Source organism: Pristis pectinata, chromosome 6 (genome assembly GCF_009764475.1).
Source record: "Pristis pectinata isolate sPriPec2 chromosome 6, sPriPec2.1.pri, whole genome shotgun sequence".
NCBI classification, from domain to species: Eukaryota; Metazoa; Chordata; class Chondrichthyes; order Rhinopristiformes; family Pristidae; genus Pristis; species Pristis pectinata.
The window spans coordinates 94,635,745-94,914,988 of record NC_067410.1 but is presented as its reverse complement, the minus strand read 5'-3'; the positions used below and the strand labels follow the sequence as shown (position 1 = coordinate 94,914,988).

Sequence of the window (279,244 nt, the reverse complement as noted above, 5' to 3'; positions counted from 1 at the left end):
GGAGACAATGGTTAGAGCGAAGGGGGAACTAAGCAAGCAATGCCCAGCAGTAAATGGCCGCAGGGTGAAGCAGGGTGACTGGAGCTTCTCCCCGCTTCCCCTCAGATTCCTCCCCTCATAGAAAACAAACTAAGTCTCTCTTCATAACCATCCCGGGTAACATCCTGCGGATTCTTCTCTGCACCTTCTCCAATCACATCTTTCCTATAAATTGGTGACCAGAGCTACACACATACTTCAGCTATACCTTGACAAGTTATACTTTAACTTCCCTGCTCTTATATTCTGTGACCTGGCTGAAGAGGGCAAGTATCATGTGTGCCTCTGTATCCACCTTATCCGACTCTGCTACCACCTTCAGGATTTTTGGATTTGTACACAATACTGTTCTTCAATACTCCCTCAGACCCTACCAATCACTGTATATGTTCTGTCCTTATTAGTCCTCCTAAAATATGTTCTGTGCTTATTAATCCTCCTTACACTTATAAGGATTAAATTCCATTTGCCCCTGATCTGCCCAGTTTACCAGATCCTGTTTTATGATACTAAAATTGTCTTTCCCTCAATTCTGGACTTTAATTTGCAGTTCAGAATTATTCTTCTCCACACCTACCTTGAGACTCACAATTATGCTCACTATCTCCAAAATGCTCTCCTACTGACCTTCCACCACTTGCCCACTATATTTCCTACGATTAGATCCAGTATTGCCTCTTCTCGAGGAGGATGTATTGGGTCAACAAGCTCTCCCAAATGCATTTTAAAAATTCAATTTTTTGATGTTTCCACAGCCTGAAGAAATTATAGCTAAATTCCTGTGGTAACATCAATGGTTAGTCTGTAATAATTTCAAAATGAAAAAAAATATTTTGTTACAATTCAAGGAACAGTGATCATCAATGTTAATTCCTGACTTTATTCCAGTTTTTGGATACAAATCAACAAAGTGAAAGCCACGAAATATAAAACATGGAACATTACAGCACAGGTCAGGCCCTTCGGCCCACAATGTTGTGCCGACATTTTATCCTGCTCTAAGATCTATCTAACCCTTCCCTCCCACATAGCCCTCCATTTCTCTGTCATTCATGTGTCTACCTAAGAGTCTCTTAAATGTCCCTAATGTATCTGTCCCCACAACCTCTGCCGGCAGTGCATTCCACGCACCCACCACTCTCTGTGTAAAAAAACTTACCCCTGACATCCCCCTTATATCTTCCTCCAATCACCTTAAAATTATGTCCCCTCGTGTTAGCCACTGTCGCCCTGGGAAAAAGTCTCTGAATGCCCACTCGATTTATGCCTCATCATCTTGTACACCTCTATCGTCACCTCTCATCCTTCTTCTCTCCAAAGAGAAAAGCCCCAGCTCACTCAGCCAAAATGCAGAAGTGCACACAATCTTGTACTTCCTGATAAAATCATAATTTGGGATCTTTTATAAAATAATAATATGTTACCTAAAGTGGGATGAAGTTGTTATTTCAATACCAACATTAAAAACATTAGTAAGGTACATGAACTCAAACTGTTCAATACTTCAATAAAGGTGTAAACCGCAAGTGAATAAATTAACACCTTTGTTACTACAGTAGGAGAATTTCACAGATGAGCTCTTGGAGAACTGTAACCTATAAGGATATCAATTGTTCAACCTAAGACTGATTGGCACAGGGTGGCACAGTGATGCAGATAATAGAACTGTTGCTTTACAACTCCAATGATTCAGGTTGAACCCTGACCCCCAGAGGTATCTGCATGGTGTTTGCATGTTCTCCCTAGGACCACATGGGTTTCCTCTCGCATCCCAAAGGCATGTGGCTTGGTAGGTCAATTGGCGGCTGTGAAGTGTGCAAGTGAGTGGTAGAATTTGGGGGAGTTGATGGGAATGTGGGGAGAATAAAGTGGGGCTTAGTGTAGGATTGGTGTTGCATGATAGCTGGCACACACTCAGTGGGCTGAAGGGCCGTACAAGTCTATGAGTCTGAACATGATGCTCTGAATAATCTCCTTACTCTGCCATGAATTTCTATAGTTCTGATTCCACGATTTAGAATTCTTATTCAGAATTCACGATTCCCTAATAATGCCATCTGATATAACTGTGGGCCATTGCTCAGTTGCTGTACTGAAAATCTCAACTCCTTTTAGTATTTCCTTTCATAGCAGGAATCAGTCTGATAGCCTAATTGTTCTGGTGAAGTGTCTCGACCTGAAACGTCAACCGTTTATTTCTCTTCATAGATGCTGCCTGACCTGCTGAGTTCCTCCAGCATTTTGTGTGTGTAGCTTAATAAGTTTCATGCTTTACTGACCACAGTGAGATTTTGCATTCAAGATGTGGTCAGATAAGAGTATTATTTAACTAATCATTATTAAAGATTTTCAGAATATGTTGTGAATATAGGGAACTCACCCCACAGCCTGCATCACATCATCCCCAAAAAGTTATTGAATGTGTTTGAAAACTTCAGCACAGGAATTGCTAATTTTTTGTTTGGTAATGGTATTAAGATCAAAACCTAGGTTGAGGTATGGAAAGAAGTCATAATTCCAAGAAATGATCCTGAGCACCTGACTGTTTTATTCCTGTTTAAATAGTGATTTTGCATCATTATAATAAATAAGATCTTTAATTTTGTTTTACATTTATCACCTAATTTTGTAACAATTAAGGTACTCCATTATGACATCCCAAACATTGAGTGGAGTAGTGTCGGCTGTTGGCGCTCCCAGGTAAGTAGATCCTAGACTTATTCAAACCTGCATTTAATCCAGATATGTTGAGTAATTGGTACAGGAGCCTGAAGACCCACACTCAATGTTTCAGGAACAGCTTCTTCCCCTCCACCATCAGATTTCTGAATGGTCCACGTTATTCCTCTTCTGCACTATTTATTTATTCTTGGGGTAACATAGAATTTTTATGTCTTGCACTGTAACGCTGCGGCAAAACAACAAATTTCTCAAGTATGTCAGTGATAATCAACCTGGTTCTGACAACTGATGGGGTAAAATAAGTAAAATTGACAAATGATAGTTGCAATACCCGATTTCTCCATTGGTGGCACTGCTGCAACCCAGCCTTTCAATCTCAAACAAGAACTTTAAAGCCCACAGCTTTATTTTGATTTTTATTTTACCTGGGATACAATTTATGCTCATTGTGGCTTGGCCTTTATCTATGAATCTGTCTCTGCCACATAAACATGGCTTTTCTTAAACCATGAACCAACTCCTTGTTGCACTAAATTTTCACGCTACTTTGGATCCTTTTGTACCCGGACTGTCGATTATTCACTTCACTCTTGAGTTTGCCATTGGAGCTGGAGGGATGGGTGCATTGGAAGCTGACGGGATTGAACAGGGCAGATGGGATGAGGGCACAGTGAAGGGGGCCTTACTTGATGTTTAAGGAAAGCCTTTCTCACTTCAAGCTGACTGATGACCTAAGTGCAATGTGCCTCTACATCAGTAAGGAGGTTGCAATTTGCTTCAGCTATTACTTGAGTCCTAAACCACGATGCGTACCCTTAAAATAACAGTGACCCTTTGATTTTTAAACTGCAGCAGACAATGACAACAGTATCTCCCAGTTCACTATTTCCTCAGGAGGAAGACAAACAGCTGGTATTCTGAGGAAGATCTACATTTCCTTCCCGGTTCTCATTTTAGTTGGATTTATCTCCAAGTGACTTAACTCATAGCAATATGCATGGTAGACATCCTATCAAATACTTTCTGAGAATCTACATTTATATTGATCTATATATATATATATTACAATTATGACCCCTTTTTACACATCTCTGACCAGCCCGAGCTTTTCTAATAGCTGGATAGAGATAAATGGTGCGAGATATGTCGTTACTTTCTTTGCTATAGTTTTTAGTGCAACTGTTTTTCCACATAAAGGAATATTTTCGAGGCTAAAGGGTCAGCAGATGATCTGCTCCAATTGTTTTTACTAAGGGGTGTGTGAAAATAGGTTAGACTCGGGCACAAGCTCTTACTTTCCTTCTGCTTCTATGTAGTAGTGCCTGTGGCCTTGATACAAGGTGCAGAGCAAGTTGCTTTTGGCAAAGGGTAACCCATGTGCCACCACAACATCTTTGAAATGCACAACATTTTTCACTGCCCCTCCCTCCTAGGCACCTTGCGTCTCCTCCCCTTTCTCTCCAGAGAGCTGGTGTACTGCACATTTCATTTGCTATTCCCACACCTGCCATCACCCACCTAATGGCACCTCATTTACTTATTCCTCTGGGAAGAAAACTACACCAAATGAACCAAATTTCAGTCAGTCACTTATCAAAACATGTTTATTTGCAGAATGCTTACATGCATGTAATGCACACTAAAAGGAAAAGATATCAGAAATGTGACCACTTCAAGGACCTGCTGTCCATTTCTGTACAAAGAAAGGCAACATATTACTTACAGACCCCAGAAAAATATATACAAAACAAACAGGGCCATATTTTTTCCATATAAAATGTATAAATATCAGTTCAGAAGTAAATCATCACTAATTAAAACAACAATGTAGATGGTCAGAATGTTAAAACATTGCAAAATTTAAATTCTAAAAGTAAAATCTTTTATCTTTGACATATTCTTTCCTTTTTTCTAATGCATGTACTCAAAATACTTTGGGAACAGCTCATTTGATACAGTACCTCTTTAGTATTTTTCTAACCCTTGAAAGTCATGCCAGTATTATATCCTTGTCTTCTGCTCCTTTCCCAATCAAATAACAACTCTATTCCTTAACACAAGCTGTGTGCACAATTACCTTCTCTTAGTTAAAGTCACAAAGACATTCTTTACAGCAATGTGTTTTTAACCTGCCTTCCTACCACCCCAATGCACGCCCCACCATCCCAACTCATTTTCTACCAAAACCCTCATGCATATCTTTAATCTCTTTCAAGTTCGGCTATTCCAGTGCGGATCCTTCACCCTCCATGAACTCTGCTCCTCATCATGCTATTTTGCATTGTGCTGATTGTTCATCAACTTTGCCTGTACCAACCTAAGTTGGTTCCAACTTGCTCTAACACGAGCTCATCCTTTGCAATCTACATAGTCTCCTCCAGTGCTATACCCGCCCTAGAGATCTGCCCGAGAGTAAAATTAAAACCTGAGCTGAACACAGCAAATCTGAATCAACCTAAGCCACTGGGTCAGAAACTGCATGCTATGATCAACAGTGGGTATACCCCAAACCCTGGAAGCATTGGATATGGCCAAAGAGGAATTTGACTCCAAACTTGAGTAAACTTGACCATAGCTCCAGTGGGGAACAAACTGATTTGTTTTGGCAATTTCAGTGCCAGAACTGTATGGGACAAACTTCTGTAAAGTTATGAATGACCAGGAAGGAGCTGGGAAAGCCAACTCCGAAGGAGTCTATCCTCTGAAATGTTAGAACACAGTCTTGTCATAACCAACATTCTGTTTCATCGGGCAGACAAGTACAAGAGCTCATGGCAATGCCCTCATTCCAGAAAACTGAACAGTGAATTATTGAATATATTCACGGCTGAGATAGATGTGTGATCTATTTTGGGGGGGGGGGGTACGTGGAGGCAAGGATGATGGGGAACATGCAAGAATGCAGAGCTGAGGTCAAGGATAAATTGCCATTAATTGCCTCAGTGGAAGAACTATATAAGCAACTATACAGGCTACTTATGTTCTGGTCACTGTCCAAACGAGAGACCAGAAAGATAACTGCTTGACAAGAACCTATGACTGCTGGACTGACTACTGCCTAATCCATTCTGCCATGTCCATCTTGGCCCCTAAGTGGCAAGGGCAGGAAAATCAACACTAAGGACTCAAAGACCCTATTCAGTTACTGGCAACTTGCAATCAATCTATAATGCCTGGTTTGCCCTGAAATCCACCAGAATTGGCCCCTATGGAGAGGCTCAATTTCTCCATCAGAAAATACCAAGGCTGGTTTGATGCGAATGACTAGGAGATCCAAGAAATCCAAACCATCATCAATGAAGCATACAAGAGGATAGTTTTGCACTAAACTTCTGGAAAAGCCATCTGAACACTATAGAACATTGACTCCCGACATTCAAGATTCACTTCTAGACCTTGGTCAACATGGAACACTTCCCATATCATGGGAGCCATCTCCTTACTTGGGCATTCATCAACAATGAAATCCACCACTGCCTCCAATGTGCCAGCACAGTCTTCAGTCACCAAAGGAAAATACCTTAAACCTGGCACCAAACTCAGAGTCTACTGAACAGCAGTGAATTCCTACCTTCCTGTGTATGTCAGAGAGAAGGGTTTAAGGAGGGATCCAGATCGTCATTGAAACAGGCCCTTCAGCCCAACTCATCCATGCCAACTGTGTTGCCCAGTGAGCTAGTCCCATTTGCCAGCGTTTGGCCCATAGCCCTCTAAACCTCTCCTATCCATGTACTTATTTAGATGGCTTTTAAATTTTTGCTGATGTGCCCACCTCAACCACTATTTCCGGCAGCTCATTCCAAATATGCACCACCCTTTGCGTGAAGAAGCTGCCCCTGACGTCCCTTTTAAATCTCTCGCCTCTGATCTTAAATGTATGCCCTCTTGATTTTAGCACCCCCTCCCTGGGAAAAAGACTGTGTGCTTTCACCCTGTCTGTGCCCCTCATGATCTGAGATAGCTCTACCAGGTCACTCCACAATCTCCTCGATTCCAGGGAATAAAGTCCTAGTCTGCGCAACCTCTCCTTGTAACTCAGGCCCCCAAGTCCAGGCAACATCCTGGTAAATCTTTTCTGCACTCTTTCTAATTTAATAACATCTTTCCTATTACAGGGTGACCAAAACTGGACACAATGCTCCAAGTGCAGCTTCACCAATGTCTTATATAACTGCATCATAACTTCCCAACTCCTAGAGTCAATGCCCTGACTGATGAAGGCCAGGTGCCAAATGCCTTCTTCACTACTCCATCCACCCGTGATGCTGCTTTCAGTGAACTATGCACTTGAACGCCAAGGTCCCTCTGTTCCATGACGCTCCCCAGGGCCCTACCATTCTCTGTATAAGTCTTACCCCGGTTTGATCTCCCAAAACACAATACCTCACATTTATCTGGATTGAAAGCCATTTGCCAATCCTCAGCCCACATGCCTAGCTGATCAAGATCCCCCTGTAATTTTTCATAACCTTCTGCACTATCTACAACACCACCTATTTTATTATTGTGTTGACTGGAGGTGTCCTGCCACTGGTACCTCCACTCCCACATCTGCAGAGTGATAAATTTACCACACTTTAGCATAGTCCAGGTGAAACTCCACTTCCCAAAGGTTGTTACGTAGCCAGACTCTTCCTGGTGTCACCAGGGATGGGAATATCTGACTAACCTTTATGCTAAGAAGTTCCTATCCAGTGCATCACATCAATGGTGCATAACTCTTTTGTGGAGAATGCCAGTTTATAATCAAGACCCTTCTAAGAGCCACTGAGAAGAAATGTGTTTTATCTTACCCACATATAAGAACATACAGATAGCTTTGGTCATGTGTTAAAGACACAAGTAGTTTTCATTGTACCATTTACTAACTCCTTGATACTCCACTTCCCGTCTCCAGCACTCTTTTCCATCTTGCCAATGACATCAACACCTCCCATTCATTTCTGAAGACATTTGAATCTCCACCTGGTTTTAGGGAAATTGTTTATTCTTGAATGATCCAATCAAAAATCAATAGCCGCTGAGACTCTGTGAGCCTCTGAGACAGGCTGTGTGCTGTGCACCACAGTTTCACAGTGCTGAAGCCTCCTCCTATTGGATTGGTCAAATGGTATTTCAGTCAATAAAAACTGGAAAGTAAACGGCATGAGCAGTAGGTATCATCTGTTAGCAGCAAAGCTTGCAAGGACTGTGGCCAAGGATCTTGTAAAAGAGGCCCTTGGTTCACTATCCTTGGCTTTGCCTAACTACCGAAGACCAGTTCATTCCTGTAGTCCTTTGTGATCCAAGTTGATAAGTTTACCGATGGGTTGCTAAGTTAGTCTCTACCACTCTTTAAATGTTGCTGCAATGTTCTCACAAACTGAAAGGCCTGTAATAGACAAGAAAGGGCCATGATGGGGCTACAAAACGGTAGTACTGATTTTACATCCTGTTTTTCAAAGAGCACAGAAATGTTAAATTGAATTCTATTTTCCAATTCCTTTCTGTAAGATGTTCCAGCTTGAAGTGACATGAAACAAAGATTTTTTCCTGTAATCTTCTTTCCCATATTGCTGGCGAAAATATTTTACATTCCTCATTATAGTTATAGTTATTAAAACTCTCAGGTAATTTTTTTCCTATTTCCACTTGACTGAGAACATGCCAAGCGAGTTCTGTTGTAGGTAATTAGATATGTGCAGATGGGGGATATCAGTTCCATTGTGGTATTGTATTTTTTTTTCATAAGTTCTAACTAGTCAGTGTAATATTAGATTAATATCCTGGAACTTTTATTGAATTTTGGAAAGAAATTGCAATTCCATCCCTACCTCACAAACTGGGATTGCCCAATTTTTTAAGATTAAGGTAACTTTATTAGTCACATGTACATCGAAACACACAGTGAAATGCATCTTTTTGCGTAGAGTGTTCTGGAGGCAGCCCGCAAGTGTCGCCACGCTTCCGGCACCAACATAGCAAGCCCACAACTTCCTAACCAGTATGTCTTTGGAACGTGGGAGGAAACCAGAGCACCTAGAGGAAACCCACACAGTCACACGGGGAGGACGTACAAACTCCTTACAGACAATGGCTGGAATTGAACCCGGGTCGCTGGCGCTGTAATAGCGTCACGCTAACCGTTACACTACTCAATTTGATTTAATGTGGGAGGGAGAGTTTGGGTCAATGTGGAGACTAGACTTCTGACAGATCTTAAAGTTAGCATCAGTAGAAATGATTAAAACATTTCTGTTTTAAACAGCAGAACTAATTATGAGACTTTCTCTGCTTAGTTATATGCAATCTCATTATTTGTAAGTTACCACATTATACTTTTCCTTAACCATGGTCAGATTTCTTTGTTGTTGTTATTAATCATGACTGGAGTGGTTATCCTGTCGAGTGTATTTTCTTAACTCACAATGATTAGGACTCTACCCTGCTTTACTCAAGGTTGTAACTAGAAGTATTCTGCTTGAGCCGACTCTTCAGATTCTTATTAAATGTCAAGGTAAATGTCAGGCATGTAACTTCCCTTTACTCAAATATTATTACAGTACTGAGAGACTGTCACAAGTTTGTTTTCACCATCATAACAATCCCAGATTTTTAGGGACACTAGTGCCAGGATATTTGTTCCTGGAAAATATGTGTTGGAGAATTAGTAGAAAATGAGGAAATGAAAAATTTCAGTAAACACTGTGACACATGAAATGGAGGAACAGAGAGCTTAGGATTCCAGGTAGTCCTATAAATAACTGAGCATTCAGAACAAGAACAGCTTTGTTTGGAATCCAAATTCTGCAGTGTTTCCATTCTTTTTGTGAGGTTCTTGACACCAGATACGAATGCACCTGAAGTTTATGAAAAGAAAATTAGCACATCAAAGTAGTTTACTGAATTACATGTGCTACCACAATGAAATAAAATAAAACACAAATAAAATGCCCAAAATAAAACCCATGCCATTGCCAAGTCTGTCACTGCTTGATGATTGGTTTAAATTAAAACTAAAGAAAGTTTCAAAGTTACTTGAAGAAGTAAGTATTCAATTTGTGCAGTATCATTATGAGATATCCCCTGTTATGTGCTGAGAATAGAGTGCAGTAAGCAGTGCTGCATCTATGACGCAATCAATAATCTTGTCTCAACAATGGTTATTTTCAGTTTGATGTGCAAGAATAATTTGATTCACAGCGATCAGAATTAATAGAAGAAGATATGACCCACCATTATAAGGCCATGCTGTAAACTTGTGGAGTTTGAAAAATTTTAACAGTTGCTGGGCCTTTCCCTGTTGTAGTCAGGATTTGAACCTGAATCCAATATGTTGTCGAAGGCTGAAGATTGGGGATTGTTGTAAAAGGTTGATCCTGTAAACAACACAAGAATATAGTTCAGCAATCATATAGGTAGAAGAATTGTAATTTATAATCTAACCAAGGTCTCAAATGCTTTTTAATATGTAATGCTGGTAAACTGATTAAATTTCCAATGGTCTCCAACACATTAAAGGTAGCTTTATACAAATCTCCAGCAGTAGAGGTCACTGTCAGAACACAAAAAAATGGTAAGTGCAGTCAGGAGTAAAGGGAATTAATTAATAAAATCAGGCAATGTGAGCTCAGTAAATCAACTCTCACTCTCTATTGACATTAACATCTGAGTGACTTTATGACTCTGGCCAGGATTTATAGTAGAATGAACCAGAAGTACTGAACCAAAGGCAAGAGTCATCTGGACAGTACCAGCACAGTTACAGTGTATATCGGCCAAAGTAATGCTACTGCTCTTTGTAACTGTAAAGGTGGTAAAGAGCAATCAGCTTTAAAAAAACAGTAAATGTATGTAGATTCAGGCCTTTGATTTTTCTCACAAAGGAAATGGTCAGCTTTGGCTGAATTATCAAGGATGATGTTTTTCTTACAGTAAGAATATAAGTTGTATATGTTGTGGTCAGAGAGGAATTGCCATTAAAGTTTACAATAGAGATTGAAGTCTGTTTTAGTTCTTTGCAGAAACAATTTAAAATTAATCTTACTGTTGCACTTTATGTTATTGTATCTGTTCTGCTTTAAAGATCCATCCATTAAAAGATGCAACATCTTTGCTTAACCCATTTCCTGCAGTAAAGCACTTTATGCTCTGTAGTCCTCCTGTCTAAAATATTTTCCTAACTTCTCTCCTTCTTCTCTTGCAGACTGTATTAAAATGTCAAATATTCATCACTGATTCATTAAGCACAGGAAATAGTCTTTCCTTAATCACTACCAAAACTATCATCACTTTTGAATCTACTCAAAATACTATCCATTGGCTTTAATGTTCTTTTTATAATAGGATAAATTTATTGAATGAGCTGTGAAGAATAAAATATAGGAAAGAAAGATCATGAAGTGAAGAAGATTGATATTTATAAACTTTGTGGGCAGGAACTGAACTTACATTGGCTGCTAAATGTGCTCAGAGGATTAATTTATTGGTGACATATTGTCATTTACCCTGCTGTCTGTCACACTGGGAACTGTCTACCTCTTTAGTATCCAGGGCACCTACACGAAACAGGAATGAACCCTTGAACATGTTTTAGTTTTAGGATTAGGCTGCTGAATTCAGCAAACTCGGGGTATTCAACCTGGATATTCTTTGCTTTATAGTGGCTCTTAAAAGAATGTCAGAAGCCAATCAGGAGTTAAGTAATATGCTCTGATTTTGACCTTAGAATTAGGAGGTATACTCTTATCTTTCTGATTCCATTCCAATGCTTTACCTCTTATACCCCACCCATTCAACCCTTCTTTTCCACACCTTGACTGTAGCTGTATTGCAGCTGGTTGAATTTTAAGTGCTTCAACCAGATAAACATCCTGGGTACAGAAATGGCAAGCTCAGCTTTCTGTTTTTATGAAAATGAGACCTGAGACTTGTCCTTGACTAAATTTTATACCTTTGGGTGTATGTTCTGGACTCACTTGGTACTCATTTGGGAGGTAAAATTACTTCTGGTTCCTTTAAGTAAGATCATTAACACCAGAGCACATATTTTTTAAAGATGTCTAGCATTTACCAGCCTCTGTAAATAAAATTACAAACTTTCACCAGAGCTGAAATAGAAGTTGGAAGTTTTCTACTCTTCCCCATAATTCCGATGAACACAGCATCATATTGCTAACTTACTGGTGACAGTATTTGATATTGGGAAATGGCCTTGTCTGGCATGACAACAGGTCTGTTAGCTGTAGATATCTCTGACCAATTCATTTGGTACCCAGTGACTAGCTGATGACGTTGGCTTGGTGAAACCTGCCAGTGAAACTCTCCACTGACTGTGCCATTTTTGGCAAAAAAAGAAGCAGTTAGTTTTTCAGCTTTTAATGTAACTTTTCCAGAAGTTTTAATGGATGTCTGGCGAAGACCTGAAATCAAAACATAAGAATGTTAGCATCGTTCACTTATATGTTCATGTCTTAACGCACCAAAATATATATGCACATATATTTCTTCTTACCATGAAGTTCAATTTGAAGTTATTTTAAATAACCTACAAAGTAAACCAAAATACTTGCTGTTATGGATTTAAGTGTTCTGAACTTAATTCTTGAAAAAGGTTTAAAGAACTTAGAATAACATAAAAATGAACTGAAGATAATCAGAACCACACTTACACTCTGCGCAAGGAATAAGCAACCTCAACAGAATCTGTATTCGGACAAAACCATGCTTTGTTCCCTTCTCATGCATTTATTTACTTAGTGTATGTGAACTCTGCATCTAATTCCAACCATCTCAGAATATTGTGATGCAGATATTCAGTAGATGCAGTAGATAATTTAGATAGCGCCTATAATTCAGCATCATGAGACATTGGCTTATCCTCAAAGGCTTCATAGGTGTAGATTTGAAGCTTATAAAGTTTGAAAATGGTTGAAAAGTATGCAGCTACCAAAAGTAATTATGCATTCTAAACCATATGAATTGCCAAAAAACTAGTGATGCAGTTAGAAGAATAAATTAGAGAAATCTCAGATCTAAGACAAATAGTTAATAATGATGCACTCCAATGTTAGAACTAGACACTGATTAAAACTCCCCATTCTCCAGTGCATTATTGATTGAAGCATAAAATATTCACGAAGGAGAGAACATGAATTTAACATGGATAGAAGAATTTTCTGCAGTGGAGAACAGCTGTTGTGCTGCATTCATGTTTGTAATAATATGCCCATCTTGAATCATTTATACTGCTTCACATCTACTTGCCAGCCATCAACCCGAAACTTGGACAAATGGCTGCATCCATTCCAACCAGCAAGAATGCCCAAATCTAGGACTAAGCCCAAGGTCCTTTTTATAGATTTTATTCCATCACTTTCTAATTTTGCTCAAGATTTTTAAAAATTTACTTTTACCTGTCTTTGGTGATTGAAGGCTTGTTATGAGTGAGGAGGGTTAGGGATGACCTTTGTGGGTATGGTACGTAGTGGTTGTTACAGAACTAGTAGACAGAGTTCTGGACTGTTGGTCCAGAGGCATGAATACAAACCCCACCGTGGCAGCTGGGGCATTTTAAAATCAAGTCATTAAATAAATCTGAAATTAAAAATGCTGTTCCAGTAATGGTGAAATTAGTGAAATGTTGTAAATTGACATAGTTCACTAATATCCTTCAGGAAGGAAATCTGACCAGTTGGGCCTACATGCGACTCTACACCCTTCAATGTGGTTGGACTCTTCCCCTTCAGTTCAGAGGCAACCAGAGATGGACAGTGGGTGCTGACATCACTAGCAAGGTCAACATCCCATGAATGAATAAGTAAAAAGAATATGTGACCAGCTTAAAAGACCAACTTTCTTTTTCAATCTACCATTTTCACATCTTGTAACAAGTTTGAATTGGGTGAGAAACAGTACATAAAGTTGAGGTGGTGAACATCAGAATGTTGATTATATTCCTCTTGATGCTGGTTCAGTAGAACTTTAACCAGTTGTCAGACTGGATGGTGGTTTATATGAGAATTGATTAAATTGGATGGGAGTCTGCTACTTCACTTGAATATAGAACAGCATTGTACAGGAACAGACCCTTCGGCCCACGATGTCTGTGCTGACCATACTTATTTTAACTAATCCTCTTCTGCCTGCACATTGTCTATATCCCTCCATTCCCTGTTAATGTGCCTAAATGCCCCTTAAACATTACTATTGTTTTTGCTTCTACCACTTCCCCTGGCAGCGCATTCCAGGAACCTACCACTCTCTGTGTAAGAAAGTGGCTGAGAGGTGTACAAGGTGATAAGAGGCATAGATTGAGTGGACAGTCAGACTTTTTCCCAGGGCAACAATGGCTAACATGAGGGGACATAATTTTAAAGTGATTGGAGGAAGGTATAAGGGGGATGTTGGGGAAAGTTTTTTACGCAGAGTGGTGGGTGCGTGGAACGCACTGCCTGCAGAGGTTGTGGGGGCAGATACATTAGGGACATTTAAGAGACTCTTAGATAGACACATGAATGATAGAAAAATAGGGGGCTATGTGGGAGGGAAGTGTTAGATAGATCTTGGAGCAGGATAAAATGTCGGCACAACATTATGGGCCGAAGGGCCTGAACTGTGCTGTAATGTTCTACGTTCTAAATCTCCTTCATACTTTCCCTCTCTCACCTTAAAGCTATAGCCTTTAGTATTTGACATTTCCACCCTGGGATAAAGACTCTGGCTATCTACCTATCTATGTTTCTCATAATTTTATATACTTCTATCAGAGAAAACAATCCAAGTTTATCCAACCTCTCCTATTGCTAATATACTCCAATCCATGCGACATCCTGGTGAACCTCTTCTGCATCCTCTCCAAAGCCTCCACATCCTTCCGGTAATGTGGTGACCAGAACTGCACACAAAGCTCCAAATGTGGCGAAACCAAAGTTTTATTCACCTGCAACATGACTTCCCGACTTTTATACTCAGCACCCTGGCTGATGAAGGCAAGCATGCCATAGGCCTTCTTTATCACCCTATCTACTTGTGTTGCCATTTTCAGGGAGTTATGGACTAGCACCCCAAGATCTCTCTGTACATAAATGCTCCCAAAAGCTCCTGCCATTTACAGGTGACTTCCCAAAATGCAACACCTGCACTTGTCCAGATTAAAATCCATCTGCCATTTCTCTGCCCACATTTCCAACTGCTCTATATCCTGCAAAATCCTTTGACAACCTTCCTCACTATCCATGATTCTGCTAATTTTCGTGTCATCTGCAAACTTATTAATCAGCCCACCTACATTTTTGTGCAAATAATTTATTATATACTGTATATCACAAACAACAGTGGTCCCAGCACTCCAATCAGAATAACACCACTACCTTCTGTCTTCCACGGCCAAGCCAATTTAGAATCCAATCTACCAAAGCACCGTGGATCCCATGTGCCTTAATTTTCTGGGTCAGCCTACCACGACGGACCTTGTCGAAAGCTTTACAAAGGTCCATGTAGACAAGATCCACTGCCCTCCCCCATCAATCCTCAAAAAACTCAATCAAGTTTGTAAGATATGACCTCCTCCACACAAAGCCATGATGACTATCCCTAATAAGTCCATGTTTTTTCAGATGTGAGTCGATCCTCTTCCAAAGAATCTTTTCCAATAATTTCCCCACCACTGATATGAGGCTCACCGGCCCATAATTTCCTCGTTTGTCTCTATTGTCCTTCTTAAACAGATCAAGAACAATGGCTATTCTCCAGCCCTCTGGGACCTCACCTGTGGCTAAAGAGGATACAAAGAACTCAGTCAAGGCCCCAGGAATCTCCTCTCTTGCCTTCCCAATAACCCATCAGGCCCTGTGGATTTATCCACCTTAATGTTCTTCATGAGGCCCAACACCTCCTCCTTCTTGATATCAATGTGCCCAAGAATTTCAGCATTCCCCTCCCTGATCTCACATCAGTTATGTGAAAACTCTTTCTAGATATTCCTCTAAACATTGTGTCCTGGCAGTCCAGAAAATATGTCATGGTACATCTGCTTCTCTGCTTTTAAGTACAAACACAAGAAAGATTCCAAACAATTAAAGTTCAAATCTTTTATAAAATTTTGGATATGCCTCCAAATGCAAAATTTTTATGGGTCAAATACTATGTTACAGGTAAAAAATACTGTTGTACGAAATAGGTAAAGAATGGAATGTAAGTGAGTTAGGAAAGCTTAGCCAGAGTCACATGACAACCATACTGCAAAATCTTTTCAAACATACCATTTTTTGCACAAAATAGGCGTTTTAACACTTTGGCTTTAACTGAACTGCTGCAGGGAGGAGTTGTCACATAGGTCACGGCCTGTGGTGCCTGCCCCTGGAGAATGATGGGTTGCACAGTCACTTTATATTCACAAGCAAACAAGAGACCACTGATAATGAAGTGAGTGCCCTGAAGGAAGAAATAAATAGCAGGATGAAGAATATAGTCTTGTTTTCATTTAGATTCAACATCAGACACAAAAAGAAGCAACTGATAAAGCTGAACCGTGTCTAATCTTTACCACACAGCAAAAGCAAATAAAACAATCTTTGCTCTGGCAACCTTACTCCAGCTTCATATATATTGATGATTAGCCTCAATGATTTCAAACACATCATCAATCCTACATGTGAGTAATGCTGAAACTTACAATGTATTTAGAAAAAGAATGAAATGGGTCCATTTCACAACAACATCAGGGGTTATGTCAGGTGGTATAGGATATCTGTCCAACAATGGAATTAAGGTGCAGGGTGAAATCAATTTAAAGAACCTCCAAATTGCTAAAAATGCACAGTTCTGGTCAACTGTATAATTTTAATTAATAATGACTATTATTTTTCTTTGCACAAATATATCACTAACAATATGTGGGTTTTAAAGCTGATGCAAAAGTGATTTATTACAAGCAGTATCCCATTCTTAGAAAATAAATTATTTTTATATGTGCTTGAGGTATCAAATTAGCTCTGTGGTGAGAGCTCAGATCTTCTGTACTCTCAGAAAATTGTACCTGGTTGGAGGGCAGGGAATGGACGGAGAGGGACCGGAAGCAGAATGTGGAGAATTCCATGATACAGTTTCAGACAGTGATGAAGTACATTTTTTGCTTTCAGAGAATTGTGAATTTTTGCAACCCCTCCTCAAAGAGTGGTGGAAACAGTGTTTTTGAATATTTTTGAAGCACAGTTAGGTAATAAATTAGGAGGTACAAAAAAATGACCAAGGATGGACTGGAATGCAGAGTTGAAGTAACAGTCAAATGAGCCACGATTTTATTAAATGGTGGAGCAGATTCAGGAGGCCAAGTAACATACTCCTAATTTGATTGTTTTGTATGCATCTGTGGGCCTACAAAAAGGGACTAGAGCTTTTCAAAGGTAAAGGATAGATAACAATCATTCTAAACTAACATTCTCATTCTCAGATTTATCCCGATGCCTTTGTGGGAAGAAACCACAGAAAGACCTCTTTTATGTCATTTGTACAACACACTGATATAAGACTGTGACACTGACTTTCCTCTGTGATAGCTTTGGGAAAGTGGATATTCTGGATGGATAGTGACAAAATATGGGATTGTGTTCTTATCTAAAATGATCCAAAATTCTGTTACATCAAAAAGTACACTATTTTGAGTACTGAACATTGGTACAGTTGTTATCTGATGTTGATAGTGTTAATTAAAATAATGCAATCTATTAAGAGAACTCTCCAGATCTTAGCATGCAAAGATTTTGTATACAAGTGTCTCGAGTTTTTTTTGTACAATGCCTTGTGCAGTACTGAACAGGCCTTACACAAAGTAAGACTTTTCTTTCACAGAGCATTAAAAAGGCAATCAGATAAGCCTCTCGGTTGGAGTGGGCCTACATCTTGGGGGGATGGTGACCAGAGGGGAAGAAGTCCAGTGTGGGAGATGAGGAGAGTTGAGAACTGGAAAGAGGGTGGGGCTGGGCATGCATCAGCTGTCAGGGCTCAATAGCTGGAGGATTAGGGGGCCATGATTGTTGTTTGGGGGTAGAAATAATTGAGGGGGGTAGATGAGGCAGAGGCAGGGGAATGTAATTATTAGTTAGGGGTTGGGGTCAGTGGTTGGGCTGGGTTTTGAAAGAAGGGGTGGGGGAGAAAATGGTGTGTGAGATGTGAGTGGCAGATCGGAAGACTGGGTCATAATGGAGTTTATTTTATGCTTGTGAGCTCAGGCACTGTTGGGGTTACTGCAGTGGAGAGGGGAGGGGCTGAAGGCACATAAGTAAATTATCTTTAAGAGATTTACCTGATTCAAGTTTTTAGTGATACTCTGGAACTTGCTTAGGAACGTCTTTAAGTTGTACAGAAGCTTGCTTTACAGGCATGTTGTAAACTGGCTGGAGTGTTCAAGGACATCTTCAACCTCTCACTGCTGCAGTCGGAGGTTCCCACCTGCTTCAAAAGGGCATCAATCATACCGGTGCCCAAGAAGAGCAGGGTCAGCTGCCCCACAATCATTTCCTTGGTCTTGCTGACGTTGAGTGCAAGGTTGTGTGACACCACTCAACCAGCTGATCTATCTCACTCCTGTATGCCTCTTCATTGCCATCTAGATTCTGCCAACAACAGTGGTGTCATCAGCAAATTTATAGATGGTGTTTGAGCTGTGGCTAGCCACACAGTCATGAGTGTAGAGAGAGTAGAGCAGTGGGCTGAACACACATCTTTGAGGTGTGCCTGTGTGGACAGATGTTACTACCTGAGGGGTCAGCGGTGGAAAGGGTGAGCAGCTTCAAGTTCCTGGGCGTCAACATCTCTGAGGATCTACCTTGGGCCCAAGACACTGATGCAATCACGAAGAAGGCATGTCAGTGGCTCTACTTCATTAGGAGTTTGAGGAGATTTGGTATGTCACCAAAGACTCTTGCAAATTTCTACAGATGTACGGTGGAGCATTCTGACTGGTTGCATCACCGCCTGGCATAGAGGCTCCAATGCGCAAGATTGAAAGAGGCTTCAGAGGGTTGTAGACTCAGCCAACTCCATCACAGGCACAACCCTCCCCGCCATCGAGGACATCTTCAAGAGGAGGTGCCTCAAGGCAGCAGCATCCATCAGAAGGACCCACACCACCCAGGACATGCCATCCTCACATTACTACAATCGCAGAGGAGGTACAGCAGCCTGAAGACCCACACTCAACATTTCAGGAACAGCTCCTTCCCCTCCTGCCATCAGATTTCTGAGCAGTCCATGAACCCATGAACACTACCTCGCTATTCCACTTTTGCACTATTTATTTATTTTTGTAACTTTTAGTAACTTTTATGTCTTTACATCTTGCACTGTACTGCTGCCATAACACAACAAATTTCATGACATGTCAGTGATAATAAACCTGATTCCGACTCTTCTTCTGCATGAGTGGCCTGCAGATGGCGCAGGCAAGCCTTAAATCAATGAAAATCTAGAAACGGCATCCGAGCACATTCCACATCACTGGAAGCCACTATGTGTTCCCTGATCCGACGTGCGTTATGCATTAGATATATGGAAAACCCAAAGTTAATATTGTGACCTTTGATTTTCAATTAGTATTTTATTTTTTTTGTAGAAATTGCATTGCACAGCACAGAAAAACCTGGAGCTACACAGTTCAATTCTGGGCATAGGTATGTACCGAGCCTTTTCCCTCGTACTAACCCCGCAAGTGAATTGTTAACTTGTTTTGGAATAACTAAGGATGTAATGTTTTTTAATACTCTTAAAAAAATAGAGTTTATTAAAATTGTTTGTTGTCTTTGTGGTAAGGAAGAGTTAGGGTTAACCCTAACCCCAACTAAATCTGTATCATGGATAGGATATTTTGTAATCTACCTACTGACTTATTTATCTTGGTACTTTCTTACTTTACATTTTCTTCCATTGTTAGGCTGATTTGTACCACATGAATATTTGGCTGTAGAAAAGAACCAAACTTCAAACCTGTACAAGATCAGCAACAAGCCTGCATCCAACCTCAACACCTTCAAAAGCACTCTGCCAGACTGCCTGTGTACATGCACTTAAAATGTAATAGAAAGAATGCTGTTTGTGATCAAAAGACCAGTTTTCTATGTGACTAAATAATTTACTTTACTAGTTAGGTAAATCCTCTGTCAGCATAAGGATGATGGATGCATAGACTGAGTTCTTTAAACAGTGTTGTATGATAAGTTTCAGTGAACAAGTGATCCATCTGTACCTTATTATAAACAGATGCCAACTTCAAACGTGTTGTAATATGACCAACATCACTGGCTGCAATTTCACAGTAAACCGTGAAAATAGAAGCATAGCTCTTGACAATTGACTAACTTATCATAATAAACCAAGGCTATTCCATCAAAATATGTCCAAGAATACTGCAATTCATAAAAGAAAACTCTAACCATAACATATTATGAAAAAATCCCAGTATTTTTTTGTTAAAATTTATAATCCAAAGGATTTTGTTTCAATCCCAACTACTGCAGAAATTGAAATTTAATGATACTTGTTTTAAGGAGAAATATTACAATTTAATTCACAATTAAAGCATTAAACAGTTGGAAGGGATGAGTCTATCATATGAGAAAAATGGATAAGTATTGATTGAAGGCCAATCAAATATTTATATGGGACTTAATTAAGGATGAGTTACAACATTCCCTGCAGGAAGACAAGAACCAATTAATGGCATAATGAGCAAACTAAATGAATAGATATTTTTTATGTTGCTTTATGTTTACCAAAGAATCTTTACAAAACAGCTTTTAATTCAGACAGCGGCCATTTAAATATACACAGAACATTTGAAGTCAGATCAAATTGAAATTAAATCAATCATAGTTTCAGCTTTTTCAGCCAGGCCATGTTAATGGAGAACATCAACTTGATGAATTGAAATAGGTGGCCATTTTACAATATCATGGTGGTGTCTTTTACTAAGGCTCTGAAATGTAATGCTGGACTCACGTAGAATATTTTGTTGAACCATGTTAACTCTGTTTGTCTTTCCATAGAAGACCATCTAATTGCTTCATATCCTTTTCCATTTTAAACTTTGATTCATGTTTTTCCCTTAATTGATATAAACTGGATGTGTAACTGAAAAGTATGTCGTTCGGGTGGTCATAAACTTTAAAACATCTGACCCCTTTGAAAAATTTTATGCTTTCAGAAGTTGTTTTATAATAAATGAAATATCTAGTGAACAACAGTGCAAAATCTACATACTTAAACTGCAAGGGTAAGGAATGAAGATGGAAAGTCTTTTTCATAGAAACAGATAGAGAAAAATGAAAAAAAAGTTTATTCTTTGTTATTTTCTACTATATTTAGAAACCAATCAGATGTATTTTCCTAACCTTGACAGTTGCATGATGTTGTATTTGTGAACTGTTCTTGGCACAGGATTCTGGCACCCATGTTAGCAGATAGGTATTGTGATCCTTGAGACTCTCTGGGGGAACAGAGGAAAGATTCTATATTTACATAAACACATAGGCATATACACATACATTCAAATGTCACAACCTACTTCAATCTGCCTTTTTGATAGGATTATCCTGATCTCGGATGGATACCTGAATGACAAGATACACAGCATAAAATGCATTCAGCTCATCAAGAAAATTGGTGCTGAAGTGAAGTGCATCATTTCCAGACTGGTTAATCTTTGTATGTTAGAAGGCAGTGCTGTCCACTAATATTAGAGTAATACAAAAATTAAGTTTAAGAAATGCAGAATTCTTTTTGAAGTGTGAGTTCAGACCAGGGCAAAACCCAAGCAACACAAGGCCACCTGTGCTGTGCTGTCAAGAGCCAAGTTGTTAGTTTGAATGCTAATTTCATTTCCCATGATTGGACTGATGCCCATTAGAAAACTCACTACCCAGATACAGAAGAGAAAGTGAAAAGACGTAATTTATCTTGGAATCTCTTTGGATATTGAATCCAACTTGTAAAAATATCACTTTGTAGCCCAGTTTACAAAATTAAAAATATGTCCTCCTTTGTAGAATTGTTAATCATTTTGACAGTGCAGAAAAATGTATTTGTGACCAAACTTCAGTTTTTTTTGAAGCTATCTTAACCAACTGCAAGTTGTCTAACAATATACATCCCTTTTTCTCAGCCATATTTCATTTCTGATTGAGGATTATAGAGAAATTTTTAATCTGAAATTTAAATTTAAAAATCCACCTCTAGTACTCTTCCTTCTATTGGAGCTACTCCTCTGCCAATCACAGTAGAGCTCATGGCAATGGCTATCCCCTCATAATGATGAGGTGTGCCGAAAGCAGCCAAATACACCAATCTTGGTACATGCTCTATTAAATATAACAGGGACCAAGAGTGTCATTTCAGCACATCAGCGCTCCACGATTAGATTTTGTGTGGCAGCATGGCTCTCACTGTGTGCATGGTGCACATGTTTATTGGATTATGTATTAGAATCCAATAAACCGCCATATCCAGCGGGCAGCGTCGGAGCAGGCAGCGGAGTGAGGGAGCAAAGTGCTTTGGCTTAAGGGGCTTCGACGTAAAGGGGTGAGGTGAGGTAGGTGACTTGAGTGCAGTTTCCTGTACTCGGTGTCAGATGTGGGAGTTCCTGGAGTCTCCCTGCCTCCGGGAAGGCTACATCTGCACCCGGTGTGACAAGCTGCAGCTCCTGAGGGACTGTGTTAGGGAACTGGAGATGCAGCTCGATGACCTTCATCTGATCAGGGAGAATATAGGCAAGTGGGTCACAGTCAGGAGGGGGAAGGGGAAGAGTCAGGTACTAGAGAGTACCCCGTGGCTGTACCCCTTGACAATAAGTACTTTGGTTGAGTACTGTTGGGGGAGACAGCCTACCTGAGGGAAACAACAGTGGCAGAGTCCGGCCCTGTGGCTCAGAAGGGTAGGGAAGGAGAGAGGAGGGCACTAGTGATAGGGGACTCTATAGTTAGGTGGGGGGACAGGCGATTCTGTGGACGCAGGAGGGAAACTCAGAGGTAGTTTGCCTCCCAAGTGCCAGGGTCCGGGCTGTTTCAGATCGCGTCCAAGATATCCTGCAGAGGGAGGGAGAACAGCCAGAGGTCGTGGTACATATTGGTACTAACGACATAGGTAGGAAAAGGGATGAGGTCCTGAAAAAAGGCTATAGGGAGTTAGGAAGGAAGTTGAGAAGCAGGACCTCAAAGGTAGTAATTTCCGGATTACTTCCTGTGCCAAGTGACAGTGGGTATAGGAACAGAATGAGGAGGAGGTTAAATGCGCGGCTGAGGGATTGGAGTAAGGAGCAGGGATACAGATTTCTAGATCATTGGGGCCTCTTTTGGGCCAGGTATGACCTGTACAAAGAGGACGGGTTGCACTTGAATCCCAGGGGGACCAATATCCTGGCGGGGCAGTTTGCTAAGGCTACTGGGGGGAGTTTAACCTAGATTTGTTGAGGGGTGGGATCCAAACTAGAGAGACTGGGGAAGAGGTGTTTGGCTCTCAAATAGAGAAAGCTAATAGTAGGTATGAGAGGGAGGATAGGCAGGTGATAGAGAAAGGGACATGCTCAGACCGATTTGAGATGTGTCTATTTTAATGCAAGGAGTATTGTGAACAAGGTGGATGAGCTTAGAGCTGGGATAAATACTTGGAGCTACGATGTGGTGGCCATTACAGAGACTTGGATAGCTCAGGGACTGGAATAGTTGCTTCAAGTGCCGGGTTTTAGATGTTTCAGAAGGGACAGGGAGGGAGGCAAAAGAGGTGGGGGAGTTGCACTGTTGATCAGAGATAGTGTCACGGCTGCTGAAAAGGTGGACGTCATGGAGGGACTGTCTACGGAGTCTCTGTGGGTGGAGGTTAGGAACAGGAAAGGGTCAATAACTTTACTGGGTGTTTTTTATAGGCTGTCCAATAGTAACAGGGATATTGAGGAGCAGACAGGGAAGCAGACCCTAGAAAGGTGTGATAATAACAGAGTTGTTGTGATGGGAGATTTTAATTTCCCAAACATCGATTGGCATCTCCAGACAGTGAAGGGTTTGGATGGGGTGGAGTTTGTTAAGTGTGTTCAGGAAGGATTCTTGACACAATATGTAGATAGGCCTACAAGAGGAGAGGCTGTGCTTGATTTGGTATTGGGAAATGAACCCGGTCAGGTGTCAGAACTCTCAGTGGGTGAGCATTTTGGAGATAGTGATCATAATTCTATCTCCTTTACGATAGCACTGGAGAGAGATAGGAACAGATAGACTAGAAAGGTGTTTACTTGGAGTAAAGGGAATTATGAGGCTCTCAGGCAGGAAATCGGAAGATTAAATTGGGAACAGATGTTCTCAGGGAAAAGTACAGAAGAAATGTGGCAAATATTCAGGGGATATTTGTGTGGAGTTCTGCATAGACATGTTCCAATGAGACAAGGGAGTCACGAGAGGATACAGGAACCGTGGTGTACAAATCTAGTGGTGTACAAATCTAGTCAAAAGGAAAAGAAAAGCTTACAAAAGGTACAGAGAGTTAGGTAATGTTAGAGATCTGGAAGAGTATAAGGCTAACAGGAAGGAGCTTAAGAAGGTAATTAGGAGAGCCAGGAGGGGATATGAGAAGGCCTTGGTGGGCAGGATTAAGGAAAACCCCAAGGCATTCTACAAGTATGTGAAGAGGAAAAGGATAAGATGTGAAAGAATGGGGCCTATCAAGTGCAGCAGTGGGAAAGTGTGCATGGATCCGGAAGAAATAGCGGAGGTACTTAATGAATACTTTACATCAGTATTCACCACGGAAAAAGATCTGGGGGATTGTAGTGAGGACTTGCAGCAGGCTGAAAAGCTTGAGCATGTAGATATTAGGAAAGAGGAGGTGCTGGAACTTTTGGAAAGCATCAAGTTGGATAAGTTGCCGGGACCAGATGGGATGTACCCCAGGCTGCTGTGGGAGGCGAGGGAGGAGATTGCAGAGCCTCTGATGATGATCTTTGCATCATCGGTGGAGACCGGAGAGGTTCCAGAAGATTGCAGGGTTGCGGATGTTGTTCCCTTATTCAAGAAAGGGAGTAGAGATAGTCCAGGAAATTATAGACCAGTGAGTCTTACCTCAGTGGTTGGTAAGCTGATGGAGAAGATCCTGAGAGGCAGGATTTATGAACATTTGGAGAGGTATAATATGATTAGGAGTAGCCAGCATGGCTTTGTCAAGGGCAGGTCCTGCCTTACGAGCCTGATTGAATTTTTTGAGGATGTGACTAAACACATCGATGAAGGGAGAGCAGTAGATGTAGTGTATATGGATTTCAGCAAAGCATTTGATAGGGTACCCCATGCAAGGCTTATTGAGAAAGTAAGGAGGCATGGGATCCAAGGGGACATTGCAATGTGGATGCAGAACTGGCTGGCCCACAGAAGGCAAGTGGTTGTTGAAGGATCGTATTCTGCATGGAGGTCGGTGACCAGTGGTGTACCTCTGGGATCTGTTCTGGGACCCTTACTCTTTGTGATTTTTATAAACGACCTGGATGAGGAAGTGGAGGGATGGGTTAGTAAGTTTGCGGATGACACGAAGGTTGGACGTGTTGTGGACAGTAGAGAGGGCTGTCAGAGGTTACAGTGGGACATAGATAGGATGCAAAGTTGGGCTGAGAAGTGGCAGATGCAGTTCATCCCAGATAAGTGTGAAGTGCTTCATTTTGGTAGGTCAAATATGATGGCAGAATATAATATTAATGGTAGGACTCTTGGCAGTATGGAGGATCAGAGGGATCTTGGGGTCCAAGTCCACAGGACGCTCAAAACGGCTGCTCAGGTTGACTCTGTGGTTAAGAAGGCATATGGTGTATTGGCCTTCATTAATCATGGAATTGAATTTAGGAGCTGGGAGGTATTGTTGCAGCTATATAGGACCCTGGTCAGACCCCACTTGGAGTACTGTGCTCAGTTCTGGTCGCCTCACTACAGGAAGGATGTGGAAGCCATAGAAAGGGTACAGAGGAGATTCACAAGGATGCTGCCTGGAATGTGGAGCATGCCTTATGAAAGCAGGTTGAGGGAACTCGGTCTTTTCTCCTTGGAGCGACGGAGGATGAGGGGGGACCTGACAGAGGTGTATAAGATGATGAGAGGCATTGATCGGGTGGATAGTCAGAGGCTTTTCCCCAGGGCTGCAATGGTGGCCACAAGAGGACATGGGTTTAAGGTGCTGGGGAGTAGGTATAGAGGAGATGTCAGGGGTAAGTTTTTTTACTCAGAGTGGTGAGTGTGTGGAATGGGCTGCCGGCAACGGTGGTGGAGGCAGATACAATAGGGTCTTTTAAGAGACTGTTGGATAGGTACATGGAGATGAGAAAAATAGAGGGCTATGGGTAAGCCTAGAAATTTCTAGGGTAGCGACATGTTCGGCACAGCTTTGTGGGCCGAAAGGCCTGAATTGTGCTGTAGGTTTTTTCTATGTTTCTATGAATTATTGGCTACGTCATCAAAAGGCAACCTTCATAACCCAGTAACTATCCTCTGGTTTGCCTGAGTGAATCAAGTACAATTGGCATGGTTGGTTCCCACATAAGGAAGCACCCTGTCTATTCCCAAAATGCTGGGCCAGAATAGTGATTTACTGCCATGCACCTGCTGGATGCTGAAGAACTGGAATTATTTCTAATTTCAGTACGAAACAGAGAATATGAAGCAATATACAGGCAGGCAGTAACACTGTAGGATACATTGCAATCATATCACTCTCTGCTTGCTAGGCCTTGACAAAATAGAATGAAATTTAACTTGTCCTCTCTGAATATTGAGCTTCAGTGATATGATGATAATAAATCCAGTTTCAGCCTGTAAGGGTTAGATTCATACAAGTTCATTGTCATGACAGCTTTCGGCAATGTAGTGCTTACCATGCTCTGAGGTTGCAGCAGTGGCAGATTTAATTGGGACTGTCCTTACTGAAGCACTGGCATTTCTTGGTGAGGTTTAGGTAGGAGAACTCCTTGGGTGGATATGGCCTTCTGCTGAGAGCTCTTCCCCACTCCTCCTCTTCATTCCTATTCCAGCAGCTCATCCTACTCTGCCTTCCTCCATTTATTTTCCCAGTTGTGCTATCATCTGAAGTGAACATCTGCAAAGCATCCATGTCAGGAAGCAACTGGTCTATGCAGATGTACTGAAGTCAGCAAAAGTCCTTCAGCACCCACCCTACCAGCCTCTGTAGATGTCTGCAACTTGAATTAACTATGGAAAATACCAAACCTTTGCAGAATCCCAGCAACTGGCAGAAGAAATCAACCAGAAACTAACCAGACCAGTGGAGAATACACTTAAATGCCATTAGTGGGGGTCTTTCCTGCTACTGAATGTGTCTTCACTTTTACAAAGTTAAAAGGAGTTAGCTGGAGCTTTGAATTCCAAAATGGGAGAGCTGACATCAAATTAGCATAACACAATGACTGATGCTATTGATACCTGCCATGCATATTTCTGGAGGATATTCACTTTGTGTCTGTTTTTGCCCTCATTAAGAAGGCATTTACTGAGATTTATGCCCATACATGTGCACATGGTGTGGATGCAGCTTTGGAACTCCAAAACCTGACACTGACAATCCCAATTGCTCACTACTAGGGAGCAGAGATCTGTTCCGGAAGACAGCCAACAGAATCTATTTGGAATTGTGATTGTGTATTGTACAATTACTGTCCTATCTTATAATGTCATTGAAATAGAACTTCATAAAGAGCAGCTCCCAGTCTCCTTCTAGCTGCAGTTGTAAAGCATAAAACTGGTTAAGAGGTGGTGGTGCTAGTTATACCAGTAATTGTACCAGTCCGTTCAATTTAAGTTTATAGAGAAATCCAGAGAACAAAATACCTTTAGAACAATCCATCACAGTCAAAATTTTGGTTGGATGTCTTACCTTCTTTTGCTTTTTTCCAATGCACTTTAACTTGCAGTTGGTTGCCGTGGTAATAGGGGGCTGCTGCCTCTAGACTTCCAACATCAAACATCTGATGAATAGGTGGAAGTTCATTGGACACTTCTGTCGAAGGGGTAGCATGACTTGTTCGGATGTCTAGATAAAGGAACTCAAGTCAAGAGTAATTTTTCTTCCTGTTGCCCAACACCCCAAACTTTGGTTTTCACAAGAAAGAGAAATATTTGTATAAAATTTAGTATTTAGCAATTGCTGTAAACATTAGAATTACAATGTTTAAATGACTTTTGGACGTGTATATGGATGGGAAGGGTTTAGAGGGACATAGGCCAAACACAGGCAAATGAGACTAGCTCAGGTAGACAATTTAGACAGCATGGATGAATCGGAGTGAAGGGCCTGTTTCCATGACTCCAAATAAGGTTAAGATAGAAAAATGAATTTGGTCTCAGCCACACCTTCAAGATTGCTACTGGAATGAGAATACCTAAACTGTTTCATCACTCCATGCAGAGATGTCTTTATAAAGACTTGTACATATCTTTGGAAGAATCCATAGATTGTCTGAGTCCACCACAAGTTCACATTCAATGTTATTTTATTGTGCTCTCAGAGTTTTTAACAACTAACTGGCACGATGCACCTCAGTAAAAAGCTGTATGTGAATTGATGGGGTGAAATTTTCCAGCATTTTGTTATTCTATGGTACAATACATTGAAGTACTATTGCACCATTAGATTGACAAATTTGGGACGTATCTCTTTTGATCATTGAACAGCTAAGTTTCTGATCTCTGTTGCACTACTTGGGAATAAGGGTGGGTGAAGATCAAATGGATTTGTCTTTGGTCATAGGGGATGAAATTTTTTAGAAGTCCATGCTGTCATTTAACAAAATTTCCAGCATTATAAGCAGCATTAGAGAAAAGCAGAAATGATTTCAGTGTTCTAATAGCAAGAAGGGTTTCAGTGCTCTTACCTGTGGAAGGAGTAGTAAAGAAAAACATGGCTTTGCTGCTCTTTAAGTGTTTTTGTCCCCAATTGGCCACTGCCTGTATTTGGACCAGATATTGCGTGTTTGGTTGAAGATCTTCAATTTCAACTTCATCTTTAACCTTAAACAAGAGCAGTAACTTGAAAGGTTTGAAACTATTTGGAATGTTAACACTATAAATGTAGAGGGTATTTCCTGAATGATGTTTATGATCTATCAGAGTTTGGACTTGTATTTATATTGAACCTCATTCTCTATAGTTGGAAGAATGGGATAAGCCAGAAAACAAGAACAGTTTGCAGAATACAAAGGCAACCCTCATGGTGCTCAGAGGTTGACTCATAAGAGCTAACTGTGAGGTCAAGCATAGAAAGAAGATCCCTTAGCAGCATGTTTAATCTGTGCTCAGTTCATTTCCTTCCCCTGCCCAGACAGTTAAAATCCTGGTGGTAGCATCAGTGCATCTTCCAGAACCCCTTATGTTTTTAAACCTTGTTAGTATTTTGCAAAAATATCTTCAACCATGCCGCTAACCTTCATTCTACTTTCAGTTTAAACCTGCTTTTTATAGCTACTTTTCAGAAAAACACAAGTGCCCCGACTAAAGCATGTCACTTATGAGCAAATTCAGATGCAATACACAGCCTACAGCATTATTGCAATACGATCACAATTTGGAATTCCAAGCTTGCCAAAGTAATCCAGTCCTGAATTATGTTTTTCCCACCCACCTTTCTACTATCCTACAGAGAAAGGATTTAGAATGAAGCTTGAAGTTGGAATGGTGACAGCATTGAAACAAAAGAAGGAATCAATCTGAAATAGAAACCACAGCTGATGAGAAGGAAGGCATGACAGAGCTCAAAGAGAGGCAAGGAATTATTCATGCACACTTTAATATTAACATGAAGAAGCTACTTGTGATTAAAAAGAGTACAAAATGCAGTAAATAATTAAACAAAGATTATAAAATACAAGTAACTGAAATAAAACAAATTCATATGTAAATCATAATTTTACATAAATGGTAAATTCATGAACATTCAAAATAGATAATAATAAATAACTTAAGTACGTCAAATAAATCTGTAATGTGACCTGGCTGGGAGTGCAGAATATAGACACTTGTAACATTGATTGTACCATAGATGATAACTTGGAAATGTCAATGTCATTAAGCACTCTGACACAAAATCACTGGAGTAGATACTCCAACAGATAAAGGGAGGGGAAGAATAACCTAGAAAGCTTTGTTTCAAAACATAGTTATACCACATAGAGGAATACAGGTATTGAAAGAAGAATGATAGTCAACAGGGTAGGTAGGGGAAGCTAGTATAGGTAGAGAAGGCAAAACTTGTAAAGGCTGATTTGGCTTAAAAGGATGCTCTAGCTATCTGTAGGGATTAGGAAGTAGGATGGGCATCAATATTAATAGAAGCTCTACAGACAGGGAAATCTATGGTGTAAGTAGTGTAGTGGGTGCAGAATAGTAAGGTTGTTTAGGGAGTTCAGTTATTCTCCGTATTTGTAATCAAGAGTCTCAGTTAGTCTAGAAAGAGAAGCAGTAAAACAGCAGAATTAATTGCTTTGGTCTATGGACAACTGCGCAGGAACGACTGGAAAGGTCTGGTGTACAATGTAGCACTACTCTCTCCTCAACACTGTTGGCTACCGTTTCCTTAGTAGCCCACTTAGTCATCCATCTGTCATCTGACCTCCTTGGTCCTCATTGTATTAATCTCTACTTCATTCTCCTGAATGACCCCCCATTCTGACCCATACTGCAATAGCCCTACCAATTCTTGCTAGTAATCACAACACATTACGGCACCAACCCCCTCTCCCAATCCACCACTCCACAATGCTCTACACAAACCCAAAAATTCCTATTCTCCCCAAATGATGCCCTTACCCCCACCCCCTCAAGAACCTGGACTTAATTTACTTGACTTCCCTTGTGCAGCTGCAGTGGTGAAATACACGAAAGAAAGGCCTTTCAGAGTACAAGGGTTCTTCAGTGGTACAAGGCATCTTGGACCTCACGGGTCATTGAATCCTAGAGGGTCCAGATACCAAACATTTGTTTTTTTCACCATATAGCCTCCCATTAATGTGCTCAGATTCCCAGCATCTGCTGTTTTTTTTTGTTTTTCAGTTCAATTTTATTGCTTTGATCTGGACTCAGAAAATGGAGATACAATGTTAAAATCTATAGATGTTACTAAGTTGGACCATATGTGTGAGAACTTACAAGAATGCACTGTAATACAAGAAGATACAAATGGGCTTGGTGAATGAATCAAATAATAGATCCACTACCTCTTAAAATAATTCTTCAACAAGTTAAATTGAAAATAAAGTCAATATATCTCAAGAAATAAAATTCTGGAAGCAACAAGTTAACAGTCTGCAAATGAACTTCACTGAGTTGAGTTTTGTTGAATTGCCAAACTGGATGTGGTAGATCAAATTATTGTGAAATGCTCTTGCAGTTAAGCCTATTACATGTATAGTTTAATTGAGTTTGGGCATGTTTAGCTATGATTGTCATTTATGGACTATTATGAGCCAGTTCCTCAAATTACCCAATGTATTACTGTTGGAAACAAATTGGTTTAAGATTGCTTTTGTCATCTTTATTCCACTTGAATCTGCAAACTAGTTTGGTTTTGATACACCAATTAGCCAACAATCAGACAGAACATAATACCACACAATAAGTGTTGAATTTATGGGCTATGTCAATATGCGTTTCTCTGAATGCAAAATTAAACATGAAATGTAAGATTAACTGCTTCATCCATAACCTCCTGAGGCTCCACAGGAAAACAGAATCAAGTTGAAAACTGTCCAAATAAAACAATCTATAAAAAGTAGTTTTGTTTCATGCTAGTCAGTTAGTTAGCATTCAAGAATGACCCTTGTGTTTTAAGAAACTAATGTTGAACATCTGGTTGAAAATCTGAAAACCAAACTAGCCAAAACAAAAATGGTTTATGTCATGGCAGATATTGAAAATAACAACTCATTCTTCCATAATTGATCTCTCATTATACCTCAGTCAAAATATGAAAACACCAACCCAACCCTGATGGACCATATGGAGAAGCTTCTAATAAATTGATTTGAAATAGTTACAAAGCCCCGGAGAAGGAAAAGTTTAATTATGGATGGCAATATCTCAAGTTCCAGTTTAGTGACTATAACCCGAGGCACTAACACAGTTGAATATTAGAACCTAAGCTTTTCCTAATTTATTAGGAAATGGTCAGGATTACACTCACAAAGAATCATTTCCCTTCATTCTTTGGTTGTTGAGGCAGGAGGAATAACTTAATAGTTTCTTCCACTATCACATGTCAACCTCAACAAGCCTTGAGTTACGAGCAGATGTGCCAAGATATTACTGATTCTTTCTCTGATTTAACCCTCTCCGAGGTACCTTGCTGAGACTGCTCACTCTGGGTGTTAAATATAACCAGTGTGGATCCCCTATCTACCATGATGTGACACTGTGGCTTATTGCTGCACTTTCATATTATTGCCAAGTACACTCAATAGGTTGTGCTCAACAATTATGCCTAATGTCATTGAAATAATGCCACATTTTGTTAACACAGTAATCTGAAATTATTCCTTATATTTTTGTTGCTTGAACCATGCCCACTCTCCTCTGCCTCAATTTAACAAAGTTATACCATACCCAAATATCCAACTAACCATGGATGACATATCTATAATGTCTAACTGGTTTTATGCATCTTCTACCTTATTTTACTCATCTTCTCTGAATCTTTTGACCAGTCTCTCATCAAAAATGCCATACTAACCTACTTTCAATTCTGGACTTAACCAAACATTTCATCTGCCTCAGCTGACACAACATTAAAACTGGCGTGGGTGCAACATTCTTGTAACAGATAGTTATGTGATCCTATGACTTATTCTTACAAGATTATCTTTTAACCAGATGTGCAGATGAAACCCTTTCGATAGTGGTGTAGGAATACATCAACAGCAAATGCCTAAAGGGCTTTTGAGATGTCAAAAAGCAATGTTTATCAGTTTCCACGGTGACATCTTGCAAATATACTTTCCATTGCTGTCTCCATCATCACTTACAGAGCCATTCTTCCTTCCTGACTTTTGGATATCAGTGCACAGCGTTTGAGGAGGGACAGGCATGTCAGAAGACTAGCTCAAGCTTTGTTTCTGGGCCTAACCAAGGTGGAAGTAGGTGGATGGCTGGAGAAGGAGCATGCAGCGTCCTTCTGAACACTTGAAGAATTTTGTATCCTTTCCAATAAGTTCTTCAATCTATTATTGTTTCAGATATAAATGTGTTTGCCTTGTTTAAATGTCCTATAATGTTCCCTTGTAAAATGAAGTAGATAGTGGTTAAATTGCTTTCTTTTTCATGACACTGATTCAACCCTTACAGTTTGAATAATGTTTAGAAGTGTTTCGGAGCATTTTTGCTTTTTCTTTGAGTTTTTAGCTTAACATATTTGTGTTTTTTCAAATAGTTTTCAATAATTCTGAATGTTTCATAAACATTCATTATGTTTTAATGCTCTGACAATCTGATCAGACCTAGCTAAGTTACTTAGCTGTCAAAGTTTCTTTCTCCATTTTGTGTGAGCAGCTTGTCTTGGCTACTCCTTGTGATTTCATTATGCTACGCAAAGCCATCTCACTGCATAACGCCTCACTACCAAGGATTCCCCCCAGAAGTTGCCTCTGGGAAGACTACCTTGGTAAATTCGTCACTGTCTGCCAATTCTGCTTCATTATGTTGAGACTCCAGTGAATGGATTTCATGATCAAAATGATCTCACATGATCAAAAATTTATACAGTCTGAAAATAATCACTGATTATTGGAGGTAACTTTCTTGCCATTTTCAGTGCATTAGCTGTTTATTAATTATTCAAAGACTTGTTCAGTAAAGAATTTGGATGGAAATTACTTTTCTGTCTAGGAATGAATACTCTGTTAAAATTATATAAGTGGTTTCAAACCCTTCCTTCTAATAACATTTGTGCCTTCTGGTGATCCCATTCAGCTCCTACTATTTTTTTTACATAATCACAGGAAGGTCTGGTGGTGAAACAATGAAATCCTGTCTCAGTAATTTGATTAAGTTTTTTGAGGTGGTAATGAAGAAGATTGATGAAGGCATGGCAGTAGACATTGTTTATATGGACTTTAGTATGGCATTTGACAAGGTCCTGCATGGTAGGCTGGTCCAGAAGGTTAAGGCACATGGAATCCAAAGTAAGCTGGCTAATTGGATCCAAAATTGGTTTGGTGATAGGAGGCAGAGAGTAGTGGTGGAAGGATGCTTTTCTGATCAGAAGTCTTTGACCAATAGTGTATTGATTAGTAAGTGGGCAGATGACTTGAAAGTTGGTGGTGTTGTGGATAACAAGGAATGTTATCCAAGGCTACTGCAGGATGTATAAGAGATTCTGCAGATGCTGGAATCTGAAGCAACACACACAGAATGCTGGAGGAACTCAGAAGGTCAGGCAGAATCCATGGAGGGAAATAAACAGTCGATGTTTTGGGTTGAGACCCCTCATCAGGACCGGAAAGGAAGAGGGCAGAAGCCAGAATACGAAGGTTGGGGAGGGGGTGAAGCACAAGTTGGCAGGTGATAGACAAATCCAAGTGAGAGGGGAAAGGTAAGTGGGTGGAGGAGGCGGGAATGAAAGGGAGTGATGTAAGAAGCTGAGAGGTGATAGGTAGAAGAGGCAAATAGCTGAAGAAGAAGGAATCTAGTCAGAGAGGGAGTAGACCATGGAATAAAGGGAAGGAAGTGGGAATAGATGAGCAGGTCATGAGGATGGGGGAGGGGAAAGAGAAGGGGTGAGGGGGCCACAGGAATGAGGGGAAACAAAGGGGGAGGGGAAAATGGGGGAAAAAAAACTGTCCTCTCCTGACGAATTCTTTCTTCTCCAGCCCTTCCACCTATCACCTCTCAGCTTTTTACATCACTTCCTTTCATCCCCCTCCCCCACCCACCTACTTTTCCCCTCTCACCTGGACTCACCTGTCACTTGCCAGCTTGCGCTCCTCCCCCTCCCTTTTTATTCTGGCTTCTGCCCTCTTCCCTTCCAGTCCTGACGAAGGGTCTCAACCCGAAATGTCGACTGTTTATTTCCTTCCACAGATGCTGCCTGACCTGTTGAGTTCCTCCAGCATTTTGTGTGTGTTGCTGCAGGATATATTTCAAATGGTCTGCACAGCTGCAGCTGAGCAAAATCAGGAAGCCTTCAAGGAGGCACCTCATAGGTACTACTCCTCTTCCTGACCACTCCCTTCCCCCACCAGCTCCATCCCAAATGTGAACATAGGGCACATCAGGATCTCTAGGATAAGTATTAACACAGGAGATAATTGTGCATCTTTGTGACCTGCTGGGTAGCAACCTACCACCAATCTGCATGGCTGTCCTAATGCTTATGAATGCCCCTAATTTGATTATTTAATCTATACAACAGCTGACTACCAGAAAGCATTCATTAGATCATTGATTGCAGAGTAGCACAATTCATAAGATTTTAGAATTAGATCAAGGTAGCTGAGAGACACTGAAATTGAGTTCAGTGGAGTTGCTGATTTCCCAAAAGTCTAGGGTGCAATCAATTGCACATAGATCCAATTGATTATCTACAATGGGTAATGTCCAACAGCAATCAAAACAACCTCTACATCATGTTGCAGCTGTACAAAACTTTGGTAGGCCACATTTGGAGTATTGTGTGTAGTTCTGGTCACCATGCTATAGAAACGATGCTATAGAAAAGACGTGGAGGCTTTGGAAAGCATGCAGAAGAGATTCACTAGGATGTTGCCTAGACTGGAGTGTATTAGCTATAAGGAGAGGTTGGACAAACTTGGATTGTTTTCTCTGGAGTGTCAGAAGCTGAGGGGAGACCTGATAGAAATTAAATAAATTTTTTTAAAAATTAAATGTTATTTACAGCGTGGTAACAGGCCCTTCCGGCCCAACGAGTTCGCGCCGCCCATTTTAAACCCCAAATTAACCTACCCGTACGTCTTTAGAATGTGGGAGGAAACCGGAGCACCCAGCGGAAACCCACGCAGACACGGGAGAATGTACAAACTCCTTACAGACAGCGACGGGAATCGAACCCCGATTGCTGGCACTGTAATAGCGTCGCGCTAACCGCTACGCTACCGTGCTATTTTGCATAATTTTATGAAGTTCATAAAATTATGCAAAATGTAGATAGTCAGGGACTTTTTCCCAAGGTGCAAATGTCAAATATTAAAGAGTACAGGTTCAATGTGAGAGGGGGAAATTTAAAGGAGAATTGCGAGGCAAGTTTTTTTTACACACAGAGAATGGTAGGTGCCTGGAGTGTGTTGCCAGGCTAGGTGGCAGAAACAGGTACAATAGCAACATCTAAGAGGCACTTAGAGTCATAGAGCAATACCACACAGATACAGGCCTCTCGGCCCAACGAGTCCATGCCGACCATGTTGTCCACCTAGCTAGCCCCAATTTCCTATGTTCGGCCCATAGCCCTCCAGGCCCCTCTCCTCCATGTACCTATCCAAGTGCTTCTTAAATGATACTATTGTACCTGCCTCAACCACTTCCTCTGGCAGCTCATTCCACATACTCACCAACATTTGCGTGAAAAAGCTGCCCCTCAGGTCCGTTTTAAATCTTTCCCCTTTCACCCTGTCTATGCCCCCCAGTTTAGAACTCCCCTACCCTGAGGAAAAGACTGTTACCATCCACCTTATCTATGCCTCACATAATTTTAAAGACTTCTATGAGGTCGCCCTCATTCTCCTACATTCCAAGGAATAAAGACCTAGTCTGGTCAATCTCTCCCTATAACCTGGCAACATCCTCCTAAATCTTTTCTGCACTCTTTCCAGATTAACCATGTCTTTCGTAAAGCAGGATGACCAAAACTGTACACAGTACTCCAAGTGCAGCTTCACCGGTGACTTATACAACTGCAACATAATGTCTCAACACCTATACTCCAACTCCTATACTCTGACAAACACACGAACAGGCAGGGAATAGAGGGATACAGGCCATGTACAGGCAGATAGGATTAGTTTAGATTGCCATCATGGTCAGCACAGACATCATAGGCTGAAAGGCCTGTTCCTGTGCTGTACTGTTCTATGTTCTATCTATGCTTAATAAACTGTATGTTGCAATGCTGCCTTTACCCTTTGTCACTCAACCTTCCCTGACCTCTTCTGGGCAAAGAATCACATCCACAGATGGCTTCTGGGAGACAAAGCATAGTCCGTGCTTATGTTGAGAGATATCAAATAGCATTGATGATCAAGAAGCTCACTGCCATATGAATGCTGAAAACATATTTAATTCTGAAAGAGTTCTGCAGGATGCTCCAGGTTCAATGCTCAGAACTCTATATTGGTGCTCTAAAACTGGCTAATCTTGGACCTACAACCAATTTTCCCTTCCTGCTTCCTTTACTCTTTATTCCAGTAATCTTCATTTCTGTTGTCAAAATTTCTCTTCATTAAAATTAGTGGCTATTTTATCATTAGGATGCTAAGTATATTCCATTTTCCTGCTGCAACTCATTTGCTTTTAAAATAGCTGTTCATCACTTATTCTTTCTTTGTCTGGTCATTATAAACCTACAATTAAAATTCAACTTTCCAAGTTGATGACTTAGATATGCTGTTTGTTTGCAATTTGCAAACATAGCTGTCATTTAACTTTAGGTTTGAGCTCCCTTAGCTGTCCATCCTTCTTTCGTTACTGCATTGGTATTCACTGAGTGCCTTTGCTCTCAGTGGTGGCTCAATGAGCAGCACTTTTGCTTATGAATCCAGAGACTGTGGGTTCAAGTCTCATTCTCAAATACAAATCCAGGCAGACATTCCATTACAGTAGATCAATCTTTTGGATGAGACATTAAACCAATGTCTCGTCTCCAGTGGACATAAAAGATCCCATGATGCTATTCTAAAGAAGAGGAGTAGAATTCTTTCTGGCAATAATTTATCCTTCAACGTATTCAGTTATTATTAGCTTACTGTTTGTGAAAGTTTCCTGTGTGCAAAGTGGCCATGACATTTCCTACATTACATCTGCTTCTTCTGGCTACAAGGACAACTTGGGATGTTCTGAGGTTTTTAAATACATAATAATAGGAGAAAAAGATTCCTTTTTACCTAATTTGTTACCCATTTGAATAATGCAAACCCCAAATATCTCACTACAATGAGTATGTTCTGTATTTATTCAGTGTAAAACTGACCACTGTAGGTCAATTGCAGACACATGCTGAACACTTGAGATAGCATCTCTTGCCAAAAACATCCACTCATCATTCTTTTCCACCTTGCAAGGTGAAGCCAGGAGATCATCCACCATAACTGTGACAATGTTCAGGTTTTCAGCAGGACAGAGTTTTATCCTTTCATGGAAATTTGTATAAAGGAAGGAAAAACAGATCAAAGAATATGTAATGCATGAACAACATACTGCAGATGCTGAAAATCCAAAATAAAAGCAGAAGATACTGGAAAAACTTAGCAGGTGCAGCAGCAAGAGAAATAGAGTTCATATTTCAGGTCAAAGACTTTGCATTGAAGCTGATTAAAAGGTCACCAGCCTAGAATATTAACAATGTCTCTCCCCATCTATACAAACTCTGCCTGACCTGATGAGTATTTCTAGATTTATTGTTGTTAATAATTCCTGCATCACAGTCCACAGTTCAGTCTGAGTGACTGAGAACTAGCCAATGCATCTCTTAGCATCTCCAGGATAGATACAGGAGATTGAAAAAGGAAACTGTAGGGGTTAAAGTTAGAATTAGGGTTTGAAACACAAAGAGGCCCAGTATTTCAGATGCAATTCAAAACTTACTCCGTCAATTATCTTCCAGTTTTCTTTCTTTGTCAGAAAAACAGTTTTCCTAGAAACCCATTGACTCCAGTACATTTTGTAATGGTGAATGTAAAGATCTTTCTCTTGCGGTGGATCCCAGTGAATTCTCAGACTGAAAGCACCATTGTGCCTTGCAGTGAAGTTGCCTTTCCTCAAATTACTTGGTGCAGCTGGTGGTGAAGGATCTGTAAGGAATGTTAAATAATAGCGAATTAGGAAATGGTACAAGGATAAAGAAATTGAATGAAAGGATTAGAGGGGAGCTGTTCATGTGTAAAATATGACAAAGCATCTGATATAGAATCCTAATTCACTGTGTTTGATATTCTCCCTTTGCTAAAGGTTACCAGCCATGTTGCAGATTGCTCTGTCAGAAACTCAGGATTCTGGAGAAGTTTCAGTTACTCTGAAAGATCTAATGAGTGCAGACCTTCTGAATGAAATAACTGTCATTGCTATCCATTGCCTGAATAGAATTTTAATTTAAAATTTAAAATTAATCACTTGCGCAGGTTCTACTGTTTCTAGTCTCCTGGTACTTGAACATTATAACTTTACACTTCCTGCGACAGTGGTCCCAGAGGATCATAGCTCATGCGCCGGTGGAACTATAAACCATGGTAAGAAAAAAGACTGGGGATGAACAGTGAACAAATAAGCCTGGTGAACTTCTGAAATCCTTCTGGGGAGTATTTTAATTTCATGAGTGCGATCCATAATATAACAGATTGATCATTTTGATCCATGAGTAGACTCTATGATGCAGCAGTGCTCATGACTCAAGGAAGAAGCACATTTGAGGTGATATTCTTCATCCTTTGGTTTTTTATGGATACACTGTGATGCCATAAAACATTGATTCAATTCATCACAGGAGTAATTTTGGGACGACAATTTATATGATTCAAGAATCAATGCTAGAATGGCCTAGAAATTGGGATGTGTTATACTGTTTTATTTCCAGTGTTCTGTGTCTGAAAATTGATTTTTTTCCTCTAATGTGGAATGCAATTATGATGATTTCCAAGCTGAATAATATCACTCAAGAAATTCAAATAGGCAATTCCAATGGTGAACCGCGCTTGTCTGATGCCATGTTTTCCAGGTCAAATGTGCACCTAATGAATGACATTATGCAGTGTGCACGGCACCTTTATAGTTGTCAGGGAAGTTAGTTCTGGTAATTCTGAGGCATGCTTGTTGTTTGGAACTCTCAGATCAACCTGGTTTTAACATCACTGCCTGCTCCACAGTAGTATGACATAAAACAGGCTTCCCTGAGCAGATCCCAATCTAACTTGGGTCGATCCCCTTTAATTTAATTATTTATTTGCACTTTTTCAGGCCTCCTAATTCCACCCCACCTTTCCTAATCTCACCATCTTCAACTGATCACTCTCACAAACCAGTCTCTGAACCCGTAAGTCATGACCCTCAGTCCCTGATCCGTGACCTCTCTATCATCAGGACATGATTCACAACTCCTCTCAAACCTTACACCCAATTCATGGAGCATCTCAACTCCCTAAGTACCAACCAACCAATCCTAAGCCCTGATCCGCTAACCCCTCTCAAACCCAGACCCTTTAAGACAACCTGATTTTGACCATAAGGCTTCGGTCCCCTACATCACTCTGGACTTGCTATTTTCCTTTGCATGCTCTTTAATGATGCAGCATATAGGCTAAGATGTATTCAGTATTTCCTAATGTCCTGGGACTCAGGCATTAATGAATTTTCAAGAGGTACACCCACAACCAAACCAGTTGCTAAGCACCTCTGCAGCACTGATAAATATGTGATTTTATAGCTTATATGACATGGTACTTCAGGTGTGCACAACGCTAAATGAAATTCAATATCCCAAATTAAATAAACTTTAGAGTCGGGTCTCTACATTTTTTTTTACCTGATTTATCAGATGGTGTTGACTAATAAAAGGCTGACAGCTCCTTTATCACTCAGACTGGGGGCACTAGAAATGTACAGAGGCCTATTGTCACAAATCCAGCTTCAAGGCTTGGCCTTTTGCTTAAATTTATGGCTTTTTTCCCCAGTGCCAGAGTTTGTTAGAATGCCGTCTCAGAAAGCAACAAACTGACTGAGATTTTAACTTCATTTGAAAAGTGATCAATGAAATCTTTATATGGTTAACAAGGAAACCTCAAATCAGTAGTTCTACAAAAATCCTATTGCACCTGTTTAGGTTGTGATCCTTATTCAAGTCAGGCTGAACTCTATAACCTTTAACCTCAGGGCAAATGTTTAATGTGATGAAAAAGAGTAAGTCAGTGCTGGAACAAAGGCCTATTTTATATTAAGAAAAGTGATAAACCTTTGGTAACATCAAGGTCTGGTCTAGTTTTCAGACCAAAATGTCCAGTTGTCAGCTGTTTCTTTTTTTCACCCATTATCAGCATGGATGTCTTTCATCAGGAGGACTTTTGGGGTTAAATGTGGCAAGCTGCTGAGTGGAACCTCTGACCTGCTATTTTTAAAATTTATATCAAAGAAGAAGTATAGAAACAGCTGGGATCTGGTTCACTCTGCAGGTTCTGGCTTTATAGCTCTTGAGCATCTCCCCACACCTGGTCCTCTTACTTTGCTCCCAACCAATTTATGGAGGAGCTGGTAGGAAAAATTCAACACATAAGAAACCAACACCTTGAAACTTCAATATGTTAGTTCTACTTTTTGTGAGATAATTTGGTTGGATTGGACAATGGGAGGAATAAGAGAGAGGGTATAGGTTGAGAGTAAGAGAGGGAAAAGGGAGAGTAAGTGATGGAAGACACAATGATGAAAGAGAGGGATGAAAAGCGTGGGAGAGAGCAAAGCAAATAAAAGAGAGGAGGGAAGAGAGAGAGGTGCAAGAAATACAGTGAAAAAGAGCGTTGGCTGAGAATCCTGTGATTAGGACAGGAGAAATATGGCCAAGTGGTAAACCTAATCTTCCCTGTAGCAGCCAACATAACCTCTCCTGCTTCTTATTGGCACATAGTTACTACATCACATGTTATGTGCATACAGAGCACAGACTTATATTCAATGCCTTTAAGTGTAAAATAAAACCTTCATCCTAATGCACTTCATGAAGTGAAAAGATAAATAAAAAGAAGGAAGTTAAGTTATGGAGAGGGAGATCAAGAGGGATCAACTGGTTGTAAAAAGAATGGATATTGAGACTTTAAGGGAAGCAAGGTGGAGAGGTAAATGGGGATACATAGGGACTTCCAAAGAGTGAAATTGAATATCACAATGTTAGGATTGGGACCAGTGGTCCATTCAATCCACTGGGCCTATTCCACCATTTGATAGGATCAAAGCTGATCTTGGTGGTGGTGGGTATATGGAATGAGCTGCCAGAGGAAGCTGTAGAGTAGGTACAATTACAATGTTTAAAAGACACTCAGACAAGTATATGGATAGAAAAGGCCTAGAGGGATATGGGCCAAATGCAGGCAAGTGGGACTAGCTCAGGTAGACATCTTGGTTGGCATTGGTGCATTGGTGCATTGGGCCAAAGGGCCTGCTTCTGTGCTGCATGACTTTATATCAAGTTTTCTGTTCTATCCTCTTAATGCCTCAATTTAATTAGGTGTCCAAAATCTACCAATCTTAAACTTGATTCTACTCAATAACTGCTCATCTCAACTCTGTGAGAAAAGAAATTTGAACTTTTCTCACGACCAAATTATTAACCCATTATCACTTCACATTCTTTTAAACTCAAGTAAAGCAAAGTTCAATTTATTCCTTATGGGACAGCTCACTGATCCCAGGAATCAACTCAGAACTGTGCATTGCACTTACTTTAAGGCACATAGAACATTCCTGAGGTATAATGACAAGAACTGCAGGCAATAGTTCAGGTGCGGTCTCAACCCTGTAGTGCAAGATGGCAGCAAGACTTCTTTACTGATGTACTCCAATTCCCTTACAATAAAGACCAACATATCACATGACTTCCTAACTGTTTTATGCATCCACATGTTAACTCTACGTTTTGTATACAAGGACATCCAAATCCCCATCAAAACGGAGGTTTAACTTTTTTTAAATTTCTCTTTTCTTATATAAAATGAATGACTGTACATTTCTCCAGATTCTACTCTTCCTGTCACCTTCTTTCCCACTCAGACATTCCCACATCATAACAAGAAGATGCACTGAAGTAGCTGAAAGCTCTGCATCAACATTTAGGTTGTGTTTTGTCTGGTTAGGGTTAACTTAGAGTGTAGGCAAGCAGGAGGATATTGCTGCAAATACAATCACTCACAGAAACAAAAAGAGATGTGTTTTTATAGCACCTTTCACATCCTCAGGACAACCTAAACTCTTTGCTGCCTATGAACTATTTCCTGAAACATTGGTAATGTAAGAATGATAGCCATTTGGTACAAAGCAAGCGCCAACAAAAAGCAATATGATAATGATCAGAGAATCCATCTGATTTGCCAAAATGTGGATAAAAGTCTCATTGGCTGAGTGGTTGGGTGAAAAACCAATATTGCACATGGAAATAGATGGTATAGGTGAGGGAAAGGATTTGGTTTTTGAAGCTCTGCTGTAAGTTGAAGAGAAATCCAAAGATTTTGTACAATCTGGTTCAGTTGGATTAAATGGCTTGGGAAGGGAATTTTAAAGGAGTTGAAAACAATTATTTTGGTCTTCCTAATGTGCATGCTGTTGAAAGTTTTGACTTTTTGTTAGATACCCAGATTAAACTGGGTTGGATGCGGTAAGTGGCTATAGTAATGTGTTCTTAGAAATGATTGGAAGGTCAGAGAATGCCCAGTAGTTGGATAAGGTGAGTGGACTGAAGAGGCTGAACATGGGTATTTGATAGGAAGCCATTGAATGTCAGATTGGGGTCAGAATGGGCACTAAGGCAAGAAGAGATCAAGAGTTGGAGGTGTGGAGAGGAAAGTGCTGCCATCCTTCAAAACCAACATTCCAGGATTTCTGCAAGAATACTTTAACTCATAAAATGTTACAGTGTAGGAGGCTATTTGATTCATTGTAATAACGTTAGGTATTTGAAAAAGAAATTCAATTAGCCCTCCTCGTCTCATGACCCTGAACATTGTCAATTTCACATTTTGATTTCATCTTGAATATTACCAACATGCTTTTAGGCAGTACATTCCATCCCCTCTACTCACTGAATATGTTAAAGCAAAGGAATTTGGAATGTTATGTATCTGCCAGTATACCCAAATAAAATTTTTGGCTTGTACTATTTTGAGTTTACAAAGCATGCAGAAAACACAACCAGTCTGTGTTAGTAAAAGTGGCAATTCCTTTCTCTGTTCCAACATTCACTTCAATTGATCACCATAATCTGAATGCACTCTTGGTTTCAAGGACTCTGCAGGTTGGAATGTGAATGCTCTGGGGAGGGAGTCATTGATGTCTGATAGCTCTCCTTTCTAAGTAAGAATGCTTATTATCACTATTCAGCAGTAATCACTCACCTCGGGATGAGTGGAAGTGTTTACTGGGGGTGGTGAAACCTCGAGTTCCGTGAATGTTGACTGCAGCCACTCTGAACTGGTACCATATGTTTGGTCTCAGATTTTTCAGACCAACATGCTCCTCTGTTGTCTGGGATTTTGGAAAAAGGGAAATGAAGAGCAATTATTCACCATGGACTTCAGTGCAATATATTTTTAAGACCCACAGGGACCAAATTGATGAATGATTTTTTTTTGGTCTTGGTATATCTCAAGCGTTCCAAAATTAAATGTCAATTGCTTTTTAAAACATTTCATCAGAATATGATGAAATGTTTTAATGGTATTACTCATTACAAAAAATTAACATATTTAGTGGTAGAATCAATAAATACTGGGAATACTGCCAACTTCATAATAAATGGCTTTCTCAGAGATGTGCAGCTTTCAAGGGCAATTATTCCAAATAAATGATAAAATATTCTACTGTTCAACATACGATGTAATCTCACAATTACAATCAATGGAATCAGGACATTGGTCACACTGGACATCATAACAAAAGGTGACCTGACCCTGTTAATATTTGTAAAAATATTGGACATTACACCCCGTAAATTCAGTGCAAGATTGTCAATGCTGTGGTTAATCTTCCTACCATTGTAGGATGGGGAGTTGCATTTGAAAGATAAGAAACATATGGGAAAAGAACAGAGATTTTAAAATATTGGTTTATGTAAATTTACAAGTCCTCATGGGAACAATACATTGTAGCAATTGCCATTGGCCTTCTGAAAATGAGATTCCAATATCTGCATCAATCTGGGACACCCAACAATTGAGGGATTTCATCATTGTGTGCTGTATTCTGCTCAACCTACCATTACAAAGTCAGCAGTCACTGGGAGAGGAAGAGCCGTGTGTAAACCAGAACTGGAGGGACATGAGGCAAGGCTAAACTACAGCAGGTGCAAGAGGAGTAAGAGGATGCTGAAGGCCACCATGGGAGAGCACCAGCAGTACACCAACAGACCCATTTCCTAACAGGCATCGATCTGAGGTACTCATTAAAAGGGACACAGTTTTCATAAGTAACCTGCTGAATCAACCCCTGGACCAGACCAAGCAGCTTTCTCCTTCCACAATCCTCAACACCAACAAAGTAATCAGATTAGAGAGCCCGGATAACATATGATAGCTTCTCACATCCAGTTTTGGAGGGCCACTTGCACTGATCATAACTCATCAATGAATCAATCCACGATCCAGTTCCTAAAATGGCTCTTTACAACCATTTTCAGTGGTACGCATCTCACTCTTATATATCTCGTGAGAACGTGACATTTATCTCAGCTTTCCTGAACGGAGTGCAGCTTCTCACACCTGGAGAACCTCGGTTCACCTCTTGTCAGGCTCTTCCTGCAGTGGCTCTTGTGGGTATCCAGGACCTCCGCTCAGGCACTTCTCTCACTAAAAACAATGCCAGATCTTGTTTACTGAATTTAGGAACTCTGTCCCTCTCTCCCGTGGCCTCTCCCTCCTCCATGGGAGCTATAGCATGTACTGCTGGTATCTGGCTGCCTTGCGGAACGTGCCTTTAGGACTGATACACTTCTCAGATTGCTATGCAGTGAATTATTGGAGGCTGCATTTAACTGTGTGTTGGAAAAAATGCACATTCTGTTTTAGAGCACGTACGGATGTAAACCTGCCCAATGCTGTTTCAAACATCTTTTTGGCCAAGCTCACAATGTTTGCAGGGGAACTGAATAGGTGATAGTGCTAGATCCAGTTCCTGATTTAAGACAGCAAACGTCCTTCTCTAGTGAATATCATCCCATAATTGGGCTAACCAGGACCAGCACATGAATTTTGGACACAGTTTTTATTCTCTCTTGCAGGATCATGGCTCTTTCACATATATCATTGGCAGTCCAACTTTTATTTAAACAAGGAAACATTACATCATTTAATTATTGGCTGCTATTTGTAGACAACTTCCACAAATTCAGTTCTGCTGCACTCCTTATTTTTGTGTTGCCTACACCCAGTTAATCAATTAAAATGGCACTGTACTCCCAGTCATGGAATTGGAACTAGCTCTGACTTTAAAAATAAAATTAAGCACTCTCAGTTTCTTACATAGAGGGGTGGACCAAGAGAATCTAAAGCAAATTTCCTTACTTTTTTTAAGTTTCTATATTGTTTATAATCATTTCAACAAAATGACTTCAGCCTGTATGATCTGTGAAGCATGCCTCATGTAATAAGCTTACGTAAGCAACCGTCTCCCATTTGCTAGCATCATCTTCACTTGGATACATTCCTGAATTCCATCTTCTCTGCAGTATATAAAATACTGGTTCCATAGAAACATTAAACCTCGACATCCATGCTACTGACAGCCTCCCATTTTTGTCTTCTATAAAACTCAATTCTTTCCTGGGCTTTAAGGGGACCCCTGAAAAGCAAACAAAGAACTTTATAAACATAGGTTCCTAGAAATTGTTGCCTGGTTGGTAGACTCCAGACGAATGAATTTTGGATGTAGAATAGGATGCACAGCTACTTTTTTTGCTCATTAGTACTACTGACCAGTGGATGAATTTATAGGCAAATTGCATTGATGAAAAAGATTTTTTGAAGAAATCACAGGTAAGGTGGATAAGGGAGAGGCGGTAGATGTTGTGTATTTAGATTTTCAAAAGGCCTTTGATAAGGTGCCTCACAAGAGACTGATTAATAAGATGAGAGGTCATGGAATTATGGGTAGGATAAAAGAATGGGTGGAGCATTGGCTGGTTGACAGGAAGCAAAGAGTGGAAATAAAAGGATCTCGCTCTGGTTGGTTACCGGTTACTAGTGGTGTGCCGCAGGGGTCGGTGTTGGGACCACTCCTTTTTACCTTGTACATTAACGATTTGGATGATGGAATAAATGGTTTCGTGGCTAAATTTGCGGATGACACCAAGATAGGGGGAGGAGTAGGGAGTATTGAAGAGATAGGAAGGTTGCAGAGGGACCTAGACAGTTTAGGAGAATGGGCAAGGAAATGGCAGATGAGATTCAATGTAGGGAAATGTGCAGTTGTACACTTTGGAAGCAGAAATAAGCGGGCAGATTATTATCTAGGAGGAGAGAAAATCCAAAGCACGGAAGTACAAAGGGACTTGGGGGTACTCGTGCAGGATACCTTAAAGGTTAACCACCAGGTCGGATCGGTGGTAAAGAAAGCGAATGCTATGTTGGCATTCATTTCGAGAGGTATAGTGTATAAAAGTAAGGAAGTGTTGATGAGGCTCTACGGGGCACTAGTGAGGCCTCATTTGGAATATTGTGCGCAGTTTTGGGCCCCACATCTTAGGAAGGATGTGTTGACGTTGGAGAGGGTTCAGAGGAGATTTACGAGGATGATTCCAGGAATGAAAGGGCTTACGTATGAGGAGCGTTTGTCGGCTCTTGGACTGTACTCGCTGGAGTACAGAAGAATGAGAGGAGACCTCATAGCGACATTTAAAATATTGATAGGAAAGGACAGAGTAAATGTGGCTAGGCTGTTTCCCTTGGTGGGTGAGTCCAGGACCAGAGGGCACAATCTTAGAATTAGAGGGTACAGTTTCAAAACAGAGATGAGGAAGAATTTCTTTAGCCAGAGGGTGGTGAATTTGTGGAACTCCTTGCCATGTACAGCAGTGGAGGCCAGATCAGTGGGGGCGTTCAAGGAGGAGATAGATAGATATCTAAATAGTCAGGATATCAAGGGAAATGGGGATAAGGCCGGAAATTGGGATTAGAATAGTTTTTTTTTCTTCTTCTTCTTCCCCCATTCCCCATTTCTCATTTCTATTTCCCTTTCCTTGGAGCAGACTCGATGGGCCGAATGGCCCGCTTCTGCTCCCTTGTCTTGTGATCTTGTGATATTTGAGATTGACATTCGAATTAATGAGAAAGACAGACATCTGATTTTTAGGTATTTTTAGATGTTGAGGGAATCAAGGGATATATGGGGTTAGAACAGTAAAATGGTGTTGAGGTAGAAGATCAGCCATGACCTCATTGAATGGTGGAGCAGACACAAGGAGTCAATGGCATGTTTCTGCTTTTATTTCTAATGTTCTTGTATAAAGTAGCACATGTACTCATGCACAAATATCAGAGATTTGTTTTCTAAACAAAATATCAATGCAGTTAAAATACTGAATAAGTATCAGTTAATCTAACAGTATTTTACTCTCAAGTACCTGTTCCTTTGCTAAGGAAGGGAATTAAATTACACACTTAGGATGTGTACACTGAAACTCTGCTGAGCCTTGCATAAGAAAAATAACAGCAAATGGTTACTGAAACAAAGTGTATGATTCAGAAAATTGGTTGTTCATATACTTGTGATGTAGAAATTAGGTTAAAACTGTCAAAGACTAATTTCTCCAAAGAAAGATATTATCCAGTGAAGGCCATTATATGGCTTCTGTAATAATGAGAGAGCCATAAAACACTGTGTGCAATATTATCCTGACAGGATCTTTATATGTGTTTTTAATTAATGAGAGAGACACATGTGATTTGCTATTTTAGACTTTTAGGAGGTGTGAGGATATTTTAAAGGAGCCTTGTGCAAGTTCTTTCAGCAAAGCATCAGAGGCCATGTTGCTTGCCATATGGTTTCCCTCAAATGAGCTGCTGGTTTTATGGGACAATGTCATGGACAAGTGTGTGGGATATGTATCTGGATGCATCACAGTGCTATGGCAGAATTCCTCAATTCCAAATGACTGCTTAAGAAGAACAAGAAGGTAGAATTCTATCTTGAAAACTTGACAGTGCAAATCTCCTGGGCCTCTATCATAAAAACATGGGTCGCAATATACAACTCTGAAGAGGATTCTGCTGAGCTTTCCTAACAGTAAGTTAATGGAAAGAAGATAGTGAGGAGTCCTTTCCAGGTGTGCAATCTGCCAGGCACTAGGTGTGATATAATATGTTGAGCCTGGTACTCCTAGGCGCAGCCCCAAGAAACTCTCCCTATTGCTATGAGGAACACAATATAAAATAAATAAGAGATATATCAGTTACGAATGCTGCCTGGAGAATAATATTAATGTAGGATTTCTAGAAGCATTATCACCACTTGAACCCATTTTTAAATCTGAACATGGGGAAAATATTAAGAAGAAGAAACTAGTTTCTCTGTATTTTACCTGAACATGTTAAGAATGAAGGGGAAAACAGATTGCTGCATTTATTGACACAAGTGAAATGATGTTTTTCAGCCATCAGTAGAGACAACTAATAGCCTGATTTTAAGTTACCAACATTGTGCTCTTATCCACAAGCCCATTTTTCTGATATAGTCACAGACCGATGATCAAAAACAAAGTCAACTATTACTTTTGGAGACAGATATCCAATGCAAATGTGTGGTTGAGTTGGGTCAAAGACTCATGAAACATTACAGAAAGGCTATGGGGTTCTTAAACTCTGCACCAGTGAATTTCTTGATGGGTCACCTGACCTAACTACACCGTTTGCTCCTCATAATCCTTGAATATTATGCGCACCTTGCAGAAAGAGATTTTCTCTATTTAGTTACATACTTTTTCAAAAGTTCACTTTCTTCTCTAACACTCTGGTTCCCCTCCCCCTAGATTTGCAGGGGGAGGGGAACCAGAGTGTTAGAGAAGAAAGTGAGGAGGAAAATGATCGTGCGAGGTCTGCAGGTATGGACAGAAATCAAAGGTTTGTACATGATAGTAATGTTCTCAGGTGCATCTATTTCAATGCAAGGAGTATTGTAGGTAAAGCGGATGAGCTTAGGGCGTGGATTGGCACGTGGGATTACGATGTTATTGCTATTAGTGAGACATGGTTGAAGGAGGGGCAGGACTGGCAGCTTGATGTTCCGGGCTTCCGTTGTTTCAGATGTGATAGAGGGGGAGGGATGAAACTGGGAGGAGTGGCATTACTGGTCAGGGAACAGATCACAGCTGTGCGTAGACAGGACAACCCAGAGGGCTCGTCTACAGAGGCCATATGGGAGCTGAGGAACAGGAAAGGTGTGGCCACACTAATAGGGTTGTATTATAGACCGCCCAATAGTCAGAGAGAATTGGAGGAACAAATCTGTAGGGAGATAGCAGACCGATGTAAGAAACAGAAAGTTGTGATAGTAGGGGATTTTAACTTTCCACATATTGACTGGGAGTCCCACTCTGCGAAAGGGTTGGATGGCTTGGAATTTGTCAAATGTGTTCAGGAAAGTTTTCTAAATCAACATATAGAGGTACCAACGAGAGAGAATGCAATACTTGATCTCCTATTAGGGAACTAGGCAGGTCAGGTGACAGAAGTATGTGTAGGTGAGCATTTTGGGTTCAGTGACCATAATGCAATTAGTTTCAAGATAATTATGGATAAGGGTAGGTCTGGTCCTCGAGTTGAGGTTCTAAATTGGAGAAAGGCCAATTTTGTGGAAATGAGAAAGGATCTAGGTAGAGTGGATTGGGATAAGTTATTTTCTGGCAAGGATGTGCTCAGTAAATGGAAAGCCTTCAAAGACGAAATTTTGAGAGTGCAGAGTTTGTATGTCTCTGTCAGGATTAAAGGCAAGGGTAACAAGCATAGGGAACCTTGGTTTTCAAGGGATATTGGTGAGCTGGTTAAGAAAAAGAGAGAGGTGTATAGCAGGTATAGGCAACTAGGAACGGATGAGGTACGTGAAGAGTATAGGAAATGTAAGAAAATACTAAAAAAGGAAATCAGGAAGGCAAAAAGAAGACATGAGGCTGCTTTGGCAGATAATGTGAAGGTAAACCCAAAGGGTTTCTACAGGTATATTAAGAGCAAAAGGATAGTAAGAGACAGAATTGGTCCCCTAGAAGATCAGAGTGGTCGTATATGTGTGGAGCCTCAGGAGATGGGGTAGGTCTTAAACAGTTTTTTTGCATCAGTATTTACTCAGGAAACTGGCGGCGTGGATATGGAAAGGAAACAAGCACTAGTGTCATGGAACATATAGAGATTAAAAAGGAGGAGGTACTTGATGCTTTACAGCGAATAAAGGTAGATAAATTCTCAGGGCCTGACAAGATATTTCCTTGGACCTTGAAAGAGACTAGTGTAGAAATTGCAGGGGCCCTGGCAGATATATTTAAAATGTCCTTAGCCACGGGTGCGGTGCCAGAGGACTGGAGGATAGCTCATGTTGTTCCATTGTTTAAGAAAGGCTTGAAGAGTAAACCAGGTAATTACAGGCCAGTGAGCCTGACATCAGTAGTGGGTAAATTATTGGAAGGTGTTCTGAGAGATAGGACATATAAGTATTTGGACAGCCAAGGGTTGATTAAGGATAGTCAGCATGGCTTTGTGCGTGGTAGATCGTGTTTAATGAATCTTGTGGAGTTTTTTGAGGAGGTCACTAAGAAAGTAGATGAAGGTAAGGCTGTGGATGTTGTCTACATGGACTTTAGTAAGGCCTTTGACAAGGTCTCACATGGGAGATTAGTTCAGTAGGTTCAGTCAATGGCTTTCCATGGAAAGGTTGTAAACTGGATTCGAAATTGGCTGAGTGGGTTGTGGATGGTTGTTTCTCAGATTGGAGGCCTGTGACTAGTGGTGTGCCTCAGGGATCTGTGTTGGGGCCATTGTTGTTTGTTGTATATATCAATGATCTAGAAGATAATGTGGTAAATTGGATTAGTAAGTTTGCGGATGACACTAAGATTGGAGGTGTAGTGGACAGTAAGGAAGGCTTTCAAAGCTTGCAGAGGGATCTGGACCAAATGGAAAAATGGTCCAGAAAATGGCAGATGGAATTTAATGCAGACAAGTGTGAGGTGTTGCATTTTGGAAGGACAAATCAAGGGAGGACATACACAGTAAATGGTAGGGCACTGAGGAGTGCGGAGGAACAAAGGGATCTGGGAGTTCAGATACATAATTTCCTGAAAGTAGAGTCACAGGTAGACAGGGTTGTAAAAAAGGCTTCTGGCATCCTGGCATTTATAAATCAAAGTATTGAGTATAGGAGTTGGAATGTTTTGGTGAGGTTGTATAAGTCATTGGTGAGACCAAATTTAGAATATTGTGTGCAGTTCTGGTCGCCGAACTACAGGAAGGATGTCAATAAGATTGAAAGAGTGCAGAGGAGATTTACAAGAATGTTGCCGGGTCTTCAGGAAAAGACAGTTACAGGGAAAGACTGAGCATGTTAGGACTTTATTCCTTGGAGCGGAGAAGAATGAGGGGAGATATGATAGAGGTTTACAAAATGATGAGGGGCATAGACAGAGTTAATGCAAGTAGGCTCTTTCCACCTAGATTAGGAGAGATAAGTATGAGAGGACATGGCTTTAGGGTGAAAGGGGAAAGGTTTAGGGGGAACATTAGAGGGAACTTCTTCACTCAAAGAGTGGTAGGAGTGTGGAATGGGCTGCCATCTGATGTGGTAAATGAGGGCTCGCTCTTAACTTTTAAAAGTAAATTGGATCGATACATGGACGAGAAAGGTCTGGAGGGGTATGGGCTGGGGGCAGGTAAATGGGACTAGCAGAATAATGTTTTGGCACAGACTAGAAGGGCCGAATGGCCTGTTTTCTGTGCTGTAGTTTTCTATGGTTCTAATTGCTCCAATTCTTTTCTAAAGAAGGGTGTATTCTGAGTCTAACTTTGGGTAATGTTTTCAATCCAATGCATCTACAGCTCTGCAAAAACAAATGTTACTTTATTGCAAGTTTAAATATATACCCAGAACATATGCCTGCATAATCTTGAATGGAAGGTACCTACAAATAATATATTTAAAATGAAATAAATTCTTGAATCATAGAGCCCTCAAAATAAATAAAAACTCAACAATAGACTAAGGGCAATGACTTTATCTCAATAATGCAATGTCCTTACCTTTGAACATATTTGTTGGTGCTTGGCAAGTTTGACCACAGCCATTTGGACAACATTTCCTCATACTTGGGCACTCGGTATCTTCATTGCAGCTTTGGATACAAGCTGCAGCAAAGCCAGAGGCTTTCTGGGGTGCTGGACAGTTACCTTGTTTCACTGTTTGAATGGATTTCAAAAACTCACAGCTGGTCAAACATTCATGGTGTTTCTATAACACAGAAATGAGAATCGATCCACTGAATTAAAAAGCATTAAAATTTCAGCCAAGATTGATTTCTTATTTACTGTATCAAAAACAAAATACACACTTTTGTTTGAGTGTGTGTGGTGTTAACTCAGGGAGATTCCAAGACATACAACAGGGTCATTCAATGGCATGTGGTAGATGCTTGAATACAATTTCCACATGGTTCACTCAGGCACAGGTGGATCAACAGTGAAGAATCAAACCTTACCTATAAATGTGAGGTCTGCTTCAGTGATATTTAAAGGGAAGCCATATGAGCTGGCTCCAGTCCACCAAGAGTGACATTGGGCACCAGTTGCAAAGAGGTGCCTTTAAGTTAAAATCTTAAACCTCATTATAGATCTCCATTGGAAATCAACCACTGTATCCAGGCCTGGCCATGACTGGACCCCACCCCACTACCACCCAAGGGGGACCTTGACACTCCTCCGCCCTCTCACAGCAATCCTGCTGACTGCCTCACCCAGCCTCAAGATCTGATCCTCCTCTGACTGAAACCTTGAAACTCCACAAATATCAATTCACTAATATCAACTCCACTAAAATCAATTCCCTCCACAACTTCAAAGCAAGTGGTTGAAAGATCTTTGCAGTTGTTAAATGTACAAGGAATACTCTGTTGTGCACAAAGCATTTGTTGACCTGCCACATACCCCATGTTTGCTGCACTTTCACGATACTGAAGGACTTCTAGGCTTTTAACTTTTATATAATCAATTTCTATTCTATAAAGTTGAACTATCAGGGTGTTCTTCGCTGATGCTCAAGGGCAAGGGGTTTCCCAATGAGTCTGTGTGAGTAGTCCCTGAAAATAGTAACATACTTAAATTACTCCCTATTCAGATTTCTTGAACTAGCTGGAAAAGCATCAGAAATTTTGCAAATTATTGGAAAATTAAAATTAATAACAAAAATAGAAAAGCTAAAGAAGCAGATTACAACATTTTTGGAGATGCTCTGGAGCTGTGGAGCAAATGGCTTGTGGAGCAACTGCTTTAAGACAAGTGAAAGTTTAAGTTATTCTGAATGCATGTTCCAGAAAGCAGGTGTGTAGTAGCTGAATGGTTAACAATAGAGGAGCTGGCACCAAGCAGTAATTGAGAATGATGAAAGGAGTGGGGTAGGGGCTAAAGAAAAATCTGTTATATCGTGCATCAGACATTTTTTGAGGGATGGGAGGAGAAACAGAAAAAAATATAGCACTATATCAGTGACCTTTGTCTTCTTAGTACTATGCATCTTCCCAGTGCAATTCTTGGGTATCAGCAAAGGCACCTGAACTGGACACATATTTTGAAGGTTTAAAAGTTAATTAACCACTACTGTATATACCAAACATGTAGTTTTTACTCTTACTTCGTGCATGTGATACCCACACAATAATTGTTGTGCCGCGCAAGTAAACCCGGGTGAGGCAATGGCTGAATTGCTGCTGTTCATCTCTTCTTGCTCCAGATGTGATAATTTAGCTGGCGTTTTTTTTCAGTGCAGTGAAAGATCCCCAATATTCAGACATACCCATCACCAGAAAATGTTTGGAAGTTTACAACATGCTGTCATTTTAAATTGCTGGTAGGTATGGTTTCATTCTGATCATCCAATGTGGTAGCTGCCCTGTACACCTTTATGACTTTTCAAAAGCATGATGAATCATCAGGGGCACATATACTGTACATTAAACAAATGGATAATGGCAGAAGTACATTTAAAGGATTGCCACATAGGAAACTGACAAAAGATAGCTTGCGTGTGTTGGAAGAGGACTTTCCTGATCTACCGCTAAACAAAACCTATTTTTGGCCAGGTGAGTTTAAATTGGTGAGGTAGAACTTCAAAGAGAGCGAAGTGTAACACAAACAAAGTTACAGCCAATTTAAGGGGGGCGATGGAGGAAAGCTAAATCGAAAGGCGAGCACCTGTGTTAATAAGTTAAATGGAACAACCTGAGTTCAAAGGGAATAAAAGTGAAGTAATAACACAAAGCAGCACCTGAGTAAAGTTAAACCATAAAAGGAAGCAAACAGGAAGAATGTAGAAAGAAAAGGCATCAATCCAAAATCAAAGAGGAATATCAAGAGTGTTAAAGATAGCTGTATAATCCTTTAAAGTCTGAAAGTCCTTCTCAGGTCATTTAGGATAAGAAATCTGCCATTCATATCTGGTGTGGCCTAAATGTGACATCAGAGCCAGAGCAATGCGGTTGACTCTTAAATGTCCTTTGAAATGGCTTAGTAAGTCACTCAGTTGTATTCAGGAAGGGGTTAAGAGGCAAGGTGGGAGGGATGGAAGGGGCAAGGAGGAGGGGAGAGAGAGGGCAGAGAGAGGGAAAGGGGGAGGAAGGAGAATGGCAAGGGATGGCTCCTAAGAGGATAGATTAAAAAAAGTAACTGAAGTGATCCAGAAGAGGCCTCAACCTTACACAGAGTTAGTAGGCTATAGGGTCCAGTTTCAAGGAGAATGACTGAGGCAAAATATTCAGGTTAGGTGGATGGATGGATGAAAGAAAAACGGAGTATGTGATATGGGAAGTTGAGTTAATGCAAATTCTGACTATTTGTTTATATGATGAGAAACCATTGGATTGGACAAATGCTCTGATACCACATTGGAATTTGCTTATAAAAAGTTACAGGTGAAGTTGGAAGTTGTCGAAGAGTGTTAGTAGGCTCATGTTCAATTTGTCCGAACAGTATTGGTATTGGTTTATTATTGTCACTTGTACCGAGGTACAGTGAAAAACTTGTCTTGCATACTGATTGTACAGATCAATTCATTACACAGTGCAGTTACGTTGAGTTAGTACAGAGTTCATTGATGTAGTACAGGTAAAAACAATAACAGTACAGAGTAAAGTGTCACAGCTGCAGAGGAAGTGCAGTATTCAAATAGTGAAATGGAAGTCAAAGGAAGTACATTACTCAAACTACATAGTAGTCTGGATAGGAACAAATTGAGTACTGCTTCCCATTGTCGTCACTGAGAAATTTGGCAAATTATTGTGAAATCAAAGAGATATAAAACTGGAGAAATTTGAGCTTTTCAGTTTGAAAAGGAGGCATCTGAGAAGTGAACTAATGGAGATAAATAAAATAACTAAAGTAATAGAACAGATACAGCATGAATGTTAACTTTGTTAAATATCAGTGAGAATTAAATAATGATCAGAATGGATTTTAAGTATTAAAAGATAAAAGGCGTTCTGATGTAATGGTAGTTTTTTTCACACAAGGAACGATAATCATATGGAACTGACTTGAGAAAATTGAAGTGAAGACTTTGAAATATTTTAAGAAATAATTGTATCATTGAAGTTGAGGGGGCAAGAATGACTTCACCATCTCTCTGTGTTGATATAGTAACGTGGAAAAATCATCAACTTCACCTTCTGATAACTTAGTAAACACTTTCATTTGATTTTTAACCTATTAGTGGATTTAAAGTTTAAATAAGTCAAACAAAGAAACTTGAATTTCCAGCTGAACTGTTGATGTTGGTAGTTTAGAGATGAGAAAGCAAATAACGGACAGAAATTTTATTTAAAAAGAGAATAGGAAATAAAGTAACAAAGATACATTCAATATGTGGCATCTCTTTGTTTTTTTTTATTTAACATCCCTTGGAAGTTGCAGCCCAGTATTGCCATGTGATTGAGCATAGAACAGTATTACACAGGAGCAGGCCCTCTGGCTCATGATATCTACGCCGACCATGATACTAATTTAAACTAATCCCTGCATATGGTCTATATCCCTCCATCCTCTGCCTGTTCATGTGCCTGTCTAAATGCCTCCTAAATGTTGCTATCGTATCTGCTTCCAATACCTCCCTGGTAGCACGTTCCAGACACCTACCAGTCTCTGTGTACAAAACTTGCCTCGCAAATCTCCTTTAAACTTCCCGCCTCTCACCTTAAATCCATGCTCTCTTGTATTTGACACTTACACGCTGGGAAAAAGACTTTGACTATCTACCCTATCTATGCATCTCTTTATTCACCCCTCGGCCTCCGACACTCCAGAGAAATAGTATTTCTTTTTCCCCACTCTCTCCTCAACACAGTGAGTGACATCATATATCCTACCCATCTGGTAGATTGATATTCTGTTTTATACTTTTATGATCTCATGGACACTGGCATCACCATGCAACCCCCTCCCCCCACCCAAAACAAAATCCCTTTAGTCTGCAGTTTGAAAACCTATGAACGGAGAAATTCAAAGAACCTGCTGTCTAGCAAATCAACAGATTAATCAAAAGCAAGTGGAGATGTCCAATGTGACCTTCACCTCCCCAGTGTAGGTAAATAGTTGTTTTAGGTTTAGCATGTCGCATAGTGACCTACAGTTGACCATTCTTCTTGAATGTTTCTGACCTGGCTTTGACATGAAGGTATGTGTTGTTCTCATTGTAAACATTGTATTGGAGTTAAATGCAAAGTATCCTCAGAATACAAAACTGTCTGAAGATATAAGAAACATTTGTACACAGTCAGTGTCATTCCAGTTACTGGTTGCCAAGAACCCAGAACGCCAGCAATATTCTTGAATGGTAGTAAATTCTCTATACATGCACAAATAAAGGGCATTCATTAGCAAAGAAAAAAAGGGAAGACTGGCTGGATTTGGTAACTGTTCCCTGTAAGTCCACAGTGAATGAAGCTGTGGTCAACAAGCTAATTATGCACTGGATGTAACTCTCATTTAATCTGATATGATGTTAAAAAACGTTGGCCCAGATATTTTTTCACACTGCTCCAAAAATAAAAAGGTGCCGTGCAGCTGAAAATTGACTTAACCTATAAAACAATTTTGCACATACAGTGAAACTTTGATAATCCACTATCTGACTGTTCTGAAATCTCTGTGGTAGGGCATCTGACTCATCAGGTGATGTTTCCCGTGCTCCCTTTCCACTCATCAGGGCCCTGGTTCCTGTGTTCCTTTTCCAGTCACCAAGATCCCTCCTCCCTGCTCCCTTTCCCCTCACCTGGGCCCCTCTTCCCTCACTGCCTTTCCACTCACAGGTGCCCTGGTTCCTACACTCCCATCAATAATGAGGATCTATTATCGTGACCAAATATTTTTGTGCCATTTCATATCCTTGTTGGCTTTTCTTCTGTACCCATGTTCAATAGGCACCTGCATCTTTGGCCCATCTATAGTTAATGGGCCAGATCTCGATGGACCCAGTCACATCTTGTTTTCACCCCGCTCCCCCCACCCCAAATCATGTTCATTCCATAGTCACACATATCTTTTGCAGCCTCATGGCTCCTAACATCTTTCCAACATTGCTCCTGTCGGCTTTCTGTCACTAGGCCACAGGTAGAGGAACCAAGGCTCCAATGGACTTCTGTAAATTGTGCTGTCAAAGGTCTTTTCCACTGTTTCTAAGTACCTCTGAAGATTAGAGACATTTACATACAGTGGAAAAACCATGCATATCAATCAATCAATCAATTAATTAAAGCATTATTATTAATTAATATAAGATTAATAAAACATATAGGGTGGATACACTTTGTACCTGGCCCTCAGCTTTATGCCAGCCAGAGCCTGCTGATATTCCAGATTTCTGCAGGCTAACCATTTGTCCTCTCTGGAACCACTGTTTAGCTATTAGCATGATCTGACCCAAGATCTAATTGCTCACCTGCACCTTACACCTCCTCCTTCACCCAGCAGTGTCATCCCCTCACCCTTGGTCATCAGAACCTACTTTTCGCTAGGCTGGCTCCCTCATTGTCCACCTCTTTCCATGTGCATGCTCTGACTTCCATCTTACTTTCCCTACCCTGCTCCTTCTATCTCTATCCTGCTTTGTCTGTCTTTTCTACTCCTTCTGTTCCTCACTCCATCATCTTTCTTCCCCTCAACCATCTCTTCTCTATTTTACTCACATCAATTGCTTCCTCAGCCATCCTTCTGCCCCTCATTTTAGTCCATTAGTGTCCCCTAATCATCTGTAGTTAGCATATCTATCCATCTCTGACAAGGCAAAAATTAATGTCCTTTCCCAGTTTTCCCTGAAAAGGTGAGGCTACCACTGTTTTGCTCAGGAATATAGCTCCTTCTTGACCTGAATGCAGTCTTGATTTTCTGTTTCCAGAGCCACAGAAGACCAAAGAGTATAAAATAAAACAAAATTGTGCATGAACATTACGAGGGTTAAACTTTTTTTTTATTTTCTATTTGTAATGAACCCAATTGAACATGGGCTTTGTCATTATGGGAATGGTCAGTTACTTTTCCAGAGCAAACAGAATCCATTGAACATTCTCTACTGAAATTCCTCCTACCTCACACTGTTGCTGACATTGTTTTTTATTCGTATCCCACAACTCCTTGCAAGGTTGTAGACACTGTAATAAAGGAAAACAAAATTAGTGCTTAGCTCACTAGTTTTACCACAGTTGTTTAAGTGAAATCCCCAAAATCAGTTAGCTTTTTTTTCTTCTGTTTCTTACCCAATTTATATTATTATTCTATTGCAACATGATCCTATGATGCAGAACATCCCAAATGGCACTGCAGCCCTTTTAATCATCACCAAGCTGGAGACAAATACACTTATGAAAATACAGTACAGATGCAGCTTACCTCACCCAAGCAATCCATGCTGAAGTAATACAACAGACACGTTTGCCCAAGGGTAACAGTATTCCTGTTTTTCACAATTACAATAACTGATCCATATCAAATTCTGCATATAAGATTATGCAAATCATACGAAAGATGCTCATGAACAAATTAAGAATTTAATATTTGGAAGGATAAGACAGGAGTGAAAGAGTGTCTTGCCACTTTTGCTGAAACCATTGGCAAGCTCACCTTTTCTATCCTCCAGTCTTTAAACATTTCTATCAACCTCACTTTTCGCATTTTCAAAGTGAGTTAAAGCAAGTGCTTTCTGATTTGAAGTTTAGTATTTACAATATGTTCTGAGGGACTGAATGACTGAACTTGTTTGGTGCAAACAACTACTTGGACTAATTTTTCAAAGTTGCATAAGATGGACATCTGTTCTGCATTATCAAAGCAGACTATGTGTCACATATCTCGACTTTATATGAAGTAGATCATCTGATGACCCTAAATTAAACTGCTTATCAAAAGAAAATGAAATCTAATGTTATTGTTTTCTAGTAAAATTTTAAAACTTGTTCTTAGGGCCTCTGGACTAAACAAGATGGTAATAAAATCTAACAACACCATTCTTAGGATGAAATAAAATTCTAAATGGATATCTTACACTAACTTGTCAGTGATATTGTATTGTTTGGAATTCCTGCAAGTTGACCAAAGGTTTTCCATTATTTGTGCATTTGATATAAATCTTGTGTGTGAAATATAATATTTATTAAATGAAGATAAGACAATAACATTACTTTTTGATGTATCATTGACAGTTTTAGATAGACTAACATAGATATAAAATGTGTTCAATCATCTAGCAGACCTGTTAATACATATTCACTTTTGCTTCATGTAGGTTTTTTTAAGTTTAGGATGGTGGCACTAGAGAAGTATAGAAAACAATCCCATTGTCCCAAGCATTCCAGACTTTGGAAGCACCAGCACAAGACACATTAGGGGAAATTCGGCAGTGTCAAAGCATTGAAACAAAGGAAAAGAAAGTCAGTTGCTTCATGATGCAAACTTTGTTCAACAACAACAATTAACCTCCAATTGACCTCCAGATGTCATACATCGGCATTTGTAAAATTATTTTATCTCAAAGGAACAGATCATGTCAAATGTGACTGCAGCTCCGTGGTGTAATAAATTGTGTGAATTACATAATATAACACCTTTCATTAAAAAACATTTGTGATTGAAAACTCCATGAATAACATCACAAAGCATATACAAAAATCTTGAATCTAATACATTTCCCAGATCTGGAGCGGAACGGTAGCATAGGGGGTGGCACGGTAGCGCAGCGGTTAGCATAACAATGTTACAGCGCCAGCAATTGGGGTTTGATTCCTGCCGCTGTCTGTAAGGAGTTTGTACATTCTCCCCGTGACTGCGTGGGTTTCCTCCAGGTGCTCCAGTTTCCTCCCACATTCCAAAGATGTACAGGTCAGTAGGTTAACATGGGTGTAATTGGGTGGTGCGGGCTCGTTGGGCTGGAAGGGCCTGTTCTCATGCTGTATAAATAAAAGTTTTAAAAAAGTTTAAAATCCCTCAAACACTTTTGTAAGCGTGAAAAAGATACAAATGAATCTATTAATTTCCTCTAGTTTTTTTAAACTTTGACAACTTGCTTCTCCCATTTGGGAAAAGGACCTTTAAAGTTTCCATGTATTCATTTCAGTCTTATATTATAAAGGGTAAACTGGAAAACAACACTGGGAAAGCATGGATTAAAAATATGGCTACCAAATAACTTGACAAAATTTTTAGTTGAGCAATCTTCTGCAGTATCCATGAATGGTGACTGCCACAGGTCAGAAGTAAGTTGGCTCAGCTGTAGCCACCAAAAAGTGAATCAACCTTAGCAGCTACAAGAATATCCTGAATTTGAAGAATGATACTCTAAGGACACAAAAGGCTAGTCTCATGTGGAACTACTTTTACAAAATTCTCCTTTAGGGGTTGAATATGGATTATGAGGTACATTGTTTTCTGTAATTCTATCAAGCCCATGATTTTTTTTAAGTCAGTGCATACCATATATAAAAGATGACTTCATCTCATTTTTCTGGTGTGTTATTTCTAACCTACTCCTTGGTTGTTAATCAATAGTGAAGTGGAGCATATTTTGTTCTAGCCCACAGGTTTTTACATTTTTAGTTGCAACACCTGGTTCTGCACTAAAAAGAAATTCCATTTAATTGATAACAATTTACTGGTTTTGCATCTTTCTATGTTACTTTGCCTTTTTGTGTGTATCCCCATCCAGCAAAGATGATGGACAGTAGAACTGCTCCCAGAATCACTGTGATACATTTGGCTCAGCTGAACTCCATATCAAATTGTGCAAAGCTTCAGCTACCTTTACTTATCGGTTCCCTATTAGTAAAGTAAGCATCATGAAATCAATGCATGGTTAAACCCCACAATATTTCACTCTCTGGCAAATAGCAGACGAGTAACATGCCACACAGGAACTTTCATAAACTTAAAGCCAAATAAATCTCTACCTCAGGACTTTTCTTTTGAATAAGCCATTTCTTAGAAGGGTGTTAAATATACGTAACTGACTTGGAATTTGTTCAGATAAGAACATCTGATTCATATAACAAAGTGGTACAATTAAAGAAACACAAGATATAAAATGTTAATTTTTCCGACAAAGAAATTCATAACAATACAGAGCCAGTAATATATGTACATAATAGTTTTCTCATCACCATGGGAACAGTTTCACTTGGCACTAGGTACACTTTGCTCATTAGCACCATATAATTTATATCCGCCTCTGTTTAATAGGCAAGACAGTTTAAACATCACTATAATAGACAGGATTTCAGTTGAACAAACATTACAGCAGCTCCATTTCATGAACACATCACATTTTCTTGCAGTCTCCATAATTTGTTATGAAAAAGATATTGCAATGAATCTCAGAGTAATTGTTAATACTTTTAATCATTCAAATATGATCTCGTTAGTAAAGTGAGGAAGGAGTCAAGGGGAATTGAGAGAATGCATGTGCAAATAACATAGGGAGATTGACAAGAAATGACATCATTGTCTAGAAATTATATTTCACCCATTTTTTGCTGTGTTAAACTGTTGTTATATTTATTATTAACAACCTTGAAGTCACCTGCAAAAAATTGTGAAATTAGTCAAAAAGACATTTGAAACATCTCAGGTTATTTACACCAAAAAAAAGGACATTTGCATTTCCCATTGGGAACTGCAGAGAATCGTTGTGATTGCCACATATTTGCCAAGCTTTGTGCAGAGTAGGTCAACAGATCTTAAAGAACCCATCCCCATGGCAGCTGCAGACCAGCTGCATAAAAGGTTGCCATGGAAGAGGGGGAAAATGGGATGCGGGTGGGGGGGCGGTGGAGGGGGGTGAAGGATGAAGTTTTCAGTGTGTGTATCCAGATAGAGTGCTCTGTCATGATTGGTCCCATGTCACTGCAAGTTGCCGGATGACTAGTGAGGTTGGGATTACAGCAGGATGTACTTAAATGATAAAATAAAAATACTACAAATTTTGATGGTGCAAGGGAAATGATTGTAAAAGTAATTTGATCATTGGAATATGAGTCTTTGAGATGATGTGATGAAAACATCACAGTTTAAATGAAGACCCCTTAAATCACACCTCATTGAGTAAGGACTCCATTATCTTTCCCACTTCTGACATTAATGGTCGATGGTTCCCTGGACTTGTTCTGGCTTATTTTCTCAAAAATAAATCACATTAGCCTGCCTTCTAGCACTATTCCACATTTTACTGAATTTTTACATATGTGTAACAATGCATATTTTATCTCTGACTTCTTTTAATAGATGTGAATATAAGCCATCTGGACTGTGGTCTTATCTTAAGTACCACACAGGATGCTAGAGGAACTCAGCGGGTCAGGTAACATCTATGGAAGGAAATGGACAGTCGACATTTCAGGTCAAGATCTTTCATCTGGAATTATCTTAAGTTTGATTTATCAATCATCCTTTCTAACTAAAGTGTCTTTTACATCATTTTGATTCCCTTCCTGCAATGCATATTTGCCATGTTAGTTTCAGTAGTAACTGCTGAGGCAACACAATTACGTAATGGGTTGAAAAGTTTGCTGGCAGTCTGGAAGAGAACTGCTGGTGAGGTCCTCTTCATGGGTCAGCACTTGCCTGACTTCCATACTTGCACACTGCGGCGTGGTAGTCAGGAAAGAACTGGAGGTCTGGTCCAACTGCATCCGATGTCACACTCTTTCCCTGGACTCTCTCTCTCTCTCTCTCAATCTTGCTCTAACGTTGTTTATTTTGCACATGTGCAAGTTATGTATAATTTATGCTAATTTAATTTTATGTTAACTATGTTTGTTCTCGTCTTGTAATGTACTGTGCTGCTGCTGCAAAAAGCTTATTTTAGTGGCATTTATACCCCGTATATGTATTCCTATGATAGTGATAAACTTGAACTTGGATGGCTGTGGGAATGGGCTTCCAGTTCAATTTGACTTGCTGGGCAGTGAAAGGGTTAGTGTGGCTACAGAATATGCAGGTTGGTGAGTGCAGGCTGGGACTAGCACAATCCAGCCTTATATCCTGCCAAATGAATAGAGAGTGAGTACATGGAGGAAGAGGAGAAGGTCAGGGAGAAATCAAGGCGGGAAAGGAAGAAGGGAGTAAAAGGAGAGGGTAAGCAGTTGGAGGGGAACAAAGAGCTGATGATGAATGAAATAAAATGATTTTCAGCTTCAAAGTTGAACTGAAGCATCCAAACTAACTAACACTGATGTACTGAATATTAATTCTGAAAAACCTACTGGCAGAGAACATTGCCATAAATTACAAATGTGAAACTTGATTTGTTTGTGGAAACATCTTGCCTTTCCCAGGCCTTTGAGGTTGTATTGCAAACATTTTAAAACTGCACAAGAATTCAATTTCTTTTGGACGTACAACTAGTTAAGGAGCTCAAAAACCCTTTGGGACTTCTGCAGTTACAAATGTCTACCATGCATGTCTTCTGAAGATTGTTAGTAACAACATTTCATGACAGAAATGGCAGGAGCTACAAACATATTTTGGCAGGTAAATTACTGAAAAATTATAGATATTATATATACATAACAAAGGGAGCAAGTGAACTGTCACTATTGAGCTCCAGTGGGGGTGGGGGGGGTGAGGGGGCAACCAGCCCAGGGAAGTGGGCCTGCACTCCTGCACTTAAGAAGGTTGAACAGAATGAGATTCTCCTCCTTACATGGGCAGCAGATTGACGACTGTAGGAGAATGGTCCAGCAACCAGGTTTTCAGGCTGCAAGGGGCAGGCTGAGTCTAGTGGTGTAGACACTTGTACTCGCTTTAGGCTCCTATCCATGATCTTGGCCGGATTTCCACGGAGATGAGATTAATGGGTCTAGAATAGGGATCTGGAGATCAGGTTGTGATATAACTTCGTGTGTGGGGAGGGGTGTGGGGTTACTAAATGACAGCAGTAATCAGTTCTTTTACTGAGGGGTCCAAAAAAAACCCACAGGTCCTCCTGATTCCATATTCAGATAATTTAGTTGAAACTAATAAGCAATCCTTTAGCCTTGTTTCCTTTTCCTTCAGGGTAAAGTAATCTTGGAGTGAGCGCATCAAAAAGTTGTTAAGCTGTAAAGGGCCTAAAGATTTTTCCAGGCTTGGGTAAATGGCTTTTTTTTTATTCTTACCCACAATGGTGAGTAGCACTGCACCATATGAATAGCAGGGTGAGTAAAGGTGTTGGTGAAGTCCCCAATCACCTGGCCCATTGTCTCAGATGGAAAAGGTAGACTGTATGGACAGCATGAGAATAAAACAAGTTGGAATGCAACAATATAAAAACAAAATTTATGAACAAGTATGAAGGTTATTGAGCTGCCTCTGAACACTATCATCATGACCCATTTTTCTGCTCAACAGTTTAATGATACATTTTTGATTGTAATTAAGATTAATTCCATGCTTTTCTTATGATCTAAGATAACCTGCAAGATCATCCATTACCCAGCCATAGACAGCATTGAGATAGATTGGGGACAACTGCTGCTTTGTATTTATACAATATTTCATCCCAGCTTGTGACACCATGTTATTCACCACACCTACAAAGTATGTTACACTCCTGTCTCAGCCAAGAATTAGGACTGAATTTAGTAAAGATTGATGGAAAGAAACTCTCTTCTGTCCGGTGTAACTATCATTCATTCAATGAATTGTAATCTATGCATTATACTTTGAGGTAATTCACTGCATGCCAAACTCTTGGAGCTAGCTCTGGGAGATAAACTGTTACATAGAGGTAAGCCTTTGTCCTTTCAGTTTGAGTGATTCCACAAAGCTCAATGAGACGGCTGTTGATAGTCAAGGGGAGAGATCCTTTGCAGTCTTTTGCTCCCATCTCCTCTTCTTCACTGGACATGCCACATCCATACTGGCTGAAACTGGTAATTCAGCACAGGAAAGATTGAAATGTGGCTATTATCTGCAAAACCAGCTAATCACAAATTAATTCCACTCGCCTAAACTTCTATCCACATTACTGAAGAGATTCTGCAAATGCATTATGTACCACACACGGGATGTATATGTGTCTCTCAAACCATGAACTCTATTATCATGACGACAAGGATGGCAGGTACATGGGAAAGCTATTGCCTTCAGGTTCCTCACTAGATTATACATCCTCTTGTCTTGAGGTACCTCGCCATCCTTCCATAGCCACTGGGACTTGCTATCAAATAGACTACCTACGTGACATTGACTGCAAGAATGCAATATCTGTGCAATATCCTCTCTTGACCAAAAGATTCTTCTGAAGATCTGGTGCTCTAAATTGAATGCAGTACTCCAGATGAGGTCTTAATAATGCTCTGTATAATTGACAGAAAATTTCCTTCCCAATGGATCTCAATATACTGAGATAAATGGCAACATTTCTTCAGCATTTTTGTTACCATTTGGAGTTGAACACTAGGTTCTCATGATTGCAGATAGACAATGCAGTCCCTTTTGCTGCCCCGAAGTTTCTAAGCTCTCCCCATTTATCATTCTTGGATACAAAATTGACAGTCTCATCCTTCCCACCTAGATCTTCCATAGTTTCCACCATACTTAATTTAAACATGTCCCTTAGTAATTACCTTCTCCCAATTTACCACGAATCCCAACTGGGTGTCATCTGCAAATATGAATGTACAACTCTACTCCTTCAACCTTGATATATTTGATGAACATCTGCAAATCCAGTGCAGGTCCCTGAGGAACACTACAATGGGACTGAAGGACAGGGGAAAGGATGACAGATTATGGAGACAGGGTCTGAGAAGTTAAGCAACTAGGATTACACTTTCTGTATAACCCCAGCTATAAAAGCTGCCCTTGGTCATTAGTGTTTACTCCATATCACTTGCTTAAAATGAAAGATGATAAAGGAAAATAAGAAGTGAAAGATGGCAGTGAAAGAAACAAGAAGAAAGAAAGGCAGAGACTGAAGAGGAGAGACATGGTTAGAGACAGCTGTACAACAACAGGCAAGTGAGTGACCATGTGCTCACAGTGTGCAGTGTCACAGGAGATTTACTTAGGCTTTTGAAAATGGTTCTGCAACATCAAGGTTAAAAGGTACTTCACAAAAACTGAAGAAATAAGCATTTAATTTAACTTAACAGCCTTTCGAAATCAAACAGCTAGAATATCAATCATCCTCTTGTGGTGTCATCTGGTTTGAGTATATGAATAATTCTTCAAGTAGCAGCAGTCCTGGTGAACATGTCTTTGTGACCCAATGACCTCTTCCCAGATAAGCCATGAAAGAGGCTTGATGATAACAATTCAGTGCTTCCAGTGAAGAATGTTACTTGAAATTTTCTAAAACTAATGGTGAAATGGTCATAACATCCTCCATCTCACATAAGGTCCAAGTGAACTATCAATAATATCCTGAGTGAGCAAAAGCTATAAAATATTGAACTGCATCAGAACTTTTAAAAAGAAATGTATCCTTGATCACTAGACCTAAATGCACAACATTAACTTCAAAGGAACTGAATTTCGTAAGTGGAGTATGTGATGGAGTACACTGTTAATTTAGCAGCGGTGACAGGGAATTAATTTTTATTCCAAGCCCAATCCTCATTCCCAAATCAAGAAAATTTGGCAGCATACTCATGCCTCTTTATAAGTGAACACAGACTGGTGTATGAATTATATCCCCATCAAATTTCTCTTCTTCCATTTAAGACAAAAGTCACTGATTGTTAATCTGAAATTGTTTGAAAAGAAAGAGAAAACATGCATTTTAAAATGCATGACATGATCATGACTTCAGGACTTCACAAACCATTTGAAAGGCAATTAATTACTTTTGAAGGGCAGTCATTGCGGTTATGTTTGAAATCTGCCTGTCAATTTGGTCACATTAAAGTTCCATGAATAATAAATGGTTAAAATGATTGGGTATTTTGTTTCAGGTTACGTTAATGGAGGATTGCTTGAATGCTGGAAGAATCCTCGGCTCTTCGTTGAATACTGCCAAGCAAATTTTTTAAGCTAATTTAATGAGGGTAAATTGGGGGCCTCAGTTTAATATTTTATCCCAAAGACTCACCTCCAGGAGAATTCAGCCCTTCCTCAGAACCACACTGAAGTTAGATTAAATTATATATCCAAGCCATGGAGTGATCCTTGAACCCCAGATTGAACCCTATATATGACTTAGGAGAAGAGAAAATCATAGAAACATGGAAATTTATCACATGGTAGGAGGTTATTGGCCCTTTGTTTCCAAGCAGGGTAATTAAAACAGACAGATAGACACCATTATTCAAAACTGGGTCTGAAATTTAATTTTTACCTTCCATTTTAGATACTGTCAGAACACTAGTGTGCATCTACCGTATTTTGTATTCTGAAAATTTAATTTGTTCCAAAACCTTAACTACAAAGTAATTTTTTATCGTTGAGACTAGGATTTGGGGATTTGAAGATGCAAAGGAAACTAAAATAAAATAAAATTGCCACCCAATTTAGAGAATCACAAGATAAAGTATAACAGTCAGAGCTGAATATGTTTTACTATATTTTGTAATATGAACCTACACTTTCATTCTGTTTCTCTGCAAAATACAAATCAATTGTTAAAACAGTTTGGAGTACAAAGCAATTCTACCAGAAGAGTGAACATTAACTGCAATCATGATAATGACATCTCCTATGATTCAGTAACCCCAACAGGGGTGTTGTGAGATAAAGACAAGGCCTGGTCATATCCCCTAATGCATGGTTTAATTTAACCAGCACTGACAAGCTTTGCTGGCTGGTATTAGTCAAGTCAAGGTGCTAAGGAATACTACTGCAGGTCTGCAAACCATCAGTTTAATATAATTCTCGATGGAGACACAGGTTCATCAGCATTGCATCTGCATGAATTTTAACCGATTTCTGCAAGAAACTGGCACCACAGGTTTTTCTTGGAATCAGATGCGAGTATTTGCATTCACATTTTATTGTTCCATGTAAATTGATTGCACTAACTTCAGGAACAATGATCTAGAAAACCTAATGCATCCAAGTGGATAGGTTTTATGGTGGGGGACTAACAACTATTTTGATCGTGTTTGTTCCCAATTGTCACTTATTGCAAATTTCAGTTGTTCTGCAAATTTCTGCAATAGCAAATAAGCTGCCAACAAGATTGGGGCAATTCTTTATCAAGGAGCAGAACTGTGGATTAAGGAAATAGAGTCATAGAATCATGGACAGATATGGCACAGAAGCAGGCCTTCAGCCCAATGAGTCCGTGCCAACCATCAAGCATCCTCTTCTACTAATCCCACTTTAATCCCCTTTTTTATTCCTCCACATTCTCATCAACTCCCCCAGATTCTACCACTCACCTACACACTAGGGGGCAATTTACAGTGCCAATTAACCTACCAAACTGCATGTCTTTGGGATGTGGGAGGAGACCGGAGCACATGGAGGAAACACAATCGGTCACAGGGAGAGTGGACAAACTCAACACAGAGAGCGCCTGAGCTCAGGATTGAACCTGAGTCTCAGGTGCTGTGAGACAGAGGCTCTACTAATTGTGCCACTGTGTTGCACATCAACTTGCAGGAAAGATCAGCACTGTGATGGGAGGAGTTTACTGAGATCAGTAAAATGGAGACACAAGAGATAGCAGATGCTGGAATCTGGAATTCCTCCAGCAGCTCTTTTCTTTTAACCAAGATCAGGGTGTCTACTGGTGGTGCTAGAACCACAGGTGCCTCAGGACCATCAGAACATCAAAGGGTTTAGGTCTGGGGGCTTGCTGGAATATGAGCGAGATCCATGGATTGGGTTGGTTTCTGTGCTGTGGGGATGGCAAACTTCAGTATTAATTTATAATTTGATTTCAGAGCACTCCAGTAACCTGTCCCCAAGCAGATCATAAGGACTGCAGAATTCCTGTTACAGGACAGTGATGGCACCTCTGTGGAGAGTGGAACAATAGTACTCTCCTGGAATGAAACATTGGTGATCTCATCACGACCATTCCAATAGTGCCTTTGCTGTTGCCCATCAACCAGCTAGCTCAGAATACTAATATTCAGAAATGTTATCATACAAACAAAAGTAAGAATGGTTAATTAGAACACCTTTAGGTCGTTTGTGAAAGAACTTTCCTCCTTACACCAGAAGAATTACTAACCTTTTACATTCACCTTTGTTGAAGTATCCTCAGCCAAAAGACAGTGGATTAGAAACTCTGTTTGGTTAATGGTGGACTGGTTGTCAATTTATGAATTGACTGATATTTAATCATTGATAATTACTGATTGCAATGAAATTAGATCCATAAACTACCCATTTTGCACCACTGCCTAAGAAAAATCTCAAACCAGGTGATAACAGATGTGTCACTAAAATTTTACAGTAACATCTAGCTTATAATAGTTCTTTGAAGTTCATTAATGGATTCATCAAGATTCTACTGCTTTCTCAGTTTGATTCAAAGTCATAATGCTCAGCGACTTCAATAGTTAAAAGTAAATCAATTGTTAAAAAGGGGAAAATCTAACATTTTTATTTGGCTTTTAAAATAGAAAAAGTTAGAAAGAAATTACTTAGTGTGACTACTTCCATGCTGTTCTTGTTTCAGCATCAGTTGTGAATGGCACCAAGCAAGGGTTAGTGGGAAAATTAATCACTAATTGTTTAAAAAATGATACAGTATGCACATTCTAGATTCACTCTGCTGTGTTGGAAAGAACAAATCTGTTTGAGATCAAATAATGCCCAAGAGTCCAGTATAATTTAAAGAGCACTAAGTGTTTAGCGATGGATCTGTGAATACAATTTACCAGATGGTAGAATAATATGACCTTGCAACAACTTTTATTGCATCAGGTTCTGATATTTCTACGGTGATATTTTACAAAATTTGAAGTGTCATCAAGGCCAGAAAAAAGGCAAACCAAGTACTATTGTTTATTTCTAGAGGGATAGAATTGAAAAGTAGGGAAGTTGTGTTAAAACTGCATCAAAAATTGATTATCTTATGCCTATGATGATGCAGAAGCAGGCCATTTGGACCATCGGGTCAATACTAGGTCCTGGGGAGCAATTTCATTAGTTCCATTCTCCCTTTCCATATTTGCCTATACTCCTGCAACTTATTCGCTCTCACAAATGCTCCTCAACTCCCCTTTGATTCTTTTTGCCACTAACCTACAACTGAGGGTGTTGTAACGCAGCAGCACCTCTGGTTGCCTCATTACAAAACAGATATACAAGCACTGGAGACGGTATGAAGAAGACTTGCATGGATGAAATACAAGGAAAGGATGAATAGAAATGGTCTCTTTTCTTTCGAGTTCTTTAAAATTATGAAGAATTTGACAAATTGGATGCAGAGAGAATGTTACCACTTACAAGAAGAGCATAACTTGAGGTCCTCAACAGTAGAGAATTCAGAAGAAACTTCTTTCCCCAAACTGTGATAATAATGTGAAGTTCACTACCGCATGGAGTGGTTGAAGTGAACAACATTGATACATTTATAGGGAGACTGGACACATTGGAATAGAAAAGGGAATAGAGGGTTTTGCTGATAGATTTAGATGATGAATGACAGGAGGATCCAGTGACTGTAAATATCTTGTTTCTGTGCCCCAGGTGTCATCCTTCTGTGATGTGCATCCTACATAATGCTTTGTAAATGCAAACCATTTTGTAAACATTGCATACAGCAGATCTAAAAACACTAATTGCTGTCTACACAGAACTAAAGCAGATAATTCCAGGAATACTCAGCATCTGTGGCAAGAAAAACAAAGTCAATACTTCTGAAACATTTATTCTGTTTCTCTCCCCACAGTTGCTGCATGACCTGCTAAGTATTATCTGGCACTTTCCGTTTTTGTTTCAAATTTCCAGCAGCTGCAGTTTTTTTGCTTCAATCGCTGTCACCAAGGATATTGAAATATATTTTTGGAATGAACTAGATTAGAATAAACCTCTGTTCTTTTGACAGGAACATAAACAGCTTGGGTAAGTTTATATCAAATTTCAAATTACTGAATTGCACACATACTCCGTGATGCAATGCATTTCAAGTTCAACTGATAACACTTTTACAGTTTTAGTGCCATAACATTAGCTGAAACTTCTTATCATATTGCATTCTTGACAATGTTAAAGATTGAAAATTGATAGACTAAGTTAGGTTTGCATTCATTATTTTTATATGCAGATTTTGAAATTTTCCCAGGAAAAATCTATACTCAGTAGGTGTACAAAGTCATTGAACACAATGGTCTTTTTGTCTGTGAGAATTAAAACAAAACTGCAGATACTAGAAATCTGAAACAAAACAGAAAATTCCAGAAATACTCAGTTGGTCATCCAGCATCTGTGGAAAGAATTCTGATGAAGGACCTTCAACTGGAAATGCTATCTCCTTCCATAGGTGTTGCTTGACCTGCTGAATGATTCCAGCTTGTTTTGTTTTTATTCATGGTCTCCTGTCAGTAACTGTCCAAAAGCTACATTTATTACGCTTGGGTTAAGAACATAAATCTTATCAACTGAGGAAGTGTGGACTGGTGCATGAAAACCCGAGGGTGTCAAAGTATAGCATAAAGCTTTCTCACATGTCTCTCATTCCACCAGTGAAGATGAGAACATCATTTATGAGAAAGTAGGTTTGGAAAGAATAAGAAAAACCTACTATTTTCAGTGCAAACAAAATAAACTACTTTTGCTCAGGAGAAATGCTAAACATATGTGAAGAATAAGAGGATGATTAGAGTGAGGGTAGGACCGATCAGGGATAAAAGAGGAAACGTGCCTGGAGTCGGAAAAGGTAGGGGAGGTCCTTAATGAATACTTTGCTTCAGTATTCACCAAAGAGAGACCTTGATGTTTGTGAGGATGGTGTATGACAGACTGATATGCGAGGGCATGTTGATATGAGGAAAGAGGATGTGCTGGAACTATTGAAAAATATTAGGATAGATTAGTCACTGGGGCCGGATGGGTTATATCCAAGGTTATTACGGGAAGCTAGGGGAGAGATTGCTGCGCCTTTGGTGATGATCTTTGTGTCCTCACTGGCCCAGGAGTAGTGCCAGATGATTGGAGGGAGGCAAATGTTGTTCCTTTGATTAAGAAAGTGAGTAGGGAAAGCCCTGGGCACTACAGACCAGTGAGTCTTACTTCAGTGGTCAAATTACTGGAGAAGATACTTAGAGACAGGCTTTATGGGCAGTTAGAGAAGCATAGGCTGATTAGGGACAGTCAGCATGGCTTTGTGAGGGGCAGGTCGTGCCTCACAAGCCTGATTGAATTCTTTGAGGATGTGACAAAGCACATTGATGAAGGCAGAGCAGTGGATGTGGTGTACGTGGATTTTAGTAAGGCGTTTGGTAAGGTTCCTCATGGAAGGCTTATTCAGAAAGTCAGGCGGCATGGGATCCAGGGAAACTTGGCTGTGTGGATTCAGAATTCACTCACCCATAGAAGACAGAGGGTGGTGGTAGATGGAGCATATTCTGCCTGGAGATCGGTGACCAGTGGTGTTCCGCAGGGATCTGTTCTTGGACCCCTGCTATTTGTGATTTTTATCAATGACTTGGATGATGATGTGGAAGGGTGGGTTAGTAAGCTTCCTGATGATACAAAGGTTGGTGGTGTTGTGGATAGTGTAGAAGGTTGCTGTAGATTACAACAGGATATTGATAGAATGCAGAGCTGGGCTGAGAAGTGGCAGATGGAGTTCAACCTGGATAAGTGTGAAGTGATACACTTCGGGAGATTGAATTCGAAGGCAGAAAACAAGGTTAATGGCAGGACTCTTAGCAGTGTGGAGAAACAGAGGGATCTTGGGGTCCACGTCCATAGATCCCTCAAGGTTGCCGCGCAGGTCAATAGGGTTGTTAAGAAGGTGTATGGAGAACTGGCCTTCATTAGTCGGGATACTGAGTTCAAGAGCCACGAGGTGATGTTGCAGCTCTATAGAACTCTGGTCAGACCACACTTGGAGAATTGTGTTCAGTTCTGGTCGCCTCATTAAAGAAAGGATGTGGAAGCTTTAGAGATGGTGCAGAGGAAATTTACCAGGATGTTGCCTGGATTGGAGAGCATGTCTTATGAGGATAGGTTGAGCGAGCTAGGGCATTTCTCTTTGGAGAGAAGGAGGATGAGAGGTAACTTGATAGGGGTGTACAAGATGATAAGAGGCATAGATCGAGTGGACAGTCAGAGACTTTTTCCCAGTGCAACAATGGCTAACAGGATGGGACATAATTTTAAGGTGATTGGAGGAAGGTATAAGGGGGATGTCAGGGGTAAGTTTTTTTTTACACAGAGAGTGGTGGGTGCATGGAATGCACTGCCTACAGAGGTTGTGGGGGCAGATACATTAGGGACATTTAAGAGACTCTTAGATAGACATATGAATGATAGAAAAATAGGGGGCTATGTGGGAGGGAAGGGTTAGATAGATCTTATAGCAGGATAAAATGTCAGCACAACATTGTGGGCCGAAGGGCCTGTACTGTGCTGTAGTGTTCTATGTTCTATAAACATCTGTACTTAGTATAAGCAGTTTTATCCACACGAGGAATTTGAAAAAGGAACTTACAAGCAATTTAGTGCATTGAGAACCTCCAGTCTCAAGCAGTTAAGGTTCAGTTCAGTTCTCCACACAGGGCTGGATGGAAACTTTCTGGGCAATTGCTCAGGACTAAATGGAAACTTTCTGGGTAATTGCTATTGCATTCATTAAGTGCAATTATTGAATGGATAAGGCATCAACACGGTACTTCAGGCAAGTGGCCAAACTACCTTCCTGGAAAGTAAAATAATCACTAAAATTAGGCAGGTTATCATAGGACAACATGCAATCATTAAACCACCTCTCCTAGGTGGTTCAAAACAATTTCTTACAACCCCACCATCTGAATTTAAAAGTGCAAGTCGCTCTACTACATTTACAAAATCAGTGAGCATGGCAGATCAATTTTATAACAGCTGCAATAGAAAAAGTAATGAAGTTTGAATTTCTCCAAACCATTATTAAACCTTACTGAGAACCAGAAAAGTTGTTAATGAGTTCCAATGACAGTACAGATTATAGTGGAATTTCTCTAGGGGAATGTTTACTTTTGTGAATATTGGGTCGGTGGTGACGTGCTTTCCCTCAATTTCTCTGTGGCATATACCATCTGTGGTTAAAAAGTTTGGTTCCAGGTCTCAGCCAAGCAGATTCAACTAACTAGTTGAGGTGCACACAAAAGTGATTCTCCCTTCAATTTTCTCTTCTCTCTGGTCAATCTGTAGACACAGATCTCCAACTAACGATTCCCTATTACCCCACATCTGATTTATCCCCAGAGGACCATCCAGATTGGAAAGACTTCATTGCAGTGCTTCTAATACATTCAGAAGGACTTTGATATTGGCACATTTCCCTGTTACTTAATACTGGCATCAACATTTATTGTGACTTAGACAAGAAATATATTTCCAATCATTACAAACCATTAATTTCTGAGCCTTTTTTAAAGAACACTGAAGAAAGCGAAGGAAGAGAAAGTAATTGCATTACAATGTAAGTTTTCCTTTTAGCTATTCTTGTCAACACGCATCTAATGCAAATTCGAGGAATTATCATTATGGAAAGAATAATGCAAACAGAAACTAAAGTCAGTTTATAAGGACGTGTATACTGAAATCTGTCTATATGTCAATGTACCACACAAAGAACTCAATCTCTGCATAATATAACTGTGACTGAAGTAACTTTACCCCTGCCACACTGACTTACAAAGATAAATGTGCTGTAAAGGAAAGAAGAAACTCAATCATTTCTGGCTGAGGGGTGAACAGGTGCGAAGGTACAACACAGCAATCACTTATTTGTTGTGAAAAAAAGATTTGGTGAAAAACTTCTAGTCAGATTTAAAAAGATTTGTCAAGTTACACAACATTAGACCTTAGATAAATGCATCTCTAGCTTCTTGAATTTCAGATCCAAAAGCAGGATAATATACTGCTCCTCAGAATAGTACAACCTATTTAGAATCTTAATCCATAAAACATCACATGGTGCTAGATAATTTTAACAGCACAAAACAATGTACAAGCTTAGCTTTGTCATGCCATTATAAATGAAGAATGAGCCACTTCAAAGAATAAAGGAATTAAGATTAACTTTAATTTGCTTATACTGATGAATTTGCAATTTTTAACATGCATATCAGAAAATAGAAGTTGGTGAGAAAATGTACAAGTAGTAGTAATATTCAAAATGGATGCAGCTGCAATGCAAAAGGCTAACATTGCCATGGCGCTAACAAGAGAGAAGTAGAGCCCATCTTGATCAAAGTGGCTCTTGGTACGTGTCTGGAATTTGTATCTGGTTGCAGATTTTATTGCAATCATTATAACAATTTCAAAGATGTCAGATGTTGATGGAGCACACTGTCACAAAACTCACACAGATGGAAGATTTGTTGCATTAGTAGCTACAGGTCATTCCACATCTGCCACCTGAACATGCTCAATAGATGACAATTCCCTTTCCTGTCAGTATGAAGTGATTTACCAGCTTGCCGTAATAGCATTTTTATTGGAAAAAGGCTGCACAAGAGATCATGCAACACTCAACTCTGAAGTCTGAAAAGATCAGTAGCAACTTTTGCAAGCTGTAATACCCAAATTACTACAATCTGCATGTCCTGTGGAACCATCTCTCCAATTTGTGGACTTACTATGGTGCAAATTAGATAATTTGTCATGAGACAGCATCTTGTAAAGCTGTAAAAATAATAAACATAAAATATATAATTTCCAAAAAGAAACATTACTGAAAATTTGACTCTCAAGTTATGTAAGTAAATTCTGAGTTGTGCATTCAGTGTAAAATGATCTAGTCAAATGTATAACAGGAGCCTTTCTCTCCCCACCTACCTCCCTGTTCCCCCTGCCATGGAACAATCTTTGTCCTCTCCTTCTAGAATGCTGCAGTGAAAAACAACCAGGCATTTAAGTCAGAAATGGAAATCGAAAATACTCCCACTCCTCCAAAGTAAAATGTTTCCTTTAAAATTGTGTTTAAACCATTCAGTGGATCACGCACAAAGTGTGGTCTTCCCAGCAAAAAGAACTGGGGGAAAGGGGGACAAAAAGCAACATTGGACAGGATGAATAACAGGTAGACACTCCACTTATACCTGTTTTTCGATCTTAAATGTTTTTGATTTTCACTCTCATGGACCCCTTCCAAATATTTATAGCTTGCATTGTTTACACTTGGCCTGGGGAAGGACAAAAAGTCTGCACTCTCAAATGAAATGACCCAGTAACCTCACTGTGGTATGGAGACTCATTATGGAGTTCAGTTACACAGTATGGGAACTTGGTGAGGTGAAAATCTTTGATCCTACATGGGTACAACACAACTACACAAGGTTCTCTGGGACAGAATTTATGCCTGGTTTCGTGCCATGTGAATGGACGTAAAGAAAGTGCATTACATCAGACGTCTCTATAAAGTATTCATGAATGAAAATACAGTATTGGAATATACTGATTTTGCCTCTCAGCCACAAGGTGTAGGCGCAAATCCTGACATTCAATGCAGATCTAAACAAGTGCTACCTTTCTGATAATCTATTGAAATGAAACTCAGATAATTCTCTGGAGTTAAAAGACTCCAAAGCACAATTTTGAGAGGACTGGGTCAGATACCCTACTATCCTGACCAACACTTATTCCTTACTCAACATTACAAAAACAGATTATCAGACATTATCACAGTGCTATTTCTGTGAACTTGCTTGCTGTGATCAAGTTGCCATGTTTCCTATATTACACTGATGACTACACTTCAGAAGAATTTCATTGGCTTACAATACCTTAGGATGTCCTCCAAAGGAAGTGAAAGCTGCTACATGAATGCAAGTCCTTTTATCTTTTGCAAGCTGTCCACCAACCCCTCAAAAAAATCCACAAGTGCATATTAGGATTCAGCAGGTTAGAACTCTTAATTTTCTTGGTAATGATACTTTAATGACTTAACCTACTACGCAGACAACTACAAATTAAGATCTAACCACAAATTTGTTTACTTTTAGACCAGTCTAGACAATGTAAAAAGTTATAATTTAAAAATGAAAACTGCCATATTACAGGTGACTGATAGGTAATTCCTGATTAAAATCTCCACTGCTTATACCCATATCACTGAAAGTCATTCCTTCACTAGCCTTGACATATCAATGAAACAATGTGACGCTGAGTTCTATTGCATACCCATGACATTTTGCTTTGAAAATTGTAATTGTATTTTTTCTTATAATTTAGTTAAGTCAGAACAAACCAGGATTTTAAAGGAATCAGTTTGTTTTAATCAGAGGCATAACATTCGGTTTTCTATTGTTTCTTACTGGTTTAGGATGTAGAACTCCATCTGAAAGAAATTAGGTTATTTCAGTTTTGATGCAAATGCTCTATCCTTGCTTGAGCAGTATCAATGACACTTTAATCTAAGAGGGTAAGAGACAGGATGTAGCAGCAATTTTAACCTGGTTTTAGGTGGCATGCTGCTAAATCAGTCCAGAAGACTAACTGGCTAATGGACTATTCCATCCCTGCTGTCTTTATTATAGTCTGCTCTTCAGATCAGTCAGCAAGGTGAGTGGAGCCCACGTACATAATTGCTTCCAATCAGTACTTGAGTGCTAAACCTGCAGGTGTCTGTAAGTTCAAATAATGGTAGTTAGAACCAAAACTGTATGTTAAAACCAGGCTTTGAAATAGATATGTCTTATTAGTAGAGCACCCATTTAATGATTGTTTTCATCTCTTCAACTAAATAACAGAGGAGTTATAATAAATTATGAGCAAAGCATGCATGGGAAAATATTTTATTAAATAGCTTGCATCATTTTAATGTTTTCATTTTGAAGATACTGTTCAATTGTACATTTGTTCATCTTCTGTAAAAATAATTCATAATTTAAACTCAAAATAAAGTTCTGTTAGTTTAACATTCTTCATTTGGAAAGAGAACCCAAGAAGTGCAACAAATAATTCCGTTATTTGCCTCTGTACATTAACCTGGATGTACTTTTGAAAGTCTGTCTAGTTATCAAGACAGATAAGGATATACCTAAAGGTAATGGAATCACATATAAAGTTAACCTCAGATTAAAAAAACAAATTGTCCAGAGAAAGAACCTGAAAACAGAGAATGAAAATAGAAACAATCTAAAACATCATCAAATCTTTATTTGCTGATCAGGAATACAAATACATTTCTGAATATTTCCAGTGTATCTGTGTCAACAGCATGAGGTATGAACTCAAAAGGGAAACAGTCACATTGTGATGTACGATTACCTATTTTATGATAACTGGTTCCAAACAAAACTTTCCAACATTTTCCTTCCCAATTTCTCAAAGTTAAGCAGTTGTGCATTTCTTAAAGAATGGTACAATGATGAAGCAAGGAATTCTAGTTTGAAAATGTTAGGATTGTGTATTCAAAGATACTTGTACACTCCTTAAGTACAGCTTGAATAGAATAGAGAATAGTAAATTATGAACAATATAGAATAATTGCAACCATCTGCAGCCTTGGTATTCACCAGTTCACTGCAGTAAACAACTTGCACTGTAGATTCATGATTTTATGGAATACAAGTGTGTTATTCTCTGACAGCTATTAATTTAAAGCAGAATCGACTGACATATTTTGAATTTTGGGACCTTCCCTAGTTTTTTCTTGATCAGTACTTTAATACTGATGTAAACAAATTTATTTTGAGGAATTAATACTAGGGTTAGAACAATATTCTTGAAAAATCCAGGCATAGATCTCCATATTAAAAAGAGTCCAGCAATGCAAAAGAAAATGGCCTCTTGAGGTACAATATAATAAAAAAGGCAATGACAATTTTAATATTAGGTACCTAGTCTTGAACTTTTTTTGCAAAACAATAACTAAAAAGACATCCCTGAAATGAAATAAGATTGAAAAAGGAAAAAATTCAATTTAACATATCTTTAAGATATCTTTATTAGTCACATGTACATCGAAACACACAGTGAAATACATCTTTTTTGCATAGTGTTCTAACAGAATAGTGACAGCTTTGAACAATATAGAATATACAGTGCATGGTCAAAACAGTTTTTTTCTGATTTTGTTTAGGCTCCTTAGACCAATTGCTGTGACTGAAAAAATGGCTGCGAAAATGGGATAGAGATAAGAGCAAAGAAACAAGAAATACTTCTGGATCAAGAGCTTGCTGGACTAGTTAAAGGAAAATTATATGCAGGCAGACCAATATTATCCATGTGTAAATAAATACTCTGCTGGATATGTAGCCATGGGATGGATCCATTAAATTCAAGTTTCTTTTGACAAATATGATGTTTTACTTTGGAGTAACTAGTTGGTTAAAGGAAACAATGCAGATGTTGAATTTTATATATAAAAAAACAAGGCATAAAGAAGACCAGCAGCACAAATATAAATTGACAGAATTTTGACTGCATCAGAGAGATCTGGGGATAAATCATCCTGGAAAAATGAAGCCTTGTTAATAATGCAAGTGATTATTCCTGCACAAATACATGGAAGTTCAGAGGATGAAGAGATATGATGCCAGTTATAAAGACCTCAAACTTGGTAGTTGCTTTATGACACCCAGTCCTTTGCTTCACATGAAGCCTCCTTGTTAGCTTTAAGAATTTACTAGATTTTCATACTAATTTCCTATTAAATTTATTGCAAAAGATCTGGGCTTATTATTAATAATGTAGCCAACAATTGAACAATCTGACAAATTTTGATGTAATATCAAATCAATATCTGCAGTCCAGCAGGGGAATAATTTAAATATTTTGTTCTCAATCCTGCATTACATGAATTGTTCTCAGATTCTTTTTAAATTTTAAAATTATTATAATTCTTCCTACCTCATCTTTTTCTTTTTCTCAGTTCAATCCTTCTTTCCCTCTCTTTATTCCATAGAGCTTCTCATCCAAATAGTTCCTCTCTTTCTTTCCCAATCCTTATTCTCAAAATTGATAATTTGTTAGTCCCAATGCCTAGTTGTCCTTGCCATGCCATTATTATATTGCACTCCCAGAGTAGAAATTGGATTGCTGGGATCATCCTAGACATGACAGGCAAAATGGCTTCCTTCTAGGTCAAAATAAAAGATTCATAGAATCATACAGCATGGAAACAGGCCCTTCGGCCCAACTTGTTCACGCCGACTGTTATACCCAGCGAGCTAGTTCCATCTGCCTGCTAGCCCTCTGAACCTCTCCTATCCATGTAGTTATCTAAATGTAAAAATAATATTAAATATAGAGTTTTTTTATCTAAAGATAGGAAAATGTCTAACTAATATTGCACAATACAAGATGTGGCACAATAGAGACACAAGAGGGACTGCAGAAGGGTCTCAACTCGAAATGTCGACTGTTCATTTCTCTCCATAGATGCTGCCTGACCTGCTGAGTTCATCCAGTATTTACGTATGTGGCACAATAGAATGTTTTAGTCTAGGTCTCAGTGCAGTTGTCATTTTTGCTCTAGATATCAATTTGCTGATAGCGGATACAAAGGAATTGAAAAGAGCATGAAAACACTATGGCACAGCAAGGTGGCGGAGTCCATTTAAATTAATTTAAAGTTTACGATAATACATTTCGGGAGTTTAAAGGAGAGATGTTTAAAGGACAGATGTTTAAAGGACAGATGTTGAAGGTTATCAATGAACAGAGAGACCTAAATATTCAAATATATAATGTGAGCCTTAAACCACAACGGCAACTTTGTTTTTACTCATTTATGAGTTGTGGTCATCAGTAGCAGAGTCAATATATAATTCCCTAAATCACAGGTAATCAGCAGATAAAGCAATTAAAGTAAAGCCAACAGCATTTTGTCTTTTATAAACCAGCTGAGAAAATTAATTTCTGCTAATTAAAAATATTTGGCATAAAATCTACAATCAGTATTGGTGACTATAAAAGCTCATCTAGCTCATTAACATAATTTAGGAAAGAAATTCTGCTGCCCTTTCCCAGTCTATATATGACTCCATATCAAAAACAGTGGGTTTTGACTCAGTCTCTCAGTTCTATCTAAACAATTAGGTACTGTGGGAGTATCTTAAACACATAGACGTCAGTAGTTCAACAAAGTGGTTCACCATCATCTTCTCAAAGACAATAAAGAACAAGCAATAAATATTGACTCTGCTACTGATGACCACAACTCATAAATGAGTGAAAACAAAGTTGCCATTATGGTTTAAGGCTCACATTGACATGGCACTGCCAACTGTTCAATGATTTGATATCTGCTCCCTGCACTTTAAACTGTTACTATATTGTAACCGAACACCTATTCAAGAGTCTTGACCTACTTAAATCCAAAAAAAAATTAATACCTATTCAAAAATATCAGTGGATTAATGGTCTTTCTCTGGAGGTCAATAAAGTTGAAGAATGTGTGTAGTTTGGTCATCTTACTTAAGAAATGATTTACCACCATTGGAGGCAGTCCAGAAAATTCACTAGGCAATCCGCAAACAGAAACTGCACATGGGAATTGGAGTGTCCCAGCTTCACAGTTTATCAAAACCAATTGAAATAATGATTAGGTCACAATACTATAAATCACTTCCAGGTATGTGGATGTCCTACACTTTGTGATGAGTGAGATTAGGTTGCAGGCTGTAAATTGAAGCAAAGGATTCAGCAGCTTAAATATAAAGCATGGAAAGCCAGCTCTTTTGACTAGATTCCTTATGTCCAACTATCACTTTTCCATCCTTTTTCTTCATGTAATCCATCTGATTCCATCAATTTCAACAAACCTTCTGCTATTCTGCATGCGAACAGACCATTGACTTTTGCAGATATTGTGTTAAAAAAAATTAAAAGATCTAACATTTTTATAAGCACATAGCAAATAAATATATTTAATGTAAAGTTACAGAATGGGATGTGGTGTATTTGAGTTACTTTGTAAAGAAAAGGCTAGCGGTACTCACCTGGGTGCACCTCCTGTGGCCTTCGCACCAAGTTAGAATCTCATCATTCTGCAAAACAAAATTAATTTATCAATTTTCTAATTATCTCCTGAAAAAAATGCAATCTGACAAAACAGCTAGCATTTAAAAAATATTCAACAATATTAAACTTTTGCAGCAAATGCATTCTTAGTTATGTTTACATATATGCAAACACTGAAGTAAATCATGGAAATTTTTTAATGAGAATAAAAAAAAACTGGTCTCCCACATTGCTTCATCATGTGGTTTCAAAAAAAGGTTCTAGGTTTATGGTGGTGCATGTGATTCCTCATCGAACCAGCGCAAGGTCAACTGCATTTAGATTGTGATTTTCTTGTTGTGTCCAAATCAGAAACTCTACCACTATTAAACCATGGTTACACTGCATAAATATTTCACTGGATATATAGTGGTTTGGGACTATAAGAAGCCACAAACTACATAACTACCAATCTTTTTCTTCATGTCATATCATCAGTTTTTATTTGTATTGATCTTTAAATGTCCCAAGGTGCTTCACAGAGGCATCATCAAACAAAATTTGACACTGCTTCTTTAAATTCTTTTTTTCTCATTTTAAAATGATCCTTATAACTTATCTCTTGACCAAGCTTTTATGGAAATGACCTTGTTTGCTGGTGCTGTCCATGAGGGCTTAAACTGGAATGGCAGGAGGAAGGGAACTTAAGCAGAGAGTCAGAGGAAGAGGAAATAAAGAGTGAAATGAAATACAAAAAAGAAGCAAAACCGGAAGGCAGAGAAAACAAGAGCAAGAGGCAAATAGGGCGAAAAACAGCTAAGAGACTTGATAATATTAAAGAGACATGTTCCTCATTGGCACTGGTCCTCAATGTGTGGATAATTCACAATAAGGCAGATGCATTAACAGCACAAACATACACGGTTATGATATTGTTGCTAATATAGAAACATGGCTATTGGGGACTAAGGATGAGAACTGAACATTCATGGGTATTGAATATTTAGATAGGATGTGTAAAAAGGATGTGGAGTGGTGTTGTTAGAAAAGGAGAAAATCACTGTGATGGTGAGGATGGATATTGGCTCCAAATATTATAATGTGGAATCTGTATGGGGGGAGTAAAGAAACCCAAGAGCAGAAAACTTTGGTGGGGATTGTCTGCAGGTCCTTAAACAGTAGTGGTTATATAGGGGTGGAACTAAACAGGAAATTAGATTCGCATGCAAGATGAGCGCACTGTAATCATGGGTGATTTTAATCTATCTGTAGATTGATCAAACCAAATTGTGGAGGAGGAGTTACTGGAGTGTGTACATGATTTTGCTTATTTTATACCAACAAGTTGAGGAACTGACTAGACAACAAAGTATCTTATCTGGGTATTGTGCAACAACGAAGCAATAATGGACATAGGGAGAAGAAAGGAACAGGGTACTAAATCAGATGATCAGCCATGATCGTGCTGAGCGGTGCAGCAGACTTGAAGGGCCGAATGGCTACTCCTGCTCCTACTTTCTATATTTCTTAGAGATGCTTCTCTGGAATATATTGGAATATCCATACCTAGAGCATGACAAAGGCATAGCTGAGGGTTTAAGCAGCAGAGAAGCTGAGGCAGGGGTAGATTTGAGTAATGTTACAGAGATGGAAATAGATGGCAATAGTAAAGGCACAAATAAGTGGCCTAAATCCATCATGTTGTTGTACATAGCGCTGAGGTTCAGTCTCAGGGAGTTGTCAGAAAAAGGGATAGATTCATTGACTATGGTTTCTACTGGGACAATGACTTTTAGTTAGTTGGAGAAAATTTTGCTCATCCAGAATGTTGGGGAGTTTGTAGTTAGGTAGATTTGTGTGTTCGTATACATGTACAATCGATGCTGTGTTTTCATATGACTATGTTGAGGGGAAGTGTACAGATGATAAATAGTGGTTCAAGTAGAATCTTGGAGAAACATCAGAGAAGCTAGAAGTGATCACATTAGCATACAACATACAACTCTGGCTACAACTGGATAGATGCAGACAGACAGGAAAAAAAAGTGAGTGTGGTCTCACTCAATCAGATGATAGTGGAGTGTCACTGGAGTAAATTGGAGTGGTTAGTTGGGTTAGAGGCTGCAGGCAGGTCCAGAACTTTGAGGGGGAACAGATTAACCTTTGTCACTCTGACACAGAATATCATTTATGACTCTGATAAGAACCTGTTTTGGGACAATGGCAGCAGCAAAAACCAGATTCAAATGGTGTATTTGGGCGGCCACAGCATATTCAGGGAGTCATGAGAGAAAAAAAGTAATTACAAATGTGGTGGTATTTTTAAAATAACAGTATGACAACTTTGTATTTGTACAATAACCTTGCCCAGGCTTCCATGACTTTCACTAAAAATTCATCCATGTATCAATACATGCAGAATCAGTTTGACTTTACAACAGCAGATGGACCCAACAATGAGATCAGCACATTCAATTCACAACTGGCTGTTAAGGATTGGTGCAAAAAGGAAGTTTAAAGATCTATGATTCCTTTGGTAATTTGAGATTGGATGCATGATGATATCATAAATGAAAACAATGTATTTAACATAAGCTTCAACACAAGAATCGAAAGATGGCAATCTGCAATCCATCTCTTGGATGATTTTCCAAATGCACACAGCTACCTTTAACTAATACTATAATTTTAGTATTCTGGTAACAAAATTTGGTTGCAATTTGCTTGTGATTTGACATACTTTGTTTCATTTTAACAGGAACAAAGTGCAAAATCTTCAAACAACATGGCTGTAATGAGTACCACATCCAAGGCTGAAGAGCTGAGGCTTACAGAAGATTTCAGACCACAGAGCATTAGACGAAGTCCACAGCCCCGAGGGAGGAATTTATTTGAATCCCCAAAGATGAATAGTAATTGTGAAATGAGTTCCTCAATCAGAGCATTGACAGTTTCTTTCTTGAAGCTAATCCTTTTGATCTGATAATTAAGGCTAGCCCACCAAAGTACTACTGATGTTTCCACTTTAAACCTTGATTGCTTAAACTATTGGTACCACTTAGTAAGTTAGTATGTTTCATATGTGACATAGTTTTAAGCTGACCAGACTTAAAAAGTATGATTGTTCAGGTATATGCTATTAAAGGTTATGCATTGATGTTGTTAAGATGATGAGGCCAATTTCCCAGCAAATCACCCAATTTCTGGCAGTAGCAGGGTGGTCCAGATTGGGCAATAGAGTGGGGAGCTGTTCCACCAGCTCTTCAGCATCTGCCATCAACTCCAGAATGTTGTCCTGAAAATGACTGCATATGTTGAAAACGTTTGGCACTGTTCATTCTTCTATACCAGAGAATTAAGACTAGGCTTGCTATGCTCATAAGACAGTCCTCACATCAGAAAGCAACCTACTGAATCTTCATTGCTCACCTTCCATGGTGAGGTCTGAGGTCTGATAATTTGATTCAAGGAGAATACTTTATCAGGACATTGGGAACGCCACCTGCTCTTCAAGGTAGGCAAAAAAATGAGTTCCCAATTCTGATTACATTGTGGCTTTTTATTAAGTGTGGCTCACAGGCTATAGACATAAACAAGATATGAGGCAGCTCCCATACCCCCTTCAAGGCAGAATAATATGCTGATAATTCAACTTGTTAAGATTTTAGAAGACACTGGAGTTGTTGCTAAAGAGTAACTGAAGACAAATATGGACTACCAAGCTATTGCCAGAAATAGGGTGAATTGCAAGAAAATTTACCTCAATATTTTGACAACTTGGATGCTTAGCCTTCAATACCACCTCATGTACCTGAACAATCATATTTTTTAAGTCTAGTCAGCTTAAAACTATGTCATAAATGAAACATATTAACTTATGCTGAGCATAGGTACGTAGGTTTAAAGGCAGGCAAGGGAAAAATGCTCCCTACCAGTAGCTGACTGAAGGATGTTGGAAAGATAGACAATGAACGTTACTGAAGAGAATCAGTGCTGTAAGTAGACAATCCATGCATTCCTGAAAATGGCCATCCTTGTAGAGAAACACTTTGGCCTTTCAGAGAAATTGGTGCTGCGGGATTTGAAAAAGAGGATAAGAGAGCAATTTTGTGTCACTGAGGCTAAAAATTCAAATGGAAAACTTAGCTCCAGAGACATTTCATGCCAATTTGATTCAAATTCATATTAGAATACATATTTCTTATTTCTGTCCTCAGTAAAAAAAAAATTCTGCTGTGCATAAACCCCACATTAATTGATCATGAGCAATTACAGAAACAAAAACACAAACATTTCCTTGGAGAAAAGGTCAGAAAGTTAGTCCTCAAAGACACAGTTTAATAATTAGAGTCATATATGCCGGCCATCAAGCGCCCATTGATACTAATCCTATTTTCTTATCCTCACATTCCCATCAATTTTGCTAGATCATACCACTCACCTACACTAGAGGCAATTTACAGTGGCCAAGTAAACCACCAATGCACACATCTTTGGGATCTGGGTAAAAATCCCTGAAGAATCCCATGATCAGTGGGTGAATGTGCAAACTCCACAGAGACAGCATCAGGGGTCCAGACTGAACACTGGCAGCAGGAGCTGTGAGACACTATGCTGCCCAAATACTGCTGGAGTTGGTTACATATTCACTTATACCTCACTATAATGAATGCATACCTGTTATGATCTCTATGATACCTTGTTTTCATGACAGCTTCACAATAAATTTTACTTTTCAGCAATACGTACCTGCACTTGAAGGATTTCCCAATCACATAGTGCATACATGTATCACTTTCTCGTCAAGCAAAGACTGTAAGGCATTTCCTATATGCTACACCATTTATATTTTGATTAGATTTATGATGTTAGAAGGTGACACCATAGTTTTCTCACTATGTCTGCAGTGCTTGCTACAACCTTAAATTCCAGTGGAATCAGAAACTTATTAAATACCTGTAAAGCTTTCAGCTTTAATCCAACAGGAACTAAATGTTTCAGATATAAGCTATTAGAGTAGAACCATAAGCTGGTTACAAATAATAAAGGGAAAAAATGATGGAAATTTGATACAAAAATGAAAATTCTATAAATAAAATGAAGAGCAGTCAGCATCAGTAATAAAGCAGGAATCAGAATGGTTTTACTCTGATGAGGTTACGTGCTAGAAATATGATAAGATGTTCTTCTCTTGATTGATGCCGACCATTCTCCGTACATTTCCAATATTTCTACATTTATTAAACTTAGTGATGACCAGTTTTTAAAAATAAAATCCTAGTTACTGTTCAGTAAATTAATTTTCAGTACAGTTTTGTTCAGTGCAACAAAAAGATGCATTTTCTGTACTACACTAACAATAATTAAAATATCCAATGGCACCATATTATTTACCTGGTTGTATGTTTTTGTATCTTAATTACCTTTGTTGAAAGCACCTACATCATGTTGCAGCAGGAGAAAAATAATTCAGCAACATGCACACTTTTTGCCCTCCACTTAAAAGAGATCTTCAGAACAAACCAGATTGAAGCATTCATCAAGTTGATTCTCTTGACGATATAAGACACTTAATTCCAAGTGAATTTCCTTCCTTTGCTACATCTATTCACCATTTTCAAACTATATTCTGTTGTTCTGACTGGTGATATCCCAATCTCAATGTTAATTTGTTAACTCCCATCTCTTCACATTTTCCTCACCTTAGAATTATTATTTTGTTAACCCTAATCCCCACCCACTTTTTCCCTTATAACTCCATTACATGCACTAACTTCCACTGAGAAGGGTTCTGATGATCCCCGTTCAATACTATTGGGTAGTCAAATACTTATTTCCCTTTCTTTCCATTGGGCTATGCCTTCCCCTGCACCAGCACCATATTTCCTACCCCCAATCTCCCATCATCCAAACAAATCACATACTGTCACATATTTTCATCACCTATGTTTAGCTCACTCACACAAGTGGAAGTCAGGAGATCAACAAAACTGGAGATATACCTGATCATGTTATCACTAGTCATTTTTACCTATATTTTACACCTGTAGTTCAGCAAATTGTGAGGAATGATGATTTAAAATAGTATTTTTACATACTGCCAAAAGTTTTCCTGTACTCTTAGTTTAAAAAGCAATGATTCTGTGAGCTTCCATTTTTAAAACATATGGGCTAAATGACCCCGATTGAGTTCGAGTTTAATATTAAAGGCAGACAATATTCTACAAAAAATGTTTTTACGAAAAGTTACATTTAAAATTTGAGAAGATTAGTCTAATTACTGTTTCTAACTATTATGGGAAAGGGTAAACTTAACAGGATCTTATGCACCACTAACTGCTTTAATCACAGGAAATACTCCAAAGGATTAAAGAATCCCCTCTGTCATTGCACCAGCTTGAAATACCAAAGCTCCAAAAGTTATAATGATATAGGATACAAAGCTTTGAGATTATTGTTTCATTTAATAATGAAATCATAAATATCTAAAGAAAGCATCCTCTAAAAAGTACAGGGGTCAATTTAAGCTGAACAGGGGAAGCTTACTTCCTCTGTGGCATAATTAACACATTGCACCTTCACAACAGCATGGGTCGAATTTCTCCATGTGCCCTCTCTTCCTCAGCTAATTTGACGTTATCTTATCAGGAATCAAAGTGCAATCATTGAAGGGGCTTGGACTCCATTAATTATAGGAGTGAGATCTAGTACACTTTGCCACCGGGCTTGCAAACTGTGCCCAACCCAAGTTAACCTTTTCAGTACAAGGGTGGCAGAGGACACATGTGAAAAACTATTTAGGCTTCAACAAACAGTGATTCTTTAACCAAAATTAGATTTCGAACAGTAGGAATGAGACTTAATGTGACTTAGCAACTCAAAGGCAGTGAACATAATGAAGTAGCAGCATTTAGAGAAATGGATAGGGGAAACAGATGCTAGGCCATGGATGAATAGATTAGAAAGCAGAACCAAATGCTTGCTCAAAACAATGGGTTTAGAATAGGTTTCCATAGGTGCAAAATAAAGCAGAACACCCTGCCTAAGGTTCAAATTTGAAGGAGTGGAGCCACTGTGTTAAAGGCTCTGGCAAGTATGAGGAGGAAAGCAGGAAAGGGAAATGCGCCAAAGAGCTGAGGATTGAAGAGAACCAGAGCAAATATAAAGCTGCAGAGATTTCACATCTCTAAGTTTTATAGAAATGATTAAAAACTAACAGGACTCTTATGCTACTTTTTGATATTGCAACAAGATGGAATTTTTTGGCAGTTTATGTTAAAAAAAAGATTCCAATCACTTACTAAATACTACTAAGTCATATTCACCATCATATAAAACAAATGTACATTAAGGTCCTGAACTGGTGTAATTTAAATATTCTGTATTTTGATGCAATTTGGTTCCTTGTTTGCGTGTATTTGAAATGTAATTGGTAAATACGTTGAAGCCAACAGGTTGATTTTGCAAAATGGTACTAGTTTTCCAAACCCCTGTAATTTATTCAGTGCATAAGGCCTGCTGCATAGAGTGCTTGGCTTCTTCCATATACATGATAAGAGACTTGATAGTTAGGGGGACTGACAGGAGATTCTGTGGCCACAAGTGTGACTCCAGGATGGTATGTTGTCTCCCGGGTGCCAGAGTCAAGGATGTCTCCATGCGGTTGCAGAACATTCTCAAGGGGGAGGGTGAGAAGCCAAAGGTTGTACACATTGCTACCAATGACATACATAGAAAAAGGGATGAGGTCCTGTAGTGTGAATATAGGGAGTTAGGCAGAAGGCTAAAAAGCAGGACCTTCAAGGGTTGTAATCTCTGAATTATTCCTGGTGCCATGAATGCATGGCTGAGGAGCTGGTTCTAAAGGAAGGATTCAGATTCTTGGATCATTGGGATCTCTTCTGGGGCAGAGGCGACCTGCACAAGAGGGACAGGTTGCACCTGAACTGGAGGGGGACCAATATCCTGGCAGGTAGATTTGCTAGATTTGTTAGAGCTGCTTGGGAGGGTTTAGACTCATCTGGCAGGGGGTGAGATCCAATGTAGAGTGTGGCAGATAAGAAAATTGAGGCAAATATAAAAGTTAAAGCATGCACATCCAGTAGGCAGTATAAGCAGGGGCAAGACAGGGAGGGAGGAATATCTGACTGCATTTATTTTAAAGCATGAAGCCTTTCAGGTAAAGCAGATGAGTTCCGGACATGAATAGGCACATGGGATAGTGATGGTGTAGCTATTACGGAAACATAGTTGAGGGATGGGCAGGCTTGGGAGCTCCAGGGTACAGATGGTGCAGGCGTGATCCAGGTGGAGATAATAGAGGAAGGGGAATTGCGTTTTTGATTAGGGAGAACATCACAGCCGTACTTAGAGAGGATATTCCTGGGGAAAAGTCCAGTGAGGCTACATGGGTAGAACTTAGGAATAAGAAGGGGTTGATCACTTTGATGGGGTTGTACTATTGGACCCCCCAACAGTCGGCAGGAAATAGAGGAGCAATATATAGGAAAGTCGCCAGATAGTTGTAGGAAATAACAGGGTTTAATAGTAGACGATCTTAACTTCCCGAATATTGACTGGGACTGCCATAGTGCTAAGCGATTAGATGGGGCAGGATTTGTTAAGTGTGTCCTGGAAAGTTTTCTCAAGCAGCATGTAGATGGCCCTACTACAGAAGGGGCAACACTTGACCTCCTCTTGGGAAACGAGGCTGATGTGTCAGTGGGGAGTACTTTGGGACAGTGATCATCCTATTAGTTTTAAAATAGTAATGGGAAAAAGTAGCACTGGTCCGCAAGTTAAGTCCTGAGACAATTTTGATGACAGTAGACAGGAACTTGCAGAGGGAGATTGTGGTGAAGGGTTGTCTGGCAAGTCCGAGGCTTTTAAAACCGAGATAGGGAGAGTTCAGTGCCAGCATGTTCCTGTTAGAGTGAAGGGAAAGGCTGGCAGGATTAGGGAACCCTGGCTGATGAGAGATATTGAAGTTCTGGCCAGCGTAAAGAAGAAGGTATATATCAAGTATAGACAGCTAGGATCAAGCGAATCTCTTAAGGAATACAAGGATCTAGGAGTCCAGTTAAGAAGGGAATCAAGTGCTCAAAAAGGGGACGTGAGATATCTGTGGTAGATTGGATAAAGATGAATCATGATAGATTTTATAAGTATATCACAAACAAAAGGGTAATTAGGGAGACAATAGGTCCCCAAAAGGATCAGTGTGGTAGTCTATGTGTGGAGCTAGTCTATGTGTGGAGACATGTGAGATAAGTGAGGTTTTAAATACAGGAAGGTCATGGAAGCTAGGGAATTCAGGGAATAGAATAGTGATGCCCTGAAACATATCGATACAAGAGGAGGTGGATAAGTCCCAGAACCTGTCTAGTATGCCTGTTATTTCATGTTTTTAAGATTGAAAATAGGATGTTGTGGGAAGCAAGGGAAGAAATTGCTGGGGCCCTGGCAGGGACTTTTGTATTTTAGCTATGGGTGAGGTACTAGAATAGTGGAGGGTGGCGATTGTTGAGCCTTTATTTAAGAAGAGCTGTCAGGACAAGCCAGGAAACTACTGGTCGGTGAGCTTAACATTAGTGGTGGATATGTTACTGGAGGGGATTCTGAGAGACAGGCTCGATCTCCATTTGGAAAGGCAAGGAGAGATTAGGGATAGTCAGCATGACTTTGTGTGTGGGAAATCGTATCTCATGAACCAGACCGAATTTTTTTGAAGAGGTGACCAAGAGGATTGACAAGGGCAGGGCAGTGTCTACATGGACCTTAGCCAGGCTTTTGACTAGGTCCCACACGGTAGACTGGTCCAGAAGGCTGCCATACTAGAAAAAGGATGTGATTAAACTAGAGAGAGTGAAAAAAAGACTCATAAGGATGTTGCTAGGATTGGAGAGGTTGAGTTATGAGAAAAGACCAGATAGATTAAGAATGCTTTCCCTGGGCTGAAGGAAACTGAAAGATGACCTTATAGAGGTTTATAAAATCATAAGGGGCATAGATAAGGCAGACGATGACAGTCTTTTTCCCAGGGTGGGGGCAGGCTAAAACTAGAAAGCACAGGTTTAAGGTGAGATGGGAAAGATTAAAGGGAGGCAAGTTTTTTCAGAGATTGGTGGGTATATGGAATCAGCTGCCAGAGGAAGTGGTGGAGGTGGGTATAAAGACCTTTAGGTAGCTACATGGATAGGAAAGGTTTTGAGGGATATGGGTCAAACGCATGCAGATGGCACATTGGTTGGCATGGATGAGTTGGGCCAAACAGCCTGTTTTCATGCTATGTAACTCAATGATCTCAGGCATCATTTCAGCCATGTGGACTGCACTGGGTGTGTCAGCACTGCTGTATTGCACGTTGAGATTTAATTCAAGGCAAATGGTTTGCTTAGACAGGTTTTCAGGATACATAATTCTGAACCCGACTAACATTTTACTGAAAATTGCTAATGTTCTGAGATTAAATCCAGCCTTTTCAATTGGAATAATAAGGAAAATATATTCTATATTTTCAATTTTAAATTAAAAACATGAAATAACAGGCATAGTATGCTGTCAGGTTTTGTCTCATGATGCTTCTATGTCCTTCTCCTTGGTGAATACCTTTAGTGGCTTCCTGCAATTGATCACTCTGAGGCCCTGTATTCCTACAGCTATCCTGTGAAAGGCTCAGGCATCAGATGCTGGATCCTGAGGCCTTGCAGCCCCCACCCCAACCCCCACCAAATTTGGTGAGTATCAACCAGGTGGGTATTTTACTACCTTTCTTTAACTCTCCCAGGAACTTTCGATTGCAGTATCTAGTATTTAAAGTAGAAAGTCTCTTGCGTAACCAGTACTCTAAATGGGAATAACAGCCCTGAGTCCAAGGGTATGGCAGGAGAACTCAGACCGGGTGAGTGCTCCTGTAATAAATGGGAAATCAGGGAGATTTCCAGTGTTTCAGAAAACCATGTGTGCAGGAGGTGTGCGCAGTTACAGCTCCTGATTGACCACACTGCACAGCTGCAGCAGCACACAATGACCATACCGAGCAGGGTTTTGACCCGAAACATCAACGATTCCTTTCTTCCCACAGACGCTGCTCGAACTGCTGAGTTCCTCCGGCAGATTGTTTGTTGCTCCAGTTTCCAGCAGTCTCTTGTGTTTCCATGACCATATCACACCCTATCTCACCACCACCTCTCAATTTCGATCTCCCCTCTCCCAATCACGACCCCAACACCCCTGCAAATAACAACTGTAACCTCTCTCCTGACAGTTTAACTGAACGCTTGAAGTGCTGAACCTCTCCAACTGACATCCTGATACTCCCCCCACCCCCTTTCTTGGATCGTTCTCTACTGCAATATTCGCTGCCCCCCATACTCCCAATACTTCCAAGACCCATAATTTGTTTTCTACTGTTCAAGCTGCAAGGAAGAAAGGCTTTTGAGCATTTTAGAAGTGTAAGGCTTATTCTATTGTACAATGCACCTTGGACCTCATGTGCAATAGAGTGTTGTATTGGAAGGTCCTTATACAAAACATGCATTGACCTGCTCTACATTGCACGTTTAACATGCCTTTCCTGGCACAGCAGGATTTCTAAGTCATGCTTGTGCAAATTCAAGATAGCTTTTTCAGGCTAAACTTCATATGGATCCTTACAAATAACTTGACTTCAGTGAAGCACAAATCCACCCAAGTAAATAGAATGGACCTGCATGCCATGGCACATCAATGAGCTCATAATTTGAATGAGCATGATACCGAGGAAAATAAATTTTAAGCTAATCTTTGTGAGTTCACATAAAAAGACTGCACATACTAGCAGTTTAAAAAAATGTGTTCCCATTGCCAGAGGTAGTTAATATCTTTATCTTGTTGACCTTCCTAATATTTTAAAATAATCCTTTTAACATATCAAATACCAGTCACAAAAGTGATTTGTTCAGTTGAATCGTTATGACTCCCTTCACATGATTGATCCTAACTGAGAAGGATTTGGGCAGACCTCCTGTGACCTTTCCCTATCATTACTACACTTTTTAATTATTGTACCTCTGCTGGAGCATGTAGCTGCATACTTTTTGAACAATGTTCGTGTGATGATTTTAACAGAGGAAATTATATTATCATCAGTTGCACAGAGGAATTTATGATATCATTCATCAATTACAACTCCTTACTTGCAAGATCAAGTTTCATCAGCATTAATTTTTTTGAAAGACTCATATTTCTGCCCTTGAAGTGGATACTATAGGAGGGGAACATGATTGAATAAACAGATGAGTTGGATTCCATGTGTTCAATGCCAGATACATAGGTGTTCTTTGCCCTCCTGCTGCAACAATGTCCTGTGGATCTGTGTTGCAGTTCAGCATACTCATTTATCAGGAGAGTGAGATTCAAATGGCTGTGTGACTTTCAAAACATATGCAGTCAAGTGACAGCAACTTCATTACGTCTCTTGACTTCTTTAGATAGGGAAAAGTTACAAAAACTGGTGGATCACCTGTATGATGAGAGAAAGCATTAAGGTATTTGGTCAGGATTTCTTTTTAAGATGTATACCCAGAAATAGTTGAGATTTGGACTCATACAGGGAAAAAAAGAGGAAAAATGTCCAACTGCCCACCAAGTCCATGACTATCAAGCACCCACTTACACTAACCCTGCACTAATTCTGTTTTATTCTTTCCACTTTCCCATCAACTCCCCCCAGATTCTACCCCACAGGCAATTTACAGTGCCAATTAACCTACCAACTTGCACATCTTTGGGATGTTGGAGGAAACCAGAGCACCTGTGAGGTGGCAGCTCTACTAGTTACACAGCTGTGCTGTCCCAGTTGCAGAAAGTGCCTCATGCCCAGAAATTTGAGCAATTTAGAAGAGTACAACAAATATTTGGGGTCATAGCTTCATGCAAGATGTTTGCTATACTAACTCAAAGAAGCTTGAAATAATTTGAACAAGGTGATTGGTTTACTTTTCATTGTATTGTTAACCAGTGCAAGTTGCATATCTGTTATTTGTAGTTTCTTGAATTGCACAAATGTTTTAATTCCTGCATATTATGTGCAGATAGGCAATCACTGCCAAATAGCAAAAGTGCAACATAGAAATTGATGTAGATGTGGTGGATGACAAAAGTAATGCTCAGCTGTGGCAGACTGCGTCCATTAGGTATATATATTTCATTATATTAGTAGATAATACCCAGAAATAATTAGTGTAGATAACGAATCATAGAAAGGTCCATTTGATTTTTGGAGTCCATGCCAGTTTTCTACAAAAATGCAGAAACCTATCCTTGCCTTTTTCTTCCAGGTACTGATCCAATTCTTTTTTCAAAGCCACAAATGAACTTGCCTCCAACAGCCTGATACCAACCAATTACTGGCTAACAATTTTTTCCTCAAGTATTTTAACAGAAAAGATAGGAAGTGACAACATAGATTTAATGGCAGAATTCCAAAGAGTAAGCAGGGATAGAGGGATTTTGTAGACCATGCAAATGAACCTTAATAAATGTGGATGGTCATACATGTGGAAAGACCACAATTAGAGTAGTGCACCCAGTTTTGATCACTACATTTTAAGAAGAATGTTAAAGTCCTTGTGATGGTGTAGAGGAGATTTGCTCGATCTATTCCAAGGATGAGGGACTTTGGCTCAAAGATTATGCTGGAGAAGCTGAAATGTCCTTGCAGCAAAGGATATTGAGGAGACATTTGTTAGAAGTGTACAATATTTATGGTTCATGGTTTATTATTGTCACGTACTGAGGTACAGTGAAAAATTTGTCTTGCCTACCGTTCATACAGATCAATTCATTAGACAGTGCATTAAGGTAGTACAGGGTAAAAATACAGAATGCAGAATAATGTGTCAGAGCTACAGAGCAAGTGCAGTGAAGATAGACAATAAGGTGCAAGATCATAACGAGGTAGATTGTGAGGTCAAGAAGATATGTGCTTTCAGGCTTTTGTATATTCTACCCAACAAGAGAGGAGAGGAGAGAGAATGTCCAGGGTGGGTGGGGTCTTTGATCATGACAGACTTAGATAAAGTGGACAAAGAAACTATTTTCATTAGTTTATGGCATAAGGATTAGGGGTTAAATTTAAGATTTGAGTAGGAGATATATATGGGTGGATGTGAGAAAGAACTTTTTGTTTTACACAGAGAGTGGATAATAGCCTGCAACTCACTGTCTATGAAGGTAGAGGAACTGAAGAATGACTTCAACAAAAATTGGATAGGGATGAAGCAGCATTGAAGTGAACTTATATTTCTTACCAATTTAGTTGTGTAGATGTCTTACTGGTACAGCTACATCACAAACATGCCATTAACCACTTGTATACTTGCATGTTGTACTGGCACATCCTGGCTTACTTTCACCTCTGGCATGAGGGAAATAAACAACAGGATAGAGCTGAAGAATGTGACGGACTTTATTGCTCTATGGTGAGCTGGCACAGTCTTGATGCATCAAATAGCTTCCCTCTGTACTGTAAAAACTTTGTGACTCTGTGTCGTCTTCAGTTCTTTTGCTATTACCTTAAATTTATGCCCTCTGATTTTCAGCCCTTTCACCATTTGGAAGAGATTCTCCCTATATAGACTCCATATTATTTTTAACATCTCCTCTCAACCTTTTCTGTTTTAAGAACAATCACAACATCTCTGTCATTCCCTGCTACTTCAGTGTCTCATACCTAGAACCATTTCAGTAAATCTTTTCTGTACCTCTCAAAGGCATTAACATCCTCAATAAGCGCAGCAACCAGAATGGAAGGAGTACTTTAGTTGAACCAGCATTTAAAAAAAGGTTCACATAACTTCCTCACTTTGATTATCTGTAACTCCTCTAATGCCCAGGATCTCAAATACTTTTTTGTTAACCACTCTCTCAATTCCACCTTCAAGAATGTCTCGTGTAAAAAAACTGCTTCAGAATAGGTGGAGTATATGTAAATTTTTTTGGTTAATTATGTCATTGTATTGCACAGTTTTATTGTTAATCATGTCTTGCATCAGGAAGATATTAACTTTCAGAAAAGTGCCACTGTGGAAAACTTATGGATGTATCTAATCATAGTAAATTTAATAGTTACCTATAGTGGAGGTGATACCGCACATTAGGTATACGCTATTGTTTCCCTCATCACAAAATATCTTTACTTCTTAAGGGGAATGTAAATCTTGACATCCACAATTCAAAACTGGACCCCGTGCAATCACTGGCATTTAAATAGTGTCTTTAATATAATGAAATTTCCCATGATACTTAATTGTTAAAATATCAAAATTTGACACTGTCCAAGATATACTGGAAGAGATGATGCAAAGACTGGTAAAAGTTAGGTGTGTCTTAATGGTAGAGAAATAGAGAAGGAAAGATGTGTAAAAAGGGAATTCTAGAACTCAAGGCCTTGGTTGTTGGTATAATGAGGTTATTTCTCACACAGATAGGGTGGAGTGAGAGGATTCAGGGCACAAAATCATCACAATCACTCCAGCACTCTGTACTAACAGCCACATAAAATATTTCTCAGTTGGCTGCCAACCATATTGGTTGGCATTACTGGGGAAAATAGAGACAAAATAAAAATGATACTTAATAAAAACAATATTCTCTACTTAGTTTTCAGAACAGTAATGCAACTTAAGACCAAATATTTCAACTAGAATTTAGAAAATCACCATTGGCAGCAGAAGTCTAAGTAAAAGTATTTTATTTTCTAAAGCAATAAACAGCAATCCCAGCTACATTAATATGATAATGCTAGAATGGTACTAGGACGTTCCTGGTCATTCATCTAAGATTACATTTTACGACAGTCACTTAAAAAAGACTTATTAATGTACTACAGCTTCTCAATTAGGTCAGAGACACTTAGACTATGAATTCTACTCTTCACAGCTTTGCATACTCAGCAGCTGATAAAAGAATTGGGCAGACACTTTATATCACAAAATCTGTTATGCTAATTGATAAAAGAAATTACACTACCTTTCCCTAGACTAAAGTTCAATATCTAATTTTCTTTGAGGGAAGAATGTTCAATAAGTAATCAGATTCACTTATGACCAGTAAAACACAACTAAGATGACTGGGTACTTAAATTAAGTTATCCTTCTAAAGAACAGTAAGTTTTAAAGGGCTGAAACTTGCTGAAAAGTATCAACAGTTCTGGCATTTCTCAATTTAAATATGGACACATTTGGGATTCCCACACAAGCGCAGAACTCCCAAACATATTGGCCATATTCTGGGATTCTGGAGTCCAACACACTTGCTGCAATCCAAGGGAGAAGGGCATGTGTTGGTTAATTTACATTTTTCAAACTAATTTATTCAAATGGTTTTAATTGTGCTGCGTTTTTTTACGATGTGAAATTCCTAATAATTTTTATTTCTTTAAATTGGGTCACTGATAGGAGAGTGGTTGGGACTTGGGTGCTGGTTGTAAGCTGGGAGTCAGGGGTAAGTAGTAGAGATGCCTAAGTGAGAGTTGGGTAAGTATGTAACTTAAAAGACACCTTCCTAAGGCTGATTCACAGCACTGTATTGTGACCTGCTCAAGCACAGTGTACACATGCATACCTGATTGAAAATTCCACAAAGGGCATTCGGGCATGTGATGCACTATGCTGTTCATTTCCTGGCTCCTCCATGTTAGATGGATGGAGGACCCAGAAAGAAAACTGCAGACTTCATGATCCACGCAGTTAATTGTATTACATTATGTTTTTTGTATTTTTTTTAATGAACAATATGTACTCTGGGAAAAATTCAAGCATGAATTCCACCCATAAATAGTGTTTTTTCAATGTTGGAATCTTAGCTAGAATACATAAGATCTAATGTGCCTCCTGCTTTTCCAGATCCTTGTTCTCTATTACAGGATAATTAAGTTTGTTGATTCATTCATTCCAACAGGATCCATAGGTTATGAAAACACTTTTGCCACTTTTCTCAGGTTGTGCCCATAAATTCCCACCTGCCCCTGAAATAACTGATAGCTAAATACAAGCAAACCCTCTGGCATTTTGTTTTCATGGGTCACTTGTTTTGGTCATAAAGGTGACTCAACAACTAATGACGAGTTAGAAAAAACATCATACGTGAAACTGTTCACACCCAAGGCCAAAATTCCCAAGACCACTCCACTCAATGCCAATCACTGTGACATGTGAAATTATTACATCTGTTTTCTTGAGAGAGAGAAAGACATTCTTTTTAGAAAGAACTACTATTGTCCCTAGTTCTGCATTAAACAAGGCAAAATATCAAGAGTTACAGAAGAGAAAGTGCAATTTCTAGAAGTTCCTTAGGAATATACAGAAGGTTCAAAAAAGTAACCGTATGTAGAGCATTTCTGATTTAAAGCAAAGAAGTGGCATTGGCAATTATACTTTCAGCATTGACACAGAGACTAATCTGTGTTTAAACCAATATTCTCAAGCCTTGTGCTAATCCTGCACAGGAGAAGATACTCAGTTCACAGGGTTAAGAAAGGCAAGCTAAACAGGTGATCCACACCAGGCATGTATTGTGCATAGCCAACAATGTAACTAATTGTTCTTATAGGAGTAGGGTGTCTCTCTAAGGAGAAGTTCTTGGTTTGCCGAATACTTGAGAATAAATCGACAGAACTTGCAAAGGTCAATAAAGAGCTACTGGGGAATCATGTTTTGAGTTGTTTTATTTTACATTTTTGACTTTTTCCTTTTATTCTTCTATCAGAGGCAAAGTTCTTCCAAAATGCATTGGTTGTTGCACTAAATGGATATATAATCCTAACTGTATTCCATCTTTGAGTTGGTGTAGTAACCATATCCATAACAATTTCAAACCATAACCACCTCTGCCAAGTTTTCCAAGCTGCACTGGTGGTAATGATTCTGCTATTGCTATTTGAACCTCCTCTGAATGCACTGTTCGTGTCTTTACTCATTCTATTACCAACTTCTTTTGCCTTCCATCACTGTCATATTTGAAACTATATCTCTCCTACCTCCCACCCTCTCACAAAACTTCCCTTTTGTTTTTCCCTCCCCCTCTTCTTTTCCTGTCCCCATAAAATAAACATTAATACAATAAACTTTTTTTCAGTCTGAATTGTTAACTCTGATTCTCTGAGATTCTGCTTGATCAGTTGAGTTTTTTGGCTTTTCTGTTTTTACCTCCATTGAAGCAGGAAGTGGGAGAAAGTTGGCAATTACTGGGCAGAAAAAAATTCTGAATATAGAATTTTTGAGTATCTGTGCTCATGGAATAGTATGCCTGAACACAGATAAACCTAAATTCAATATTCTCAAAGACCTGGAGATATGCTTGCAACCAAGTACATCGACGTACACTGCAAAATAGAGCCTGTTATCTCTCATAGAAAACTGCTCAGTGACTGGAATCAGCATTTGGCCTGTCTAATTAGAATACTTATTCTGCATAATTTAAAGTGAAATCCCAATGGACCAAATTATAATTTCTATTCCTGAACTACATTGAATTTCAGTGGACTAAAACTCTGTTGTTGCGTACGCCATATAGAATTACTAACCCTTAAAATATAATGCAGAAAGCATCTGTTTTTTTTATGTCCAGCACTGCACCAAACCAAATCAAATCAATTCAATGCCATATATCTCCTGAGATAGAAGTCTTTGGCAGGTCAAAATGGTTCAGAAACAATAAATCTTCAGAAGCAGACAATACTTATTTCAGCATGTTTAGTAGGACTATGGGAAGATTTGTGAGCCACTGACAATCAATATAATGGAATAGTCAACATGAGGAGGTAACAATAAATTAGAAAAAGATCAATCAGATGTCCATATTCAAATGCAGTTAACTACAAATCAGTCTTATTCATTCTCATGTAAAATAACGCGATTATCATATGTAATTCTGAATACTCCATACATTCTTTGGTGTAGATTCCATACTCTATTAATATTTAACTGCAGTCAGCATGAATTGATAACATAATCCTTCCTGATCTCTGAGGAAGTAACAGCCCAAGAGAAGAAACTGGCAAATTTTCACAGTTCATTACAAATCTGCAGAGATTCATGGAAAGATATGGATTAAACAAAGCAAGCAAAGAATATGATGACAAGAAGAGTACTAAAAGTGGTACCTAAAGGTGACTTTTACAACAATTATTGTTTCCAATTTACTTTAAATTTTGACTCATAACCCAAACACAAATTATATGGACTTGAGAAAGGTATATGCTTGATAAGCTGTGAAATTGAAGAAGCAGTTCAGAAATGAATAAATAAATTGGTCAAAATGGCAAATGATGTTTAATACATACAAATGTAAGTTATCATGCATTGGAAAGAAAAGTGGGGAGCAATATGAATGTTGTAAATTAGTTTATGAGGAAGCTGAAAGGATCTATGATCCTTACTAGATTAACTATTCAAAGGATATGGAATGAGCTGCCAGAAGAAGTGGTTGAGGAACTACATTAACAGCATTTGAAAGGCACTTGGACAGGTACATGGATAGGAAAGGCTGAGAGGAATATGGGCCAAATGCGGGCAAATGGACTAGCTTATGTGTGCACTTTGGTTGGCATGGGTTGGTTGGGCCAAAGGGCCCGTTTCCATGCTGTATGACTCTATGTTAACTAATGCAGAGCTGAAATCAACAATAAATGCTTTTGCTTTTTTTGCTTGAATTGCAGCAATCAACAAATAATGTTGAATGGCAGAGTTGAAAGAATGAAATACGAGTCAAGGAAGGTTGTGATGTAATAAAGAAATGTGGCTTCCATTCCCCTACCTACATACTAACATTAACAATGGACACCAAGTCAAACATGTTCTTAAGTCCATTGGCTACTGGACTACAGGTTGAGACATGAAAGTCTCAGGTTAATCATCAAACTTGCATAAAGTCAACTTTTTTCATTTGGAAAAAATAGGAGTAAAAACGTGACTGTGGGAACTGTGGTCTTGGTGAGTGGAAGGGGAGCATGGCAACCCCGGTGACTGGGAAGAGAAAACAGCAAACATTATTCAGTAAGCCAGATGCTGAATCATTGGGATTTCCAAATAGTCACGGAGCGGCTTATCGAAATTTACCGTACTTGCTGCACCTGCATGCTAAATTTTGTGTTTCATGCACAGGAACACCTAGACCCCCTTTGTATTCCATTCATTTGCAATTTCTCTCTATTTAGATAATAGTTTGCCTTTTGATTCCTTTTACTGAAGTGCACATTTTCCCACATTAAACTCCATTTGCCATATTTTGCCCAATCACTTAATCTATATCCTATTGCAGAGTCCAAATATCCTCAGCATGTCCTCCAACCTATTTTTGTGTCATAAGCAGACTTGGATATCCTACATACTGCCCCACCCAAGCCATTAATACAGACAGTAAATAATTGAGGGCGAAGAACTGACCCTTGTGTCACTCCACTTGTTATATCCTTCCAGCCTGAAAAAAAATTCATGCTGACTTTTTGCCTCCAATGTGACAACCAGACTTCAATTCATGTGAACACACTATCCAGCATACTGTGAGCTCTTGTACGCCAGCCTCTTATGCAGCATCTTATCACATACCTTCTGCAATCCAAATATACTACATCTACAGGTTCTCCTCAATTGACTTGCTTGTTACATCCTCCAGGAACTCTAGGAAATTTGTCCAAACATGATTTTCCTTTCATAAAATCATGTTGACGTAGTTTGATTCCAATAAGCTTCTCTCAATGACTCACTTTTTCATGTTTGATTATAGACTCCAGCATTTGCCAATAACAAATGTTAACTTTTGACATTTTATTTGCTCTTGTTTTTAACTTCATATGTTCCTTGAGCTCCTTTGTTATCCACAGATGGCTCATCTTCTCATGGAGTTACTCTTTCTAATTGGGATAGATTTCTGCCTGAGCATTATGAAATAGTTGCTTAAATGTCTGCCTGCTCATCTACTGCGTATTACTTTAGCATATTTTCCCAATCCACTCTAGCTAACTCTTCCCTCATTCCTTTGTAAATTGCCCTTATTTAAGTTGATGAAACTGGTTTAAGACCAGTGGTGTTTGCCCACAGACTGTATCTGGAAGTCTACCAAGGCAGTGATCACTACTACCTGCCGATTCTGAAAGACAAGATCTCCTAGTAATCTTATCTCATTACATACGACCAAATCCAATATAGCCTATAACATATTGCTCTAAGAAACAATCCCTGATGCACTCCACAAATTCCTCTTCCAAGGTACCCTTTACAGTATGATTAATTCAATCAATATGCAGAGTAAAATCATTTCCTTCTTAAATGCCTTTGATATTTCCCCATTTATGCTTTGTCCCTTCAAGAGGCAATATTTTGGGGGCAAATAAACAACTCCCGCTCATTTCCTCTCTCCCCAGTTATTCCTTATTTCCACCCAAACCAATTCCACATCAAGGGGAAGAAAATTTCCTTTTTATTACATTTTTGTTTCATTTGTTTTAGTTAATTTTGTGTTTTAGCTGAGTTTTTAAAACATAATAATTATAATGTAATTTTTATTTCATTGTCAATAGATTTTAGATATTGCTGAATGTCAGAAATGTTCCTTACAGCTGACAGTGATCAAAGTTAGAGCAGGACTTTGCCAGCTGTCAAAGCTTAGATCTGAACCAAGTACTTTGAGGCTTGGGGTACCATAGGTGATGGTCCTGTGCCAACAAGATTTGGTCCATTGGCTACTTCCCTTCTCTCGTTGCTAGGTCCAGGCAATAGAAAGACATAAATTTAGTATGCATAGAAATTCATCTAAGGTTGACAGCACATTGTATACTGTCTCTGTAACTTATGGAACTAATGGAAATAAATTTGTGAAGCGGTACAGCATCACTGACCAGGATTCAATTCCTAGTCAGTAGTCTCAGTTTCTGGAACAAAACTAAATCAATTTTAATATTTGCTACAGTGCAACAAACTGCATTTCAGATCAAAAACCCTTTCTTTTTCTTTTAAACTATATCATAAAGTATAATAATAGGGGAGTGTTAAAGTATTAAAATCTGTATATACAAGCATTCCCTTCATCAGTAAAAGTGTTCTTTTATTTTAAAAATAAATTTTATAGCTCTTAAAACATGTGTGGGGGTAGGGTAAGGAAATAAGGTATAGAACAAGAGTTAGAGGTTAAGTCTATATAGATTAAATTGAGTTTACAGATTAAAACTTGGTGCTTTGTATTCAATCATTCATTTCTGAGCAGTTCACATTAAGCTATTTGCATGGAAACAATTCATCTTCGTTTTTGAAGAAAAATTTCAAAGTCTTTTCTCATAAATATTTTAGGATCAACAAATTGGCAATATTGTATAATTTTGAAATATTTTTGGAAGACGAGCAATGTCATTAACATAATGATCATAGAAGGAAAAAAACACCAGTCATAGCTTGCACCTGGACATAATATTTTAACAATTTTGAAGCAATCAAGCAGTCATGTAGTTAGTTTGAATCTCAAGGAGTTTGACATGGGGCTTGCAATTGTGTGCAACTGTTGAAATAGAAAGTGAAAATTTAATTTATTCATAAAGTCACATACTAAAACTTTCGGTATAAACATGATTGACAGATTCCTCAACCTAAAGTTAAAGGGGTGATTCTAATCATGTTTACCTACTAGATGTCAGTGGACCACTTCACTAACACCTCTCTTATTCTTACTGTCCTCTGTTGTAACCTTCTCTTAAGCGTAGGTTCCCAAGGATTCTGAATGAAGCAAGTGGGAATGTTCTTTAAATATACAGAACAAGATCTGCTGACAGGCCCAGATTGCTATGAACCCTGAGCAGGAAATCTATTGTAGTTTTCCCACTGTGAAGCTAGCAGGATCAGAAACAAGGGTCAAAAAAGGCTCCAACAACTAGATTTTATTTTTATTTTAAAATAAAAACGGAAGATGCTGTGGAAAATGCACAGGCAAGCAGCATCTGTGGAAAGAGAAAATGAGTTAATGTTTTAGGTCAAAGACCCATCGTCAGAACCAGGGAAGAGAGAAAATAAGGTTAGTTTTAAGTTGCAGTGAGGGTGGGGGAGATATCCATTGGGCAAGTGAAATATCTTTGATAGGGCAATGTCAGGGTTGCTATGGGGATTAGTTGTATATGTCATCTTCTGGGTTAATAGGAGCAGTTAGAGAGAAAGAGAAAATGATCAAAAACAATGAAATGAGAGCTGTTGGAGAGTGAGAATACAAACAAAGGAATGTAAAAGTTGTCAAGTGCAGGCAGTGAGACATGGAGAGAGAAAAATTGAGACAATATCACAGATAAATGATATATTCATCAGAAACAGTCATTTCTGATACAGACAGAGAAAATGAGTTAACTTAAGTTATAGAATTCAATATTGAGTCCGGAAGGTTGCAAAATGCCAGGATGGAAGATGAAATGCTTCTGCTGGGCTTTGTTATAACAGTGTAGAAGGCCACAGATGGATAGGTCAGAGTGGGGTGGGATGGAGACAACAGGGATACTCGAGTTCCTCCTGCAGAATGAAAACACACGTTCTGCAAACTGGTCACCCAATCTGTGCTTGGCTTCTCCGAGGTAGAGGGGACCACATTACGAACAATGAATGTAGTGCACTAGACTGGAAGGAGTACGATTGAAACATCAGGAAGGGAAGAGGTAAAAGGACAGGTGTTCTATCTCCTGCAATTGCACAGAAAGTGCCTTAAGAAGGGGCGTAATCAGTGGGAAAAGAAGAGTAGGCCAGGTAGTTGTAAAAGGAATGGTTCCTTTGAAATTTTGAAAGGGAGAGAAAGATGTGTCTGGTGGTGGAATCTTGTTGAAGCTGGTGGAAATTGTGAAGGATGACCCGTTTAATGTGGAGGTTGGCCAGTTGGAAGCTAAGGACCAGAGGAGTTCTGTTTTTGCTCTATCTAGACAAAGATGGAGAGAGGGCAGAGGTGCTGGAAATAGATGTGATGTGGTCAAGGGTTCTGTCAACTCTGGAGGAGGGGAAATCATGGTTCAGGAAAAAGGAAGACATCTCATAGATACTTGATTGAAATTCTGGAGTTCTGTTTGAATCATCAATGTACCAGAAAACAAGTTGAGGGAACAGATTACGACTGAAACCAGACTGTTCCATGTATCCCAGTAAAAACAGGTGTAACTTGTACTCAGGGAAGTTCCCATAGCTACAACTTTGATCTGGAGGAAGTGTGTGGAGTTGAAGGAGAAATTGTGAGAATAAGTTCAGCCAGGTGAATGAGGGTATTGATGGGGGAAACTGGTTGAGCCTGTCTTCAAGAACGAGCGTAAGCCCTCAGATCATCCCATTGTTGTACGATAGCATAGAGGAATTCACATCCATGATATGAATGAGCGGGTTGGGACTAGGGAATAGGGACCAGGCTATTTCTGTAAGTTATTCATCTGTAATATTGGCACAGTTTTTCTCTTGCCTTGGTTTCAATCTGTTGAAATCAGTGGGTTGTGATATTCACAGAGGCCCCAACATTTGATTCTTGCTCCATGTTAAATTGGATCTTAGACAATTAAAAACTGTAATTTGCATCCTCACATTTAACTCTCACGGGTCATGCAATAACAAACGTTGAGCATGCATACCCTCCAGAAACAAAAAACTTATATTTATATAGTTCCTTTCAATTTCCTTTCAGATGCCTTAAAAACTATGAAGTATTTATAAAGCATATTTAGACAGCCAATATGTACTCAGACACAACAGGCAATTTGTATTCAGACACAACAGCCAATGTGTGCACTGCAAATTCCCACAAAGAACAAGTTGATAATGACTGGTTGATCTGTTTTAACAATGTTGGTTCAAAGAGAATTATTGTCTAGAATAGTGGGGCTTTTTTCCTGCTCTTTGAAGCAATCCCATGGGATCTTTTATATCCGCCTGAGAAAGAATATTGCATTCAAAAGAGAGCATCTCATACAATGTGGCATACATTCAGTACTGTACTGGAGTGTCAACCTGGATTATTGTACTCAAGTTACTCGAACATGATGAGAATGCTAACAATTGAACTACAGCTGACACCAGACTTTCAACTTGTATCAACAATCTACAGCAATACAATTGCGGGCACGAGTAAATCCCACAAACATTTTCATCTGCGTTATATCTAGGATGTGTAGTTACTCTGCTACAAAACTAAATTTCAAAGCAAACCACGACTGCTCTTTCTGTTTTCTGGTATCACATCAATGATCTGAATTTGTTATAGTCTCTTCAACATTATCAAAAGTTAAGTTGGCTCAACAGGTATTTACCTATTTTTATGCAACTTACTTTTAAACAAGAATAAAGAAACTTACATGATGTGCAAATTCCAGAGATGGATGGGTAGATTTTACAAAATACTGCTCCCAGAACAGGTCTTTCTTATGGACCAAACACTATCATCAAAGTATGGAGAGCAAGGGGTCTTGCAATATTAAAATTAATGGACATAAAATCCTGTGGGGCCCTCTAACCTCCTGTCCAAATTCCTGACATATGTTCCTGGCATGAAAAGTTCCATGCTCTATTAAAAGTTTGTAAAATCAACTCTCTAGTGGCATATGGACACACAGTGGAGGAAAACATTTAAGCTCTGCTTCAAATGTTACTTGTGATGTACTGTTTGACTAATACATGTCCCACAGGAATTCAATCTAAGCTGCAGTAACTTATAAACATCAGTGAGAAAATTAACAAAAAGCTTCTGTTGTATAACCTTCACACAAACATTCTCACCCCACCCCCAACCCCCCCAAAAACAGATCAATGTCATTACACTTCAGTGAATTCTTTTTCATGGAATAAGATGAAAGTGATTTTTTTAAACCTGACCTTGAGTTCAGTACCCACTTTTGTGTTTATCCTTCCTCTCTCATTCATAATTCTGCACAGGTTTCTCCTGAGGAGCCTTTAACAAGCAAAAGATGTTTTATCCTTCTAATTTATATAAAACATTTCAGAGAAGTACTGGTGATGTAAACAGATGGACAGTACTGTACAACGTTTAACAAACATTCTTCCCAAATACGTGACTACATTTAAGTACAAGTTGACAGGCAGTGCCATGACTTATATAGTATTTAACCATTATTGAAGAAGCACATTTAAGATTCACAAGTATTTTGAGGGATACTTAAAAAGCAATTTAAAATTAAGATGCTGAGCCCCATCAGCAGTAATGGCAACATGAAATGCTCAGTCAACTTTAAAGTTAATCTTCTAAACCAGAATATACTACACAATTATAAATGTTAATTGCCCATGAAAGCTGTCCATTACTGCCCATCTGGACAAAGGAGATGCCATAACGATGTTACAGTAATGCTATTAAAGATGCAATGCATCATCAAGTTTATTAACCTATAGTTCTGGTAGTCAGATGCTTCAAGATTAAATTGACTGATTCAATTGTACCTTTCTATAAAAGGTAAGCCTTGATTAAGGCTGAGCTTTTGCACTTGTAGTGACAGAAACCCTGTTGTCACATTACTGTGTAGTACTGATAGCAACTTTCCATACCTACACAAGCAGTTAAACATAGAAATCTGGGAGACACTGAATGTGATTCCCTGCTCCTTCACAGATTTTGGTGTTAATGTCACCTTTTACATGATATTCTTGCTGTAAAAAACCTTGTAAATGTTGGTCTTGATTGAATAAAGTATTACTGTGTTAACATGTGCTAAATCATAGTTTTTGCCAAATTACCTCTCCAGCTCTAAAACAAAATTAATTTTATAAGTGGGTGGTATCATTCCTTCCATTCCATGATAAAAAATCCATAGTTTTATTTACAATATTTTTTTTATTTAATTTTCTTCCTTAATTGCATGTGCTAGTCTGCATGAAATGTTAATTATAGTTGGCACCATGCTTGCTGTCTGTGGAAGTTCTTCAACATGACTGGCTGATCAGCCAATAAATGTGCCTGGACACCACATGATGGTGTCAGATTGCAAATCCTGCGGGAATAGAGAAATTTGACGGCACAGAGCCCCCTGAATCTACGTGGTCAGCTATTACCTCATCTGAAGCACATACCACCAGGCTCAAGGACAGCTTCTATCCCGCTGTTATAAGACTATTGAATGGTTCCCTAGTATGATAAAATAGACGACCTCACAATTTACCTCGTTATGACCTTGCACCTTATTGTCTACCTGCACTGCACTTTCTCTGTAGCTGTTACACTTCATTCTGCATTCTGTTATTGTTTTACCTGGTACTATCTCAATGGAATGTGTAATGAATTGATCTGTATGAACAGTATACAAAATTTTCACTGTACCTCAGTACATGTGACAATAATAAACCAATTCCAAATATTTATTTTAGGATGATCTCATGGAACAGTCTTCAGGTAAACAACCTGTAGTTTTCTACTCCTTATAATTAATGACATGTTCAGTGTCTGCAAATACCACTCCTGTGGTCAGCATGGCAGGTCAGAACTAGCACTTCTATTTTTTATTTGTTATGTTTTTGGAAGGTCAAGGTACTCAGGAAGATGGAAAGCAATAAGCAGAAGATTATAATTTACTCTGTACCATTTAAGAATATTATGAGGAGGGCAGATATATGTTCCCAGGTGAAGCTTGGGCCAGTGACATAGGGTACTGAATGAGATGGGGGTTCTTAGAGGTTGTGGGGACAGCAATAGGTTTGGGATCTGCAGGGAGTGCAATCTCAGCTACAGTTCTAGGATTAGTGAGAAATGTGGTTAATATATTGAGGATATTTAATAACTGGAAACATTCAGAACAAGTGTCTAGTTTCTAAGAAGATAATTATGGTTCTGGAAGGGATGCCAGACTTTGTCATTACTGTAATAGGAGAATAGCAGATGAAAGGCAGAGAGTCAGAGCACTGGAAGGAATCTGGCATCTGGAAACCTTGGGAAGAGGATCATGGCATCTGGGAACAAAGTCTGGCTAAACAATGAAAGGATATTCCAAAGGTAGCATAGGGAGCTGACGATTTGAGATTCAGACCCTCATGGTATGTTGGATGCTTGAATCTTCCAGGCAATTGCAAGTTAAAATCCATCCTAGGATTTAGGAACATAAACTAAGCTGACACTCGTCAGTATGAAAGTAGCAGTTACTACCAATTTTTGTATTGTCACAGCTGATGATTTCCATGTGAAATATTAAACTGAGAAATTAATTGGGCATTTATTACTCCTGTTTGCAGTAACTTGCCATATTTTTCTAACAAAGAACAGTGGCCTTTGTTCAAAATCACTTCATTAGTAGTGAAGCTCTTTGGGCATTTTTTATCGGTCAGGTTCTCTCTTGTGTACATTGATTGTACTTAATTAGATGCATCTCCTCATCTCTGTTTCTTTTTCATGAGCTGCAAGCTCTCATCCTTGTTGATAATGTACTAAAACAAATTTGGTGAAAATTTTGCGACAAGGGTTACTCCTTTCACTCTCTGTACCCTGTTGTGTTTTGCAAATGAGGTTAAAGCACTTCTTGAATTTGGTGAAATTTCTGTGACACGATGATTCTCATTCTCTCATCCAACTACATTTACATACATGTTTAAAATACTTTATGAACACAATCATCAGCTACTGGAAACCTAACAGGTGCTGAAGTAACAAGAGACTATGAAAAACTTCCATCTTTGTATCACTTTTAAATGGATGACTACATTTCATAACACTTTCATTAGCCACACAGTCATAATTGGGAAGATTGTTATATATAAAAGCTCTGCAGGTTGTCACAAATACAGAGAATTGATTTTAAAATGAATTTTGGCACTACATCCTGAAGTTATCCTCGGAACCACTAGAAATTTTAGCAGGTCTTCTATCTTAGGAAAGTAAGTTTTACAATCCACCAGGTAGAGTATTTGAAAACCATTAAACATAGAATACAAGATTTTGACATCATGGTTTCTAATGTCTCTCAGTTTATGGACTATTTGTATTATGTGACTAGCTAAGGTTAAAAAAAATATTTCACCTAGCTTAGCATCAGCAGGTTTCCTTCTCTTAGTACAGAAAGACTTGTGCACTATCATTTCTGTTCTACCTTCCTATTCTCCAGGGGCAGGGTGTTTATTGTGGGAACTCTATGCAAAGGTCTGATTAAGAAGTTGGTTCCACTTCATGTCCTTGCTTGTGTACTTTAAGGGCTCCCAAGTTGTAAGAAATATTGGGAAGAGCAATACAAATCAGACTTGCATAAACTGATTTATACTGAGTGAGATGGCTAAGTAGGACTGGAACCACTCGGATCTCTGACTTGTGTCTGCTTGCACTAGTTCCTCATCTATGATTCAGACAGTGTTTTGTCCTAGATCCAGAGATTCCTCCTTTTTCTCTCCCCAACCCCAGGGATTCCCTCTTTCCTCTCCCAAAATCTAGGGACCCCTTTCTCCTGATCATGTCCAGGGATTTCCCTGATCTCTCTGGATCCAGGGATCCCTGTTTATTCTCCCCAGGTCTAGAATTCCCTTCACCCCCTCATCTCTCTCCACAGATCCATGGATTTGCTCTTTCCTTTTCTCAATACATGTGATCCCACTTCCTTCAAAAATCTGGGAATACACTCTTCTTTCCCAGTTCCAGGAATCCTTCCCTTCCTTTCCCTGTTCCAGGGATTCATCCATTGCTTCCCATCAGATTTGAAGATCAACCTCCTTCTCTCTACAGATCCAGGGATTTCATCTCACCAGACTCAGGGATCCTCCTTCTCTCAGTCCAAACCGAGCTATTGTACTTCTCCTCTCCTCAGATCCAAGGATTCCCTCCCCACAGACCCAGCAATTCCCCATCTCCCCAGATCCAGGGATACCTCTTCTCTCCGCAGATCCAAGGATTTTCCCCCTCTGCTCCGGGATCCAAGGATTCCCTCTTCCTAGACCCAAACTCCTCCTCCTCATCTCAGACACAGGGATCTTTGTTTTCTCTCTCTCCCTATATCTAGGAATGACCTCTCCACAGACCCAAGGGACTCCCCTTCTGCTCTCCCTAGATTTTGGAATTCCCTTTTCCCACATCCGGAGATCCCCCTTCTGCTCTCCCCAGACAGAACAATTCCCCACTCTCTTGCCAGGATCCAGGAATTCCCCCTCCTCTCTGCAGATCTAGGGATACCCCCTCCTCTCCCCAGATGCAGGGATTCCCTCTCCTCTTCCCAGATCCAGGGACTCCCCCTCCTCTCTCCAGATCAAGGAATACCCCTCCTCTTCCCAGATCCAGAGATACCACTCCTCTCCCCAGATCAAGGGAAGCCCCCTCCCCTCCCAGATACTGGGATAACTCCTTCTCTCCCCAGATCCAGGGACACCCCCTCCTCTCCCAGATCTGGGGACTCCCTGACTTCTCTCCAGATCCAGGGATACCCCTCCTCTCCCAGATCCAGGGATCCGTCCTACCTGGAGAGTCCTGAAGCTGGCGCTCAGGTGCGCGATGTGCAGCGCCAGGCAGCGCGAAGTGCACCTGGCCCGCCGGACACTCTCTGCAGCCGCGACGTCCCCGGATCGCCGCGCACCCACCGGCAGCAGCGAGCAGAGCAGCCCGGGGAGCAACCAGCACAGCCCGGTGCTCGGCATCGCCCGCTGCACAACGACCCGCGCCTGCTGTTACCCTGCCAGCCGCTGTCAGCTTCGCTGCACCCAGCAGCACAACTTTGCACGCTGGTAGTGACCACAGCCGCAGCATGTGCGATCTAGCCCCGCCCCACTTGCCCAGACCCCGCCCCTTGCCCAGACTCCATCCTCTAGGACCACCCAATTCGCTCATGCCACGCCCCTCAGACCACTCCCCTTGAGGTCTGCACACGCATTTCATCGTCATAGCGTTGTCCTTTGGTCAGGTTGGTTCAATGCGACCAAGATGACTATCTGAGTTAGTTCCATTTGCCTACATTTAGTCTATATCCCTCTAAGCTGTTCTTACCATGTGCCTATCCAAATGTCTTTTAAACATTATAATTGTATCCGCCTTTACCACTTCTCTGGCAGCTCGTTACATATACCCACTAACCTCTGTATGAAAAACTTGCCCTTCAGGTCCCCTTTAAATCTTTCCACTCTCAACCTTTCCTTATGCCCTCCTGGCAGTGTAGCGATTAGCATAACGCTTTTACAGCGCCAGCGACCCAGGTACAAATCCGGCCACTGTCTGTAAGGAGTTGGTACGTTCTCCCTGTGACTGCGTGGGTTTCCTCCGGATGCTCCGGTTTCCTCCCATATTCCAAAGACGTACAGGTTAGGAACTTGTGGGTATGCTATGTTGGTGCCGGAAGCGTGATGACACTTGCAGGCTGCCTTCTGAACACTTTGTGCAGAAGATACATTTCACTGCGTGTTTCAATGTACATGTGACTAATAAAGATATCTAGATTTAGACCTCCCCTACCCTGGGAAAAATACTGTGACGATTCACTTCATCTATGCCCCTCGTGGTTTTATATGCCTCTATAAGGTCACCTCTCAGCATCTTTCGCTCCAGGGAAAACAAAACCAGTCTATCTAGTCTCTCCTTATAACTCATGCCCTTCAGACCCAGTAACATCCTTGTGAATCTTTTCAGCTTCAATGGCTCACCTCCTTGCTTCCACCTCTTTCCTCTCTCCTTGAACACAAGGAGACCCCATTAGGTGTAAATGGCACTTTTCTGTGACATTTTCATTGTTCCACATGCCTGAAGTGTGGTATATTTGGTAAGTGGGAACGTTCATTTCCCTCGCACCCAAAAACGTGCTGAAATCGACTGTCCGTGAATGGCTGATAGAATGAATGTTGCAGTGAGATTTGGGGACAAGCAGCCGAACGGCCTGGATATTTCTGGTAATGCCAATGGTGAATTACCAATAATTCTTCTTCTTCTTAAGCTAGTTCCCCGAGGTCAAGGAAGGCTTGCTTCCACTCCAGTCCTGTGGGTTCTCAGATGGCCTATGTGGGACCCTCAGATTCTACCATGGAGCCGTTATTGCTGGAGTGGATTGTTAAACAGTGGAGTTAGGTTGTAAATGTTAAAAGTAAGGCCTATTCCCTCATAAGCTTCAGTGAACAAGTTCATGATGACTTGATGTTCTGTCTCCAATCATGTGCATATGTAAATTTAATCTGAATACTGAAGTGCAAAGCCTTGGTTCTGGAGTGGAGGTGATATAGATTGAAGGATTTCCAATTTGCCCTGTGGATTAATAAACTTCCCATGTGAGCGAAACTAGAGGTGAGGTGCAGCATTGAGCGAAAGGTTGAGATATGTTAGTGTGACGATGCAGCCCTGTTTAAGACAATGAGACTGAGTCTGTTATGGATGCATTGCTTAAGTTCACAGCTTGCAATCTGTCATGAAAGTACAAGTTTCTGCAAGAAGCCAAAATTGAGCAAGATGCTCCACAGCTCCTTTAGCTCAATAGCCAAAGGCTTTTAAGAAGTCAAAAAACCCATGGATAGTAATTGATGCTGCCTCCTTTACTTCTCTTGCAGTTGATGTGTGCTGAGGGAGGTGTCCACTCTGAATCCAAATGGGTGGAATTCACAATGCAATTCAGAGAGCAGCTCTTTAGCTACTGGGAAGAAGACCTGTGCAATGGCATTCCCTTGTGGCAGGTGGCAAGGCAATCCTTCTGTAGTTCTGACAATCAGGTTGGTCTCTTACCTTGAAAATAGTTATGAATATAATCTGCAAGGTCTTCTGACATATCCTCCTCATCCCAGATGCAGAAGATGAGGTTCAAAATTTGTGACTGAGGTTCCTCTCTGTCAAGTTTTAGAATTCCAACTACACATAATGCCTTGTTACTTTATAATTGCCATATCACCTTGTTGACTTCTCATTGGTCACAGCTGGCAGCATGGCTGGACCAGGTAGTGTGCTTTGGGATAGTCAAGGATGCTTACATCAAGGACAGACTCATAGTTGAGGAATTCTTCTAGGTGTTCCTTCCAGCAGGTGCAGACTGCCTATCTTGCTTGGACAAGTGCATTTCTGTTCATGGCTCTTGGTGAGATGGGGCCTTGCTGTTTGGCCATTGGAGGCCTTGGTATTGTTGAAGAGGGAAAGTTATTAGTGAGTAGCTGGACATCCTGTGCTGTATCCACCATCCACCATAGATTTCTGACAAGAACCATATGGAAATCCAATGATGTAAGTGATCTGTGATTTTATCACAAAGGAAGTGATATTATTAAGAGACCAGGAATATAGGGTCATTGTTGGGTTGATAGTCTGTTATCAATTGGATTGCTGTTGGAGCATTTGGATTAAGAGGTAAAATGCAATGCAGACACAAGATGGCGTAAGAAATGGGAAGTGGACTTAAAACAACTGGCCACCGGGAGATCCCGGCTAGTAGTACTGTGGACAGAATAAAGGTGCTCGATGAAGCGATCCCCCAGTCTGCTTTGGGTCTCACCGATGCCGACGAGGCTGCAATGCATCCAAATTTTCTGATGTTACGAAGCCAAGTGGCAGTGAGGGTTGTGAGGAGGATGCAGGGAGGTTCCGGGGAACTGTTGGAAGGCTACTTGAATGAGTGTGGACATGGCAGATTGAATATCATGCAGAAAAATATGAGGTCATTCATTTTGGTGGAAAAAGAGAAATGCATTGATCTTTAATTATAGATTTTAAGGTGTGAGTGCTCAGGGAGACCTGAGGGTGCTTGTACTGAGAGTACTTGTACATAAATCACTGAGAGTAGTTTCTTGCAGGTACAGCAAGAGATTGGGAAGGCAAAAAGGTATGTTGGGTTCTATTGCAAGAGAATTTGAGTACATGTATAAAGACTTCTTACTGCAATTATATAGGGCCCTGGTGAGAATGCATCTGGAATATTGTGTATGGGTCTGGTTTACCTACTTAAGGAAGAGCACAACAATGCTCACCAAATTAATTCCTGGAATGGGAGTGGGGCTCATCCTATGAGAACAGATTAAGTATACTGAGCCTAAGCTTTGGGCAGAGGGCTGTTGAGGCTTAGTTCCTTAGTTTCTTCCAGACAGAGGTCAATAGATTTTTGAATGTTAAGGAAATTAAGGGATATTGGGTTAGTGCAGGAAAGTATGATGTTATAACATCCTTCCATTTCTCACAGGTGATCCTAATTTAAATATAATTCTAACTGTAATCCTGAATCTAAATTTAAATCTAACCTCACCTCTGATGGAAAACCCCAAATGAAAGTGCTCCAAGCCAGTCCAACTATGATCCTGATCACTTCAAATTGGGACCCCCAGTTTGACCTGGGCCCAGCTCTGGATAATTGTTCTGCTGCACCCTAACCTTAAAACACTCTTGGTTTGAAGGTCACCTGCTACATGTTTCTGACTTTAAAAATGCATGAACAATCTCCTTAATGCTGTTAGTAGTGACATTTGTTAGGAGTAGTTCGAAAGCAGTACACTTTTGTGAGATGTCTTCCTCAAGCTTTTTTCTTAAACTCATTTCTTGATCTGATGAACACGGAACCACTTTTTATTTGCAGGGTTTCTTCTGGCATTTCTCAGCCCTTAATTTTGAAGGGCAACCTTCTGACACCAACCATTGGTATGGTGATTGTTTGAGCTATCAACTTGAGGTTTCTTTGGCAGAGAGTTTTTTATCACTTTCGAGATGCATCAGAGATGTGCCTGACCTTTTAAATAATGCTCAGACCAACTCTTCTGTGAGACAACAGTGCAAAACTCGTCAAGGTGGTTTAAAATATTGGAAACAAATTTTGTGTGTCAAACTGAAATAGGTGCCTGTGAAATAGTACGAGGGTACATGAATTTCTTTCACTAAAAAGCTCTTCCTTATAAATGACTAGAGTTAACTCACTCAGAAATATGCACAGCATTGGTTAAATTGGATAAGGTGATTTTTGGCTGTGCAATGACTATTGCTCAGGCAGTGCACAGACAACTTTCAAGGTCCCCAGTTTTAAATCATTCCGATTCTAGTCCTGATTCTGATCCTACCCTAAAATGCCCTCTATATAAGGAATCATCCAAATGGACCTTCACTGGATTCTGACCCTAAAGCAGAAATTCTAACCTGAAACCCTAATCATAAAATAATTCCCTGTTATGTTACAGCTAAAATACACTAACCATTCTATAACCCACTCCTAATCATTAGATATCTTTCCAACTCGAACCACTACCTTATATGCTTTAATCACATTGACAAAAACTCTAAAATAACTCCAACCCTAAAAAGAAGTCCAACTGTTTGTGTCAATTTCAGCTGCATTATATTGAAGTAAAAAGGTGCTATCAAATGGAAATTCGACATTTTTAGGGTGCTTGTTTTATTGTAAATTAATAAACTTAGGTGAAGTTCAATACTTATAGTGCACAATACAATTGTCTCTAATAAGATTTTGATTTTTCATTGATCATATTAATGACTGCAGTCTGTCGTATGATTTGTGTTGTAGAGATCTGTGGTCCCAAAAGGAAATTAGGAGCTACCTTTGCTCTATTTTTTTTCTCGTTCAGATGAAAAATCATTGAGTTCAGATGAAAAATACCAGGCTCAAGGACAGCTTCTATCCCACTATTGAATGGTCCCCTAGTATGATAAGATGGACTCTTGACCTCACAATCTCCCTCGTTATGGCTTTGCACCTTATTGTCTGCCTGCACCGCTCTTTCTCTGTAACTCTAACACTTTATTCTGCATTTGTTTTCCATTGTACTACTTCAATGTATTGGCGTGATAAAATGATCTGTATGGATGGCACGCAAAACTAAGTTTTTCACTGTATCATGGTACATGTGACAATAATAAATCAATTTACCAATTTAATCTACCAAGTCATTAAGCTAAAACGTTAGTACTGTTTTTCTCCCCACAGATGCTGCCTGATCTGTTGAACATTTCTAGCATTTCCCTTCAGATTTCTCATCTATTGTATTTTATTTGATTTTAGATAAATAGATGGGTGGACTAAGAAATGGTCCTTGGAATTTGCAGGAAAAATAAGGTGACATACATACAGACACAAGAGAGACTGCAGATGCTGGAAATCTGCTGAAATACATAACTTCATACAAGGTGTTAAATATTGGGCTATCCTCCAATGTCAAAGATGGAAAGGTAGTAGAAATTGGATGTAATAAACAATGATTCACTCAGAGTATCCCGAACATTGTCAACACAACAAAGTTATTTTCACAATAGTGAAGCCCACTCAAAATTATTAAGCAAGGAGAAAAGAAGATTGTTTAATTGAACATTACATTTGTTTATGTTTTGGTTTACTGCAGCTGGAAGATTTAGAGGTACTAATTATATTGTTGTGAGCTGTGGGAAAGCTGTGCTTTGAACATTTTTTTCAAAAGGACTTTCAAAGTAAAAATAGTTTAGTAATTAGACATGATGTGATCTCCATAAAAACATTAAACCTATATTTCAGGAAAACATCATGATTAAATGGTATAATCCTAATGGAATGAAATTTGCCTTGGGTGGTAGTGTTAGATGGATGATAGCAAATTATCAGCCTGCTTTACACTTGGTTTGATTTTCTTTTCTTTTGATTTCATTGGGTGCAACATGAAGCAGAGTGCAACTCCACAATTTTGCATTACAACTCGAGACTAATTTCACACCCTGAGCTTTTATATCCGTGGTAACTGATTTTTATAGAATGAGTTGGTATTTTAGCAAAAAAAACCTCACAACCTGAACAAGAACCAAACACAATTTCTCCCTTGATTTCTTTTATCTCCAAACCTGAACTCATGCAAAACTCTATTCTAATTCACATTGTCCTTTTTATCCATCACCCTTGTGTATTCACAAAGCTATATGAGTCCATGGTCACCAAATTAACTACCCCTGGGGACAGGATATAATTCTGCAAGGGTGGACATTCACTTCCTGAGTTAGCAGCTAAGACAAATAATGTGTCATCATTCAAGATTAAATTGGATAGATAAATGATGAGCTTTCAGAACAGATTGTTCAAGTATTTGGAAGAAGCTGATCAGACTTGTGCTTACTGCCTTCTTTCCACGTTGTAACTTCTATGCATGCATGTTTTTCCTTCAAATGTGTCTTTTTGGCTATAATTCATTAATTTTGAAATTTTCTGCAGAAAAGAAAATTGAGTGTTCTTCGATGGTTAAGCAGTGGTCATAGGACAGTGGATAAATTTTGCCATATGTACAACCAAATTTGCCAATTTAAAAAGAATATCAGATTTTTCATTATTTCTTGGTTCAAAAGATAAATTGTCCCCCAACTGTATCTGCATAAGGCACTTTGTTCTCCCTAACACCCTTACAGCTCCTCTCCTTCAGTCCTTCCATTACTCAGTTTTGGTTGGATGGTGATCCTCAACAGAATTCAGCAGTAGATCGTGACCCAACCCCAATGCTGCCTGCTCCCGCCGTCAATCCTGATTCCCTGCTTGTAATGCTCAAACCCAACCAACAAAGTCTCACTTCCCTCTTCCTGCCACCCATTTGAGTTCTGATCCAATCTGTCTTGTCCACAGGGACTTTCTTATCATGACCCACCACCTTTGACCTGCGGTCTGCAGCATACCAAACCTTTGTGTCTCTTCAGAAGTGCATGGTCCATTCTATTATGCACATGGACTTCAGACATAAGCGCAATAGTATATTGTTGAAGGGACCACAGGACAAAACATGCATTGCCTTGCTGTGTATCATTGATTTTACAACCTCACAGGGAAGATATTTCCAGGCCGTGTTACAGCTCTGTATGAACATGGGCAGATCATTCTCCTGTATGACACTCTGGATTGAATATCAGTGATTTAGTCTTTTCCAGAATAGCAATAAATAAGGGCAGAAATTCAGAAAATGTTTTTCCTTTGCACTAAATAAGAGTTTATTGCTAAACTATTCCAATACATTATATTCAAAAAATATCATACCATATGAATTAATTTGATGTAGCCTTTTACATTGAGTCTTCTTAAAAATAAATTAATTTTAACTTGTATTGTTATTTATACCTGCATATGCAGGACGTTTGAACTTTTTATCAAAATCTTTGTTTAGTAAAAGGAACTGAGATTCCCAAAGACAAAATTAGATGTAACACCAATACATCACTGGCACATCCCTCGCACCATCAGTAGTGTCTACATGAGGCGCTGCCTCAAGAAGGCAACATCTATCATCAAAGGTCCCCACCATCCAGTCCATACCATCTTCTTGTGGTTACCATCGGGTAGGATGTACAGAAGCCTGAAGTCCCATACTGCCAGGTTGAAGAACAGCTACTTCCCTTCAACTGTTTGGTTCTTGAACCAACCTGCACAACCAGTGGCTGTGACATCCACCATCACGAAGTGCTTCAAGAGGCTGATCATGGCATGCATCAACTCCAGCCTCCCAGACAACCTCGACCCACTGCAATTCGCCTACCAACAAAACAGGTCTATAGTGAACGCCATCTCCCTGGTCCTACACTCAGCTCTGGAGCATCTGGACAGTAAAGACACCTATGTTAGACTATTGTTTATTGACTACAGCTCCACCATCAATACTATAATTCCGAGTAAACTCGTCACCAAAGTCCATGACCTGGGTCTCAACACCTCACTCTGAAACTGGATCCCTGACTTTCTGATCAATTAGACCACAATTAGTGAGGATAGGCAGCAATACCTCCAGCATGGTTATTCTCAACACTGGTGCCCCACAAGGCTGTGTCCTCAGCCCTCTACTCTACTCCCTATATGCTCATGACTGTGTAGCCAGATTCTGCTCTAACTCCATCTACAAGTTTGCAGATGATACCACCATAGTGGGCCATATCTCAAATAACGATGAGTCAGAGTGCAGGAAGGAGATAGAGAGCTTAGTGACATGGTATTATGACAACAATCTTTCCCTCAATGTCAACAAAAGAGCTGGTGATTGACTTCAGGAAAGGGGGCGATGTACATCCACCTGTCTACATCAATGGTGCTGAGGTCAAGAGGGTTGAGAGCTTCAAGTTCCTAGGAGTGAACATCACCAATAGCCTGTCCTGGTCCAACCACGTAGACGCCATGGCCAAGAAAGCTCACCAGTGCCTCTACTTCCTCAGGAGGCTGAAGAAATTCAGTATGTCCCCTTTGAGACTCAGCAACTTTTATCGATGCACCATAGAAAGCATCCTGTCTGGATGTATCACAGCTTGGTATGGGAACTGCTCTGCCCAGGACCACAAGAAACTGCAGAGAGTTGTGGACACAGCCCAGCGTGTCACAGAAACCAGCCACCCCTCCATGGACTCTGTCTTTTCCGCTCGCTGCCTTGGTGAAGCAGTCAGCATAATCAAAGACCCCACCCACCCAGGTCATTCTCTCTTCTCTCCTCTCCCATCAGGCAGAAAATACAGGAGCCTGAGGGCACATACCACCAGGCCCAAGGGCAGCTTCTATCCCACTGTGATAAGACTATTGGTTCTCTTATACGATGAGATGGAATCTTGACCTCACAATCTACCTTGTTGTGACCCTGCACCTTAATGTCTACCTGCACTGCACTTCCTCTGCAGCTGTGACACTTGTACTGTTATTGTTTTTACCTGTACTACCTCAATGCACTCTGTACTAACTCAATGTAACTGCACGGTGTAATGAATTGATCTCTATGATCGGTTTGCAAGACAAGTTGTTCCCTGTACCTTGGTATAAGTGACAGTAATAAATCAATACCAATACCAATAATGACTACTATATAGCAATATTATGACCACTTTGACCTACAATGGACTTTGTTTTTTTTGTTCTAATTATTTTGCTTCCTGTATAATTTTGTATAATTTATGTTTTTCTTGCGAGTGTTATGTTTCAGATGCTATATGCCTGTGATGCTGCTGCAAGTAAGTTTTTCATTGCACCTGTGCATACATGTACTTGTGCATATGACAATAAACTTGACTTGGACTTCGACTTTGTGTTTTTAATACAATTCTAGTAACCCAAAACCACTGTGGAAATCTGTACCTTCTCTGGCCAACTGAGAGAAAATTCAAGGTCAGACCAAATTCACTCCTGACATTTTGCCCAATGTCCTTGAGGCATTCAGGCCAGTAAAAAAAACTATGCACAGTGTGGCTTTGCCACCGAATTTGAATCCAGTTTACAATGGTAGGATGAGAGCCACTTCAGTCTAATCCTTGAGAAAGTCATGTGCCGAAATTGTTTAGGGTTCTCACAATGTCTAGTCCAAGTAGGTGTGAGACCATAACACAAAGTTCTGCAGTGACAGGTGGTGATTACCATAAAATTGTTCATTTTAAGACAGAGCTAACTACTTGAACAAATGAGTAAGGGCATGCCAAATTATCCATCATCCATTCCATCCCATACAGGTGCAGCCTATGTGTGCCATGAACTTGAGTAATGAAATAGTAAAAAAAGTCAGAGATCAAACCTTAGATTTGAAAAAACTCTGGGAAATCCTTACTGAATTGAAGGCAGTCTAGGAAGCTGCAGGAATGGATATCAACAATTACAGTTATCTTTCATCAACCTTTTATAATGTGAAGTCTCCTCATCTCTCAAGAACTCATTCAGCATCTATTTGGAGGACTGAGGTAAATTTATACTTGCTGTCAGCTTTGGTAATCTATTCCAGAGGTTGGCCCATTCTGTGAAAATAAATAATTCCAGGCATCTAACTGCAGTTTTGCATGTTGTGCTCCTGCCCATTGTCCTCCCATTTCTAACTCAAACAACTTGGTAACCTGGAGAAAATTATCTATTTTAATAATTTAAAAAAATTACACTTTGAAGTCTCCACTTCTCCATTGAAGAAAGTTAAATTCCTGGAATCAACGTGAATAGTCAGGAGATTAAAGATTAGAAATAGTTCCTCTGGATCTTATCCAGGTTGTTAATCTTTTCCTGTATGCAAGGCAGCCAAAATAGATGCTGTATTTTAATGTGGCTATGCCAATAATGCTTGCCACAGGAAATGGAGCTATTCCACCAGTGGTTTCCTCTGAAGCGAAGATTGACCTGCTGCTGATAATGAGTGTTAAAAGTGAAAAAGGGACAACTGTTGATAATGTCGATCACCAGCAAAGCATCATCAAAAATCAACATTTAGATTAATTTTTTTTCTGAGGCTATGGACAACATCAGTGACATTACATTTATTGCTCATGGCCAGTTACCCTGGAAACTAAATGGCTTATCAATGTGGGGCAAGAGTCACATGTGGACCAAACAAGATATGGTTTGTTTCTCCCTCTGAAAGACATTCATGAATTGTTGGGGTTTTGCAACACTCTCACAACTTTCATTGTTTATTTTTGTCTGATTTAATTAACTTAGTTTCATACCTTACCAGGACAGGATTTGTGCTCAAGATTTTTTTATTTGTTCATGGATGTATATTTATTGTCTACCTTGAATTGCCCCAGAACAAAGGAAACAAGAGCTAAGTGGGTTAAGTTAAGGCCAGCAAGCCTGATATCGATGGTGGGTAAATTGCTGGAGGGGATTCTGAAGAACAGGATCTACCAACATTTGGAGAGATAGAGTCTGATTTGGGACAGTCAGGATGGCTTTGGGCTTTGTAACCAAGAGGGTAGATGAGGGTTGAGCACTGGACATTGTCTATATGGACTTTAGCAAGGCCTTTGACAAGGTCACTCATGGCAGGCTAGTCTGGAAGGTTAGATCACCTGGGATCCAGGGGGAGATAGCAGATTGGATTCATAATTGGCTCAGTGGTAGGAAGCAGACGGTGATGGCCAAGGGTCATTTCTCGGACTGGAGGCCTGCGTCTAGTGGTGTGCCACAGGGGTCAGTGCTGGGACCGCTGATGTTTGTAACGTATATAAACGATTTGGACGTGAATGTACACGGCAAGGTTAGCAAGCTTGTGGATGATACTAAAATAGGTGGTGGTGTAAATAGTGTAGAAGGTTGTGAAAAATTACAAGAGGATTTTGATCAGCTGGGTATGTGGGCTGAGGATTGGCAAATGGCTTTCAATCCATATAAATGGGAGGTATTGCATTTTGGGAGTTCAAACCAGGATAGGACATACAGTGAATGGTAGGGCCCTGGGGAGTGTTATGGAACAGAGGAACCTAGGAGTACAAGTACATAGTCTGCTGAAAGCGGCATCATAGGTAGACAGGGTGGTGAAGAAGGCATTTGGGACACTGACCTTCATCGGTCAGGGAATTGAGTATAGCAGTTGGGAAGTTATGTTGCACTTTCATAAGACGTTGGTGAGGCCACACTTGGGGCATTGTATCCAGTTTTGGTCACCCTGTTATAGGAAAGATGTTATTAAACTAGAAAGAGTTCAGAAAAGAGTTAAAAGGGAAAAATTTAAAAGGACCTGAGGGGCAGCTTCTTCACGCAAAGGGTGGTGCATATTTGGAATGAGCTGCCAAAAATAGTGATTGAGGTGGGCACATCAGCAGCATTTAAAAAGCATCTAGATAAGTACATGGATAGGAGAGGTTTAGAGGGCTGTGGGCTAAATGCAGGCAGATGAGACTAGCTCATTGGGCAACACAGTTGGCATGGATGAGTTGGGCCGAAGGGCCTGTTTCCATGCTGTCTGACTATGACAAATTGGTAAATAGTTTCTTATTGTCACATGTACCAAGATACAGTGGAAAACTTTAATATGTAATGAGTCTCACACAGGATAGATGGGATAAGAATGGTTAGAAGGATATTAGTGAACCAGATGTTTCTTTCATGACCATTTAGTAGCTTCATTCTTCTTCTTACCGAGACTAACTCTGTTAAATTCTAGATTTATTTAGTTACATGAATTTAAATTCCCCAGTTGCTGTGGTAGGATTCAAACTCGTGTCTCTGAATTAATGGTCCAGAAATCTGACTGCTAGTGCAGTAACTGAAGCACTATGCCGCAATAATTCAGAATTATGGCTACTTTGTCGGAGGCAGAAGTGGAAATTACAGTTACCTGATACATATTACTAAATATATAAACCAATATTGATACCAATACATATTTGATTGCATTTCATATTAAGATATGCTTCAATATAACTAAATTTGCTTTGGACAAGCAAAATCAGTCACTCGCCTCGCTGTGTTGCTGCACTGATGACTGACGCTGAGGATTGAGGCTAAACTGTTCCACTCGATTGGTGCAGTGTGTTCAGAGCACCCTCTGGTGGCCACAAAAATGCTGCATGGTCTGAAACTTTAAACCCAACAGACCTCCTGGGCTTTCATGACCTATGTTTGTGCGAGGAAGGCATCTGGCCCGGATGGTGTCCCTGGCCCTGTGCTCAGATTTTGTGCTGATCAGCTGGCGGGAATATTTTCAGACAAACTTAAACTCTCCCCGCTTCAATCTGAGATTCCTACCTGTTTTAAGAAGACCACTATCATCCCGAAACCAAAGAAGAACAAGGTAACATCCCTTAATGACTACCGACCAGTGGCTCTGACATCCACCATCATGAAGTGCTTTGAGAGGCTGGTCATGACACACATTAACTCCAGTCTGCCAGACAACCTCGACCCACTGCAATTCTCCTATCACCAAAACGGGTCTACAGCGGACGCCATCTCCCTGGCCCTACACTTACTGTATCTCTGGAGCATCTGGACAGTAAAGACACCTACGTTAGACTATTGTTTATTGACTACAGCTCCGTCTTCAATACAAAAATTCCAAGCAAACTCATCACTAAACTCCGAGACCTGGGTCTCAACACCTCCCTCTGCAACTGGATCCTTGACTTTCTGACCAACAGACAGCAATTAATGAGGATAGGCAGCAACACCTCCAGCACAGTTATTCACAACACTGGTGTCCCACAAGGCTGCATCCTCAGCCCTCTACTCTACTCCCTATATACTCATGAATGCGTGGCCAGATTCTGCTCTAATGCTATCTACAAGTTTGCAGATAATACCACTGTAGTGGGTCGGATCTCAAATAATGATGTGTCGGAGTACAGGAAGGAGATAGAGAGCTTAGTGACATGGTGTCATGACAACAATCTTTCCCTCAATGTAAGCAAAACAAAAGAGCTGGTCATTGACTTCAGGAAAGAAGGCAATGTACATGCACCTGTCTATATCAATGGTGCTGAGGTCGAGAGGGTCGAGAGCTTCAAGTTCCTGGGAGTGAATATCACCAATAGCCTGTCCTGGTCCAACCACGTAGATGCCATGGTCAAGAAAGCTCACCAGCGCCTCTACTTCCTCAGGAGGCTAAAGAAATTTGTCATGTCCCCTTTGACATTTACCAACTTTTATTGATGCACCATAGAAAGCATCCTATCTGGATGCATCACAGCTTGGTATGGCAACTGCTCTGCCCAGGACCACAAGAAACTGCACAGAGTTGTGGACACAGCCCAGCACATCACAGAAACCAGTATCCCCTCCATGGACTCTGCCTATACCTCTCTCTGCCTTGGTGAAGCAGTCAGCATAATCAAAGACCCCACCCACCCGGGACATTCTCTCTTCTCTCCTTTCCCATTAGGCAGAAGATACAGGAACTGAGGGCACATAACACCAGGCTCAAGGACAGCTTCTGTCCCACGGTTATAAGACTATTGAACGGTACTCTTATACGATGTGATGGACTCTTGACCTCACAATCTACCTTATTATGACCTTGCACCTTATTGTCTACCTGCAATGCACTTCCCTGTAGGAATACATACATACTTTACTCTGTATTCAGTTATTGTTTTTACCCTGTACTTCCTCAATGCTCTGTGTAATGAATTGATCTGTACAAACGGTATGCAAGACAAGTTTTTCACTGTACCTCAGTACAAGTGGCAATAATAAACCAACACCAATATCAGTACCAAAAATGGTGATTGTTTCAATAGTTTAGAAATGAATAAACTTAGATGTTTTAGTCCAAATAAGTAATCAATAGCTGGCAAAATACATGGCTTTGCAAAGAGAAAAAGTAAAACAGAAACTGGCTTTATGACATCCCAAGGTGAAAGGGTAAGATGTAAAGCTGAGGACTTACATCGAACATCGAAAAGTACAGCATATGAACAGGCCTTTCGGCCCACAATATCTGTGCTGATCCTTTGCCAAATTACATCAATCCCATCTGCCTGCACATGATTCACATCCCTCCATTCTCTGCTTGTGCTCCAGAACTGGCTGTGCCTCCAGCCAAGATGTTCCACTACATTTACAACCTAGATCCTCAGCCATGCAGGACAAATTCAATCTGGCTAATTACTACCCAATCAGTCACCCCTCAATCCACAGCAGAGTCATGGAAGGCATCATCAACAATGATATCAAGTTGCATTTGCTCACCAACAACTGGCTCATCGATGGCCAGTGTTGGAATTTGCCAACTTCACTCACCTCCAGACCTCATAACAGCCTTGGTCCAAACAAGAAGAAAGTAATATGTTGCAGTTGTTGAAAATCAGTCATCGCAATCCCAGGAAGACATGGCTGCAGGAATTCCTCAGGGCTGTGCCCAAGGCCCAATCATCTTCAGCTGCTTCAGATAACTTTTGTTCCATCATCAGTTCAGAGGTGGAGATGTTCACTAATGAAAGCGTGATAGGAGAGGCACAGACAGGGAGGTAGTCAAAGTCTGTTTCCTGGGGTGGAAAGTCAAATACCAGAGGGCATAGGGTTAAGCTTAGAGAGGGAAAGTTTAAGCGAGGCAAGTTTTTTACACAGAGAGTGGTAGGAGTCTGCAATGCGTTTCCAGGTGAAGTGGTGGAAGCAGGTAAAGTACTATAGTTTAAGAGCAATGTAGATAGACATGTGAACAAGCAAGGAATAGAGGTCATGTGCAGACAGATGGATTTAGTTAGATTGACATCATGGTCAGTGCAGACATGGTGGGCCGAAGGCCCTGTTCCTGTGCTGTACTGTTCTATTGTTCTGTTCAAGTCCATTTGGAATTCCTCAGCAATTGAAGTGGTCCATGCTGCCTTGCAGCAAGGTCTAGACAACATTCAGGCACAACTAGTAAGTGGCAAGTAACATTTATGTCACATAAGTGGCAGGCAATGACGATCTCCAATGAGAAAGAATCTAACTACTGAGCCTTGGTATTCAATGGCATTGCCATTGTCCAGGACCTTAACTAAACTAGCCTCATGGCTACAAGAGCGGGTATCCTTGGCAAGTAATTTACCGCCAGACAATTCAAAACTTTACCATCATTTACAAGGCATATGTCAGGAATTTGATGGAATACTCTTTAGTTGCTTGACTGAGACTCAAGAAGTTTTACACCATTCAGGAAAAAGTACTCTGCTTGTTCAGCAGTCATCTGTCATCTTAAACATTTATTCCCTTTACAACAGGCACATTATGGGTGCAGTATGTGTCACCTACAAAATACACAGCAATTGTTTGCCTAGGCTTCTCAATCAGGACTTCCCAAATCCATGACCTCTACCATCATGAAGAACAAGGGTAAGAGGGAACACCACGTTAAGGTTTCTCTTTGAGATGCACATTCTGACTTGGAAATGTATCATTATTCCTTCATCAATTCTGGGTCTAAATCCTGAAATTGCCTATTCTACAGCACTGCGAGAGTACATTCACCAGAAGAACAGAAGCACTTAAAAAAGGTGGCTCATTTCCCCTTACTCAAGAGCATAATTGCTTGTCTTACCACCCCATCCAAGTGACACCCCACCCAAGAAATTTTTAAAAATGACGGGAAGCAGATTATTTTCCCTTCTATGCATGTTTTTTTATTTGTCTGCATGATGTAAGCTGAATGTCTTGCTAGGATGTTTCAGAGGGAATTTAAAAATCAGTTACATTGCTGCCAGATTAAAGTCACATACAGGGATTGGTGACCATGAGGCTTCCTGGTTATTTAAAAGCACATCAGTTTGACTGAAGGATATCAGTGAACCCGAAGGGGTTTTAAATAACCAGAAAGCCTCATGGTCACCATTATCGAGTTTATCGTTTCAATTCTTGTTTTTTTTAATTAACAGAATTTAAGTTCCCTAACCAATGGTCAGCTTTGAACCCTGTTCAGGCTTGTGGGTTATTTGTCTAGTGACCTATCTATCATGCTACTCTTCCCATGTGTACACGAGTTTAGATTATCCATTTAATACCTGGCCAAGAAATTCTTTAACACACAAAAATACAAGTGGAGTTAATGCTGCAAAAGCACTGTGTTAGTTTTGACATCTCACAGGGAAAAACAGGAATCTTCTAACCTGCACAACAAAGAGAACAACCAGGACAGAGTTGGAAATTTCCCCCAGGAAAATAAAAAAGAGAATCTTAGCCACAAGAGGAGGGCATCATGGAAGAGTGAACTGACATTTTAACTGGTGGTGGATACCCTGTCAATGGCCCATGTAAGGAGAAGCTCCATAAGTGACTCAGGATATGATCTATTGTTTTATGAAAGAGCGTAATGGAGGCATCACGTTCCCAACTGTTGGATTTTGGATTAAATTCCACCACACAGCACTTAACAGTACTGCATCAAGCAGAAGAATTTTCAGACTTTCTGAACCTAGGATCAAAGCTCATTGAAATTCATGATTCTCAAGTCCAGGAGAAATAGGAAGAAGAGTGGTCCATCTGGCCCTTGAAGCCTGCTCTACAGTTCAATATCATCATGGCTGATACAAATTTCCTCAAGTTCAGTTTCTCCCCATGCCTGTAACCCTCAATTCCATTAGTGATATAAAATCCATATCAGCTTTAAATAGATTCAAGGATTCAGCCTCATCAGCTTTCAGGGACTAGAAATTCCAAAGACAAATCTTTGAGAGAAGAAATTCTTCTTCACCTCAGGCTTAAATGGATGGCCTCATATTCTAAGACCATGCCTTCTAGTCCTAAACTCTTCCATGAAGAGAAGCATACTCCCTGCATTTACCCCACCAAGCCCCCGAAGAATCTCGTATGTTTCAATAAGATCACCTATCATTCTTCTAAGCTCCAATGAGTACCTGTCCCTTTCTTCCTAAGACAACCTCTCCATACCCGACGACATCCTAGTGAACCTTCTGTGAAGTACTTCCAGCAATAGTGTGTTGTTCCTTTACTAGGGAGGCCAAATCTGTTCACAGTACTCTAGATGTGGCCTCACTCATTATTGTACAGTTGCAGCAAGACTTCCTTACTCTTATACTTCAGCTACCTTGAAATAAAAGTCAGCATTCCACTGGCCTTCTTGATTCCTGGCCACAGCTATACGTTGGCTTCATGAGTTTCATGAATCCTTTTCCACTACAGTGGGCAGGTGTGGTAGTGTAATGGTTAGCATAACTTTTTACAGCGCTAGTGACCCGGGTTCAATTCTGGCCGCTGTCTGTAAGGAGTTTGTACGTTCTCCCCGTGTCTGCATGGGTTTCCTCCAGGTTCTCTGGTTTCCTCCCACATTCCAAAGACATACGGGTTAGGAAGTTGTGGGCAAGCTATGTCGGCGCCAGAAGTTTGGCGACACTTGTGGGCTGCCCCCAGAATGCTCTACGCAAAAGATGCATTTCACTGTGTGTTTCAATATACATGTGACTAATAAAGATACCCTATCTTTAAGTAGTCTTTTATCAGTCTTTTAGAGCAGTAGATGTCATGTATATGGATTTCAGAAAGGCATTTGATAAGGTACCCCATGCAAGGCTTATTGAGAAAGTAAGGAGCCATGGGATTCAAGGGGACATTGCAGTGTGGATACAGAACTGGCTGGCTCACAAAAGGCAAAGAGTGGTTGCTGAAGGGTCATATTCTGCATGGAGGTCGGTGACCAGTGGTGTACCTCAGGGATCTGTTCTGGGACCCTTACTCTTTGTGATTTTTATAAACGACCTGGATGAGGAAGTGGAGGGATGGGTTAGTAAGTTTGCGGATGACACAAAGGTTGGAGGTGTTGTGGATAGTATAGAGGGCTGTCAGAGGTTACAGCGGGACATAGATATGATGCAAAGTTGGGCTGAGAAGTGGCGGATGCAGTTCAACCCAGATAAGTGTGAAGTGGTTCATTTTGGTAGGTCAGATATGATGGCAGAATATAGTATTAATGGTAGGACTCTTGGCAGTATGGAGGATCAGAGGGATCTTGGGGTCTGAGTCCATAGGACGCTCAAAGCGGCTGCGCAGGTTGACTCTGTGGTCAAGAAGGCATATGGTGTATTGTCCTTCATCAATCGGGGAATTGAATTTAGGAGCCGGGAGGTATTGTTGCAGCTATATAGGACCCTGGTCAGACCCCACTTGGAGTGCTGTGCTCAGTTCTGGTTTTCTTACTACAGGAAGGATGTGGAAGCCATAGAGAGGGTGCAGAGGAGATTTACAAGGATGCTGCCTGGAACGTGGAGCATGCCTTATGAAAGATTGAGAGAATTCAGCCTTTTCTCCTTGGAGCGAAGGAGGATGAGGGGGGACCTGATAGAGGTGTATAAGATGATGAGAGGGATTGATCGGGTGGATAGTCAGAGGCTTTTCCCCAGGGCTGCAATGGTGGCCACAAGAGGACATAGGTTTAAGGTGCTGGGGAGTAGGTATAGAGGAGATGTCAGAGGTAAGTTTTTTACTCAGAGAGTGGTGAGTGCGTGGAATGGGCTGCCGGCAACGGTGGTGGAGGCGGATACGATAGGGTCGTTTAAGAGACTGTTGGATAGGTACATGGAGATGAGAAAAATAGAGGGCTATGGGTAAGCCTAGTAACTTCTGGAGTAGGGACATATTCGGCACAGCTTTGTGGGCTGAAGGGCCTGAATTGTGCTGTAGTTTTTCTATGTTTCTATGTTTCTAAAAATTCTTCAGATAAGCCAACTCGGGTAAGTTTGTAGATGATAGAAAGGTGGGCGAGAAGAGGATTGGGGGAGAGAGACATGGAACTGGTGTGGCAGACTGTAGATATGTCTTATGCTCAGCCACTCTTTAGTGGCTTCATCTATGACCTTCCTTTCACCCTGAGGTGTTTGTTGATGATTGTTCATCTTCAATTCCATTCACAGTTCCTCAGAAAAGCAAGCAATTCAAGTCTGCATGTGGCAAGGCCTATATTACATTCAGGGTTGGGCTGATAAGTGGCAGACAAGATTTAAGAGTGCCAGCCAATGGCCATCTCCAATGAGAGAGAGAGTCTAATTGTGTATCCTTGATATTCAACAGCATTACCTTCACCGAGTCCCTGACCAGAAATATCCTGGGGTGTCACCATTGATCAGAAACATTCAACTATGTTAATTTTGTGGCTAAAAGATTCACTCTCTGACACTCCAAAACCTTTTCACCATCCACAAGGGACAAGTTAGAAGGGTGATGAAATATTCTCCAAATGGCTGGATGAATGCAGCTTCACCAAAACTCAAAATGTTTGACATCATCCCGAACAAAGTAGCCTGCTGGAATTGCACCCTATCCACTACCCTTGTTATGGACTCAGTGAAAGTCCCTTTAAGATAGAGAGTGTGTGTGTATGTGTGTGTGGGGCGTGCTTACGTCAATAGAAGATAAAGGACGTAATGACGTTGTTGAAGAGGTCAGAAGAAGAAGAAGGAGAGAGAGAGAGAGAAGGGAGAGAGACACCAGCCTGCTTGTTTTCTCTATCGATGGATGAGAAACAATAACTGTGTTTGCCACTGAAATCCATGTATGGAAGTTGGAAGTAATCCGGTGGAGTTCACTTTGTTGCTGACCTGTAGAAGGAAACAGGTATTTGTATGTGGACGACCACGGTTCGGATGCTTTTCGGGGTGAGGAAGTCACTACCGAGTAAACACTGAAGTGTCGTTTGGGTTTCATCGTGGAACATTTGGATTTCGTATGTACTCTCTCTATGTTTTTCTACATCTACATCTTATCTTCAGACAACGGTGGTTGTTGAAGAAGCCCTTGCTCATGTTTCACCTTATGGCTTGCGGAACTGAACTTTAAGAACCATTCAGGAACTGGGAGTTTTGGACTTTGTCACACACACACACGAAGAGTTTAGTTTTGGGGTTAACGTTCGAGGTTTAACATTTTTGAATTCTAACATACTAACATTTTTACTTTTATTTTACGTATTATCATAAGTAGTGATTAATAAAATAGTTTTTAACACTAAATCATGCTCAGTGTGTTTCTTTTGTTGCTGGTTCGTGACACCCTAAACATTCATTCCTTCCACCGCCAATGCATTATGTGTGCAGTGTCTGCCATCTACAAAATGCACTGCAATCATTCACCCACGCTACTCTAATAGCATCTTCCAAACATGCAGCCCTGTTCCTAAGAAGGACAATACACTGCTGTTATTTCATTGCCAAGAGAATGAAGTCTTGTCTTGGCAATGAAAATCTTCACAATCCCCAACCCAATTGATTTTGGGAGTAACCTTCAGTAGAATGACAGCAGCATTTCAAGAAGCTGGTTCAGTAATACCTTCTCAAAAGCAGTCAAGAATGGACATAAATGCTAGCCTTAATAGTGACACACACATCCCCGAAAAAGAATAAAAATAACCCACACACAAATTGGAAAAAAAACATGCAGAGAAGAGCAAAATTAATCTTGTTCAAATTATTTGTCATATTAAGGAACACCAGAGAAAATTTGCAATATTTTCCAAGGAGCTACATATCGGAAGTGTGTACACAATAGTTGCAAAGTTTAGATGGCTCAGAACAGTATTTATTCCTCTCATCATAAAAGGGCACTAGTACACTTCTCTTCCATCCAATAAAAAAAATTACATACTGTTTATATCTAAGACAATTGTTGTTAGCTACTCTGTAGTGTTTTGGGAGCAAAAATTCTTAATAAAACATAATTACTAAATTCTTGAACTATATTAACTATAAACTCTAAAAAAACAAATTGCACATTTGACAAGTTTTATTATTTTTCTTTTGACAAATTAAGATTACACATTAGTTATCTAGTTATAAGAGATACACCCACTCTTGAACATAACTATCTGAAATCTATGGAAGGATTACTCATTCTGGCCTAAATATGAGGAGAAATATTCACCATCAAGAGCTGGTCTTGACTTGTGTTAGGAGTCTCCAAAACAAAATTGTGGAAAGGGAGATGCTGCCTAACCTGCTGAGTGTTTCTAGCATTTAATTTTTTTTTTCAGATTTCCAGCATCTGCAGTTTTTGGTTTTCATTAGGAGTTTCCATTTTTGGTATGTTTACCTGACTCAGACCTGAGTTTTGACCTTCTCTTGGATCGGTTTCAGCTACAACCTGTTTTGTGTTATCTGCTGGTACATTTGTAACCAGACTGTCTGAATCATCAAAACGGTTTGATTGATCACAATTTTCCTCTCCTTTAACCTTTATAGGTAAGGTATGATCAAATGCAAAATACTATTCTTAACAAACATCTTGACCAAATGTGTTTAAAGATTGCATATTTTTACTACTCTTCTGTGTCATCATCCCAAGCCAATTTTGCTGATGGTTTTTCCCGTTCCCGTTCCCGTTCAAATTTAGATTTGTTTCTCCAACTTTGCGCTCAAAATGTCTCTTTTCTTTTTGCTTTGTTTGTTTTTCACTAAATTTGAATACAACAATAAGAACCTTGTTTGTGACTGTCTTACAAGGAACAGCTCAGCTGTTTTTTTTACTGACGGTGGTGGGAGGGCTGTTTACATGTGAGATGATTTGTGATCCAATAAAAATTGATGTTCTTTGAACTTGGATTTAGCATGGGAATATGTAATCATTTGTATTGTGCGTTGAGCTGGTCCATTAGAACTGGTACATTTTACATCATTTCTGTTTGTAAATTGCAAATTCTTCTGAGCAAAACTGAGGTTTTCTATCTGATAAAACCTTCTGTAAAAAGCCATAGCTGGCTGATTCCACAAAAAAATCAAGTCTTTTCCTCAGGATTCCTTGACTCACTTTGACCTGTTTTGAATAACAATTTTTCACAATGATCAATTGCTACCCTTATAATTCTGAAAAATCTATAAGTGGCCATTACGATTCTCTTGTATGATATTCCTTGGGTGCAAGGCAACTGATGTTGGTATTTTCTTTACTAACTGACATGTGGTATTCACTATTATCTCAATGTCCTTATCTAATCGAAACCACAATAGAAAAATCTGTGGCAGACTCTTTATCAGACACATCACAGAGCACTGATTCAGTATATCTCTTAACAGCTGAGATCTGTATTTCTCATAAATCATTGTTCTGGTTCTCCACATGACACAGCAATTCACTCTTGAAAACAAAATATGAGCGCATATCTTCATCTGAATCTGATGTGAGCTGGCCAACCTTTGGCAATGTACCTATATAAAACAGGATCTTGTGTGGTTGCTTTGCCAATATCATCTGCAGTGACAGGCAACTCATCCTAATATGTGAAGTGAAATACTTGGTGTACTTTGTATAGGGACTGGTAACCTAAGTGCAATGTTGGTATTGCTATGATCTTAAGATCTGTACTGTAAGTTCATGGAAATACAGGCCCACCTTTGCATTTGTGCTGCTGTAAATGTGGGAATTGCTCAATTTGGATTTGGAATAGCTGTCAGGAACTCATGGTCAGTTATGAATGTAAACCCATGACCTACAAATGCATTTTGAACTTTATAACTTCAAAAATCAGGGACAATTTTTCTCATTTCACTTGAGTATAGCTGAACTCAAGTAGCACTGACAAGTGAGGTGCAAGTGCAGTAGCTCAGTTCCACATCATCTATCATATGAGACATCACTGGCCCAGTTCATATGGAGATACATCACATATACGGTAGTGTAGCGCTTAGCGTAATGCTTTACAGCATCAGCGACCCGGGTTCAATTCCGGCTGCTGTCTGTAAGGAGTTTGTATGTTCTCCCTGTGTCTGCATGGGTTTCCTTGGGAGGTCCGGTTTCCTCCCACTTTCCAAAGACGTACCAAAGGGTTAGGAAGTTGTGAAAATGCTATGTTGGCGACGGAAGCATGGTGACACTTGCAGGCTGCGTCCAGAACACTACGCAAAAGATTCACTTCACTGTGTGTTTCGATGTACATGTGACTAATAAAGATATCTTATTTTATCTTATCAGTTTGATCTCTTTTGATGTATAGTGTACATGTGTGGAATTCCCTGTAAGCTGACCTTTCACAACTTGATTGCTTTGTCATAACCATTCATCCAATTCCATGGAACAACTTTCCTCAATATATCCTTTAGTAGATACAATAATTTTACCAAATTTGGTATCACTAAACCCAAAAGAGATCTGAGCTCTGAGATGTCCTTTAGAATGGACAGGTTCTCAATTGTATCATCCTTTTTAGCCTTCTCCAAGAAATAAGGAAAAAAAAAGGTCAAATTGTGGGAATAGTTTTTGATTGTGATAACAAAGGGCTGGCACAGACCCAATGAGCAAAATGCCTCCCTTTTATGTTGTTGACTTCTTTGGTTCTGTGATTCTCTGGAAACAGATAGGCAAGAGAGTGAAAACTGACAGGAGAACAAAGATGCCAATTAAAATGGAAAAGCGATCAATGTAAATGATATACATGATCATTACATGATTGCAAGTACATCTGAAAAGAACATAAAATACTTACATAAGAGCATAACAAAATAATATTAGATCATAACAGGAAAAGAGTATTTTGTCCCTAAAGACAACTCCATCATTCAATAAGATCAGAGGGATTGTTTAATTCGGCACACCTTTTCTATACTAATCTCCTCCTTGGATTTCTTCTGTATCTAAAAATCTTTCATTCTCTGTCTTAAATATACTCAGCAACTCTATAGCCGTCTTGGTCTTGGGAAGGGATTTCCAAAGATTCACTCACTCCCAGGAAAAGAAATTTCTCCTTGTCTCTGTTCTGAATGCCCTAATTATGCGTGTTCTAGACATAGGAAGCATCAACCCCATAATCAATCATGTCATGCACCATAAGAATTTTATTATGTTTCAATGGGATCCCCTTTCATTTTGCTAAACCCAAGAGAGTATAGGCCTAGTATGTTTGATCTCTTGTCATACGACAAACCCCCCATTCCAGGAATCAATCAGCTGAACCTTTGCTGCACTCTTCTGCTGCAATTATATCCTTCTTCAGGTTGGGTCATCAAGATCCAAGAGCATGTAAATCAGTCTTGTAGACAAATCCCCCACTCTCTTTCATTTCATAGTTCAATTAAGTACATTATTGCATATAATCAAGACTGTCTGTTCTTCCTGAGACCAAAACACAAAATAATAACTTGAGACAATTAACCCTTAAACCACTTGGTTGTTTTCTCTAAACTCTTAAGGATTTTTGTTCTTGACTTGGTGTCCCCAAAGACAACTCTATCATTCAATAACATCAGAGGGATTGTTTAATTCGGCACACATTTTCTGTACTAATCTCTTCCCTGGATTTCTTCAGTATCTAAAAATATAAGATAATGATACCAGCACACCCGTTAAACAAAATTACCAATAAATAAGAAATGCCTGGTTACTAAAGTTATTGTTGGTTTTGGGGCTGGTATTGCAATCCTGTCCCTAGATGCACTTCTTTCTGCAAGCACAGAATCATAGAATTGATCCTTGTTGCTGGGTCTTCTTTAAATTGGAAAGCAATTCCAGAGGTAGCACAATGCTAAAATCTTTGTAACAATTCAGAGACCTGAGTAAATTAAAGGGGTAAACTGATAATGAATTTATTCCCAAAGTCAATAAGTAACAGCTTATCTTATGGTGGTATTGATACAGTTTTGTGTGCTTGGGGTGATGCCAGATTACGTCAATAGAAAGTGCATATCATTCTTTTCAGTAAACAGTGATCTTGAATGCAGAAGGGAAAAATCGACAGCCAGTGCTGAGGCTCAGATACGGTTGGTCTGATTGAAAGTTGAACTAAACCTTGTGAAAGAGATGGTTCAATGCTTAAGATGGCAGAGGATGTCCTTGTACTCATCTAATCTGAAGACGTGAGGCTTATTGGCATCAATGTTACTTAGTAACCTCAGGAATAATAATGGTACATCCTGTGCAAAGAAAGCAACTCTTCAAATCTTGTATTTGTTTCAACTTCCACCAACCTCCCCCATCCCCAAGCTGTTTATTCCTCCTCTTCTAGAGACAACTACCAGCTATAAAAATTGCATCAAAGAAGAGGCAATATTAAAATTATTTTTCATTTGTTTTTCTTAAGTTGATACAGAATATTAATTTGGACACACTATATTCCAAAAAACTGCTTCACAAGCATTTTAATATGTCCGCAGTCATCATGAAATCATCAGGAAGGAAGTCCGAGGTTTAAACCTTCCCCAGAAGATCTGGTCCACCTTGAGTTGTTTGAGTGTGGGCTAGGAAAGCTGTGGCCTCTTAACACAGAGGTAAAAAATTAACAGTGACAATCATAGCTATCCTTGAAAGAAGACAGTTCATATCATGAATTCTTGTCTTAAAGAATCCTTTAGCAGTGGCAAAATATCCAGGCATACAGTCTCATATGAAGTCATTGAATAGACCTGCAATCTTTACATCCAATTCCATCTACTGCTTTAAATAGCCAAAGGTAGAGAGACAAAGTCACATGATTTCAAATATGCATCATGCAAGTTTGATAATAGCTTAGCAGAAATGATGAGAGGCTCTTCTTTTTTTTCAATCTGAGCGGGACTTCAGAGTCATAATGGTGACCACCTTCAAAGAAGGAAGCAAATCCAATTGTGATAATTACACAACAAATAATTTGCTGGAGGAACTCAGCAGGTTGAGCAGCATCTGTGGGAGGAAAGGAATTGTTGATGTTTCAGGTCAAAGCCCTGCATCAGGACTGAGAGTGGAGAGGGAAAGTGGCCAGAATAAAGAGGAGAAGGGGAGTGGTGAGACAACAGCACAAGGTGATTGGTGGACTGAGGAGGGGTGAAAGATGACAGACAGGTTGTGCCAGGTAGGGGAGAGGAAGGGGGATGGAGTTGGGAGGCAGTGGCAGGTCGTTTGTTGCTGCAGGTTTCAGCATCTGCAGTCTCTTGTGTCTCTGTGATAATTATATAGGAGTCCCTGTTCTCTGCCACGTAAAAGTCATCACTATAGTCCTCCTTAACTGTGGCCGAAGGACTGCTCCTTGAAATGCAATGTTGATTTTGCCCATCCAGCAGTACAATAGACATGATCTTCACTGTGAATCAACTCCATGAGAAACAAAGGGAGCAGCATCAATCACCTCTTTTGACCTCACAAAATCTTTCGGCTCTATCAATTCAGAGGGATCTTGAAGCATCTTTCTCAAGTTTGGCTTCCCACAGAAAGTTGCCTTCAGCTTATATCTGCAGGTGACATCATGGAAGATGTGATCCCAATCAATGAGTTCACAACAGGCTCAATCTCAGTGTAGACTGGTATCAAGCAGGACAGGCTCATTGCCTTCTGTTTTAAATGTATTAATGACCTAATCCTGGGATATACTGTACATCTCAAACTTTGAAGTTAAGGAAAAGCTTGGAAATGCAGTCAAGATTGATGACAATAGTAACACATGGTAGGAGAAGATCCAAAAACAAACTCCTTCTGATGTTGGAATTTAATATTAGAACAGAAGATAGTGATCATAGCCACTGCTTCCATTTGTCAGATAGTTCTCTACCCTTTTCTGATCTTCTAGACTCATTCTTATTTTTTCAGAAAGGCATGAATGAGAAATGTAAAAATTTGTCTATAGTTCTCATGATATATATATACATGAATAATAGATAACAGTAACCTAAAGTCTACCACTCGTAACCTAAACTGGATGTAACAGAAAAAGATTTTTTTAATAAACTAAGATTTAACACACTTGGATTATATTCCTCTATTCCCTGTATTGCAATGAGGTTTAAACTGTTTAATTTAACATTTCCCTAGAAATAATATACTGAAGTCTTTATTATAAACATATTAAGCAGTTGTCCACTGATTGTCAAGTGTTTAAACATTCACTCTTCTAAAAACTAGGCTTTGCTGGAGTGCTGTTGTAATCAGATGTTATGTTTCATCAACATAAGTGCACATGTAGCATTACGATTATACGTATTCAATCACAGAGTCATAGAGTTGTATGGCATAGAAACAGGACCTTTGGGCCATCACGTCTATACCAACCACATGCCTATCTATACTAATCCTATTTGCCTGCATTAATTCCATATCCCTCCATGTCCTGTTCATTGTTACAGGAGTGAGATAGGTCAGCGGGTTGAGTGCTGTCGTAACAACAACCTTGTGCTCAGCGTCAGCAAAACCAAGGAACTAAATGTGGACTTTAAGAAAGGGAAGTCAGGCAAACACACACCAGTCCTCATTGAAGGGTCTGCGGTGGAAAGGGGGATTAGCTTTAAGTTCCTGGGTGTCACCATCTTGGAGGATCTATGGAGGCCTAGGATATAGATACATCCGTGAAGAAGGCATGCCAGTGCCTCTACTTTCTTAGAAGCTTAATGAGATTCAGCATGTCATTGAAGAACATAGAACATAGAAAACTACAACACAGTACAGGCCCTTCGGCCCACAGTGTTGTGCCGACGTTTTATCCTGCTCTAAGATCTATCTAACCCTTTCCTCCCACATAGACCCCTATTCTTCTATCATTCATGTGTCTATCAAATAGTCTCTTAAATGTCCCTAATGTATCTGTCCCCACAACCTCTGCCGGCAGTGTGTTCTATGCACCTGTGTAAAAAACTTACCCCCGACATCCCCCTTATACCTTCCTCCAATCACCTTAAAATTATGACCCCCTGTGTTAGCCATTGTTGCACTGGGAAAAAGTTTCTGACTGTCCACTCGATCTATGCCTCTTATCATCTTGTATCCTCTCATCCTCCTTCTCTCCAAAGAGAAACGCCCTAGCTCGCTCAACCTATCCTCATAAGACATGCTCTCCAATCCAGGCAACATCCTGATAAATCTCCTCTGTACCCTCTATAAAGCTGCCACATCCTTTCTATAGTGAGGCAACCAGAAATGAACACAATACTCCAAGTGTGGTCTGACCAGAGTTCTATAGAGCTGCTACATTACCTTGCGGATCTTGAACTCAATACCCCGACTAATGAAGGCCAACACTTCATACACCTTCTTAATAACCCTATCAACCTGTGTTGCAACCTTGAGGGATCTATGGACGTGGACCCCAAGATCCCTCTGTTCCTCCACATTGATAAGAGTCCTGCCATTAACCTTGTATTCTGCCTTCAAACTCGATCTCCCAAAGTGTATCACTTCACACTTATCTGGGTTGAACTCCATCTGCCACTTCTCTGCCCAGGTCTACATTCTATCAATATCCTGTTGTAATCTACAGCAACCTTCTACACTATCCACAACACCACCAACCTTTGTATCATCAGCAAACTTACTAACCCACCCTTCCACATCCTTATCCAAGTCATTTATAAAAATCACAAAGAGCAGGGGTCCCAGACCAGATCCCTGCGGAACACCACTGGTCACCGACCTCCAGGCAGAATATGCTCCATCTACCACCACCCTCTGTCTTCTATGGGCAAGCCAATTCTGAATCCACACAGCCAAGTTTCTCTGGATCCCATGCCTCCTGACTTTCTGAATAAAATCTTCCATGAGGAACTTTATCAAACACCTTACTAAAATCCATGTCCTTAATCAAACTTTGACAAACTTCTACAGATATACAGTTGAAAGCATTCTGACTGGTTGCATCACAGCCTGGTATGGAAACTCCAATGAATGGGAATGCAAGAGGCTACAGAGAGTGGTGGACTCAGCCAGTTCCATCACCATTACAGCTCTCCCTACCATTGAAAACTTCTACAAGTGCCAACTCTCAGGAAGGTGACATCCATCATTAGGCACCGTCACCATCCAGGCCATGCCCTCTTCTCGATGCTGCCATCAGGCAGGAGGTACAGGAGCCTGAAGACCCACACCTCACGGTTCAACAACAGCTTCTTCCCACTGCCAGCAGGTTCTTGAACCTTCCTGAAAAACCCTAACACTAGCTTGGACTATATTTCTTTACCTCTCTCTCATCTTGCACTGATGTCATTATGTTTATTTTATTTATTTTGTCATGTAACTTATGCATAATTTATGTTAATTTAAGTTTACATTAACTTACGTTTGTCACGTTTGTAATGTATGCTGCTGCTGCAAAGCTAATTTTCATGGCATTTATTCCCTGGGTATGCACGCTTATGACAATAAACTTGAACTTATTCAAGTACCTGGTCTAATGCTCTTAAATGTTGTTACTGTTCCTGCCTCCGTCATAACCTCTGGCAGTTCATTCCAAATATTAACTACCCTTAGTGTTAAAAATTTACCCCTCAGGTCTCCTTTAAATCTCCTCCCTCTCACCTTAAACCTATGCCTTCTAGTTTTAGACACCCCTACCATGGAAAACAGACCCTGGTTATCTACCCTATTTGTGCCTCTCATAATTTTATATAACTCAATCATGTGACCTCTCAACCTCCTTTGCTCCAGGAAAAACAGATCCAGCCTATCCAACCTCTCCTTATAACTCAAGTCTTCCAGTCCTTGCAACATCCTTGTGAATATTTTCAGCACCCTCTCTAGTTTAATCACGTCTTTCCTGTAGTGGTGACCAGAACTGCACACGATACACCAAGTGCAGCCTCACCAATATTTTGAACAACTGTGACCATGATGTCCCAACTCTTGTACTCATTACCTCGGCTGATGAAGGCAAGTCTGTGACACACCTTCTTCTCCACCCTATCTACCTGTGTTGCCACTTTCAGGGAGCTATGGACTTGTACCCCTGGGTCTCTCAGTTCAACAACACTCCCCAGGACCCTGCCATTCACTACATGTGATGGTTGTGGTTGCTGGAGGCCAATTACTCCATCCCTAGGACATCACTACAGGAATTCCACAGAGCAGCGAACACCGGACCGGCCGTCTTTATCTGCTTTATCGATGACCTTCCTTCGTAAGGTCAGAAGTGGAAAATTTTGCTCATGATTTTACAATGTTCAATTCCATTTGCAGATCCTCAGCAAATGAAGCAGTCCATGCCTCCACTCAGCAAGACCTAGACAACATTCTCTTATGCACTGATAAGTGGCAAATTGCCTTTGTACCTCAAAAGTGTTTGCAATGACCAACAAGAGAGAGTCTAATCACCTACCTGATGTTCTATGGAATTACCATTGCAGATTCTCCCATCATCAGTATCCTGGGGGTCACCTGGTTGCATCATGGTCTAGTACGGCAATTCAAATGCACAGGAACGTAAGAAGCTGCAGAGAGTAGTGGACTCTGCCCAATATATCACGGGCACATCCCTCCCCATCATTGGTAGTATCTATAGGAGGTGCTGCCTCAAGAAGGCAACATCAATCATTGAAGATTCCCACCATCCAGGCTATGCCATCTTCTCGCAGCTACCATTGGGCAGGAGGTACAGAAACCTGAAGTCCCACACCACCAGGCTCAAGAACAGCTACTTCCCTTCATTCGGTTGAACCAACCAGCAAAGCCCTAATCACTACAGTTTAGCAACACTATGATCACTTTGCAATAAAATAGACTTTTTTTTGTTCTAATTGTGTTCTTTCTTGTTAAAATTGTGTATAATATATGATTAATTTATGATTTTCTTGTGAATGCTGCTTATATGATGCTATGTGCCTGTGATGTTGCTGCAAGTAAGTTTTTCATTGCACCTGTGCATACAGGTACTTGTGCATATGACGATAAACTCGACTTGACTTGACTTGACCATTGACCCAAAATTCAACTGGACCAGCCACAAAGATACTGCCACTGCAAGAACATGTCAGAGTTTGGGTATCTTGTGATGAGAGACTCACCTGCTAAAGTCACAAAGCCTTTCTACCATCTACACCCCAAGGCAGGAGTGTGATGGCTTGATGAGTGAAACTCTGATAACTCTTAAGAAGCTCAACATCATTCAGGACAAAACTTGCTTGATCGGCACCTCATTAACCTTTCTAAACTTTTATTCTATCTTGCATCTTTGCACAGTGGCTGCAAAGTGTACCATCTCCAAAGTAAACTGTGGTTACTCTCCTAGGTTACTCCAATACCACCTTCCAAACATGAGACCTCTCCCACCAAAGAGGATAAGAATGGCAGATGCATGGGAACACCACCACCTACAAGCTCCCCTTCAGCTCACACATTTTGACTTAGAACCATATTGCCTGTCTTTCATTGTTACTAGGTCTAAATCCTGGAACTCTCTGCCTAACCAGCACTGCAGAAGGACTGTTACGGTTCAGTAAAATGGATCTTCACTGCCTTGTCAAAGGGAGCTAGAGATGGGCAATAAATGCAGGCCTAGCAAATGATGGCCCGATCCTGAAAACTGAATGAATAATAAAAGAAGACTGCAGTGTGAGATCTTTAGTTCCAGAGGCCATTTCATCTTGTAGGTCCGGCATCACTTTCATGTTTTGCTTCATCAACAATGTGGGAAGGTCGTTTTATTGCTCCATGCTACATGCACTGACAATGCCTTAAGCATAATATTTGAAATGTATTAATTTTGTGATAATTTACTAATTCTGGAAATTTCTTAAGTATCCTCATCATTTAACAAGACCAGAGAGATAATGAGAGATTTCTGTGACTTGATTTCAGCAACCAGTTAATGAAAGTTTCAGTCAAACTCTAAATATTTTTGCTGTTCATGAGATGCTTTTCTTTTGCAAAATTAGCACATTTTACAAGTAAACTGCCATTGTCTTCCTGATCTGCAAAATTGATTGTTGAGTTAAAATGTAACCGGCAAGGGTTTGAATAGCACATTTACTTGAATCTCTGTTCATTCACCTAATCCTGACGTCTGTATTAAGGTCAGGCATTGAAGATAAGGGTTTCCTCTATTTACTGCTTGAATCCAAGCCAAAGTAATGGAAGTTTCCACTGTTTAATGGTGGGAAATGTATGGTGTGGGATATGTATGTATGAATTCTTATGCATTTGCTTAAAATTCTTTTCTCTTTTACTGAAAGTTTTAAACAACATTTTAAATAGGTTAATGCCTCTTCCAACTCCTATTGTACAATAAAGATGAACTCTTGATCTCACAGTCTACCTTGTCATGGACCTTGCATCTTATTGTCTACCTGCATTGCACTCTCTCTGTAACTGTAATACTATATTCTGCATTCTGTTATTGCTTTTCCCTTTGTACTACCTTGATGTAATGTTTTGAAATTATCTTTATGGAAGGTATGCAAGACAAAGTTTTTCACTGTATCTCGGTACATGTGACAATAATAATCCAGTGACCAATTGCCAATTAACTTGACAGGAAAGAATTTCAAATAACAGCCCAGATATTCAGTTGTGTTTTGCAGTCTTTCAGTGCTATAATGTCTGAAAATCACTTAGTTCAGAACTGGAGCATAATTGTGAAACTTCTTTGTTCAATCTGTGCCACTCCAAAAATTCTTCTGGCTATGTTCAGTTGCAAATCATCCTTATGCCATTGATATGAATCTTAAGGAAATCTGCATAGGATGAAGTAATTCACTTTTGCAACCCTCCTTGGCTTGTGAAATTAGCTCACAATGATCTGACAAGCAACTATCATTGATCACTCCAGGAACAACCATGCTTTCATAGTATTGCTGCTTCTCCTGCAGCACTATTTAAAATGGGGGCTCATGGAGCAAGTCACAAGCCAGCATTAGGACCCTGACCCACAATGGTGCCCTTTAGTTTTTATAACTTACCTGCTTCCCTATCTCTCACACCCCACTGTACCAATGCCCACCTCCTACTTGACTTCCCCTGGCCCTACTCTTTGGAGCAACCTCTGATCCAATATCCAGACACTCTCCTTCCAGGTTCCATTCCCAGTCTTGAGCTCACTGTCTGAATCAGAATTGGCTGTTCTGCCTGTTTATGGAATTACTATTGCAGATTCTCCCATCATCAGTATCCTGGGGGGGTCACCTGGTTGCATCGTGGTCTGGTACAACAATTCAAATACACAGGAACATAAGAAGCTGCAGAGAGTAGTAGACTCTGCCCAATATATCACTTCCTACCTGTGATTCTGGCTCAGTTTTGCTCTCCCTCCTTTGGTATCACCTGACCTGCTGGGCACGTCCCACAGCCTTGTTATTAACAATATAAATCAAAGACAAAGAAGTATAATCTCTAAATGCCCCATTTACTCTCATGAGCTGGTCTCACCCTAACACAAACATGCACAATGTCCTGTCCATTGCTCCTGCCACCTTCTCTCCATCTTAAAATTACCTTTTTCACCTCTTTACCAGTTCTGACAAAGGGTCTCTGACTTGAAATGTTTATTCTACTCTTTTCATTAATAAGATAAGATATTTATTAGTCACATGTACATCGAAACACACAGTGAAATGTATCTTTGCGTAGAATGTTCAGGGGGCAGCCCGCAAGTGTCGCCACGCCTCTGACGCCAACATAGCATGCCCACAATGTCCTAACCCGTATGTCTTTGGAATGTAGGGGGAAACTGGAGCACCTGGAGGAAACCCATACAGTCATGGGGAGAATGTACAAACTCCTTACAGACAGCGGTGGGAATTGAACCGGGGTCGCTGGCCCTGTAATAGCGTTACGCTAACCGCTACACTACCGTGCCTGATCTGATGAGTGTTTGCAGCATTTTCTGTTTTCATTTCAGATTTCTACCATCTGCAGTTTATTTTGATTTTTATATGTTTGGACTCACTGCATTTTCTATTTCCACTCTCCATCATGGAAAGAAAAATGTTGGATATGAATGCTTGGAGGAACAGGCCAAACACTGATATGGTCTTTATCTCTCCACACAATGACTACTTGAACCCTTTTAATGGCACTGAAACATGTTTTTTGAATAGGATGTTTGGTTGAGTCTGAATCTTCCTCCTAGCTGGATGTAAATGATTTTGTGGCACTTTTGTAGAGCAGGGACACTCTTATTAAGATCAATGTTTAGCCTCTGACTAATGGCTATAAAAATATGCTATCTACTTACTTGCCTCATTATTATTTCTGGGAAATTGCTGTATGGAGCACGGTTATTTATCTAAGCTTATGAACCTTGGGGTGACTGAGGGCTTTCATTTGTTATATTGATGCATTGCTTTTCATTCTTTAAATATGTTACCTGCACCATTTGTAATGTTAAAAACTATGCACAAGGATCTTGACGTTTCAATGGATGAAGGAAACAAACGTAGTATTTCTAAGTTTGCCATCAATACAAAAATGGGTAGGATTGTGAATTGTGAAGAGGATGTAGAGAGACTTTATGGTGATTTGGACAAGTTGAGTGAATGGGCAAGTACATGGCAGATGGATTTCAACATGGTTAATTGTGAAGTTATCCACTATGGCTGAAAAAGTAAAAAGGAATTGTATTAGTTAAATGATGATAGATTCTGGAATGTATTGATGTACAAATGGGTCTGGGTGTCCTTGTACACTGGTAATTGAAAGCAAACACACAGGGGATGTTGGCTATCAATGTAAGAGGTTTCGAATACAGGACGAAGAATGTCTTACTATAATTAGGTAGGGCTGTGGTGTGACTTATATCGACAACAGTTTAGAAGAATGAAAGGAGATCTCACTGAAACGTAGAAAACTTTGACAGTGCTCAACAGGCTAGATGCAGGAAGGATAGTTCCCTCGCTCGGGCAGTCTGTGACATGGGTTCACAATCTCAGGATATGGGGTGAGACATCAATGTTTGAAATGAGGAGAAATTTCTTCTCTCAGAGGTTAATGAACCCTGTAGAGTCCTCTATCACCTGAGGCTATGGAGGCCAAGTCATTAAATATATTTAGGAAGGAGATAGTTTTTTTAAACACTAAATCCATAAAGGGATATGGGGAGAGAATGAGAAAGGGGTATTAATTGATCAGTCATGATTGCATTGAATGTCTCAGTAGGATTGAAAGCCAAATGGCTAACACACCTACTTCTAATTTATGTTGTTTCTTTTTGTACATTCATACCTTGTCAGAAATTTTTCTGAATAGCAGCCCTTACCTAATTGAGAGAGGTGTGACCAATGTAGATGTACAATAGAGGAGCAGAACCCTCCTGTTTTGAGATAAAAGCAAAAAGTAACATGTAAGTAAATAGTTCCTGGCATTGAAGTTCTAGTGTACAGGAAGCCCAACCTCTGGTGCAGAAGATAATCAAAGTTTAGACTGAGGATTGGAGCAAAAGAAGGTTAAGTTGGTAGGAAGAGGATTGGGATCTAGATAGGATTGGGGAGGTGGGATTGGCTAGAGGGAAGTTTGATGGTAGGAAAGGGTGGGGGTAAAGGGCGATGGATTAAATCAAATTTGGGAATGGTCATCTTGAGAAAATTGGAAGATAAAGTATTTTGAATAGGGCTTCAGAGGTTGGGTTTGTGATGTTGCTTGGACCGGTGATGAAAGGTCAGGGTTAGGCAGACAGCTAATCAGTTGGATGGGGCAGTGAGATTGTGGTCAGGAGCATTGACAGTCTGGTGGCCAAAGTGGTAATTGGTCAAGGGCTCAGCTGGAGTGATCTGTTGGATAGTAGCAGTTGGGAGAATTCACTAAAAGAACCACTTGGAATCCCTTGACACAGACTAGCTAAGGTCAGGTTCTCCTTAACTAATGTTGAACCATGCAATTAAGGTTTCTTTTAGTGTGAACAGTGTGTATTGTTCATGGGCCTTGTGTGTATCCATTTCATGTCACTGTGCATGCACATATCATAAGCACAGACAACTTGGAACAAATTTCTGCAAGTCCATTACTCACTAACAAGATTGCATTTTTGATGGAAACGTTACATTACTGGATACAATTTCTGTGTCAATGTCTCAGATTTTACTATTACTTAAAAGTTTGCTTGAAATAATGCATATTATGAACTTAAAGTGTGTATCAAACATTTTTGAAAGCTTTTCAATATATTTTTCCATATTTTCAACTGGCTCTAGATACTTTGCCTCTGAACATTTTACATGGCACAGCATGCGTACTTTGAACATCATGATGCCATGCAAAATTTGATGGAACAGGCTGAATGTAATTAGAGCCTCAATGCTGGAAATGTTGGCCTGCGAGAGAATACTGACATTGGTTTGCTTTTCCTTCCAGTGGATTTGTAGGATTTTGGAGAGACAGCTCTCTGTCATGGGTAGAGATAACCAGGTAGACAAAGGCAAAGATTCAAGGATGTTGTAAAGTCTCCTTGAAAAAAATGCAACATCCCCACTGACCCCTGGGAATCCCTAGCCCATGACCACTCAAAGTGCAGAAGGAGCAATCTGGGCTGTGCTGAGAACCTTGAGTCCATACATGATGAGTTCATGGAAGCCCAGCATAATTAGAAGGAGGGCACCATCTCAAACTATCAACCCTCCTGTTCGATCAGGCACCTTCTGCCCCATCGTTGGAAGAAAGTACGGGTCCTACATTGGCCTCAGAACCCACAGAACTGGAGTGGAAGCAAAATATTATTCATCCCAAGGGACTGCCTATCAAGAAGGAGAGAAAATGGAACAGGCAACTGGTGCACTGAAACAATTCTTCTGCCAACTGGATCATTCTGTCAATTCTAGTTGGCCTCTTCAGATGAAGGAGTACCCACCACCCTATACTTTAAACTGGGCATTAGTGTGGCAATGTCAGTGTCAAAGTGCCTGAGTCCCTGAGCTATGGAATCAGAGCAGTGTTCAGCTCTGTCACTGTTAGGATTATCCATAAAAGGCACAGAAGGAGCACCTGACATTCCAGGTTCCGAAAATTCATATTATGGATTGGAAGCTACCATATGGGCTTCAAGAAGCAAGGTCTAGACCCAGTTGGCAAGGAGTATCAAGGTGAATGGAGATCAGACTCTGTTGCAGTGGTACTAATTCAGACACATTGTGGGCATGGGCATAGATGCCACCCAGCATGTGTGCACTTGCTTGTACACACGCACACACACACACACACACACACACACACACACACACACACACACACACACACACTTCACGTATTTGCAGGCTCAGGCACAGGAGCCCTTGCCTACTTGCCTACTGCCTCCCTCCTCGGTTCTTAACCCCTCACCCACTCTCTATCTCATGCTCCTGGCTACACTCCAGTTTCCAAATTCTGAGCCCAACCACATAAGTGAGCCCCAGCTCCGGCCACACACCCACCCATGATCCTTGGCTCACTATGTTACTGTAAAGGGAAGCCAGAAAACATGTGAAAGAGAGGGAACATAGGGCTAAGCAGATAGATATTGGATGAAGAAAGGTGGAAGGAGTCTCAGGTGAAACAGAAATGCTGACATGGACTAGTTGGGTCGAAAGGCCTGTTTCAGTGTTGTATTTCCTGTGTGAGATGTGACTCAAGAGCTGTAGCAGTGCTGAATGTGTTTACCCCTGTTTATATCTTGGGTTTGGTATCTGTCGAGCAAAGAAATACTAGGTCCGAGCCTTAATTAATAGGAATTGTTGATAGGGATGCACTGAATTACGGAGTGTCTGAGGCTAGCATGTTAGGACATGTTATTTGAAGGGTCTTTAACTAACTGTGATCACTCGCATGAGCTTATGGAATTTTTTGCGCTGTGGTACCCAGCTCCCTGGGTCCTACCTCCTGACAATGCCTTCAGCAAGTATATTTGTTTTCTCTAGCTTCTGAATATGTATCAGGAGAACCTTCTGGCTTCCTATGACGACAGGTCATTCTCTTCATTTTTGTCTCCTCCATCAAGTTCCCCAATGCAACACATAGAACTCTCAAAACATTGTACCATGTTTGCCACTCTTCAATATTTTCCATGTCAGATTAACTTCCCACAGATACAAGCCAGCTTTAAGTAGCACAGCCTAGCTTTAGCTGGAGCTGGCCATTCACACTCGACTTGATTAACATTATGGTTAGTGTTGGCTGAATGCTGAAGGCAGCCAAATAACCTACCCTGACTAGCACCACTTCCTCATCTTTGCAAGAGTCTATGGATCTGCTACAGGACTTTCCAGTCACCTCAGAATGGGAGTGGAGGCAAGTTATCCTCAGAAATAGGGTGGAGGCAAGTTATCCTCAAAACCAAGGGGCTGCTAAAGAAGTAAAGAAGCAACCAACGGGCATGGGTTAATTGTGCATTGTGATCCTTCATTTTGTTTTAATGTTCTGTTTGAATCAATGAACTAATGAACCAGTGCACATTTTGTACAAGACTGTAAAGTTCCTTTACTGAGGGTGACCTTCATCGTATCATTTGATTCCAGTAAGGTATATCCTATCTCTCATTGTGTAATCAGTCCTGTTTTTTTAAGTTTGTTTATTTTTTGATCACATGAGATTTTCACTGATTTCTTCCCAAAGCCAGAGTATTTAATGCAATCAGTGAGCTGTCACTGCCAGTTCTGTCAGCTCTGTGACCAATCCATCTCTGAGGCATTAGTCTCTGGTCCCAGTAAGGTTGCAGTTTTAAACAGTGCCGTTTTGCAAGGAACATGAAGTTGCTTCTTGCATTTGCAGTTTGTTTGGAGCTGTTCACACCTTGGGTTGTGTCAAATTATGTAGCAGTGCCATGCAGTGATAAAGAAGCTCTTGCAGTGGCAGAAAAGGCCATTGAACACATCAATAGGGACCGAAAACACGGATTCAAGTACGCTGTGGACAGATTAGAGAATGCTCAGAAGGAGGTATGGAAACAAGAATGAATGTTATTTCCATGATTACTGATGCTCATAATTAATTCAATATCAAGCTGTATTTAGGGCAGAATTGCTGGTTCCCTGACACACTGTAGTTTCTACAGAATGAACTTTGTCCCAGGGTAGTGGGCAGAGTGTGCAAGAGATGGGAAGGTTGGAAGGGGAAGGAGCAAGGAGGTGGTGGGAATGGGGGACACCAGCCATCCATTTCGGCTTCATGAAGCTGTGTGGGGGCTTGATGATCACCTCACACCTGTATGAATTCAACAAAATCTATGTATTGCCTCCTCTTGGACTGATAAGCAAATAGAGCAGGCACAGGGCACACTTCCCCAGTTCAATCCTAAAATTGCATTGGGCTCCTATTTGCATAATACAGCTCTGTGCTCTCTGCAGGTGGCTGCCTGAGCCGCCTTTTTGGAGGACCTCGGGCAAGATGGAGTTGGCGACAGTGAAAGTGGAGGGGGGAGCAGTGCGGTGAGTTCTTCCACGCCATTTTCTGATGCTACCACCCTCTCTTTTGCTGAGCGAGAGGCCTCAGAATTCAGCTCACTGTGTCACGGGATGCAGGATGGTACCTGAATCCTCACATTATTCAACTCAGAAATAATCAGAGAAGTCATCTTCAGCCATGCTCAATAAACTGCTGTGCAGGCAAAAGTAAACAATTGAAGATCAAATTTAATTTTAAAACTCCTTCATAAGACTATTGTATTTTCAATGTAGCCAGCAGAAGACTGACCTGGGATGTTGCCATTGGCAGTGGATCTAAAAGAAAAGAGGGGGAGGAGGAGGAATTGATTGAAATGGTGCACAACCAATTGACTAGTGCATCAAGAAATGACATGAAGAGCCTTTAAAGGAAGTCACTGATTTTTCTTTACGAAGAGTATCTTATGCTAGCCAGAAAGGCTAGGATCACCCAATCAATATTATTCCTCAGTATTAGCCTCAATATAAAGACTCATTTATTCCTTTTGTGCAATATAAAGTATGCTGACATTTTAAAGAGCTCACTTATTCACTCCACACTCTCATCCCTTCATCAATTTGCTTCCGCTCTGGTTTCCCTTGGTATTGTATACTTTCTTATTTCTTGCTACTTCAAAATGGCACTTGAGTTGGAAAATCAAAAGTGGGGGTCTGCTCCTTCTGCTCAATGGACAAGAGCACAGTGTTGCATTTTGGGAAGTTATATACCAGGCCAGGACATGCATGGTAAGTTTCAGAGCCCTGGACAGTGTTAGAGACAGAAAGATCTAGAGGTATAAGTACATAGTTCTGCAAAAGTTGCGAGACAGATAGACAGGTGGCAAAGAAGGTGTTTGGCATGCTTCCTTCATTGGTCAGGGCAATGAGTAGAAGATTTGGGTCATCATATTACAGCTGTACATAATATTGGTGAGACTTCACTTGGAGTATTGTATGCAGTTCCAGTCACCTGGGTATAAGAAGGTTGTCATTAAGTTGGAAAGGATGCAGAAAGAATTCAGAGGATGTTGCTGGGACTTCATGGCTTGAATTATAAGGACAGACTGGATAGGCTAGGCTGTTTTCCCTTGGAGTGCAGGAGGCAGAGGGGTGACCTTATAGAAATATATAACATCATGAGGGGCATCAATAAGGTGAATGGTCACAGTCTTTTTCCCAAGGTAGTGAAGTCTTAAACTAGAGGGCATAGGTTTACAGTGAGAGGGAAAAGATTTAAAAGGGACCTGTGGGGCAAATTTTTCACAGTGGGGTGGTGGGTATGTGGAACAAACTGTCAGGGGAAGTGGCAGAGGTGGGTACATTTACAATGTTTTAGACAGGTGCATAGATAGGAAAGGTTTCGAGGGATATGGGCCAAACGCAGGCAAATGGGACCAGCTCAGGTTGGCTTCTTGGACAAGTTGGACTGAAAGCCCTGTTTCTGTGCTGTATTTTCTGTGACCAATGGAGACTTTGTGACCCGTTTCTGCTAAGATGTGAAAAGGGTTTTCTTCACCAGTGTAAGCAGATCTGTGCCTGCCTAGCAGTTATTATTTCCTGCCTACTTTATCAAACCATGAAAGTTGTCAGCTGGATAGAGCAGTCAGGCTCTCAGCCATCTCTTATACATGCAGCACAAGTAGGGCAGTGTCAGCTTGTCTCTTGCTTTGGCATGTGATGGGTGGCAGATCAGTTAGTTTAAAAACACAACTGCAATTTTAAAAGAAAGTGAGTAAGCCATTCACAAAATAATGTGATGTCAAATGTATATCCAATCTACACTATTGTTAATGTTGTTGAACTAATTAAAAGCTCATTGGTTGCAGATAAATCTCCTGTGTGAGAACTCATACTGAGAAATTTAGTTCTGCTGCACTATGAGTGAATTCAGATATAATTTTAGAAGTATTATTCCATTGTGACTGCAGTGTTCTTATGTCATTGTTATTTTATTGCTTTTATGAACATTGTGTGCATGTGCTATAGATAGTCTGAAACTGTAAAGATTCAGCCATGATATCTCCATTTTATCATGCAGTAATGTGTGTAATTAATCACTAACTTCGGAGCTAAATCATTGGGAGTAAGTAGTAACCAACTCTTTTTCAGACAAATGGAAATACAACCTACTATTTAGACATCGATGTTCGAGAAACTAAGTGCCATGTGCTGATCCGTAAACCATTGAAGGACTGTAAAATTCGACCATTCCTGGAAACTGTGAGTCTTTCAAAAGAGAATAGGAGCAGAAAGGGGAATATTGGATTAAGTCCTTACCTTTGTAATGATAAAAATTGATTGATAATCTTTAGAACCATTAGTTTCCTGTCCAGAAATAGACTGGATGGCAGCATTTGCAAACAATTGTACTGTAAAAGAACATAACAAAAATGAGAAACTAGCCAGGCAAAGAACTCCAGTTTCTTCACAACTGCTATGCATTTGTCATAGCTTGTTCAGAGGCAAAAATATTAGTCTGAACTACTAACCTAGGCCAAAAATAAAGAATAGATCTCAAACTGGTAGTTGAAACTTGGTCTATAATGATTGTCAGTTTCTAATGGAGTGGGGAAAGGGCAGTTTCTTCCCCTGCTGCTCTTCTGGCATTTTGTGTGGAGGTGTCTCGGCTATTTCTTGGGACATTATGTCATTCTGCTGGTAAGAATGCAGAAAGAATTCACAAGGATATTGCTGGGATATAAGGAGAGACTGGATAGGCTGGGACTGTTTTCCCTGGAGTGTAGGAGGCTGGGGGGGGACCTTATAGAAATATATGAAAATATGAGGGGCATCGATAAGGTGTCCCACAATTTCTAGCCTGTACATTCCTACTGGACTGCAGCAGAATTCTCACCTACAAAAGGCTCCAAAGCTTTAAGTCACAAAGGGAACTCTTTATTTTTGTCCTCCTGAGTCATGGCTCCATCAAGCTCAAGCTGATTTCTAGTGCTTTTTTTAGTAGCACGTGTAAGGTGTACAGTGATACAAATAATCTTGTCTAGAGTTCGGGATAGGATTTGTAGTTTGTGCATTGTTGATAAGGGAAACAGATTCATTGTTGTTTATATCTTTAAATAGGCACGGTTTGATTTGGAATGAACATTTTTAAGACCTGAGTAATAAATACTTATGAGCTCCGTATTTGGGAGTGCGATTGTTATTGTGAAAATGATACTGGCCCATTCAAACTTTCAGTGATACACCAGAATAAATAGGCTATTCAGACTAATGTTGTGAAAATTTAAAACATGGTTTAATCTGGTAGCTGCCAGTTAAATTAAAAATGAATAACCTTTTTGGCCAGTGGAAAATCTGGGTGCAAATTTTCTACCAACTAAAACTTAGGGACCATTAGCAGTCTAGCATTCCACATATTAATAATAAATTTCTTTGTTTCCTATTAACTTCATGAATAGAATGGATGTAGAAATGCCATATGAATCTCTTGTTACTGTATTATAAGAAGTCACTTCTAATTTTAGAATTGTTAGTGTGTTTCCATTATCACAAATGTACCAAATGGTAATGAGATGCCACTATGATTGATTGATATAATATATTCTAATCCAATTTAATTACAATTATTTTTGCCTGTTTGTCATCTTAGAAAGGAGATGGAGATTGTAAGGTACTCATAGAAACCACACCCGAAGGTACCAGTCATGTGAATGGCTACAAGTGTGATGTGTCTCCAGGTATGTTCTTGTTTTTCCTGAAATGGCAAATTATTGTACAATTCAGAGCTGTGTGAGTGAATGCTAAAAATGAGTTGGTTACAAAAATAAAAAATTGAAATGATTGTGGTTCTGAAGGTTTTGAGGAAGTGGCAGCTGTGGGTGCAGGCATGGGTGGGGAATGATCACCATTGACAAGAGAATTAACTGGACCAGCCATATATAATCCGTGACCACAAGAGCAGGTCAGAGGCTGGGTTTCCTGCAATGTGTCACTCACCTCCTGATCCTCAAAACCTTTTGTACAATCTACAATGCATAAATCAGGAATGTGATAGAATACTCTCCACCTGTCTGGATGACTACAGCTCCAACACCATCTGGGGTACTCTATCCACTACCCTAGATATTCACTCCCTTCATGAATGGTTCACCATGGCTTTAGTGTGAACTACCAACAAAATGCATTGCAGCAAATTGTCAAGATTTCTTTCTTAGCACTTCTCAAACTCTGAGAATCTACTTACACAAGGAAAACAGGCATTTTGAAATTCCACCACGAAAAAGTTTCTTTCCATGTAATATATTATTCTGTCTTGAAAAGATATTGCAGTTTCATTATTATGACCGTTTCTAAATCAGGAATTCCCTACCCAACAACACTACAAGAATAAAGACTACAGCAGTTGAAGGAGATGAATTATCACAACCTCCTCAAGGGCAATTACAAACTGGCAATAAATTTTGGTCTTGGCATAAAATAATTGCCAAGTTTTCTGTTAATCCCAGCTACTTACTTGGTTGAATACCAGCTGTACCCAGCAGGATGTGCAATAATACTGTAATACTTTGCAGATTCAGCTGAAGATGTTTTGGAAAGATGTCCTGACTGTCCAGTTCTAATACCAGTAACCAGTGAGCAAGCGACACATGCTGCACAGGTCTCACTTAACAAGTTCAATGAAGTGAGCAACCACACACATCATTTTGATCTTCAAGAAATAGTACGAGCTTCTGTAACCGTAAGTCAACTTATTTTTTAATCTCTTCTGTAATTTTCCATTGTAATTATTACTTGTGTTCAAATCTCATACATGTCAGACTTTGAGCATTCAGAAGATAGTGTAAAGGCTACTTTTAGACCAATACCAATTTTGTAGAGTCACCAATAAGTATTTCTTTTGACTGAAATATCATCTCCATTCCAGTTAGACTTCATCTCCATGAGGAATCACAATATTGGTTTGGCAAAGTTTAATTTAGAAACTAATTAGAATCTGAAATATTTTGTTTTTGGAGTAACTAGAATAGATGCCACTCATTGCACACTAAGGCATTCAGGACTATTTTAATATCATTGGTAGATACTATTACACATCTTGTTGCAGATCCTCTCTGAGTTTGCCATCTTGCCTTTGGAAGGCTTGGTGGATTGGTTCAGCTGCAGCTATGGTGACTTGCTTCCTTTTGTGGACCAATGCAACTTGGCCCACCTTGGAGCTGAAGCAGGGAGATGTTCTGAATGGACAGGATTGGATTACATAATTGGGCTCTCAATGACAGAAAGGCAAGGTCTACATGACCTAAGGCTATCCCACAGTACCAGATTTCACACAGCATACACTATTGCATCCTGCACTGACCCAAACTCCTTTGCTTGTCCTAACATCACTTCCACTGGGCTAGCAATTCTGCTTTCTCAAAATTCTTTCAAAGAACTTTTCCTGAATATGATTGGTGGTGAGGCTCCATTAGAACTGGTTAGTCCAGGGTGGTGCGATAGGTTCTTTAATTCAGCAAAGTACCCACTGGCTCCTCATTCGATATTTATAACTTTTGAATATATCTGAGGTTTCTGAATTAAAGTGGTTTTGTGATAATGTCAAGAACTTTTTTAAATGTGGTACCAACTCCAAGGAGTTATAAATGAGCTAGCATTGCATAGGTATCCAAATGGCCTTCTTATCACTATCACATACTCCCTATACCTCTACAATGTTGTTAACACAGAAGAATCCTTCCCTATGCTCCAAGTAAGTACTGAAGGCTTCCCATATCTTTTTGTACATTTCAGTGTATCCAACCTATGTTTGGCCTGTCATTTTGAACAAGCACATTTTGAATCAGGCTCATTCTGATGCTTGCAAAATGCTGACAAGGTGTGGGGATGTAGCTATCCATGGAGCCACATCACAGAAAATGAGGCACTTTAAACATTATATCTTCTATTGGTGGAGTAGCTGGATTGGTTAGAACACCATCCATTCTATTGTGGGAAATGTCTCTGACCACTCTGGGTAATGCAAGGATTCAATGTGAAATGGATTTGTACAGCAAAACCATTCGCTAGTTTATGTCAGTCTATGGAATAAAGCTTCTCTTTGTTCTTACTTCAGTGTTAATTGGGAATGATTAAAAATTTTATTGACAGAACAACCGGATGTGGAAAATGGAAATTGCATCTGATTTGTTCCTTGTTGGGATTGACTGTGTTTAAACATGCTTTCACAGCCTCATCAATCCATCCTGTTATTAAATTATAGAGATTACCAATGTGTCATGGATTTCAAAATCTTACCAACATAAAAAGTTAATGCTTTTCAGCACAAGGCATATTTTTCAGTTCCTGTTTTTCTTTCAGGTGGTTCTATCAAAAATAGATATTTCTTTCATCCCAATGACTCTGAAATTAGGGTTTGCAATCAAAACAAAAGCAATAAATGAGCCAATCTGGCATTCACTGGAAATATTATTGTGATTATGTTTCAGGGAATCGTATCTATGGTAACAGTAGAATTTCTCATGAAAGAGACAACATGTCTCAAAAACAGCGATATATGTACTCTCCAGATTCTTCCAAATCCTGTGAGTACAACACACACTGATAAGATAAATAATGTTGACTGAGTTACAGATTATAATCCTTCAAAACATTTAGGTGGTTTATGAGTAACATTATCAATAAACTGGCTATGGTTACAAAAATAATTAATGGGTTCTGATAATTTACTTGTTGAATAATGGTACTTGAAATTGCCCGGAAGTCATCAATGTAACAAAGGAGTTGAATGAGAACCTAATAATGAGTGCAGCTTGAACAAGCAGTTTACAATGTTTATATTGGAGAGCAACTGAGTCCAAAGAGTGAGTCACAGGCACAAGGTATGAGTTATTATATGCAAGTAACTCTGGGAAATGTGCTGGTGGAGACTGTGCTGGGGTTAAGCCCCCATGGGTTTACCAGTAGATTTCATGTTTGTATTTGCTGTCCAAATTATGTTCACTTCTAAATGTCTATCTGATTACTGCAGGACATGTTTTACTTTAGATAAATGAGCTGATCATTATCAGTATGTTGAGATGATCTCAGCATTTTTGGCATGAATTTTATTAAACTGCTGATTACCTATTGATTAGGTGGCACTTCTCAGTTGCAATGAGCCCAATTTTTCTGGCCATAATCACAGAGTTTATTATGTAGCACTGTTGTTAAGCATATTCAGACACACTAATCTCACACATACAGTATAGCCATTATATCAGATACTACTATATCATCTGTTAACCTAAGGAATCAGACCCAGGCTGTCGGTAGTTATACAGAGCAATATTTATTGGATGTTGTTTTGTTGTCTCCTGGCACTGTGGAAGATGACACATTTCAGCACAGTTTTGATTAAGATTCTATGAAGGAAGCAAATTTAGGGCTAGTTTTGACTCAGCAAGACTTATAATCAGTTGTTGAACAAAACATGAAAATCCTACTTATAACATCTTAGATTAGTGCTAAGCCATAAGAGAGCAATTTGAAGATTTTCTTTCTAAAATGACCAGCTGAATGCTGGAACTCATTTTCTAAAACACTCTGGATTCTGGGTTAATTTCCGTAATTTTCACATTGATGGACTTCTGTAAGGTAAATTTATCAAAGAATGTAGAACAGAATGGGCAAATAAAATTAGGGGGTGGCTCAGCTGTTCAATTAAATTGAGGACAGGATAAATGTCTTGACCCTGTTGCTCTGTTTTATGTTCCCATGAATTCCAAAGGCATTAACCTCTACCTCTATTGGGTATCTGGTTAGATGAACAACAGCTAAAATCCTTGGGCTTGGGTACTGTGTTAACTGCTGGATCTTAATCAATCCAAGGGTGATTCATCCAGAATTATGGACATACAAACATTTGAACATAAGATATAAGAAAAGAGGCAGTAATAGACCATTCAGCCCATCAAGCCTGATCATTATTGCTACTCTACCTTAGCATGTTTCTTGTCTTATCCCCATTCCCCTTGATTCCTCTATTATTCAGAAATTCATTGATCTCAGTTTTGAATTCAATCAATGACTGACCCTCTATAGTCCACTGGTGTAGAGATTCACAAAGATTTTTCAGCAGGGAGTGAAGAAATTTTTCCTCATTTCATTCCTAAATATCATTTGTCAATCCCTTATGTTAAGACTGTGACCACAGTCCAGTCTTCTTAGCCAGGGGATACATCATCTCTATATCTACCCTTGTTGTTCATCTATCAAGCCGGCTAAAAGTTCTGTACATTTCAATTAGGTCACCTCCTGTTCTTCTAAAGAACTGAGGCCTAGCCTACTCAATGTTTCCTCATATGATAGGACTACCATCCCAGGAAACAATGTGATGAATCATCACTACACTCCCTTTGGAGTAAGTCTATCCTTCCTTAAGTAAGGAGACCAAAACTGTGCACAATGCTCCAGCTGTGTAGCACCTAGACTTTATATAAGTGTAGTAGAACATCTTTTCTCTTCTACTCAAATTCTCTAGTAAAAAGAGGCCATCATACTATTTGCCTTCCTAACAACCTGCTGCATCACACATCAGTCTTCAGTGATTTGTGTATGAGGATACCAAGGATTCTTTGAATATCATTTCCTAATTCCTCACCAATTTAAAAATGCCCAGTAGACCTTAAGAGGATAACCTCACGTTTTTCCACATTGCACTCCATCTACCAGGTTGTTACCAAGTCACTCAGATTTTCTATATCCTTATGATGAAGCCTCTTTGCATCCTCATCAATATTCACCTTCCCACTCCCTTTCATGTCAATATGGATTACATGCAAATTCCCTTGTAAAGATCTCAGATTTGAAAGATGCACGTGTTCATTTCATGTAAAATGTCAGAACCTGCCATTACTTCAGGAAACATTTGCAAGTATTTCACAGAGCTTCAGTCAGTCAGATAATGAAACACTCCAGTTTAGGATTAGCACAGTAATGTTCAGATCACAAGATCTAATTGGGGAGTATTCAATGTCGGAGAAGGCAAATTGCAGGACCAAAATATTGCCCAATTGTCCAACACATCCTCTTTGAATGACAACGTAGGGAATGAAATTACCACTTGGGATTCAGTATTCAACTTGACTTTTGTCTTTGCTCGATCCCAATGAAAATAGGTGGGAAAACACAATACAAAATAATTGAATAGCATTCAGATTTTTAATCACTATATTTACTTCAGTGTTTTACATTGTTGTAGGACCTTGGATTCTGCAGAGCCACTGTCACTCCTAGCAGTGACAGTACAGAGGGAATTATTCTGGAATGTGAAATCTACAACCCTCAGGTAATGCTTTAGTCCTTGAACTAAACATATTCTACAAATAGAGACCTCTGTTATTATAGGACTACAACTATATGTCAAGGCTTAACATTATGCATTTGCCATATACCACTAAACCTCTTTATAAATATATTGATCTTGAAGCAGAGATCATGCAGATTCATCAGAATGAAACCAAGGTGTTCAAACTTAGATTGGTTTGCATACATATACTTGCATTCTGTTATGTTCAATAGGTAAAGACTGATGTGAATGAGATGGTTAAAATGATGCAAGGTCTTGGTCCAAAACCTCAACTTACACCTTTTGTCTCCACAGCTGCTGCTTGACCTGCTGAGTTCTTCCAGTGATCTGTTTTTTTCCTAGATTCGAGTACCTGCAGTCTCTTTTGTCTTCTTACTCGGCTAAGAAGTGATTTAGTGGGCTGACATCAGTACGCAAAGATAAATCTGTCCGAACAGTGGGAGATATTCAAGAATGAGGTTCAAGGAGTTCAGGATAAACATGATTCCACAAAGAATTGAAGGGTGGGATTGCCAGATCCAGAGTCCCCTGGATGACAAGGAGCATAGAGTGTAAGATAACACAAAAAAGGAAGTTGACACTGAGAGCTAATACTTAGAAAGCCTAAAAGAGTATAGAATGAGTAGGGAAGAAATTGAAAGGGGAATTAGAAAACAGAAGATATGTAGAAGAAGCAGTTAGGTGAAAAGCCAGGTGGCATAGATTTAACGTAATTGGTAGAAGGATTACAGGGGAGTTGAAGAAAACAAATGAGCTAGAGGATGACAGGGTTCTGAAACTCCTGCATAACTGGGTGGTAGAGACAGAAACCTCAACACATTGAAGCGGTCCCTGGATGACTGCTTTCAGACCTTTGACTTGCAGGGCTACAGACCAAGTGTTGGAAGGTGGGTTAGGTTGGATGGAATTTTTTGGATCAACACAACCTAAGCAACTGAAGGACTTCCTCCCATGTCATAAATTTTCCGTATTTCTGTGAAATAAGGAACACATCCCTAAAACATGAGCTGAGCCATTCAGAAAGTACTTTTGCACATAAGTATGCAGTTGCTTCATCTATTGGAGTTTGTAAGAGAGAGACTGGCAGATTCTTATTATAAAACTGTATGGATCCAAGGTGAGTAAAGGGAGATGTCAATCAACCATGATTTTTTGACTGGCAGAACAGGATCAAGCAACTGAGTGGCCTACCTTTGTTCCTAAGACCCTTTGCATGATATTACACTTTTGATTGTTTTGCAACTGCTCTTCAAGAGCAATGTAGCAAGATTATTTAATTTGTTTCAAATACTTTGATTCAGAGTATTGAAAGCATCCTCATATATTTGAACCAATTGATTACGCAGTCCTGGTAAAATAATAGAATTTATACTTATAAGCCTAAACAGGAGGTGGAGCCAGCAAGGACATAGCCTCTCTTCATTTCCCCTAATTCCACCCAATTGACATTAAGCACGAGGTGTGCTGACCAATGAAGGTTTGAGTCTGATATTTGTCTGTTTAAATGACTTTCCAAAGTGATTAAACTGAAATACCTATGCATGCCTAGGTTCCTGGTTTGGCACAACTCTATTGCAATCTTAATGCAATGCTGCTCCTCCCCAGGTCACAACAGGCTCCTGAGAACTGTTTGTAACCCTAACTGTTCGCAGGTTGGAAATGTGGGTGCCCAGCAATATATTTAATTAGAAACATAGGACAAAGGAAGGGCAACATGTAGTTAAGCTAGAGCGTCTAACTCAACCATTCATATTTCTCTGCAAGATGCAATGATGCTGCCATGAACCAAGTTCCCATATAACAGAAGATGCCTGCAGCCCTGCAGCAGCCAGCAATTCTATCTTTCTGGTCTCCCAAATGCTTGTTCGTATGTATGGGCTGTCCATAAGTCAGGTGTTCATAATTTGGGGAGGACCTGTATTTCTATGTAAATTTTTGTGGTGTCTACCCCATGGAATGTTTTGTTGTCCTAGAACTTTGTGACGGTATTGAAACTGTCTTTCAGTTCAAGGATGGATTACTCAAAATCCATACTATTATCTAGAGGAGCAATGTATGCCAGCCAGCTACCTTCCTGGCTGGAAAACAGAAGACCTGACATGGGGTTTCCTAGATGGCAAGCACTGGAAGCAGTGAGTTCCCAAGATCATCCAGGCATTTGGTAGAAGCCAAGAACAGCTGCCACGCCAATTAGTCCATTTGTCTTCTCAGCTGTAAACTTGGTTATTTGACTAAAATCCTTCACAGAGGATACAGGGAACAATAAAACACAAAGCAACCAACTCTGCATCTCGTACAATATGGTCTAATATTCTACCCAAAATATACTAGAGTGGCTGTACATTTTAATTACAGCTGTATAATGCAGAAACTAAACCCGTGAATGTGTGTGTCGATTTGTATAATCTTTTAAAATCAGATCAGGCTTTCAAACATGAAATAAAGCTTCCCAGACCTGGAGTTATAGAAAAAAGAATGGTTTGTTACAATCCAGCAAGGGAAGATTTTAATGCCAACAAAAAACACAATCGTTTTGATATTGCAGGTGGCGAGAGCAGAAGGTGATGGTGCTGCTCCCCCAGCAGCAGAAGGTGATGGTGCTGCTCCCCCAGAAGCAGAGGGTACTGGTCATCCAGATGCAAAAGACCAGACTGTTATTCATCAAGAAGTTGTTCATGATGAAGCCACCGTAGCACCAGACGTCGAAGAATCTATGACTGTTGCTCCTAAACGCAAACGATCAGCAGGCAAAGAGTCATCAGAATCCTCTGAAGAACACGTCTCTGGTTCTGGGATGAAAGTAGTATTCCCTGACCTCCCTGCAGATCTGACAACCTGCCCAGGAATTCACAAGTATCATGAGCATCAGTAAACTGATTTAATTCCCTTTTTAAAAGGCAAAGCCATTCTTAACAACAAGATTGCATTGTTATATGAATAATTAACTGCACCAGAATAAGGAAGATTTCCATTTCCTCCTTATGGAGATTTATAATAATAAAACAAAACAAATTTACATGAGAATTGCACAAACGAAGTATGTATTGCCCCGGTAGCAGCAATTGTCACTAGAAATTTTTGGGGTTCTTGAATTTTTGTTGTGTGATCTTTTCTTTGTGTGTGCAATAAAATATATTAGAAATTAGTCTCCTCTTGGTATAAATATTCATTTGGAATTGAACTATCATTAAAATTGTGCTTAAAAGAAGAAAAGAAAGCTATCATTTGAACAACACCTTTCATGACCATGGACTTTCAAAACATTTTGCTGCCACAATGAACTTCTTGTGGCAAAACTGATGTGACCAGTTTGCACGCAGCAGTATCTAATAAATAGCAATGTCATAATGGTCAGATGATCTGTTTATTTTAGGAGTATTGGCATATATAGGAGAGAACTCTTATATATTTCTCATAGGGCTGCACATGTAAGATCTGCTTAAGAAAACAAATGGGACTCTGTTCACTATCTTATTTGAAAAATGACACCACTAACTTTAGCACTGAACTAGAATTCAAGATTACATACCCAAATTCTGGAGTAGGACGAACTCAAAACTTGACTAAGAGACGAATGTGCTACTTCTGAGCCACAAGACAGGCAGATACCAGTGCTCGTGTACAGCCACATATCACCAAATTTACAAAATTGTCAACAATGTATTTTTTTAAAATTCCCGATATGCCTAAGGTATGGTTAATTGGCCATTGTAAATTGCCCCTGGTGTAGGATGGTAATGGAATCTGAGGGAGATGATGGGTATGTGAAGAGAATAGGTTACAGGAAAATTTTGAGGGAGGGGGGTGGGATGAGATTGCTTTGTGAGTTGGCATAGACCCAGTGGGCTGTAAGGCCTCCTTCCATGTCGTAAGGAAATATGGAATATGGAAATAACGAAAAGCATTATGGAAAAGCAAAAGAAATTGCTTTTTTCTGTGCAAAATAAAAGAAATAACAATAAATTTTTAAAAAATTAGATTCATGTATGGCAAAAGGTGGCACCAGTTGTAAATGAGCAGGGTTCCACAGTGCTTCAACCTATTCTTTTTGCTTCAAATGGGGACTGTCACTATCCTATAGTCTATTAACAGATGATTATTTAAATTAACATTATGCACAGCATAACAGCTAGACATCTAGAAATCCAAAACCAATTGTTCACACTAATTATTCTTGCCTGATCCTTCATAATGCTGCAGAAAAAAGAAGGAAACAGAAATAGGCCAAATGATCCCTTGAGCCCTCTCCACCATTCAATAAGGTCATAGTGGATCCAATTTTTGCAACAACACCACAGTCCATGTCTCTTCCCATACTTCTTGACTCCTGTGTCTGTCAATCTCTGCCTTGAATATATTCCACATTTCTGTCTTCAAAGCTCCCTAGACTCATGGCCTTCTGATGGAAGAGGATCTTCCACATCTCCTTCCAAAATGGCTGACAAATTATTCTGAAACTGTGCCCCATAGTTCTAGATACCTCAGCTGGGGGCAACATCCTCTCAGCAACCACTCTGTCAATCCTGGCCTTTAGTAAGGTCGCCTCTTCCTCTTTTACAGTCCAATGAGTATAGGCCCAACCTGCTTAACCTCTCTTCATAACTCAACACCTTCATCCCAGGAATCAATCTAGTGAATCTTCGCTACACTATCTCCAATGTGAGCACATCCTTCCTTAAGTATGGAGACAAAACTGTTTGCAGTACTCTAGGTGCAGTCTCACCAGCATCCTGCAAAGTTGCATCAAAAGCTTTTATACTCCATGCTCCTTGCAATAAAGGCTAACTTTCCTTCACACTTACTTGCTGCACCTGTGTGCCAGCCCTTTATGTGTCATGAACTAGAACCCACAGATAACTGTGTAGCACAACATACTGTAGTCTCACTGTATGTAAATAATAATTTGCTTTTTATACTTCCTTGCAAGGTAGAAAGCCTCACATTTTCCTGCATTATACCTCATCTGCTAACACCTTGCCCACTCAATTAAACTATCTATATTGCTTTGCAGACTCTTTATGTCCTCCTCACAACTTGCTGACCCACATCAGCAAATTTGGCTACAATGCACTTGGTCTTCCCTGGTTACATAAACAGCAAATGGAATGGGATTGCTGATTAGTGATTACCATTAGTGACAAAAATAAGTTTTTCACATGGTGGCAAAGGGCATAGCAAAGATTCTAAATGTACCCTTTACATCTGTCTTACCACTAAAAAGATACTGCCAAATTCACGATAAAAATGGTGCTTGAGATATCAGCAAGACTGAACATTGATAACAGGCACTTGGTAGAAAGGCAGCCTGTACTTAAAGTAAATATCTTCAGGTCTGGATGGGATGCAGCCTGACTGAGTGAGGTAATGTTTCAAATTTTGGAGACTATAATTTGGTGATCTTAAATAAAAACATAAAGTGCTGAAAATACTCAGCAGCTCTGGCAGCATCTGTGGAGATAGAACGAGAAGTAATATTTTAGGTCAATGCCCTTCTGAGTATTTATATTGTTTTCAGTTTTTATTTCAGATTTCTAGTATCTGTAGTTCTTTTGTTTCTCAATCTTTAGATACAGGATAGTGCTGGAGAACTGAAGAATTGCAAATGTGAAAAAGGATTTGATGATAAATTGACCAATTTCAGACAAGTCATTTCAACCTTAGTGGTGAGAAATCTGTTTAAAGTGATAATCCAGAACCAAATTAATAACTCCTTATGCAAGGGTAGATTAACAAAGGAAAATAAGTATGAAGTTGTCAAAAGAAAAATATGGCTGGATTAAGTTTTTTGATTGTGTAATAAAGAGGATTAATAAATATAATGTGGCTGATAGTGAGAAGGAGTTTGCAGAGAAATGTCAGTAGAATGATCTTATACTGCCAGGGTTTCTCAATATAAGTATCACCAAGTTTGGGATTCTTAAGTATGCATCTGTAAACCTGACGTCCTGACCTTTCTGGCAACTTTACACCAGTCTTTTTTCACTGCACTCCGACTTTGAACTATTCAGTGGCAAACAACAAGGTTGTTATATTTCCCCAGCGCTTATGCTGGGAAATTCACCCAAAATATTTGGTACAGGAATAGCATCATCATTCATTTTATGTGGCTAGGAGGGTCAAAGGTATCAGGTAATTTACTTACTTTTAGATAGATTCACATTAATTACAAGTTTTAAGTTACTGTTACATATTTGTAAGTGTCTTTGCATTTTATAGAGTTATAGTCAAAGAGTCATGTAACATGGAAACAAGCCCTTTGGCCCACTATGTCCATGCCGGCCATTGTACCAATAGATACTAGTCCCATTTCCAAGCCCACAGCCTTAGCCTTTTATGTCATGGTGTTTCAATTGATCATTCTTAAATGTTGTGACAGTACCTGCCCCTCAGGCAGTGTGATCCAGATTGTAACACTCTCCCGATGAAACAATCCTTCCTCAAATCCCCTCTAAGTCTCCTACCCCTTACCTTCCTATGCTCTCTAGAGATAGGTATCTCTGCTAAGGGGAAAGGTTTCTCACTCTCTATCATAATTTTACTTGGCTAAATCTGATCACCTCTTTGCTCCAAAAACAAAAGAAATCCACTCTACCCATTCTCCTCATAACTGAAACACTCCATTTCAAGTAATATCCTGGCAAATCTCCTCCGTAACCCCTCCAATCAAATCCTTCCTATAATGTGGTAACCAGAATTGCACACAGTACTCCAGCTATAGCCTAACTAGTGATTTATATAGTTGCACAATAATCTCCCTGTTCTTATATTTTAAGCCTTGGCTAATGAAGGCAAGTATCCCATATGCCTTCTTCTCCATTGTATTGACCTGTGTTTCTTCCGACAGAGATCCTTGGACACGTACACCAAGATCCCTCCGTTCTTTGGTACCTCCTAGTGTCCTGTCATTCATTGCATATATCTTTGTTTTATTGGTCCTGCCTAAATATATCACTACACATTATTCAGGATTAAATTCCATCTGCCATTTCTCTGACCACCTTATGATCTGATCAATGTTGTTCTGTAGCTGAAGATTATCCTATCAACACCATCACTAACCTTTGTGTCATCTGTGAACTTATTAATCACATCTTCTGCATTCAGATCCAGGTTATTGATATAGGGAAGAAACAGCAAGGGTCCCAGCACCAGTCCTTGTGATACACCACTGGTCACAGGCTTTGAATTGCTAAAAACAATCCAACTATCACCTGCCTTCTAACACAGAGCCAGTTTTGGATCCAATTTGCTAAACTGCCTTGGATCTAATGGGCTCTTACCTTTTGGACCAATCTACTATGTGGGATCTTGTCAAAGGTCTTTCTGAAGTTCATGTAGATGACATCAACCGAATCACCCTCATCAACACACTTAGTCGCCTCCTCAAAAAATTCAGTCAAGTTATTCAGAAACAACTACCCCTCAGCAAAACCATTTTGACTATCCTTGATCAATCCCTGCCTCTCCAAGTGCAGAAAAATCCTGTCCATCAGAAATTTTTCTAATGATTTCCCTGTTACTGATGTTTGACCCATTAGCCTTTAATTAACTGGCTTATTCCTGCTGCTCCTTCTTGAATAAAAGGACTGTGTTTGCTGTCCACTGTTCATCTGGCAACTAAATGGATAATGAGGTGATGTTTCTGAATTTACATTGGGCTTTGTTACTAGAGTGGAAGTGGAATTGAAAATTAAAATGACAGGTATTTGGAAGTTCAGGGTCAGTTGGACCAAATGGCTCGTTACTTAGCCATGGACACTGCCATTCCTTGTAATGAGTAGAAAAAATTTCTGCTAATTGGAACCACTCCTAACATCCTTTTTTAATTTTCAGATACAATGCCATCTTGTGCTTTTGCAGTATTTGATGTTTTTAAATAATTTGTAGTATTTTTCATTTATCTTTTTCATTTATCTTCCAATGAGGTAGGCTGTTTACCTTCTCATTGATTAATACTGTGCACATATTTCAAATGACCTTTGTTTTACAAGTGACCGTGTCACTGCTTGATGTTTCTTTGACTTCATCAGTTTTCATATTTATTTTTCAAGCTTACAAATTTGTTTTTTCCATGGTCAAATGTCTCCACTCAATCCAGATTGCATTTAGTCAAAGCTCTGAATAATTAATATCTGCCCTTTCACTTCTACTTCAGCGAGTTTCCTAATGTTGGAGAGACCATTCGTGGGGTCCCTCAAAAGTTGTGCAGCTCCATCACTGCTGTTTTCAGATAACATGAAGCTACTGCTCGTGCTTGCGGTCAGCACTCAACTCTTCCAGCCCTCGCTTGCAGCCTCCTTCAGAGCCCTCTCCTGTAATGAGCAGAAGGTGGTGAAGGCAGCAGAACTGGCCGTGGAGCACATAAATGCTGACCAGGCAGGAGGATACAAGTATGTGCTGAACAAAATTGAAAATGCCCAGGAAGAGAGAAGGGTGAGTATGAAGCACTGAGCTAAGATATTACGGAACAGGAAAAGCACAGAAGTGTTGGCACATGGATGTGCCCCGTGAAAATTCCTGAAACAGATTTGGACCAAGAGCAGTGAGCTTTGAAGATTTTTTTTATGACTCTGACTTCAACACGGCACTGTGATTGGTTAGTAACAGCACTGCAACATTGGGGTAGTCCAGAGAGTGGCACTTCTGACAAAGCATTTACAGTCACTGAAATGTAAATCTGCCATTCCTGAAGCAGACAGATTTGGTGTATATTTTCACCATTTTCTGATATAGATAACATATGATTATAGATTTTGATCAGGAAATTATGATGACTATTAATGAGAAAGTGCACATAAAACAAAGCTTTCTCAGGGCAGCAATTTTCATTATGTTTGTCTTTCCCATACAAAGCATTTCTTGACATTGTAATCCCCCAAACTTGCTACTTCTTACTGGTTAGCAAGGTGTTGCTCATTGTTGCTCAGGAACATTTATGATGCAGCTATTGCTGTGCAAACACTGTGCATAAAAGTTTCACAAAGTACAGTGGATGGAATCAGCAATTTATTATTTCATCAGGCTCGGGCAAGGTATGACAGAAAAGGTGCTGGTGAATTCAAGCTGTATGTTAATAGCTCATTGATGATGTCAGGGATAATTAATTTATTGGCTTTTTGATATGCAAATCAAGGGCAGGAATTTGCAGTGTTGCTCCTTGACTGCACTTCATTGCAAACACAGATGAGACTGGATTAATTTCATTTCACTATACATTTTCAATTGTCTTTCAGAAGTTGGGCACACCTTCTGTTTACTTCGAATTTGAGATACTAGAAACCAGATGCCACTCACTGAATCCCAAACCTGTGGCAGAGTGTGAAGTACGATCAGGTCCTGAAGCTGTGAGTTTCTCTTTTGATGTTTTTATACTTTGAAAAGTTGACATTGAGAAGTACCTGGTGAAAAGCTGCCTATTCAGCTAGCATGCTTCCCTACAGATTGACTCAGTCAACTCCCAACTCCAAATGTAGTCACTCACTTTAACATCGACTGTTGTCAGATGAGGGTCAGATGATGTTCCACCCAAGGAACAACAGGGATAATCTTAATTCCACAGCAAGACATTTGAACTTTGAAGAATACTGGCTTTAGTACCAATGAACCAGATTATTTAACATGCCACTCCTTATGGCGTACTAGTTTACAACTTAATTATAGACTTACAGTCAGATGTAATGAACACAAGAAAAGTAGGAGCCAGAATAGGCCACTCGGCCCTTCAAACCTGCCCCGCTTGGCTGATCTAAGCTGGCCCCAACTTGTCCTTTGTCCCAAGTACTTTTAATGATCTAGCCTCCACAACCCTCTAGGGTAGAGAAATCCAGAGATTCTCCAGCCTTTATTTTAAATGACTGGTCCCTTAGTTTTTGTAACTATAATATTAACTTCTTAGCATTTTGTCTAATGCTCCTTTTTACGATATGGACATTCTAATATCATCTTCTTATTGACTAATTAGTATATTCAGTGTATTTTCTTGTTAGTAAAATAAAGTTGAGATCAAATACATTTAGTTGTATATTTATGCAGCCATTAGTATTCCCGCTGAATCATTGTATTAATTATTACCTTTGGAAATTAGCAAAGGATTTTTATCACCAGTCCTCTCTGCCAAGGGATTTTGTTCACTATTGTTGATCACCCTCCAGCTTCTGGTACTAGTCACATGTGAATCATGATAGTAGATGCTGACAAACTTTGACAGTGATGAATGAAAGTCTCACCTGGTCTTCTTCTCACCTGACTCTTAGCACAATGCACTGAATATTGATCTGAAATGGGAAACCCAACTAAAATGTCTTCTCTTAATTAGGAGCCACCAGTGTTCCACCATCAAAACTTCAATAAGTCCCAGATATCAGCACATGAACTGCCAAATGGGAAAATCTGAGACTTTCTGAAAGGCCAATCCATCAGCATGTTCTACTGTTGGATACCACCTGGAGTCCATCGGCGGAGCCCAGTTTCAGCAGAGGATCCCAGAAGCAGTAACTTGTTTTACGATGTACAACATAGCTCTGCAACTCTTCTCCAGACTACACATGTTGAACACTCCCTAGTTAGTCATTTTGGGTGTGGGGACTGGTCCAGCATGGTCCAGCTGCTTACATTTCAATGTCATCCTAAAAATTAGGTTTTTCAAAACCAAGAATGTAAGTAAGAGACAATGGTTACAACCTATTTCTCAGCTGTATGCTGGTATGAGGTCACTCTTGCAGAAAAAGGAGAGCAAAAACTTTGTTACCTGTTTCAGTACATTATCCTGCATGGCTCCTCAGTTCTCACTGCTGTGTTAAAATTATACATGAGCAATGACAAACTAGAAACAAATAATGATGAATTTTTTTCTGTTAGATTTCTGGTGACTGTAAAATACGATTACAAATGAATAGAACAACACGATGCATAGAGGTTGACAGGTACTGGTGCTTAATATCACCAGGTGAGTCAGAGGTTTCTGTGAATGTTCTCTTTACTGACCTGAACAAATGTGACAGTTCTATTTGATAACTAGGGCATTATTGCTCATCTTTGAAAGGTTCAATAATAAAGTAACTCAGCAACCATTGAATTACTTTTTATTGGTTTTCCCCCTTTTGTGTTTCAATTCCAACCCCCAGCCCCTCCTAGCTGGAGTGAATGAGCCATGCAATGACTTGTTTCATGATATATGAGGTTCCTAATGTGGCTCTTCTCCAGTCTTCATATATTAAACTTTTGTTAATTTATTCATTATGAAGATTGTTGTTGAGACTATGACAGATCCTGCTCAAGGCTACACACAGCATTGTGCTGAAACTATCCCATTACTAACCGAGGATGTACAGCACAGAAACAGAACATTTAGCTCGATAGGCAACCGGAAGTGTTTATAGTCCTTGTCATATCTTGTTTCATCTAATTCCATCAAAATAGCTATCTGTTCCCTTCTTCTTCATTTAGCTTTCCCTTGAATGAAGGCATCCATTCTACTTCTGTCAAATATTTCACCTGGTGGCAAGTTTGATGCTTATGGTGATCACAGTAATTTATGGATATTGTTGCCGTCACAGTTTATGAAAATACTGCAGTCTCCATATTTTACCTGCATCTCCTTCAATGTAGTCTACCAGAATATCATATGTTGTTAAATGATGAAGAATAACATAAATATTAGAAGATTATTTCTCTTAATAAATAAAGAATAATCAATTTCTGTCCAGTAACAAGCCTTACTGATCAGAATATTTCTTCTAAGACTATGGTTTCCATAAGTTACTTAAAGAAAATATTGCAATGAGTTTTTTTGCTGCTTTTTGTGCAGATTCGGATGACATGGTTCTGAGCCGGTGTCCAGCCTGCCCACATCGTATAGCTTTAAATCATTCAGATGCCAGTTCCGCTGTTGCAGCAGCATTGCAAAAGTACAACCAAAACAGCAGCAGAGCAAATAATTTTGCTGTAGAGAAAATAACAAAAGCTTCCTCCCAGGTAAGGCTGGTGCTAATTGTATTGTTTTTAGCATATTTTAAGAAATAAAAACCTGAACTCTTATACTTCAGTCCGCAGGAATATAGGAAAAGAACTGGAGAGATGGAAGGGATTTCTGTACTAAGAGCTGGCAAAGTCTCAATGGGCCAAATGGTCTCCTTCTATGCTGTAACAATTTGATGATTCTATTCTATTATTTTATTTTATAGATAGTCCTTTAGAACCTCTGCATCCACAAATAAAATCCTCCAGGTAGTTTCCAGATTTTGAGATCTAATGCCCAGGTGTGATTATGGCAGTGAAAGTCTCAGAGTCAGTAAGAAAGTTTACATCTGAGTATATTTCAGCAACTACAATCAAGGCAAAATTGATATAGTCCTTGGTTGTTGCTCAAGCCTCCGGAAATTTCAAATTTGGACAAACTTTTGTTCATGTTTGTATTGTGGTGGTAGGAATAAACAGGAAGAATAGGGCTCTGAGGCTTGATCTTGGCAATCAATGCCTCTACCTCCTCAGTTTGCAAGAAGCCTACCAATGTTTAAATGACATCCTGTTCAGATCATCATACAAGGCTAAGGTCAACTTATACTGTTAGAAATGTGCCATCCAACATGTTAAAGATATGATCCAATTCTGAGAAAGCAGAATATCCAGAACAAAAATTATACTGTGGCACTGTCACCTGTCACAAGAGAAATGGTGAAAGCTGTTTTGGAGACAGTAGCACATTGGTGTGAAGGTCAAAATATGCACCGTCAAAAGTACAAGAAGGTATATACAATGAAACTTAGAACATAGAACAATACAGCACAATAAGGCCCTTCAGCCCACAATGTTGTGCCGCCCTTTAAACCTCATCTAACCCCTTCCTCTCACATATTCCTCCATTTTAAATTCCTCCATATGCTTATCTAGCAATCTCTTGAATTTGACCAATGTACCTGCCTCCACCACCGCCCCAGGCAGCGCTTTCCATGCACCAACCACTTTCTGGGTAAAAAACCTTCCTCTGATATCTCCCTTGAACTTCCCACCCATTACTTTAAAGCCATGCCCTCTTATATTGGGCATTGGTGCCCTGAGAAAGAGGCACTGGCTGTCCACTCTATCTATTCCTCTTAATATTTTGTATACCTCTATCATATCTCCTCTCATCCTCCTTCTCTCCAAAGAGTAAAGCCCTAGTTCCCTTAGTCTCTCCTCATAATGCATACTCTCTAAACCAGGCAGCATCCTGGTAAATCTCCTCTGCACCCTTTCCAATGCTTCCACATCCTTCCTATAATGAGGCGACCAGAACTGGACACAGTACACAAAGTGTGGTCTAACCAGAGTTTTATAGAGCTGCATCATTACCTCACAGCTCTTAAACTCAATCCCTCGACTTATGAAAGCTAACCTCCCATAAGCTTTCTTAACTACCCTATCCACCTGTGAGGCAACTTTCGGGGATCTGTGGATATAGACCCCCAAATCCCTCTGCTCCTCCACACTACCCAGAATCCTGCCATTAACTTTGTACTCCACCTTGGAGTTTGTCCTTCCAAAGTGTACAACCTCACACTTCTCCGGATTGAACTTCATCTGCCACTTCTCAGCCCAGCTCCGCATGCTATCAATGCCCCTCTGCAATCTTCGGCAATCCTTTACACCATCCACAACACCACCAACCTTTGTGTCATCTGCAAACTTGCCAACACACCCTTCTACCCCCTCATCCAAGTCATTAATAAAAATCACGAAAAGCAGAGGTCCCAGAACCGATCCTTGTGGGACACCACTAGTCACAGCCCTCCAATCCAAATGCAGTCCCTCCACCACAACCCTCTGCTTTCAACAGGCAAGCCAATTCTGAATCCAAACAGCCAAGCATCCCTGGATCCCATGCCCTCTGACCTTCTGAAGAAGCCTACCATGTGGAACCTTGTCAAATGCCTTACTAAAATCCATGCAGACCACATCTACTGCACTACCCTCATCAATCCGTCTGGTCACCTCCTCAGAGAACACTATCAGGCTTGTGAGACATGATCTACCCTTCACAAAGCCATGCTGGCTGTCCTTGATTAGACCATGATTCTCCAAATGCCCATAGATCCTATCTCTAAGAATCCTTTCCAACAGCTTGCCCACCACAGACGTAAGGCTCACTGGTCTATAATTCCCTGGACTATCCCTACTACCTTTTTTGAATAAGGGGACAACATTTGCCACCCTCCAATCCTCCAGTACCATTCCTGTGGACAATGAGGACTCAAAGATCCTAGCCAAAGGCTCAGCAATCTCCTCCCTCGCCTCGCGGAGCAGCCTGGGGAATATTCCGTCAGGCCCAGGGGACTTACCTGTCCTAATATTTTCTAACAGCTCCAACACATCCTCTCTCTTGATATCAACATGTTCTAGAACATTACCCTTACCAACACTGTCCTCAGCGTCCTCGTAGTCATCAAGGCCCCTCTCCTCGGTGAATACTGAAGAGAAGTATTCATTGAGGACCTCACCTACTTCTGCAGCTTCCAGGCACATCTTCCCACCTTTATCCCTAGTCGGTCCTACCTTTACTCCCGTCATCCTTCTGCTCTTCACATAAGTGAAAAATGCCTTGGGGTTTACCTTAACCCTACTCACCAAGGCCTTTTCATGTCCCCCTCTTGCTCTCCTTAGCCCCTTCTTAGGTTCCTTCCTTGCCACCCTATATTCCTCAAGAGACCTATCTGATCCTTGCTGCCTAAACTTTATGTATGCTGACTTCTTCCTCCTAACTAGATGTTCCACCTTTCTTGTCAATCATGGTTCCTTCACCCTGCCATTCTTCCTCTGCCTCACTGGGACAAATTTATCCCTTGCCAACTTGCCAGTGGTATTTATTTAGATTTTTTTTTTACTATTGCAGATGTCTTCAAAAAGGTCAATGTAATAATTTGATATGGTTATTCAATTGTTATTTATTGCTGGATAATTGTTTACCTGTGCTTTTATTCAGAAGCTTGCTGGGAAGAAAGTATTTGTTGAATTTGTAATCCAGGAAACTACATGTCCCAAAGCTTCTAATCTCCCTAATTGTCCAGTGAATGAAGGCCAATTTGCTTCTGGTGTAAGTATTACTGTTGTAGAGATCACTAGTCCAATACATCATAAGAATTCTACCACAAGGTTCCCTGTGTGGAATTGTGGAGGAAACTCCATCTGTATTTGTAACGTTGAGAAGTACAGTATAAATCTAAAAAAACATTGAAACTAGAGAATACTCTAAGGGAAACACTGACTGCATCTTTTGCTGAGTATTTCCTGTCACCTTTTCTTCCTTTGCAGAACAAAGGTTTCTGCACTGCGTCTGTCTATAAACCTATTTCTGGGCAAGAGAAAGTTGAAGTGAATTGTGAACACTACAGGCCAAAGGTAAGCAGTTGCTGTGGAGTCTCATCAAACTTTAGAACAGGGATCTCAAAATGATTGCCAGTTATTTTTCTATCTCTGCAATCCATCATCTTTATCTCTGCGATCTCCTCTCACACCAAAACCCTTTGGAATATCTGTGCTCTTATAATTCTCTTTGGTCACCTCAATGTTAATTGGCAGACATTCTTCAGCTACCAAGGCCCTAAGTTCTGGAATCCAACTTCTCTGCCTCTATACTCCTCATTCCCTCTTTAAACTCAATCTGAAACCTACCTCTTTGACTATGTTGTTTGTCACCTGACTTAATAGCTCTGTATGTGGCACAGGTTCAGTTTTTATTTCTAATGTCCCTATAAAGAGTCTGGAGTGGTTTTGCTATATTAGAGGGGCTAGAAAAAAAAGTTGTCATTGGGATTGAGTTTCATGATTCTACATCCAAAGGATATTCAGTGAAATTGGCTTGGAAATAAATGGCATGTTTTGAAAATTTATGGATGTGTCAGATGCCAGGGGTATGCTTTGGAAAAGTAGACATCTCACCACCCAGCGGGAATGTTGCCAGCATCACAGCACGTGTTGGCAATAAGCAATATAGAACAATTAGGTTACTGGCAGAGAAAGTGGCTAATCAGTTGTTCAACTTGTCTTTGTTCTGCCTTTTGATAGAATTATCCTGTATTTGGGGCACCACAACTTTAATGGCAATTTGATTACTAGATACTATTGTCTTACGTAAGGTACCTTTCCAATTCAATTTTTTCTCTTTTTCAACAATTCCTTTTGGCCTTTCATTCTCTTGTCAGCTCCACCCTTACTCTAACCAAGCAGCATAGGCTAATCCATTGTCTCCTGCATCAAATATGACAAGGAATATCCCAGATCTGGCATAAGGGTAGATATTATCTAGATTTAATGCTGTTCATGGGCCAGGCCTCCAGAGTATACATCCTCTTTGATGTTTTAGCCAATTTTGAGAAGTCACTATACCAGCAGTCTCAGCAAGGAGGCCATTCAGCCTGTTAAATCTATGTTTGGCTTTAGTAGAGCAATCCTATCAGAGATGGGATTCTCAAGCTCTTCACCTATAGCTCTGCAAATTATTATTTCTCAAGTGGTTATATTATTCCCTTTTTAACTCTCTGAATGATTCTATTTTACATCATATTTATCTCTTACCCCTTGGCCATAATTTTAAATCAATCCCCCTGCTCTTTGAACTATCCAGTAATGGGAATGGCTTCCCTCTATTTATTCACTATACTTCAGTCATGGTCCTGAATAACTCCATCAAATCTCTTATATCCTTCTTTGTTCCAAGGAGAATAATTCCATCTTCTTCAGTCTAACCCTGTTCTCATTTCTGGAACTCGTCCAGTAACTGTCTGATAAATCATCAGTCAAATTAGATAACAATTTTCAATGTGTTGTCACTATCAGTGCTTGACTATGCTGCTAGATTTGCCTACATTCCACAAAGTAGCTAACTTGATCTTTGTATTATTGAAGGTGGTAGTCAACTCGGCTAAGAATAAAGCTACAAGTTGTATCCAACAAAAACTTCAACAAAAAGGACAAGAAAAAAGAAATAAGAGGCAAACTCATCGTAAGAAGCAACCTGGTAATAAACGGGCAAACCTACAGGGTGGAACTCCCAAGAGAACGGAATCCTCTGAGGAAGTACAGGGTGCACTGGGTTTTGAAATAGGCACAGGCAGTAGAAGTAACTTTCCAAGACTGCCTGCACCACGAAATATCTGCCCAGGGAGAGCTCGGTACTTTGGAGCAACCACTGCACCTGTCTGATGTGCTTCTGAAATAAATCCAGAGAGGAGATTCACAACAGACTGAAAATCTGTTCTTTTTTAAGATCAAGAAGTAGTTTATACTGACTTTGAAGGCACAGATCTGAAGCACATTTCAAAAGGAAGACCGGAAATGATATGCATGATTGATTAAGTTTAAAATAAAAAATAGTCTGAAATAAATATTACCTTTTTGTTAAATTTAAATGCATGATACTTGTTTTTGGTATCATTCAATACATGCACTCTCATTATGGCACTTCAGTTACAATATCCTTTCTGTCATTTAAGTTACCCTCACTGAAAGCCCCTGCAGTTATTAAAAAGCTATTTGACCTTTTCTGCCTTTTTTCCCCCTGTTTATAAATGGATTATCTGTTTTACCAGAAGTACAAAGTGTATCTTTGTCTTTCAGTTGTTTTGGCCAGAAAAGTTTGCCTCATCAGCATATTATAAAACTTGAACATTGGAATGTTTTGTTTGTTCTTTACTATGTAACAACATTTCTTTCTTTGGATCCACTGTACAAAGTTTGAAGTCTTATATCCAATGCCCATCTCCTCATTCTAAAGCCCTTGACTCCATCAAACCATCCTTTCTACCAACCTGCCCCAATCCTCCCTCCTGATCATTCCTTAATCTTCCTTATTCCAAAGAAAGCAACCCAAATTGTTCAGATAGTTCTTTAAACTTCGCAGCCCAGCAACACTCATATCAGATTGAATAAATAGGTTTTGTTACTGTTTATGCTCACAGTTGTCCATAGCTTTTGTGGAACAGAAATGGCCACAGGAGTCCAATGTGAGAATAGAGAGTGCAGCCCTTGATGTGGGTTGTGCAGTCTGTGCAAACAGGTAAAGAAATGTTATGCCTCTTCAACCAATCAGTTTCAAGATTCCTCACTGAGGCATACTTGACCTAAAAATAATCAAATATAGGAAGTGAAATAAAGAAAGACAGGGCAAGGACAGGATTAAGAGAAAATAAAAGAGAAAGAAAAAAACAAATTAATTATTCTTTAAAAAAATCCAATAATAATTAAAATCTAATTGAGTGAAACTTCATACTTGTAAATATAAATTCTCAGTGTCAGTGTGGTTGGCTGGAAAACAGTAATTATGAATAAAACTTCAATAAAGCCCTAACATCTGCTGACACGTTTGGTGATTATCTAATAGTATTTTCCTCCAGCCCATCTTGGTAGTATCTCAGTCATATACCATTTTTTTCCCCTATTATTCACACTTAAAAATGCAGCCCAATGTCTTGTGAATCTGAAGTCTCACATGATTTATCTTCTTGATTAACTTTCCTATTTAATGCTTAGAATTGAATTCAACGGGACTGAATTTCAGAAATGAATACAATGTACATATACGTTTGATTTGTATTTCAAACAACCAAGAACAAATCTCTATCCTGTTCAAATTATTTTTTACTGAATGACAGAATCAGGCCTCGATCGGGTGCTGTGTATATTAACGACCTGGAGGAAGGGGCAGAGTGTAAGGCATCCAAGTTTGCCAATGACATGAAAATAAGTGGGGGGGACATGTTGCAATGAGAATATAAGGACTTTTTGACTGGATATAGACAGGTTAGATGAATGGGCAAAAACTTGGCAAATGGAGGTTAATATGGTAAAGTGTGAGGTCATGCACTTCAGTTAGAGGAATATAAGGGCAGATTATTATCTAAATGAAGAAAGATTGCAGATGAGTGAAGTACAGAGGAATCTAGTTCGTTCTTGTACAGGAATTGTGAAAAGTTTGCGGGCAGGTGCAGAAAATGTTTGGGTAAGCAGATGGCATATTGGCTTTTATTGCACGAAGATGGAGTTTAGAAATAAGGAAGTCTTGTTACGATTGTGCAGGGTACAGGTAAGGACACACTTGGAGTACTGTGCACAATTTTGGTCTTCTTAGTTAAGAAAGGATATACTGGCATTGGAGGCAGTCCAAAAGAGATTCACTGGGCTAATTCCTGGGATGAGAGAGTTGTCCAATTACAAGCAGCTACAGAAATTAGATCTATATCCTTTGGAGTTTAGAAAATGAGGGGTAGTCTTATTGAAACATATAAGATTCTTAAGGACATGACAGGGTGGATGTTGATGTGTTCCATCAGTGGGAGAATCTTGAATGAGGGAATATTGTTACAAGATTAGGGGGTGGTCATTTAAAACTGAAGTATGTAGGAATTTCTCACAGAGTGTGGTGAATTTCTGGAATCCTCTACCTCAGAAAACTATGGGAGGGGTAATCATAGGGATGCTTTAAGGAGGATGTAAATCAATTTTTGAAAGATTGAGGGCTATGGAGAATTGCCATAGGAGAGGAAGTGAGGCCTAGGGAGATCATATTGAATGGCAGGCAGGCTTGAGGAGCTGAGTGGCCGACTCCTGCTCTTATTTTGTTCTTATCTTCATTTACAATGCTGTTGCTCTCCACCTAAAAGAATGGACTTGCTTTTCCTGTGCCACGTCTAAGCTGGCACTGGTTCAGTGGGCAGAATCAATAATATTCTGATGTTGGACACCACAAAGCAGCCACAGTTGGTGCACAGTTTAGAAATTGCCAGTGATAATTGGCTAGTGAGCTTGGGACTTCTGTGTTTGCATGGGAATCCCAAACAGGGTGCATGGTGGTGAGTAGTTAGTGCTACTGCCTCACAGCTCAAAGGACCTGGGCTTGATTTCTGGATCTGTCATGGAGTGTTTGCACTTTCTCTCCATGACCTCATTGCTTTTCTTCCACATCCCAAAAATATGCTGGTAGGTTAATTGACGACTGCAAATTATCACTTCAAGGCTTAAACAATCAAAAGGGAGCTGATTGGCTTGTGTGAGAGAGAATGAATTGCAGGATACAGGGAAATAAGAAAGGGGGAATAGAATTGCTCTCCTAGAAGCTGGCATGGACTCAATGGGCCAAACAGCCTCCTTTGCGTAGTTATAAACTATAGCAGCGCAGTGGCAGAGTTAGTCGAGTTGCTCACTCACAGATCCAGTGACCAGGGTTCAGTCCTGATCTCCATTGTTCTCTATGTGGAGTTTGCAAATTCTCCCTGTGACCACTTAGGTTTAATTCCGGGTGCTCCAGTTTCCTCCCACATCCCAAAGACATGTGAGCTGTAAATTGCTCCCATTTAGTGGTTGAGTAGTAGAATACATGTGTATGTGGGGGGGAAGGGGGATGAAATGGGAATGCGGGGACAATAAAATCGGAGTAATGTAGGGCCAGTGTGGATGGGTGCTTGATGATTGAACATAGGACATAGAACATAGAATATTACAGCACAGTACAGGCCCTTTGGACCACAATGTTGTGCTGACATTTTATCCTGCTCTAAGATCTATCTAACCCTTCCCTCCCACATAGCCCTCCAGTTAGCTATCATTCATGTGTCTATCTAAGAGTCTCCTAAATGCCTCTAATGTATCTGCCTCCACAATCTCTGCCGACAGTGTGTTCCATGCACCCAGCACTCTCTGTGTAAAAAAACTTGCCTCTGACATCCTCCCATACCTTCCCCCAATCACCTTAAAATTACGCCCCCTCGTGTTAACCATTTTCGCCCTGGGAAAAAGTCTCTGACAGTCCACTCGATCTAAGTCTCATATCATCTTGTACACCTCTATCAAGTCACCTCTCATCCTCCTTCTCTCCAAAGAGGTATTTGTGTGGACTTAGTGTGGACTTACTGTGGACTTGGTATGGACTTGGTGTGGACTTTGTGTGCCAAAGATCCTGCTTCTGTGCTGAGTGACTCTGTGACTACCTATAAGAGAAAGATAAGATATATGAGGGTGAGTTTTGTGCAGGTTGTCATGGAACTACTGCCATTTTCCAGCAAGATTTATTTTTTAATAAGACCTTTGAACCTAATAACAAAGCTAACAAAGAGAAATAGATATTTGGTGGAAATGGTTGAGCCCTGTGGTGGTAAGTGGTTAACTTACCCCCCTCCTACATACCATCCCTGCTGATCAGGCATGATCTGATAAAATGGCGGAGAAGGCTTGAGGGGTTGAATTGGTCTACTCCATGTTCCTAGCTGGTATGTTCATATGCATGTTTATACAATCTATGTTATGTTCAAGCACCCTTAATGAGGAAATGAGCTAGTAATTAAGGAAGAATTTTTTTTGTAAAGCAGTAAAGCCATTCCATCTACCATCTATGGCACATAATTAGTTAAAACATTAAATATCATAAATATCATTGTTATCTAGATTACTGGTAATTCTAAAGTTCTCAGAAATGTTCACAGATGTATTAAGATAAACTTGAGAACAAACCTCAGTGACCTGGAAGTCCCTCCAAAGACTGTTTACAGCTTTGAAGAGGAAGAGTGAAGAGTAAGAATGAGATGGAGGAAAATACAAATATATCATTAAATTATTGACTGTCCTATTAAACAACATTATCAGAATTCTGCTCAGTGTGTTAAGGGAATGATTATGTTTTAAAATAATGACAGTCATGTGTGTTGTTGCTTCTTGAGTCAAGAGAACAGTAACCTTTGCAGCATTTTCTGGAATGACCTTTATTTGGGACAAAATCAACTGGATTTCACAATAACTTGTGGAATCCAAAAAAAATTAACTTTATTGCACTGATTGAACTTGTGCAAAGTCAAACACACTTGGGTTATTATTATGGAAAGGTCAGGAACATTGTATTTACTGCAGGTTTCCAGTTAAAAGCGAAATTCATTTCTACTGTTCCAAGAGACGAAAGGTTGTAAGAAATATTTTATCTGTAATATTTGCTGTTGTGTACATTTATTTTCTTGGAAGTGAATGTGTGACTAATATGCTCTTGCCCTTAAGTACTATGAATTGGTTAGTCACATTGGTGACGTGCATTCTGCTCTTTAACTCTCACATTCTTGCTTATCGCCGAGTGGTCACCTTTTCTGCAATTCCTTGCGATGCGGTGGGAGCAGTGAATGCAGCTGACCTTGGGATTCAACACATCAATGACGTTCGAAGAGAGGGATACAAGTATAGTCTGAATAAGATCATAAATGCCCAGGAAAAGCAGGTGAGTTAAAGATTTGTTCAAGGAAGTAGAGCAATAAATTTGTCGTGATGGAATTTTTGCTTGGACACTTTTGTCTGGTCTATGTAAGGATAGTGCTGACGCATATTTAGGTGCTGATTTATATGCAAGTGTGAGATGTTCACAAAACCTTTGAACCATCATCTGCTACACTGATTGATTTTACATGCTTCAGTACCTGCAGCTTTCCAGAACCCTAATGAGAATGCAACTTGGAGTGGGGCTGGCAATGTTTTGGAACTTACCATAAGAAACTTACCTGAATCACGAGAAAAACAGAAAAGTGTTGTTTGGTCATTAACCAGAAGGAGGAAACACAAGGATCCTACCACAACACATGCTTTAGGAATTGCTTTCCCGCCTGGTCTTGATGGAGGAACAGTATGCAAGGACTACCATTCGCGTGGATCTCTGGTGCTGCACCACATCACGTACTGATGACTCGTGTATCTGCCACCACTTGTGTGCACCTGGTCAATCCTTAACCTGTGCCACACTAGTCACTTCACGTTGCAACAGGCGACATGTGGCAGTCTGCTGTTTCTGTCCCACTACTGCGATTGAAGTGATTTATTCTAAGAACCAGCTGAGGAGCAATGAGCTTGTAAAGCAGCCTTCCCATGGGTGCTGGGTGTCGTCATCATATCGGGAACTCCACGTAAAGAGGCAGGGCAACATGTGATCAGAAATTGTTCCCACTTTCTGAATGTCCTGCTTAGCTGAGGTGATGGTCCCTGCATTTGTAGGCCCAGGCCTGTTTTCCTGGCCATTGTAATGATTACTTTAACATAAGTCCTCAGTAGTTCTTCCCAATAGTCAGCTGGAATAAGAGGAACAGATATGTAAGCAAATCACAGAAACATGCAAGAACAATAGGGTTATAGTAATGGGGGATTTTAACTTATCCAATATTGGCTGGAATTACCTTAGTGCAAAGGGCTTAGATGGGGCGGAATTTGTTAAGTCCATCCAAGAGAATTTTTTGAGACAATGGTCCTACCAGAGACTGGATATACTCAAGCTTATCCTAGGAAATGAAACTGGGATCATGGTGGAACCATCACCATAATTCTGTATGTTTCAAGGTAGTTATGGAAAGGGATAAGGTTGGTCCTCATGTTAAGGTTTTGAATTGAGGGAAAACTGATTTCGCTAGCATAAAGAGAGGACCTGGCAAAAGTAGACTGGGAGCAGATGTTTGCAGGTATGAATTGGTGGATGTGCTGTAAGACTCCACGACTCTGTGACTTTCAGCTAGGTGTTTATAAAAGCCCAGGATCCTTTATGCTTTTTTAACCACTTTCTGAAACCGATCTGCCACTTTTAACACACTATACACAAACACATTATAGATATGGATGAACTTTTAATTCAAAATTCCAGGAAATTGGAAATTGATAATCACCCTTGCAAAAGTGTCTTGTGCAGTTCCTTACTCTGGAGCTATCATGAGGTTCTTTACCTGCTGCTTCATTGTGGAAGCTATAATGGATGCTGAACTATCACTGAAGGCACAAGATGAATGTTGTGCATGGCTTGGATCTCTGACTAAAGAGGGTCAGGCTGCAGGCTGCACCAGTTTGCTCTGGTTCAATTTACTTAATTAATTTTCTTAACTGATTTTAGGAGCAATATGAGATCATATATTATTTGGTGTTTGAGGTTTTCGAAACCAGATGTCATGTCACAAGCCCCAAACCACTGAAAAGCTGTGAAATCGAATCATTTCACATGAAGGTAAAGAGCTGATTGATTATATTTTCTTATCTCTGATTCTTGCTGAATATTAAACATTTCAAAGGTCTCTGATAATCAGTCCAATACTATCATTGTTTAAGAGCTGTAGACATGAAAGTAACCCATACCATCAAGTCTGGAGAAGAGTTACACATACCAGAATGTTAATAATCTCTTTTCACTTCATAGATGCTATCTGAGCTATTGTGCTTTCCGTGTTTTGCATTTTAATTCAGGATTCCAGTACTGGTGTCGTTTTACTTTATCTTGCAAATGTTAGACTTGCAGATTGCTTAATAGAATGTAATTGTAAGGATCATTTGACTACCTGTAGTATAATGTAAACTTTATTTAGTTGGATTTTATCATGGGCTATAAGGTTTATTGGATTACATGTTGCAGTGTAGTGGGTTCTGGCCTTGTTGTCTGGGCTACTTAGTCTTAATTGCTGAGGTGTAGATGTAAGGGTTGTTGGGCTAGTAATGGTGAGATAGTGAGGGTTATTAGACTAATAGTTGCAGTGAAGATGAAAGCGTGATGGCCTGGTTATTACTGTGAATATGGAATGTTTTTCGGGCCAATTGCCACAATCTACCTAGCAAGGCCTTGTGTGGATATGACACTTATTGACCTGGTTGCTATGGTGGAGGTGTGAGTTGTATTTGACAAGCTATAATGTAGATGCAAGGTTTATTGGAGCAGTTCTAATGTGGATGTAATGTATCGTACAGATATGTAAAGGTCACTGGCTTGTAAAAATTATTACTTTGGGACTTGGAATTTTGGAAAATCATGGAATTTCACAGAACAGAAGCAGGCCATTAGGTCCATTGTGACTGCAAGTTTTGAAAGAGCGGCCCAGTTTTGTTCACGTACTAGCATTTGGCCTATATAACTACATATTGGTCCTATTCAAGTGTATATACAACTGCATATTGGTGCAATGTTACAATGATTCTGTATTATTTTGTAGATGTGAGGACTAATGGAAAGGCTAATATAGTGTAGATATGAAAGTCTCTGGATTTGTTATAATAGTGATGTGAATTTTATCCTGTTAGTACAGATGTCAAACCCAGTCAAGTCGAGATTATTGCCAAATGCGCAAGTATGTTGTTGTACAGGTACAACGAAAAACTTGCTTGCAGCAGCGTCACAGGCTTGTAGGTACAGGCAACATGCAGAACATAACATATATAAGTTATACATAAATTGTACAAGACATTAAAAAAAAGACATAACTGCAAAAAAATACGTAATCAGAGACAAGTCCATGGTAGTGCAACAGGTGATCTGTAGTGTTCTGTTGTTGAGGTAGGATTAGGGTTGTGCAGGTCAGTTCAAGAACCTGATGGTTGTAGGAAAGTAGCTGTTCTTGAACCTGGTCATGTGGGACTTTAGGCTTCTGTACTTCCTGCCCAATGGTAGCAGCGAGAAGAGTGCATGACCGGATTGTGGGGATCCTTGGTGATAGATGCTGCCTTCTTGAGGCAGCGCCTCCCGTAGATGCTTTCATTGGTGGGGAGGGCTGTTCCTGCGATGGACAGGGCTGTGTAATTTCTCTCTGTAGCCTCTTGCATCGGAATTGCTGTAACAGGCCATGATGCAACCAGTCAGTATAATTTTGATAGCGCATCTGTAGAAGTTTGTTGGAGTCCTTAGTAATAGGACATATCTCCTTAAGCTTCTAAGAAAGTAGAGGTGCTGGTGCGCCTTCTAGTGATTAGATCTATGTGTTGGGCCCAGGACAAGTCATTGAGAAGTTAATGCCCAGGAATTTGAGGCTGCTAACTCTCTTCACCTCTGACCCACCAGTGAGAACTGGCATGATATGAAGGTTGTTGGAGTGGACATTATAGTTCAAATGTTGGGACTATAGAAATGGTACACATATTGAGTGTAATGTTGTTATTGTAATTGGTTGTTATATTTTCAATGGAGGTTAAATAGGATTGTTAAACATGTCTATACAGTGGTTTTCCGAGCTGAATTTACGTCATTGTAGTTGCTCCTTTTTATAATGATTAGCTTGAGGATAATAGAGTTTAGTATATTAGTTTGACAAAACTATCACTAATCGAATATTTTGGTTTTTATACTTTTGTTAGAAAGCATTTGGCGAATGTAAAATCGTCATTCGTATCTCAAAAGGCTTCCAGAATGTGAAGGATTATCAGTGTTCTAAATACCAAGGTATAATGTTTAAAAGTAGAATATAATACTTTTACTACATGTGTATTAGGAGGTGATACGAGACAGTTCATCCACAGAACACCAACCTAATTGATCATCAAATTCGAGAGTTTAGTGTCAGTCATTAAAACTTGACCTTTGAGACAGATTTTGCAATCTAGCCCAAGCTGATAGGAATGGTTTCATATCCAAACTGAAATGAAGTTTTGTAGACATAAACTCATAGCACAAAGCTACTTTTAAAGTGTCTGCCGAACCTCTGTTTGTTTTGATGCAGCAGATTGTAATACTTGGCATACTTTAGCTCCCAATCAGCAAACAAAAATGCTGAACACTGATTCCACAAATCCATCAAAAATACAATCTGATATCAGGAGCAGAGATGACTGTTTTTGACTATTGCAATATGCACATAGCTAGAGAGCCCAGACTGAGGAGGATAAAGGACAACTGTTGGGTCCTCTTTGGATGTCCTCAACTGCTCTCAGGTCACCTTTGTACAGGCTCAAAAATTTATTTCATTGTTCTGCAATATAAATATATTGCATGCACCTTAATGTGGATTCAGGCTAAGACTGAATCACTCTGCCAGTTAGCCTTCCTTTACTGAAGTGATCTATGTGTTAGAACGGTTAGATATTTTAGACTGTTGGATTGGTGAAATGCCTGATATCAGAATTATCACCCCTCGGTCGGCACCTTCAATACCTGGGGCCATAATTAGGCTGGGGGAGATCCCAAACAATTCAAATCCCTGATAATCAGGAGGCTATGGCCTTTGGGCAGACAGCTGACAATTCTAAATTGTGTCTGAATTTTGGACCTCATCCACCAAAGATTCAGTACACAAGTAACTGCAGGTGCTGGAATCTGGAGCAAAACAAAACTGCTGGAAGAACTCAGCAGGTCTGTGGAGGCAAATGGATGGTTGATGTGTCAGGTTGGAATCCTGCATCAGCACTGAGAGTGCAGAGGGAAGATAGCCGGTATATAGAAGTGAGAGGGAGGCACGGGACAGAGGCAGGAAGGTGATGGGGGGAACCAGATGAGAGGGGGTGATGTTGGGCAGATGGATCCAGGTGCGGAGAGTGATGAGTCTACGTAACAACGAGGGGAGGGATGGAAAAGGCCTCTATCACCTTCACCTTTACCATCCATGTTTTTTTCTTTCTTGGTTCATCTTTCCTATCTGCTCCCCCACCTGGTTCCATCATCCCTTCCTTATCAGGTTCTACCTATCACCAGATTCTGTCTCCACCTACCCCCCAATGGCTCCATCTACCATTTTTTCTTCTTTTCTTACATTTCCACCTATCACCAATCAGCCTCCACCCCAACACTGTACCCTACACCTGACTCCATCTGCCCATCATTCCCCACCCCTCAACTGGTTCCATCTATCACCTACGAGCGTCTGTCTCAACCCTCCCTCTCACCCCTTTATACTGGCTATTTTCCCTCTATACTCTCAGTCCTGATGCAGGGTCTCGACCCAAAACATCAACCATCCCTTTGGCTCCACAGATGCTGCTCGACCCACTAAGTTCTTCCAGTAGTTTAATTTTTGCTCCACCAAAGATTCTTCTTTGATATTTGGTGCTGCAATGTCTTAATAAAGAAACTTCTGCTGCAATATATATTTCTTTAAAGCTATCTCCATTCTGAACATCTTTAACATCATGAAAAATGTCTTGTGTGTCCTCAGCTTCAGCTGGAAATCCATGCCCAGGATGCTTTTACACAATTAAACCATTAAAGAGCGGAGACGTGGATCGTGCTGTTAATATTGCCATTCAAAAATATAACAGTGAGAGCAAAGATGTTAACTACTTTTCTCTTTTTAATATCACAAATATTTTAACAAAGGTAAGACTCCATTATCAAATTTTAAATTGTCATGTCCATTTTCATATTGTAAAGGAATTAGGATTGTTTTAAAGAACATTATATCTAATTGGTCCTTAATTCTCTTTAAATGGTTTTGTGGCTTCAGTGCAACATCAATTTTGTTTTAGATGATGGTAGTGCCATTTGCTATTTAGAAGCAAGAAATTCCTCAATATTTAGCCCAATAAAATAGCTTAATTCTGGTGTAAATAGGAATTATATCTTGCTGACTTTACATAGAATGAATTCACATAATGAGGACATTCACATCTACTCTGGGGTGATGTTTCTACTTGACAGATCTACTCTCTATCTTACCTCTCTTATCTCTTTTTGGCTCACATGTACTGATCTCATTTTCCTTAGTAAGTATCTAAGCTATTTGTACAAAGCAACTTTATGTGTAGCAAGTTTTATATTTGGATTATTGCCTGTGTAAAGAAATTTCTCCCCATTTTTAGATAGTGTTTTATGATCAAATTTACATTTCAGTGGTGCACTGCAAAGAGAATGTGCCATGTTACTGAATTTCCCTTTGCATCTTTTACCAATGATTTCAACGCTTCAACAAATATACCCTTTAGTTGATGTTTCGGGAAAATTATGACAATGCTGCAAATACACTTAAAATCCCACTAAAACAGCATCAGCATAATTTGTGGAATACCAGTGACCAATTTTCATTATCAATATTGGACAGGAAAAGTATGGTACAATAATGAAAATTGCCACAAGGACACTTTCTGGTTCCAATCTTGTCACCATTTGGTTTAGGGATCTTGAAGTGAATGGGTCAAGTCACATGCAGTTTCCTCATTAATACATACAAGTTGAGGGTCGCGTAATGCCAGCAGGATTCCAATGCAATTTTGGTGTATCAATTATTGGAATGTGTGGAGTGCTGCATGTGGACTTCCCATTGTCTTTGGTAGAGAGCAACCTAATCAATTGAATGAACAATTGGAGGTTAGTCCACCAAACTTAGCAGAATAACCACAGAGGAGCTACAAGATTTCTTGCTCTCTCTGACTAGTGAGCATACCTCCTGGCTGATGAAAGTGATTACTCAAAATCTTCTGCTGACAAAGTGTTCACTGTATTAAGCTGGTGTGAAGAACAGTTTTGATATCCTTGCCTTAAGTTATATTTGACTCAAACCTTCTGGGAGTAGCATGGGAAAGGGGGGAATGGAAATGTAATTTATAGAACAACTTCTTGTGCATTTCAGCCTGCATCTAGCCAGATGACATCAGTGGAATTCATTATCCAAGAAACTAACTGCGTCAAAGATGATTTCATGGTGGAACTTTCAGCTTGTGTTCCAAAACCCCATAAATTTGCAGTAAGTATTATTTGAAGAGCAGCTTTATACATAGAATCTCAGAAACTGGTTATTTGACCAAATTAGTAGGCGCTGCTGTTTATTTTCTACATATATCTTCTCCCTTTCTAACCAGCTCATCTCAGCCTTTCAATAAATCCTTTTCCCTCTTGAACTTTCTTGCATTGGTTTTGAAAACATTTAAACCACATGCCTCAGCTGCTTCCTGTAATCATGGGTTCATATTTCCAGAGTAAAGATAACTCCCCTGATTTCTTCATTTGATTTATTAGTACTATTTTATAATTATGATTTGTGAGTTTTGGAAACATATATTTCACCTACACTCTCTCCAAATTCTCCAACTACAATGATCAATAATTATGTACAGCCTTTTACAATGCAAAATGTCTAACAAGAGTAGAAGTGAAATTGGTGGCTTAAGAAATTGATGAGGGAAGTGGTGAAGTTGAAGGAGAAATGTCCAGAATGCAGGGTCTCAATGGCTGAAGAAAATGTCTGTGAAAATGGAGTAGGTGATAACAATAAACCAGAACAGGAGAAAGGATTTGCAAGGATAAAGAGCACTTTGGGGACTGGATGAAGCAGGACTATCGTGGGACCTGAAGATGAGAATACGGATCTTGAAATTAGAACAGGGAAAGCAGAGAGTCAGCAGAGATTGGAAGATCAAGGGTGATGAGAGGAAGCTGCAAAATTTCAGAAGCAGAGAGATGAAGTTAGAATCAGACAGCACAGAAACAGACCCTTTGGCCCATCATGTCCATGCTGACCAGCGTCCCTCTCAATACTAGTCCCATTGACCCAATTGCCTGCTATGCCTAGGCAATTAAAATGCTCATCCAGATGCTTCTTAAATATTCTGAGAGTGCCTACCTCCACCACCTTCTCAGGCAGTGCGTCCGAGGTTGGAGCCATCCTCTGGGTGAAAAAATTCTTCATCAGATTCCCGCTAAAGATCTTACTCATTAAATCTTTGGCCTCTGGCTATTGACACCTCTGACATGGGAAAAAATTTCTTATTCTCCACTTCATCTGTGCCTCTCATAGTTTTGTACATCTATATCAGGTCTTCCCTTCACCTCCTTTGCCCCAAGGAAAACAAACCCAGCCTCTCCGGTCTCTTCTCATAACTGAAACATTCCATCCCAGGTGAATCTCTCCTGCATCCCTTCAATGCAATCACACCCTTCCAATAGTGTGGTGACCAGTACAGTTTACGATATTCCAGTTGTGGCCTACCCAGTGTTATAAAGTTGTGTCAAAACTTCTTTGCACATATTTTATGACCTGGTTAATGTAGGCAAGCATCCCATATGCCTTTTTCACCACCTATGATGCCACCATCAGGGATATAAGGACTTGTAAACCACGCACCCTTTGTGGTCCTTACTCTCTAGTCTTTACCATTCATGGTACATGTCCTACCGTTATTAGCCCCCCCCAAAACAAAACTCATGAACTTATACTTATCAGGATTAAATTCCATCTACCATTGTCAGATCAATTTACCAGCTGATCAATATCATTCTGCAGGGTAAGACTACTCCCCTCACTATCAATAACACCACTAATTACCTTTCCTTCAATCAACCAAAGACTGTGTCGGTGCATTGAATGAATTTCATCATTGATGTCTGCCATCGTTGATGTAGCTCCTGAGATAGAGAAAGTGGTTTATGTTTTCCAGAGTCTTGTTGAGAGCCCTTATGTTGGAAGGCAGTGTGTTGCAATGGGAGGAGGTTGGTAGAGGACAGTTGTACCCCAATGCCCATCTTCTCGTATGATTTGGTGAATGAGTGGGGGATGGCTTGGAGCTCATTCCCTAGGTATGTACAAGTCTACATATTGCAGCTTGACTACTGAGGTTTGGGGGACTTTGGTTCTCGAGTGCAGTGGGTGTAGGCTGAGCAGCTTCCCATTAGTTCTGAAGATTAGCTGGAAGTTTGCTGGAAATGAGGTACAACACTACAGCAAGAGAGATCAAAAACAAGGCAATAACACGGTCTCGTTTGTCAACAGTCTTCACTGAATTTGGCTCTGTAACAGACCTGTTGGTTAATATCATGGCTTGCACGCTGTCATGGAGTAAACATAAGATGAAGACAAATTTCCCTGGAGGGCTGTCCACAGTCCCTCCAGATGGATAGAGTCATAGGCTTTAGTGAGATCAAAGAAGGCCATGTGTGCTGTGTCCAGTGCTGTTCCCTGCATTTCTCCTGGTATTGTCACATGGTGAAGATCCACCCACCTCCTTTAATGTCAATAGGATCGGTGGAATCAACAGGAGTCTTAATTTATGGGTTTCCTACCAGTAGAGGGAGCACTTGATCATCAAATGACATATTTTTACCTCTGACATTTTCAGCAATAAAAAGCAAAAAAAAGCCCTGCAACTGTTAGAAACTAGGGGAAAAAAAACAGAACTGAATGTATTAAAGTCAGAAAGGAGAAGAAAGGATGGGAACAATTATTAATAAGGGGTCAAAATATCATTGCAGAAGAGGCTGGAGAAAAGTTTTATGCAGAAACTTTTAGGAATTAGCAGTATTTTTTTACCACAGGGAACAAGTGAAACATAGCTCATTCGATCTTTTAAGAAAAGCAAAGAGGTGATAAGCAGGTCATGAATGAGAGTGCAGATTTACCACCCAAATGTAAATGCAAATCTCTGGCATGGTGCTGTATCATCCTTCTATAGACAGTGTGGTTGTTTGACCTATATGTTGCTTTATGACATAATGACATCCACTGCTCCCTGGGCAGCGACTTCTGTTCACCTTCTACAGTTTCTTTCCACTCCAGGATGGTTTTAAGCCTCTTTGATCTTTTTAATGTCTATTTAAAGTCTGTAGATAACCTGCACTTTCCACTTAGAGCTTTTCAAAAAGAAATATTACCAGCAATTTTGCTGTCTTGCCTGGATACTTTGATAGCATAAGCACAACATACAGAGTAAGGTGTGCTAAAATAAAAATATATTGCATTGAACACTGTACAATTTGACAGATTGTGCAATACTGAATGGATTGTGCCAGACAGAGTACACTTTACCCAATATCAGCAGAACATATAAGCTCACAAACAGGCTCCATTAAGATTATCATTTAATTGTGTGATATTTTACAGTTTGGAAATTACAATTTACACTTTGCACCAATAACTCAGTTTTTTTTGATCGCCCTGTAAACTTACCTTATTTAAAAACATTTTTTTTTACATTTTTTTCCTTTATTTCTTGCAACCACCTCCACACTTGCCAGTATTTCACCCTTCTCTTTCATGACTGAGAGGGCAGGCTGATTTAGTAATTCAAACACTGCCATTGCTGCTGTGTAAATGGCTGTAGCAGATGCAGGAAGTGAAACAAAGTGACAGCTTATCAAAAGGTATTTTTCTCTCTCCATACATTATGACTTTCACATTTAACTTGCTGCTTCTTTGTAACAGGAACATTCAGATTAGAAACTTAAAATTACCAATATATATTTAATGGTCACTTTGATGTACACTGAGTCCAGTAAAATGGGCTGGGGCAAAATATTTCTAATCCTTGATTATGTTTATTTTCAAGTCATGTCATTATTTTCTTGCTTTGTAGCATCTGGGTTTCTGCACCGTGTCTTTTGAATCAGTGTCTCCTGTCCTTGATGTGACTGAAGTGACCTGTGATATTTATGCAACGAAGGTAGTTGTGCTAAACATTATCTTAAATAAATTCCAAGAGCATCTGTATTTTGAGATTTTATCTGCAGCTTGCTATTCATTCCCTCAGTTCTTTAAAAGTTTATTCTCTTGGTATTTCATGACTTTTTTTTCATTCCTCTTTTGTTCCCTCTTTGTTCATATCATGAAGCTGTCAATCTTTTCTCTTGGTCTTGCCATATCACAGATACTCCCTTTGTCTTATCCCTCCCTCCCACTGACTTCTCTGCAACATAAAATAACCTTATTAATCTCTCTTTTCCAATTCTGACCACCAGTCTTTGACCTGAAACTTCAACTGTTTCTCTTTCCATGGGTGCTTCCAGTATTTTCTATTTCTAATTTGTTACCTTAGTGAAAGACAAAGGACTGCAAATGCTGGAATCCAGATGAAAAACACGATGATGCTGGAGGAACTCAGCAGGCCAGGCAACATCCTTGGAGAAAAGCGGGCAGAGCGAGAGAAAAAAGTAAAGCGAGAAACTGACCCGAAACATTGACCGCCTGTTTTTCTCCATGGATGCTGCCTGGCCTGCTGAGTTCCTCCAGCATCATCATGTTTTGTTACCTTTGTAACTGACTTCGTTGTACTGCTGTCCTTCAACGTCTTCTGTCCCAGAAATGTTAAAATATGATTGGTTTGCAAGAACATTTCAGTTTTAGAGAAAGATATCCTGACATTTCTCTTGTAATAAATTGATCTTTGTGCCCAATTTCCAGAATAAAAACAATTCAGTGAACAATTTTCAATGGCTAATTAACAGCTACTGCTAAATTGGTCAAGTAAAAACTAAAATACCTTTATCAGAACTAGGAATAATGGCCTTTGCACTTGTACATTAAGGAACTAACACTGGTGTAAATTTAGTTGATGATTAATGGAGTGGGTACAATGCAAAATTAAGCCTCCTCTGACATCATAGCCATTGCAACCACTACTCTGATTGTTCAGTCAAACACCTTCCCTCCTCAGGTGAGGCAAACAGCTCAACATTTGGCATCTGGCCTGTGAAGACCTGACTGACAAGAGCTTGCATGTAAACACGGAGACACAAAAAATCCTGCAGATGCTGGAATCTTGCATGTAAACTTGTACTGAGAACCATTCTGGGCCAGATTGGGGCCTCTCGACTGGAACATGTATTGGCTGAAAACAAGGTGACAAAGTGTTGCAATTGGTTGCGTGCTTTATGATGCACTGACATTAGTTTTATAAAGAAAGGTCGATTTGCATTTGTGTAGCACCATTCATGCTCCAGTCAAATTGTCCCAAAGTGTTTTACAGCCATTTAAGTACTGTTGAATTGAGGTAATTGTTGTGAGGAGGAAATTTAGGTTAACATTTTTTATCAGTGGGTTTCAGAAGTTTTTTTCAAAACTTCACACAATTGTCTACAACACAGCTCCACCACTTTCCTGTTTCTTGTTTATTCTTCAATGTTGGACTTGCATAAGCAATGATTGTTTTGTCATTTGGCCATTCCACCTTCCCAAAACACTTACACCTGCAAAGGGTCATGTTGCAGTACCCCTTTTTTAGCTCCATACATGAACATCAAAGTTCAGTGGAATGCAATTATACTGGTTTTGGGTCAAATTGTATCATTCCAGAAATCCAAAGCACTTCCTCATGTGAAATCCTCCCAAAAGGTCTATGGATCACTATCCTACTCAAACACAATCCTGCCCAGACCCCCTATTCATCTATCTCTTGAACCCATCCATCCCCACTCAACAATCACCTGATTTCCAGGTCTCAATCATCCAATCCAACCCAACCACCAGACCTTGATCATCTGATCCTCAAGTGATCAAGGTCTAGGTCTCAGATATTGATCTCCTCAACACCCATGGCCTGAACAGCTTGAGCCTCACATTCCTACCAATTGAGCCCCAGACATCAATCTCCCAACCTCAGATCCAGAATATCTGACCTGAATTCCATATGCACTCACCAACACCCTTTCTCCAACCATTCCAATTAAATCCAACTCACTGGACCTCCCTCTGACCAGTGATTGTAGGCTCATCACTTGCTAGCACATGATAAGATATCTTTATTAGTCACATGTACATCGAAACACACAGTGAAACGCACCTTTTACATAGGGTGTTCTGGGGGCAGCCCTCAAGTGTCGCCACGCTGCCAGCACCAACATAGCATGCTCACAACTTCCTAACCCCTACGTCTTTGGAATGTGGGAGGAAACCGGAGCACCTGCAGGAAACCCATAGAGACATGGGGAGAACGTACAAATTCCTTACAGACAGTGGCCGGAATTGAACCCGGGTCACTGGCGCTGTAATAGCGTTACGCTAACTGATACACTACTGTGTCTGCCCTTATGCTTGTTCCAACTATACACTTCTGGTCTATGACTCAGCCTGGTCCTTGTTTTCCTTACAAAGCAAATGTTTTTTTGTTATGTTAGGCCAAATTAGTGGTGCCCAACTTCTTGGGCATTCTAAGTGACTGAATTTGTAAGCGACAGGCCCTTAATCAAAACAGCTATTGGTTCATCATATTGCAAAGTGATCAGTGGTTTGGGATGAATCTCCAAGCATTGTACATAGAGAGCTTTAAAGAAAATTTGAATGATTTGGATGGGTGGAAATTATGAGTAAACCATCATTAAAATGAATTGGAACAGATAGACGTGCTCTCTCCCATCATCTCTGTGTCCACATCCTGGAACTCCCTAACTAACAGCATTATGGGAATGCCTTCACCAGAAGGAGTTCAGCAGTTCAAGAAGCAGCTCATCACCATCTTTTCAAGGAAATTAGGGATGGGCCACAAATATTGGCCTCGTCAGTTTCACTCACATTCTTAAAACTAAATAAAAGAAAATTTAAAAAATATTTACTGAGAGCAAAATTAGCAAACATGAGGCAAAGTGAGAAGTCACTATTATTACATATTGAAAATGAATCTTAAGAAGTGACTGGCTACTGTTAAAGTGACAGAGATGTTTTATAATGTTACTGCAGGGCGTAACAGTCAGGGGATTAAGTGGGCAAGAGGAGCCACTTGAGGATAACTATCAAGATGAAAAACAGGTATTTATACCCAAGTACAAGAGATCGATCTCTAGATCCAAACGTCGGAGGATGAAACAATCAGGAATGTGGAAACAGTCCAGGAGGGAAGAATCATCTTCCTCAGAATCATCAGAGGAACAAGAATTGCGCAGCCATCGTGAACCTTTCAAACAGCCAACTATTCATTATCATAATTTCCCAAATGCCTCCCCACATGCACTCACTTGTCCTGGTCAACCTAGATACGTACTTCGGAAAAACTGAACAAGAGAAGAGAATAAATCAAATTTACTTCTCCATTCCGTGCAATTTGGTAGAGCAGAAGATCTTATTACAGATTTGGGCACAAGCTTCTTGTGATTTTCAGAGCAAGTGGAGAGTCAGCTCCTCCCCATCTTCTTCAAGTGTGAACATGTTAACTTGTGTACTTCGTTTTACCCATTTCCATAAATTCTAATATGCCAAATAATCTGAACTTTATTTTCTTAAATATCTTTTTGACTATGAATTTTGTTAACCTTTATTGGCAAAGTATTAGCTGTTTGTATATCTGAGCATGTTCCTCCAAAGGACTGTATGAAATAAAATGTGATGTAACTGGCCCATTCCTTCTTTGTTTTCATTCAACCATTTTACTGTCAACTACTCCAGACAGATCATCTGCAATTAACAAGTCTTCATCACCTCCTTTCAGCCAACACCACCACAACTTGTGTCATTCAGTCTCTCTTGGTCTCCACCCAAGTTTAGAAATTCATTTTATTTTCTGTACTCTTCTCTGCAATTTAAAACATGTGGCCTTGCCCACATCCTTAAAAATAATTTTTTTAAAAACCCCGAAATATTTACTGAGAGCAAAATTAGCAAAAATGAGAGAAAAATGACAAGTGACCTCATTAGTAGATATTGAAAATGAATCTTCCAAAGTGATGGGTTACTGTTAAAACGACAGAGATGTTTTATAATGTTACTGCAGGGTGTAACTCTCAGGGGATTAAGTAGGCAAGAGAAGCCACTTGAGGACAACTATCAAGATGAAGGCAATTGGTAATTAGTTTATTGTTGTCACATGTACCGAGATACAGTGAAAAGCTTTGTTTTGCTTGTCATCTGACAGATCATTCCACACGTAAGTACACAGAGGTAGTACAAAAGGAAAAAAAAGCAGTATGTGGAATATAGTGTTACAGTTACACTGTATTGTAGAAAGTGCAGTGCAGGTAGACAAATAAAGTGCAAGAGCCATGAAAGGTAGACTGAGAGATCAGAGTTCCTCTTTATCGTACAAGAGGTCTGCTCAAGGGTCTTATAATAAAGGTATAAAAGCTGTCGAAAGCAGTTTCAGTGGAAAGTCCAGGACTAGAGGGCACAATTTAGAATTAGAGGGTACCAGTTTAAAACAGAAATGAGGAGGAATTTCTTTAGACAGAGGGTAGTGAAATTATGGAATTCTTTGCCACGTACAGCTGTGGAGGCCCAATCATTGGGGGCGTTTAAGGAAGAGATTGATAGGTATCTAATTAGTCAAGGTATCAAGGGATATGGAGATAAGGCCGGAAATTGGGGCTGGATAGGAATAGTATTAGTTTAGCGCATGGAGCAGACTCAATGGGCCGAATGGCCTACTTCTGCTCCTTTGTCTTGTGATCCTGTGAAACTGAAATGGGAGGATCCGGTATGGACAGTCGTGCAGTGCTGGTCTGAGGAAGCAGGTGAGCTCCTACGTGACTTGTCCTTGTTCAAAGACTCAGCTGCCAGCCTTGATGAGTATGCCACCACCATCACAGACTTTATCAGCAAGTGTGTGGAGGACTGTGTACCAAAGAAGACAATACAGGTGTTCCCAAACAGGAAACCATGGATGAACCAGGAGATCCACTCCCTACTGAAGGAGAGGACTGCTGCACACAAATCTGGTGATCCTGATCTGTACAAGAAATCGAGGTATGACCTTCGAAAAGTTATCAGGGATGCCAAGAGGCAATACTGACTCAAAATAGAGTCCCTGACCAGCCGTCAGTTATGGAAGGGCTTACATGCCATAACAGGCTACAAGACGAAGTCGGGCTGCATAGCTAACAACAGCGCATCCCTTCCTGATGAACTTAATGCATTCTATGCACGTTTTGAACAGAAGGGAAGTGGATTGTCACCAACCACTCTGACAGCCACCATTGCAGCTGAACCTGTGATCACAGTGGAGGACGTAAGATCAGTCTTCCGGAGAGTGAACACGAGGAAAGCACCTGGCCCAGATAGTGTCCTTGGCCGTGTTCTCAGATCTTGTGCTGATCAGGGGGCAAAAGTATTTGCAGACATATTCAACCTCTCCCTGCTTCAAGCTCAGGTTCTCATCTGTTTTAAGAAGACCACTATCATACCGGTACCGAAGAAAAACAAGGTAACATGCCTCAATGACTACCGACCAGTGGCTCTGACATCCACCATCATGAAGTGCTTTGAGAGGTTGGTCATGGCACACATCAACTCCAGCCTACCAGACAATGTGGATCCATTGCAATTCGCCTATCGCCGAAACAGGTTTACAGCAGATGCCATCTCCCTGGCTCTACACACAGCTCTGGAGCATCTGGACAATAAAGACACACATGTTAGACTATTGTTTATTGACTACAGGTCTGCCTTCAATACAATAATCCCAAGCAAGCTTGTCACCAAACTCCGAGACCTAGGACTCAACATCTCCCTCTGTAACTGGATCCTTGACTTTCTAACAAACAGACCGCAACCAGTGAGGATAGGAAGGAATACCTCCGGCATGATTATTCTCAACACTGGTGCCCCACAAGGCTGCGTCCTCAGCCCTCTACTCTACTTCCTATACACTCATGAGTTGTGTGGCCAGATTCTGCTCTAACTCCATCTATAAGTTTGCAGATGATACCACCGCTGTAGGCCGTATCTCAAACAACGATGAGTCGGAGTACAGGAAGGAGATAGAGAGATTAGTGGAATGGTGTTATGACAACAACCTTTCCTCAATGTCAACAAAACAAAAGAGCTGGTCATTGACTTCAGGAAAGGGGGCAGTGTTACCTGTCTATATCAATGGTGCTGAGGTCGAGAGGGTTGAGAGCTTCAAGTTCCTGGGAGTGAACATCACCAACAACCTGTCCTGGTCAAATCACATAGATGCCACGGCCAAGAAAGCTCACTGGCGCCTCTACTTCCTCAGGAGGCTAAAGAAATTTGGTTTGTCCCCTTTGACTCTCACCAACTTTTATCGATGCACCATAGAAAGCATCCTATATAGATGTATCACGGCTTGGTACGGCAACTGCTCTGCCCAGGACTGCAAGAAACTGCAGAGTTGTGGACACAGCCCAGCTCATCACGGATACCAGCCTCCCCTCCTTGGTTTTTGTCTTTACCTCTCATTGTCTTGGTGAAGCAGCCAGCATAATCAAAGACCCCACCCACCCGGGACATTCTCTCTTCTCTCCTCTTCCATCGGGAAGAAGATACAGGAGCCTGAGGGCACGTACCACCAGACTTAAGGGCAGCTTCTACCCCACTGTGATAAGACTATTGAATCGTTCCCTTACACAATGAGATGGACTATGACCTCACGACCTTGCACCTTATTGCACTGCACTTTCTCTGTAGCTGTGATACTTTACTGTTACTGTTTTTACCTGTACTACATCAATGCACTGTGTACTAACTCAATGTATCTGCACTGTGTAATGAATTGACCCCTATGATCGGTTTGTAAGACAAGCTTTTCACTGTACCTCGGTACAAGTGACAATACTAAACCAATACCAATACCAAAGTCCTTGAGCTTGATGGTACACGTTCTCAAGCTTTTGTATCTTCTGCCTGATCGGAAGGGGGAGAGGAGAGAATGACCAGGTGGGAGGGGTCCTTGATTATGTTGGTTGCTTACCTCGGGCAGCATGAAGTGTGGCCAGAGTCAATGGAGGGATGATGGTTTTCATGATAGACTGGGCTATGTTCACAACTCTCTGCAATTTCTTGGTCTTCGGCAGAGCAGTTGCCATACCAAGATGTGATGCATCTGGATAAGGTGCTTGTTATGGTGCATCTGTAAAAATTTGTGAGGGCCATTGGGGCATGCCAAATTTCTTTAACCAACAGATATCACAGTGGTTACAGCACAGCAGAGACCAACTGGACCATTGAGTCCATACTGGCTCTAATGCAAACTCAATCTGACTAGTCTCTCTCCCCATAATCCAAATCATTATTGAGAAAGAATAAGAGTCCTGGTGAACACCATTATATAATTCACTCCAATCTAAAAAAACATCCTCTAACTTCTAATCTTTAGATCTGCTACTTCGTCAATTTTCTACCTCAAACTTTCCGGGCACCAAGGTCAGATCGACTGGTCTTTTTGATCTCTGGTCAGCCCCACCTCTCTCCTTAAACATGTTTCCTATTCACATACTTATAAAATATTTTTGGACTCCTTTTATGTTTGGCATTCGTAATTTTTCATACTTTCTCTTTACTTTTTTTGTTGCATTTTTACTTCATTTCTGACCTTTCTTTGACAAGGCTGATTCTCACTTTTGCCAACAATCGGGCATCTATCATATGATCTATTTAATTTCACTATTTTTTTGGTCATTCACGTAGCTCTGGGTTCAGTTTCCCTACCCATCTCCCCTCATGAAAATGTACCTTGAGTGTAGCTGAAGCATCTGCTGTAAAGACCTTCAATCATTCAGCTGCAGTTTACCTGGCAAGACATGATACCAGTTTGCTTGGGCTGGATCTGTTTCTATCTGTTTGAAATTGGTTCTTCTTCAATATTTTTACCTTGCAATGCCCTACATTTATTTTCATAACTATTCTGAACCTTATGATGTTATTGGTGTTTCTGAAGTTTCCCTTGATCCACTTGGCCTGATTTATTTTTTAGGATCAAGTCTAGCAATGCTGCCTTCATCATTAGGCTTGAAACATACAAATTCAAAAACATTTTGCTGAACACCACGGAAACTTCTTCCCATTCTTTGGCACTGGTGTTATTGTGATTGCAGTTTTTGTTTGGATTGTTGAAATTCTCTCTTATCTTAGCTTTGCAAATTTGTCAGAAGTGATTTTCTACCATGAAATCTCGCTGACTCTGCTTGATCAGATTAGGACTTTTCAATTTTGTGCTGTAAGTGATTCCAACATATTTCCAATCACTGAAATTGGGCCAACCAGCCTATCATCACTGCCTCACTCTTTGAATAAGGATATCACATGGGCAATTTTAAAATCCTTCAGTACTTTTCCAGAGTCTAAGGATGTTGGAAAATTACAAATATTTACCTCATCGCATTCTCTCAGAGGCCTCCATTCACATTGACCTCTCTCTTTTTATACATTTAAAGGACATCATTGTCAGTTTTAACATTTCTCACTTCTTTGCTCTTTTAGTTTATTCTCTTCTTGTTTATTTTAGTCCTTCTTTCTGAGTTTATCACAATCTTCAGGCCAGCTACTAACTTTTGCCACTTGATATGTTTTTTCTTTCAACTTAATACCCCCTTTAACTTCCTTAGATAACCATAGTTGGTTCATTTTTGCCAAGAATCATGAATTATCTCTTTAATTATCTGCCATGATTTGTCTGTTGTTTTACCTGCTAATCTATATGCCCATTATATCGAGGCAACTCTCTCCTCATTTCTTGTAATTTCTCTTATTTAAATTGTGAGATGTTAAGTTCAATGGGTGGAGACAAAAAAAGCAAGTGAAGAAGATGCTGGTAGGAATGGTGTGTGTAGGCTCCCAAATATTTGCCTTGCTGTCGGAAAGAGGGTTAATGAAGACCCAAGTTTTTCACTCTCAATGCTAACTTTTATCATGCTGTGTTCGCTACTTCCTAAGGGATTTTTTACTCTGAGATGATTTATCAAATCTGTCTCATTACACATTACCAAACCAAAAGAGTTGTTCCCTGTTTGGCTACATGGTGATTCATTAACTTTCCTGAATGAACTCTATGAATTCATCTTTGTGGCTACTATTTCTTATCTATATAAAGATGAAAGTCACCTGCAGTTAGTACACTACTCTTTTTAAACATCCCATTTTTCTTGATTAATGCATTTTTCTACAAGAAAGCGAGTGTTTGGGGGCCTTTGCACCATTCTTACCATGGAAGTTCTGCCCTTTCACTTTTTTACCTCCACCCAAATGGACTCTGCACCTTCCGAACCTAGATCATCTCTCATAAAACTACTCACTTCACCTCTTAGTAGCAGAGCTAAACCACTACTTTTTCCTTACTGCTTGTCTTTCCTGAAAATCAAACATCCCTGAATACTGAGTTCTCAGCGTTGAACTCCTTGCAACCATGTCTCTGTAATGGCTATCAAATCGGACCTGTTTATCTCCATTAGCATTGTTAAATCACTGATTTTGTCTCAGATGCACTGTATATTTATATATAGTTATATATCGATGCAGGGTTTCAACCTGAAAAGTCATCAATTCCTTTTCCTCCACAGATACTGCTCGACTCGCTGAGTTCCTCCAGCATATTGTTTGATTCTCCTTAATCAATCCTCCAGTCCCCTTCCTTTCTTCCCTTTCCTATTTTCCTGAACACCTTATATCCAGGAATATTCAGCACACATTCCTGCTCTTTTCTTTTGGTCAGATTTCTGTTATTGCAATGACATTGCAATCCCACATCATCAATTTTGCCTGTAGCTCACTAACCTTGTTAATAAGGCATTTTGAATTCACATGTATGTACTGTAACTCTATCTCAAACACATGTGCACTCTCTCTTAGTCTGGTACTGTCCAGTTGATTTCTGATGCTGGTGAAATACAACTCCCTCAGTGTTTTTTGTATCTTTTTTCTCCTTTTCACTATTGCCTTCCTGTCCCCATTTAGTATTGATGAATCATTGCAACTCCATTGGTCCCAGGTCTATTAAGGAGCAATCAGTTTGACAAGTACAGATCCCATCTCTCCCAGAACTGGTGCCATTCCCCAGTAATGTAAAGCTTTTTTCCCCTTCATCCTTTTGGCAGCCACTTGTTTATCTGTGCTATCCTCCTATTTTTATGATCACTGGTGCATGGCACAAGGAGTAATCCAGACATTAATCTCTTTGAAGTCCTATTTTTTAATCTCTTTCCCACTCCTTATAATCTACTTGAAGGACCTCACCCCTTTTCTACTGATGTCTTGGCTACTGAACTGGACCATGGTTTCTGAATGTTCCGCCTCCCCTTCACATCTCCCTTTCAGGGAGGTAAAGTACCATCCTTGACATAGAAGGGCCTGTCAGCTCCCCTAATATAGAAATGCCAACAATCCCTGATATCTTGACATTTCTCTTCCCATCCTATACAGATGAGCCACCTACTGTGCTAAGGTCTGGGCTCTGGCTGCATTTCCCTAGGAAAACCTCAGATCTCAGAACTGAATACTGGTGAGAAAGTAGGATGCTCTTGGGTCTCCTGAACTCCTTGCCTGCTCCTTTTTGTCTGTCTGGCAGTCACCAGTCTCTCTCTACCCACATTCTCTTAAGTTAAGCAGTGATTACATTCTAAAATGTGCTGTCCACGAAACACTCAGCCTCATGGGATGGGGGTGGGGGGGGGGGGTGTGTGGGGGAGGAGAGAAGAACTACAATGATACAAGAAACTTAGAGTTCAATCTCCTTCAGATGATAAAACTTCCTGTATCTACGATGGTCCTGGACATGGGAAGCGTCCGAAAGTTCCCACATAATACAAGATCCTCTATTTATTTAACTTATTGAAAGATATGTAACTGTCAGCAATTTTTGGATTTCCAAGTCCTGAACTTGCATTCAGAATTTTCCCACAGTATTTCTGAGAGGGTTCCAATGCCATACTCCAGCACAGGTGTGCCAAGCTGTGACAATTCTTGCCACTCACTGTGTGAATTTGTAAAAACTTTCTGCTCAACCTTGGAACAGCACAGTGACTACTTCTCCACTTAGTTTAGTGGAAGGATCAGTTGTGAGTTATTAATTAATTAAAATTTTTAAATAACGCTTGTTTTTAAATATTTATATTTTCATTAAATTTTGATAAAAAGTAATTTTTTGAAATAAATGTAGCATGTTTAAATAGTTTTCAATGAATGTTTTTGACAGTTTTGACAACAAACTGGTTTAGCCAGTTGTCAAAGGTTTTTTCAGATTTTTGCAGCTTGTACTGGATGTGTACCCCACCCCCCATCACCCCACCCACATGTGACCTTATTATGTTGCTTAGACTCTGCGAATGTGCAGTATGGGATTGACCTGGTTGTTATCCACAAGTTCCTTCTAGGCAATCTGTTCATTTGACTGAATAGCAATGTTGAATATTTTAAAAACTGTGATACTAAAATGTAAGATTGAAATACTTTTCACCTGCTTCTCATTTGCACAGCAGTTTACACAACTTTGATTATCAATGGTAAACCTTGGTAAAATTTCGATTATGTGGGGGTGAGGAGGCAGAAGGGCAGAAATGTAGAAACATTTGTTTGTTATCTTAAGGTTAGGGTCAAAGTTAGACAGATATCTAATGTTTGTTAAATATTGTAGATTAAACATATGATAATGTTGCACAAGCAAATTTAAGTGTTTACTGTAATCTTGGTTTCACTGGGTTTTCTGCTTACTTATATGGGTCACAGACAAAAGGAAACTTAACACACTAATTCCTTCCACTTGCTGATACCAGTTGGAGGCAGCATGTTCAGTATGAAGCTGTTATATATCCCACTCTTTATCATTCAGTTCCTAAACATTAATGCAGATTCAGAGCCTGTGGCAACTGAAGATCAGCAAGTCCAGAAGGTTGATTGTAATGATACAGGTGTTCTAGCTGCTGTGGATTTCACTCTTCGTAAATTCAATGCGGAACAGGGAGCAGGGAATAAATTTGCTCTTTACAGGGTCATTGATGCTGAAGTTCAGGTGAGCAGATCCCATATTGTTCATGTTATCAATATCTTCCACTTTGAGTTGCAAGTCTTTGATCTTACTTTTCTGATTGATATTTTAATACTTCTGCTTCCTCGCTTTAAGAGTATTTCTACCTTATGTCCACCCATAGTTAACTAAAGCTTCTCCTCAAGACATTCCTTCAGCCTTAGCTGAGGTCATCATTAACCTTACAGTTCCTTGCCAAGGTAAAGGCAGGTGTGACTTTCTTACAAGAGTGCGGGCTACCACACCTCCACAACTATTGGAGGTGGTCGTGATGGTGGTCCCACGTACTGTCGGTATGGTCGGGCGGGTAATGATTGTCGCTCTTCCGGCCTGGGGATTCTGATGCAGGGGTGCAACTTTTCAATCACTGGGGTCAGAGAGGTGGTGGGCGGGGGGGCGGCTTCTTGTGGCAGATATGATGTATTGGAACACTCCGCTCCAGCTAATTAATGTGTGCGCCTCACCCGTGCAGACCGAGCGGCTGGCCGTCCTCCAGCAGCTCCCACCGCTGCTGGTGACATCCCGGCCGGTCGTTCTGGCCGGCGACTTCAACTGCATCATCGATGCGGCTGGACGATCCGGCAGTGCCGACAGCAGACTGGACGGCACTTCCAGACTCCTGATGGAAATGGTAAAGGATGCCAAGTTGTGCTACGCCTTCAGCACCCCTGCAGGCAGAGCACGGCCGCAACACACCTGGTCAAGTTCGGACGGCTCAGCCCGGTCCTGGATCGACTTGCTTTTCGTGTCGGAGCCAAACACGGTCAGATCCACTGACGTCACGCCAGTGTTCTTCTCTGACCACCGTCTCCTTCGGGTCTCCTATCACCTACAGGAGGACCAGAAGGCAGGCAGGGGGACATGGAAGTTGAACGTGAAGCTGCTGACCCCAGAGAGCGTGGAGGAACTAAAGAGGGATTATGCAGGTTGGAGAACCGTGAAACCCCTCTTTGATTCCCCTGTGCACTGGTGGGAAGCGACAAAGGAGAACATCAAGAGGTTCTTCATCCGCAGGGTGGTCCAGAAAGCAAGACAGAGTCAGAGGGAACTGTGCCAACTCCAGACAGACTTGCAGCAACTCCTCCTTCTGCAGTCGAGGGGGGTGGATTTGTGGGAGGAACTCCGAGAGGCAAAGAGCCGGCAAGCCCAGCTCCACGCCTCCGAATCCTCTAAGATTATCTTCCGATCCAGAGTTCGCTCCGTGGAGCAGGATGAGACGTGCTCACATTTCTTCTTCCAAAAGGTGCACAGGTGGAGCTCTGTGATCCACACCCTTAAGGAAGAGGACGGCTCAGTATCATCCTCGCAGATGGACATATTAAGGATCTGCAGATCCTTCTATGCCAGTCTGTACGACAAAAAGGCCACAGACAGCACCGCCTCCCAAAACTTCCCGTCCTCTATCATGGAGGTCTTAGATGACAGCAAGCGGTAGAGTCTGGACCAACCACTGACCCTGGAGGACCTGACTGGCTCTGTCTGTTCCTTTGATTCGAATAAAACTCCCAGAAGCGATGGCCTACCGGTGGAGATGTACTCGGCTCTGTGGGACTGGATGGGCCCGGACCTGCTGGAAGTGTACAATGCTGTGCTTCGGTCTGACAGTATGTCAGAGTCTATGAGGAAGGGCACCATCACCCTCATCTACAAGCAGAAAGGGGAGAGGGCGGACATCAGAAATTGGAGACCAATTCAAATGTGGACTATAAGATCCTGTCCAAGGCCATTGCCAACAGGGTCAGGTCTGCTCTGGGACAGGTGATCCACCTGGACCAAACCTGTGCTGTACCTGGCAGGAAGATCTTTAACAGCCTCGTGCTGCTCAAGGATACCATCGCCTACGTGCAGGACAGAGTGGTGAACACCTGCCTGGTCAGCTTGGACCAGGAGAAGGCCTTCAACAGGGTATCATACATGTACATGCTGGATGTGCTCTACAAAATGGGCTTTGGGGAGGGAATCAGGAATTGGATCCAACTGCTCTACACAGACATCTGTAGTGCAGTCCAAGTCAATGGGTGGGAAACAGACAGCTTCCCCGTCAAGTCTGGAGTCAGGCAGGGCTGCCCTCTCTCCCCTCTCTTGTTCGTGTGCTGTATAGAACCCTTTGCTGAGTCCATCAGGAAGGACGAGAGCATCAGAGGGGTGACATTGCCAGGCGGTGAGGTCACCCAGGTGAAAACCTCCCTGTACATGGACGACGTCACCGTCTTCTACTCGGACCCGAGGTCAGTTCGCAGATTGATCAGCATCTGCGACCAGTTTGAGTTGACATCAGGGGCCAGAGTCAATCGCGCAAAGAGCGAGGCCATGCTCTTCGGCAACTGGCCCGACAGATCCATCGTCCCCTTCACCGTCAGGCCTGACTATCTGAAGGTGCTGGGGATCTGGTTCGGAGGGGCTGGGGCGTGCAACAAAATTGGCGGGAGTGGATTGGGAAGGTGAAGCAGAGACTGGGACTGTGGGAATGGTGCTCCCTATCGATAGCTGGGAAGAACTTGGTAATCAGGTGTGAGGTGCTCTCAGGGCTGCTGTACTTGGCGCAGGTGTAGCCTGTTCCTCGGTCCTCTGGCTTGGGAATCAGCCACACTGTCTTCCGGTTCATCTGGGTATCCAAGATGGAGCAGGTCCGACGGGCCACCATGCACAAGTCCCTGGACAATGGGGGTAAAGGTGTCCCCAACGTTGCCCTTCTCCTGATGACCACCTTTGTTTGTGGCTGCATCAGGCTGTGTGTGGAACCCAAGTATGTGGGCACCAAGTGTCACTCCGTACCAAGGTTCTACCTGTCCCTGCTGTTGCGAAGGATGGGCCTGGCCCCGTGGCCACACGGTGTCCCAGTCAGCTGGACGCTGCCGCGCTACCTGTCCTTCGTGGAAAAGTTCTTCCAGATCAATACCTTTGACCACAAGTCCATCAGGCAGTGGTCAGCACGGAACATCCTGCAGGCACTGCAGGAGAAGGACTCCATGGATACTGTGGGGTGGTTCCCTGAGCAGACTGTCCAGACCATCTGGCAGAATGTCTCATCGCCAGAACTCACCAACAAGCACCAAGACTTCGCTTGGCTGGCAGTGAGAGGGGCCCCCCCAGTCAGATCCTTCCTGTATGGTTGGAACCTCACTCCCAGTGCGTGCTGCCCCCGGGAGGACTGCACTGGGGACGAGATGGTCGCCCACCTCTTTGCTGGCTGTAGGTTTGCGAGGAGTGTGTGGCGAAAGATGTAAGGGTCCTTGTCACGGTTCATCCCCAGCAGCAGCGTAACAGAGGATTCTCTGATCTACGGGCTGCTCCCGGAGACACACACAGAGATGGACATCAACTGCTGCTGGAAGGTCATCAACTTGGTGAAAGACGCTCTTTGGTCTGCCCGAAACTTGCTGGTCTTCCAGCGCTGCGAGATGTCCATAGGGGAATGCTGCCGACTGGCACATTCCAGGCTGCAGGAGTATGCGCCGAGGGACGCACTGAGGCTGGGCGCAGCCAACGCAAAGGCTCGGTGGGGAAGGACTACAGTTTAGGGTTCTTCTGCCACTGGAGAGGGAGGGGTGGGGACAGGCGAGAAAGCCCCTAAATATTGTAAATACGGGACTGGGTATTTTCCAGGGAGCCACATGTGTGGCATCGGTGCTGTTTTCTATATAAAAACGTAACACTAATGAATGATCTGTACAAAGAATGTAAAGGTTTGCACTGTTTTATAATTGTCTATAGTTTGTCTTTTATTACGAATAAAGTTTATTTTGTAAAAAAAACTGTTACTCCTTCCATGGTTGCTGGCAGAACTGCTGTGGGTTTCCAGCATTTTCTGTTTTTATTTGACATCATAATTATATAGTTTAAAGACAGAAGTTATAACTCAATGTGCTAAAGCACAGGACATTAGATCTTCAATGTGCCACATGGTGCCCCTGACTTTCATCTGCACGGTGCCCCTGTGCTACACAGCTGATTGTCATTTTTTGTCATTTTGGATACCATGTCATATCACTTGCAACGATGTCCAGTCATGCCTGGGAATCAGCACAAGTTCTAAACATAACAAAAAAACTAATTAAACTTAGTTAATTGCACAATAAAGAAGAAAACAAAGATCAGCAGGGCATTTTCCTGTTAGATTTCTTCTTTCTAATGTGGATATTACAATGCATATTAAGTGCACAAAATTAATAAACTTGGTGCCTATTAAATTCATGATTGGATCTGGCTTTACTAAGATCTAACCTTTAGCCTAGACTTTCTGTTCAGGTTAAATCAGTTCATGACTGGAATGGACTTGGTTGCAAAATTCTTCTGAAGGCCACTCTCCCTGCCACTCTTGTGATGTATCTATACATGGGAGTGCATTATAACAGAAAGCAAATTACATCATCCAACAAACTTTCTCACTTTTGCAACTTAACAGTTAAAGACTTAAGGGTGCAAAATTATTTCCTAAATTCATAGATTGCTAACTTATTATTGTATTTTGTGCCTGGAAATGAGAAGAAATTACCACCATGAGAATTTACAGAAGTACATATGTTAGACAACAAAGGCAAAATGGGCTGAAGGACATTTCATGGTTTTACATGTATTCCTTTGTTATCTTATCTAGAATATGAAAGTCTTCAAATTTCTGCATTTGTCTTGTTTGGAGAATGTGACAAACTTGCAATCTTTTAAGGTCCCAAATGCCACATACACTCGCTATTGATGTATGCTTAATGTAGATGGATGAGCACAAAAAACTTATGCAAATAATATTCATTTTAATCCCTCAGCAAGTCTTTACGTTCCTTTCCTCCAGTTGGTCCCATCCTTTGTCCTGTCAATTTTACTCAATCAGACTGATAGTTCTTCCAAGTCATAGTTTCCCATTTTGATACCTTTTGCAGGGAGGTCACCACATTCTGAGAAACTCGATGACTAGGTCTCTACGCCCCTTTGGGGTACAGAATTCCAAAGATTCACCAACCTCTGGGTGAAGAAATTTCTCATCTCAGTCCTAAATGGACTACCTCTTACTCTGAGAATTTAACCCTTGGTCGTAGACTCTGCAGCCTGGGGACACATCCTCCCTGCATCTATCCTGTTAAGCCCTGAAAGAATTTTGTGATTTTCAATGAGGTCTCCTCTCATTTGTCTAAACTCTAGATAACACAGGCCTACTTAGCTCAATGTCTCCTCATAAGCAAACCTACCATCCCTGGAAGCACTCTGGTGAATCTTCACTGCACTCCCTCTCTGACAAGTATATCATTCTTAGGTAAGGAGACCAAAACTGTATTCAATACTCTAGGTGTAGTCTTGTCAAGGCCCTATATAATTGAAGAAAGACAGCTTAACCCTTTACTCAAATCCTCTTGTAATAAAGGCTAACACAGCATTTGACTTTCTAACTAATTGCTGCACCTTATGAAGGACATTTAGCCTAAGTGTTAATTCTGTTTTTCTCTCTATACATGTTGCATGATCTCCTGTGTAGTAGTTCAACTGTCTGCCTGTAGTTCAGGTTTCCCCAGTGTTTTGCATTTGTATTCCTGGGAGTACTCTCCCAACTAAGGCTTATCCACAGATGATCGTGAAAAGGACTGCAGATCTAGTGCCTAAATCAGTGCTGGATGCCTGTTGTCTTTCATTGTTATATTCTGTAATAGCAATTGACACAACTGTGTGGTATTGGTATTAGTTTATTATTGTCACTTGTACTGAGGCACAGTGAAAAACTTGTCTTGCATACCGATCGTGCAGGTCAATTCATTACACAGTGCAGTTACATTGAGTTAGTACAGAGTCCATTGACGTAAAGTGTCACAGCTACAGAGAAAGTGCAGTGCAATAAGGTGCAAGGTCACAACAAGGTAGATCGTGAAGTCATAGTCTATCTCATTGTATAAGGGAGCTGTTCAATAGTCTTATCACAGTGGGGTAGAAGCTGTCCTTAAGTCTGGTGGTATGTGCCCTCAGGCTCCAGTATCTTCTACCTGATGGAAGAGGAGAGAAGAGAGAATGTCCCGGGTGGGTGGGGTCTTTGATTATGCTGGCTGCTTCACCAAGACAATGAGAGGTAAAGACAGAGTCCAAAGAGGGGAGGCTGGTGTCCGTGATGTGCTGGGCTGTTTCACAACTCTGTGCAGTTTCTTGCAGTCCTGGGCAGAGCAGTTGCTGTACCAAGCCGTGATACATCCAGATAGGACTCCTTACACCTGAAGGCTGTTAAGATTCAAAGACATCACTAAGGATCTGGGATTCCTCACAGGCCTGACCAGCCAGTAAGACTGTGGACCAAATGGAGTTTCTACACCAATCCAGTAGTATCAGTTTATTCCAGATTATTCAATTAAGTGAATTTAATTCTCTAGCTGCTTTGGTGGCATTTCAGTACATAGCATAAAAAACATAGGAAGTAGAAGCAGGAGCTGGCCATTTAGTTCATCATGCTTGTTCTGTCACTTAATGGGATTGTAGTTGATCACTTAGCTCAGTGTCACTTTCCTGCACCAAACCCATATCCCTTCATTCCCTTAATATCTAAAAAATATTAATCTCTGTGCTTTATATACTCAGTCACTATGCCTCCACACTCCTCTTAGGTAGTGAATTCCACAATCCTGTACCCTTTTGGTGAAGTAATTTTTTCTTATCGCTATGCTGAATGACTCCACCCCTTACTTTGAGTCCATATCCCCTGGTTCTAGACACCTCTGCCAAGACAAGCAACAACACCACATTAAACCTGTCAATCTCCTTAAGAATATTGTATGTTTCAATGAGATCACCTCTCAATCTTCTAAATTCAAGAGACTACAAGCCTTGTCTGCTTAATCTCTCCTCGTACAATGAAGACATGGTCCCAGATATCAACTTGGTGAACTTTCACTGAACTGACTCTTTCACAAGTATGTTTCTCCTTAGGGTGGAAGACCAGACTTGCACACAATATTCTAGTTGAAGTCTCAGTGAACTCTACAGAAATGGAGCAAGATGGCTCTACTTTTGTGGTCAAATCCTCTTACAGCAAAGACCGACATATCATTTTCCTTCCTAATTACTTCATGAATCTATATATTAACTTTCACAAGAATGCAAGAAAACAGGAAGGAAACAGACCCCTCAAATCTGCCCTGCCGTTCAATATGGTCATGGTTGATCTATCCTGGCCTCCATCCCTCTTTCGTGTCAGTTTTCCATAACCCTCAATTCCTCAATCTTTCAAATATTTATCCACCTCCAACTTAAAAATATAAAATGAACTGGCCTCCACCACACTCAGGGGCAGAGAATTCCAGAGATTCCCTACCTTCTAAGAGAAGAAATTTCTATGCACCTCAGTTTTAAATGACCAGCATCTTACCTTGTTCATGACTCTCCCACTAATGGAAATATCTTTACGTCCACCCTGTCAAGCTCCCTTTGGATCTTATATGCTTGAGTAAGTTCACCCCTCATTCTTCTGAACTCCAAGGTGCAAACTTTCAATGATTCATGTATAGGAACACACCAATCCCTCTGAATAACAACACCTTTCAATCACTCACCATTTAAAAAATACTTCCCCTTTCTAATTTTTCAACCAAAATGAATGACTCTCACTTTTTCACATTATATTCCATCTGCCTTGCACATTTATTAGCCTCTCTGTATCTCCCTACAGCCGTTTTATGTCCTCCTCACACTAGCTTAGTATCATCAGCAAACTTGGATATATTTTACTTGATCTATTCAACTAAATCATTGAAATAGTTTGTGAATAACTAAGGGCTCCAGCAGTGAGTCCCGTGACCCAGTGGTGACAACCTCCCAACTTGGAAATGACCCATTTATGTCTCTGTTTCTGCCCACATTAATTTTTCTTAATAACTTTGCTTTTACATGTCTATATATTTTCTTACAACCTGTTTTGAACTCAAATTTCTAGCTTAAGAATCCAAAATGCCTATCTGACAAAAATTGTTTTTCACAGGGAGAAGTTAGAATCAAATACTTTGTCACGTTTACTATCTATGAAACAGACTGTCCCATTGAAAGTGAAAAAGTCTGGAAAGATTGTGACTACAAAGAACCTAAAAAAGCTGTAAGTTTTCTAAAAATCTAAATTGGAAACATCCTTAGTGAAAAATAGTAAATGAGGACAGCACGGTGGCCTAGCAGTTAGGGGCCTGTGTTTGATCGTCACCTCAGGTGCTATCAATTTGGACTTTGCGTGTTCTCTCGGTGACCATGTGGGCTTACCTCACAGCCCAAAGATAAGTGGTTGGTAGGTTAACTGGATTCTTTAAATTATTTCTTATTGTAGGTTAATGGTAAAAAGAAGCAAAGGGGAGTTGATGGGCATGTGAGAGAGAAAATGGGTTCTTGGGATCCACTGAGGATCAGGGTAGTAGTCCAAATGAAAGCTTTCAGATGCTGAAGGACTTGAAGTACAGCATCTGGTGGGTTGTTATAAATCATACCAAGTCTTATTTGTCTATAATATTAAACCAGATGTTTGGATGAATGCAATTGCAGCTAATTTTCTGATGCTGATATTATTTTCAGTTGAGTGCTGAATGCACGTCAGACGTGGTCATCAATAGAATCCAAAGAATAAATGAAGTGACTTTATACAACTGCACACCTCCAGGTATGAATTCTTAAAACGATACTAAGTAAATTGATGGGTAGAAATCATGTTTGGGAGCATGTTCAAAAGCCTATACACACAGAAAGATGCCTTATTTAAATACCATAGTTGGATTTGCAGTACCAGAAATATTTCTGGAGGGTATTCACTCATTTTGGAGACATAAATTTCAGGACTTTGGCTTGCAGGCAACAATCTTGGCAACTTGCTAAGACACAAGGAAACATGCAAACAGAATGGTTTGGGTTTCTCCCCCTGATTTCATAATGTTAGAACACAAGATGACCAACAGAAATATTATAAAGGAACCAAATCTCTTAAAGAACTTGAAAAAGTAGATAAAATATTGAATAAAAAAACTATAATGTATGGAGAAAAGCCAGGTGAATAGAATTAAGGGAATAACTCCTTTCAGGAGCTGGCGTAGTTATCTATGATCCTATTGGAAAATTAATTGTTGTTTCCATTATAATTTAATCTATAATAATTGTTTGTCTGCTGTTTAACTGTCTGTGAATTGCTTCCCAGACCACCACAGCTGGATTTTTCCTAAAAAAGCACCATGCCTTGGATGTGAACGTTTGCTGCCAATTAACCATCCCATAGTAAATAAAACAAGTGTTCATGCTATTAAAATATTCAACAGTGACAGCACTTACGACAATTACTTTCGGATTGCAACAATATACAATTTAACCCATCAGGTTAGACTTTTCTTTATAAATATATCAATGATTATGTTATCTCCATTCAAACTTTGAGTCATTTAGCTCAGATTATTTTATGAATTTTCCAAAGGAACATAAGAATATAGGAATAGATGAGAGCCATTTAACCCTTTGAACCTGTTCCAAAATCCAAAGAGTAAAAAGCTTATCAGTAGCCATTGTGCCACTTCTATTAAAACCCTTGGTTAACAAAATTTTATCAATCTCTTATTTAAAATTAACTGACCTAGCATTAGATGGTGTTTACAGGTATGTAACAATCTTCTACCACCCTTTATATATAGAATTGTTTCCTAACTTTTGGAAGGCTTGGTTCTAATTTTTACATTATGTCCCATTGTCCTAGACTCCCATCACCAGAAATTGTTTCTCTCTACATACCTATAATTTTTCCTTAACATCTTGAAGACTTCATGCTTCCCTACAACTCTCAAAATTTGAGGAAATACAAACCTAGATTGTGTAATCAATGCATGTAATTTAGCTCTCGAAATAATACCAATAAACTTATTCCTAGCTCCATCCAATACATCTTTCAAAGCCATGATGCCCAGAAGTGCCCACAACATTCCAGATCTGGTCTAAACAGAGTTTTTACAGCTGTGCATAATATTTTCTCCTTTTCCCCCTACTTAAGCCAGCATTCCATTGGCCTTACTTACATTTTTCTGTACCTGCCGATAATATTTTCAATTATCTTTGAATATAGACTACTATCTCTCGTATTTGTCCATTCACTTTTCTATCTATATCTATTAATATCTCTTTGTATTTTAATGCTTCTATTTACATTGCCTACATTGTTGCCTTCCATTGATAAATGTAGATGTGGCTTTTATCATGTGAGTTATTTATATTGCAACTCCAATACAGATCCCTGCAGGATCCTCAAGTTCCACATTTCACAGTTTGAATATCTGTTTATTTTCCCTGCTCTCTGTATCCTGCTGCTTAGGCAATTTCATATGAAAGTCAATAGCCTGTTTTATTGTATAACATCTTATGTGGAACTTTATCAAATGTTTACTGGAAGTCCATCTTAATAATACTGATGGACCTTCCCTGCCCATAACGTTAGTCAGCTCTTCAATAAATTCATTCACGCTCATTTGCCATAACCTACACTTGTGCTGGGTTTCCATGACCAGTTGTAGTAACGTAATCTATTTTAAATTATAGATAACAACAATTTCCTGACAACAGATATTTGCCAATTATCCAATCCAAAGGAAAGTATCCTAAATAAAAAAAAATCAAAGATAATAGTTAGAAATCTGCACCTTCTTCCTTTAAAATTCCGAAATGGGAACCATCCAGTCTGGAGGATTTTTTCCACTCATTAATGCCATTATTTTCTTCATTGCTGTTGTTCTTGTCATTTTAATTTGATTGAGTCACTATCCCTGATTAACATGAGTTACCTTGGAATACAAGGTATCTAATTGTTTCCCACCATTGCAAATACAGATGCAAAACAATCTTTTGATATGCAAAATAATCTTCTGCAACACCCCTTAGTAAAAAGGCAAGATCTCATTTGGGACAGCCAAAAAATAGAGAAGTGTTAAGACCCCAGAAAATGGTGGAAAATGAGGGGGAGAAAAAATGTGTTTTTTCAGATTAAATCTTCTTTCCACAAACAGGACAGCACAATGATGCTGCAGGTAGTGCAGCTGTCTCAGCAATCAAGGTTTGATTCTGACCTCTGCTATCATCTGTGTTCAGTTTGTACTATTCCTGTAACCACACGGTTTCCCTTAGGTGCTCCAGTTTTCTCCCAGGAAGGTTAACTGGCTCTTGCATATTACTGCTAGAAAAGGCAGGTGGTGGGAAATCAGGGGCAGGGGTTGGGACAGGTGGTTGGTGTTAATGGGTATGTATGAGAGAATAGGTTACAGGAAATAAGTGGAGGAATGGGACTGCTCTGAAAACTGGCATAGACTGGATGGATTGCATAGCTTCTTCTTTGTTGTTATGAAATATAAAACTCTCTTCTCATGATCTTCAGCAGCCTCATATATCTGGAGTCAAAGTTGTGGTAAAATATTTTGATCCTCAAAATCATTTTATGAAACCTGAGATTTATCTTAATTTGTCTGAATGAGCTGCATTATTCAATCTTGACAGGTAATTTTCTTCAGCAATGGTCCCATTGGTGCAGAAACCTTTTCTGTAACAAAACCTTTTTGCCATCTAATCTATAAAATGTTTATTGGACACCTTCCTTTTTTTTATCTTTATCTGCAGAAATTCAGTTTTGTCTATTGAGTGTAAAGTTTGGTAAATTTTAAGGTCAGTCAGTGTTCCTGAAAGAAACTAATATTATACTCAGTGTTACAGAAGTTTTATTTCAGTATTACTGTCCATAGGCTACCAAGAATACGCTAAAATACATTGTTAACTTAATAATACTTTTGTTTAACTTTGACTGAAATTTCTCTGACATTGATTGTCACTATTGTTCATTGATTGCCTACCTGCTGAACTTGCTCTGGCCTGATTGGTGAGGGATTATGAAAGCAGAGCCTCCACAACATAAAACACACAAAAAGTGCCTTATTGTTGGTTAAGCTATGGCCCAGTCTACCAAAGCTGTCAAAGAGCTTGAACCACTGCCCCTAACATCCACAAACATTCCAAACAAATTTAAAACAAAATATTCTATAAAAAGACATACAAAAATTAAATTTAAAAACATCATGGCACTAAGATTCTAGGAAATATTTAAAAGCAATTAGCTGCATTTAAATTGACTCAATTAAAGGAAAAACAATGTAAATTATCAGAATTATATTTCTCTCCCTTACTGCTGTTCCTCTTCATTGAAATGAATGAGTAGTTAAATCATTCTCAGGTTTTTACTGGTGCTGAGCTCAAATAGAAACAGAAATGCTGTAGCAAAAAACAAACTGCTGGAGGAACTCAGTGGGTTGAGCAGCACCTGTGGGCTCGACCTGCTGAGTTCCTCCAGCAGTTTGTTTTTTGCTCCAGATTCCAACATCTGCAGTCTCTGGTGTCTTTACAGAAATGCTGTATCTGTGGAAAGAGAAACAGTTAATGTTTCAGATTGGTAACCTCTCATCAGGATGTCTCATATTAATGATCTTTTGAAATGAAAGACGATTAACCTGAAACACCAACCTTGTTTCTTTCTCCACAAATGCTGGTTGGCTTGCAGAGTATTTCCAGCACTTTCTGTTTTTATCTCACCTAGTGAAGGTTCAAAGTGGAAGATTACACTAAATAGCTGTTGGAAACTGCAAATGTTTAAATTCCACCACTGGATTCTATGCTTAGTTCAGTGTTGGAGCAAAGTTGTCTTGATCGCAGCAATCAACTGCACTCAAGTTTGGGATTTATTCCCTGGGATAGCTCTTTTGATTTTTAAATGTTAACTATATTTTTACATTGTCCTAATCGAACAAATCTATTTCAAGGCAACATTTATCTTTGCATGTATTTCCATATTCTTTATCATGCATTTTGAAGAATTTTTAAATATTTGGGCTTTGTCCGGGGGAGAAACTACACATGATAGTGTCATTGTTATGAAGTCAGGAGGGTAAGGACTGAGCTGCTAATCCAAGTGTTACATTGCCATTGGCTCATAAATTAATTCATCTGATCTTAAAACACTGCATAGATTAGAGTGCTTCAAAAGTGATGATTGTTTTTGCCGGAAATTTATTCAACACATATTAGTCTTTTATGAAAAATTGCTGTAATGCTACCATCTTTCCAAAAACATTCCAACTTGCATGTTCTGCTCAGAGTGTTGATTCCATATCTAACCATCACTGAACATCACTGCATCCTGTTTTGGGAATCATAACTTTATGGAGTTCTCCTCTGAGAAAACTATTTAGCTTTAAACTTCTCTGAATTTTTGCATTCTGAGTGCCAAATAAAAATAGGCTTATGTATAAAATCTGCAGTCAATCCATTAATACTTGTTTCTTCTTTGAGATACACATGAAAATTCACTCGCATATTTTTCAAAGAACTAGATAATTTTCCTCCCAATCTTTTTGTTAATAGTAATTAAAACAAGCAGTTCCTTTCCATTTTTTTGGTCAGAGAACCTTTTATCTGTTGTACCCAAAGTGATTTATGTGCAGCTATAATTTGTTTTAAATAAAAGATGTGAGAAAAATTAAACAAGGAAGTGAAAAGAAGACTGTTTAAATAAAGATATTGCGAAGTGGGGACGTTTTCTACACTGATACAATATTGTTGATACTGTTTACATTCAGGTGGTGGCCGGAATAAAATACCAAATGAGATTCTTAAACCAGGAGACTGAATGCAGCAAAGATCAGCCCTTGGATTATGAAAGCATTACTTCATGCCCTTTCAAGGCTGAAGGTACAAAGGTGAGTATTTTAGGGTGAACCTCTCACACAAGAAAATCAATCATTATTTTTGTAAAGGCAAAATACTGTAGATGCTCGAAACCTGAAATAAAGCCAGAAAGTGCTGAAAATACTCAGATCAGGGAATATCCATGGAGAGGAAACTAGAGTAAACATTACAGGTCGATGAGCTTTCATCAGAAAAATGAAAAGTTAGAAATGAAACGAATCTTAGGCTGCAGACAAAGGGGTTGGGGGAGTGGGGAGATGCAGAGGGAACAGAAGGGAAGGTCTGCTACTGGATGGAGATGAGGACAGGGTTGAACAAGTGGCAGTAGTGCTGGATGAAAGTTGGTGATGGGGAGGTTAGTGAGTAAAAAAGTGAATGCTGGAGAGGTGTAAATAGGAAGAGAGCCACATCTTCTGAAAAAGCACATTATTTATGGACTCATCAATAAATTGAAGAAAATCAGATAATCTGCCATTCCAGTCTTAGAGCACACATTTCCAGCAATTTTTTCTGTCTTTGGTCTTCTGGACATTTGTCTCATCCTATTTCCACCCCAGACACACCCGTTGTTAGTCATAAGGTTTACTACTCTCTTCCTTTTTCCTCAACTGTAGCTCCCCATCATGACAACTGGCAAGGCCCCCTCCTCTCACCTACAGCAAGGTCAGGATTCTCCTTATCATAGAGCACTACAGCACAGAAACAGGCCCTTTGGCCCATGTAGTCCATGCCAACCTGATCTTCTGCCTAGTCCCATCTACCTGCACCTGGACCATATCCCTCCAAACCCTTCCCATCCATGTACTTATCCAAACTTCTCTTAAATGATACAATTGAACCCGCATCTACCACTTCTGCTGGCAGTTTGTCCCACACTTGCACTACCCTCTGAGTGAAGGAGTTTCTCCTCAGATTCCCCTTATATATTTCACCTTTCATCCTAAACCTTTGACCTCTAGTTCTAGTTTCACCCAACCTTAGAGGTAAAAGCCTGCATGCATTCACCCTATCTATACCCCTCATAATTTTGTGTACCTCTATAAGATCCCCCCTCATTCTCCTGTGCTCCAGGGAATAAAGTCCTAACCAATTCAACCTTTCCCTATAATTCAGGTCTTCAAGCCCCGGCAACAACCTTGTGAATTTTCTCTGCATTTTTTCAAGGTTATTGATATCTTTCATGTAGGTAGGTGACCAGGAGTACACACAATACTCCAAATTCAGCCTCACCAACATCTTGTACAACTTCAACATAACATCCCAACTCCTGTACTCAATGCCCTGATTTATGAAGGCCAAAGTGTCAAAGGCTCTCTTTATGACTCTAACTAAAGGTCACCTACCTGTGATGCCACTTTCAAGGAACCATGGATCTGTATTCCCAGGTCTCTTTGTTTTACCGCACACCTCAGTGCCCTACCATTCACTGTGTAAGTCTTACCCTGGTTTGTTCCCCCAGGGTACAACACCTCATACTTGTCTGCATTAAATTCCATCTGCCATTTTTCAGTCCATTTTCCTAGCTGGTCAAGATCACACTACAAGCTTTGATAGCCTTTCTTGCTGTCCACTATACCCCCAACCTTGGTGTCATCTGCAAATTTACTGATCCAGTTTACCACATTATCATCTAAATCATTAATATAGATGAGAAACAACAACGAACCCAGCACTGATCCCAGCCTCACACCACTAGTCACAGGCCTCCAGTCAGAGAGACAACCATCTACTACCACTCTCTAGCTTCTCCTGCCAAGCCAATGTTGAATCCAATTGGCTATTTCATCCTGAATGCCAAGCGACTTAACCTTCTGGAGCAGCCTTCCATGTGGGACTTTGTCAAAGGCCTTGCTAAAGTCCATGTAGACAACATCCTCCGCTTTTCCCTCATCGATCTTCCTGGTAACCTCCTCAAAGAACCCTATAAGATTGGTTAGACATGACCTACCATGCACAAAGCCATGTCCTTACCTTCCACACCACCAGTCTCAGCATTTCAGAATTTCCTCCAGTACGATGCTAGCATTGGCTGCACCTCTCTTTCCTCTTTCAGCAGCCCAAAAAAAAATTCCTCTCAACATAGAAATCAAAACAAATGGCAGAAGCTGGAAGTCTAAAATAAACACAGAAAGAGCTGATAACATTGGTAGCTCAGCATTAACTCTGTTTCCCCTTCTGCAGATGCTGCCTGACCTACTGCATATTGTTAGCATTTTCTCTTTTTATTCCTTCTGGACACTTTTGTTCGCTCTTCCATCTCCACCAATACTCACCCTCCCTTCCCACAGCATTTATCCATGCAACCACAGGAAATGCAACACCTTCCATTTTACCTCCTTCCTTCCCTCTGTCCAGGAACCCAAACACCCCTTCCAAGTGAAGTGGCAATTGGCATACTGAACTCAGTGCTCACACTGTGGACTGTGTAAAGTATTGGAGTGGATGCTGTGCAAATTGAGAGGGCAATGTGCAAGGTAGGACAGCCAGTGCAGTAGTAATTTTGCCCCATCCCTTTTTAATAAAGTTACCGGGGCAAAAAGAAAACAATGATAAAAACGGAAAAGAGTTGCCTCCACTTTAAGAGGGCAACTTCATTCAATCTGCAATAGTTATTTTGAGTTTTCATTCACCTGTTATTTTAATTCTTCATCCCATTCCCGGTCTGAACTTTTTATTCCAATAAAGCTCTATGTGAGCTGAGGCAACAAAATCTCCTCTTTCAAAGGTACATTATAACCTTCAAAACTGAATTCCACAGTTTCATATAATCAGCCCTCCAGTAATTCATATTTCCAGCATACATCTTGATTTTTTTCTGGTATTTCAGATTTCATTCAGCTTGTCCTATATACACTTTCTCCAGATGCACCTTTTGTAATTCACCAGCCTTTTACCATCATCTTTCAGACAGCACCTGCACCCTTTATCTCATTCAATCTTTCTTGGTCTCCGCCCCAATACAAATCTTTCCCTGGATACTCTTTGCTCCCTCACCCTTTTTACTGCCACTTAAAACTTATTTTTTGCCCTAACTTTTCCAAGTCCTAATGAAAGGTTATGGAACTGAAATATTAATTCTTTCCATCTTCACAGCTGTCTGAGACACTGACTATTTGTAGCACTTTCTGCTTTTATTATTGTTTTAATTTGCTCTGGTAATGTTAACAAGTAGGTTAGTGCAACCCAGAATTACTACTCTTGCACCCTATCATTCCTTGCACATTGCCAGCACAACATGAACAGCACACACTTTAGCACTTCACAAGGCCTACATTCCATATTGCCAAAAATACAGCTCTTATACAGCATTTATATTCTCAAAATACAGCACTGTTCACCTATGTTTATTTTAGGTATTACCTAAAAATGGTTGCCTCTGAGACTATGTTTATATCTAGTCTATATGTGTGTGTGTGATACTTTCTCTAATTCAAAGTAGCCTCACAAAGATTATTGTTAGGTAAAAAAATTCTGCAGGATGTAGAAAATATATCAGTATGTGTGAAAATACAACAGCAATGGAAGGAGAGAGTTGTGGCATCAATGCCAAGAGTCAAACACCGAGGACCTGGATGTGGCATCACAAGAAGTTCAATGACCTCATCCTAGTAGTCAAGATCATGACAGCCACATCATGCAAACATACTCCAACATCCTTCCTCCTTTCTTGCAGGATAATGTGGTGTATAAAGGAACACAATAATAGATCATGACAAGGTAGAAATATTGTTGTATCATCTTACCTCTATGGACAAAAAAGACATTCACCAGTGTTCATCAATGATATTATTGAAACTATGCCTAGTGGTGGCGCTGAAAAAATAGATGATAGGTTTCTTCATACCTAATCCTCTTTCTCACATGCCAATTCCCACTCAGGTCACAGCATCTGGCTTTCCAGGTGTAGGCATGCAGCTTCCCTGGACAAAGATCACACAAGATCTTCATCAGGACTACTTGGCTCCAGACCTCATCACAACCTTGGTCCTAAATGGATCAAAGAGCTGATGAGGCAAGAGTGACTTTTCTTGAAATCAGGGTTGAATGGCCAAATATATTATCAAGGAACCACGATAAAAATGAATTCAATTGGATCAAGGGGAAACCATACAATTGGTTGGAATTAGTTCCTACAAAAAGGTAGATGGTATTGAATGTTGGCTGTCAATCATCCTAGACCAAGAACATCACAGCAGGAGTTTCTTGGGGCAGTGTCCCAGGTTCAGATATTTCATCAATGATCTTGCAGACAACATAAGGATTGTATTGGGGAACTTTGTGAATGCACAATGCTCAATTCCATTCTCAGCTCTTCACTTAATGAAGCAGTCTGCACCTCCATGCAGCAAGACTGAGACAATATTTGGGAATGGACTGACAAATAACAAACTGCATTTGTGGCATAATGGCACAGTTAGTCGAGCGAGCTGCTGCCTTACACTTCCAGTGATCTGGGTTCTATCAACCTGCTGCTGTATGTGTGGAGTTTCCATGTTCTCCATGTGACCATGTGGGCTTCCTTCTGTGCTGCAGTTTCTTTCAATCCCTTATAAGTTACCACTGCTGTGTGCAGGTGAGTGGTAGAATCTTGGGTGAGTTGATGAGAATATGGCGAGCATAAAATGGGATTAGTGTAAGATTAGTGTAATGGGGTACTTGATGGTTTGTGAGGACTTGGTGGGTGTTGTATGACTATGACTTTAAAAGTGTCAGACAATGACCATCTCCAACAAGAGGAAGTTTACCCATTGACCTTTAATGTTCAATGGCACTTCCATCATTAACAACAGCTTGAGAGCCTCCTTTGGCTGGAAACTCAGCAGCATTAACCATATAAACATTGAGGCTACCAGAACAGTTCATAAATTGGGTAACTTAAAGAGCGTTTCTCACTTTCTGAAGGACTTTCTTCCAACATGTAACTGCTTAACTGGCATTATGTCCACCACCCTCAACATTCACTTCCTCCATCACTAGGGCACCATGGCTGCAGTCTGTGCTATCTATAATATACACGATAATTACTCCTGGCATACTATTCTTCAGCCTCTCCCAAGCCCACAATCTCTACAACCAAGAAAGGCAAGTGCAGCCAGTACATGGAACACCACCATATGCAGTTTTCCCTCCACACACCATGCTGACTTGGAAATACATCATCATTCCTTCATTGTCACTGGGTCAAGATCTTTTCTTTTCTTTTTCAATCTTTTTATTAGTTTTCAAATTAATACAGATTAATATATCAATGTTTATACATGTAATACAAAGAGATCAGGAGAACAATCATGACATGGATAATCATAAAGAACAATAAAGTATAAAAAATATCTGTAGATCCAACGATCTGTTAGTGAATGAATATAATACAAAAGAAAAGGATTTATTATAAAATATAAAAGAAAGAAAAAAAATCCCCAAAACAATAAGAAAAATTATAAACAATATATCAAACCAAACTAAAGAAAAAAAATTCAAAAAACCCCCCAAAAAAACGAGAAAAAAAATGGGACTAAAATTTCTCAATAGGAACAGAGCAATATTATGTCATCAACTCCGTTCCTCTAAATTGAAAGGTTATTATAAGGGGATCTATATCATGTGAAAATAATGAATAAATGGACTCTAAACTTCCTCAAATTTAAGCAAAGGATCAACAGTACCACTCCTAATTTTTTCCAAGTTTAAACATGATATAGTTTGAGAGAACCATTGAAAAGTAGTAGGGGGTATTGGATCCTTCCATTTAAGCAAAATGGATCGTTTGGCCATTAATGTAACAAAGGCAATCATACGGTTAGCGGAGGCAGATAGATGGCCAGATTCTATCCTTGGTAAACCAAAAATTGCAGTGATAGGATGAGGTTGTAAATCAATCTTCAATACATTTGAAATAATGTTAAAAATATGTTTCCAATATTTTTCCAAAAGAGGACAAGACCAAAACATATGTGTCAAAGAAGCCATATTCGATTTACATCTGTCACATATAGGATTTATATGTTGATAAAAATGAGCTAGCTTATCTTTTGACATATGGGTGCTGTGAACTACCTTAAACTGTATTAAAGAATGTCTGGCACATATTGAAGATGTATTAACTAAATGAAGAATTTTCTTCCAAGTATCTGTAGGTACAGATGTCTGGAGTTCACTTTCCCATTCATTCTTAATTTTGTCCAGTGGTTCTGAACGAATTATCATAATTAAATCATAAATTATTGCTATCAAGCCCTTCTGACAAGGATTAAAACCAAACATTTTTTCTGTAATTTCAGTTTTGCAAGGTGTGGGAAAAGAGGGTATAGTAGCTTTTAAAAAATTTCTAATTTGCAAATATCGAAAAAAGTGTGATCTAGGCAAATTGTATTTGTTAGACAATTGTTCAAAAGATGAAAAACAGTTACCAATGAATAAATCACAAAAACATACTATTCCCTTCCTTTTTCACATGGAAAAAACTGAGTCAGCTCTGGATGGATGAAAGAAAAAGTTACATTGAATGGGACTTGATAGATTAAATTTATTCAATCCAAAAAATTTATGAAATTGCAACCATATTCGTATCGTATGTTTAACAATTGGGTTAATCATATGTTTACTTAATTTGGTAAGTGCAAAAGGGAGTGGAGCTCCTAAAATAGAAACTAATGAAAATTCAAGTACTGATTGGGACTCAAGGTGTACACATTTGGGGCGTTGAATTACATCCGAATCTTGTATCCAAAAAATTAAATATCTAATATTGATTGCCCAATAATATAATCTAAAGTTAGGCAAGGCCATACCACCATCCTTTTTTAGTTTTTGTAAATATTTCTTACTTAGCCTTGGGTTTTTATTCTGCCAAATATACGAAAGAATTTTAGGATCAATAGTATCAAAAAAAGATTTTGGAACAAAAGTTGGAATCGCTTGAAATAAATACAAAAATTTTGGTAAAATATTCATCTTAACCGCATTAATTCGGCCTACCAATTTTAGAGACAGTGGGGACCATTTAGTAAATAACTATTTAACATGGTCAATTAAAGGCAGTAGATTAGCTTTAAATAAGTCCTTATGTCTCTTAGTAATTTTAACACCCAAATACATAAAATAGTCAGTTACCAATCTAAAAGGTAATTGGCTATAAATTGGGATTTGCATATTTAATGGAATAAGTTCACTCTTATTAAAATTTAATCTATAGCCAGAAAAAACACTAAACTGATCTAATAGTGATAGTACTGCGGGGATAGATTCCTCCGGATTAGAAATATAAAGTAACAGGTCATCTGCGTAAAGAGATATCTCATGAATCTTCTGTCCACGAGTAATACCATATATATTTGAAGAATCCCGAAGTGCAATAGCCAAAGGTTCTAAAGCAATATCAAATAGTAAAGGGCTTAACGGGCAGCCTTGTCTATTACCTTGAAAAAGCCTAAACAAAGGAGATCTTTGATTATTAGTAATTATTGAAGCCATAGGTGCATAATAAATCATTTTAATCACAGATATAAATTTAGGACTAAAATTGAATTTTTGAAGTGTACTGCATAGATATTCCCATTCGACTCTGTCAAACGCCTTTTCAGAATCTAGTGAAAAGGTCAAAATCCTGGAAGCATACTCAACAACCTCCGTGAGTATCTTCACCATAAGGACTTCTGCAGTTCAAGAAGGTGGCTAATCATCACCTCCTCAAGGGCAATTAGGAATGGACAATAAATGTTGGTCTTACCAGCAATGTCTACATCCTGAAAAAAAATGTTAATTAATAAATAAATTGTGGTCAAACAAACATTAAAATAATAAGGAACAGAAGAAAGGTGAGATGGGACTCTGGTGGAATGTAGAAATGACATTTGTTTATCTAAGAGATATTCCTTTTGTCCTATCCATTCATCTCCCATCCTCTCTCTGGAATTTAAGACTAACTTGCTTTTGTTTTTTCCCAGTTTTTTGACCTGAAACAATAAAATCTGTTTCTCTTTCTGCAGATGCTGACTGACTGGCTGAGTGTTCCCAGTATTTTCTGTTTCTAATTGTTTATTTAAATAATAACATTTTTAGTTCCTCTCTAATGTCTGGCCAAAAGAGTTTGCACATATTGCTTCATATTATGTCATCCTTTCTTCCTCCTCTGCATCTTTATCCTTCCGCCCCCCAACACCCCCCACTACTCTTCAGCTGCTGGCAAAGGGTGAGTCTGCGTTATTCCCAAGTCAGAGAGGATACCAAGCAATAACAAATTTGAAGCCCTACTCCGCAATATTTCCAAGGTGTTCCCTGAGCAGTGTAGTCAATGAAAGGCTTATTTGAGGACAACAGTTGTTTGTTCTATCTCACACCAGATATTAGTAACAATCTTGTTTATTGGAGCTTTCTCATGTTTAGGCTGTGGACAGGTATCAGAGGCTAGGCACTTGAATGATAAGTATTCATCTTCAAGTAGTAGCTCAATGGTGTGGCACTCTGGCTCAGAAGTTAAACATACTCTGGTGTTGCAGGGTTAGCAAGTCAGGACTTTTCCCTGGATGTTGCCTATTGATCGCCAAGACTTTTTTTGTAAATGGTTGTAGGTCAGCACTGGTTCCAACCTCAATACATGTCCCATTAAGTGATGCCAGATATTGACAAAACTGGTCCCTGGATTTATTCCTTAAAACAGTAAGAATACGATTCTTATTGGCTAATTGCTGAAATCATTTGTGGTTCCTGAACAGTGTCAAGTAGAAAAGGGCTAATCATTAGCAACACACATGATTCCAGCATCTGCAATCTCTTGTGTCTCCACTCGCTAATCATTAGCACCTGTTTTCCTGCACTACCCAATTTTGACTGCTTCATTGGTTCAGAACAACCAAATGTATTGGTATTGGTTTATTATTGTCACTTGTACCGAGGTACAGTGAAAAACTTGTCTTACAAACCAATCTTACAGGTCAATTCATTACACAGTGCAGTTACATTAAGTTACTACAGAGTGCATTGATGTAGTACAGGTAAAAAAAAACAATAACAGTACAGAGTAAAGTGTCACAGCTACAGAGAAAGTGCAGTGCAATAAGGTGCAAAGTCACAACAAGGTAGATCGTGAGGTCATGAGCTCATGAGGTCATAGGTCATAGTCCATCTCATTGTATAAGGGAACTGTTCAATAGTCTTATCACCATGGGGTAGAAGCTGTCCTTAAGTCTGGTGGTATGTGCCCTCAGGCTCCTGTATCTTCTGCCCAATGGAAGAGGAGAAAAGAGAGAATGTCCCGGGTGGGTGGGGTCTTTGATTATGCTGGCTGCTACACCAAGACAATGAGAGGTAAAGACAGACTCCAAGGAGGGGAGACTGGTGTCTGTAATGTGCTGGGCTGTGTCCATAACTCGTTACAGCTTCTTGCGGTCTTGGGCAGAGCAGTTGTCATACCAAGCCGTGATACATCCAGATAGGATGCTTTCTATGGTGCATCGGTAAAAGTTGGTGAGAGTCAAAGGGGACAAACCAAATTTCTTTAGCCTCCTGAGGAAGTAGAGGCGCTGGTGAGCTTTCTTGGTCATGGCATCCACATGGTTTGTCCAGGACAGATTGTTGGTGATGTCCACTCCCAGGAACTTGAAGCTGTCAACCCTCTTGACCTCAGCACCATTGATGTAGACAGGTGCATGTACACTGCCCCCTTTCCTGAAGTCAATGACCAGATCTTTAGTTTTGTTGACATTGAGAGAAAGGTTGTTCTCATGACACCATTCCACTAAGCTCCCTATCTCCTTCCTGTACTCCGACTCATCGTTGTTTGAGATATGGCCTACAACGGTGGTATCATCTGCAAACTTGTAGATGGAGTTAGAGCAGAATCTGGCCACACAGTCATGAGTGTATAGGGAGTAGAGTAGAGGGCTGAGGACGCAGCCTTGAGGTGCACCAGTGTTGAGAATAATCATGCTGGAGGTATTGCTGCCTATCCTCACTGATTGCAGTCTGTTTGTTAGAAAGTCAAGGATCCAGTTACAGAGGGAGATGTTGAGTCCTAGGTCTCAGAGTTTGGTGACAATCTTGCTTGGTATTATTGTATTGAATTACAGCAGTTTGGGAATTTTCAAGATATCTAAAAATAAAATCAGTATCAATAAATGGGGCATGAAGTTGTTCAAGTCCAGTTGTCGTAAAATCCTAATGTGTTCATTGATACATTTTACAAAACAAAGCTTGCCAGTCTTACCTGACCTGTCCTACATTCACTCACTACAGTCCCCTTCAGTATAGCTAGCTCTTCACTGCAATCTAAGGTGGATTTAGCAAACTACTTATTTCAAACCAGTACAATTCAAGAAGGCCTTCCTCTGTGTCTCCTAAGACAACTAAGGAATAGCATTAAAATATGGTTTTGTCCATTCCTATCATAAATTCTCTTTAGTCAGGTGGTTGTCATGGTGCTGGAAAGTTCAGCCTTTCTCTATTGTACCCACTCATTTCACTATAGATCCACAAAAAGCAAGGTAGTATTAGTCATTCTTAAGCAGAAGGCACAGCAGGTCACTTACAACAGCAAAAGAATTCTGAAGATCAGACACAAAAGCGAAACACCATAAATGATGGAAATTTGAAGCAAAACGAAACGCTGAAAATATTCAACAGGACAGACAGTAGCTTTGGAGGAAGAAACACTGGTTAAGTTTCAAGTCTATGATGTGTTGAATATTTTCAGCATTCACTGCTTTTATATCTGACGGTTTGATGACAGATTTTTACTTCAGTTTGGACCACATTGCAGCCATAAAATAATATGGTTGTGGACCAGAAGAGATGGAGAGCCCTTTCTTGTTTCTATTTAGGGGAAGTATTTAGGGTACAACACCCCAAGCCCCATAAACAAAAATTCTCAGTGTATACTCCAGTGTTAGTTGCTCCTGGAGGCAGTAGTGGCAAAGTAGACTTTACTGAATCTGCCCTACAGCCATATTATCTTTACGAAAATCACTGAGTGGACAGTGGTACTTCCTGAAGTAGAACAAAATCTGGTTGGCAGCTGTGTGGAACTAGGATCCCCTTTCTCGATTTAGCATAATTTTACACAAACATTCAGGTGAGTTCAAGTTGCAAAGCAGAAGAAAATCCACATTATAATCCTACCTGATAAGTATCAGTGACAACAATATAGTCTCAGTGATGTTCAGAAAGCTTTTCTTTTCTGAAAGGACAAGCTAAAGATGAACACTCTCCTCTATTTGGTTGATATTAACATACTTACCCTTGTTTCTTCAATTAAGAGCTATGTCATATATATTTATCAAAGTTAACTTTATAGTAAAATACAGCATGATTTTACCCAAAAAGTTTACTCACAGTAAATGAAAATCATAAAACTGTATAATTTCTTCTCTTAGTGCCAATTAAGTCATTAATCCTCCTAGAAGTCAACAAGTTAGATAAAGTTGCTCTGAAGGGGATTTTACATGAGCATATTAACTGGTACACTATTTCAGGAAATTAGATCTTAACTGTTACATGGTTGGCTTGCTTTTTTTGAAGAAATAATATATTTTGTTTTCCAGCTGCATTGTGTTTCAACTTTAGTTGAACAAGTGTGGATAAATTACACCACTGCATCTGTGTCCTGTCACCCTGAAGCTCCAGAAGCGGTAATTTTATTATTCATTCTTTGTTCACCATGTTAATTTCTGCACAAATTGTACTTTTGACTGCATTTCAAAGACTATGTGATGAATTTGATTAATATTAGGAAATTCAACTCATCAGCTTGATAGATACTACTTGGTTCCACTTCTGGCAAGATGAAAACAGGGGAACTTGTTAGCTTTTATTATTGCAAATAAGGGTGATTTGTTAAATGCTTCCTTATTCATCCCTATGTCCTTGTATTAGACTTTAAACATAGTTTAACACTGTCACCTCTCCCCTTTTGTGATCCCTGATATTATTACTCCCCTCTTAAATACTTTGTAGCTAGGAATGTTTGGCTTTCTGCAATGCTATGGGTTAAGTTACACTTCTGTTAGTGCTATTATATCATAACCCCTCTCCACTACAGTGTTACCAACTAGCTACCAGTCTATTCTAAAGTTATTTTTGCTACTTTTGAAGATTCAAACTCAAGCACCAGATATTTTGTCAAATAAGACATTAATGTGGGAGCTATTAAAGTTTTTGTTATCATGAAAATCAAATGCGTTAGAGAATGGCCACATATAATAGAGTAGATACAGGGCACAGACAATACACAGATAATACAGCAGATAATACAGGAGCTGGCTGGTTAGCAGTAAGTTGTGTTTTTACAAAGCATCTTTAACATAGAAAAAGACCTTCAGTTCAGCTCTCTACTTCTCATTTCCCTATAATTACCACTCATTTACTGTTTATTTTTCTAACTATCCTCCCTCATTTCCAAAGGTGGGGGTGTACTATCCCATATAGTGCAATAGTACGAGCATTCCTCTTTCTCTTTCCTCGCTCAAATGACTATGCTTTATATGAGTATTTCAAATTATTGAACTATAAATGAGACTGGAGTCACACTGATGCACAAAGAAATCAACCTTGAGTCAACATTAGGTCTGGGGACCTCAACATCTTCTCCATATCCACTCTATCCAGGCCTTTCAATTTTTGGTAGGTTTCAATGAGATCCCCCTCATCTTTCTAAACTCCAGTCAGTACAGGCCCAGAGCCATCAAACGCTCCTCATACATTAACCCGTGGAGAGGATGCTTCCAGCAGTGGGAGAGTCTAGGACCTGAGGGCACAGGCTCAGAATACTTAAAGCGGAGGTTGCCTTCCTTACTACCAACTCAACCTGCAAGCTAACCTTTAGGGAGTCATGCACTAGGACTCCCAAGTCCCTTTGCACCTCCAATTTCTGAATTCGCTCTCCATTTAGAGGGCAGGCATGGTAGTGTAGCGGTTAGCATAACACTATTACAGCGCCAGCAACCTGGGTTCAATTCCGGCCACTCTCTGTATGGAGTTTGTACATTCTCCCCGTGACTGCATGGGTTTCCTCCGGGTGCTCCGATTTCCTCCCACATTCCAAAGACTTACGGGGTAGGAAGTTGAGGGCATGTCATGTTGGTGCTGGAAGAGTGGTGACTGTTATGGGCTGTCCCCAGCACATTCTATGCAAAAGATGCATTTCACTGTGTGTTTCGATGTACATGTGACTAATAAAGAAACCTTATCTTATTCCTTCTACCAAAGTGCATGACCGTACAATTCCCTACACTGTATTCCATCTGCCACTTCTTTGCCCATTCTCCCCACAAGGCCATCAATTCCATCATCCAGATCATCAACATATAACGTGAAAAGTAGTGGACCCAACACCGACCCCTGAGGAACACCACTATTCACCGGCAGACAATCAGAAAAGGCCCCCTTTATTTCCACTCTTTGCCTTCTGCCAGTCAGCCAATCTTCTATCCATGCTAGTACCTCTCCTTTAATACCACGGGCTGCTATCTTGTTTAGCGGCCTCATGTGCGGCACCTTGTCAAAAGCCTTCTGAAAATCCAAGTAAATGACATCCACTGACTCTCCTTTGTCTATCCTGCCTGTTACTTCCTCAAAGAATTCCAACAGATTTGTCAGGCAAGCTCTCCCCTTAAGGAAGCCATGCTGACTTTGGCCTATTTTAGCATGTGCTTACAAGTACCGTGAAATGTTATCCTTAATAATGGACACTAAAATCTTACCAACCACTGAAGTCAGGCTAACTGGCCTATAGTTTCCTGTCTTTTGCTTCCCTACCTTCTTAAAGAGTGGAGTGACATTTGCGACTTTCCAGTCCTCTGGAACCATTCCTAACTCTAGTGATTCTTGAAAGATCACTACTAAGGCCTCCACAATCTCTTCAGCCACCTCTTTCAGAACACTGGGGTGTAGTCCATCTGGTCCAGGTAACTTATCCACCTTCAGACCTTTCAGCTTCCCAAGCACCTTCTCCTTAGTAATAGTGATGACACTCACTTCTGTCCCCTGACTCTCTCTAATTTCTGGCATGTTGCTGGTGTTTTTCACAGTGAAGACTGATGCAAAATACTTATTCATTTCGTCCGCCATTTCTTTGTTCCCCATTACTACTTCTCCAGCATCATTTTCCAGCTGTTGAATGTCCACTCTTGTATCTCTTTTACTCTTTATGTATCTGAAAAAAATTTCAGTATCCTCTTTTATATTGTTGGCTAGCTTATATTCATATTTCATCTTTTCTCCCCTTATTGCTTTTTTAGTTGCCTTCTGTTGATTTTTAAAAGCTTCCCAATTCTCAAGCTTTCTGCTAATTTTTGCAATACTATATGTCCTCTCTTTTGCTTTTATGCTGTCTTTGACTTCCCTTGTCAGCCACGATTGCCTCATCCTCCCTTTAGAACGCTTCTTCTTGTTTGGGATGAACTGATCCTGTGTCTTCCAAATTACTCCCAGAAACTCCTGCCATTGCTGTTCTACTGTCATCCTTGCTAGGGTCCCCTTCCAATCAACTTTAGCCAACTCCTATCTCATGTCTCTGTAGTTTATTTTTCTGTAGTATATTTCTCAAAATTACAGAAATAGTTAGACCTCTGCATAGAGATTATGGTGCAGACCTACTTCCTAAATCATTGTAGAGAACCAAAATTTTGAATTAATATGTTGCTCTACATTCCCTCTTCAGAAGGAGTCCTGCAATGGGACCTCCATGGAATCTCTGTGTTAATGCAAGGTGTAATTATGTGCAGGGAGGAAAATGTCACCTTTAACTAACAAATTACATCAGCATCTATAGTCTATACTTGCAAATCCATTCTTTACAAATGGATTTACAATTTTGTTTCACTAAGTCATCAGAAGAAATTCTTCTATATTAAAAGTAGACATGAAATGCCATCAAATCTTATTCTTAACACCTTTTGTCAAGGATTTCTGAAATAATTTTTTTCTGAGGTGTACTAGACAAATAAGTATTGAATTCCCTGCATGTTTGTGCCAGAAAACAGGCATCACTTGTGTTTCAAATATATTGGGAACCTAGGAACCCAGGTCTTCATGGGAGGGACATTTCCATTTGAAAATAATCTCCAGACACTAATGATATGTTAAAGTAATCATCCAAATCCTAGTATTTTCCACCACATTTGCCCTGATTGTAATATAGGTCTGTATGTCAAATGCATTATTACATGCTGGGATGTATGAATGAAATTCCGTTTATAGATAAAGTAGCCCATGCTATTAGCTTTGTTGTCGATTGATTTGGAACTTTGAAATTTGAAACTCTGTTGAGGCCAGTTTTTTTTATATCTGGTTCAATATGAACATCTACCACTTGGCCTATTACTGCCAACGATGGAATAAAATGCTGGGACGGGAGGACTACAGAGAGGTATAGTGCAGCATTATACAACACAAAAGGTCTTGTGTGGCTCTTCAAAAAAGATATTCAATTTGTCTCACTCCTCTTTTTTCCCATTGCACCCAGGAAAAAAATACCCTCTTCAAGTGAATCAAACATTGGTTACTGCCACCTACAGCCCTTTTTTAAGCATTCTTGCCCCGGTCAAAAGGTTCAATTTTCAAGTCCCACTCCATAGACTTGAGCACAAAAGTCCAGCCTGACACTCGGTGCAGTTTTGAGGGAATTTATATTGTATTTCTGATGAGAGATGACATAGTAGTATTGTGGTTAAGTTACTGAATTGGTAGCTGGAGTTCTGGTCCATTATTTGAAGAATTTTTTAATTTCAAAAATAAACTTCATTCAAAAAAAACATATACAAAGGAAGAAACAGTGCAAAAAACAAAAAACCTTAACATTCATGGTTGTTACATTCAGTAGTGTAAAACATTAGAGAGAGAAAAGAAAACACACAAACAAACAGAGCACCATTGCCACTTACGTGGCTCCCTGAGGTGATATCCCTTTCATTGCTCGAGGGGCTTCCCCACCCACCTCTGCCCCTCCATGTGCAGTAGTGGAAGGGGCCTATAGTGTGGTCCTTCCCCACAGATCCTTAGCATTGGCTGCACCCAGCTTCACTGTGTCCCTCAGCACATACTCCTGCAACCTGGAGTGTGCCAGCTGGCAACATCCCCTTACAGACATCTTATTGTGCTGGAAGACCAACAAGTTTCGGGCAGACTAAAGGGCATCTTTCACCAAGTTGATGACCTTCCAGCAGTACTTGATGTCCGTGTTGATGTGTGTCCCCAGGAACAGCCCGTAGATCAGAGAGTCCTCTGTTATGCAGCTGCTGGGGATGAACTGGGACGCAGACCCTTGCATCCGTCTCCGCGCTCTCTTAGCAAAAACAGTCTGCAAAGAAGTGCGTGGCCATCTCTTCCCCACTACAGCCATCCCAAGGGCAGCGTACAGTGGGGGTGATGTGTTGTCTGTAGAGGAAAGCTCTGACTGGGAGGGCACTTCTCACTGCCAGTCAAGCAAGATCTTAGTGCTTGTTGGTCAGGTCTGGTGATGAGGCATTCTGTCATATGGTTTGGACCGTTTGCTCTGAAAACAAACCCACAGTCCATAGTGTCCCTGTCCCGCATTGTCTGCAGTACGTTCCACGCTGACCACTGCCTGATGGACTTGTGGTCAAAGGTGTTTATTTGGAAGAACTCTTCTACGAAGGACAGGTAGTGTGGCAATGTCCAGCTGACTGGGACGTTGCGTAGTGGAGGGGCCAGGCCTATCTTCTGCAACACCAAGGACAGGTAGAACCTCAGCACGTAGTGACACTTGGTGCCCGTGTACTTTGGGTCCACATACTGACTGATACAGCCACACACGAAGATGATCATATGAGCTTTTTTTTAACCAAAATAAACTTTATTCATAATAAAAGACAAACAATATACAATAATAAAACAGTGCAAGCCTTTACATTCTTGTACAGATCAATCATTAGTGTTACCTTTTTATATAAAAACACAGCACCGATGCCATTTGTGTGGCTCCCTGGGGGGCTACCCAATCCCGTATTTACAATATTTAAGGGGCTTTCTCACCTAACCCTTCCCCTCCCTCTCCAGTGGTCAAAGAATGCTAAAGTGTAGTCCTTCCCCACTGAGCCCTTGCGTTGGCTGCACCCAGCTTCAGTGCGTCCCTTAGCACGTACTCCTGCAGCCTGCAATGTGCCAGTCGGCAGCATTCCCCTATGGACATCTCGCAGTACTGGAAGACCAGCAAGTTTCTGGCAGACCAAAGGGCATCTTTCACTGAGTTGATGACCTTCCAGCAGCAGTTGATGTCCGTCTCTATGTGTGTCGCTGGGAACAGCCCGTAGATCAGAGAGTCCTCTGTTATGCAGCTGCTGGGGATGAACCGTGACAAGGACCCTTGCATCTTTCGCTACACCCTCCTTGTAAACCCACAGCCCGCAAAGAGGTAGGCGACTGTCTCGTCCCCAGTGCAGTCCTCTCGGAGGCAGCGTGCGCTGGGAGTGATGTTCCGACCATACAGGAAGGATCTGACTGGGAGTGCCCCTCTCACTGCCAGCCAAGCAAGGTCTTGGTGCTTGTTGGTGAGTTCTGGCGATGAGCCATTCTGCCAGATGGTCTGGACAGTCTGCTCAGGGAACCACCCCACAGTATCCATCGAGTCCTTCTCCTGAAATGTCTGCAGGATGTTCTGTGCTAACCACTGCCTGATGGACTTGAGGTCAAAGGTGTTGGTCTGGAAGAACTTTTCCACGAAGGACAGGTAGTGTGGCAATGTTCAGCTGACTGGGGCATTGCACGGCAACGGGGCCAGGCCCATCCTTCGCAACATCAGGGACAGGTAGAACCTCGGCACTTATTGCAACTTAGTGCCTATGTCCCTTGGTTCCACACATAGCCTGATGCAGCCACAGACGAAGGTGATCATCAAGATGAGGGCGACACTGGGGACACTCTTGCCCCCATTGTCCAGGGACTTGTGCTTGGCGACCCGTTGGGCCCGCTCCATCTTGGATCCCCAGATGAACCGGAAGACGGCACGGGTGATTTTCAAGCCAGAGGAGTGAGGAACAGGCCACACCTGCACCAAGTATAGCAGCCCTGAGAGCGCCTCACACCTAATGACCAAGTTCTTCCCAGTTATTGAGAGGGAGCGCTGTTCCCACTGCCCCAGGCTCTGCTTCACCTCCCCAATCCGTTCCCACGAATTTTTGTTGCATGCCCCAGCTCCTCCAAACCAGATCCCCAGCACCTTCAGGTAGTCAGGCCTGAAGATGAAGGGGATGTTGGATCAGTCGGGCCAGTTGCCAAAGAGCAAGGCTTCGTTCTTCGTGCAGTTAACTCTGGCCCCCTATGCCAACTCAAACTGGTCACAGATGCTGAACATATGAGCTCTGTTGCCACCTGTGAGGAGTTTGCACATTCTCCCTGTAATTGCATGGGTTTCCTCCAGGTGCTCTAATTTCCTCCCACATCACAAAGATGTGGAGGTTGATAGGTTAATTGGCCACTGTTAATTGCACTTAGTGAAGGTGGGTGGTAGAATTTGGTGGGGAGTTGCTGGAATGAACATGTTAAGGGAAATAGGATTGCTCTGTGATCCTGGAACGAAATATGCAAATAAAATATGGAAATATTTAAATTTACTAGTTTAACAAATATAGTACATAGACAATATTCTCTTTTCCGCTCTAAGTAAACCAAATAAATAGTCTAAACTGTTTGAATTGGTGATGATTACAAAGATATTTAATAACATTGAGTTTCCCACTCTATAGGTCTTGTTTGGATACGGGGGTTGGGGACCATTTCTAGCAAGGCGCCCTCAAGAAGGCACTGAAGAAGGGTTGCACTCTTCTTCGGAGACCCCTGAGTCTGCAGAAGTCCATGACCTCAGTACCTGCCCAGGAAGACCATGGAAGCCCTTACATCAAGTTAAACCTGCTCTTCCACCTGTTGAGGATCACCATGACAGTCAAGGACAAACTACAGTTACCTGAAGCCATGTCAGCTTATCAGCTTCTGCACGATCAATATGTATTACCATTGGCGGCCTACATTAATATTAAAAGAATTACATGAATTAGAAAGTATAAAAAGATATATGGTTGTAATTTCTAAACCCTTGTTTCCATTATCTCTGCCCTTTTCACACAATACCTTTATTTTATGTCCAGTTGACTGGGACGTTGCGCGGTGGAGGGGTCAGGCCTATCTTCTGCAACACCAAGGACAGGGAGAACCTCAGCACGTAGTGACACTTGGTGCCTGTAATTTTGAAGAACAATGAAGCTAGGTTTTCAGTTGTGGATTTGTGTAAGGTATTGCACCACTGTATAAATACTCATGGCTCCATCACATTTGTGAAGCTTTAATGATTCCAGACATTTCTTCCACTGTAAAATATGCAAAGTTAAGAAAGAGGAAAAGCTTAAAATAGCAATTGGAATTAACTCTAACTCTAAATTGGAATTAGAACTCTAACAATCTACTACCAATTATTTGGAAGTCATGATGACTCTCTGGGGGGGGGGGGGGGGGGGGATGTTTACCGCTCTCCCTTAATGGTTCTCTTGAAACTCACCGTGACCACCATTCCTGTTGTCCTTCGAAACTCACTGAGGATCTGTTTCCCACCCTCCCTTGAAACTCACTGGAACTCTGGTTTCTGCACTTCCTTGAAGCTCACTGGAATCCAGGTTCCTGCAATTCCTTGAAGTTCACTGTGATGATTGTTCCCACCCTCCCTTTCAAATCATTGAGGCTCCACTGTATAAAACTATCATATCTGGAGTATTACGTGCAGTCTGGTCACCTCATTACTGAAAGGATGTGCAGGCTTTGGAGAGGGTGCAGAAGAGGTTCGCTAGTGTGTTGGCTGGATTACAGTGTATTCGGCATAAGGCGAGGTTGGACAAACTTGGATTCTTTTCTCTGGAGTGTTGCAGGCTGGGGGGAGCGGTGGTGCAACCTTATAGAAGTATATAAAATTATGAGAGGCAGAGACAGGGTAGATAGTCAGAATCTTTTTCCCCGGTGGAAATGTCAAATACTTAAGGACATAGCAAATAAAATTTAATTCAGATAAGTGCGAGGTGTTATATTTCGGGAAGACGGAGTAGGACTTTCAAAGTGAATGGTAGGCCTTAAGGAGGTTGTAGAACAAAGGGATCTGGTTCCCTGAAATTGGCATCACAGGTAGACAGAGTGGTGAAGAAAGCTTTTGGCATTTTGGCCTTCCATCAGTCAGGGTATGGAGTTTAGAAGTCGTGATGTTATATTGCAGTTGTACAAGACGTTGGTGAGGCCGCATTTGGAATGCTGTGTTCAGTTTTGGTCACCTTGCTATAGGACAGATGCCATTAAACTAGAGAGATTACAGAAAATGAGGATGTTGCCAGGACTAGAGGGACTGAATTATTGGGAGAGGTTGGGCAGGCTAGGATTTTAATCGGAGTGTAGGGGAATGAGGGGTGATCTTACAGAGGTGTATGAAATAATGAGGGGCATGGATAGGGTGAATGCACATAGTATTTTCCCCAGGGTAGGGGAATCAAGAATTAGACGGTATGGATTTAAGGTGAGAGAGGAGAGATTTAATAGGAACCTGAGGGGCAACTTTTTCACCCAGAGGCTGGTCCGCATATGGGATGAACTGCCAGAGGAAATGGTTAAGGCAGGTTCGTTAACATTTGAAAGGCACTTGTACGTCAATAGGAAAGGTTTAGAGGGATATAGGCCAAATGTAGGAAAATGGGACTAACTTTAATGGGCATCTTGGCCAACAGGGACGAGTTTAGCTGAAGGGCCTGTTTCCATGTTATCTGACTCCAGGAGTTGAGTTATAAGGAGTGAATGGATAGGCTGGGACTGTTTTCCCTGGAGCAAAGGAAGCTGAGAAGTCACCTTATAGAAATTTATAAAATCATGAAGGGCATAGATAAGGTGGATGGTCAGTCTTTTTTCAAGGGTAGGGACATCTAAAACTTGAAGACATAGGTTTAATGTAAGAGGGGAAAGATTTAAAGGGGACCTGAGGGGCAAATTTTCCACACAGAGGGTGGTGAGTATATGGTACGAGCTGCCAGAGGAAAGTGGTAGAATACAGCATTTAAATGATATTTAGACAGAAAAGGTTTAGAAGGATATGGCCAAACACAGGCAAATGGGACAAGCTCAGGTAGGCACTTTGGTCGGCATGGAAGAGTTAGCCCAAAGTGCCTGTATCTGTGCTGTATGATTCCATGGAAATGGTCTCTAAGCATGTTGCATGTTGCATGAAGTTGGATATTTCTGTCTATTGGCATATGAAGGACCTGGAAAGAAAATTGCAGATTTCGTGAACCTTGCTGGAAATCCACAGCTTTGCTTTATGTGATTGAATCATGAAATTGAACCATGTACGACACAAAAACATTGTGCTACATAATCCAGTATTTTACTGTGGCTGAGGTATATTACAAGAAATTCACCTTGTAAGAAGTGTACCTTTAGTGAACTTAATTTATTGTTACTGCAAAGATGGGAAGATCCCTCATATTATGGAGTTTTATATCCTCCCTTCAAACCCACATCTGTCCTACATATCTCCCAAAATTACTTGCAATAGATTAATGAGTCTAAATACTTTAACTTCCACAAGCTTTCCCACCTCTCCTTTGATTCCTCTTGTACTTTTTTTTAGTCTGTGCATTGAAAAACAGGTATTGCAGTTGTACCATGAACCAGATCTAAGTCCAAAAAAACGTGTGGATGGAATTCTCCAATAAGGCACAACATAAGCTAGGGTGAAACAGGAATTCTGGGCTACCTTCCTGCCAGCATATTTATTTGGTGTACTAGCCATTGCATGTAACTACTTTCTCCTTTTAATAGGAATCTTAAAAATAAACAACATCTTGTGGTTAGGAGAGTCACAAATACAATTACTACATTAATGATCTTCCTCTGTCTTGGCTAAGCTACTATGCACAAAATTGTCTTTTGCCAGTTTAAATTATTCACACTATTCCGAGGTTCTGTAATGGAGGAGATTACTTTAAACACAACTAAAATCCGTTGCATACAGCATTTAGAGATCAAGACCTCAGAAACTCATGATCTTCTGCGAAGAGGTTATCCCAGCCCTCTTCTATTTCTTCTGAGACCTGGACAACCAACAGCCATCATCTCAAAGCAGTGGGAAAATACCACCAATGCTGTTTCTTCAAAATCCTCTGAATTCACCAGAAGGAACTACCATAAATGTATTAGTATTGGTTTATTATTGTCACTTGTACCGAGGTACAGTGAAAAGCTTGTCTTACAAACTGATTGTACAGGTTAATTCATTACACAGTGCAGTTACATTGAGTTAGTACAAAGTGCATTGATGTAGTACAGGTAAAAACAGTAACAGTACAGAGTAAAGTGTCACAGCTAGAGAAAGTGCAGTGCAATAAGGTGCAAGGTCACAACAAGGTAGATCGTGAGGTCATAGTCCATCTCATTGTATAAGGGAACCATTCAATAGTCTTATCACAGTGGGGTAGAAGCTGTCCTTAAGTCTGGTGGTACGTACCCTCAGACACCTGTATCTTCTACCCAATGGAAGAGGAGAGAAGAGAAAGGGTAGGTCTTTAATTATGCTCACTGCTACACCAAGACAATGAGAGGTAAAGACAGAGTCCAAGGAGGGGAGGCTGGTGTCCATGAAGCACTGGGCTGTGTCCACAACTCTCCGCAGCTTCTTGCAGTCCTGGACAGAGCAGTTGCCATACCAAGCCGTGACACATCCAGATAGGATGCTTTCTATGGTGCATCGGTAAAATTTGATGAGAGTCAAAGGGGACAAACTGAATTTCTTTAGCCTCCTGAGGAAGTAGAGGCACTGGTGAGCTTTCTTGGCCATGGCATCTACGTGATTTGACCAGGACAGGCTGTTGGTGATGTTCACTCCCAGGAACTTGAAGCTCTCAACCCTCTTGACCTCAGCACCATTGATGTAGACAGGTGCATGTACACCACCGCCTTTCCTGAAGTCAATGACCAGCTCTTTCATTTTGTTGATACTAAGGGAAAGGTTGTTGCTCTCTATCTCCTTCCTGTACTCCGACTAATCGCTGTTTGAGATACGGCCTACAACAGCGGTATCATCTGCAAACTTGTAGATGGAGTTAGAGCAGAATCTGGCCACGCAGTCATGAGTGTACAGGGAGTAGAGGGCTGAGGACGCAGCCTTGTGGGGCACCAGTGTTGAGAAAAATCATGCCGGAGGTACTGCTGCCTATCCTCACTGATGGCGGTCTGTTTGTTATAAAGTCAAGGATCCAGTTACAGAGGGAGGTGTTGAGTCCTAGGTCTTGGAGTCTGGTGACAAGCTTACTTGGAATTATTGTATTGAAGGCAGAGCTGTAGTCAATAAACAATAATCTAATGTGTGTGTCCTCTCCAAGGGCAATATCCCCACACTGCCTGACACCAGACCCCTGAAACTGACACTCTATTCTGAGCATTGCCAAGTGACAGCATTATCAGGGGGACAGAAGAAAAGATTAATGGATGTGCTCAAGGTCTCCTTGAACAAATGCAACATCCCTACAGATTCCTGGGAATCTCAAAGTGGAGATGAAGCATCCCAGGTGATGTATAAGCAGCTGAAGGCATGCACCACTTCACAAAGTTCCCATTCACCCGCAACCCCCCCCCCCCCCCCCATCTGTGGGAGAGCCCACAGTTCCCATTTTAGCCTCGTCAGCCATCTCAGAAGCCACAAAACAGGAGAGGAAGCAAGTCCTCCTCAATCCCGATGGTCAGTTTAGGAAGATGATCTTTTTAAAATGGCACAGTAGCATAGTGGTTAGCGTAACACTATTACAGCGCCAGTGACCTGGGTTCAATTCCCGCTGCTGCCTGTAACAAGTTTGTATGTTCTCTCCGTGCCTGCTTGGGTTTCCTCCGGGTGCTCCGGTTTCCTCCCACATTCCAAAGACGTACGGATTACGAAGTTGTGGGCATGCTATGTTGGCGCCAGAAGCGTGGCAACACTTGCGGGCTGCCCCCAGCACATTTTTAGCAACGTAAAAAAGACGCATTTCACTGTGTGTTTCGAGGCACATGTGAGCAATAAATATCTTATAAAAATGGAAGAATTTTCAAGGGAATGGATTCCTCTCCTAAATATAACAAGAGGTAACTACAACATTGAACTTAACTACTGAAAATGGAAGACCTGACCGTGTAATTAACGGTGTTTGGAAGTAGAGCCCGACTTTAATTTGCTTCAGCGGGCCTGGCCGGATCCTGGGTTCCGGAGCCCCCTCCCTCCCCGCGCCTGGCCGGACCCTCGGCTCCGGAGCCCCCTCCCTCCCCGGGCCTGGCCGGATCCTCGGCTCCGGAGCCCCCTCCCTCCCCGGGCCTGGCCGGATCCTGGGTTCCGGAGCCCCCTCCCTCCCCGCGCCTGGCCGGACCCTCGGCTCCGGAGCCCCCTCCCTCCCCGGGCCTGGCCGGATCCTGGGGTCCGGACCCCCGGGCCTGGCCGGACTCCCTCCCCTTCCCTCCCTTCCCCGGGCCTGGCCGGACCCCCTCCCCTTCCCTCCCTTCCCCGGGCCTGGCCGGACCCCCTCCCCTTCCCTCCCTTCCCCCCCTTCCCCGGGCCTGGCCGGACCCCCTCCCCTTCCCTCCCTTCCCCGGGCCTGGCCGGACCCCCTCCCCTTCCCTCCCTTCCCCGGGCCTGGCCGGACCCCCTCCCCTTCCCTCCCTTCCCCGGGCCTGGCCGGACCCTCGGCTCCGGAGCCCCTCCTTCACGAACATGTTCTCCCCCGCCGCGCCCGGCAGGGGCGCACGCGCAGCACGGACCAATCACAACCGACGTAGAGATGCGCAGGCTCGGTGGCCGTTTCGTTGCTAGGCGACAGAAGGACGCACTTGAAGAAAGATGAAACTGAAGAGGTTCCTCCTGCGGTATTATCCGCCAGGTAACGCTGGGGGAAAGGGTTGGAGGGTGTTAGAGACAGGTTGGGGTCTGCCTGCCTGGTGGGACTGGGGGGGGCGCACTGGCCTGCCTGGTGGGACTGGGGGGGGGGGGGGGCGCACTGGCCTGCCTGGTGGGACTGGGGGTGGGCGCACTGGCCTGCCTGGTGGGACTGGGGGTGGGCGCACTGGCCTGCCTGGTGGGACTGGGGGGGGGGCGCACTGGCCTGCCTGGTGGGACTGGGGGGGGGGCGCACTGGCCTGCCTGGTGGGACTGGGGGGGGGGGGGCGCACTGGCCTGCCTGGTGGGACTGGGGGGGGGGGCGCACTGGCCTGCCTGGTGGGACTGGGGGGGGGGGGCGCACTGGCCTGCCTGGTGGGACTGGGGGGGGGGGCGCACTGGCCTGCCTGGTGGGACTGGGGGGGGGGGGCGCACTGGCCTGCCTGGTGGGACTGGGGGGGGGGGGGCGCACTGGCCTGCCTGGTGGGACTGGGGGGGGGGGGGCGCACTGGCCTGGCGGGTGGGACGGGGGGGGGGGGGGGCGCACTGGCCTGCCTGGTGGGACTGGGGGGGGGGGGGGCGCACTGGCCTGCCTGGTGGGACTGGGGGTGGGGGGGGGCGCACTGGCCTGCCTGGGGGAACTTTCTATCTGTTGAGATCATGGTGGGAGATCACTGTTTGCCCGCTAAGACTACCAGTCAAGTTGTACCAAGGTGAAGGGCATTGCCTGGACACCAGGGTGAGGATGCACTGTCTTCCAGGTGATGTTGGGGTGAGAGTTACTGCCTTTCAGGTGAGCCTGGAATGAGAGGTCACTGCATGACATGAGACTGGGGAAAGAGGCATTGCCAGCCAAATGATACTGGGGGTGCAGAGTCACGAGCAGCCAGATGAAGCTAGGGTGAGGAGGCTTTCTTCCAGGTGAGGTGAAAGTAGGGTGAGGGGGCACTACCACGCAAGTCAGACCCAGGTGAAAGGGCACAGCCTTCCAGGTCAGACATGTGACTGTGAGGGAGCACTGCTAACTAGGTGAGGGTCACTACCTGGTCAGATTGGTTCTGTAATGGGGAGATTACTTTAAATACAACTAAAATCTGTTGCATACAGCATTTAGAGATCAAGACCTAAGAAACTCATGAGAGGGCACTGACTGTCAGGTGAAGCTGTGATAGGCCACCATGAGGGGGAATTGTCATCAGGTGAGATAAGTATGAGGTACTGTCTTTCAGGTGAGATCCAGGAGAGGAGGCTCTGCCTGCCTTAGTGAAACCAAGGTGAGATGGAACTGCCAGCCAGGTGAGGCTGGGGTAAGGGACACTACCAGCTGTCTGAGATCAGCATGATGGAGTACAGCCAGCTAGGTCAGACTAGGTAAGGATGAACTGCCTGTCATGTGATGCTGGGGGAAAGGAGCGCAGCCTATCAGGTGAGGTGTGTATTAGAGAGCATTGCTTGCTGGATGATGTTATGGGTGAGGACTAGTACCAGGTAGGTGAGACCAAGGTGAGGCAGTAACCTACTATGTAATGCTGGGTTAACAGTACTCAAGCGGCTTGAGGCTTAACTAGGAGGTGCTTTGTCATCCAGGAGAGGCAGAAGTAAGGGACATTGCTTGTCAGGTGAGGCTGTGAGCGGGCACTGCTAGCCAAAGGAGGCTGTGGTGAGAGTGCACTGCCAGCCAGGTGAGACCAAGGTGAAGAGACAATGCTGACCAGGTGAGGCTTTGAATGGAAGTGGGGGGGGGGGGGGGGGGGGGGGGGGAAAAGAACCATCTGTCTGCTGAGGTTATGGCAAGGGGGACCACCAGCCAGGTGGTGTGCTGAGTAACATACCATATTCACTTAGGGTCTCAAGATCTGTGGCCACAAATCCATGCCACTATTGATGTAATTTTGTTAGGATCACTGCTTTTCTATCACTTGTTTCCCCAAGTTCCTGATTTCTCAGAACTCTTGAGACTGTTCAGGATCAGAGGCTGCACTTGGAGGGGTGGATCAATTCTTAAAATATATATCTTCTTTCCTTAACATAGAAGAGTGTCAAAAGCAATGCTTTTATTTTTAAACAGGAATTATTTTGGAATATGAAAAAGGAGGGGAGACAAAGAGCAAATCTATTGATCTGCTTGATTTAACTCCAGTGTAAGTTTGATTTATGCTGACTAAAGAAAAACAGTTAACTTGAAAGTGTCTTACCTCCCTTGTTATCATCTACCTTCACAAATACAATTATTTTACTTACTTCAAATATCAATAGTATAAATTGTTATGAGCCAGGTTGTTATTTGGTGAATGTCCCTTTAAGGCACCTGGACAGTAGAGTAGTTGTGTGTGTGTGTGTGTGTGTGTGTGTGTGTGTGTGTGTGTGTGTGTGTGTGTGTGTGTGTGTGTGTGTGTGTGGTGTTATCTCCAAGACAGCAAGACTATGACAACGTGCTGGCTGTTTTGCACAGAGAGTTGAAGAGACAGAGACAGAGAGCTGGTCTCTGTCTCAATGGATGAAGAACAATAGCTGTGTCTGTCACTACAATCCATGTATGGATTTTTGGAGCAATCAAGTTGAGTCCACTTTGTTGTTAACCTGTGCTGGAAAGCAGGTATTTGTGTGGGCAGCCACGTACCGAATGCCTTCGGGATGGCAGATACTTTGGAACAAAGCAGTGGAGATCATCGGAGATTGAGGTGTCATATGGGTTCCATCGTGGAACATGTGGATTTCGTAATTTCTCTCTACATACTCTCTACATTTTCTCTCTACATTTTCTCTCTACATTTTCTCTTCAGTCAATGGTGGTTTTTGCAAAAGCCTTTGCTCACGTTTCACCTTATGACTTGCTGAACTGAACCTCGAGAACTATTCCTATACTTGGGGTTTGGGAATTTGCCACACACACACACACACACACACACACTTTGAGTTCATTAGTTTTGGGGATTACGTTTAATATCTAATGTTTTTACTTTTCTTATTATCACAAGTAGTTATTAATAAAATAGTTTCTAACACTTATACATGGCTTGCTGTGTTTCTATTGTTGCTGGTACATAACATAAATAAAGTAATAGTTATGTATTATTTATGTTAATTTAAATTTATGTTGATTTGTTTGTACTGTGCTGCAAAAAGCTAATTTTCATGGCATTTGTACCCTGTGTATGTATGCCTATGACAACAATAATCTTGAACTGAAACACATTTCACAATCCAATCATTCTAACGATAAAGAAGTTTATGTGAATTCATTAGCGATCATTGGCTATTTATGGGCCCTGGTTCTTTTCTTTAACAATGAAAACATGTTTTGTAGTTCTACCCCATCAGACTATTTCAAAGTGTTACAGACCTCTTGAGGGCACTGCTCACCCTTTTTCTTCCCTGATCTAAGGAATTCCAGTCTTCTAGTTCAAATTTTCTTGATAGATTATACCTTCTTATTTAAGGTATCGTCTTTGTATGTTTTTTTTTATTGTTTCTAATATATTTCTTAGAATATAAAAATCAAAATTGTTCATAGTATTCCTAGAAAGGTCTAACCACAGTTCTATATCTTTGACATTATGCCTTTGCCTTTCAATTTAAAGTGATGCAGATTTATGAATTTGCAGAGATCAGGTACGAAATGAAAGTATGAAATATGATTATATACATATTCTCCCAATTTAAAGCCAGCAAAGTATGCATGGAATGCACTGAATTTTGCAGATATACTCTATAATCCTTAGCTAAAATGTCAATATTTAACTTTGACTTTGTAGAATATTTTATCTTTGCGGTTCTTTTTATCTTTTATTTTACCATTAATATCTTGCTCTCTTAATCTATTGAAATTAACATTTTTCTTTTATTGCACACATTTAAACCAGTGCAGACATAGATGCTGTAGTTGACGAAATCCAAAGGGTTGAACCACTCATAACTGCATCTCGTACAGAGCAAGTGAAGCAGCTGGTGCAAAGGCTCCAGGAAAAGCTTGGTCAACAGGATGATCACAAATTCTATCTTTTTAAGGTGATAAATTTCCCCTGTGTCAGTAAGTAAAACATTCTGTTAAGCCACAAACTAAATGAGCTTTGGAACAAAATTGTTTCCAGGATTGTTGACATTGTTCTAATTTAGAGATGTGTTGTAATAGCAGCTGATGCTCATTCCCCTGACACAGTATTAATACTGCGTCAGGGGAATAATAAAAGAGGATAAGGATGGCTAGAGTAAAGGTAGGTCCGATTAAAGACAAAGGTGGGAAGCTGTGGAAGTGGGTGAGGTTCTCAATGAATACTTCTCTTAAGTATTCACCAAGGAGAGGGGTCTTGATGACACTGAGGACAGTATTGTTAAGGGTAATGTTCTAGAGTATGTAGATATCAAGAGAGAGGATGTGTTGGAGCTGTTAGAAAATATTAGGACAGATAAGTCCCCGGGGCCTGACGGAGTATTCCCTTGGCTGCTTCGTGAGGCAAGGGAGGAGATAGCTGAACCATTGGCTAGGATCTTTGAGTCCTTGTTGGCCACGGGGATGGTACCGGAGGATTGGAGGGTGGCAAATGTTGTCCCCTTATTCAAAAAAGGTAGTAGGGATAGTCCAGGGAATTATAGACCAGTGAGCCTTACATCTGTGGTGGGTAAGCTGCTAGAAAGGATTCTAAGAGATAGGATCTATGATCATTTAGAGAATCATGGACTGATTAGGGAGAGCCAGCATGGCTTTGTGAAGGGATCTTGCCTCACTAGCCTGATAGGGTTCTTTGAGTAGGTGACCAGGAAGATTGATGAGGGTAGTGCAGTAGATGTGGTCTACCAGGATTTTAGTAAGGCGTTTGACAAGTTCCGCATGGTAGGCTTCTTCATAAGGTCAGAGGGCAAGAGATCCAGGGAGGCTTGGCCGTGTGGATGCAGAATTGGCTTGCCTGTAGAAAGCAGAGGGTTGTGGTGGAGGGAGTGCATTCGGATTGGAGGGCTGTGACTGGTGGTGTCCCACAAGGATCAGTTCTGGGACATCTACTTTTTGTGATATTTATTAATGACTTAGATGAGGGGGTGGAAGGGTGGGTTATCAAGTTTGCAGATGACACAAAGATCGGCGGTGTTGTGGATAGTGTGGAGGGCTGTCGAAGTTTACAGAGGGATATTGATAGGATGCAGAGCTGGGCTGACAAGTGGCAGATGGAGTTCAATCTGGAGAAGTGTGAGGTGGTACACTCTGGAAGGACAAACTCCAAGGCAGAATACAAGGTAAATGGCAGGATTCTGGGCAGTGTAGAGGAGCAGAGGGATCTGGGGGTTCATATCCACAGATCACTGAAAGTTGCCACACAGGTGGATAGGGTAGTTAAGAAAGCTTATGGGATGTTAGCTTTCATAAGTTGTGGGATCGCGTTTAAGAGCCGCGAAGTAATGCTGCAGCTTTACAAAATTCTGGTCAGACCACACTTAGAGTACTGTGTCCAGTTCTGGTTTCCTCATTATAGGAAGAATGTGGAGGCATTGAAAAGGGTGCAGAGGAGATTTACCAGGATGCTGCCTGGATTAGGGAGTATGGATAATGAGGACAGAGTAAAGGAGCTAGGGCTTTACTCATTGGAGAGAAGGAGGATGAGGGGAGACATGATAGAGGTATACAAAATATTAAGAGGAATAGATAGAGTGGACAGCCAGCACCTCTTTCCTAGGGCACCAATGCTCAATATAAGAGGGCATGGCTTTAAGTTAATATGTGGGAAGTTCAAGGGAGATGTCAGAGGGAGGTTTTTCACCCAGAGAGTGGTTGGTGCATGGAATGCGCTGCCTGGGGTGGTGGTGGAGGCTGATACATTGGTCAAGTTCAAGAGATTGTTAGATAAGCATATGGAAGAATTTAAGATAGAGAGATATGTGGGAGGAAGGGCACAACATGGTGGACCGAAGGGCCTTATTGTGCTGTATTGTTCTATGGTAATACTAATGAATAAGCTAATTAGACAAGTGTAGCAAGACAATTAGGCAAGTGGGATAATTTTGTTTTACATTAGGAAGCAGATACTTTGTTCATATTGTGGTCCTGGTCTGGTTTCCAAATTATGGAAAATTTTCTAGCATGATCTGAGGATCTGGATGGCACAAGAAACTCAACACTATCACATATATGGTTAAAGTCTGTGAATGCATTTTTAAATTGCATCTCTCATAAAATGCACTACTAGTGTACTTTCACTCACTTAGCAAACATTTCTATCAGTCAGACATGAACCAAATATTCATCAACTAAAATCACTCGATTGAACATTGAGCCCGATTCCGAGACAGACACGTTTCACAGCCGCTACACCCTAACAGCTATTCAGCCATGACAAACACATCAAATAAACGTATTATTCAATTTTAATACACTTCTGCTTTCTTTTGGGGGAAAAAAGTGGCTTCTAATCAGAAGCACCAGCAGCAAATTGGTTGGAGGGGATTCAGCAGGATCACTTTACAGAATTCACTACCACAATCCCATCCTTCTCACTTCAGTCCTGAAGAGAGAATGCTTGCTTTAATTGGTGGCAGTGGCAGGATCAAGATTATCCAAGATGACAGCATCTTCTTAGCTATTTTGTTTTCCATATCTTGGTTCCCTTTTAACCTGTCTTTTAATTTAAAAGTTGCAGCTGTAAGCTGTAATGTTGATGCTGACATTGGAGTGATTTATATAGCTTGTGTCCCTAAAAATATATTTGATAAATTCCAAGCTGATTTTTGAAAATATTTTATAACAAAACACAGATATGGAGAAAAATCTTGCTTTTTTAAAAAAAAATCTGGAGCAAACATTAATCCTTCTCTCATAGCTCAGCATGGAACAAGACAAGCAATGCACTAGCTCAGTAACAACTTTGATTGTTCTATGAAGGTTGGTCATCGCCAAGAAGCTGATTCAGACTACAGACCAAGGGATTAGTTAAAAGTCAGAACACAACTGCTCCATTGAGGTTAATAAACAACACCTTTATAAATTGTGGTTAACCAATCTTCAAAGCTTATTTGATTAAAGATGCTTACTCTAGGTGGGCATTGCTGAAGGTTGAAACAAATTTTTAGTAGCATTTCTGTTTGTTTTACACATAGGTACTTCGGGCACATATACTGCCACTGACAAATGTTGCATTCAACAAGTCTGGCTCAAGGTAAGTGTCCCATTTGCTTTCTTTTAATGCTTGTGTCTGAAGTTAATAGAATACAGAACAGTACAGCATAGGAACAGCCCTTTCGGCCTACAATGTCTGCGCTGAACACAATGCAGAATTAAACCAAATCTCTTCAGCCTGTACAGGATCTCCCTGCATATTCATGTATCCATCTAACAGCCTCTTAAACACCACTGTTGTATCTGCTTTCACCACTACCCACGGCAGCCCATTCCAGGAACCTATCACTCTGTGCCAAACAAAACTTGCTCCACACATCTCCTTTAAACTTTCCCCTTCTCACCTTAAAAGCATGTCCTCTAGTACTTGACATTTTTACCCTGGGAAAAAGATTCTGACTATCTATACCTCTCATCATTTTATAAACTTCTATCAGGTCTCCTCTCAGCATCCTTTACACTAGAGAAAATAATCCAATTTTGTCCAACCTCTCCTTATACCCTCTAATCCAAGCAACAGCCTATTTAAACCTCTTCTACACCCTTTCCAAAGCCTCCACATCCTTCCTGTACCGGGGGGAACAGAATTGCACACAATACTCCCAAGTGCGGCCTAACCAAAGGCTTATACAGCTGCAACATGATTTCCTTACTCTTATACTCAATGCCCTGACCAATGAAGGCAAGCATGCCATATGCCTTCTTTACCACCCTATCTACTTGCATGGCCACTTTCAGTGAGCTATGGTGGACCCCAAGACCCCTCTGTGCATCAATGGTGTTAAGGGTCCTCCGATTAACAGAATACTTTTGAATATGAAAAATGTAGTGTTCTGACAGCGCCATCAGTCTGAAAGGTTAATTTCCGTATTTGCAAGGAAGGTGCAAGGGAGCACCTGGAAAGGTGGGAAATGTGGAGCAAATTTAATAGCAGCTTTTGTTCTTCCATTCTAATTTGGCAGGCAGTTTCCATATGAAAAGTTCTATAAACAATGAATAATGTAAATGTCTGGTTCATTTATCTTGGTAATGTAATTTAAGTGATATCTGTCTACATTTGATTATGTGTTGATTTTTGTTTCCCAAATTCCACTATAAACAGTACAATGTCATACTTTTTACATTTCTCGAAAGTGGAGGACATTAGGAAACCAGAACAAATATTTCAGTGAGGTCCGTTAACTATCAGGTTGCAGCATGTCACTGGAAATCAAAAAGAATCTTATCTGTCAGTCCATATGAAGGTTAAATTGGGACAATAGCAGTCAGGACAGATAAACTGCCTTAATGGAAGAATTTTAATTAACAAGATGTTTCAACTTGTACTTAATTGCAAATCGAATTGGATTCCCTCATTAACTTAAAAAGATCCCAAATGTGTGCCATCTTGACAGGTGATCTTTTGAGTGTTGTTTTTGTTGCAGAAGTTGATGAAAGTTCATCTTGATGATCAAGACTTTATTTTGATTTAGTTTTGAGCCTGTATTAAACATTAGTGGTTGTGGGTAGGGGAATGCAGAAATTTATCTTCATATGAAAATGTGTTTAACTATTTCTACATGGGGATAATGCATGTATCTTGAGCATTTTTTAAAAAAATGTAGTGTACTTCTAAAGTTTGTCTTGCTTTTACTTAAACAATTACATTTTGATGGAGCTAACTTTTTGCTTTGCACTGATTAGGTTTATCACGGGAAGCTATGATAGGACCTGTAAAGTATGGGATACCCTATCAGGAGAAGAGCTGCACACACTTGAGGGACATAGAAATGTGGTCTATGCCATTGCATTCAACAATCCTTTTGGGTGAGATCAGTAATTGAATGTTGGTTGCTGTAATTGTCAATAAACTTGTGGCTACGATTTTCTTATGAGCTTCAAGTATCACAATCATTGGTGGCTTAAAAATTGATTGCACTTCAAATATATATTATGCAATATCCAACAATAGATGCCAGCAATGGATAATTAGTTTTTAAACTTGCAAAATATTGAGATTGTCATATGTTTTTTCAGTTTGATTTTTAGCATTTCCTCAAACAATATCTTGTAGTTATAGAATATAAATGTTTATTAACATTTGCTCACAACTGTGTCAAATGTGTTAATATCTCAGAGTGGCCATCACAGTATTTGCATATGAATGTATTATGAAAAGGTAGTAACTGAACAACAGTATTCTTCATCTCTGTAGAACAACCTACCATCCAAGCTACTTTACAGTTTTAAGTTCGACCAGTATATAAGGTATAATCATCGTATGCTTTGTCAACAGCACTGCTCTACGAACTATTTAAATGTCCTCAGAACATTTACCCCCACCCCCCAAAGCATTTAAAAAAAAACAGCAGCAGTTGAAAGTGTGCGGAGAAAAATGGAATCTGCTTCATAATGGTATCTCTAAACATAATTAATTTGGAATTCTTCGGGCGTTATTGTGAAGAATAGAAATATACACTTTGACTTTGCAGCTCTGACAATTATTCAGAAAGAGATGATTATTGTCATGGCTTCTGGGTTGGTATATGACATTGCATATACAGAAGATGTGCTACTGCTTCATCTAAATGTCCCTGTAAGTGATTGCACTTCTCCTTTTGTACAGGAGTGAGTGCCAAGGGTTTCCTCAGTATTCTCTGCTGTAACTTTGAAAAGCCCCTGGCAAGCAGTATGGTTTTTCAGGGCTACAGGGCATCTCCACTCAAACAGCAATGCAGAACTTTTCATTGGAGCTTAACTTGGATGCCTATCAAAGTGCTTGTGTCATGGTTAAAACATGTGTTTATTTTTATTTAGAGACAAGATTGCAACTGGCTCATTTGATAAAACCTGTAAATTATGGAGCTCTGAAACAGGCAAATGTTATCATACATTTCGTGGGCATACTGCAGAGATTGTGAGTTAATAAACTTTGTAGATTTGAAGAGATACATTTCTGCAAATAATTATTTTCCCAAAATAAGTGCATTTGGAATGGTTATATGAAAGTCACTTACTGGAGCTTATTTATCTGAGAGAGTTACAGTGACAACCAATACATTTAGGTCAATATTGCCATTTCAAATTCCTGTCCTAGGATTGGCTTCTGGACAGCCCAAGTTCACAAATGGATCTGCATTGTGATCCTAGAATATCTGTAAACAGATTTTTGTTAATTTATCATTATATGTCTACATTTCTGTTTTCTTTACAACTAGCATTGTTGTTATTTCACTTCTAATGCAACATTTTCTTTTCATCACCTGTGATTGTTAATAATGCCATTGCTACTTGTTAACTAATCCTAAAAGAAAATGATTCTGGTGAATCTCAATACAGATCCTTAAGGAACATCACTCTATGTCCTATCAATGAGATAAATTCCCTTATTTTTGTCTCCCTTCTAATTACAATCCTATGTATGAAGGCTAGATTGAATTTAGTGCTTTTATTTTTGTTAATCACTTGCGTCAAATATGGAAACTTAAATACTCTCAGTAGCAGGCCCACAATTAGAAGGGATCTTGATAGATTGTAACAACAATCATTTAGTACAATCATTTGGTACATTTCATAAAATGAATGAAAGATAAATTTCTACCCCAATGCCTCTTTCTGATCAGCTCACACCTTGTCCCTAATGGCTGATTCCAGTAGCTTCCCCATTCTAACAAAGTTAAAAATTTACATTAATCTGGTGTCTCCCTCCTTCACTTAAAAAGTGGGTTATGATTGAGTTTTCTGACCCAAAGAAAATAAGGATCAATGCACTTGTAATTTATTCACATTTCTTTTAGTAGGTTCAGATTCAAATCTGGGAATTTGTCTACCTTATATTCCATTAAAAATTTATTTAAAAAATTAGCATCAAATCCATTGAATTATTGTGCTATTTTTAGGTTCCTGTGTATTGGTAATGTTTTTGTCTCTTCCTTTTCTATGAAAATTGATAAAGGGCATCCTGTAAATTCCTCAGTCACATATGAATAATAGCCATTTGGTGATGGGCTCTTGGAAAGCAATATCCTGGCATACAATACCATCTCCAGGCCAGCAGGATGTTATTACTTGTTCAGTTGAAACAGCTCAGCAAATTTATTCATGTAGTGATGTTTATTTCACCACTATGTGATTGAAAATGCACTTTTCCTGGGGTGAAACTCTAATGAGCATTTCTGGGTTATTGTCTGTCTTTCCGCAAATTGCTGGTGTAAACATCAGGAAATAAGAACATCATTGTCATGGTACAGATATTAGTTAGTCATTCCAAAAAAAACATGCACTCAGAGCAGCAGTGGACAGGGCACCTCTAATGCAAGTGTCATACCCATTTTTTAAACCTTGCACCCATCCTCCAGGTACCAAACCACCTATGGTGATCAGTCCCAGCTCTAATTAACCAACACTCTGAATTCATGATGATTCTGTTTATTTAACCATCCAGCACCACTGATGGAGACCCCAAACCTCTGAAGCCTAGTTTGACCCATTCCTGCCAGGTCCCAATCCTTCAATTCATCCCACCCCAACCTAGACAGATCTATTAATGGCTGACTGAACCTAGTCTTCCAAGTTCCCAGCCAGACATCTGATGGCCAGCACACTTATTCTGGCTCAGATCTGGATAGTGCATTTTTCCCCTCAAAGCTTGTTCAGCAGGAGCTACTGAGATGGGTTCATCAGCAAAATAGAAATAGGCATGCCATGTAATTGTCATATTGTAACTAGCAGAATAGATAGATGAGGTAGAAACAGCAGAAATAGCATATTTTAAACTTTAAGAAAGTTTTCAATAATGTCCCACATAAGAGATTAATGCACAAAATTAGAGCACATAGGATTGGTGGACAAGATAACTGATTGGCCAACAGGAAACACTAGGAACAAATGAGTCATTTTCTCAGTGGCAGGCAGTGAATATTCCTTATGATCATTGAAGATATTTCTTGGGTTCTAGAACTCAAGCTTGATAGTTATCTGTTGTGACACTATATATTGAACACTTCCTTAGCCATATTCAATACAAAAAAAATGCTTGTCAATCCAGGATCTCTCAGGCTGCAAAATTATACCTTAAAGAATATACAAATTTATTTATTGCATGATTAGAACCTTCTTGCTTTGTAATGCACAATAGTGGTCTTAATGTGTACTGAAATAAACAAATGGAATTAATTCAAAATCTTATTTCAATAGAATTTCATAATGAAGCTGGAATTGGGTGGGGAATCCTGCTGTGAACTATTATGTCTCAACTCTCCATCCCTTTAAAATAACTGATTTGCAGTTTATTTCATTGTGGCATCAACTTTGTCCTTTGTTCTCATTTTGATTTTTTTGATATCATACAAAATACTTTCAGCAGTGGAAAACCACAATCAATGATTGCAAAATAAATGTACCTTTATGAATAAATAGGGAATGTAAATGTATTTTGTGTTTTTTTTCCTCCTTCAATTGGACCATTGCTTTCTATTGTAATACCAACCATTGTGCTATGGTTGCTTTCAAAAACCACAAGGGCAGATGCTATTTGAAAAGCCCGAATTTTATGGAAAGGAAAATAACTTCAAGGTTAAAAAGAATTATGGTGATCTATAAAAATATCAAACACTTCTTTTAATGTTTTACTTTTTGACTTATATTTTCAACCCATTCTAGGTATGTTTATCATTTAATCCTCAAAGTTCCCTAGTGGCAACTGGCAGTATGGATACTACAGCAAAGCTCTGGGACATACAGTCTGGAGAAGAATCTGTTACTCTGACAGTATGTACGAAATATTTCCACAAATGCTTCTTTTCAGTTTAAGTATCTTGTAGTTATTTTGATCTCCTTAGAATATTAGATGAGAAACATGTTTACATTTTGATATTGAAAAATCAAATAAATGGCAGATACTGGAAATCTAAAATAAAAACAAAATGCTGGAAATAATCAGTAGGGGAGGCCATGCCTGCAGGAAGAGATGCCCACAGATGCAACCTGACCACCTGAGTATTTCCAGCATTTTCTGCTTTTATTTTGCATTTTGTTATCATTTCTTTGTTCATTCAAGTTATTTTGACAGCAAGTTTTTCATGCATGACTGATGAACATTAATTGGCAAAATGCCATTTGTATTACAGCATGCAAACGTGAATCAAGTTGTCAATGACTTTGTTGAGATTCTTAGAAAACAATGTGTTAATGAGTTTGAGTTGCTTATTTTCATAAACATTGTTTTTGATATTTGCTAAACTTAAATTGCTTGATTAGATTACTTCTACTTGCATACAATACTGTGGTTCCCTCTGATGTACCAACAAGAATTTTTTTTATCTCTTTTACTTAGCTATGTCTGTTTATCCAGTAGGCTCCACATTAGGAATGATAATCCAAATTAGACTAATGGATGACATTGCTGCTTCTTGTCCACATATTCGAGGGGTCCTGACCATGGCTCACTTATAGCACTATTGCTTCTGAGTGGACATGTGTTTCAAGTGCACTTTAAAGACTTGAGCATTTACCCATATTTCAGTGTTGTATAGAAAATGTTTGGTATTGTTGCTGCTATCATTTGGATGAGACTTTCAACTAGGTGGCTTGGATTTCATCAGGTTAGCTATACAGTGTCCCACTGCACTATTCATAGAAGTATAGGAAATTCTTCCTTTGTCAAGGCCAATGTGTAGCCCTCAACTAACAACACTATAAACAGATTGCCTTATCTCATTGTCTGTGGGACATTGCTGTGGAGAAATTAGCTGCTGTGATAATTTTAGTGGTGAAACAACTTTATTCATTGCCAGTGGTAAATAGAAAATGCTGGATGTACTCAGCAGGTCCAGTTGCAACTGTGGAGCCCACAGAAGCAGTATGACCTGCAGAGCAATTCCAGCATTTTCTGTTTTATTTCAGATTTATGGCATTTTCTTATTTTGTTTTTCCTTTACCTATATTAGTGTTTGATCCATGCTGGACCAGTGTTTTAGTGAGTCATTACTGGGGAAGTAGAGAGGGTTTTACACTAAATAGTAGAGGCAAGGAATCAGAGAGTCAAGATTAGAGGAAGCAAAGTCAACATGACTTGACCAATTTATTGGAATTCTTTGAAGTAGTGACATGTGCTGTGGATTAAGGGGAAGCCAGTGGATGTATTTCTTGAAAACTGGCTATCACAGAAAAAGTTGGACTAAATGGAGTCCTGGAGGGATGTAACTGGTGGAGTACCCCAGGGATCAGTTCTTGGTCCTCCATTGTTTACCATTTACATTAATGACATGGAGGAGGGAACAAAATGCAAGGTTTCCAAGTTTACTGATGATATGAAATTAGGTGGAAGGGCATATTGTGATGAGGACATTGATTTTGCAAAAGGATATAGATAGGTTGAGTAATTGGGTGAAAACTGGCAAATGGAGTTTAATGTGGGGAGGTGAGAGTTCATGCACTTTGGTAAGTGTAAACAAAAGACAGATTATTATCTAAATGGAGAGAGATGGCAAATGAGTGGTTCTGAGAAATCCAGATCTAGTGCATAAATCACTAGAAGTTACTAGGCAGGTACAATGGTAGTTGAGAAGGCAAACAGCATGTTGGCCTTTTTATGAAGGGGTTGGAGTTTAAGATTAGGGAGGTTTTGTTACAGTGTGAAGGGTGTTGGTGAGGCCACACCTGGAATACCATTGCAAGTCTTGATCTCCTTAAATTTTTTTTTAAAAAAGGATATAGTAGCATTAGAGGCAGTCTAAACAAGAGTCACCAGGCCAGTTTCTGGGATGAGAGGGCCATCTTATCAAGAGAAACTAAACAATTTGAGTCTGCATATCTGAGTTTAGAAGAACAAATCTTAAAGGAGATTAACATACACCTCCTAAAGCAGTTTGACAGGGTGAATGTTAAAATATTTTGTAGGTTTTGCTAGTGGGAGAGTTTTGAACAGGGGGCCAGTCATTTACATTTGAGGTGCATAGGAATTTATTCTGAGTGTAGTGAATGTTGGAATTCTGCCCTCAGTGGTGGAGGCCACATCAGAAATGTTTAAGGTGGAGACAGACAAATAATGGAAAAATCAAGGGATTGAGTGTTATGGAGAACTGGCACAGGAAGAGGAACTAAAGCCATGATCATGTTGACTGGTAAGGCAGGTTTGAAGGACCAGGTGGCCTATTCCTGCTCCTATTTACTTGTGTTTTTGTGGTCTTGTATTGTGCTTACACTCCCAGAAGGCATTTGATAAGATGCAACAAAGTTATTGTTGAAGATTAAAAACTCAGTGTAGGAGATAACAAATTGATGTATATAGAAGATTGGCTGGCTAACAGGAAAAAGACAGTAGATATAACTGGGTTCTTTTCTGGCTATCAAGATGTAGTGGGCCGTGTGCCACAAGGATTGGTACTATAGCATCAACTTTTAGCTATTTATATAACAGCTGGGGATGAAAGTACCAATGTTTTGATTGCTAAATATGCTGATGACAAAATCAGATAGGAAACATGAATTGTGAAGAGGACACAAGGAGACAGTAAAGGGATATAGGTAGATTAATGGAGTGGGAATAAGATATGGCAAATGAAATACAATGTGGGAAAGTGCGAAATAGTCCATTTTGGCAGTAAAAATAAAAACAAAAGCATTTTATCCCAATAATGAGAGATCACACAACTGAAATGCAGAGGGGCCAGAATGTCCTAGAAGATGATTTGCAAAAAGGTTAGTGTGCAGGTACAGCAAGTAATTAGATAAACTAATGAATGCATTTATTTTTAAGGGGAATTGAATACAGAAGAAAGGAGGTTTTACTTCAGTTATAGGGCATTGGTGATTCCACATCTAGAGTACTGGCATCCTTATTTAAAGGAAGGATGCAAATATGTTGGAAGCAGTTCAGAGAAGGTTTATAGACTAATATTTGGAATAGGGGGTTGTGTTACAGGGGATGAACATAGAACAGTACAGGCCCTTAGGCCCACAATGTTGTGCCAACCTATATAAACCTACTCCATGATCAATCTCACCCTTCCTTCCTACACAACCCATAATGCTCCATTTTCCTTACATCCATGTGCCTATCCAACAGTCTTAAATGTCCCTATTGTATTAGCCTCTACTACAATCCCTGGCAGTGCATTCCAGGCACCCACCAATCTGTGTAAAAAAATCCTACCTCTGACATCTCCCCTAAACTTTCCTCCTCTGACCTTAAACTGATGTCCTCTGGTATTGGCCATTGCCACTCTAGGGAAAAGGTGCTGGCTGTCCACTATCTATGCTCCTCATAATCTGATACACCTCTATCAAGTTGCTTCTCATCCTGCATCTCTCCAAAGAGAAAAGCCGGAGCTCGCTCAACCTTTCCTCATAAGGTATATTCTCTAATACAGGCAGCATCCTGGTAAGTCTCCTCTGTACCCTCTCTAAAGCTTCCACATCCTTCCTATAGTGAGGTGACCAGAAGTGAACACAATACTCCAAGTGTGGTCTGACCAGAGTTTTATAGAGCTGCAACATTACTCCACAGCTCTTGAACTCAATCCCCTGACTATTGAAGACCAGCATACTATATGCCTTCTTAACCATTCTATCAACATGCATGGCAACTTTGAGGGATCCATGGACTTGGACCCCAAGATCCCTCTGTTCCTCCACACCACTGAGAATCCAGCCATTAACCTTGTGCTCTGCCTTCAAGGTAGTTCTTCCAAAGAGTATCACTTCACACTTTTCTACAATGAACTCCATCTGCCACTCTCCACCAAACTCTGCATCCTGTCTGTATCCCATTGTAACCTATAACAACCTTCTATACCATCCACAACACCTCCAGCCTTCATGTCATTGGCAAACTTAGTAACCTATCCCTCCACTTCCTCAGTCATGTGTGTATATATACACACACACACATATATTTAAAAAAAAATCACAAAAAGCAGGGGTCCCAGAACAGATCCCTGTGTAACACCACTATTCACTGACCACCAGGGAGAATACTCTCAGTCTACTACCACCCTTTGCCTTCTGTGGGCAAGCCAATTCCAAACCTATGCAGTTAAGTCTCCATGGATCCCATGCCTCATGACTTTCTGGATGAGCCTACCATGGGGAACCTTGTCAAACACCTTACTAAAGTCCATGTACACCACATCCACTGCTCTACCTTCAATTTGTTTTGTCATCTCCTAAAAAACTCAGTTAGGCTCAGGAGGCATGACCTGCACCTCAAAGCCATGCTGACTATCCCTAAAGACTATGCTTCTCCAAGTGCTCATAAATCCTGTCCCTAAGGATCTTCCCCAATAACTTGCCCACCACTGATGCAAGACTCACTGGTCTACAATTCCCAGGGTTATCCCTATTGCCTTCCTTGAACAAGAGAAGGAAATTTGCCATTCTCCAATCCTCTGGTACAATTCCTGTGGCCAGGGATGATGTAAATACCATCATCAGTGCCCCCAGCAATCTCTTCCCTCACTTCCTGTAGTAACCTGGGGTATATCTCATCTGGCCCCAGGGACTTATCTATCCTAATGTTTTTCAGTAACTCCAACACAACCTCTTTCTTAACCTCAAGATGCTGCAGCACATTAGTCTGGTCTACACTGACCTCACATTCGAAGTCCCTTTCCCTAGTGAACACTAAAGCAAAGTATTCATTAAGGACCTCCCCTACTTCCAGGCACATATTTCCCCCTTTATCCCCGAGTGGTCCTACCCTCACTATGCATCCTCCTGTTTCTCATGTGTGGAACACCTTGGGGTTTTCCTTAATTCTACTTGCTAAGGCCTTCTCATGTCCCCTTCTAGCTCTCGTAAGTCCCTTCTTAAACTCCTTCCTGGCTACCTTATAATTCAAGAGTCCTGCCTGATTTTTGCTTCCTAAACCTCAAGTCTGCTTCTTTCTTCCTCTTGACTAAATGTTTCAGCTCTTGTCAACCATGGTTCCTTTACCCGACCCTGTATCAGTGGGACAAACCTATCCAGAACCCCATGCAAGTGTTCCCTAAACAGCTTCCACATTTCTGCTGTGCATTTCCCTGAGAGCATCTTTTCCCAATTTACACTCCCAAGTTCCTGCCTAATACTGTCGTAATTCCCCCTCCCCAATTAAAAACTTTTCCACATCTTCTACTCCTATCCTTATCCATAGCTACGCTAAATATCAGGAAGTTGTGGTTACTGTCTCCGAAATGCTCACCCACTGAGAGGTCTGTCACCTGACCAGGTTCATTGCCTGGTACTAGATCCAGTATAACCTCTCTAGTCAGCCTGTCCACATACTGTGTCAGGAATCCCTCCTGGACACACCTAACAAATTCTGCCCCATCTAAACCTTCTGAACGAAGGAAGTGCCAATCAATATTAGGGAAGTTGAAGTCACCCATGACAACACTTATTTTTGCACCTTTCAAAATCTACCTACATATCTGCTCCTCAGTGTCCCAGTGGCTATTGGGGTGCCTGTGGAATACTCTCAATAGAGTGATTGCTCCCTTCCTGTTACTGACTTCCACCCACACTGACTCAGTAGATGATCCCTCCACAATGTCCTCTTTCTGCAGCTGTGACACTATCCCTGATTAGCAATGCCACTTCCCCCCCTCCCTATCCCTTTTGAAACATCCAAACTCTGGAACATCAAGCAGCCAATCCTGCCCTTGCGACAGCCAAGTCTCTAACATTATAATTGCACGTACTGATCCGTGCTCTAAGTTCATCACCCTTATTCTTAAAACTTCTTGCATTAAAGTAAACATATTTCAACCTATCCAACTGACTGCATTTATGCCCTATCCACTGCCTATCCTTCCTCAGTCTCTCTGCACATTGCATCTACCTGTACACCAATTGCTCCTAACATTCTGGTTCCCATCCCCCTGCCAACCTAGTTTAAACCCTCCCCAACAGCTCTAGCAAACCTGACCGCAATGACATTGGTCCCTCTTGAGTTCAGGTGCAACCCATCCCTTTTGTACAGGTCATACCTTCCCCAGAAGAGATCCCAGCGATCCACAAATTTGAAACCTTGCCGCCTGCACTAACTCTTCAGCCGCACATTCGTTTGCCATACCTTCCTATTCTTACTGATGCATGGCACAGGCAGCAATCCAGAGATTACCACTCTTGAGGTCCTGCTTTTTAAGATTCCTTCCTAACTCCTTACATTCCCTCTTCAGGACCACATTGCTTTTGATATCAACAACATAGATAGGAATGTGTACCACAACTTCTGGCTGCTCACCCTCCCCCTTAAGAATGCTGCAGACTCAATCTGAGACACCTCTGACCCTGGCACCTGGGAGGCAACATACCATCCAGGAGTCTCATTCTCCTGGTAATTCCTGTCTATCATCTCCTCAGTTTCCCACATGATCCAGAGTTTGTTCAGCTCCTGCTCCAGTTCCCTAACATTGTCTGTAAGGAGCTGCAGCCACATGCACTTCTTGCAGGTATAGTCATCAGGGACTAGAGGACTCCTTGACTTTCCATATGTTGCTAGAAGAGCATACTGCCCTGACTGCCATTCCTACTGCTCTAACTGTGCAATAACAAAGAAAGAAAGAAAACTTACCAGAACCTCACCTTAGCCTCTGTTCACTTACTCTGCCTCTTCTTGCCAAAGCCTCAAGGTCCCACTCTTACATTGAGCCACTCTGAAAATGGCCACTCCACTTGAGCATACCTTCCTTTTATTGGCTGTTGCTGTCAAATTAGCCAATTAGCTAATTAATGAGATTTGCTCTTTTAACTGCTTCCCGCTCTCACTCCTGTAAAGGTTGGAATGGCTATGCTAGCACCTGCTAGGGTTTACAAGAACAAGAGGGGACTTTTCTGAAATGCATAATATCCTGAGGGGTCTTGACAGAGTGCATATTGGAGAGAATGTTTCCTGTGGACTAATCTAGAACTAGGACTCACTGTTTAAAAATAAGGATAACCCATTTAAGATGGAGAGGAAATGCAGTTTATTCTCTGAGGGTCATGGTTCTTTGGAACTCTCATCCTCTAAGGGTAGTGGAAGCAGAGCTCCTGAATATTTTTAAGACAGAGGCAAACCGATTATTGTTAAGCACAAGATAAAATATTGCCCCAGATAGACAGGAATGTGGAGTTGAAGGTCAGCCATGCTCTTATTAAATGATGGAGAAGTCTTTAGGAACAGAATGGCCTACTCTTGCTCCTAAATCAAATGATTGTATGTATGTTCATATGCTTTTACTGGTTCTTCTTCCTCTTCCTTAGACTCAAACTTTTTAAGTGAACAACTAATGACTTAATTTCAGGTTGTCCCTTTCTGATGAGTTTCTTTCTTTCTTTCTTTCAGGGTCATTCAGCTGAAATCATTTCTTTGTCATTTAATACAACAGGAGATAAGATTATCACAGGTTCCTTTGACCATACAGTTTCTGTATGGGATGTTGGATCTGGCAGGTGTGTAAATCGCTTTGCTTTTATGTTTCAGCCCATTTTTTAATAATGTGACTTCAAACATGTTTTGGAAGATTCCGATACAAATTTGAGCATTCTCAATTTGTATAAAGATGCAAGACATTATAAATTATGGGGGAAAATGGAGCTCAGCACAGACCCTTGCAACACAATAACATCCACATTCCATTTATCTTTACTCCTCTCACTTACTAAAAATTCTTTCTTCTTTTATTCTTTTAATCTTTTAATGATTATTTTCCTTTTAACAATATGTACCTTGATATTTGAAACATTATCAAGTGGCACTGGAAAAATATAATGGACATATATACGTCATTCACAATATTCTAGTTGCATAAAGAATAGAATTCGTCAAGTGTAATATGTCCTTTACATATCCACACATCATTTGCTGTGCTTTCTATATTTCAGCAATGACTAATCTTCAAAGCCTTCCTCAGGATGTCGTGAGGCCATGAAAAGCACTGTATAACTGCATGTTTTTTATTTCTTAACATGAAATGAACTATTGTCCAAATCATAGCCCTGGAGATTTTAAAGCACTTGTAAAACAAAATGTTAAAGTAGCTTTATGTGATAGGTCCCTTGTTGGATTTGCGCAAGGTTTTGCAGCAGCATTGTTCTATTGTGCACAAGGCCCAATGTGTTGAGTACAATAGAAGAAGCCTTATATACCCAAGCCTCACAGAAAGATCTTTTTGTTTCTGAGTTCCTGCCATTGAGGAAAGGGTAATGTGAAGTGAATAAATTCAACAGTGGATTGTGTGTTGAAGGTGCAATATTATGGATGGGAGTTTGCAGTGTAGGGAGAGAAGATCACTGGGTGGAGAGAGATGATCATGAGTGGGTTTCAGAGAAGATTGGGGAAAATCGGTCCAGGAGAGGACTAAGCATAAGTGTTGGGATGAGGGTGGACAGAGGAGTTGGTGCTTTGAGGGCCTAGGCTCTCAGAAAGAAGGATGATGGGAGTGATCATTGAGCAGAGCCTACCTGGAAGCTGTTGGACAGCTTGAATTGACTGGAAAATACCCAGATAAAGTCATGCCTCCTCTAAATAATGCCATAGCAGGCATCTGGTTAAAGAATGGGTTAGTGTGTGATGTCTGCACTGATTATGGGCCTTATAAGTGTAGAAAGAATTTGTACCTAATATTCTGGATTTTCTGCAAATGCCCAGAAATGGAAGTGTTAGAACTCATACATCAACTTGTTTATCTGTACTTTGTTCTCAATTCCAAATGCAGGGATAGTTGGAAAATAAACTTTGTATGCATAATAGTTGGAAAATATTAACTGACTGTTTTCAATTTTGTTATCTGTTAGGAGAATGCATACCCTGATTGGGCATCGAGGAGAGATCAGCAGTGCACAGTTTAACTGGGACTGCTCACTTATTGCTACTGGATCAATGGACAAAACTTGCACGGTGAGTTTTACACTAAATTATGTCATCATACTGTATAAATTTCCACGGCCTTTAAATAATTGGAACTGCAGGCTTCAATCAGAATGAAGCTTCAGTGTGAAATGGCTTAGTATTGGCATTATTTGTCATTGCTGATCTGGTAATAAAGAGTTATCTTCATTGCTTGCTTTTAGTTTATATTTCCTCTGGCCTCAATTTTAAAATTAAGCCAATGAAATGGAAGATGAATTGGGAAATTGGTATATTATTGTCACATGTACAGAGGTACAGTGAAAAACTTTGTATTGCATGCCATCCATTCAGATCATTTCATCACATCAGTACATTGAGGTAGTACAAGGAAAAACAATAACAGGATGCAGTATAAAGTGTTACAGTTACAGAGAAAGTGCAGGCAGACAATAAGGTGTAAGGCCATAATGAGGTAGATTGTGAGGTGAAGAGCCATCTTATCATACTAGAGGACCATTCAATAGTCTTATAACAGCCATAGAAGCTTTGGTTGATGGATACAAAAGGACTTGTTCATCACCTTTGAGATATAGATGTAAATAAGTTGGAGCCTTGCCATTGTCTTAATTTCTGGCTCCTGTTGTCTAATGGGGTTATGATTTTGTTTCTCCCCTGTATGGGGCAGAAGTTGCAAAGTAAGTTATTTACTAAAACATTGGTAGAAATATTCTTGATGTTCCTATCTTAATATTTAAATAAGGTAATGAACAGATAATTCCACAATTCAGTTTCAGCATTGTTATTCAAAATCACATCTAATTCCATGGCTCCTGATGATACCCAGCTGTACCTTATTGCCACCGATTGCGGACTCTCCATAAGTTCATATTTTTCACACTGTCCTACACTTACTAATGAATAAACAAATATTTCTTCCAGATAAATACTTGACTTTGATTCTCAAACCAATTCCATTTTCATGTCACTGACTCTTTCTCAACTGACCTTGATAAATGAACAACTGCTTGATTCTTTAGCATTGTGTTCAACTCATGGCTTTATACACATGTTGCATCACCAAGACTATCTACATCTATCTCCATAATATTGCTAATCTCCATACCTGTCTCAGCTCATCTGTTGCTGAAATCCTCACACATCTCCAGACTTGGCCATCTTCCCACCTCTGTAAACTTGAGCTCATTCAAATTTTTGCAGCCTTTATCTTAACAAGCATCAAGGCTTATTTACTCAATTATCTCTGATAACTTTATGGTGTAACATTTCTTTGCCATGACATTTTGCTTTGATTCCCCTCCCATCCGGCAGAAGATACAAAAGCCTGAAAGCACGTACCACCAGGCTCAAGGACAGCTTCTATCTCACTATATACAGTATATCCTGTTATAAGACTATTGAATGGTCCCCTAGTGCAAAAATAGAAGATAAGATATCTTTATTAGCTACATGTACATTGAAACACACAGTGAAATGCATCTTTTGTGTAGAGTGTTCTGGGGGCAGCCCGCAAGTGTCACCACGCTTCTGGTGCCAACATATCATGCCCACAACTTCCTAACCCATAAGTCTTTGGAACATGGGAGGAAACCAGAGCACTGGAGGAGACCCACACAGATATGGGGAGAATGTACAAACTCATTACAGACAGCGGCTGGAATTGAACTTGGGTCGCTGCTGCTGTAATAGCGTTACACTAACTGCTACATATGGACTCTTGACCTCACAATCTACCTCGTTATGGCCTTGAAATTTGTTAATTACCTGCACTGTACTTTCTCTGTAACCGTAACACTTCGTTCTGCATTTTGTTATTGTTTTACCTTGTACTACCTCAATGCACTGATATGATGAAATGATCTGTATGGATGGCATGCAAAACAAAGTTTTTCACTGTACCTTGGTACCTGTGACAATAATAAACCAATTTACCAATTTAAATTTATTTCATTAAAAGACTCTTTAAAGATGAATTAATTTGACTTACATACATTGATTACTTTCCAGATGTGGGATGCAGTTAGTGGGAAGTGCGTGGCAACTCTGTCTGGGCATGAAGATGAAGTACTTGATGTTTGCTTTGATTACTCAGGACAGCTTATAGCAACTGCATCAGCTGATGGTAGGTTTACTAGCAATCCATAAAAGGGACTGTTTGTATATATTATGCCTTTTTTATCCCTGCTGCATGTCCTCGTGTTTGTATGTTAATATGACATTCCCCATTTTCAATAAAATGTTCTCAAGCATACCCCGTTGTAATTATAATATCAGCTGTCGAAGACATATTCTTTGTAAAGGTTTCAACATGTGTCTCAGGGCACTCATTAATTATCAGATAGACACAACTTCAAGTGCTTTTGTTGTTCTGAATTGATCCTTTGTCAATGAGAGGAATCAATGTGTGATGATCTATAATATACAGTCAGTCTACACTAAAGATTTTGCATCATTGGCACTTTGACATAGTGAATTTATGTGGAGCCAATGAATAGAAGGTTATTTTATCATTGAGATGCAGAAGAGAATTTTAGAAAGCAAATAGCCAAAGAGCATGCTTTCTCTTAGTGGCTGCCTCATAGAAACTGTTCACTAAATAGAATCATAGGAACAGTTCACTATTCCCTTTATGGGAGCTGCAGTGATTTCAACCTGAATCATGATGTTTTTACATATTGCCCACCAAACTTTTAATGTGATACTGTAACTAGCTCAGCAATGGCAGGAGGTAGCAAAGGAAAGGCTTTATGCATATAACATGTCCAATGCTAGTCTATTAGGCATGACACCTTGGGTCTTGTGCATGATGGAATTTCATTGCCGGTGAACCTTGTCCAAAATTGGTATAGGCTCTGCATGCAGCATTGCTTTAATACTTTTTTTCAGGGTCTGTAACTGCTAGATCATATTCTTTCCATCTTGAAAATGTATCGTTCAAAACACCAGCCCACTGTGCAGCCTGATCAAAAAAAAAATGGCAGGTTTTAAGCAAGAGCAGGATGAATGCAGTTGTTTCCTAATTCCTACTGGGATTACACATCCAGGAAAAAAAGGGATGACTTGATCTAAAAGTATTCAATATAAAGTTAAAAACTGTCTTGAAATTCATTAATTGGCTAAACTGTTTCCTCTGGTTATTTAGGACCAGATGTTATTCTCTAAAACTTACAACCAGGCTTTTCAAGAGTGAAGTTATAGACATCTTCTTCAAAGAAAAAGAATGTCAAAGGATGGTAAATCACTTCTGTAAACAGCTGTCGATGCTGGCTCAATTGTTATATTTAAATCTGAGATTGATAGATCTCTGTTTTCCTGGGGTGTTTTGGAATATGGGGCAAGGATTGATACATGGTCACATCCACACATCAACAGTGATCTCATGGAATGGTGCAACAGGCTCTATGTTCTACACACACACAATTTGAGCTAGTGGTAAAGGATATTTCCAGCCAGGAAATTCAATATGATAAATTTCAGAATTTCTAATCTATAACTAGATAGCATTTTACTTGAGTAGGTAAATAGCAGAATTGTGCTATGAGTGGAACAACATGATACCTGTATGAATATCAACTTATTAGCTAAATGAAAGTTAAATAAAAAACCGTAGCTGCAGGAAATCGGGGAAAAAAATCACAGAAAATGCTGGAAACACTCTGCAGGTCAGGCAGTACCTGTGGAAAGAGAAACACTAATGTTTCAGGCCCAGAATTATGAAGAGTCACGGACCTGAAGTGTTAATTGGTATTGGTATTAATTTATTATTGTCATTTGTACCAAGGTACAATGAAAAACTTGTCTTGCATACCGATTGTACAGGGCAATTCATTACACAGTGCAGTTACATTGGGTTAGTACAGAGTGCATAGATGTAGTACAGGTAAAAACAATAACAGTACAGAGTAAAGTGACACAGCTACAGAGAAAGTGCAGTGCAATAAGGTGCAAAGTCACAACAAGGTAGATTATGAGGTCATAGTCCATCTCATCGTATAAGGGAACCATTCAATAGTCTTATCACAGTGGGGTAGAAGAAGTAGAAATCTGGTTGTACATGCCCTCAGGCTCTTGTATCTTCTACCTGATGGAAGAGGAGAGAAGAGAGAATGACCCGGGTGGGTGGGGTCTTTGATTATGCTGGCTGCTTCACCAAGACAGCGAGAGGTAAAGACAGAATCCAAAGAGGGGAGGCTGGTGTCTGTGATGCGCTGGGCTGTGTCCACAACTCTGCAGTTTCTTGTGGTCCTGGACAGAGCAGTTGCCGTACCAAGCCATGATGCATCCAGATAGGGTGCTTTATCTGGTGCATCGATAAAAGTTGGTGAGTGTCAAAGGGGACAAACTGAATTTCTTTAGCCTCCTGAGGAAGTAGAGGTGCTGGTGAGCTTTCTTGGCCGTGGCATCTACGTGATTTGACCAGGACAGGCTGTTGGTGATGTTCACTCCCAGGAACTTGAAGCTCTCAACCCTCTTAACCTCAGCACCATTGATGTAGACAGGTGCATGTACATCGCCCTCTTTCTTGAAGTCAACGACCAGCTCTTTTGTTGACATTGAGGGAAAGGTTGTTGTCATGACAACATTCCACTCAGCTCTCTATCTCCTTCCTGTACTCTGACTCATCGCTATTTGAGATACGGCCTACAACAGTGGTATTATCTGCAAACTTGTAGATGGAGTTAGAGCAGAATCTGGCCACTCAGTCATGAGTATATAGGGAGGAGAGTAGAGGGCTGAGGACGCAGCCTTGTGGGGCACCAGTGTTGAGAATAATCGTGCCGGAGGTATTGCTGCCTATCCTCACTGATTGCGGTCCGTTGGTTAGAAAGTCAAGGATCCAGTTACAGAGGGAGGTGTTGAGTCCTAGGTCTCGGAGTTTGGTGACAAGTTTGCTTGGGATTATTGTACTGAAGGCAGAGCTGTGGTCAATAAACAGTAGTCTAATTGGTTCTCGTTCCATAGATGCAGGCTGTTCTGCTGAGTGTTTCCAGCATTTTTTAAAAATTTCATATCTGATCAGCTCCCTGGAATATGCAAGCTAAATGAAGAATATCAATATGGATGGTCCAGGCAACATTAACCATCATTGCATTTTAATTTTCACTAGAATTGTATCACTTAATTATTTAACTAGTCCATAAAAATGATTTAATTATTCAACATTTAATAACCCCAATAACAAAGTAAATCATTATTTAAATATTTCAGTTTAAGAAGTGGAATGTAGCTTGGTGATTTTAGTTACTACATGACACAAGATATATTTATTTCCTTCTGATATTATGAAGTTGTCACCAACAATTATTTGCAGAATAATTAAGTGATCTTTGAGAGGGATCACAACAAAATTGACTGCATTTCAAAAAGTACTTCATTGATTTAAAGAGAATTATATGTCTTCAGGTTGTGATAGCTCTATATAAACGCATAGCTAACTTTCTTTCTTTGTACAAGGTGATAATTGCCTGGTTTCAGTTGCCCAACTGAAGCCAATATCAGGAGGCTGGTAGATTCCAAGTGCTGAGATTTTTTTCATGCTGTAACTTGCACCCATTTGTGGGAAGATCTTATGTCTTTACTGAGATTGTTTTCTGCATTTGTGCCAAAAGTGCTGACCATATTCATGATTTGCTTGAAGGTACTGCCAGAGTTTACAGTGCAGCCAGCCGCAAATGTATGGTGAAATTAGAGGGTCATGAAGGAGAAATCTCCAAGGTAAGTTTGGGAAAGAGTTGCAAGAGAATGACTGCATTAAAGGTAACATTTAGGGATTTAATTGAAGTTGAGCATAAAGCAGGCATAAATTTAACAGACCATTTACTCTGGGTACTGGCCTGTGACCAAGCTATGCCTGTCCCTTTGTGGGATACATGGAATAATCCTTATTTCAATACTACTAATTCACCCTTCTTCAACTCTTTCTCGAATACATTCATAACTGTGTTGATACACTTTCCTGCACTCATATGGAACTTGAAAATGTTATCACATTTTCTGCCAATTTTCTCCCTGTTCTCACATTTATGTGATCCATTACAGACAGCGACAAGAATTGAACCAAAGCAGTGCCATTAAGGTACATTCTTCCTTCCTTAATCATTGCTGACAGGGCTCTTCTCTGACAGAATCTTCTCTTTTCTGTTCTCATTCCCTCTCCTCCCAGCTAGGACAAGGAAATGTTTCCCTTTGTCCTCACCATTCACCTCACCAGCTTCCACATTTGGTGGATCATTCTCCATAATTTCTGCTACCTTCAATGGGATTCCAACAGCTGACACAGCTTTATTTCCATTCCACTTTCACCATTTTGAAGGGACCCTTCCTTCTGTAATTCCCTGGTCCCATCAATATCTGCCAACTAGTCCCCAGAGATGCAAGGTCTATTTATCTCTTTCCTTCCCACTATCCAGGGACCCAAATAGCCCTTCCAGGTAAAGAAGCAATTCATTGCACTTCTTCCAATTTAATTTATTGCATTCAATGCTCACAAAGTGGTCTCCTCTGCACTGGTGAAACCAAATGCAGCTTGGGTGACTGCTTTAGAGAATGCTTCAGCTTAGTCAGCAGGGCTGATCCTGAGCTTCCAGTTGCCGGTCGCTTTAATTCTCCATTCCACTTACAAACTGTTCTGTCTTCAGCCTCTCTTTTTTTCTCCAATCACACCAAATATAAGCTGAGGAACAACCATCTCCCATCAAGGCATGTTGCAACCTTTGGGACCTAATATTGAATTTAAGAATTTCAGGTGCCCACCCATGTTTTCTCTGTCCATAGAGTTGTCTGTATATTTCCACTTCATTGGTCATTCTTTGTTCCTTAATCATGGCTCTCAGCAGTATCTTCACTGTGTTTCTCTTTCTTTCTTCTGATTCTAACTACCAGTTTTGAAAGTAATTGTTATCTTGACAACCTTGGTCCACATCCTATCACAGATATTGCCTCTGTTCTTCCACTTCTCCCCATCCCTCCAATTTAAAACAACTTGTTTTCTCACTTTTCTGGCTCTAATAAAAGATCCTTGATTTGAAACATCAACTTTGTTTCTTGCCCCCCTCTCTCCCATCCCCATTGATGCTAAGTTTTCCATTTTTGTTTTAGATTTCCAGCATCTACAGTTTTTTGCTTCAGGTAAATAATTGTGTTGTTTTCTCCAGTGGTCTCTTTATTGATGATTTGGACACTTGATCTAGTACAATCAGAGGTAAGTTAGCTCATTCGTATCTGAATTTTGCATTCCTGTCTCAAAATGCCAGGAAATTGTCCTTGCATCTGATTCCGGTGGGCACCTTGAATAACTGCAAGTTGCTTTTGCCTCTGGACACTTTTGACATAATTTGGGAGTCACAGATTGCAATGCAAAATTTTGAGCTCACATGCTAATTTCAGGCAAGATGGACAGTTTTAGCTATATTGTCTCATCAGATTCCGAATTGGAAGTATGACTGCATTTTCATCATGGCACAAATCTATACGGTGTGCAGCTTCTCCCTGGAGATAATAACAAAATTATTTACTAACCAGCAGCAATGATTTGAATTAATGGTGGGAGTGAAAAACCATCATAAAATAGGATGGCATAAAACTGTGGTTCAGGAGGGTGCTGCTGTATGATTAACATTTTTATCACTATTTCATGCAAATGTCTGTGTGATAAATTAGTGGCATGTGAAGGAGTTAAAGTAAATGTCTTTAGCAAGACGTGAAGCACATTTTATTAAACACTTTATTTTCAAAATGACTATTTAGATACACTGTCTTATGAGTATTTTGTACAATTACCTTGAAGCCTTAGAGCTATCTGACCTTGTCAGAGTTTAAATTAGTTTTTAAGTCCAAGTAAACGTTCACTCCAGCGCTGGTGAAACAGAATGAATTCCACAACTGAATTCTGTGCTATAAAGTGCTCTCTGTTCTCAAGTGTTTACAATGCATTTTTTGCCAATCTCCTTGAGTAAATTTTACTCTGGTAGCACAGGGGCAAAATAATTAGTTGGGGATTCAATAGGACCTCCCTATATAATTTATATGCTTCTTAACTAAGTAAAACAAAATGGTTTTTATATTTGTTATGAAACTGACATGTCATTAGGCTTTAATGTATTTTAATAAATTAATATTTCTGTAACTTAAAGGGAACAGAAGGAAGAGGTATACTGAAATGACAAGGTTAGCTGTCACTTTAAACACATAGTATACAGGAGCTTCTTTATAAAAAGTAAAGGTAATTCTGCAAATCTCTCATCATTGGTTGAATAAAGCAGGAATAATTTTATATATCATATTTAGTGATAATGAAGTTTACGTTTTAACTATTGTTATTCTATATCCTACAGGCTTTGAGCAATTCTAGCGATGTGAATGCAGTATTCTAATGTTGCAATGCTTTTGTCAGATTTGTTTCAACCCTCAGGGCAGTCGTATTCTTACAGGCAGTTCTGATAAGACAGCCAGGCTTTGGGATCCTCGCACAGGCCAATGCCTTCAGGTGCTAGAAGGTCATAGTGATGAAATTTTCTCATGTGCTTTTAACTATGAGGGAAATGCCATCATCACAGGTACTGTAACGAAACAGATCATGGATCTTATTAATCCAAATATTTTTAACTGACAGGATGATAGAAGCAGATTCAATAGCATTTTTCAAAAGATTGGTAGATATATAGGTGAAAAGGAAAAATGGGGGTGGGGTGTAGGAAAAAGAAACGAGTGTGTGGGACTAAGTGGCTCTTTCAAAGTGCTGACAATAGCATTGGAGGTCAAATGTCCTCCTCCTTTGATGTATGATGCTATGATTAATTGTTTTCTCCCCTTTCCTTCACTCCATATATAATAGCACATTTCTTTCCTAGTTAGCAGAACTGTATGGGTTAGCTCAGTTTAAATAAGTTCTTTATCAGACAACTTGACGTCAACATGATCAATGTTTGAATGGTTAGTCCTTCAGATGGGCCAATTGTGACCATATTTAGTTATCCTTCATTGGTGTAACTTTAATTATTATTATTCTTGATTGAGGTGTCAATTGGTTCACCCTGAGTTTGTCAGTGAATAGACCAGTCTTTCCTCAATGTCCATTGAAGCATATTCTATCTGATTGTGAAGTCAATATAGGAAGTTTAGATTAGACCACGTGGAAAAGTGTATTAAGTATGATATTTCTGAACTCTTTGGCTTCCTCACAGTACAAAACTGTTTTTTTTTGTTATTATAAAATAGGAAGCAAGGATAACACCTGTAGGATATGGCGCTGAATGAACATGGAGTTATTAAAGCTAACACTGAATTCATACTGAACAACCTCTAGAGTAAGTGCTATAATGTTGTTCCAGAAGTGAGAATCTACAGTATTTCAGACATTCATCATCTTAAAGATGTGAAGAATTCTAAGCAGCATATTCAATTCATTTTTTGTGTTACACCAAATTTGATTGCCAACTGGTAACAAATTAGATAGCTCAACTCATCAATGAAATGTCTTAAAGTGTGTGCTACATACCGTAACAACACTATTGTAAGAATAGAGCAATACCTACTCTTTCTAACAAAACTTTTGTTAAAACAAGATTAAACCTTAACACGGTTAATGAGAGAAGCCTACCATGTTTTAATTCTTCTGAAGTTTTGAAATACTTGTTTGTTGCATTGAATACTTTTATAAAGTAGCACAATTACACTGATGTCATACCATCTAAGCTTTTGTTTGTAAACAAATAAAAATTTGACTTGTGACCAAGAATTTCTTCATTTGTCTTGGGCTGCCTTTAGTACCCTGTGCATGATGAAATCAAAAGGTAATTAGAAAGCAGTTACCACTGAGACTTATTCTTTATAAATATATGTTCCAGATGGAACCCTGCTTGCCGGCAGTGCAAATTAAGAAGTTGCTGACTCTGCTCCATAATTTCCCTGGCTTAAAATTACAGAAAGTCACAAGGAAACCATCTGTGATTTCCCATATTGCATAGGATTGTACATTTGTAACATCACTCTTCTGAAATGCATTTAAAAGGAAACCATTTATGTGCTGAAGTGGAAGATGAATTTTATTGGTCCTTCTCACATCCAGGATGGATCATGTAAAGAGTCATAGAGTCGTACAGTGTGGTCATAGGCCCTTCAGCCTACCAAGTCTCCACTGGCCATCAAGCACCCATTTACAGTTAAGGACTTATCATCAATGTTCCTGGTCTTGCTTATATTTCAACAACTAAAAACACATAGCTAACATTGTGGCCATGGATAGATAAAATGTTTTAGTGATGTTGATTGAGTAATCAATATTGGCTAAAACAAAAGACAGCTCCCTACTCTTCTTCAAAATTATGGTATGTGTGAGAGTAGTCATGGCCTTTCATTATTTTAAAAAATTCTCTCAAGGGATGTGAGCATTACTGACAATACCGACATTTTTATTGCCTATCTCCTAATTCTTCAAAGTTGGTGGTAGATCACCATTTTAATCACTCTGGTTCATATTGTGTAGGTCATAGCAATTTGGTACAACTGATTCTTGCTGGGCAAATTCAGAAAGCATTTAAGAGTCTACTACCTTTGTTTGTGTCTGGAGTCGTATATACACCAGACTGAAGGACATTATCCTTGAGACATTTGACATTAGCTATTCTTTTTTAAAACAATTTAATAATTTCAGGATCATCATTAAACATACCAGCCTCTTAATTCCAGAATATTGAATTAAATAGATTTAATTTCCCCAGGTGTCTTGGCGGGTTTTGAACTTGTATCTCTAGATCTTTGGTTTAGGCCTGTTAACTAAATGCTGCCATTCCTAGTATCATCACACAATAGGAGTCAATAATGCAGTGAAATTAATAAGTAGCCAATTCATCTGGTTTCTATTAGGGAAGTTTTTCTAAGGCTTGGCTCCATCAGAACAAAACAATCATTGCACATGTCCAGTGGGTATTGCTACTAATCAAGTATATGCACAAGTGATTTGCTGT

General features: G+C 40.2%; 6 protein-coding genes across 8 annotated transcripts; 5 read left to right on the top strand and 1 right to left on the bottom strand.

Annotated features, from left to right (window-relative positions):
• Positions 1-9,938: 9,938 nt before the first annotated feature.
• On the bottom strand, positions 9,939-113,970 carry anos1b (anosmin 1b). The gene is made up of 13 exons (XM_052018629.1): positions 113,794-113,970; positions 83,383-83,430; positions 59,449-59,511; positions 52,904-53,111; positions 46,282-46,466; positions 44,027-44,156; positions 38,525-38,734; positions 28,604-28,732; positions 27,607-27,762; positions 21,087-21,181; positions 15,963-16,134; positions 11,884-12,122; positions 9,939-10,079 (listed from the first exon to the last, which is right to left on the bottom strand). The coding sequence occupies exons 1-13, from the start codon at positions 113,968-113,970 to the stop codon at positions 9,939-9,941; spliced, it is 1,953 nt and encodes a 650-aa protein (XP_051874589.1).
• Positions 113,971-152,627: 38,657 nt separating this feature from the next.
• On the top strand, positions 152,628-165,852 carry si:ch211-262h13.5 (uncharacterized protein LOC571127 homolog). Its single transcript, XM_052017153.1, has 7 exons — positions 152,628-152,920; positions 155,513-155,623; positions 157,011-157,098; positions 157,933-158,099; positions 159,847-159,942; positions 162,600-162,686; positions 165,253-165,852. The coding sequence occupies exons 1-7, from the start codon at positions 152,729-152,731 to the stop codon at positions 165,577-165,579; spliced, it is 1,068 nt and encodes a 355-aa protein (XP_051873113.1). The 5' UTR covers positions 152,628-152,728; the 3' UTR covers positions 165,580-165,852.
• A 4,930-nt stretch (positions 165,853-170,782) lies between these two features.
• On the top strand, positions 170,783-180,064 carry LOC127571092 (fetuin-B-like). Of its 2 annotated transcripts, none has more exons than XM_052017151.1 (7): positions 170,783-171,140; positions 171,941-172,051; positions 173,565-173,652; positions 174,514-174,680; positions 177,667-177,774; positions 177,993-178,079; positions 179,586-180,064. In XM_052017151.1, exons 1-7 carry the CDS (start codon positions 170,874-170,876, stop codon positions 179,880-179,882), a joined length of 1,125 nt encoding a protein of 374 aa, XP_051873111.1. In that variant the 5' UTR covers positions 170,783-170,873; the 3' UTR covers positions 179,883-180,064. The 2 variants fall into 2 exon arrangements, with proteins under 2 accessions (XP_051873111.1, XP_051873110.1); XM_052017150.1 differs by having other exon boundaries at positions 170,785-171,140; positions 177,664-177,774.
• Positions 180,065-183,915: 3,851 nt separating this feature from the next.
• LOC127571093 (fetuin-B-like) lies at positions 183,916-199,454 on the top strand. The gene is made up of 8 exons (XM_052017152.1): positions 183,916-183,940; positions 184,716-184,929; positions 186,574-186,684; positions 188,793-188,877; positions 190,583-190,743; positions 191,993-192,106; positions 195,708-195,794; positions 198,803-199,454. The coding sequence occupies exons 2-8, from the start codon at positions 184,720-184,722 to the stop codon at positions 199,115-199,117; spliced, it is 1,083 nt and encodes a 360-aa protein (XP_051873112.1). The 5' UTR covers positions 183,916-183,940; positions 184,716-184,719; the 3' UTR covers positions 199,118-199,454.
• Positions 199,455-207,519: 8,065 nt separating this feature from the next.
• LOC127571095 (kininogen-1-like) lies at positions 207,520-240,514 on the top strand. Its single transcript, XM_052017154.1, has 7 exons — positions 207,520-207,791; positions 215,752-215,862; positions 216,327-216,411; positions 216,940-217,115; positions 221,393-221,512; positions 233,036-233,122; positions 240,194-240,514. Exons 1-7 carry the CDS (start codon positions 207,567-207,569, stop codon positions 240,413-240,415), a joined length of 1,026 nt encoding a protein of 341 aa, XP_051873114.1. The 5' UTR covers positions 207,520-207,566; the 3' UTR covers positions 240,416-240,514.
• A 5,746-nt stretch (positions 240,515-246,260) lies between these two features.
• On the top strand, positions 246,261-277,982 carry daw1 (dynein assembly factor with WDR repeat domains 1). 2 transcript variants are annotated; one of them, XM_052017149.1, is made up of 13 exons: positions 246,261-246,370; positions 248,435-248,507; positions 250,230-250,374; positions 253,450-253,508; positions 255,152-255,274; positions 256,265-256,364; positions 259,109-259,216; positions 266,757-266,863; positions 268,208-268,310; positions 270,288-270,402; positions 273,919-273,995; positions 276,691-276,835; positions 277,497-277,982. In XM_052017149.1, the coding sequence occupies exons 1-13, from the start codon at positions 246,331-246,333 to the stop codon at positions 277,529-277,531; spliced, it is 1,230 nt and encodes a 409-aa protein (XP_051873109.1). In that variant the 5' UTR covers positions 246,261-246,330; the 3' UTR covers positions 277,532-277,982. The 2 variants fall into 2 exon arrangements, with proteins under 2 accessions (XP_051873109.1, XP_051873107.1); XM_052017147.1 differs by having other exon boundaries at positions 276,673-276,835.
• The last annotated feature ends 1,262 nt before the right edge of the window (positions 277,983-279,244 follow it).

Bases quoted from the DNA above. Each gene is read 5' to 3' on its own strand.
- si:ch211-262h13.5 (XM_052017153.1), top strand. From the start codon at position 152,729: ATGAAGTTGCTTCTTGCATTTGCAGTTTGTTTGGAGCTGTTCACACCT. The intron at 157,099-157,932 runs GTATGTTCTTGT...AATACTTTGCAG, and splicing joins CAAGTGTGATGTGTCTCCAG to ATTCAGCTGAAGATGTTTTG. The intron at 158,100-159,846 runs GTAAGTCAACTT...ATTATGTTTCAG, and splicing joins TAGTACGAGCTTCTGTAACC to GGAATCGTATCTATGGTAAC.
- LOC127571095 (XM_052017154.1), top strand. From the start codon at position 207,567: ATGTTCAGTATGAAGCTGTTATATATCCCACTCTTTATCATTCAGTTC. The intron at 215,863-216,326 runs GTAAGTTTTCTA...TATTATTTTCAG, and splicing joins ACAAAGAACCTAAAAAAGCT to TTGAGTGCTGAATGCACGTC. The intron at 233,123-240,193 runs GTAATTTTATTA...CCCACTCTATAG, and splicing joins ACCCTGAAGCTCCAGAAGCG to GTCTTGTTTGGATACGGGGG.
- LOC127571092 (XM_052017150.1), top strand. From the start codon at position 170,874: ATGTTGGAGAGACCATTCGTGGGGTCCCTCAAAAGTTGTGCAGCTCCA. The intron at 174,681-177,663 runs GTAAGGCTGGTG...GCTTTTATTCAG, and splicing joins TAACAAAAGCTTCCTCCCAG to AAGCTTGCTGGGAAGAAAGT. The intron at 178,080-179,585 runs GTAAGCAGTTGC...GTATTATTGAAG, and splicing joins GTGAACACTACAGGCCAAAG to GTGGTAGTCAACTCGGCTAA.
- daw1 (XM_052017147.1), top strand. From the start codon at position 246,331: ATGAAACTGAAGAGGTTCCTCCTGCGGTATTATCCGCCAG. The intron at 273,996-276,672 runs GTAAGTTTGGGA...TGCTTTTGTCAG, and splicing joins ATGAAGGAGAAATCTCCAAG to ATTTGTTTCAACCCTCAGGG. The intron at 276,836-277,496 runs GTACTGTAACGA...ATTATAAAATAG, and splicing joins GGGAAATGCCATCATCACAG to GAAGCAAGGATAACACCTGT.
- LOC127571093 (XM_052017152.1), top strand. From the start codon at position 184,720: ATGAATTGGTTAGTCACATTGGTGACGTGCATTCTGCTCTTTAACTCT. The intron at 186,685-188,792 runs GTAAAGAGCTGA...TACTTTTGTTAG, and splicing joins TCGAATCATTTCACATGAAG to AAAGCATTTGGCGAATGTAA. The intron at 192,107-195,707 runs GTAAGTATTATT...CTTGCTTTGTAG, and splicing joins CAAAACCCCATAAATTTGCA to CATCTGGGTTTCTGCACCGT.
- anos1b (XM_052018629.1), bottom strand. From the start codon at position 113,970: ATGCCGAGCACCGGGCTGTGCTGGTTGCTCCCCGGGCTGCTCTGCTCG. The intron at 46,467-52,903 runs GTAAGGACATTG...TTTGCTTTTCAG, and splicing joins ACCAACAAATATGTTCAAAG to GGGTCCCCTTAAAGCCCAGG. The intron at 28,733-38,524 runs GTTTTGAATTGC...TTAAGGTTAAAG, and splicing joins GAAGATAATTGACGGAGTAA to ATGAAGTTGAAATTGAAGAT.